This window comes from Ptychodera flava, chromosome 10 (genome assembly GCF_041260155.1).
Source record: "Ptychodera flava strain L36383 chromosome 10, AS_Pfla_20210202, whole genome shotgun sequence".
Lineage (NCBI taxonomy): Eukaryota > Metazoa > Hemichordata > Enteropneusta > Ptychoderidae > Ptychodera > Ptychodera flava.
In genome coordinates this window covers 1088058-1376415 of record NC_091937.1, presented here as the reverse complement: position 1 = coordinate 1376415, position 288358 = coordinate 1088058, and the positions used below count along the sequence as shown (strand labels likewise).

The 288358-nt window shown below is 37.6% G+C and overlaps 5 protein-coding genes across 12 annotated transcripts; 3 read left to right on the top strand and 2 right to left on the bottom strand.

Annotated features, from left to right (window-relative positions):
* Window positions 1-18196: 18196 nt before the first annotated feature.
* On the bottom strand, window positions 18197-37863 carry LOC139141709 (cytochrome b-245 heavy chain-like). The gene is made up of 14 exons (XM_070711317.1): window positions 37443-37863; window positions 32456-32551; window positions 31830-31940; window positions 30607-30846; window positions 26663-26781; window positions 26358-26438; window positions 25908-26025; window positions 24296-24388; window positions 23533-23667; window positions 22792-22910; window positions 22013-22132; window positions 21419-21611; window positions 20992-21116; window positions 18197-20670 (listed from the first exon to the last, which is right to left on the bottom strand). Exons 1-14 carry the CDS (start codon window positions 37491-37493, stop codon window positions 20544-20546), a joined length of 1728 nt encoding a protein of 575 aa, XP_070567418.1. The 5' UTR covers window positions 37494-37863; the 3' UTR covers window positions 18197-20543.
* Window positions 37864-43968: 6105 nt separating this feature from the next.
* LOC139141706 (cytochrome b-245 heavy chain-like) lies at window positions 43969-79442 on the top strand. 5 transcript variants are annotated; one of them, XM_070711310.1, is made up of 15 exons: window positions 43969-44081; window positions 46070-46165; window positions 46439-46534; window positions 52582-52692; window positions 55168-55398; window positions 58333-58451; window positions 59846-59926; window positions 62077-62194; window positions 68147-68239; window positions 68621-68755; window positions 69032-69150; window positions 73150-73269; window positions 73646-73838; window positions 73988-74112; window positions 78805-79442. In XM_070711310.1, exons 2-15 carry the CDS (start codon window positions 46121-46123, stop codon window positions 78929-78931), a joined length of 1713 nt encoding a protein of 570 aa, XP_070567411.1. In that variant the 5' UTR covers window positions 43969-44081; window positions 46070-46120; the 3' UTR covers window positions 78932-79442. The 5 variants fall into 5 exon arrangements, with proteins under 5 accessions (XP_070567411.1, XP_070567414.1, XP_070567413.1 ...); XM_070711312.1 differs by having other exon boundaries at window positions 44008-44074; XM_070711311.1 differs by having other exon boundaries at window positions 44036-44224.
* Window positions 79443-107529: 28087 nt separating this feature from the next.
* Window positions 107530-142911, bottom strand: LOC139141708 (polycomb protein EED-like). The gene is made up of 10 exons (XM_070711316.1): window positions 142463-142911; window positions 129376-129690; window positions 128884-129009; window positions 123029-123110; window positions 119044-119135; window positions 118511-118644; window positions 118234-118339; window positions 117400-117558; window positions 109920-109993; window positions 107530-108193 (listed from the first exon to the last, which is right to left on the bottom strand). The coding sequence occupies exons 1-10, from the start codon at window positions 142553-142555 to the stop codon at window positions 108067-108069; spliced, it is 1308 nt and encodes a 435-aa protein (XP_070567417.1). The 5' UTR covers window positions 142556-142911; the 3' UTR covers window positions 107530-108066.
* A 327-nt stretch (window positions 142912-143238) lies between these two features.
* On the top strand, window positions 143239-203213 carry LOC139141707 (macoilin-like). The gene is made up of 11 exons (XM_070711315.1): window positions 143239-143444; window positions 163896-164037; window positions 166123-166249; window positions 166428-166560; window positions 179537-179718; window positions 183198-183630; window positions 184039-184197; window positions 185049-185219; window positions 195706-195829; window positions 196137-196311; window positions 199766-203213. Exons 1-11 carry the CDS (start codon window positions 143365-143367, stop codon window positions 199987-199989), a joined length of 1950 nt encoding a protein of 649 aa, XP_070567416.1. The 5' UTR covers window positions 143239-143364; the 3' UTR covers window positions 199990-203213.
* Window positions 203214-227778: 24565 nt separating this feature from the next.
* Window positions 227779-287353, top strand: LOC139141705 (ankyrin repeat domain-containing protein 65-like). Of its 4 annotated transcripts, XM_070711305.1 has the most exons (13): window positions 227779-227983; window positions 231432-231585; window positions 233176-233283; window positions 233969-234067; window positions 244728-244826; window positions 250415-250516; window positions 250951-251094; window positions 251809-252054; window positions 258627-258728; window positions 270780-270923; window positions 271592-271666; window positions 273429-273696; window positions 286495-287353. In XM_070711305.1, exons 2-13 carry the CDS (start codon window positions 231511-231513, stop codon window positions 286566-286568), a joined length of 1536 nt encoding a protein of 511 aa, XP_070567406.1. In that variant the 5' UTR covers window positions 227779-227983; window positions 231432-231510; the 3' UTR covers window positions 286569-287353. The 4 variants fall into 4 exon arrangements, with proteins under 4 accessions (XP_070567406.1, XP_070567407.1, XP_070567408.1 ...); XM_070711306.1 differs by lacking the exon at window positions 244728-244826 and having other exon boundaries at window positions 227788-227983; XM_070711307.1 differs by lacking the exon at window positions 258627-258728 and having other exon boundaries at window positions 227809-227983.
* Window positions 287354-288358: the final 1005 nt, after the last annotated feature.

Genomic DNA, 288358 nt, shown 5'->3' with positions numbered 1-288358 from the left:
TTTGGAAGAGACTGATTGATAGAAAAGTGAGGCTCTTAATTTTAATATAGTATTACATTGACCATGGTTCCTTCAGAGACCGTACGAATGATTACTCTGACCATATGTAATAGTTCAACTGTATACCTTGTCAAAATAAAATCGGATACGCGAGATGTCAGCATCTACGGTCATCTACGGTAAACTGAATCATAAATCATAAAAAGACTATCACATCAATGTAGAAACCTGAAAAATTAAAATTAGTCTTGTGAATAAATTACCTCGTAAAATGTACAATCATTGGCAAAGCCTAAAAGCACAATTCAGAAACGTGGAGTGTTAGTAAACACATTAACCTTTTATGTCGTGAACTGTCTTGCAATTTACGAAAACTTTATAATGTCTGACTTTGACGCTACTGTAATGTTTGGGGCATTTACAACGCAAGTGTCTGCATGCCAAAATTATTCGAATCTAACTGACAGCTTCACAACAACGTGATCACGTGTGTAACAATTCTGAACCAAACTTAATAGGATGAAATAGTCGTGGTATTGCGATAAATTATGCTTTAATTCAAATGACGGGTTTATTTGGAAGCTTTCACGACAGTAATGTGAACTAAAACCGGAAAATGAATAAAAGTCTTCATGACAAGGCATCCTTGGCGTCAATTCATGGCTCTGTCAGAGCGAACAAGATCACTTATATCAGAAGTAATATCACGCATGATGAGACAATGACGTGGTCCCATCTGGACGCAGAAAAACACGTCATTGAGAAAGATACGTTAGGCTTTATCGCAGAGAGAAAAGATTTGATTTGTGTAACCCTGGAATGCTTTATGAAACCGTACAAGTTACATTAATCGTCATAGATATCACAATTTTGACATCAGAGCTGACAAACCTTCATATATATCTACCTGAATTTACTTCGTTTACGTAATACTTGCGTTGTAGAGTAAAATGATTTGTTTATTATATGCAAATATGAAGGAAATGCTTTACATGAATAAGACAGCTGAACGTAATTGTTTTCCTGAAATTTCTTTGTCTTACTATTTTTGATACTATAATGATTACAGCGCCAAAATTATGAAACGTTCATATTGATAAAATAATGGAGATTTAGTGCAAAAATTGACGAGTGGGTTGTAAAAATAGCAACCGACACCTTGATGAGCGCATCGGTACACTAATTAAATATCAATACATAAAATTACCCAGGATTCATGCGAAGTGAGAGTAGAGAAGCAGAAATAAAGAGAAAGCGTGCTGGAAATATTGTTATCTGGTCGAAGCTACAGATACGAAAGATAATGGCTATGGCGCACGTGTTACCATGACAGCAAATCGACCCTTGAATACAGTAGACGCAGTGTGACATCTTATGTATACTGTCTGCAATTAATGATTCTATCATAGTATTGGATGTAAAAGAATGAAAAATTGATCTCTTCAATGAAAAATTAATTTACATTGTTTTTAAAAAAGAAATTTCCTTGTGCAAAAGTATTTGATATACAGGTTGAACCTTATAATTCAGCAAACCCAATCTATATAGCGGATTTCTAAATGTAAATAAAACCGTTTAAATCGAAACTGACAGTTTTCACAAAGGTTTAGCTCAATGCTGGAGGGAATGTCTACGTTGGTACACTCCCAATCAGTATAAATATAGGTACCGGCTATGGTGACCACTTCAATTAATCTTAATTTATCTTAAAACAGCTGACCCCGACAATTCATTGTTGTTGTATAACACACATACTAAAAAGTTCAGAGAGCTTCACAAGTATGAAGAGTGATGTATTTTGCCAATGGTGCTGAAACGTCTAAATGAGTTATTTCATCTTGAATTGACACACCACAAATAAACATATCACGTATGTCCGATGAAATATTCCGACAAGTTGCCGTAATTACTTACATTCAATTCAATTCAATTCAATAGAACTTTATTTATCCCAAACATAGGCAATTAAAAAGTGTGACTCGAATGCAATACATTAAAATATCAAAAATATACAAAAAAGTACACGAACACAGAACGCTATCAAAAACAATCACAAAAAATAGTTTACGAATCATTTGAAAGCCGGACAGCGGTGGGAATGCATGACAACTTGCGCCGGTTTGACCTGCAAACCGGGCATCTAAAACGCCAACCAGAGGGAAGTATGTCGAATTCTGTCGATAAAATATGGTTACTAGATAAAACAATAGAGTGGGCTTTCCTAAGCACTTGCTGATCATAAAATGATGACAAACTTCTCTGGGGTATACCAATTAATTTTGAGCTGAGTGACACAATTCTATCAAGTGAAGTTTTACTTTTAACTGTCAGATTTTGAAACCAAAGATGAACGAGAATAAATAACGCTTTCAATGTAAGTTTTATAAAGAGGGATAAGATTTCTCTATCAACCATGAATGAACGCAGTTTCCTTAAAAATACAATCGTTGTTGCCCTTTCTTCAAGATAGCATCGGTATTTAAATCCCGTTTTAATTTGTCATCAAGTATGGAACCAAGGTAGGTATACTTAGAGACTATTTCAACTTCTTGATCGTGAACAATGGTTGTCGGAGAGTTGCCTTCTTTCCTTCAAAAATCGATTGTCATATCCTTAGTTTTCCTAACATTTAAGTTTAAATATTTTCAGATAAGAATTATCGCACCACTCAACAATTCGCCAAGAGCGGGACCATAATGACATTCTGATCCCTGTATAGAGCACTGTCGTCGGCAAACTTTACAAGATGGCTACTTTCATGTGTACTTCTACAATCATCACTATAAAGGATATACATCAAAGGAGACAGAACGCAGCCCTGAGGAGAACCGGTATTTGTTTGTATCAAAGGGGACATGAGACCATTGACGAAAACCCTTTGTGATCTACTTGTTAGAAAGTCAAGAATCTAGAGTACAAGTTGAGTACTAATATTAAACTTTAAGACTTTTTGTGCAAGTATATGGGGTTGTATCGTGTTGAAAACAGTGCATGCACTGAATATTCAGCGATAAGTGCATGCACTGAATATTTGTAAATCGTACAGATTTCTTATTCACGATTGATAGAAATTGTTTAATCGATCCACACAAACTGATACCCTAAATTCGAAACTCACTACAATCGATAATCAAATGGTACAATTGTAAATGAAAGATACGACAAAACTCAAGTAACGAAGCCATGAACTTGTGTTGCTGTCCGAGCTGTCCATTTTGTTGTGAACATTTACACTTTGCAGCAACAACGAAGCGTTGACAAACTTTGTCGAAATATTCCATTTAGAATAAGCACTCAAACCTTTATCACATGATTGACAATCTGTTGACGTCACAGATATATTAGTATATGATGAAAAGACCTCTTAATGTTAATCTCAAATATCTGATCTGAAGGCTTTGTCCACAGTTGCAGTCTGCTTGCACGTATTACAGCGCAGACAACATTTTTGTCCTTCTGACATAGTAACATCAGATAACTCTGCGTCATTGAAAAGCTAATACGGCGTAAAACAATGCCCGAAATTTCTGTAAAACAAATTGCTGATAAACAATTATTTGACATTCTGCAAGTCACGTTCGTATACTACCACTCGCGGGGAAATATGTTTACGTGACGAAAAACTTAAATTTAAAATGATGGCACCCTACATAAAATATTATGAATACATAGGTGGTCACATGACGCTCCCCGTGCTAAACGCGAGTCTCTGTCTGCTGGTAAAATGCATTTCCTTGGTTTACTTTTTCTCAACAACAAAATTGAAATCGTGCTCTTATACTTCATCACTGCTGAGTAACGGTGACAGGGTTACAAGAAGTAATTGATAGGCGAAAGAATGAATACTGACGAAGTCAATTTCTTTCCTTTGTTTCCGCATGCATTGCCACATGCGTGTTGGATTTGCTTTGGAAAGTGCACTGAGATTCAGCTTTTTACGTGATTTCGCATTTTGATCACGTCAGACTGTGTTACCTTGATATAATTCAATTTTATAGCGTTGGGAGTAGATGTAAATGGATAGCCTTATTTGATTTGTTTGCCTTTTAAACCATTGTACAGGTGATTTTTATGGAATTTAAAACTACTTACAGTGTCACGCTGCGAAAGGTGACCAGCTGGAGGGTCAAAAGTTTGTACCTGAACAAAAGTCGCCCCGATTTGCATGCACTTTACTATCTGAATAAAAAAACTTTACAGCGTTCGAAAGTTCATGTTTTCATTGCGTTAATGATTTACTAAAAGGACAAATTTGAACTTTTAATTGTTCAAATTTATCAAAATTGTTAGGTGCCCTATGACTGAAAGTTGTAATATTACTATTACAAATTACCCATAAAACATGTATATTGCATAAACAAAAAAGAAAAGCAGATGAGATTGCATTTGCAGATTAAACCAACATTACAACATTATCCAAAGTTAGTTCCAATCGTTTTTTTCTTGTATGATATATTGTTATCTCTATTTTTTTTGTGTGTAACTTTTGAAAATCTAGACTTTAGATGACTTTATACTCGCAAACCACATTTAATTGTTTTTTTAGAAATCACATCGATGACGCATCTTAAATTACCGATTTCGCCTCAACGCGATAAAAACCTTGAATTCAACACCTAACGTTTAAGTACGGTTCATCTTCATGCAATGCTGGCCGTTTTTTGTATGTGATGTTCTTTTATTGTAGTCATTTCAAACCTGGCCCTTGCAAACATGTTAGTTTTTCGTTGTCCTTTTAAGAGGTTGTTGAACGTCCACCATTTAGTCCAGGCATACAGTAATTTGACATGATTTTCACCGATAATGTACGATTGACATGATTTTCACCGATAATGTACGATTGACATGATTTTCACCGATAATGTACGATTGACATGATTTTCACCGATAATGTACGATTGACATGATTTTCACCGATAATGTACGCTAACGGACCATGATCTTGCGCATCATACATAACGATCTTATGTCAACCTACATATCTGACTGAAATGAAATGCAAATTATTGAAGACGAAACTCAACGGCGAGAATAAATACGCCAGTACTCATATATAAGTGTTATTATACACATCTTTAAGAAAGTAAATATAATAATAATAATAATAATAATAATAATAATAATAATAATATACACTTTTTATGTGCCTAATGTCTGCTATACAGTGCTCTACTAGGCGCAGAAATGAGAAAGTATTAAAGGTACACTGTCACCTATTCCAATTTTGCCACAGTTACCATGGAAAGAAAATCTAACCAATCACAGATATTTAGCGGGTGGCCGCTTTTTAAAAAATAGCGCCCTCGCATGGGCATTTTGAATACCAAGGAACGCCCCTTTGACCATATATGGGCATATTTAGATTACAGGTGACTGTATACCTTTAAATGTAAGAGTTAATGTTGAATCACAGACACGAGGTGAATGAAAAAAATCGAAACAATTATCACCATCATGGATTGATTGATAGGTCTGTGTCTTTTCGAAGAGTATCTCTTGTGAAAATTTATCCTCTAATAAATGGAGTCTCGTTAAAATAATCTCTCTCTCTCTCTCTCTCTCTCTCTCTCTCTCTATATATATATATATATATATATATATATATTGTTACGTGCAGAGAAAACGAACAAAAGGGTGAACTCAGCAGTTAACGTTTAAACAAAATTTATTACAAAAATAAAACTAATTGCTAAGTCAGGGATAGAGTACAAGCTTTAAAAGTGTACAGATTACTTATCTCAGCTGGGACGGCAAAGCTCCAGTCTCAGAGTTGTAACAGTCAGTCGGATGAATGAACAGTCCTTTGGCTTGCAGGCTTGAAGCTGCATAAAGTCCACAGTATAAATCCAGCGTTGACAGTGAAGGTCTTGAAAAGTCTTGAGAATGACTACTGCTGGAGTTTAGTAACACACAAAGAGACACGATCCCAAAAGTCTGACTGGAAGCTGTGCACGTCCCTTTTATAAAGGCATATAAGAACAATCTAGAACTTTATTGACATGCTAATTACTGTTCTAAAATTATCTCCCTTACACAACTAATCAACTTTCCAGAACATTCCAAACATGACTAATTGAATTCAAGGTTGTGAGGTCATCAAGGGCAGTGACCTTGAGAATGTTCTAGACTAATTGAACTCAGGTCATGATGAGTGTGGGGTAAATGACCTACATAACACACCCCTCTCAAAAAAAAGAAAATTTTTCAAAGAAAAATCTTTCTTTTGCAAATGTAATCTTGAAAAGGATTTAAGTACTCAAATTTTTTTTTTCTAAAGTAAAACTTCTTGAAAGTGAACAACAATAAACTCTAAATACGAGAGAGACAGTCTGCAATTAAATTGTCTCTGCCTTTGATATGTCTAATATCAAGATTAAACTCCTGTACATTAAACTCCATCTTAGCAATATCTGATTTTTGCCTTTAAATTTCTGCAGAAAAACAAGAGGGTTGTGATCAATATAAACCACTATTGGCTGATTTGAAGAAGTAAAATAAACTTCAAAATGCTGTAAAGGTAATATCAAAGATAAACACTCTTTTTCAATAGTAGAGTAGTTTCTCTGGGATTTGTTAAATTTGCGTGAAAAATAGCAAACAGAATGATCTACACCATGACCATCCTCTTGCAATAAAACAACACCAGCAGCCGTATCACTAGCATCCACAGCTTATTTGAATGGCAAAGTGAAATCTGGTGCAGACAACACTGGAGCACATTGCAGTATGGCTTTAAGTGTTTGCCTGTTGGCATTGCTCTGACAAAACAAACTTTACTTTCTTTTTAAGTAAGTTAGTCAAAGGCTCAGTAATTGTGGAGAAATTTGGACAGAATTTTCTGTAGTAACCAGCCATACCGAGAAAGTGCATGAGTTGTCGTTTGCAGTTTTGTATGGGAAAACTTGAAATGGGACTGATTTTGGCATCAACAGGTTTTACCTCACCCTGTCCTACAGTATGTCCGAGGTAAGTTACCCTCGCCCAACCAAACTCAGATTTGGCAAGGTTGACAGTCAACATTGCTTTACTCAGTCTCTCAAAGAACTTCCGCATGAGCTTGATGTGTTCCTCCCAGGTGTCACTATACAGGACGACGTCGTCAACGTAAGCTGCACACCCGTCTAGCCCGGATATGACGTCGTTGATCATCCGTTGGAACGTTGCCGGAGAGTTCTTCATTCCGAATGGCATCACCTTGTACTGAACAATCCGTCTGGTGTAACAAAGGCGGATATTTCACGAGCACGATCCGTCAGAGGGACTTGCCAAAATCCCTTCAGTAGGTCAAATTTCGTCACGTACTTGGCTTTTCCCACTCGGTCGACGCAGTCATCAATCCTCGGTATTGGGAAAGTGTCTGTCTTTGTTAAAGTGTTGACCTTCCTAAAGTCCGTGCACATACGATAACTGTGATCTGATTTGGGAACAAGTATGCACGGCGAACTCCAGTTACTTTTACTGGGTTCAATAAAGTCATTGTCCAGCAGGTATTTGACTTCTTCCTGGAGATATTTCGCTTTTGTCGGATTCAGTCTGTATGGATGTTGTTTTACAGGCTTACTGTCCCCAACATCAACGTCGTGATAGATGACGTTCGTCCTCGTTGGAACATCTTGAAACAGGTGTTTATATTCGTGGAGCAGTTCTTTCACCTGTTGTTGTTGTTCTGGCTGGAGGTGTGCCAACTTTGTAGACTCCAGCTTCTCCAGGATTTCTGAGTTCTGAAGCTTGACCGAGCCCAGCTTTGAGTTTAGAGTATTTTCACTCAAGTCAGTTTCAGTATCACTATCTTCATAATGGTTTGAACTGACTGCACTGACAGGCTGAGTTATAGTAGGATTATCCTATCCAAATATGGCTTAAGCATATTTATGTGACATAGCTGTTTTTGTTTTCGTCTGTCAGGTGTTTTTATGATGTAATTTAAATCACTCAATTTCTTATCAATTAGGTATGGCCCAAAGTAACGAGCATGGAGTGGTTTGCCAGGAACTGGAAGTAGAACAAGAACTTTTTGACCTGGTTCAAACTTCCGTTTTGAGGTGTTTTTTATCATATTTGATTTTCATTGACTGCTGAGATGACTCAAGATTTTCTCTGGCTAATTCACATGCCTTAGAGAGTTTTGTACAAAAATCTGACACATATTGTAAAATATTCAGACAATCATCATCGTCTGATAGGAATTTCTCTTTAGCGAGCTTAAGTGGGCCACGGACTGTATGTCCAAATACAAGCTCAAATGGGCTAAAACCAAGAGACTCTTGAATTGACTCTCTAACAGCAAAGAGCAAAAAATGAATTCCTTCATCCCACTGCTTCTCTGTGTCAAAACAGTAGGTCCTAATCATGTTTTTCAAAGTTTGATGAAATCGCTCAAGAGCACCCTGACTTTCTGGATGATAGGCGGATGACCTATACTGTTTAATGCCTAGCTGATCCATTACTTGTTGAAAAATTCCAGACATAAAGTTGGAGCCTTGATCGGACTGGACACATTTAGGGAGGCCGAATAAAGTGAAAAATTTGACTAAAGCTCTCACTATAGTCTTTGTCTTTATATTTCTCAGTGGTATGGCTTCGGGGAACCGAGTTGATGTACACATAATTGTCAACATGTACTCATTTCCTGATCTTGTTTTTGGTAGGGGCCCAACACAGTCTATTAGTATCCTACTAAATGGTTCTTGAAATGCAGGAATTGGCTGTAAAGGGGCCTTTGGAATGGTCTGATTTGGCTTTCCTACCATTTGACATGTGTGACAAGTTTTACAGAAATGTGCTACATCCTGCCTGAGATTAGGCCAATAAAAGTGACTGAGAATTTTATGATAAGTTTTCCTGACTCCTAAGTGACCAGCCCAGGGGGTTTCATGAGCCAGGCGCAATATTTCAGCACGATAGGGCTTTGGAACCACAATTTGATGTTTTATAGCCCAATCGTCATCAACCAAGACATCTGGAGGTCTCCATTTACGCATGAGAATACCAGATTTTGTATAATAGGAAACAGAGCTATCTGAAGTTTTACCTTCATCATCTACCCTGTCAAACAACGACAAAATATCTGGGTCTTTGTGTTGTTCTGCAATGAGATTTGATCTAGAAAATGTCTGACTTTGGTCAGCAGAAGTTTTACTGGAAGTTTCAAATCCACGAGGGATAACGGAATGATCCGTGTCAAACACCTGACTGAGAAAGGTGTCATTTAAGTCAACATCTGTGACATTATTCTTGAGAGTATTTTGATTCTCGGAAGTTTTCTTTGACATGGCTCGAGTAATGGCACATGAAGGAAATAAATCGGGTATCTCTTGTTCAATTGGCTCTGGATCCTGATCTAAACTAGGATTATCAGTCACAAGTGGATTAGCGATGACCTTGTCCCCAGCAAGGTCGTTTCCAAGAAGAAGGTGAATCCCTTCGAAAGGCAAAAAAGGCCTAATACCTAAAGCCACAGGTCCAGAAACAAAGTCCGAAGACAAATAGACATTATGGAGAGGAACAGGAATGTAGTCATTGCAATCTACCCCCTTAATAAGAACTTTAGAACCTGAAAATGACTTTTCAGAAACGGCAGGGTATCTGCCAACAAAAGAGACTGGGAAGCCCCGGTATCTCTTAAAATTTTGACAGGGGTAGCGGAAGAAAAATCACTAGAAAGTGATATAAAACCATCGTGAATAAATGGTTCGAAAATACCCATAATGCTATCTTGAGAAGAATTGACCTTGACCTCATTAATTGGGGATGAGAGGGATTTAACCTCAGAAAATGTGTTGCACACATTATTAGACTCTAATCGAGTTGATGAAGAAATAAAGCCGGTGGGCTTAGATCCACTTTGACTACTTTGACCTTCACGTTTTCTTTTCAATTTGAAACAATCTGACATTAAATGGCCGTCTTTCTTACAATAATTACAAGAAAGTGTACCGAACTTTTTGTCAGAAGGAGATTGAGACTTGGGATCTGATGATGTGGGAGTGTTACTTGAATTTTGTGAACTGTTGTCATTTGATTTTCTACTGTCCTTTGAGAAATTCTTGGATGAAAAGGAGGAGTTAAATTTACCTGCATTGTTTCTGTATGAAAAGGACTGGGATGGTTTGCTGAGAAAGGAAGATTTGTGGGTCAATGAATAATCATCGGCCAAACGTGCAGCAACCTCCAATGTATCTGCCTTTTGTTCATTGATAAATGTCTTGATGTCACTCCGGATGCACCTTTTAAATTCCTCAATCAAAACAAGCTGTCGTAATTTGTCATAATTCTGACTGACCTTTTCCGAAGAACACCAACGATCAAACAGTTGTTCTTTTGTTCGAGCAAATTCAACATAAGTTTGATCCTTCACCTTCTCACAATCCCTAAATTTCTGACGGTAAGCTTCAGGCACCAACTCATAGCCCTTGAGAATTAATTCCTTCACAGAATCATAATCTGAAGCCTGCTCTACTGACAACTGAATGTAAATTTCTCTGGCTTTACCCACCAAAGCACTCTGCAAAAGCATAGACCAGGACTCCTTAGGCCAGTTCAGACTCTGAGCAATTTTCTCAAAATGTAGGAAATATTTATCAACATCCTTTTCTTGGAACGGGGGAACCAACCTGAAATGCTTAGTGATGTCAAACTTGTCTGAAGGGAAGAATTTTCCTGACTGTCCAAGCTCTAAACGTCTCATTTCTAACTGTAGTCGATGTTCTTCCAATTCTCTCTCCTTTTCTCTCTGTCTTTCTTCCATTTGTAATTCTTTGTCTTTCATTTGTAATTTTTCCTGCCTTTCCCTTTCTTCCATTTGCAATTTTTCCTTTTCTAATTCCAATTTCTTAAGCTCCAAATCTGCCTGTATTTCTAATTCTAATTTTTTGAGTTCGAAGGAAGACTCAGGCTCATAATCTTTCAAGGTGGATTCCTCAAATTGGCCTAAATCAACTAGATGTTTGGCAATACGGTACTGTATTTCCCTCTTGCGCATAGATCTTTTGACATCTACTTTAAGGAAATTGGCCAGTGCTATGAGGTCGTCTTTTCTGAGGGAATTAAATGTGTCCTGATCAAGGTCATCCATAAATTCGTCTGGCTTGAATTCCGCCATGATTGAATTTCGCTGAGTTCACAGTATACAATAGTTTTGAAAAGGCTGTCAAAATGTTGTCAAACGGCTCAAAATATTCGTCTCCCGGACGAGCCCCCAATTTTGTTACGTGCAGAGAAACGAACAAAAGGGTGAACTCAGCAGTTAACGTTTAAACAAATTTATTACAAAAATAAAACTAATTGCTAAGTCAGGGATAGAGTACAAGCTTTAAAAGTGTACAGATTACTTATCTCAGCTGGGACGGCAAAGCTCCAGTCTCAGAGTTGTAACAGTCAGTCGGATGAATGAACAGTCCTTTGGCTTGCAGGCTTGAAGCTGCATAAAGTCCACAGTATAAATCCAGCGTTGACAGTGAAGGTCTTGAAAAGTCTTGAGAATGACTACTGCTGGAGTTTAGTAACACACAAGAGACACGATCCCAAAAGTCTGACTGGAAGCTGTGCACGTCCCTTTTATAAAGGCATATAAGAACAATCTAGAACTTTTATTGACATGCTAATTACTGTTCTAAAATTATCTCCCTTACACAACTAATCAACTTTCCAGAACATTCCAAACATGACTAATTGAATTCAAGGTTGTGAGGTCATCAAGGGCAGTGACCTTGAGAATGTTCTAGACTAATTGAACTCAGGTCATGATGAGTGTGGGGTAAATGACCTACATAACAATATATTATATATATATATATATAATATATATATATATATATATATATATATATATATATATATATATATATATAGTATGAGTTCAAAGCGCCTCATACTTTTTCCAGTGACACAGTTTAAAACGAGTAGTTGTCGCGAGAGCAAAATAAGCTCTACAAAATTGTACAACGAACAGAAGAAGTCTATCTGTGATAATTACTCTACGTACGGTTCATCGTAGCATCATGCAATGTCGACTTTGGTGGCTTACCAGTAGAATAAAGGATATTCTGCCAACTCCAACCAAACACATGTGGTTGTGTTTGGGGTTGGAGTTTGTACACACCCATACACGATTCAATCTTTCAGTCTAGATTACCAGTTGTCACAACCGAAATGATCTCTTCTGAAAAAAATACAACAGATCCGTTTGTTTGTTCTTTGATTTAGTTACAACCTCGTGTCAAGTGTGCCTTACACATTTCGTCATTATTTGAAATGCTGTCAGATTTCGAAGTATCATGTTGCTTAGCAACACCTCTTAAACGACAAATTGATGTGAATGGTGACGTCTTTCAAGATAAGTGATAATCATCAATCAATGTCGGATTTAGGAACAAAACGACAGAGGATTTACATAGCGTACTTCAATATCCTCTTAATCGCCCTTTCTCACACAATCACTTATCCTCTTTATCTGCCTGGGATAAAAAATGACTTCAAATGTATCGATTTTACTCTGCATTTTGTTTTTACTGCTTAAGACGTGAAGCGCATTGCTCGATGTATGCAGTGATCTGCAGTGTTAACTTGTCCTTGAGTCAGTATGCTTTGAAGAGAGATTTTATGAAAACACTAGCACTAGAATTCGAAGCCTGTTCAAAGTTAACTTTGTGTTTTCCAGGAACCTCCGCTTTGATTTACAGTGTTTCAGCCAGCTTTTGCTTGCATGGGGACACAGTGACCCATAGTAGGTCTGAATGGGGGACAAATTCAATTTTTGGGGGACACGTAATGTATTTCAATAAAACAGCACAGTACAGTGTCATTATGTGTCATTATAACCTGGTACTATATTTGATGTTCAATAGGCAAGTCAGGTGAGTGCATTAACGGTCAGTAGGCCAATGGTGTTGTGCAAAATTGTGCCGACATGAAACTTGCAGTACCATAAGTTTACTGCTACCACGTGGTATGCACATAAACTGTAGGGCTCCCCCTAAGTCACCAAGATGATTAGCCAACTCATTAGCCAAATCAAAAATCTTGTAGCCACTTTGAACATATTTTAGGCAGTTTATGATCTCAAGTGTGGCAACAACTTTCTTGGTATTCAGGAGTTCTTAATTTTTCAAATCAAAATGTTTTGTATTTTACATTAAAGAAATATTTGTTCAGTTTTTATTGCATTAATTATCTGTGTTTTTATGACATTAAAGTGATAGAAATATTTTTTCATTTCTGGTGGTAAACTTTTACCACCAGAAATAAAATTAGGTGGCAATTCTAAAAATCAGGTAGCAATGTGAAGTGTATATTACCAAAGATACAGAATATTTCTGTAGCATTCTGTCAGTGTTCACAGAATGACAACTTAATACATTTAAGCTACAAGCTCCTAATGTGGCAAATTTATGCAGTTTTTAAGTCATGATGAAAATTTTGTGAGCCACACAGATAAAAATTTTCCATGCAGAAGAAAGCATTGGGTAGCATAGTGGCAATGTAGATACAATTATTGTGGTGTTTAAGGCCCTGGTGTTGTGTCATAGTTGTGATCAAGCAGGCTCAATAGCATCTTAAGCATAAGTATTTTTCTTGAGACAAAAATGGTTTTGCCAAACCAGAATCCTGTAAAACAATACACAATATTGGTATTGTTCATTTAATTTCCCAATGTTTTAGAGTAATCATTGTTTTAAAGATTATGATAACATTTTAGCCAAGAAATATTTTCATTTATATTTTGATATCATCAAGAAATGTCTAGTGATGTTCACTATTGTATCATTAAACTGGTGGAATCTGCAGAAATATCAAAATCATTCAGAATCACACCATTTCTTGTATAAGTTATAGCAGTTTGAAATATGCCAAATGGACAATTTTAATAGCTCTACTTTTGAATTGTTGCTTTGATGTTAAGTTACCATGCAAAATTGCAGCTCTCAAATGTGAAGATTTGAAAATGAATATGCTTACTGCAAGTACTGTTGACAATTTCCCTTTGCCATGACTCTTAATAAAGTAGAATTTAAAACTGACAGTCAAGCTAAATGCCATTTAAATTGGAAGGCACCAAGAAATTTCTTTTTAACATAAGATTGTACCTATTGGCGCTCCCTAGGTGGTTTCTTTTGAACCATAATTGTGTACTTAAGGGGTCGTCATTTATGACATCACGTGAAATGACCCAGATTTGACCTTTCAGAAAACCTCAGTTTTTCTCCTTTTCACTTGTACAATGACTCTGTTTGTGAAAGTTTCCTTAGAAATTATGGTTTTTACTATCAAACTGAGTAGCTGCAGGCCAAATTTTGATGCAAGCAATGTAGGTAAAACCTGAACTCAGGACGACCGGTACGCGGCACTCCTCTATGCAGAACCAAGCCTCAGTGTATTCATGGTGCCTCCGTGATGTATTGTAGTATCGAACAGCAACAATGTTTGTTTTACGTACCAGGGAATTTGTAACTTAGTAGAAAGGAGAGTAAACTGTTTCAATACATTGCAACTTTGTAGGAAGGAGGGTAAACTGTTTCAACATCTTACAACATTTTATTGTTAGCCGTAGTTTTCTGTCCAGGAGGCACTGTCTAAAAATTCAATAGCCACTAAAATATGGCCACACTCAGATTGCGTCATGGTGACCCACAACGGTTATTTTATCGGGACAAAACAAAAAAAATTGCGTCAAATGTCGCAATGCCGCACGCTGGCTGAAACACTTTGATTTATATACTTTTCTCGGTGTCAGTCTATGAGTAAACATGTATTATGTATACAAGAAGGTTGTCAATCAGTATGATTCAACATTGCGATATTGCGAGTGTGAACTATGAACCGGAGATCTAAATAGTTCCATTGTTGTATAACAAACCTACATATGCACTGCATATGCACTAAAACCCAAAACTAGATTCACAGACTATTTTCATTTTGATTAAGTCAAATTAGATATATATCCCTAATTAGGAAAGTTCATTAAATATGCAAATGAGCAACTATCTTTCATGTCGTTTCCACTGCTGATATATCTTGGTGTGATCAACATTTGTAGCAAATCTCATCAAATTGTGTGAAGTCGTTCTCAATGTATATTAGCAGTGTGTAAATGAGCAAAAAGTAAGCAAACCACACCCACCGAAAACTAATCTGTTCTTGCCATTTGCAAACTGAATCAATGTACCAGATTTGATTCTGATCTGCTAAGCCGTTTTTGAGATATCGGGCACACGTGACAGACAGACATCGCCGCGACATACGAGCTAAAAACTACTTGAGTTTGTCGATGAGGGCGTCCAACATCAACGTTTAATTCCTAAAGAGGAAATCCCGCCATTTGCTTGAAATCATATCGACAAAAATAGTTTTTCCTAGCGCTTTAGCTGACTAGCCGGTATACTCACTGATTTCGAAATTAATTACAAATGATCGAAATATAATCTTCGCTATTCAAGTAGCATGCACTTTAACCAATTCAGTCCCCATTGTCATAGCTGGCTTTATATTTACTACTATCGTCCTTATAAGGTAGATCATAACATATTTCTTGACGTTGTGGCCCAATCTTTAAACAATGGTTCATTACATTTTACTCAGACATGAGCAGTTGCGTAACGAACGATGGCTTCAGCAGCGGCTATTTTAACATTGAAAGGGAGGTTAGACAAGGAGACCAATTATCACTCTTTTTGTTCATCCTAGCGTTAGAAATATTCTTAATTAACTTGAATGACGATGCCAATGTCAAGGGTATCAGCACTGGAATAGGTGGATGCAAATATGCTGCATTTGCGGATGACTTGACGATCTTTGTAACAGATGAACAGTCATGTCAGAGAATATTTGAAATGTTGCACGAGTTCCACTCACTTTCAGGCTTGATGGTCAACCCAGACAAAACCGAAGCTATTTGGCTTGGTAACTGGAAAAGACGTAAGAAAAAACCATTTGACATCAAATTGCCACCGATTAAAATTGCAGGAATTTACATTTCGTATAATCAAGAGTTAAACACCACTCAAGCAGATTGAAGGAATTCTTAGAACAAGGAAAACGAGATCCCTGACACTCATGGGCAAAGTTAAGATTTTGAAAACCTTCGCCCTATCATAACTTAATTATTTTCAATTTCCTCTGGAATGGGAAAGATAGAATAACCAGAAAGGTAATGGTCAGAGGGGTTTCCGAGGGGGCTTAAAGGCTCCCGATGTGAAAACTACACTCAACTAGGCTATACACAAGCTTATGCTTATAAACCTTATTACAAGGTATCTAGATGAAAACATAGAGCACCCCTGGAAACTCTTTCTAGACCACCGCTTAAAATCTATGGGTAATCCAAAGCTTAGACAGAAAGAGTTTGAATTAATATTTGATTTGCTTACGGAGGATGGGTATCTGTCATGGAAAAAGTTAGTGAAAGCTAGTCCTTCTTTACGGAGTAATTAAATGTCTCAGAGTTAAATGGCCAAAACCATTGCTGGTTGAACCGGTGTTTAAAGATGAATATGTGTCACTTTCAACCCTCCGATAAAGTTACCAGGGAGAGCATCAGAAACGCCATTTACAGTAAAGAGGAATTAAGAACGCTATGATGAAAGAGAATATGACTTTACTGGACCATGGTCTCCCATATATAGCCTACCATTTAATGTAGCCATAGACACAAAAACATGTGAATTCCAGTTCAAACTTCTTCATCATATTCTGTATACAAACTACGATCTATCCGGAAGAGGCATGGACCAATCACCGCTCTGTTCATTCTGCCAAAACAGCAATGGGGCACTAGATCATCTTTTCTACACCTGTAAATTCACCGAGACCTTCTTGAACGAGTTTCACACATTTTTCGAGGAATCTCTCAGTTTGTTCACGAGACACAACTTAAATGAAGTGCTCTTTAATTGGTGTTGACGGTTACTCTGACATTCATGATTACTTGCTACTGTTAGCCAAAAGACACATCTATGCCATGAAAATGAAACAGAGTAAACCACACTTTGCAGCTTTTATGTTGCAAGTGAAATTCAACTGCTATTTAGAGTACGAAATAGCTCTTGAAAAAGAAAAATAAGAGAAACACTGCAGCAATGGATTTCAATTTTGCAAAAAATTGTGGATAATTAAGAATTGTACTTCATTTTAACTTAAGTTACTGTTACTAAAGAAAATATTACCAGTAAAACAACTTAAATACAAAAGAAAAATTATGTTTTACTGCATTTTTGTCTATGGGTATTTATCGGACAATCTTACGCAGACTATGATTGTTCTGATAATCAAAGAGAAGTCAAAAGATGAAAAGTCTGTCGACAACTACAGACATGTTGCTATAGTTACAGCTATGTCAAAAATATTTGAACTCTATATTTTGTCAAGCATTCACAAGTGCATTAACACAAACAATCCCTTGACGCACATGTGCATTTTCGTCACGAAAGAGATTTTTTTTTATAAAATACGTAACTCACCAGGGTTTTTATCTTGTTTCATGGATGCACGAAAGGCATTGAACCATTGTACTTTTTTCAAGAAATTATTAGACGGGTCTCCACTAGTCATTGTTGTTCATATTTTACTATGGTGGTATCGTTGTCAGATGTAAGGTGTTGTCGATGGACTTCTGCCGTACGTTTACCAAATGAAGTCATAGAGTTCGTAGGGGTAGTAATCGTCTCCCGGAAACTGTTTGCAATATACGTACACGAACTGAGTGATGTGTTACAAAGAGCAGGAGTTTGTTGTCATATACCTCATAAAATAATCAACCACTTATTGTAGGCCGATGATCTGGAATTGATTTGTCCGTCGATTATCTCCGTGTCCACTACAGTACAAGATGAATAACTGGACTAGAATTATCTATGTGTACATTACAGTACATGATGAATAACTGGACTAGAATTATCTATGTGTACATTACAGTACAAGATGAATAACTGGACTAGAATTATCTATGTGTCCATTACAGTACATGATGAATAACTGGACTAGAATTATCTCCGTGTCCATGACAATACACGATGAATAACTCGACTATATTATCTATGTGTCCATTACAGTACATGAATAACTGGACTAGAATTATCCCGTGTCCATTACAGTACATGATGAATAACTCGACAAGAATTATCTCCGTGTCAATTACAGTACACGATGAATAACTGGATTGGAATTATCTATGTCCATTACAATACATGATGAATAACTCGACTAGAATTATTTATTTATTTATTTATTTAGCCGTGTACACATGTGACATTGGTATAAAATGAAATAAAAAACAAAGGATTACAAGATTGAAAAACTTCGCAAGACAGAGATGAAACAAGCCATCTAAAAATTAAATGTTATAAGCTTTCATCAGTTCATTAAAGAAACTTTGCGGTAATACGCACAAAGGAATCATCAGAACAAGACATTATGTATTTGAAGAAGGACATCTTTGTGAAAATGTTTCAGCTGAGCCTGAATACCAAAAATAGAACTACAGCAAGTATCATAATACAATGGTATCCATCTCCAACATCTCTTTTGCATAAAGTACAAAGTCTAAGGTATCTAAAAATATTCTTATAACGACCGACTTTAACCGGAAAAATATGATTTGAAATTCTTGTTTTTGTTAATGCTATTCTATCAAGAGGATTTTGAACAAGAGACAGATACTTTTCATATTTGAAAACAGTTTTAATCCTACAATAAATATTTAATTTCTCATTACTTTCTATGGCTTTCTTCCAGACGTCAACAAGCTTTGCTTTCAAGGAATGTTTTACTGTCCTAATTACTGTAGACAATTTACAATTCTTCACTCTCATTAAGTGTGAACAATTACAGAATGCAAAGACAGATTTAACAGTCTAAAAATGTAGATAAAACTTTCTAATGCAATTTGTTTTCAAGTTTAAATGCTACGGCAAGAAGACTATTGTTTTTAAGGCTTTCTAAACTACTCCAATATTTAATCACATTAAAGGGACAAAGTCGCCCATTTTCATGAATTTGTTTGATACGAGATACTACTTATTTTGTTTGACATGTCGAAAGATACCGGATGAATGGGTGACCATACATATATTCAACCCCTGTTTTAGACATTGGATACATGTAACCATCGCAAAAATGAATTAATGGTCATTTAATTTGTCTAAAACCGGGTCGAATATGTGCATGGTCACCCATTTATTCAGTATCTTTCAACATGTCAAACAATATAAGAAGTATCTTGCATCAAACAAAATTCATGAAAAATGGGCGACTTTTTCCCTTTGACGATAATACATAGCAGAAGTGGGAGACGCCCAAGTTCCCCTACACAAGCATGAATGCATGCACTTTTATTAACACCAAGAATGTGCTTGCATGCATTCATCTAAACAATTTCAAATTCACAGTTAGGTTTCAGGAAGTAATCACTAAATCTTTCTGAACTTACTTTTCTGAATAAGTAACTCCCTCAAACCTCTGATCCATACAATAACACTGGTTTGACTAGAGAGTCAAAACGATGCAGTTGTACCACCACTGGTGTCCCCTTTTGAGAGTTAAAGGTTTTCATAAAAGCAAATAAAGAACGCAATGCTTTGTTTTTTAAAGAAAGCCTTACTATTTAAAATTTCCAGGTGGAATATAAGTGATACCTAGGTAAGTATATGAGAAAACAATATCTAGTCTCTTATCGTAAATGTAGAAATTATATTTATGCGGATTAAAGTTTGCATTGAATATCATAATCTTTGTTTTCTTTAGACTTATTGACAACAGCCACTCCTAACAAAAGGGTTCAAGCAACCTGAGTGAGTGCTGCAAACCATGCTGTGAAGTTTATAATAACACAATATCATCTGCAAACATAAGAATTGGCAGTTTTCTATCAAGCAAAACAGGAGCATCAATACATTTGTTATGAAGTTAAGTTGGCAAATCATTTAAGAATAAATAAAATAAAGTGGAACTGAGATTACAACCATCCCTGGTACCAACATGTGAATGAAATGAATTGGTATAACCAGATGGTAACTTGATACATGACATGACATTATCATACATGCACTTTACAATATTCAAAAACTTAATACTAAAGCCTAGTTTTGATAATTTATAAAACAACCCTAAATGCCAAACACTGCCAAAAGCTCTCTGTAAGTCTATATAGCATGTAAACAAATGCTTCGAACTACCTTTATACTTAAAACATCATAATCACATACGGGGACCGAATGTACGAGTTAAATAACTAAATTCAGTCTGGTAGTTGTAAACTGAATTCCGTCTGGTAAGTTTGTAAGTTTGTAAGTAAATCGTAAGTCTGTCAGTGAGTCTGACACTCTGGTAGTGGGTATCTATAACAACATCTAGAGGATCGAATATCCTGCACATTCACGCAAAACTTTCCTAACGTACGGTTCAACATATTCTTATACATCTTTATAATACTCAAAACTTTCCTAACGTACTGTTCAACATATTCTTATACATCTTTATAATATTCAAAACTTTCCTAACGTACTGTTCAACATATTCTTCTTATACATTTTTATAATATACTTCTCTGAAAACTAGAAATTTTCTTTATTGTAGTGGAACTGTGCACCTCCAGAGCTCAGTGTGGAATACTCGTTGCATTTCTTATGCAGTACAGACGACAGTGCTTTCGGGCCACAGAAAAACACACCGATATTTTGCCTGCAAATCAACAAATCCAGTCATAAGACAACGTGCACAAGTGTAGGATTGATAGGAAATACGTTGATAGCTTGGTGATGGAATGGGTAGATAGTGGAGAAAGTAGGTAGTACGATGATTAGGTGGGTGGCTAGGTAGGTAGGTAAGTCTACAGGTAGGTGGGTGGGTGGATGGGTGGGTTAGGCGGGTAGTTTGGGTAGGTAGACGTGTAAATTGAGCTACGGAGTGTCAACAAAACAGATTGGGAGGCATTATCGCCCTGGAAGCTGGCAGGTTACATATAAGAAATGCATGGTATTTAATGCTCAGCATTCTACTTACCCAGCATTACTTTCGGCGATACTGGGAAACAAATCATCCCAGTTTGGTCTGCCGTAGTGCGTTTTTTGTTTCAGCCCTGTGACAACGTCTTCTTCATCACCTTCGTGTAAATATATGTTCCTGGCCTACGGAATGAAAGAGTCGCAAGAAGGTATGCGATAAATTATTCGACGTGAACAGCGCAAGGTCACAGTTTATATTTATTTTGATGATTGAGGTTTTCCCAGATCACTTCAAACACACGAAATTTTCGCATTCGACAGACTGCCATGAAAGTGACGATATTGCTATGCCTTTGCACGATATAACAGGTTGCTGTCTGATTGTAAGAAACACACGGTGTTTGCTAGACTGGCCCCAAGTCCCCTGGCTTTTCTCGGCAGCTGAGTTACTGGCTGGCCATTCAATTACAAATGTACATTCTTACCTGATTGGCATCCCAACCTCTGGTAAGGAAGATGTTATAATCAAGAAAGTTCGCCTTTCCTTGTTCAATCATTTCCTGATCCAAACGTATCAACAATTCTGTAAACCATTCAAAAGACTTGGTGTCTGGGCAGATCCAATAAAAGTATATTTTCTTCAATTTCAGCTCTACATCATCGTGACAGTGTTTATACCTTCAGGAAAAACATAAAACGTTGGTCTAAAAATGGATAATATACAAGTAGATGATAGGCCGACCGCATTTTTGACTGACAACATGCACTAACTGCCGAACAGTGTACAACATTGATATCCACTTTATGAACAAAGGTTATCAATGGGACTGTCTTGACAACTTTAAATTTTACAAAGTTTCGTCCTGAACTAATAAATCCTTCATTGCCATCGAAATCATTATTGTAATCAGAATACTTTGGCATAGCTTGCTTTGGACTTTTTGTTTATTCAAATGCATGACAACCATTACGCTGTGTGCTGATGTGTGAATTTCAGAATGACACATGTGACCTGTCGTTGTGGACCTGCTGTGTCTATAACTCCGTCTGTTCAATAAAGAGTATTTAATATTGCGTACCATATTGACTTCAAGACCGATGCAAATGGAGTGGCTCCAATGCCAGCAGCAACACACACACCGACAGAATATCTGAATATGTCGGTACTTGATGTACCAAACGGACCATCAACACCAAGACTGTGTGGGAAAAAATGTTGTATTTTTATTCCGAGTTCGTATTTTTATCGCAGACCTTGTCTATGGGTGTATGGCAAAACATATATATGTGCACGTTCTTATACATGTATGTATGTATGTATGTATGTATGTATGTATGTATGTATGTATGTATGTATGTATGTATGTATGTATGTATATATGTACGTGCACACATATACTTACGTCTTTCTTTATTTTATCTCATGACAAACAGCGACTGGTGCCTTTTCTAAGGAACCTGGCAGTTTGTTCACGAGACAACTTAAATGAAGTGCTCTTTGGTGTTGACGGTTACTATGACATTCATAATCACTTGCTACTGTTAGCCAAAAGTCACATCTATGCCATGAAAATGAAACAGAGTAAACCACTCTTTGTAGCTTTTATGTTGCAAGTGAAATTCAACTACCATCTTGAGTTTGAAATAGCTGTGGAACAAGACAAATTAGAGAGACATTGCAGCAAATGGATTTCAATTTTACACACAATTGTAGATAACTAAGCACTGTACTTCATTTTAACTTAAGTTACTGTTACTAAAAAATGTTACCAATAAAACAACTTAAATACAAAAACAGCGATTGGGTAGAATGCTTGCATCAAATAAACACAAGCACAGAAACGAAGCGTCTACAAACCTTGGCAGTTTGTCAGGATCTTGAAACTCGCTCTCGTCAAAACCACAATTCTTTGCCAAAGCCGTCGTCCAGTCACCAACAAGGCGAATGTGGACGCTGAAGTAATCATCTTCGGGCATCTGAAAAGTCAAATGAAAGTGAAGAAAAAAACGTTATAGAGCAGGAAATGTAAAAAACCCTGCAAAATTACCATTATAAAACGGAGGGATAGAGGGAGCGTAGTCTGTTGAAGTGAACTTCTGTTCTTTTGTAATTTATTTTTAAACATAGTCTGACAAAAGTCTTGTCATAATCACACCGAATGATATATAACGTATAGTGAAGTTTAAATCAAAGACATGTTTTTACTGTTCGAAAGATCCCATTCATTGGGCTTGCACATCAAAGATCAAACGTTTTTGTAAAATTCACGCCGGGCAGATGTGATAAATAGTTTCAGAGTTGGAGTAGACAAGGACATTGTTTGGAGATGTGACTGCTGTTTGTTCAGATCGATGTCACTATGACCTTTTAACAAAACTTCAATTTACTCAAAGTTATAGGTAGACTGAAAAATTCAGTCATGTACGGATGCTCCGACGCTCTCTGGTCTTGGGTAAGACTTGGCGCGCCCGCACACGGCTGAATCTTTTAGTTTCTGCTATGGACGCTTGAAACATATTTCAAGATGCATAGATGAGACCTGCTTTCGCTTGGAAATGGCTGCTGTCACATTAAGCGAAAGTAGCAATATATGATTACCGATGTTAGAGTGAAGGGATGCCATTCTAGACTGGAAACTTTGGGACATTGAAGGAAGATATATTGACCAGGTAACATGGAGAATCCATTTCTCTTCATCCTGATTTCCATGACTTTGGAAGGATGCTTTACAACCTGCAAGAAAAGTAAATGTTTACCTAGAAAGTGCGAGGCAAAGTCCAGGACTAAGACTGATTGATGAAAAAGTAGTTAATCTTATAATTGTCATTTACAGGAGAAAGTCTGAAACATTTGGAAATTTGTGCATGGTCGACGAAATATATGGTTGATTTGTATCTTCTTCAATATTAACAGTATTCTGGTGCGTTCTGCTTTGTGGTCGCTTCGAACAGAGGGAGTGTATGGTAATTTCACCGAACTGGTTTGAAAGCAGGCTTATTTGGACAGGTTTCTTCATTTAATAGCAAATCAACATCGATTTGAGAAAATATCAATATGACGACGATTACCAGCACGACATTTCATTCAGAGGATTCTCAAGAGGATTTACAAGAACTGATTTCGTTTTCCCTTGGGAAGACAAGATGTTAGTGAGTTTTCCTGTTTAGCTATTGTTAAAAATCTCCACCTCTAGTGTGTCCAACAGCCATCTGTTGATTATAAATACCTTTGGATGCATTTACGCGTCAAATCTGTTGAATGGGTCGTTCTTTGTTTCAAACATTGGCGCCGATGTTTGTACGCCGTAATTTTGACTTGGTTTTAATTTCATGTAAAATGAATTAAGATACCTTGACTTTACCTTCACGATATTGACTGTCTGGAAACTTCTGTAGAGTCTGATACCTCTTTCAACCAAATACAGAAATATTGGACCGGTAACCCACACCCAGCTCTGTCAAATTAACAGACAGCAAGTATTCAGCTTGGTAAGTTTTGTGATAAATTCATTCAGGCCAAAAAATAGGAAAAGTGTCATGCCTCGTCCTAGCGTGCGTCGATGTACAGTAGCCCTGTCAATTTGTTTTCGTGTTCACTTTATCAAATGGATTTAAAAAGATCGTCAGTGCGCTACATACGGCGGAAAATATCATTTAAAGACTACATTTTCATATTTAGAACTTACGAACTGCACAGTTGTGATCAGATATATCGCCATTGCTTTGCTGCGTGTCAGAATTATTATTCAAACATTCATTTCTTTCGGTTTTTATGTCGGTACTTCGATCGTGTGAACCCGAAAAATGATAATTACTCCCCACCCACCCACTCCCAAAAATTACAAAAACATATAACCGCGTCGCCGCATCATTCTTCTATATATGCGACCTAGAGTGCGCAATGTTAGATAAAATTATGTACAAAATGTAATGAAGCGGCGCAAATAATACAAACTCTATGAATGTGACCACCACACGTGACATAAAAGTGTAAGCTTATACAATTATTTTTCTATGTGCGCATTGTCCTTCTATGCACATTACTAGCATGTACCCGTGTGCACGCGAGAATGCCAGATACAGAGGAAGCCCGAAGTACACACATCTTGTTAGCCGTCTACTCAAATCTAATTATCATAGCCCATTCGTACTTGTCTTTCTTCTCCAGTAGCTTGATAAAATCACGTAGAATCTCGTCTGCAAAGTATAGCTATGAAAATTAATTATAGAATCTCAAGACATACGTAGCCCTATCAGAAGTAGTGATCGTAAAATTCGGTGCTTGGGAAATTATTTTCTTTGGTTTGTGCTGACCCTCTCCCACTCTCTCATAACAATACTCCATATTGCGTATTGATTTCAGGACATCGGTATTATATTGGTGACGGTGACGATACTAATTTGGCCAGACGAAGATATGGTTACGTACGAATCGTACAAAGTCTTACATGTCTTGAACGTTTGTTCCAAATACTTTATACTATATATATATATATATATATATATATATATATATATATATATATATATATATATATATATATATATATATATATATATATATATACTTGAATATTGATCACTTGTATTTTGCGAATTTTTGATAAATCTTTTGCAGTCACTTTTGACCAAGTTATAATTCATTTTACTTGGCAAGTTTTGTGTGCATACCTATTTCTGTTACTGCCATGTTGACGGTAAAATGAATAAAAGTCTGGAATTTACCACCCTCATTGCAAACGTCACTTATTGTATATTGCCACTTGAACATATACTTGGTGCAGGAAATTGAAACGCGCATTAAAACACAAAAAAACACTGAAGGAATTTACCGACCAATTTTTATGTAATGCTATCGAAACCCGCTGAAGGATTTGAAAGCGGATATCAGCCTTAGAGTTTCGAGTCGGATACCACACATGGAAACCTAAACAAGGAATTGATCATTTTCGAAACATGTCATGTCGCACTCACTCTTGCAGGGCTACCAGCAAATTGTGGTTCACGACATTCCTCATTAGGACCCCATGGCTTATCCAAGCAATTGTCAGGATCATGCTCATCCACGTTAATTTGACCTCGCACAATACCTCTGAAAGACAAAAACGACAGACGGTAGGAAGGAGTCACTAGTGTGAGTGATAGTGTACCGTCGCTACCTCTTATTGGTACCTTTCTGATTTATTCGGACTATGTTATCTCATGTAAACACGCTTATCTTGTTTCACTTATTATTGTGACTCTGTGTAAATATGAACCCATCATAGCCAGGCTTTCGATGAAGTGTACTTCTGAGTTTAAGGAGTAACTAAAATGGCTTGCGACAGGATACATACCAGACCATGCTTTTGTCTGTCTCTTGGCCACATCGAATATCGTGAGAAACAATTCAATTACAACTAAGGCGAAAAGTGTACAACTTACCCTAAGCCATGTACGACTAGCCCGGCGAAGAAAATTACGAAAAGATGGTGGGTAAACCAAAATACTTCAAAATAAGATCGTCTGTAACAGAAAAAGGAGTCGAATGAGTGGGGTTTTCCGATGTTTCTCTTATGTATCTTTCACCGAAATACGATTTAACCTTAATTATGTCTTTGGCTGAAAAAAATGTCAGCCAATTAGGATATCAGACCTTACTCACTGAATCTCATTTCATAAGTTTATGATTACAGTTCCATTGCATTTCCAAGGATAAAACTCAACTGGTTATAAATGAAACACCATACCTTATCGTTTCAGTCGCCGAAGTAACCATGACAACAAGAGCTACAGTGATTACAACTCCAGACACTCCTGCAATTGTTACCATGGTTTCTTCGATTAATGGTAGTCCAAATGGCAAAGCCTGCAGAGAATAGAAAATCATAGAAAAGGGTAAAATATTCATGACAATCTGGATTCCAATCTCGTCGTAAGGGAGCCGTCATTATTTACGGTCTTGGGGTCGGAGGAATTGCTTTAGAAACTCCAAACTTTCGAGTAACCCTCTACCAACCATGACGTGTTTGAGTAGCCCCCCTCTCTGCTACAGATATTTTGAGTAACCATCACCCCCCCAAAAAAAATTGGGAAAGTTAAATATCTATACAGTAAAATGGATTGCTGCTGCGACAGGCCCTTACAGACCCTGATTAAACCCTGTGGTACAGGTCTGTGCACAGGCTACCCAGACAGTATTAATAAGCTCATTATTGAGTTTTTCTCACTGTTTTCTCTATTAGTTCCTCTCCTTTCTTCATCACAGTCCCTCTATGGTATAGGGACTGTGTCTTCATGCTCTGACTGATCGGAGTAAATAAAATAAACGGTTATATAATCTAACCTAGCCTCTTAACCCTTTATTCATTTTACATACATTACAAGTACGTTTATCTCCCATATACACATTTTGTAATTAATTAGTCAACACAACTAATTATGCTAATCCGTGGACTTATCAAGGATTTTACGGGTTGGTCAACATCGCGGAAAGATAGGAAAGGTCACATCTTTATCTTTGCAATGTTGACCAACTCTTGATAAGTCCACGGATTAGCATAATTAGTTGTGTTGACTAATTAATTACAAGATGTGTATATGAGAGATAAACGTCCTTGTAATGGGTGTAAAATGAATAAAGGGTTTATAAGAGGCTAGGTTAGATTATATAACCGTTTATTTTATTTACTCCGATCATTCAGAGCATGAAGACACAGTCCCTATATCCATAGAGGGACTGTGATGAAGAAAAGGAGAGGAACTGATAGAGAAAACAGTGAGAAAAACTCAATAATAAGCTTATTCATTCTGTCTGGGTAGCCTGTGGTACAGGTCTGTGTCGGAAAGAGGTTCAATTGCTGTGACAGGGGCTGATGTACAGGTCTGTATCCAGTGCTCTGATGATATGCAGTGTTCTCTGTAGGAATTGTTTGACAAAAGGGCGAAGCACCGCAAGCGATCGCCAAGCGGTCAGAAGGGGGACACCCCCTCCTGCCGTTGGTGCTTTTGAAAAATAGAGATTAAAATGGTGTTATTTAGTGGCACTTGGGGAGTATTTTTTTCAGATTTTTTTTATAAAAAACTCAAAGGAATAGAAATCTGAGACAGTATTCCAAAACTTGTATTCAAGTTCACTGATTTCAATGAAGATTACATGTTTTGAAAACGAAAAAATTGCTACAGACATACATTTATTCACATATATATTATTTATTATTATTTTCCTGCAATAAAAGATGGGTTTGTTGTCAAGGCATTCCACTGGTTTTAAACTTTATAGAATCAGAACTAGCTTGCTTTACTCATTTTCCCCTACCAGAAACCTATACAATGTAGAATATAGAAAGCAGACGTGTCTCATGAATGATCAGGCAAGTATATCAATCTTTAATCAGGAAATACTGAAAAATGTACTCAGTACTAGCCTCTAACAAAAGGCTTGCCATGTCGAATAGCTGATCATTCTCGTCTGAAGATCACAATAACGTGAAACACATAGTGTAATGAAATTTTAGTTTCTACTTGAAACCACCTGTATTATGATTTATATATAGTGATTTATATATATAAATCAATATATGAGCAGCATAAATATATATATATATATAATATATATATATATATATATATATATATATATATTAAATATATATGTGTGTGGGTGCATATACCGGGTATGAACATACGTATCTCAAGCATACATATTAGTGTTCTTTACTATTATTGTTGTATTAATTCATAACTTCACTAAATACTTCAGTACATATCAGCAAAATTGAGTAGCCCCCTCATATTCTCCACTTTTGAGCAACCCCCTTGTAGCTTTCGATCTTTTGAGTGACCCCCTCAGATTCCTCCGACCCCCAGGCCATAAATAATGATGGCTCCCTAAAGACTTTCTTACAGCCGTCTGTGATATCACATGGCTCCGAATAAAAATAATTATGCTGAAGAGATTAAAAAACTTCTCAGTGAGACGAACAGGAGAGAAAGGATCAAGCGAGGTTTTGAGAGTTCACGAAAATAGCGACAACATAATAATCCTGTACAGTAAAAAATTGGCCGACTAGCGGGAAATATAGTACTCGTTAAAATAAAGAGCAAAGTTTAAACAAATCAGTAAAATACTAACCGACCAGCGGGAGATAAAACACTTGCAAAGCAGAGACTAAAAGCGCAGACGTTTCGGGTGCAACCCTTCGTCAGTACTAAAAACTCGCTAGGGAAACGTGAAAACACAAGAAAGAAAAACAGCCAATCAAACAAGGGAACGATCAAACGCGTTAAATATGCATTCATACCGGCTGGTGCCAGAGTACCGAGTTTAAAAATAGTGGCCTGTTCGAGTTTATGGCGGGTAGAGTCTGTGGTGGAGATTATAGCAGGCACTGCCATGTCGGACCGACCGCGGTGGGGTGGTGTACAAAAATGCTTGGCCACCGGATATGCGAGCTTGTTGTCGGTCACAGTGCGAAGATGTTCAGCAAAGCGATCGCCTAAGCGACGCTTTGTTTCGCCAATGTATAGCATGCTGCAGCGTCTGCATTTGATGCAATAGATGATATTAGTCGACGTGCATGTGAACACGCCGGAAACATTGACTCTACCACGCGGGCCCTGAATGAAATTGGTTGTAAAAGTATGTGGGCAGGTGTTACATACTCGACGGCCACATGATGATGTTCCAGTAGTGCAATCGTGATTAGGTAAACTGGAACGCACCAGCCGGTCTTCGATGTTCGTGTCACGTCGAAATGCCATGATGGGAGGTACGGAAAAATATTCTGTGTGTTGGGGGAGTTGGTTAAGATGGAAAACTCCTCAAAGATGATTTTACGGATTCTATGATTGAAAGGATGGTATGTTAATACAAGAGGAATGCGATCGCATTGAGAACGGGTAGTTGACTTTAACGCATCTCCTGCGTTAATGGTTCAACGCGCTCTTTGGCTTTGTCCACTACAGAGCGGGGATAACCCCGAGCCGAGAACCAAGTGCTAATAGTGTCAAGCTGCTGCTCAAAATCCTCTTGGTCAGAACAAATGCGCCGAGCGCGTAGAAACTGTGAAAATGGAATGGATTCCTTGCACCGACGGGGGTGAGATGAGCTGTATAGAACATATGCATGAGAGTCTGTGGATTTATAATGTATGGAGGTAGACAGCGAGTCCTCATTCATATAAACTGATATGTCAAGAAATGCAACCGATATGTCTGAAATAGTGGAAGTAAATTCCAGTGCGGGGTGGAAATGTGAAACGAAATCAATAAAATTATCCAATTCTGTGCGTGAACAAGATGCTGCACCAAAGCAGTCATCAATATACCGTTTAAAGAGCTCGGGAATGTGACCGGTATATGTTTGCTGCAGTTGCTGCAGTTTTTATCTCTCTTTTGAGGTCATTTGTAATTTTTATAATAATCCTGTATACGGTTTGGAGTCAGTCATATTAAAGACAAAATCTTGCATTTCACATTGACAGTTTCGACGATGCAAAAATATGACATCGTTGGATTCGGACTTAAACCCGTTTCACCCCCAGTTCCCTGTATACAGGTCCAACTTTCCATAGAAAACAATGGATTTGGGACAAACCATGGTGGTGAAAGGGTTAAACACGTATTACGTCAAGCACAGTTAAATCATCGGAAACAAAGTTAGACATGGTAAATTTGATACGATATAGCCTACCTGATTGACAGATCTGATTGGATTTACCCATGTACCATTCGGTTGTGTTGGCAGTTTAGTTAGTCGGAAAGCTAGCGATCCCTCCTCGCTACTATGTGCGTCCAAGTAACCATCGAAATTGAAAAAATGTGCACCAACATGTAGAGCAGAGTGAAAACAGATCATATACGCCACTGCCTTGTGAAAAGCAATATTCTTATCCAGTTGTCTTCTAACAACGTGAACGCTTTTCTTACAACACTAGAAAAAAGGAATCTTGGCGTGATCAAATTTGAATGGATATGAAATTCATATTTCAGCATTTCACTCTTTCCTTTTTAATTTTGTGTGCGCAGATCAAGCATACGGTCATTTAACAAGAACGAAAGTCAAAAACAATACAAAGTGAGCAAGTACTTCGAGTGCGTCGTGCAGAATCATTTCACAAAATTACTGAAATAGCTTTGCACATCAAAGTTTAGACAATGAACAAAGCACTTTTAAAAAGATCTACGTACAATTGCTTTAAGCCGTTTACGCATTAATCTCACATTTATTTGTACATGAACTGAAAACGCCTATACAAAGGTTTGTTCAACTTTTATAAAAATCGACTTATGACGGAAAGACACTTATTACGATTTTGCCACCACCATTTAGTTTTTGCTATACGTTTCTGCACTCAAATTCTATGTAGCACTGATATTGCAAAATATGTAAATTTGTGAGACACCATTAGCTTTTGAATATGAAGTGATTCGGGAAACTCAACAAGTGCCTTTAGTAAACGTGCTGCAAGTGAGCAACTAATTCATGCCACAGCTCCCATGTTGGTGGAACAAATGAGCGAACATTATAAAAACTATTGTTTTTAAAAAAAATATGATTATAACTTAAATGCCCATGTGAATAGGTATTTCACCATAAGACTGAATGTACCATGTAGTTTTCATAAACAGAATAACAATTGGAGAGCCATAACTGATTGTACTTAAGGTGGTGCACCGGAGTAGTAATTTCTAATAAATTGTCTATCTTACAAGAGACACCGTAAATCAGTATATATATATATATATATATATATATATATATATATATATATATATATATATATATATATATATATATATATATATATATATATATAAAAGCTGGACAACGCTTTGTATACGTGTTGTTCCCTAAATTATTGCCGACAATAAGACCTTGGTGAAAATAATAAATTCTGGTGTCCAGAAACTTACCGTACATGACCCTCTGACGTATGATATTAGATTCCTACATACAGGTAGTAAGATCAGCATACAGTTGAAATTCAAACACAATCCACAAGCCTTAGCAACAGATACAGCTGGCTGAAACATGCAAAGAACGATTTTGAAAACGAAGAAATCGATATCGTTGACTAACAATGAAATTGATAGTCGGAGTTCGGCATTCCAATGTCTGGACGTCCAAACTTGTCATAAGCTTACGTCACACTATGAAACGATCTCTTCAATATATGTGCTACAAGCTAAACAAACTTTACTTGGAATGTACTTAACAACCATGTTATTTTCATAAAATGTGTATATCAAGCATTGCTTAGCAAGGTGTATCTACTTTAGGGTTGTATATTGCAAATTATGTCTACATGGTGTCAATTTTAATGTTGAATCATTATGTAAAAACTTCCCCGTCAATTCATGTGATGAATAAGAAGTCTCACATTCATGTATTCTAGTAAATCTAGACGGAGTATTTTTGCCTTTGAAGATGGGCGAAGGCTAAAAATCTTCGAAGGCAAAAATAATCCGTCTAGATTTACGAAACTAAGTCATGTTATATAGACGTTAACTTACTACAATGTTTAATGTAGTACACTTACCCCTGTGAGATGTTTTGTGTAGTAGTACTGTGGGCCAGTGTGATACGTCAGGAATGTAGTGACCCACAAATAGACGTTAAGACCATACCAGATAAACTGATGAGTGAAGAGGGAAGTAAATGATGAGATCGAGTCATTGACATACCCATACTGATGTATCACATGTCACATTGTAATATCATGTGTGTTTGTGTTTATCACAGGTGAAAAAGTAAATAATGGCCGTAACTTTAAATAGTCAAAGCAAGTAGCGATACTGCGTTTGGGAATGAAATTCGAGGTGCATTTATCACGCGCTGCACATGTTACGCGAGATCTTGGGACTTTTCATGTCAAACGATCCGTTTCTGGGCACAAATTACAAGGGGCAATCCTATCAAGTCTGCAATAAAAACTGAAGAATCGTATTCATCCCTTTGTATCAGTGAGTATGTTTGTTTACAATCCCAAATGATCGTTTTCAACAGTACGAAAATGCAATTTGAATGTTCACTTTGGATAGACTTTCTTCCATCTTTCTCAATCTTCTTTTCATGGGTAGTGGGCGTGGGGTGAAGTTGGAGAACATGTCATTAAAGCAAAGCTTAAACCTAGCACATTTTCAATGCCCCTCAACCGAGGAATGTCCCCCTTTTCAACAATCTCATTGAGACATTCGACATTTATATAGACATACTTTTGCAAGATTACCGTCACATTACTCAAACCATTTCAGTGGTCAATTACGTGTAAACTTGCACCGGCCAATGCGAAAGGATTAAAACAGAAAAAAAATCCGAGACTAATCTTATTCTTTCCCCGAGATAATCACACCATTTATTTTCGGAGTCAATAGGTTTGATTCAATACATTGCTTTGCGTGTCCTGGTATTTAAATGAACGACATCGTCTGATCACACACCTATTTCTTTCGAACGACGCCAATCATGTGATAGAATCCGTAGAATTTAACCCTTTGACTGCTATAGTCAATTTTTGTCACCTTTGTAGAATAAAACTCAAACAATTTTCCATTCTTTTTCCAAATTTAGATAAAAAAGTGAAGCCAATAGGAAAGAAACCATGTAACACGATTGGACCTATTTTAGGACAATTGGATCTTTATATTTTACAAATTTCTCAAAAGTGTTAGATGCCCTAAAGCTGAATGTTACAATATTAAAAATTATTCATAAAAACAAGTGTATAACGTAAAAAGAAAAGCAGATGAGCTTTCATTTGCAAATTAGATCGACATTACTTCACCATCCAATTATCTCAAATTAGTTCCAATCGTATTATGTCAATTCAGTCCAAAACCATTAAAAAATTGCAGAAAAATACATGAAAATTTACAAAATGTTGCACTTAAATTTGGGAGGGAAAAATTATGGCACTCAAAGGGTTAAACGCTTCTCGGCTGCCGCCCTCTATGACCTATTTCAATTCGACTGTATATATTTTTGTTGAACTAATAAATAAGGGACCTGACAGAAATTGCAAACGGAATGTTTTGTCTCTACTTTTCGCGAAAACGTTTTCTGAACATGAAATTGCCTGTGCACCTTTTTGAGGTAGCCATAGTTCGTATGTGATTAGTTGAAAAGATCAGTACTTTTGAGTGTTTTCATTGCATGTAATGAGGTAAAGTGATTTTACGAAAGTTAGGGAGAGTAACACGATCGAGTGAAATATACGGTATTTTCAAAATGGCATAGTCATTCAAGTTCTGGCGAGAAAATATCTAGCTATAATATTAAGCACCACTGGTCATAAATATAGAATAAGTACAGCATTGGTCAAAGTATTTCTGTTGGGGCTTGCTTATTACGATTTCAGTTGTCTACAAACTGATTTGACAGTCGCATGACTAATAGCTCTCAATTTACCAAGACTAAACTGTTGGTCGAGGCTCATTCAATGCTGGCAGCAAGTCCCTTCAGAGACGTTGGCGGTGACCTCTCAACTTCTAACACAAACTGCACTCTAAACGTTTGGACGCTTATGACGCGTCGGATGCGTTCAGTTTGATCACATGGGAAGTGTTATGTGTGTTCAAGTATTGAACATTTGTGTTCAGAAATAGAATGGATGTGGTCAGCCATAGACCGCTGCCATTCTAACACCAACTGACAACAGTGGTTGTCGCGTGTTTTTATCCAGACAATATTATTTTTAGTTAGAGACACACATCACGATATCTTAATTTGTTTTCTGCTCCAGTAAACTCCTCTGAACAAAAAACGAACAAAATGTTTTGTTTGACTCGTTATATATGTGAATTCGAGTCAGTGAACACTTTTTGAAATCAAAGGTACATGTTGGTAGTTCTGAAAATGTTTTCAAGTTTATTAATTGCTTATAATAAAAGGAGGTAAATGTCTTTAAACTCTTTATTTCGATAAAATCGTGAAGACAAAAATCTTCCGGAACACTGGTGTTCAATTTGTGAATATTTGTATTCTAACAGAACGCCAAACAGAGAACACTAGTGTTACCAACGTTGCAACCAAATGAACACTTGTGTTCCTGGGTGTCCCGAGTATGACGTCACGGATAATCGGGCTTCCTCGGGTCACACGAGGGCCCCTCTGAACATGCGCACATTAGATGCAAGCCGCGCCGCTGCTGCAGACGACACATTTTGTTGCCGGCGGTATTTTCACATTCTATGATTTTAGCGATTGAGTTCTGCCAGTATTTTGTGACGGTGTGATAGCTGTTTACACAGAGAGTTTGACTGCTACGGTAAGTATTGTATATCGTGGCAAAATGGCATTGAATAGGCACCAAGTGTTAACTGTGGCCCGGCGATAAGCACATGACACTCCTCAGAAGTGATTTTTGCCGTAGAGTACCCTCTCTCGCAATATTGTGAGTCACTTACGGTCTAATTTTAATAATTATCTCGTTTTGTGTTTATACTACTAGACAGTTGCAAATTTTCGGGCCATATTCGTCAGTCCAAACACAAATTTTGTAAATCACAAATAGAATGCTAGTGTTCGGTAATGCTCAGCATTGACCATGCAACATTTATTCTCATAATAACTGTAACCCAAACGTTATAGTCTGTTGTTACATTTAAAATGCATTTCAGGCCAGTTAACATGCCATTTTGCCACATTACAATATTTGTCAGTCTCAACATTTCTATGTGTACATTATTAGGTGAACACATGGTGGTCTCAGTGCTTTCCAGAACACATGTATTCTATTTACTTACTCTGCACACTTACATTGTGTTCAAAAAGTGTTACAGTGTTCTGATGCGTAAACAGTGTTCTATTTCATGTAATTTTGAACATATGAAATGCGTTCAAAAATAAAGACACTATATGTTCTAAACCTGAACACATGCATTCTAGTTTTCTTACTGAACACTTAAACTGCGTTCAAAAAGTGTTACAGTTAAGCGTTCTAATATGTGTTCAATAACTGAACACATAACTTTAGAGTGTGAGCGCGCCCCATGAACAATCCCAGATCCCAGGACTGAACTCCCCCCCCCCCCCAAGTAAGGGGTGGACCATTTGATATCCGGGGGGGGGCCTTGGAAGATTGGCGGAGAGCCATATTTTTTTTCCCACCTGCTTCACCATGAATTATTTTTTTTCTACAGGGCATTTGCTGGCAACTTTTTTTTTCACTTTCCTTCTTCGAGATATATATTTTTTTTACCAAATTTCGGTGCAATGTTTGTTTGCTTGGTTTTTCACACCCAGTAACAAGATGCTGTTCTATCACACACAGACTTATTCAAGAAACTAAATAAAGATATGTAAATACATGTACATTTTTGATTCACTTTACAAATATATCAGTTTATAGATCTTATTTATACCATGAGTAACACACTGAAAATACAAATCAAAACAACCTGATTACTGAGTTCTACATTAAGCATTAACAAACTTACAGTGAAAACTTTTCTGAGAACATCACTGGTGTCATCAGAAGAGATGATGGTATCCTACATATAATTGTAAAATCATGTACATTTAAGGACCAGGCATTTACTTTTGCTTGAAAAAAATATGTCATTGTCTGACAAGTGTCCTGGTTTGAGTGATATTAGCAAGTTGAACAGTCCACTTGACTGACTGAGTCCACTTGACCCAGTTCATGGCAGGCTGTCTCTCTTCTTGTGGTATTTTGACAAAATCCATACATTCAGATTTACACATTTCTGGAAAACACTGGTGAGCAATTTCAATTTCAGCATACTTCCTCTAATCAGAAGGTCATGTATACTGTACAATTGTTCATAGTCAGTTATTGTTCCTCAAGCTTGAAATGGTTTATGCTTTATAAAACTCCAGAGCTACTGCTTGATTTTTATTGATGCTGCAGTGTGCATCGAACAATTGCCAAGATTTTTTTTCCGAGTCGCAATGGTCCATAATTGTTTTTCCATCAGCCACTTAAAGCCAGATTTTTTTTTCGAGCAACTCCACCTGGCATCTTTTTTCCCCCCAAATCTTCCAAGCCCCCCCCCCAGGATATCAAATGGTCCACCCCTAAAAGTTTGATTTCAGTAATGTGAGACTGGCAATGTCCATAAGACAAATGATGGTCATCGATATCACACAATGAATTACTCAATCTGTGTTTATAAGTTGAGAGGTGGTAGCGGGGTTAAAATCGTAAAAGTCTAAACCAGCCGGCAGCCCGTAAAAGACAGGAATCCCGTCTGAAAACACCACAGCTAACCCTAACGACACGATAAAAACAATCAACAGAGCCAATTCATTATTCGAGAACCTATTATCCTTTCTTTCATATTTGCTCGTTAAATGAAATCTCTTCGCTGCTGGGCTGGGCACACTGGAGTGTATGCCAACGTTTTAGTACAGAGTTTTAAAATTGAACGTGTCACTTTCTGGATATCGGCCACATATGGGTGTGAGCGGAGACCCATCAGACCCATACACTGAATCTTTCAGTCTAGTTGCGGCGTAATTGCCACCGAACAAAAACTTACACAAAATTAAAACAATTTCCTCACCAAAATAATCCATTTGGGGACTTCGTTGACTATCCAACCAGTATCAACCATAGTACTTCCTCGTGATACCTGTAGTTTCGGTGGATGTCGCCGATAGATTCACGTTCACTGTTGTCACAGCACTTACCTCGGCGAAATACCACTCGGCACTCTAATGCTTGCGTATTCACACTACGGAACCAACGAGTACCACAAAAAATAATTGGTATGCAGTCAATGAACCTTGCAGTCGGTAAAAGTTCTACTGGCAGACATTGACGCATCAGAACGTATCGCTGCGGTCACAAGTGATCATCTGAGGATATAACTTTGTCTCGCTAAACTCACGATCTTTTGTGGAGGTACCGTGGCTTACGTAAGTGCCTGGCACAACACAGTTCCGTTCATTGTGTCTCTGGTATTCCTCAGCCTATTTTCATATGAATGTTCTTTGATGGGCATTCATGAGTAGCAGATAAGTCAAAGGTTATTTGACCAATCCTATTGTGTGGGCGTGATTTTGGCTTGGCCTGTTTTTGCACTGCATGCTCTGCCAATATGTATATCTGCCTAACAATAGCAAAGTAGTACAGTGAAATTTAAATACCGTGGTGGAAGAATGTATAATGACAGCCGTCATCAGTTTCTTGTTCTCCCTGTCACTGTAGCCACAAAACAGCTTGTACTTACTTCGCCAATTAGCAGTCTTACTTTGTCACGAACTAGAGATTAGCCTGGCTTTATAATTATCACAATGAGTCAAGTTCTATCGACACTACAGAACGGTGCACGGTGTGATCAAAAAAGCTGCGAGGCGAGTGTGACTGTGATTCATACGACTGTGACTCAAGTCTTTCGTTTCTATGTCAATCGAGACATAAGAAACACTTTCACAAAAATTAACAGTTCCTTCAGTCAAAGTACGCGATAATGTATAACATTTGTGGGTATTCGTTGATTATGTAAAAAGCCAGATCCCCGCGATACACCGATTTCTATGTAACTTCTTTCATGGATGTAAAAAATAGTCTATTTTTTACATCCATGCTTCTTTATACTAAACTTGCTTTCTCTCTCTCTCTCTCTCTCTCTCTCTCTCTCTCTCTCTCTCTCTCTCAAATCTGTAAAGTCCACCTTGAAGATTGAGTTGATGTAGAGGACATATTTTCCATCGGCAGAAAATGTCAAACCAGTTATAGATGGTATAACTAAGTGCAACTTGGCGTGTTAATACTGTCAGACCAATTTGAGTCACGGTGGACTAAGAATTCTGAGTAGTGATAACACGGAAGTATAAGATCGCAAAATCATGTCGTGTTTCACAAAGTTTCACATTACTTCCTGAAAAATAGCTGTCAACCCCTATTCAGACCCTCTAGGATGAGATTGAATGTTTCGAAGGGTTCTCAACTCAACGGCATCTGCAAGTAGTCAACAGTCAAGCCATACAATTTTGCAGCATTTGGTCAGATTTCCAACAGGCAACGAGGACATAACTGACCCTGAGTGAAGTCAGACATGTCTCCTCACACCTACAGCTCCTATATAATTTCGAGCTTTATTTCGAGCTTTTAAAAAATGTTCCTTTGCCCAAAAACATGTCTACGTTATGAACAGGCTGGGTATACCCATGCAGAATAAGCTAATGCTATCGCTTAAAACCTGTTTTCAGTTCTGATCTGTGGCGCCAAAACTTGAGATATTTCGGTTGCTTACGTTGACCCTAAGAAATCAATAAACTTGTCTGAAAATTACAATATCATGTGTACGTGACATTTTAATGTGCTTTGTTAGTTTTGTCTACGGCTGATCACTAGCCCTATCAGTCAAATGTAACTTTTAATTGGAAATTTAATCAGTTTAATCCAATTTCCATCGATATTTTTTCACTTGTCTGTGGTATTATGTAAACCTATTTGTATCATATATGATGCGGAGTACACCGAGGTATTTGGGCTAATACGTTGTCACAAATAAAAATATAAGGACTTTATAGAAGGGACTTAAAAATAAATTGAGAAATTTTAATGTTCTTCTCCTACATCGTCATTTGAAGTGTTATTGATGACGATAGGAACTCAATAGACACTATAGTTGTTGTAATGTTGTGTCTTGCCAACCAGCCTTGTCAATTGTTTGTCTGTTTTTCATACAAAACTGTCTGTTTTACCGGTTTTTTTTTTAAAGCAGGTTGACTGTGGAACAGAACTGGCAAGATAACCAAAATCCCGGGAAGATTGTTCAAAACTGCAAAGGTCACAGCAGGGAGGAAGTCGCACTTGGTGTGCAAAACTAATCCGTGGCAAAACGCGTCCAACGGTTTTTATGTAAAATGGGATAAGGACACCTTTTAACGTTCTTCATCAAAACCTTATCGAAAAATAATTAGTCTATAAGCCCGTTTTCATTACATAGCTATTCATTCCGAAAACGTTATAACAAAACAATTGTACCCCTCTCACAAAACGCGTCCATTCGTTTCATCGTGACTGCAAATATTTTACTCAGAGCACTAGACACCAGACACTCGAAACACAGTTCTCCTATCTCCCACTCAAGCTATGAGGATGTTTTGTAGTCAAGAAAGTCCCATTGACAAAAATGACATAAATATATTTATTCCCACCAATAAACTATTGCACAGTGATTGATATCAAAGGGGTACCAGCTAAGATAGATCTGCCATTTTGTTGGAACTGCGCTCACTGTCTCAACTTTGAATCATGACACAACGCTGTTCACAAACGATTTTTCTGCGGTCGGGCTGACTATTTTTGGCCGTATAGGATCGGTCAAGGTCCGAACGGTAGACAGGTATTTATTTCTCGATTTAGGGGCGGATAAATTTTGATTCTTTTGCACAGCAGACGGGTAGTGAGCAGGGGTCGGTTGTAACATGCAAGTTTTAAAAATTCTGTAGGAAGAGTGGGCAAAGAGGCAGTGGTGAGGTTCTCAGTGCGGCAGGCTAGGGGAGGCGGGAGACCGTGGTTTGGAGCCTTGTGGGAAGCGGGGCTAAAGCGGGCGGGAGAGAAATTTACAAATCATAGCCCGAGGGCAGTTAAGAAGAGCTGTTATTCCCCCTTCATAATTTTAGTTTTGTTCAAAAGACATTAAAATAGAATATTTTCACGTATTTCTTTTCAATACACGCTGGTTTGTTGCTCATTTTCGGAAAGGTCAATGTTTATTTCATTTAATTTCCCTCATAGAGTTATCACAGGGATGGAAGTCGTTTTGAACTCAAATATCGCAAAACGTTGGGTGATTTGTTTCGCTATTTCAAAACTTTGCAAGGTGACCCCTGACTTTTATTGTTATTTTGGTAAGAGAATGGTTGAAAGAGTCATTCAGGAAAGTTTGAGCAAAAGTTTAAGTCTGTCACTTTCGAGGCCCATACTACCTTAAAAGATTACGCTGGAGCGAATGCGCTCGTATGGTCACTGCGATCGATGTATTGATACGACCTGCTACAAAATAGTATTCTTACCCTGCCTGCTTCCTGACAAATGTCAAATTTACTGCTACGCGACGTAGTTTCTGCGGACTTTCACTATCTGACATTTTTGGCAAACGGATGTTTAGCTTGCAGCATTCAAATGAAAGCGACTACTGTGTTCGATTACTTGCACAGGCCATGTTAGACTCTCCACAGTCGCTGTGCCTTGTTTTGTGCGCGCCGCGATGGGCCTGCATTCGAAGGCTGTGCTGCAGCTGTGAGCACGCGCTGCCAGACACAGCGACTGTCGGTTCTTGCAAGTATATGAATATTCATAAGGGTAGTGATGTCAAAAGAAAACCTATCTAACTGGGCGGAGGGAATATATACTAGTAGCTGATAGACTTATATACGCGGTATATTTTTATTTTTCATTTTTAATCTATTTGGTAGACTTGGTTCAAGTCGGTGAATTTAAAAAAAATAAAATCATTTATAATAGTTTCTCTTGTGTCTCTCCTATTTCGTACAAACCTATCCGGAATTTGGCAGCTCACGCCAGGTTTTCCCAGCGATTGAATGTGTCACGTTTGAGTCTGCGCAGTAGTGAGTTAGTTTCTAAACTCCGCTGTATAGCTAGTCTCGGTTACCCAGACTCCTCTGCGCTACCGCTCTCGCCGGTAGCGCAGAGGAGTCTGGGTAACCGAGACTACTGTATAGCGTTCACCCCACTCATCGCGTTCACCCTACTCATCGCGGCCACTCACCCGCGCGTTTCACATGAAAGCAAAATACAAATCATTGCGTTCACTCCACTCAAACATTCACAAATCACAGACTTGAACCAAGTCTATCTATTTGGCTATGGTACTTGTCATTTTTGTTTTGATTGACGGATGTGTGGAGTTCTATAAAGTACCCGGATCAGGCAGAAATCCGACCGGTCGCCGCGTCGCGTCTCTGAAGGGCGCGCGCGTGTTCCAACAGGGAAGAACGCGAATCGCAGGGTCTCTGCCAGACTAAGGCCATGTGAGCGCGCACATTACATGTGGTTCAATACATAGCGGCCGGCGGTATACGATATCGAACCACACGTAACCGTGTGAGTGCGCTTCTCTTTGCATTTTCCCCTCACGAAAGAGCTACATTTTATCCAGCGCACTGCAAAAAGGAACACTTCATTCAGTTGACCATAAACCAGAGCAATGACATGTAAACAACAGCGAAGAGTCAGTACAAGTGAAGTACAGAAACGCTAGACGTTAGTAAACCATCAATCAATTCAAAGCACGCTTGCTGGGAATCGTCCCGGAAATATTAGCAAATTTATCAACATCTATGTGTATTCGAAAAATTTGCATTTTCCCAAACATTCCAGCTAGGCGGGGGTGGGGGCAGCTGCCTCTCCCCCCCGCAGGCTATGGCTTTGTTAAGAAACGTAAGAAATGTAAAAGTTGACCCCCTCAAAGTATTCATTCGAAAAATGGTGACAGACACTTCCTGTCAAAATTATTGATTATGTTGCCATGCATGGTGTGCAGAGATAGCGCTGGAATTTGTCAGCACAACTTGATAAGCTTGCTTTTGCACTGTATTAGACACTATCTCTAACTTTGTGCTATTTTTTAGAATTTCGCCCCGTGTAGTTTAGGGCCTTATTCAAGTTTATTTCTTTACTTCCCGAAGGAATACTAAAGTATTCAGTATATCGCTGGTAAACAAAGCCTCCATAAGTGGCTATTCGCATTCTTGAGAAACCTATTATTTTATTATAATAAACGCTCATGGTATTTCAGCCTGTTGTTCAAGATCTAAGGCTGATGCATGAGTGCACGGTTACGAGTGTAGTGACACATAGCGGCCGCCGCGTAGTATAATGGCACAGGCGCTCCTTAGCTGGGTAGTCTGCTAAGTAGATCGATTTTCGGATCGATCTAGTGATCCCGTAGTCGATATGCCCGCCACTGCAACCTAAATAGTATTTAGGTTGCCTAAATATATTTAGGTTGCAGTGGCGGGCATATCGACTACGGGATCAATAGATCGATCCGAAAATCGATCTACTTAGCAGACTACCCAGCTAAGGAGCGCCTGTGGCAAAGCAGTATGTGGAGGAGGGCCCTGTGTTTTTTTTGGTTTTTTTTTTTTGGTGACTTCCACAGCCGAGGCCATTTATGGAAGACTGTTAGTAAAAATACAGAAACAGAGTTAAAACATGAAGACAAGACTTTAACAAATACTGAGAAAACAATGTTTTAAAACATTTTTAAAACCATTTAGATTTACAGAAAAGGGATTTTCAATGCAATGTCAATGATTCGTTTAAAAGCAAATTAAATTGTCTCGGAATTTTACTAAAAAGAGAGTCACGAACACAATTAACTCTACCAAATGGCACATGAAACAAAGTAGTACGCCGCGTTGAAAACCTTGGTACATGAAGACTAAAAAATGAAGCTAAAGCATTAACATTGAACTTCGCATTTATGCATTTATATAAAAATATATGATCAAAAATAGTCCTCCTTGATTTTAATGACTGTAAATTGTAAATATTGCACAACGAGTCAATGTCATCACTGTAAAAACCAGTAATTCTTTTATGAAGAAATGTTAAAAATTTATGCTGTACTCTTTCAATTCTATCAGACTGGTGTTTACTTATACTGTTCCAAATAACAGAAGCATATTCAAGCTTAGACCTTACCAAGGTAAAGTACAATAATTTTAAAACGTGCTCACTGTTAATACAATGGCTATTCCTCATAATAAAACCGAGAGCTTTTCTAGCACCTTGAATCATGTTATTTACATGGTCACAAAAATATAATCTTTGGTCAATAATAACACCGAGATCTCTCATGCTACTGACTCTACTCAATGCATGAGTGTCGAGTTTGTAAGGGAAAATATGAACATTTCTTTTCAATGAAACAGAAAGAACTTTACATTTAGTAGGATTAAGATTCGATAACCAAGTGTCGGACCAGCTGACAATTCTATCGATATCAGATTGCAGCATTAAAGAGTCATTATCCGAATCAATGATACGATAAATCTTCATGTCATCGGCAAAAAGTAACGAATCTGACACAAGTGTTACGGAATGAAACAATGAACAAATAAACAAACACGGAAGTGTCGTACAGAGGGCGTTCACAAACAAAGGGAAATTTACAGATCCTGCCTGCGGATGTGACAATAAGAGAAGATACCGGTAACTTGTAAGCCATTTCATGTTCTGGAAAGTAACAACGACCCAGTTAAATCAACTGCACTTTGTGGCATATTTTTGTTGCTGGCTAAAATTTATGGAACATTTGCGTTTTCTTCCAGTAGTCTCCTAAACAGCGACTAGGAATTTCTGGTAATTTATTCGTTAAGTGACCAAAGAAAGAACGCATATTTAGCGGCTTGTTGTCGTCGTTTCTTCTTCCTCGATTAAAGTTGCAGCTCACTGCTACCTTGATGCAGCTATCATTGTGTCCGTGGTGGTCGGGACCTTCGCAGGTTCATATAGTGCCATTGCATTGCATGGTGCGTTCTTGATCAAAGTGTCCACAAAGTGTGCTCGTCAGGGCGATGGCGTTAAATTGCCGTCGTCGTGCTCAGTCAGCTTGCGAAAGTTGTAATTTTAACCGATATCCAAAACAAGAATCATGTATTCAATCTGGGACGGGGCACTGGACGATTTTAGAGGTTGTTTTTTTTTTCATATGAATCCGTAGCCTACCCCATCATAGAATGCTGGTATCAGAGCGAGCATAATTGCTTCAGCTTCTCAAACAAATGTGGAAGGTGAAAACCGCCCTCAAAGGTTGTGCAAATGAAGTTTAAATTTCCAACAACATACGAGTCCAATCTGATTAAAATCAGATGTAGAGTACGGCGACGTCTTCTTATGCGTACGCGGTATACTCTCGCTGTGGCCTCTCAGAGGCGACAGCGAGAGAATACCGCGTACGCATAAGAAGACGTCGCCGTACTCTACATCTGATTTTAATCAGATTGCATACGAGTCCTATTGCTGGCTGCAATTTAGGGACTGGTCAGTTTGTTTGGCGGGGGGGGGGGAAGGCGGTGGATTCATGGGGGTCACCCTGTTTTTGACTTTGGTGATAGGGGGTCACCATGTTTTTGAAATGCCCAATAAGTGGGGGGCAGTGTGTTTTTGAATTTTGTTACGGGCTCATACTTGCATAAAATGTAGTCTGTCAGCCACAAATTTCATCATTCAGTTGAATTTTTGGCGTGCCCTTTGGGCACGTAACTTTACGACATATTTTTCAGAGCCCCATCCTAGTGCAAAACTTTGATATATCAGACATATATATATCTGAGATATCTGTATGTTTAAAATTTTTTGGCAGGCCCTTCAGGTGCATTACTTTAAAATATCAAACATATTTTTCAACATGCCCTTAATTCAGCTGCATGACTTTCATATATCAGATATATATATATCAGAGATATCTGGATGTTTAATATTTTTTAGCGTGCACTTCTGGTGCAGTAAATTAATATATCAGAGATATATGTCAGAAATATCTTTATGTCTGTAAATTGAAAGTCTGTTTTGCAAAGTGTACAAAATCATTTAAAAATCTGCAGTTCATAGGAAAAGCATGACAAGTTCCTGATACTTTTCTGTTTCCTCTTAATATGAGAATTCAGTATTGGAAAGCAACATACTCTAATATTTCACAATCACATTTTTCTTACAACAGTTCTTGACATCTGGTTATGCATAAAAAGGGTTGGAATACATTCCATCCCGGTTTTAGACACGATAAATAAAACCATGGAGAGAAAGAATAAATGAATAACTTGGGGACAAAATCTAAAGATATTCCAGTCTTGATCAGAATTCAAATGTAAACAATTATAAGGCATTTAATATGTAGAGGTGTTTTGTTGACTCAAACTAAATAGTGTTTCACCATACCTTGGAAAGTAGAACAAGAACTTGCAATTGATATACGAAACACAAATAGTGGACAAATTAAATATTAATTAAAAAGGTTCCAGTAAGGGGCCCTTAATTGATCACAGGTTAGTTCAAAGCATGAAAAATGTGAAGTCATTTTTGTTGAAGAACTTATTAGGGCTCAAATCCTACCTTTAAAACTAAAATGCAAAATTTTACCAGTGTGACTCCCTAGAGATGAACTTGTATTTTAACATATTGCTTTATCTTATCCATCTTCCATAGTTGTTCAACTCACAGGTTGAGTACACACAGACTATAGTACAGTTGAAGGACATGGGTGACTGGATTGTCAACGAAGGACCTAAATGGTTATTCTTGGTAAGTAGCATGCTAAGGTAACAAATAATGTTTTCACTGAGCTGACATATTCATATATAAGACTGCATGCAGTTCCACTCATGTAGGTTTCCACATCACTTCTTGACTTTGTTTATATTTGCTTGAAGTCTGGAACATGTCATCATAGCGGTATTTATGACATTCAGACAATGGGTTATCAAAAGAAAGAGGAATTTTACAGCTTTCATAGAAACATGCAAAGAATGAATGAAAGTTGATGTCAATCATGGCTGTTTTGTTTCGTCTGTTCAGTTGCTCTGGTATGCAATCAACATTGGTCTATGGATCGGCATATTCTTCAAATATGAAAATGGTATTGTCTATTATTACACCAATGTACTCACTGGGGTAAGTTTTATGTAAGAATCAACGTCTTGTCAATTTAAAGACCCCTGCAATTACCCTGTCCTTCGTTATTTATTCAGTGTCAATATCATAAAACTTCATGTTCAGGTGTAGCACAGCTATTGGAATGTATTCATCAACAATTCTATGTGAAATCCCGTGTCACTCAGAGTTTTTACCCACATTCAAATACCCCATCACTGTAAATTTTTATCTGCATTCAAAATGAAATAAAACTACTCAAGGTTTCTTTCAGGTGCTGAACTTTTCCAAGTTGATTGTAAATGGTGACATGTATCAACTGACACATACATTATCCTGTTTAAGAATTGTGAATAATAATTTTCAGACACAGTGGGCCTATTAGACCCATGGTGTCCAATGTTGCCACACTGTGTGTGCGTCATTCCATCTGCCTGTCCATGTATGGATTTTGTTCCAGTCATACTTAAAAATTGTTGGTCAGATATACATGCTTGGTGGTATAATCGTGACAATATCAAGATCTGATGAGATTTTGGTTGGTGTGAATCATGACAATATCAAGATCTGATGAGATTTTGGTTGGTGTGATTAACATTCATTTGCACAATTCATTGATTTATGCAATGAGTTCCATCCATATTGAGAGTTAGTGCAACAAATTTGATGTAACTGAGCATGCACTCAAATTATTCTTTGGTCTTACAGTGCAAAAAGGTACAGCTCACACATTATAAGCTCAAATGCATATATTATTTAAATATTGTATATAGGCTATACATTGAAATGCAGTGCAGTGCATTTCATCAGACCTCAGGAGTATATTGGTCATACTTTGGTCCAGATTTGCTCGGAGTTTGATGAGGATGATAGTGTGACCATATATCATTTGCATATTTAGTTAAATTCACAAATTAGGCCATTTATCAATACTTCACAGTGTTTTCTCCAGGACATGCAATTGCTCTAATTCCTGTCTGTTCTAAATCCCCATTCAAATAATCACAAGCTTGTGACATGTTGCCCTCCCACAATGAGGTTTGAGATTATGATTTATACACAGAGTATTTATGGCAGCATTCAAATTCTTGATTACTGTCTATGGTGTAACATCATACAGTTGATGTAATCAACTATCTGTAGCCACAGTAAAGTCATATAAGGTTCCTATCTGCAGAAGTTTGTGATACAGCTGAAAGATTGTCAACCAGAGTTTGCCTTCAGATTGCAAAACTGTGTTTGAACTGAAATGAATGAAGTGTGAATGATTTGTGTAGGCTTCTAATTTATTGAAAATTTACTGGTTAGAAAAAAGAAAGAAATAGGAGTGTCTTTATTTGATATTTGAATAATGGTTTAACCTTAATTTTCTAGGACCATGAAGAAATCTTAATTTGCATAACTTATATTTGCATAATGTATTAGTCCCCTCAATCACAGATCACAGCCCCCATCCCCATCTCCCCCCCCCTCTTCCCCCCCCCCCCCCGAAATTTTCAAGCATGGGCAACATTCCCCTTGTAAGGGAAACCTGGAGAAAACAATGACAGCATTTAAGGAATTGAACCAGACATCTGAGATTTATTGAACATATTTAGGTTTAGTTATGTGATAAAGCACCATATATTAGCTATTTCTGTAATTAAGGCACAATATGAATACTCTGAATGCAGTGATTTTGACCTGACCTGTGCTACTCATTGAACAAACTTAAGTCTCTTTATGCTGAAAGTTTGATGAGCAGACATTCGGATCATTAGCACATTTGCATATTATATGACTTTCTGTAATTAGGCTGTATATTGAAGGTTAATGTGGTGAAATTTAGCAGATTTCTGTGGTACATTGATGATACTTAGTTTTCATTATGCTGAAAGTATGGTTTGTATGACATGCTCCGGGTGCTGCCAACTAAGCTGTTCATGCAAAAAGGTGTTCGTGCGCAGTTTTTCATCGGGCGGGCAAATTTAAAAATTAATCAGCGGATGGGGAGAAAAAGTCAATATTTACTGTGGGTGGGAAAGAAATTTCATTATTTTCAGGCGGGGAGAAAATTTTCAACAGTGGGTACCGGAAAATACGTAGAGGGAGGGGAAAGCTGTGGTAAACGTTGATGATAGAACTTGAGTGGAGATTAAGCGCCTAACTTAGAGGGGAGTAATGTTCCAAGGTATACTGCTAACTGCTGGCACAGTTTTGTGTTGATCTGGATTGCCTCGTGGGCATCTAGTTCTAACGGGGAGTTTCAGTAGTGGGGAGAGGGCAGTGGGCATCAAAATTCAGTAGGAGGGCACATTTTCCGTGTATGCCAGTGGAGGGGCAGTTATGAACATCTCTACTTCCCCTCCAAATTTTAGGTCAAGGTCAAAAATATGTAAAATAGGTATATCAGCCTTCAAAACATGTTTTGTGATGATTTTGTGAAATTGATTAAATTTACCAGTTGGCTGCATCTGATGCTCATTATTAAATTGTTTGTATCTTTAATAACTTTCTGTAATTGGTCATACACCAAAACAGAATAAACAGACTTTGATTGGACTTCTACAATTATACATTGGTTATATACTCAACTTTAGTCATTTTGGAAGTTTGACGAATGTGACTTATTATAATTAGGTCACAAGCATATTTAATGACTTTGTGTAGATAGCTATATCTCAAAAACTAAATGCACTAAATTTAATCAGGCTTCCCAAGGTTCCTTTATGGCACTTAATTTTGCTTATGCCGGAAATTTACAAGCATGACATCTTGATGAATAGCTTATTTACAATTTTAAAGAAATTCTGTGATTAGGCTATCTATCAAAAATGAATGCACTGAATTCTTCTGTGGTACATTAGTTTTACTTATATTTGGTCATGCTGAAAGTTTGATGAGTGTGACATCACACTGGAAGTTCATTTGCATATTCATGAATCTCCTGTGTTGACCATAAAGGGACAAAGTCGGCCATTTTTACCTTCTCGTGTCTATTTATAGACAGAGAAGGTATTAGAGTTAAAAACCAGTATGCTGGTGTCAACTACTTCCGTCTGTCAATACTTCCGTCTGTCAAGATCCGTTGACGTTATATGCCATTGTGATGGGTCATATCATAAACTGGTGGGGGTGTTCGTGGTTCAGGTTGAGGTGTAGGAGAACGATTTTGAGCTGTGACAAAAATCAAAAGGGACTTAGCAGCATAGCCACAGTCTTACATGTAAGCTTTCTCCAAGGTTCTTAGTTGACTACGATCTATTACAGACTACTGAGCTGACGTTAGGGGTACTCACTTTGTGTTTGCTCACCCTGTGTGCGCTAGTGTTTGGTACTGAGTTGCGTGGATATCCCCTCATGGCCTCACGTGATATGGGCCTGTTGCATAATCTGCAGATGATCATATGCCTCTGAGTCTGAAAACGGTCATTGTGTAAGCCTGTCGGCATTTTCCTCGCATTTTTTCTCATTTAACTTTGCAAAATATCGGCGAGTACCTCAATATTTCAAGATAACTCTTTCTTCCCAATCGTTGCCTTGAGTTTCAGAGTCATATGAACGAAAATGAGTGAAAGTTTTAGACAGGAAAATCGGACGTCGGCCATGTTCAATGTTACAGTACAATCAGAAGTTTATGTGGAGGAAATAACTAACAAACACTATTCATGATGCCCGCCCTCTAGAGGCAGACCTTCCTATATGAAGTACAACATTTGATGCTTGTGGAAAGCTTGACCACACAAAGGAGCACTTTAACTTTTAGAAAATGACATAATGAATAAGAAGCTATTCTGAAAATGTCAAATACTGAGAAAAATGCGCAAATATTCAAAATAAACAGGTTAACTGACTGGTCAGCTATAAAAAAGCAATGAAAATGTTTATGATCAAAAGTTTTTGAGATGCGCACATTTTAAACAATACAGAAATTATTAACATTATAAATATAAGACCAAACTATTTTTTCAGGGATGGGACAGGCTGGAAATGAGGGATGAGAGACAAAGGCACTCTTATGCTGCATGTGGATGCAGCCACACCATTTCATTTACAGCATACTTATTCACTGTGTTGTGTTCAAGTTCCATATTGTACTGACTGTCATACAAGGATAACATAAGCAAATCAAATCAAATTAGAAAAGGATCAATGCTGTTGTGTGGATTTTGCTGAACACGGCTGATTTTAATATTTTGCCCACATATTTGGTATCCAGCAAAGGCATATTTTGATGTAAAGTCAAAATTAACACTACATTGCTGACAATATATGTTACCGTTTCTGTATGAACTTTATTTTTTTAAATTATAGAAAGTACTTCGAACAGATTAACAATTATCGTGATGTCAACCCATGATTTTACATCACAAAGACTGTAATTCTGCCAATTTTTTTTATTTTTCAGTCATTTTATAAATTTTGCACTGCACAAGATGATTGAACAAATTGCAATGTTTGAATCTGTAAACTCAAAGAATAAAAATCCTTTGGTCACAGATTAAATTATTTTTTGAAAAGAAATTTACTCTTAAACACTTTTAGCATATATCTTTACACGGTCATGTATTTCAAGGAAAATATGCCTATTAAAAACAGTAATTTCTTCACTTTCAATTTCTTTTGAATACTATGACAATTATCAGCCATGAGGTTTTACAAACACAAGACCAGATAAGCATTTTCATCATTTCCACAGGACTCTTTGGAATATCCCTTAAAAACAGTTAAAAGTGACTTAAAATGATCACTTGGTATACATTTAATTTACAGATGCCAGGTTGTGTATTTCACATGCACTCAGGTCAGTAGGGAAGTGCATCATTACTATTTTGGACTGTTAATTCTTATTTCTGAATTATTTAACCTTTTTTCCACACTGAACTATCTTTAGGCAGTTTATACTGTAGCTTAGAATTTTTTTTGATTGATGTATTTAATCATCTTTTGGGTTCTTTGGGTCCATATCTCACCTCATGCCCCTACATCATCAACTATTTACCAATAACTCCATGCCAACAACCAATTACCTGACCTGGCCACACATTAGAGAAGGTACAGCGTCATTGACGGTATTTTTCATGAATTTTGTTTGATACGAGACACTATCTGAATGAATAGGTGACTATGCATATATTCCATCTTAGTTTTAGACATGATAAATAAAACCATGGCGAGAAAGAATAAATGGTCATGACCATTAACTCTGCTGTTCTCTGCTGTGAACATCTGCTTGTGAAAAAAAACACACAGTGACACATCCTGCTTATAATTATATGGCTCCAGATCAAGGACGCAGTGTTTGGGATTCACCCAAGCTTACTATCAATGCCATTTGCTGAAATTACTTTTTGACAGTCAGCTTTGCATGCAGACCTTGATGACCAATCTTGTTCTTTGATATACTGTTCTTTACTGCAAAAGAGCACGTATTTCAGAAGGACATTTCAAATACCTACAAGCTGCAACAATCACAGAGTCATTTGCCGACGACAGTGTTTATTCACAGTCTCTCTCGCTCACTGTGACCTATTGGCTAAATAGCGGATTGTTTTTGTCACGTTTGTGCCTCCATGTAGACTTACTTGCCCATGGACTGTGGGCATAGAAAGGAAGAAACTTCAGCAGACTGTCATGTTAGTATTGAGGTGATCGCCAGATTGAAGCAATATACTTTGGCGACTGACGCGTACATTGTGGGTTAACTGCATGCTGTGTATGCGCGGTCCTCTGGTCATGACTGCCTGAATACGCCGTACGATACTGTTTCAATCCGACGAGACATACTTCTACTTTTTTCAAATCACGTCTGAATGAAACAATGGTGAGACTAAGAATTTCATCCCCAGAAATCTGATTCACTCCCCGGGTATATGTTCCAACCTGGGCTTCGTCCATATAAAAATGTTCTGCAGTAGTTAAGCTCTGCATGGCAGGGCTGTGTGTTACTGGCTATAGGCCTCCAGTAGCTAGTTGGGTGCTATATGTCTTGGGAAATCAGTCTTGTGGTTTAAGCTGTACTTGGAATTGGAGTATGATAGTTCAGCCTCAGATTACCATTTGATTTGTCTTGATTTTCTCATTGGTAGCCTTCATTAGGAGTTGCCAGAGCCAGTGCTGCCTGTTTAAATTTCAACTGCATGCTCATTCTGTTACCAGTCTGTAGAAATCTGGTCTCCTACCTGCGTGGATCATGTGGGGTAAGTGTACAACATACATTGTAATAGTATAGTTGGGTTTATGGTTTGACCAGCTTCTCACCTTGGAGTCACACATTGCCAAAATGAGTGCAAAAATATCACAGAGGCTTGGTATAATTCACAGGATCAGGTCTGCTTTACCCCAGAAAACTGCCAAAATGTTAGTTACATCTGTAGTATTGCCAATATTTGATTATGGGGATATCATCTGGTCAAACTGTACTAGTAAGCTATTGTCAAAACTTCAAATACTACATAATAGAGCAGGTAAATTGATTCTAAATTGTCACCCACACACCCTGTCATGTAAAGTAAGGCAAATTCGCTAGCAGAGAGAAAGATTTTCATATCTGTTTGATGGTGTATAAATGTTACCACAGCATAGCCCCACCATATTTGTTAGATTGCTTTACACGGGTTTCCAATATTCACAAGTACACGTTTCAGCAATTCTAACAGTGTATACATTCAACCAGTTCATAATATTATGCAACACATAAATTCACTTACAGCGGTGGAAACGTATGGAACTCATTGCCAGAATATGTAAAACAGGCCAAAACTTTTAGACATTTCAAAACCTCTTACAGAGATTCTTGTGTATTCTTGTGACAACATGGTTCTATTGTATTTTTATATGATACTTTTGTAATTTTTTGGATTTGTTTTTGTTATTTGTCTGTACATGTTTATTGACGAGAGTGTATGTTGTTTTTTAGCTACTATAGACTATAGTCTATAGAAGCTATTGGGATGGGTATCCGTCCGGCGTCCGTCGTCAGTCTGTATGTATGTATGTATGTATGTATGTATGTATGTATGTATGTATGTATGTATGTCCGTTTGTGAGGCGTCCGTCCACTCAAATATCTTGAGAACCGCAGTACTTACTGATTTGATATTTGTTGTGTAGATGAAAAATACGATTTTGAGAAACTATTTTTTTTAATTTTTTGATATTGTTGAAAATAGGCAAATTAATGCCAAAAAAGGTGTTTTTGGTAAAAATCTTCTTCTTCATAACGCTGGTCAGACAGCTTTGTTATTTGGTATACAGGTCCCTAGGGGTAACCCAACTTAGACTTGTTCAAATTGTGATGAAATGTGCAAATCTGTATTTTTAAGGAATTTTTTTGTCATTTTTGGTCAAAATTTGACTTACATTGTATGTAATTCTTGTACTGTATAAACCCTATCAATTCACCCAGAAAAAAATAATTAATATAATTTTAAATAATTGAATTAATTAGGAAATCATCAAAGCCAAAATAATTTTAGTGTAGAATTATCAGAAAGTTCAACTTTTTTTGACAGTTCATAGTGAAATGCTTACCATCTTGGAGGATTAAAACATGTAAAGGCAACTTTCCTGAATCCCAACTTTGACATATTCTGAACCGTCATTTATTGTGCCCTGTATGTTATCTAAAAGAAATTGCTCAAAATAGTCAATAGAGATAGAGATAGAGATAGAGAAAGTTCTAATTTCCATTTATGGTTGACTTGGTAAGGATAAAATAAAATTACTTTTTGAGGAAAAAAATAGAGTGGTCAATTAAAAGAGTGGTCAAAGTGATAGGGTTTTTATGGTAAAGCTGGGCTGTATAAAGATTCCTCATGTGCTATTTATAGCAATTATGCAATCTGTGTAACAGTGCAATGAAAGTGTAACATGATTCCTTATAATGCTTTTGATGACCTTGAACTTCTTAAGTTTCAAACCTTTGTCTCTTCAGTGTGCTTTCTCTGAGTATGTACAGTCTCAACTTATTAAACAGAACTCAATGTTAATCAAAGATATCCACCTTCTTCATCAATACATGTGTCACAAAAGGTTATTCTCTACATAACTCAACAGAGCTCTGTCAACTGTTGAGTTGCTTGTTCTTTCAAAACCGCTGGTCAGACAGCTTTAATATTTAGTTTACTTGTCCGTAGGATGACCTTAGTGAGATAATTTCATACAGTCAGGAAATACTTAATTTTGTATCCATGTCTATAGTAGCTTCAGGGACTTTGGCCCTATGTTGTTTTTATTGTGTGGGGGCCTCAATGGAAAGAAGCTGACCAACCTAGGCTTATTGAAATACCCTGAAATAAATAAATAAATAGTTAATCTCAAAATTATATTTGTACATTTTATGTGCACTATTACAAATTGAAAATGATGTTTGTAGTGAACAATGTGGCAAAGCTTGTTTTTGTTACAGATTTTATTTTCAATGATTTGAAAATTACACACCATTTAGGAAAAACTAGATACATAACAGCTAGTACAACATGAACTTGGAAACACCCATTCACATACACTTTCAGTATGAGGGACTGTCAGTGTACATATGCTGAAAGCAAAACTTTTCTGAAAGTTAATAAAAATAAAAATTGTAGAGTCCAGTCATCTTGCAGGAGTCCCTAAACATTTGCTTTGTTCCTTAACTGTGCATATGAACTCTGACACAAATTTGTATTTTCCAGTTCTGCAGAAGAAGTATTCGTCGGCAGCTAGATAAAAACATTTCTTTCCACAAGGCAGTCGCTTACATGGTATGCCTTCACACTGCTCTGCATGTTGGTGCCCATTTTTTCAATTTTGATGGATTTATGAAGGCTTACTACAGTGAAGAGGAATCATTGGCATCCAGGTTGAGTAGTTTACCAACAAGTGAAGGTGGTACATGGCTCAATCCAATCAGAGGTGTAGATGGGGTGAGTTTTTACAGCACTATCAGAAATGGAAAGTGATAAGTAACATAATTGACATAGCCAATGCCTTCATTGATGTAACCAATGCCATCACTGATGTAGCCAATGCCATCTTCATCATTCATGTAGCCAATGCCATTACTGACGCAACCAATGCCTTAAGCGAATGCCACCATTGATGTAGCCAATGCCATCATTGACATAGCTAATGCCATCATTGATTTAGCCAATGCCATCATTTATCTGGCCATGTCATCATTTGTCTGGCCCGGTCATTATTGATGCTGCCAGAGTCATCATTGATGTTGCTAGTGTCATCTTTTGTAGCCAGTGTCACCTTTGACATAGCTATATAATGTCATCATTGATGTCGCCAATGTCATCAAGTCAATTAACACACTTACCAGGTTACAATATTAGTAAAGGTAGGTGGTATTGCTGATACTTAACCACACCAGTGAATCTGTATAGGATAAAGCCCGAGTATGAGGGCTCTTCTGGTATATAAAGTCCAACCCAACGATAAAATGTCGAGGCCGCAGGCCGAGACATTTTATCGTAGGGTTGGACTTTATATACCAGAAGAGCCCGAGTACGAGGGTTTTATCCGACTTAAAAACTATCGCCCCTAACTGATATATTTTCGTTTTCAATGTGTTTACGTCAACCGTCCCCTTTGTCAATGTAACATGTTTAGGATATGAATTAAAACTTTTATTTGTGAAATAGCCTTCCAGTGTAATGGAACATCCTATAAATGCCCTAGGGCACATTATATAAATGCCCTAGGGCACAGCAGATTTTGTGTTGCAGCTGGTTTTTTCCGCTGTGTTACCAAATTTGAATATTAAAACGTACCAGATGTCTACAGAATATGACATGTGCACTTTTGATTGGACAGTACTTTACTATGGCGCTGTCATTCGTTTCTGGAATTTGGTGACCAAGGCTTTACAAGTAGATAAAACACCCTGAATTGAGCACTCTGATTGGTCAATCAACAGTAGATAGTTTTTAAATTTCATTTTAAGGCAGTCTTTTCACACAAACCATGTATATGAATTACAATGAATTACATATCTTAAGGCCAACTTAGCTAGCATCAAAGTGTCAATGGTCTGACTTTCTAATTTGAGAATATACAGAGATCAAGACATCTGTAGTCTAACAGCAAAGCTTACAGTGATTTGACCACAATGTGAGTGGCTGTGTCTTACCAATTGTTGTAGTAGAAGTTGTAGGAACAAGAGTGTAAACAGCCTCTGCAGGCAAATAACATACAAATAAAGCGTTGTATGTCTTTATTAGTCCCTGCGGACGCCGTCCGGCGGGGACTTATAGATTGGGTCATGTCTGTCCATCAGCAGCCGTTTCTCTGTTACCCCTGAGCCGATTTTCTTCAAACTGTGTGCAAGGATAAAGTACTATGCCATATATATAGCTGTTATATGATACGATCCAATATGGCCACCGGGCAGCCATTTTGTTACAAATTTTTCATTTTTTTGAACCATAACTCAGCTATCCCTGAACTGATTTCGTTCAATGTTGGTACACAGATAAAGTACTATGGCATATATATGCATGTTAATGTATTTCGCAATGTGATCCATTATGGCCGCCGGGCAGCATTTTTGTTACGGTTTTGTCATATTTTTGAAGAATTTATTTCGTGCAAGCCCAGCTAAACTGACCTGATCTCAGAATGTATTTTGTGCAGACCTTTCGTGTAATAAATGTAGAAAATGTATTAAATGTAAAGAATGTATTTCGTGGATGAATAAATGTAAAAAAATGTAAAACGTGCAGAATTCTTGACTACTGGCCATGGACGGGACATTGACCGATGTCGTATATATGCACATCAATTTGTTTCACAACATGTAGCAATATCATATCAATTATTGAATTTTTGTAATTAGGCTGATATGCCAAGAAATAATGCAATAAATTTCATGAAACTTGGTAGAGATGTTAAGGTAACATTGCTTTAACAGTGAATAAAGACATGTATCTGTGTCATGCTAATTAATTTGTAATTGCATATGTAAGAACTTTCCTAATTAGAGTTATATGTCCACAAATACTGCATCAAATTTGATGAAACTTGGTACAGATGGTGATCTCATAGTGTTGTATATACAATTCAATGACACATAGTGGTATTGTTGAAACTAATGCTAATTTGCATTTACATGATGAATTTTTGTTGTTTAGGGTGAATGTCTGGAAGCACTGCATCAAACTTTATGAAATATGGTACAGGTGATAATCTGTCAGTGTTATGACAGGATGCAAAAATGTTTGGCAACATCCTGTCAATTTATTACTAACTGACTCATTGAACGACCTTTTTTAATTATATTGCAGTATTTTTAATCACAGACCTAATTAATGAAGAGGACTCTATCCTCTCTGAGGACTTGCAATCAAAGTGCCCATTAACAACTGGGGACTGTGTTATCAACGATGACTTGTTGCATGACGGATAGATAAAGCATTTCATTCAACATAAAGTACATACAGAATAAATACAAAATATTATTTTTTGTTTGATAGAGTTACATGCAGGCTGCTAGAGTTACATGCAAGCTGTTTTTCTACCTGAATTAAAACCATGTAATACTTCAGAGAAAGAATGCATGTATAATTGATGCATCGTTCAATTCACCAGTGTCAGTTGATTATTTGGTTGATCAATGAATTTATTCCAGACATGAACTTTCCTTCTGCAGAAGTATTCTATGTATTATAAAAAAAAATTTCAACATTGTATAAACAAGACAGAAACTTAGCCATTGAAACAATGTTTAGAATACAAAATATTTTTACTTTATTTTCAAATCATATAGAGGAATGTTACCTGCAAAAGACAACTTGGAATAATTTTGTATTTGATTTTCATTAAATTTATTTTTCACTCTTTCTTTCTCTCAGTCAGTGCCATTTGGACTAGGCTTAGTTGAAATCTGTTTCACAAAAGTTGCAGGATGGACAGGAGCCATCATTACGATAGTACTCATCATCCTGGTAACATCATCAACAGAAACAATAAGGTAGGACAGCTGACAATGTGATAATTACTCCCCACGGACACCGTCCAGGGGACTTATAGGTTTGGTCATGTCCATGCGTGCAGGCGTGCGTGCGTGCGTGCGTGCGTGCCTGCTTACATTCACGCAGATATCTCAGAGATGCCTGGAACGATTTCATTCAAACTTGGTACAAGGATTACTCCTTATGTCATAAATATGCACGTTGATTTTTTTTGTGATCCGATCTAATACGACCGTGCGACAGACATTTTATTTAAAAAGCAGGGACTATGTCATTGACAATGACTTTTTTGAAAAAAGCTCTATTTCTAGAGCGATTGCACTAAATTTGATGAAACTTGGTAAAGATGTTCGTTACACAGAGCTCTGATAGCACACAGTCAATATTGCACAATTAATTACCAATTTATATATTTGATGAATTTTTGTAATTAGGGTGATATTCAGAAATACTGCAGCAATTTGATGAAACTTGGTTCAGATCTTTAGCACACAGTCTGATAGTAGTGTACAAAGACACTTAGCAGTGTGTTGGGAATTCATTACTAATTTGCATATTTAATGAACTTTTGTAATTAGTGGGCTCTCTCCAGAATCACTGCATCAAATTTGATGAAACATAGTACAGATATTTATCTCTCAGAAGACATTAAGCAATATCATGTCAATATTAATTGCTTATTTGCATATTTGATGAACTTTCATATTTAGTGTCATATGTCTAGAAATGCTGCATCCAATTTAATGAAATGTGACACAGATGTTGATCTTCCAGTAGTGTTATGGCATGCAAAGATAAGTAGTAGTATCATGTCAGTTAACTGCTATTTGCATATTTAATGAATTTCGTAATTTGGCTGATATAGCAAGAAACGGTTGATCAAATTTCATGAAACTTGGTACAGATGTTGAGCACACATTGCTTTAACATTGAGTAAAGACACTATGCATTGTTATGTTATTTAATTTTTAATTTACATATTTAATAATTTTTCCTAATAAGAGTGATTTGTCCAGAAAGACATCAAATTTGATTAAACTTTGTACAGATGTTGATCTAACAGTGCTGTAATACAATTCATTGACACTTGGTGGTATCGTTTATGAAATTTGGTACATGTGATAATCTGTCAGTGTTATAATAGAATGCAAAAATGTTTGGCAACATCCTGTCGATTAATTACTAATTGACTTATTTACCTTTTGTAATTGGGTTGGCAGCCCACATTGGGTTTACATTTCCACCACATTATAACTCATCTTTAATCACAGACCCAATTATTGATCTGGACTCTGTCCTCTCGAAGGACTTATAATCAAAGTACCCATTAACAAGTGGGGACTGTGTCATCAATGATGACTTGTCTAACAGATTTTTCTTCTTTGTCACACAGGAGGTCTTATTTTGAAGTATTCTGGTTTACCCATCATCTGTTCATAGTATTTTTTGCATGTTTGCTGTTCCATGGAATAGAGTAAGTAATTCTACATTTTGTTGACAAGGTCCCTTTTGAGGCCACTTCATGTTCTATACCGATAGAATGTACAGAGTTGAATTATCATACTAAAACACAAAACTTAATGCTTTCCAACTGTATTCAATTTCTTACACGTGAAAAAAAATTTCACTCAGCAGAATTAACAAAAAACTAAGTTAAAGCAGCTTTCCTGTGTAAACAATATAACAAAGCCAAAATTTCTAAAAGCTTGCCAAAGCGAATGGAAATTTTCTGAGTAGTGTGCCAAATTATTGTGTAGATTTTTAAAAGAAATATGAAATAAAATATTTGTGATGCAATGACCCTGAAAATCTGTCACAATCAAACACTAGCTTGTAAACTGTAAATTTAATGTTTAATCAGACATGACAGAACTAATCCAGACAGATCAAAGCCATGAGAAATAAGAGCAGAATTACCCACAAGCACTATACAGTACAAAATGATTTTTCTAGTTTAATATTTCACTGAATGTCTAACCGTGCTGTGATTGCTTAACAATTGGTGTGCTTTGAATTCAAATTGTCTCCTGGTACTTTATTTAAATCTCTGACAGACAGAATTTATACTCAACCATAAAGACTACTGCAGTATTTATGCTTTAAGTGATTTCTCAGTTATCAAATAAAAAACCAGTCATGATAGGCTTGTTGTACCCTTGATATGAAAATACTTTACCCATAATTATTGCATGCACACTTATGGAAATAATACAGTGAAATCTTTTTACAATTTTTAGCTCATATTTGGTATTTATATAAATACCAAAAAGAGCTTATATGATGAGTCGGTGTGGCGTCTGTATGTATGTGGGTATGTATGTGCAGATGTATGTCTGTCACACACAAAGGCTCCCATACCGCCAAAGCTACCATCTCAGTATTTGGTGTACAGGTAGATGCAGGGGTTGAGATGTGACGTTGTTCAAATGAACATGTCAGTGTCAAAAATGTGCAAATGAGGTAAGAAAATGGGAAATCCTGCAAATGTGCAGGAGTAGTGGCATGCCAGTGACTGAAACAGGCACTCCACTGACCTTTAGTCATTTCCTGTCATTGTTTATGAACTGTTACACATGAACAGATCTGCTCAAACCATAGACAGTAGAGGGGGAAGACTGTCTATGCTCAAAGTAAGAGGGGCTAGCTGTTTATGCATGTTGCTAAAGTTGACCTCCAGTACCTAAAGTTTCAGACCTTATTTACTTTGTCATTCTTGTTTTTCTGGTTTAAATATTTCTTGTTGTTTTTCTGGTTGTACTGTGCAGAAATCATTGTCATAACATCAACGTAGAATTTTCCTGCACTGAACAGATAGAAACAACATTTATTGTTGATCTTTGGTACCCATACTGGTATGTACCAATTCTGATCAAATTTGAGCGACACCGTATAATTGCGTTTTTTTTTATGGAGAAGTCAATTTAAATCCATTACCGGTATGTAACAGAATTTCCTCATGTATGCATTGACAGTTTGTCACATTGTAGATAGCATTCATTAAACGTAGTCTTTTTCAGTTTTTAGCATTATATCTATGCCCTGTCTGTTGCATTTTAATCAGTCGAGCTGAACCAAATGACTGACTACAAATACACAGTTACTGTAATGGTTTGTTTACATGCCTGTGAATATGAATAATAATGTTAACATCATAACTTTACAGTTAAAATATAAATTGTGCTGTGTACAAAGATGATAATCAATCACAAAACAAAATTGAACACTTGTGGGCCAAGTTTAGACACTTTTTCCAAAATATCTCCCGATTTGCCAAATTTTTACAGTGCCCGTGATAGAGTGTCGTGCATTTCACAAGTTCTTGGACCCTGTTGTCTTTTGAGTAGGAAATTTTCATAAATTTTAATGGTTTTCTTGGGTTCGTTGCAGGTGTGAGGAAAGCCAAAATTAACGGGCTCGGCATGCCCACCTGTTAATTTTTGGCTTTCCTCTCACCCTTGCCCATAAATGAACCAAATGAACCTTAATGGTCGGGGCATTGCCTATTATATCTATAATATCTTCAGTGAGTGGATTTGTTTTCACTACGAATAAGGAGATCAAAAATATTGATGTGTAATTTACAGTGTCCACAATATATGATTTCATGTTTATTCTCCTTCATAGAGGAATAGTGCGTTCACAAACTAATACTGACGAGCATAATCCATATGAATGTCATGATAAAGATTGGGGACCTGACCAGGAATGTCCTGAACCACAGTTTGCTGGAAGTTCACCAACTGTAAGTTATCAATCCCATAGAAGTTTGTCATTGTACTATGTTTTCACCACTATTGAACTCATTGTCGGCTATTAAGCCCCACCTTTTTAGTCCCCACGGACACCGTCCGGGGGGACTTATAGGTTTGGTCATGTCCGTGCGTGCGTCCGTCCGTCCGTCCGTGCGTCCGTCCGTTCACGCAGATATCTCAAAGACGCTTGGAGTGATTTCGTTCAAACTTGGTACAAGGATAGTACCCTACCTCATACAGATGCACGTCGATTTGTTTCACAATGCGATCAAATTTGGCCGTGTTAGAGGACTTTTTAGTTTTCACCTCCATAGACTCCCATGTATAAGGCAGTCCATAGACTCCCATGTATAAGGCAGTCCATAGACTCCCATGTATAAGGCAGTCCATAGACTCCCATGTATAAGGCAGTCCATAGACTCCCATGTATAAGGCAGTCCATAGACTCCCATGTATAAGGAAGTCCATAGACTCCCATGTATAAGGCAGTCCATAGACTCCCATGTATAAGGCAGTCCATAGACTCCCATGTATAAGGCCAAGAAAAATAAAAATTTAGTTTCTCATCGTATTCATATTGCAAAAAGGATGCAGTGACACAGTTTTTAGTCCCCACAGATAAAGTCCAGGGGGCTTATAGATTGGGTCATGTCCGTCCATGAGTCCATCCATGAGTCCATCCATTCACGCAGATATCTCAGACACTTTGACAAAATGTCACGTGACCTTGGTGACCTTTGACCTCAAATATACATATTTGTGCATAACTCAGTAACCACAAGTGCTACACCCTTCATATATGGTATGATGGGACACCTTATGACGCCACATATTGTACCTCATTAATTATGTGCATATCTAATTTTGAGCGAGCCAATAGAGCTAGAGGTCTGATTTTTGGTGTGGGATAACTTAGCAATACAATTTTTTTGACAAAATGTCACGTGACTTCGGTGACCTTTGACCTCAAATATACATATTTGTCCATAACTCAGTAACCACAAGTGCTACACCCTTCATATATGGTATGATGGGACACCTTATGACGCCACATATTGTACCTCATTAATTATGCACATATCTAATTTTGAGCGAGCCAATAGAGCTAGAGGTCTGATTTTTGGTATATAGGGATAACTTAGCAAAACAATTTTTTATCACAACTGGAAGTTGTGATATAGAGGTGGTTTCAACCGGTGTTTGATGTCGTCCATTTCCATAAACGACAAAAAGTCAAAAACTGCTGAACAGACTGCGTTGATATTTGATACCGATACATAGACTGGTTCCAAGGTTCCAATTCGGAAAAATGGAGCCAAACGGAGCGCCGGTTAGATAGTTTTGGGAAATTTCTAACCCCCCTTTTTATCTAATTGATTTTAGGGGTCTTTCATATATGTAGTTTTGGAATGTACACCAATCCTGCATTGTGGACTGTTTTATGAGTTGTTGAACAGAAATGAGGTTTTGATGAATGTTAGAAATATGCAGGATGGCTGATTCGAAGTATAAGAGATTTCTATGGTCTTTTGGGCATCAAAAGCATTAAAAAAAACATATTTCATAGTTTAGATTCTCACTTTTGAGATGACCCTAGGCATTTGTTAAGTAAACATCCTTGAGTCAATATACAGACTTTGACATTCCAGAGATTAAGTATCCACAACCTCACATGTTACAGTCTTTCACTACAATGGTATGGCCCAAACCCATTGTTATCAATGGAGAGTGTGGACCTGTCTACAGGAAATTGGGGTGAACAGGTTAGACAATGACGTTACAAGTTGTAGGTTAGTTATCAAGGTAGCACCAGCATAGAGTCCTGAGCATCTGTCCATGTGTTCTCACAGCAAATTACAGGGAAAAAAATTATTTGAGAAGTTTCTCTTCTTTAAATAGAAGTATATTAATTTAAACCTGTCATGGATAGATTGCTCTCAAATGATCTGAAACACAGTTATTGCCCATTAGCAACAAATCTATAGCAAGATTTATGTAAAGTTCAAGAACTTACACAAGGTATTAGACAAAAGATGACCATGACTTTGCTATTTTCAACATTTATTTAAATCAGATTTCCCAGCTTAGTGTATAATTTTGTAATCTTAATTACTGTCAACTTAGCTTTACTAACTTATTCATACCTCATTATTCTTACACTACTGTTATACCTTATAACCACAAAATTTCAAGAGATGCATATATAATTGTCACTTAACAAACAATTTACAAATATGTCTTCTGCTTTTTCTCCATATACATATACATGTCTCTTTTCTCATAAAAATGAGCTTAAAATCGCAATGTGAAAAATAGTCTTTCAGCTATATGTTGCTCATTGACTTCGTGGTCTGTCTAATTCACAGTGAGTGTGGTTGTTGAATAATGCCGATAATACTAGGCGGTCATTATGTCCAAGCGCCATTGGCGGTATTTTTTAACATAATGACCATAGGTCATTATCACATCTGGAAGTTGTGATATAGGGTTAGCTTCAACCGGTGATGGACAGTGTCCATTTTCCTTAAATGACAAAAAGTCAAAAACCGCTGAACAGACTGCATGATATTTGGTAGAGATATTCAGACTAATTCCAAGGTTCCGATTCTGAAAAATGGAGCCAAACGGAGCAGCGGTTAGATAGTTTTGGGAAATTTCTAACCCCCCTTTAACTAATTGATTTTAGGGGTCTTTCATATATGTAGTTTTGGAATGTACACCAATCCTGCATTGTGGACTATTTAATGAGTTGTGGAACAGAAATGAGGTTTTGATGAATATTACAAATATGCAGGATGGCTGATTCAAAGTATCAGAGATTTTCATGCGCTTTTGGTAATAAAATTGATAAAAAACAACATATTTAACGTTTTAGATTTCTCACATTGTTATGACCTTAACATTACAGACTTGATGACATAACTAGCTGCTGGACCTGTTTACTGCGCGCATTGATTTAACGACAAAGATCGTTTTATTTTGTAATAAGGACGTGTGATTTCGTAAAACATAGTCTATTAGCCTGGAAATGTGATTTGTGCGAATATTGCTTACCCACTGACAAACAGTGTGGTTTGAAAATGGCTGGAATTCGCTACTTCGGGACTTTGTTTTCTGTGTGCATTTACTGACAAACTCCAAACCCGCAGCACCTACCCATTCAGTATTTCATGTACAGGTGTACCCAGAGATGTGCCAGTTGTGATCAAGTGCCATTGGCGCTATTTTTTGACAAAATGTCACATGACCTCGGTGATCTTTGACCTCAAATATACATATTTTTCCGTAACTCAGTAACCACAAGTGCTACACCCTTCATATTTTGTTACGTGCAGAGAAAACGAACAAAAGGGTGAACTCAGCAGTTAACGTTTAAACAAAATTTATTACGAAAATAAACTAATTGCTAAGTTAGGGATAGAGTACAAGCTTTAAAAGTGTACAGACTACTTATCTCAGCTGGGACGGCAAAGCTCCAGTCTCAGAGTTGTAACAGTCAGTTGGATGAATGAACAGTCCTTGCAGGCTTGAAGCTGCACAAAGTCCACAGTATAAATCCAGCGTTGGCAGTGAAGGTCTTGAAAAGTCTTGAGAATGACTACTGCTGGAGTTTAGTAACACACAAGAGACACGATCCCAAAAGTCTGACTGGAAGCTGTGCACGTCCCTTTTATAAAGGCATATAAGAACAATCTAGAACTTTTATTGACATGCTAATTACTGTTCTAAAATTATCTCTCTTACACAACTAATCAACTTTCCAGAACATTCCAAACATGACTAATTGAATTCAAGGTTGTGAGGTCATTAAGGGCAGTGACCTTGAGAATGTTCTAGACTAATTGAACTCAGGTCATGATGAGTGTGGGGGGAATGACCTACATAACATTTGGTATGATGGGACACCTTATGACACACATATTGTACCTCATTAATTATGTGCATATCATATTTTGAGCGAGCCAATTGAGCTAGAGGTCTGATTTTTGGTATATAGGGATAACTTATCAATACAATTTTCTTGACAAAATGTCATTATGACCTTGGTGACCTTTGACCTCAAATATACATATTTGTCCATTACTCAGGAACCACAAGTGCTACACCCTTCATATTTGGTATGATGGGACACCTTATGACGCCACATATTGTACCTCATTAATTATGTGCATATCTAATTTTGAGCCAGCCAAAAGAGCTAGATGTATGATTTTTTAGTCCCCACGGACACCGTCCGTAGGGGACTAAAAAATCGGCATGTTTCGACCGATTTTATTCAGAGTTGGTACAAGGTTATTGACCAATGTCATTGATATGCACATCAATTTGTTTTGTGATACGATCCAATATGGCCGCCAGGCGGCCATTTTATTACGATTTTTTCATGTACAGAGCCATTACTCAGGCATGTTTCGACCGATTTTATTCAGAGTTGGTACAAGGACATTGACCAATGTCATAGATATGCATGTCAATTTGTTTCATGATACCATCCAATATGGCCGCCAGGCGGCCATTTTATTACGATTTTTTCATGTACAGAGCCATAACTCAGGCACGTTTCAACCGATTTTATTCAAAGTTGGTACAAGCTTATTGACAAATGTCATAGCTGTGCACGTCAATTTGTTTTGTGATACGATCCAATATGGCCGCTGTGGGGCCATTTTATTACGATTTTTTCATATACAGAGCCATAACTCAGGCATATCTCAACCGATTTTATTCAAAATTGGTACAAGGACATTGACCTATGTCATACATATGCACGTCAATCTGTTTTGTGATACGGTCCAATATGGCCGCCAGGCGGCCATTTTATTACGATTTTTTCATGTACAGAGCCATTTCTCAGGCATATCCGCATGTTTCAACCAATTTTATTCAAAGTTGGTACAAGGACATCGACCAATGTCATAGCTATGCACATCAATTTGTTTTGTGATGCGATCCAATATGGCCACTGTGCGACCATTTTGTTACGATTTTTTTCATGTCCTGAACCATAACTCAGACATGTATCAAGCGAATTCATTCAAAAGTATTTTTATCACAGACCTAATGAAGAGGACTCTATCCTCTTTGAGGACCTGTAATCAAAATACCCATTAACAAGTGGGGACTGTGTCATCAATGATGACTTGTTGTATATAGGGTTAGACTATAGGATATAAATGTTTTGACAAAATGTCATGTGACCTCGATAACCTTTTACCTAAAATACACGATTATGTCAATAAATAAGTAACCACAAGTGCTATGTCCTTTATATTTAGTAGGATGGGAGACCTTATGACAACACATGCTTTACCTCATTAATTATGTACATATATAATTGTGGGCAAGCCAATAGAGCTAGAGGTCTGAATTTCGGCATATATGGATTAATTAGCGATACAATTTTTTTCCAAAATGTCACGTGACCTTGATGACCTTTGACCCTGATTATGCATATATATGCATAACTCAGTAACCACAAGTTCTTTACGCTTCAATTTTGATAGGATAATAGACCTTAAGATGTCACATCTTGTACCTCATTTATTATGCGCATATGTATTTCTTGGCTGGCCAATACAGCTAGAGGTCTGATCTTTTTTCCCGATTTAGAACAATAACTTAGACATGCCTCTTGTTTCAAATTGGGAACAATGACATAGACCTATGTGTCCATAGATCTGAACATATACACTCCAGTGATACTTCTTAATGACCACATTTCCCTGCCCTATCGAGACTAATACTCCTATTACAAGTGGGGACTATGTCATTGTCAATGACTTTTTTAATTATATTGCAGTATTTTTAATCACAGCCCTAATAAATGAAGAGGACTCCATCCTCTCCAAGGACTAGAAATTAAGGTACCCATTAACAAGTGGGGACTGTGTCTTCAACGATGACTGGTTTAAATGTGAACTATGTGCGTATTTCTTGTACAGACATGGATATGGTTATTGATACCGATGATATTGTATGGTATTGAAAGATGTATTCGACTTGTCAGAAGCTTCCAGAAAGTAACAATCACAAAGGTAAACAGATTGACTTATATATCCAGGGAGACATTCATTTCACTTGTTCCAGTCTTATCAATTTTCAAAGAACATTATCAAAGTCATTGACCATGTTTTTAAAGTTATTTAGGTAATGATCTAAATGAATGTCCAATATGAACTCAAGTCATTTGATTTAGTATTGAATGGCTACAGAGGTTGCTCATGTGATACTGAGATTGACAGTGATAAAGCAATGTGTCCTTTACATGTTTACATGTTTGTAATTGAAGTGTTTTATTCAGAAATTTCATTTTACTGTCTAGACTTCCATTTAAAAAACAAGTCAATAATGTAACCCTGTGGATAGGAGTCTTTGGTTGATGCATCACTTCACTGACCTTTCTTCTGTCTTATCAGGTGATAAAACATCCATCCAGTGTAATTGAGCTTCAATTGCAGAAGAAAGGTTTCAATATGTTACCAGGCCAATATGTCTTCATTCAGTGTCCAAAGATATCCAGACTAGAGTGGCATCCATTTACACTCACTTCAGTATGTTACCATATTATTTTGTTCTTTCAGTTGACATACTGATGACCATTGTGTATTCTCAAGAATCGTTACTTGTCAGGGCCATTTCATCATATTGATTGCTTTTCAGCCCAGTGATCAAAATCAATTTAAGTTGGCAATAAAGCAATGCGTATATTATGTCAACAATGAAATACCTTGTGAACAATCCCATCTTCCAGAAGTGACTCTACATTTCATAGTATATGTGTGTTTGTTATGCTATATTATGCTATATGCATGTTTTGATATTTCCAGGCCCCTGAAGAAGAGACTTTCAGTGTGCATATCCGTTTAGTTGGAGACTGGACTCAGGCTTTATCCAAAGTGTGTAAAGCTGATGAGATAGAGTTTCAAGTAGCCTCCAAAATGCCAAGGTCAGTTCACAAGGCTGATTACTTGATGTGTGCAAAAATTCATCTCTGATTATATTCAGTTCTGCCTTTCAAGCTTCATACAGTACACCGGCAAAGATGAGTCGGGTAGAGAGTTGTTATCACCTAGCTTGTAGTTAGGTCAAGTGTGTTTATCCAGTGGAAAGCTGATTAGGTCATTTACATTTGAAGTACATGTTATTGTAGACAGCAAGAAGATGGATGGACAAAGGAAATCAATGTGGATATAGGATTGATGATGTGGATACTGATACTGGACCTACAGTGTGGGGTGGGCATTGTGGATTGAGGATTGGCAAAATCATTTTCACTTTATTTCTGTCCATTCCCTACGGCCATGAGAGTTTTAAAAGACTATTTACTGGTGTTCTACATGATGCAATTTTGTTTTGATGTGAGATTTGTTTGATATCTCTCTGGCTTAAAATGTAAGGTATTAACTTAGTATGTCCCTTGAAAATGAAAGACATTCTTTTACTGCTGCAGCCCTAGCAGCTCTTATTTTTCCAGCCCAGTCTGTATCAATACATTAAACTGTTGTATACTTGTAGTGGCAAGGCAGAAAGATTCCAATTTATGTTACATATACATGTATGTAGCACAATAAATTATCCACAATTCTATTTGATTTGTACTAATGAATGTTACTTTACATTTTCTGCTGTGCATACATATGCAATGTGAGGCATCTAAAAAATTGTTTAATGATATCTAGTAGATATTTCTATTAAAATATCAAAACAATCATTAAATAACCATAAAAGTCACATTCTGCAGGTACTACAAATGCCATACACTTGGGAAGCATGTTATGACAAACTGAAGGTGTCAATCTATGAGAAAAGTTAGCATGTAAATTTCTTTTGTCTTTCTGTTTGGAAACAATCAATATCCCTTGTTTCATAAAGCAACATTATCCTGTCTGGGTAAGGACACAATCAGTGGAAAATTTTACAAAAATACTATCTCCTCTCTCAATCAAACATGATTTTCCTAATCATTAAAGGGACATTAGCTGTAACTTTTGACTAAATTTTCACTACTCTGTTTCAATGTATCAAGTACAGAATTTTACTATAATCCGATCATCATGACCAATGCCCGGTGTCTTGCTTGCCAACACAGCCTGTATATGTGAAATGACCATTGTTATTGTTGATAAATGTATTCTAGTCCGGACCTGAATACAAAATTTAAACAATAACAATGCAGATTATAATCATATAGGGTATATTTATGAGCTAAATACTAGGAATTTCTCCATGGTTCAGGGATTCAAACCAGAAACTGCAGATGATACACAGAACAAACAAAATTTTAAAAATGACCAAAGTTACAGCTAATAGATCTTTAAAAATGGCAATTGAGAAGAAGGTGTGCTTAAAATTACATTTTCAGAATTTTTAAAACTAGTCTATGAATTTGTCTATGAATGTGAGACATGGTAGAATTTCCTGAGGAATCTCCAATGGTACAAATAATGAATCATGGGATATCTCTAGTACAGTGTATAAGCCAACATAATTTATAATCTGACATTGAAGATACTGATAGGCGATATTGGTGCCTCATTTAAGATCTTTGCAGACCTGACAAATAAAATGTATTTGCCTGATGTGCAGATTTTTTGTGTCTTCTGTAAAAAGTTCTGCTTGTTAAAGTCAGCCTTTAGCTGAACAGAGTGTCATTCCAATTTTTACCTTCTCGTGTCTATTTATAGACAGAGAAGGTATTAGAGTTGAAAACCAGTATGCTGGTGTCAACTACTTCCGTCTGTCAATACTTCCGTCTGTCAAGATCCGTTGACGTTATGCCATTGTAATGGGTCATATCATAAACTGGTGGGGGTGTTCATGGTTCAGGTTGAGGTGTAGGAGAACGATTTTGAGTTGTGACAAAAATCAAAAGGGACTTAGTGGCATAGCCACAGTGTTACATGTAAGCCTTTCTCCAAGGTTCTTAGTTGACTACGATCTATTACATACTACTGAGCTGACGTTAGGGGTACTCACTTGTGTGTTTGCTCCTTGTGTGCGCTAGTGTTTGGTACTGAGTTGCATGGATATCCCCTCATGGCCTCACGTGATATGGGCCTGTTGCATAATCTGCAGATGATCATATGCTTCTGAGTCTGAAAACGGTCGTTGTGTAAGCCTGTCGCATTTTCCTTGCATTTTTCTCATTTAATTTTGCAAAATATCGGCGAGTACCTCAATATTTCAAGATAACTCTTTCTTCCCAATCGTTTCCTTGAGTTTCAGAGTCATATGAACGAAATGAGTGAAAGTTTTTGACAGGAAAATCGGACGTCGGCCATGTTCAATGTTTACAGTACAATCAGAAGTTTATGTGGAGGAAATGACTAACAAAGACTATTCATGATGCCCGCCCTCTAGAGGCAGACCTTCCTATATGAAGTACAACATTTGATGCTTGTGGAAAGCTTGACCACACAAAGGAGCATTTTAACTTTTAGAAAATGACAAATGAATAAGAAGCTATTCTGAAAATGTCAAATACTGAGAAAAAATGCGCAAATATTCAAAATAAACAGGTTAACTGACTGTTCAGCTATAAAAAACAATGAAAATGTTTATGATCAAAAGTTTTGAGATGCGCACATTTTAACAAATACAGAAATTATTAACATTATAAATATAAGGCCAAACTATTTTTCAGGGATGGGACAGGTTGGAAATGAGGGGTGAGAGACAAAGGCACTCCTATTGCTGCATGTGGATGCAGCCACACCATTTCATTTACAGCATACTTATTCACTGTGTTGTGTTCAAGTTCCATATTGTACTGACTGTCATACAAGGATAACATAAGCAAATCAAATCAAATTAGAAAAGGATCAATGCTGTTGTGTGAATTTTGCTGAACACGGCTGATTTTAATATTTCGCCCTACATATTGGTATCCAGCAAAGGCATATTTTGATGTAAAGTCAAAATTTACACTACATTGCTGACAATATATGTTACCGTTTCTGCATGAACTTTTCTTTTTTAAATTATAGAAAGTACTTCGAACAGATTAACAATTATCGTGATGTCAACCATGATTTTACATCACAAAGACTGTAATTCTGCTAATTTTTTTTGTATTTCAGTCATTTTATAAATTTTGCACTGCACAAGATGATTGAACAAATTGCAATGTTTGAATTTGTAAACTCAAAGAATAAAAATCCTTTGGTCACAGATTAAATTATTTTTTGAAAAGAAATTTACTCTTAAACACTTAAGCATATATTCTTTACACGGTCATGTATTTCAAGGAAAATATGCCTATTAAAAACAGTAATTTCTTCACTTTCAATTTCTTTTGAATACTATGACAATTATCAGCCATGAGGTTTTACAAACACAAGACCAGATAAGCGTTTTTCATCATTTCCACAGGACTCTTTGGAATATCCCTTAAAAACAGTTAAAAGTGACTTAAAATGATCATTGGTATACATTTAATTTACAGATGCCAGGTTGTGTATTTCACATGCACTCAGGTCAGTAGGGAAGTGCGTCATTACTATTTTGGACTGTTAATTCTTATTTCTGAATTATTTAACTTTTTTCCACACTGAACTATCTTTAGGCAGTTTATACTGTAGCTTAGAATTTTTTTGATTGATGTATTTAATCATCTTTTGGGTTCTTTGGGTCCATATCTCACCTCATGCCCCTACATCATCAACTATTTACCAATAACTCCATGCCAACGACCAATTACCTGACCTGGCCACACATTAGAGAAGGTACAGCGTCATTCACGGTATTTTTAAAATGTATCATAAACAAGTTGTGTCAAACAGTTGTGGTCTGTCATGTTCAGAATTTTGACACCAAAAATAGTGATAAAAATGTTCTTTACATTCCTCAGCCACAGTAGGTTTATGGAAAATGTATGGCCATGTTTATATTTTGACTCTATAATTTTTGTCAACTAAAGAAGAATTTGTCTTCATATTTATGACAGTCTTGGCATTGATGGTCCTTTTGGTACGTCAAGTACCGACATATTCAGATATTCTGTCGGTGTGTGTGTTGCTGCTGGCATTGGAGCCACTCCATTCGCATCGGTCTTGAAGTCAATATGGTAAGTATATATCCACATTTGACAAACCTTAGGCTAGGCTGTATTGCTGAAGTTAGCATTTTATTCATAGTCATTCTCCATGTTTGATGACTGGTTGATTGTTTCCTCTAGTACTACCAGCAACTCTGAGCGCCACTGCTGTCTATTTTTCACCAATGATATCATGCTGCTACGTAAAATTGTTCAAGGAGCAAAAATTGTTGGACATTCAAGTTGTTTCTATGTCTCATATAATAAATATTCAACTGATTTCACATGATGAGTTCCAGCAATGCAAGTGAAGAACAATTTGCATGATTAAAGCTTCAGTGATTCTTAATATTCTAAAGCAATTGGTAACAACTTTATTTGAATGACTTACCGTATTTCTTTCTAGGTATAAGTATAACAATCCAAATGATGATTTGAAACTGCAGAAAGTATACTTCTACTGGATTTGTCCAGACACAAATGCCTTTGAATGGTTTGCTGATCTGCTCCAACATTTAGAGCAGCAGATGTTAGAATTGGGCAATAGGAATTTCCTTGATTATAACATATTCTTGACAAGAGGCTGGGATGCAAATCAGGTGAGTATTTTCTGATTTAAACATAATGGAAAATATTCAATCAACATGTCTTTTTTGCGGTAAACAAGTTTTCGTTTAAACAGCTATACTGAAAATAATAAAAGTCAGAAAATGATTTTGTTGACATATCACTAAATGTTTGTCCTTAGGCAAGGAATATTTACTTACACGAGGGTGATGATGCAGATGTTGTGACTGGACTTCAACAGAAAACTCATTATGGAAGACCACAATGGGATCAGATATTTCCAGGCATAGCTGATGCACATCCTGGGTGAGTACCAGTCCTCAAATCTGAATGTATACTCAATATTATCATTTCTGGCTCAAAATATTTTGTATGATTGCATCTATTGCTATATTCTTGTTATTCTGCATTCTTTCCACACATGATCAATTTTATTATTCAAATTCATTATTCTGTTCTCTTTGCACTGAAGTGTAAACTGACATCAAGGTTAGGCAAATTGTAGCGTGTGTACCACAAATCTGTATATTTTGAAGTAATGTTTAGTTCCTGTGTTTTGCCTTGAAACAGTATTATTGGTAAAATATTGTAGTGCCTAAATTACATTCTTTGGGATAGTATTTGACAGTGTAATTGAAGTAATTGTTTATAATCTGTATTCACTACAAAAGGCATCATAAGAATGTTAGATTAGTAATAGGGATGATGGAGTTTGATCTGCAAAGTAAGGTAACCACAAGGACAAGCTTTCAAAATATTTGACAGCTGGTTACCCAGGCTGCATGTGAAACCTTTCTCCCATTGTTAGATTGAAATACTTGAGAAATATATGAGTCTAACTTGGGATAAGTTCAGTTTAAAATTTTACATTATACACATCTGAAGTGGCATTGTCCTTAAGTAACACATTTAAAACATGGCATTTTAATACCAGTGCTTTATATATACTGTATTTAATCTTTCATTATTGAGCAGATCTCACAAACTTGATAAAAAGTTCATAGCATTTTCATTGAACCATGCACTTAGATGATCTGAAGATTGAATCTTTGGTAGTTGGACTCTTGCCTTCCTAGCTAGGAAATGCAGTGTTTGTGTGGCACTACATAGTGTATATCTTACTCTATTTGGACTCCTTGAAGTGGTATCAGTATACTGATATGCACTCAAAAGTGTATCAGCTCAAATCAGAAAAGGTTTTAAGACAGCAGTAAAACTTTTATGGCGGGCCCTGTGTAATTAACAATCACAATGAGTAGTATAAGTCAAAGTAAAACTTCTATGGCCTCCCTGTATAGGTATGATACATGAAGGAAGGTGGAATGACAATTGATGAACAATGGCCAACAACACATCAGCAGTGAAAACTGTCAGTTGACTAGTACTTCATTCATTCAATTGTTTCTTGATGTTATGGCTGCATCTCTTGCAAGGTAGAGCTTATAATTATTAGCAGGACAGGACCAGTCCTGCGAGATAGAAAAAAGAAAGTTCGAGATTTTTGTTCTTGAAGAAATTGATATCAATTAAATGTCTATTTCACCTTACCATTATGACAGAGATTTCATAAAGACTTTAAAGGTACATGGTCACCGTAAATTTGCATATTCAATATATAGTAAAGGAGGTGGGGCTTAGCGTACTACAACGTAACACCTGTAGCAGTCGGTCCTCCATATTTGATATGTAAAAGAACATGCAGACGACGCTGCTTAGAATGCCATGGCTGGTCGTGTGAAGGCGCTCTTTTTAAAAAGCGGCCACCCGCGTAAAATCTGTGATTGGCTATTAAAATACAGGTAACCGAATACCTTTAAGGTACACAAACATCTGATAAGGCGCATAATTACCCTAATCTTGTATCACATACATATCTCTGCATGATACAAAAATGAAGATTACACAGGTTAGCTACCCAGGTCACTGTTATAGAAGCAGGAGTATTAAAATTCAGAGCAATGGATAAAGATGTAGCTGTATATGACGTAACCTACTCTTTTCATGAACAACTTGGGTAAAACAACAAATATAAAAGACTTGCTGAATACTTTTATTACAAATTCTAATTGCATGCGATGATCAGAATGCAAAAATTGTATCAAGGCTGTAAAGGTTTTACCATTAACCTTATGGGAATGACAAATATGCATTTATCAATATATGCAAAGATTTACAGATAGAAATTTATGCCATATCAAACATTTGGTGCCATTTTTGTAAATTTTTCCAAAAAGCTATGGCTGCATCCTGTATTGATATACAATATGACATCATGTGTTCACCTGTAGACCTTTTAAAGCAAGTTATGTGTACCAACAATGAATGAAATCACATTAAAATGAATGCTCTTTATTTAACACCATTTGTAATTTCCCAGTTCTTGGAAATCAGCTGTGTCGGCAACATGCAGCTCCACCTTCATTACCATTTGAATAATTTGTTCCCATTTGGTAAGATACAATTAACAAAATTACAAAGCTTTTTATCCATGGCACATTTCGTACATCTATTGCCCCAGATAAAAGCCCAGTTCAATTGTTGTAAACCACATTTCCTACTCCACATACCTTTTACATGAGATTTCTTACTTTTCTTTTCAAGTAAGTTCAAATACAGTGGTTTAACCATTAACATTCAGTGCTCCATTCAGATAAAAGGCTTAGCCAAGGTCTTAAAGCTTTTGAAAACATAAAAAATTCACTACCATAATTACTCTTATTAATAAGAATATTTGTTATCTTATCAAAATCTATCTCATTACCTGTGACTATGTCTTTCACGAAAATAATACCTGATTTGATCCACTCAGGGAAAAACAAAGTTTTGTTTTTAAAACGAATAAATTGATAGACCATACCACTTCCCTAAGTAAAGACTCTGCCGCATTTAGCGCTTTCACCCGTCTTTCAAGGCATTTGTGCATAAATAAAATCATTTCTCCGTAAAAAGAAGGAAGAGCAGTGGTTTCAGGACAATCTTTAGGTTTTGTAAAATTGCTATTAAAACAAATATAGTCAATATAGTTTTTTTCTAAATACAATATCCAACTGGATTTTTCTCCTCCATCTGTATGTATATACCAGTACTTACAGTGCATTGACCATGACGCTTTAAGTGCCTTATTTTGCTCTAAAATATAAACTGTTTTCATTCCACCTTTCGTATAATCTCCTATAATTGTGTTTCGTGCAATTCTGTGCGTTTTCGAGTCTCATAAAACATTAAAGAACAACGCATCTATTTGCCTCAGTTGATGAGGTGCAAAACCTAATAGAAAGTCGATAAATACATTTCAACAGTGCAAAAGCTTTTAAGATTGCAACTTTCTCATACAAAGTAAGATTTTGATTACTCCATACTTTGAGAGTGTTAGACACTTTTTGGAGTGTTTCCTGCCAGATTAACTCTTTACAAATTTGGATAGTGGTGTGGAAATACATTCCTAAAAAGTTGATGAGTTTATCAGACCAGCTTATTCTAGCAATAATATCACTCCTGGTCTTCCATTTACCTATCCATAGACCATCTGTCATTTGTGTATTTAATTGTGTACTGGCGACTTTGCCAAAGCTCTTCACTGTAGGAAGATCTTCATGGACACTATTTTCATTTGCTAAGAATAGTGTAGTGTCATCAGCTACTTGGTAAATTTTAATCTGTCTTGATCTATTAATTGATTTATCTTGAATAGCAATACCATTGATATTATCGTTACTACGGATTGCAGTTGCAAGAATCTCGACCACCAGTAGGAATATTAACACTGACGAAGGACAACCTAGTCTGTTGATTTCATAATGAAGTGACCGTGTACTTGAAGCTAGGCAATCGGTGATAGCTTGGCTCACATGATAGCACTTGATCTGATTTTTCACTTTCAAATCTTTCAAAAAACACGCAATCATCTGTAATGTGCTCAGTTAACATTGGATTTCTATTGAAATCACATAATTTTGCTCTACTTCACCGTTAAATGTTGCTTGTAGAATCATGAGGAGATGTTATTGGAATCATGTTCTAGTGTTGATTATGAATGGAACAGTTGCAGATAACAATGCGTGTAGTAAACAGAATAACACTAGTTTTGAAATGCATTTGCTTGCCCATATTTGGACAAGGTGTGCCTAAGTATAATATGGCAAATTATTACACAAATGTCACAGTGGTTTTCCCATAGCATTACACAGGAAAGTTGCTGGAAGATATGTTAATACTGTGAAAGTTGCAACTAACCACAAAAATCTAGAAAGATATGTATTGGTGTATTGTCAATATGTCCACACCCTCCATCTTAATTTATGTGTCTGTAAACATAGTGCCACAAACATCCTTATGAATCTGGTAAAGGATAGGAATGCATGTATAGCAGTTTAGAGTTTTTGATGTTATGCAAATTAATTCAATCATGTAAACCATGCCAATAATGATTCAGTCTATCCAGATAGTCACATTAAATTTTGACAATGTCTCATAGTTTTCAACGTATACAATGCCGTGAATTTTGCAGATGGAGGGATTGATACACTGATACATAGACAGAGTGGTTCCATATGGTGCCTTTTTTTTGGTACAAGGGGCCCAAAGTGTTACAAATTGACAATGCCACATTCAACATAGGAATACATGTGCACCTCACCTGATTTCCGACAATGATCACAGTGGTCAGATACGCATTTTGTGTCCCATACTAGTATACCAATTCCATCCACTAATACTGCTATTTTCAATAAATATTTTGAAATTACAGTTTTTGATAATTAAACCAGTGGAGGATAAAGTGACTCCAAAAGCATCTTACATTTGTGAAAGGTTTTCTCAAGTACTTCAATCTGTAGTGACGGTATCAAGTCTTCAGTTTACCTCAGTCTTTGCAATTGTTCATAATTACAATTGATCAAATTACACTTACAACAAAGAACCATGCCAAATTGGCATTCATCCTCTTCTTGACAATTAATACACCAGTACAATTCATATTCCTTTCTTTTTGTTTCTCAGGACTAATATTGGAGTATTTTTTTGTGGACCAAAATCTTTGTCAACTGTGCTGCATAAGAAATGCAATGAATACTCTACAATTAAACAAGATGGTACCAGATTTCATTACAATAAAGAAAATTTTTAGAATTTACATAAGCAAAACATGATGAATGATACTTTGTGTATATTCCTTTTTATTTTAACAATATTATACAACCACTGCCAAAACCACTTTACAGTAAGGGTTTTGTCATAGAGTACCATAGATATGAGCAGTATCAGAGATGCTGTCTGTGTGCCAATGACACAAGTTGTAAAAGATTAGTTGATATTCGAGCTGCAAAACAATGCAATGTACACAGGGTTTGCGATAGTATACTTATAAAATATTTTACAATGTACAATGGTATTTGCAAAATAAACAAGAAAAGAACCAGAAGTTTTTACAAGTGTTTTTAATTTGAAAGTTTTAGGAATCAGTGAATAAGCAGCTCTTTATCTTATCTTTGCTTTCAAAATTAAAGTGGATGATACCTTGATGAAGTGAGTTTGAAACTACATTTGATCCACTTATTTAATGTAAATTTTAAGTTGTGTTTTTATGACATTACAACAGCCACTGTAGTATTCCAACAATTAAAAATATAAAAAACTTACTTGTTATTTTAATTTTAATTTTTTTATGTGACTACCAAACACAGACATGGAAGTAGAGTTCACACAGTATCAGACAGAGATGGTAAAAGGTATACCACATGAACTTGCTTCATGACAGGTTTAATTTTTGCAAGCATTCTTTTATGTTATCAGACTTCAGAAGGCCTTCTGAATATTAACACTGCATTCAGTGATTTACAAATTTAGACTGGATATAAGCATGGCTGTCTAAATGCTTTTGATATAAACTGTACAAAACATTGTTACTCAGCTAGCAAGTACAAAGATTAAAATGTTTGTGACTTGGTCATCACTCAGGTGATGTAGTACTGATAATATGAATGCTGTAGTTTTCTTTAAATTAAGAACACTAACAAACCATGAAGAAAGATAAGTGATATTATTGAGGTGCTAGTAACTGTTTGTTTGAATTAAAACCTTTCACCTAACCATGTAATAATTGAGAAATGATAATCCAAAAATTTTGCAATCTGCACTCAATTTGTAGCTTCATCAGTGATGGTTCATCTGAGTGAAGAGCTTTACTCAGCTAATGTTACCAAACTACTCCTGTTGTCAACTTGAGTTCTCAAAGATCATAAGAGCATGAAAATTAAATCATGTTGCAGAAAACGCCATCATTCAGTCCATGCAGTCATTAGATTGGTTTTACTGAATCAATTGTCTCATGGTGTACCAATGACACATGTTTTAACCCTGTGATTATAATACCAAACTGTATACATGAACGGAAATTGTTGCTATACACCCAACAATGCCATTGTGTTGCCATATAGCCATCGATGCCACTGTGTTGAGACAGAGCCATAGATTGCCATAGAGCCATCATTGCGTGCTACTGTTTTGCAATACAACATCATACATATACATCAAAAGATGCTATTGTGTTGCCATGGAGCCATTGTTGCCATTGTGTTGCCATAGAGCCATCAATGCTATTGTTGCCATAAAGCCATACATACAAAGTGTTGCCCGTAGCTATTGGTGCCATTGAGCCATAGATGCCACTGTGTTACCATACAGCCATGAAATGCTATTGAGTCTCCATAGAGCCATCAATGCCATTGAGTAGCCATTTAGCTGTTGATGCCATTCTATAGGAATGCCAATGCAACTGATGCCACTGTGTTGCCATACATCCATCAATGCCATTTTGTTGCTATACAGTCATAGATTCTATCGTGTTGCCATAGACTCATTAATGCCATTGTTGCTATACAGAGATCAATACCATCCCTTAGTGATACATCTATAATTGTGTTGCCATATAAACCACAGATGTCTGTGTTACCATCGACGAAGTCATTCGTGCAGGAACTTGGCGGGCAGCTAATTCCTTCATCACTTTTTATTTACGTGACATGGCCTCGGAATTAGAGGGTTTACATTCTCTTGGCCCGCTGTCTGTCAGTCAACAGGTAGTTTCAGGCAAATAGTTTGTCTCAGCCTCCTAAGGTCTGTGGAATTCTGTTGTTTGTCCTATAAGTACAAACAGGTAGGTAATTGGTGACAGAATTGATGTGTAAACTTAAACTAATTTCTGTCATATAATTACCTACCTGTTTGCTCCCGCCCTTCCTCCCCACAGTTTTGTGTGTATTTTTATTTGCTGCGGGTGTAATTTCCATTGGTTGTTATTTTCTCATGGTTATTTTGATTTATTACCCCTATTTCCTGGGTGGCTTTCACCTTCAGGAAAGGTTGATACATGCAGTGTGCTAGTGAGTTCACAATATGCTGCAGATTAAAACTGTGTATCATGGGTAATTATTCATAGACCAAGGGGGGTTTGAGGCGAGATTTAAAGATCTTATCTGCGTTTAGAGAGCAGTCGGGGAAGAAGTCTTATAAGTACAAACAGGTAGGTAATAATATGACAGAAATTAGCTTAAGTGTAAACATCAATTATTAGCAATCCTATCAATGATTTAGAGTGCAGAATCTACTTTGCCATAGTCAGCTATTAGCAATCCAATCAATGATTTAGAGTTTAGAATCTACTTTGCCACAGTCAGCTATTAGCAATCCAATCAATGATTTAGAGTTTAGAATCTACTTTGCCACAGTCAGCCATGCCATTAGCAATCCTATCAATGGGTCAGCCATTAGCAATCCAATCAAAGGGTCGGCCATTAGCAATCCTGTCAATGATTTAGAGTGTAGAATCTACTTTGCCATAGTCAGCTATTAGCAATCCAATCAATGATTTAGAGTTTAGAATCTACTTTGCCACAGTCAGCCATGCCATTAGCAATCCTATCAATGGGTCAGCCATTAGCAATCCAATCAAAGGGTCGGCCATTAGCAATCCTGTCAATGATTTAGAGTGTAGAATCTACTTTGCCATAGTCGGCTATTAGCAATCCTATCAATGATTTAGAGTGTAGAATCTACTTTGCCATAGTCGGCTATTAGCAATCCTATCAATGATTTAGAGTGTAGAATAGACTTTGCCATAGTCAGCTGTTAGCAATCCTATCAATGATTTAGAGTGTAGAATCTACTTTGCCATAGTCAGCTATTAGCAATCCAATCAATGATTTAGAGTGTAGAATCTACTTTGCCATAGTCAGCTATTAGCAATCCTATCAATGATTTAGAGTGTAGAATCTACTTTGCCATAGTCAGCTATTAGCAATCCTATCAATGATTTAGAGTGTAGAATCTACTTTGCCATAGTCAGCTATTAGCAATCCAATCAATGATTTAGAGTGTAGAATCTACTTTGCCACAGTCAGCCATGCCATTAGCAATCCTATCAATGGGTCAGCCATTAGCAATCCAATCAAAGGGTCGGCCATTAGCAATCCTGTCAATGATTTAGAGTGTAGAATCTACTTTGCCATAGTCGGCTATTAGCAATCCTATCAATGATTTAGAGTGTAGAATCTACTTTGCCATAGTCGGCTATTAGCAATCCTATCAATGATTTAGAGTGTAGAATAGACTTTGCCATAGTCAGCTGTTAGCAATCCTATCAATGATTTAGAGTGTAGAATCTACTTTGCCATAGTCAGCTATTAGCAATCCAATCAATGATTTAGAGTGTAGAATCTACTTTGCCATAGTCAGCTATTAGCAATCCTATCAATGATTTAGAGTGTAGAATCTACTTTGCCATAGTCAGCTATTAGCAATCCAATCAATGATTTAGAGTGTAGAATCTACTTATGCCATAGTCAGCTGTTAGCAATCCTATCAATGATTTAGAGTGCAGAATCTACTTTGTCATAGTCAGCTGTTAGCAATCCTATCAATGATTTAGTGCAGAATCTATTTTGCCATAGTCAGCTATTAGCAATCGTATCAATGATTTAGTGCAGAATCTATTTTGCCATAGTCAGCTATTAGCAATAGTGCAGAATCTACTTTGCCATAGTCAGCTATTAGCAATCCTACCAATGATTTAGAGTGCAGAATCTACTTTGCCATAGTCAGCTATTAGCAATCCTATCAATGATTTAGAGTGCAGAATCTACTTTGCCATAGTCAGCTATTAGCAATCCTGTCAATGATTTAGAGTGTAGAATCTACTTTACTGTTAGATAAATACAATATCTCTCTTCGACAAATGATCACTGATGGCATCAGTGACATTGGGCCTTAGTTAGTGACCACTACCTATCTGACTTATAGATTGATATATGGCGGGTGCCACATGTGGGGCAGGATGCACTTACTATTTTCAAAACACCTGACATCACTTCTTGGTCTTCTGGCCAGAGGTCCATATATCTTTCTTTCATGAATATGACTTTGTTTGTGTACTGTCTATTTACTGTCTGTTCTGTGCTGTTTTGTGTCTATGCTTACAACTTGTCTTACAAATTCTGACCTACTGTCATTGGATTATGGATTGGTATGATTGCGATTATTTTACCATAGTCGGCTATTAGCAATTCTATCAATGATTTAGAGTGCAGAATCTACTTTGCCATAGTCAGCCATTTGCAATCCTACCAATGATTTAGAGTGCAGATACTACTTTGCCATAGTCAGCTATGAGCAATCCAATCAATGATTTAGAGTGTAGAATCTACTTTGCCACAGTCAGCCATGCCATTAGCAATCCTATCAATGGGTCAGCCATTAGCAATCCAATCAATGGGTCTGCCATTAGCAATCGTGTCAGTGATTAAGAGTGTAGTATCTACTTTGCCATAGTCAGCTATTAGCAATCCGGTCAATGTTAAGATGGTAGAATCTACTTTGCCATAGTCAGCTATTAGCAATTCTGTCAATGATTAAGAGGGTAGAATAGACTTTGCCATGGTCAGCCATTAGCAATCCTATCAATGATTTAGAGTGTAGAATCTACTTTCCACAGTCAGCTATTAGCAATCCTATCAATGATTTAGAGTGTAGAATCTACTTTCCATAGTCAGCTATTAGCAATCCTACAATGATTTAGAGTGCAGATTCTACTTTGCCATAGTCAGCTATGAGCAATCCAATCAGTGATTTAGAGTGTAGAATCTACTTTGCCACAGTCAGCCATGCCATTAGCAATCCTATCAATGGGTCAGCCATGAGCAATCTAATCAATGGGTCAGCCATTACCAATCCTGTCAATGATTTAGAGTGTAGAATCTACTTTGCCATAGTCGGCTATTAGCAATCCTGTCAATGTTAAGATGGTAGAATCTACTTTGCCATAGTCAGCTATTAGCAATTCTGTCAATGATTAAGAGGGTAGAATAGACTTTGCCATAGTCAGCCATTAGCAACCCTATCAATGATTTAGAGTGTAGAATCTACTTTCCATAGTCAGCTATTAGCAATCCTATCAATGATTTAGAGTGTAGAATCTACTTTGCCATAGTCAGCTATTAGCAATCCAATCAATGATTTAAATGTAGAATCTACTTTCCATAGTCAGCTATTAGCAATCCTACCAATGATTTAGAGTGCAGATTCTACTTTGCCATAGTCAGCTATGAGCAATCCAATCAATGATTTAGAGTGTAGAATCTACTTTGCCACAGTCAGCCATGCCATTAGCAATCCTATCAATGGGTCAGCCATTAGCAATCCAATCAATGGGTCTGCCATTAGCAATCGTGTCAGTGATTAAGAGTGTAGTATCTACTTTGCCATAGTCGGCTATTAGCAATCCTATCAATGATTTAGAGAGTAGAACACTTTGCCATAGTCAGCCATGCCATTAGCAATCCTATCAATGGGTCAGCCATTAGCAATCCTATCAATGGGTCAGCCATTAGCAATCCAATCAATGGGTCAGCCATTAGCAATCCTGTCAATGATTTAGAGTGTAGAATCTACTTTGCCATAGTCGGCTATTAGCAATCCTGTCAATGTTAAGATGGTAGAATCTACTTTGCCATAGTCAGCTATTAGCAATTCTGTCAATGATTAAGAGGGTAGAATAGACTTTGCCATAGTCAGCCATTAGCAATCCTATCAATGATTTAGAGTGTAGAATCTACTTTGCCATAGTCAGCTATTAGCAATCCTATCAATGATTTAGAGTGTAGAATCTACTTTCCATAGTCAGCTATTAGCAATCCTATCAATGATTTAGAGTGTAGAATCTACTTTGCCATAGTCAGCTATTAGCAATCCAATCAATGATTTAGAGTGTAGAATCTACTTTCCATAGTCAGCTATTAGCAATCCTACCAATGATTTAGAGTGCAGATTCTACTTTGCCATAGTCAGCTATGAGCAATCCAATCAATGATTTAGAGTGTAGAATCTACTTTGCCACAGTCAGCCATGCATTAGCAATCCTATCAATGGGTCAGCCATTAGCAATCCAATCAATGGGTCTGCCTTAGCAATCGTGTCAGTGATTAAGAGTGTAGTATCTACTTTGCCATAGTCGGCTATTAGCAATCCTATCAATGATTTAGAGAGTAGAACACTTTGCCATAGTCAGCCATGCCATTAGCAATCCTATCAATGGGTCAGCAATTAGCAATCCTATCAATGGGTCAGCCATTAGCAATCCAATCAATGGGTCAGCCATTAGCAATCCTGTCAATGATTTAGAGTGTAGAATCTACTTTGCCATAGTTGGCTATTAGCAATCCTGTCAATGTTAAGATGGTAGAATCTACTTTGCCATAGTCAGCTATTAGCAATTCTGTCAATGATTAAGAGGGTAGAATAGACTTTGCCATAGTCAGCCAATGCCATTAGCAATCCTATCAATGGGTCAGCCATGAGCAATCCAATCAATGGGTCAGCCATTAGCAATCCTGTCAATGATTTAGAGTGTAGAATCTACTTTGCCACAGTCAGCCATGCCATTAGCAATCCTATCAATGGGTCAGCCATTAGCAATCCAATCAATGGGTCAGCCATTAGCATCCTGTCAATGATTTAGAGTGTAGAATAGACTTTGCCATAGTCAGCTGTTAGCAATCCTATCAATGATTTAGAGTGTAGAATCTACTTTGCCATAGTCAGCTATTAGCAATCCTATCAATGATTTAGAGTGTAGAATAGACTTTGCCATAGTCAGCCATTAGCAATCCTATCAATGATTTAGAGTGTAGAATCTACTTTGCCATAGTCAGCTATTAGCAATCAATCAATGATTTAGAGTGTAGAATCTACTTTCCATAGTCAGCTATTGGCAATCCTACCAATGATTTAGAGTGCAGATTCTACTTTGCCATAGTCAGCTATGAGCAATCCAATCAATGATTTAGAGTGTAGAATCTACTTTGCCACAGTCAGCCATGCCATTAGCAATCCTATCAATGGGTCAGCCATTAGCAATCCAATCAATGGGTCTGCCATTAGCAATCGTGTCAGTGATTAAGAGTGTAGTATCTACTTTGCCATAGTCGGCTATTAGCAATCCTATCAATGATTTAGAGAGTAGAACACTTTGCCATAGTCAGCCATGCCATTAGCAATCCTATCAATGGGTCAGCCATTAGCAATCCTATCAATGGGTCAGCCATTAGCAATCCAATCAATGGGTCAGCCATTAGCAATCCTGTCAATGATTTAGAGTGTAGAATCTACTTTGCCATAGTCGGCTATTAGCAATCCTGTCAATGTTAAGATGGTAGAATCTACTTTGCCATAGTCAGCTATTAGCAATTCTGTCAATGATTAAGAGGGTAGAATAGACTTTGCCATGGTCAGCCATTAGCAATCCTATCAATGATTTAGAGTGTAGAATTTATTTTGCCATAGTCAGCTATTAGCAATCCAATCAATGATTTAGAGTGTAGAATCTACTTTGCCATAGTCAGCCAATGCCATTAGCAATCCTATCAATGGGTCAGCATGAGCAATCCAATCAATGGGTCAGCCATTAGCAATCCTGTCAATGATTTAGAGTGTAGAATCTACTTTGCCACAGTCAACCATGCCATTAGCAATCCTATCAATGGGTCAGCCATTAGCAATCCAATCAATGGGTCAGCCATTAGGAATCCTGTCAATGATTTAGAGTGTAGAATAGACTTTGCCATAGTCAGCTGTTAGCAATCCTATCAATGATTTAGAGTGTAGAATCTTCTTTGCCATAGTCAGCTATTAGCAATCCAATCAATGATTTAGAGTGTAGAATCTACTTTGCCATAGTCAGCTATTAGCAATCCTATCAATGATTTAGAGTGTAGAATAGACTTTGCCATAGTCAGCCATTAGCAATCCTATCAATGATTTAGAGTGTAGAATCTACTTTGCCATAGTCAGCTATTAGCAATCCAATCAATGATTTAGAGTGTAGAATCTACTTTCCATAGTCAGCTATTAGCAATCCTATCAATGATTTAGAGTGCAGATTCTACTTTGCCATAGTCAGCTATGAGCAATCCAATCAGTGATTTAGAGTGTAGAATCTACTTTGCCACAGTCAGCCATGCCATTAGCAATCCTATCAATGGGTCAGCCATTAGCAATCCAATCAATGGGTCTGCCATTAGCAATTGTGTCAGTGATTAAGAGTGTAGTATCTACTTTGCCATAGTCGGCTATTAGCAATCCTATCAATGATTTAGAGAGTAGAAACACTTTGCCATAGTCAGCCATGCCATTAGCAATCCTATCAATGGGTCAGCCATTAGCAATCCTATCAATGGGTCAGCCATTAGCAATCCAATCAATGGGTCAGCCATTAGCAATCCTGTCAATGATTTAGAGTGTAGAATCTACTTTGCCATAGTCGGCTATTAGCAATCCTGTCAATGTTAAGATGGTAGAATCTACTTTGCCATAGTCAGCTATTAGCAATTCTGTCAATGATTAAGAGGGTAGAATAGACTTTGCCATAGTCAGCCATTAGCAATCCTATCAATGATTTAGAGTGTAGAATCTACTTTGCCATAGTCAGCTATTAGCAATCCAATCAATGATTTAGAGTGTAGAATCTACTTGCCATAGTCAGCCAATGCCATTAGCAATCCTATCAATGGGTCAGCCATGAGCAATCCAATCAATGGGTCAGCCATTAGCAATCCTGTCAATGATTTAGAGTGTAGAATAGACTTTGCCTTGTCAGCTGTTAGCAATCCTATCAATAATTTAGAGTGTAGAATCTACTTTGCCATAGTCAGCTATTAGCAATCCTATCAATGATTTAGAGTGTAGAATCTACTTTGCCATAGTCAGCTATTAGCAATCCTATCAATGATTTAGAGTGTAGAATAGACTTTGCCATAGTCAGCCATTAGCAATCCTATCAATGATTTAGAGTGTAGAATCTACTTTCATAGTCAGCTATTAGCAATCCTATCAATGATTTAGAGTGTAGAATCTACTTTCCATAGTCAGCTATTAGCAATCCTATCAATGATTTAGAGTGTAGAATCTACTTGCCATAGTCAGCTATTAGCAATCCAATCAATGATTTAGAGTGTAGAATCTACTTTCCATAGTCAGCTATTAGCAATCCTACCAATGATTTAGAGTGCAGATTCTACTTTGCCATAGTCAGCTATGAGCAATCCAATCAGTGATTTAGAGTGTAGAATCTACTTAGCCACAGTCAGCCATGCCATTAGCAATCCTATCAATGGGTCAGCCATTAGCAATCCAATCAATGGGTCTGCCATTAGCAATCGTGTCAATGATTTAGAGAGTAGAACACTTTGCCATAGTCAGCCATGCCATTAGCAATCCTATCAATGGGTCAGCCATTAGCAATCCTATCAATGGGTCAGCCATTAGCAATCCAATCAATGGGTCAGCCATTAGCAATCCTGTCAATGATTTAGAGTGTAGAATCTACTTTGCCATAGTCGGCTATTAGCAATCCTGTCAATGTTAAGATGGTAGAATCTACTTTGCCATAGTCAGCTATTAGCAATTCTGTCAATGATTAAGAGGGTAGAATAGACTTTGCCATGGTCAGCCATTAGCAATCCTATCAATGATTTAGAGTGTAGAATCTACTTTGCCATAGTCAGCTATTAGCAATCCAATCAATGATTTAGAGTGTAGAATCTACTTTGCCATAGTCAGCCAATGCCATTAGCAATCCTATCAATGGGTCAGCCATGAGCAATCCAATCAATGGGTCAGCCATTAGCAATCCTGTCAATGATTTAGAGTGTAGAATCTACTTTGCCACAGTCAGCCATGCCATTAGCAATCCTATCAATGGGTCAGCCATTAGCAATCCAATCAATGGGTCAGCCATTAGCAATCCTGTCAATGATTTAGAGTGTAGAATCTACTTTGCCACAGTCAGCCATGCCATTAGCAATCCTATCAATGGGTCAGCCATTAGCAATCCTATCAATGGGTCAGCCATTAGCAATCCTGTCAATGATTTAGAGTGTAGAATAGACTTTGCCATAGTCAGCTGTTAGCAATCCTATCAATGATTTAGAGTGTAGAATCTACTTTGCCATAGTCAGCTATTAGCAATCCAATCAATGATTTAGAGTGTAGAATCTACCTTGCCATAGTCAGCTATTAGCAATCCTATCAATGATTTAGAGTGTAGAATAGACTTTGCCATAGTCAGCCATTAGCAATCCTATCAATGATTTAGAGTGTAGAATCTACTTTGCCATAGTCAGCTATTAGCAATCCTATCAATGATTTAGAGTGTAGAATGTACTTTCCATAGTCAGCTATTAGCAATCCTATCAATGATTTAGAGTGTAGAATCTTCTTTGCCATAGTCAGCTATTAGCAATCCAATCAATGATTTAGAGTGTAGAATCTACTTTGCCATAGTCAGCTATTAGCAATCCTATCAATGATTTAGAGTGTAGAATAGACTTTGCCATAGTCAGCCATTAGCAATCCTATCAATGATTTAGAGTGTAGAATCTACTTTGCCATAGTCAGCTATTAGCAATCCAATCAATGATTTAGAGTGTAGAATCTACTTTCCATAGTCAGCTATTAGCAATCCTATCAATGATTTAGAGTGCAGATTCTACTTTGCCATAGTCAGCTATGAGCAATCCAATCAGTGATTTAGAGTGTAGAATCTACTTTGCCACAGTCAGCCATGCCATTAGCAATCCTATCAATGGGTCAGCCATTAGCAATCCAATCAATGGGTCTGCCATTAGCAATTGTGTCAGTGATTAAGAGTGTAGTATCTACTTTGCCATAGTCGGCTATTAGCAATCCTATCAATGATTTAGAGAGTAGAACACTTTGCCATAGTCAGCCATGCCATTAGCAATCCTATCAATGGGTCAGCCATTAGCAATCTTATCAATGGGTCAGCCATTAGCAATCCAATCAATGGGTCAGCCATTAGCAATCCTGTCAATGATTTAGAGTGTAGAATCTACTTTGCCATAGTCGGCTATTAGCAATCCTGTCAATGTTAAGATGGTAGAATCTACTTTGCCATAGTCAGCTATTAGCAATTCTGTCAATGATTAAGAGGGTAGAATAGACTTTGCCATAGTCAGCCATTAGCAATCCTATCAATGATTTAGAGTGTAGAATCTACTTTGCCATAGTCAGCTATTAGCAATCCAATCAATGATTTAGAGTGTAGAATCTACTTTGCCATAGTCAGCCAATGCCATTAGCAATCCTATCAATGGGTCAGCCATGAGCAATCCAATCAATGGGTCAGCCATTAGCAATCCTGTCAATGATTTAGAGTGTAGAATAGACTTTGCCTTGTCAGCTGTTAGCAATCCTATCAATAATTTAGAGTGTAGAATCTACTTTGCCATAGTCAGCTATTAGCAATCCAATCAATGATTTAGAGTGTAGAATCTACTTTGCCATAGTCAGCTATTAGCAATCCTATCAATGATTAGAGTGTAGAATAGACTTTGCATAGTCAGCCATTAGCAATCCTATCAATGATTTAGAGTGTAGAATCTACTTTCCATAGTCAGCTATTAGCAATCCTATCAATGATTTAGAGTGTAGAATCTACTTTCCATAGTCAGCTATTAGCAATCCTATCAATGATTTAGAGTGTAGAATCTACTTTGCCATAGTCAGCTATTAGCAATCCAATCAATGATTTAGAGTGTAGAATCTACTTTCCATAGTCAGCTATTGGCAATCCTACCAATGATTTAGAGTGCAGATTCTACTTTGCCATAGTCAGCTATGAGCAATCCAATCAGTGATTTAGAGTGTAGAATCTACTTAGCCACAGTCAGCCATGCCATTAGCAATCCTATCAATGGGTCAGCCATTAGCAATCCAATCAATGGGTCTGCCATTAGCAATCGTGTCAATGATTTAGAGAGTAGAACACTTTGCCATAGTCAGCCATGCCATTAGCAATCCTATCAATGGGTCAGCCATTAGCAATCCTATCAATGGGTCAGCCATTAGCAATCCAATCAATGGGTCAGCCATTAGCAATCCTGTCAATGATTTAGAGTGTAGAATCTACTTTGCCATAGTCGGCTATTAGCAATCCTGTCAATGTTAAGATGGTAGAATCTACTTTGCCATAGTCAGCTATTAGCAATTCTGTCAATGATTAAGAGGGTAGAATAGACTTTGCCATGGTCAGCCATTAGCAATCCTATCAATGATTTAGAGTGTAGAATCTACTTTGCCATAGTCAGCTATTAGCAATCCAATCAATGATTTAGAGTGTAGAATCTACTTTGCCATAGTCAGCCAATGCCATTAGCAATCCTATCAATGGGTCAGCCATGAGCAATCCAATCAATGGGTCAGCCATTAGCAATCCTGTCAATGATTTAGAGTGTAGAATCTACTTTGCCACAGTCAGCCATGCCATTAGCAATCCTATCAATGGGTCAGCCATGAGCAATCCAATCAATGGGTCAGCCATTAGCAATCCTGTCAATGATTTAGAGTGTAGAATCTACTTTGCCACAGTCAGCCATGCCATTAGCAATCCTATCAATGGGTCAGCCATTAGCAATCCTATCAATGGGTCAGCCATTAGCAATCCTGTCAATGATTTAGAGTGTAGAATAGACTTTGCCATAGTCAGCTGTTAGCAATCCTATCAATGATTTAGAGTGTAGAATCTACTTTGCCATAGTCAGCTATTAGCAATCCAATCAATGATTTAGAGTGTAGAATCTACCTTGCCATAGTCAGCTATTAGCAATCCTATCAATGATTTAGAGTGTAGAATAGACTTTGCCATAGTCAGCCATTAGCAATCCTATCAATGATTTAGAGTGTAGAATCTACTTTGCCATAGTCAGCTATTAGCAATCCTATCAATGATTTAGAGTGCAGAATCTACTTTGCCATAGTCAGCTATTAGCAATCCTACCAATGATTTAGAGTGCAGAATCTACTTTGCCATAGTCAGCTATTAGCAATCCAATCAATGATTTAGAGTGTAGAATCTACTTTCCATAGTCAGCTATTAGCAATCCTACCAATGATTTAGAGTGCAGATTCTACTTTGCCATAGTCAGCTATTAGCAATCCAATCAATGATTTAGAGTGTAGAATCTACTTTGCCACAGTCAGCCATGCCATTAGCAATCCTATCAATGGGTCAGCCATTAGCAATCCAATCAATGGGTCTGCCATTAGCAATCGTGTCAGTGATTAAGAGTGTAGTATCTACTTTGCCATAGTCGGCTATTAGCAATCCTATCAATGATTTAGAGAGTAGAACACTTTGCCATAGTCAGCCATGCCATTAGCAATCCTATCAATGGGTCAGCCATTAGCAATCCTATCAATGGGTCAGCCATTAGCAATCCAATCAATGGGTCAGCCATTAGCAATCCTGTCAATGATTTAGAGTGTAGAATCTACTTTGCCATAGTCGGCTATTAGCAATCCTGTCAATGTTAAGATGGTAGAATCTACTTTGCCATAGTCAGCTATTAGCAATTCTGTCAATGATTAAGAGGGTAGAATAGACTTTGCCATGGTCAGCCATTAGCAATCCTATCAATGATTTAGAGTGTAGAATCTACTTTGCCATAGTCAGCTATTAGCAATCCAATCAATGATTTAGAGTGTAGAATCTACTTTGCCATAGTCAGCCAATGCCATTAGCAATCCTATCAATGGGTCAGCCATGAGCAATCCAATCAATGGGTCAGCCATTAGCAATCCTGTCAATGATTTAGAGTGTAGAATCTACTTTGCCACAGTCAGCCATGCCATTAGCAATCCTATCAATGGGTCAGCCATTAGCAATCCAATCAATGGGTCAGCCATTAGCAATCCTGTCAATGATTTAGAGTGTAGAATCTACTTTGCCACAGTCAGCCATGCCATTAGCAATCCTATCAATGGGTCAGCCATTAGCAATCCAATCAATGGGTCAGCCATTAGCAATCCTGTCAATGATTTAGAGTGTAGAATAGACTTTGCCATAGTCAGCTGTTAGCAATCCTATCAATGATTTAGAGTGTAGAATCTACTTTGCCATAGTCAGCTATTAGCAATCCAATCAATGATTTAGAGTGTAGAATCTACCTTGCCATAGTCAGCTATTAGCAATCCTATCAATGATTTAGAGTGTAGAATAGACTTTGCCATAGTCAGCCATTAGCAATCCTATCAATGATTTAGAGTGTAGAATCTACTTTGCCATAGTCAGCTATTAGCAATCCTATCAATGATTTAGAGTGTAGAATGTACTTTCCATAGTCAGCTATTAGCAATCCTATCAATGATTTAGAGTGTAGAATCTTCTTTGCCATAGTCAGCTATTAGCAATCCAATCAATGATTTAGAGTGTAGAATCTACTTTGCCATAGTCAGCTATTAGCAATCCTATCAATGATTTAGAGTGTAGAATAGACTTTGCCATAGTCAGCCATTAGCAATCCTATCAATGATTTAGAGTGTAGAATCTACTTTGCCATAGTCAGCTATTAGCAATCCAATCAATGATTTAGAGTGTAGAATCTACTTTCCATAGTCAGCTATTAGCAATCCTATCAATGATTTAGAGTGCAGATTCTACTTTGCCATAGTCAGCTATGAGCAATCCAATCAGTGTATTAGAGTGTAGAATCTACTTTGCCACAGTCAGCCATGCCATTAGCAATCCTATCAATGGGTCAGCCATTAGCAATCCAATCAATGGGTCTGCCATTAGCAATTGTGTCAGTGATTAAGAGTGTAGTATCTACTTTGCCATAGTCGGCTATTAGCAATCCTATCAATGATTTAGAGAGTAGAACACTTTGCATAGTCAGCCATGCCATTAGCAATCCTATCAATGGGTCAGCCATTAGCAATCCTATCAATGGGTCAGCCATTAGCAATCCAATCAATGGGTCAGCCATTAGCAATCCTGTCAATGATTTAGAGTGTAGAATCTACTTTGCCATAGTCGGCTATTAGCAATCCTGTCAATGTTAAGATGGTAGAATCTACTTTGCCATAGTCAGCTATTAGCAATTCTGTCAATGATTAAGAGGTAGAATAGACTTTGCCATAGTCAGCCATTAGCAATCCTATCAATGATTTAGAGTGTAGAATCTACTTTGCCATAGTCAGCTATTAGCAATCCAATCAATGATTTAGAGTGTAGAATCTACTTTGCCATAGTCAGCCAATGCCATTAGCAATCCTATCAATGGGTCAGCCATGAGCAATCCAATCAATGGGTCAGCCATTAGCAATCCTGTCAATGATTTAGAGTGTAGAATAGACTTTGCCTTGTCAGCTGTTAGCAATCCTATCAATAATTTAGAGTGTAGAATCTACTTTGCCATAGTCAGCTATTAGCAATCCAATCAATGATTAGAGTGTAGAATCTACTTTGCCATAGTCAGCTATTAGCAATCCTATCAATGATTTAGAGTGTAGAATAGACTTTGCCATAGTCAGCCATTAGCAATCCTATCAATGATTTAGAGTGTAGAATCTACTTTCCATAGTCAGCTATTAGCAATCCTATCAATGATTTAGAGTGTAGAATCTACTTTCCATAGTCAGCTATTAGCAATCCTATCAATGATTTAGAGTGTAGAATCTACTTTGCCATAGTCAGCTATTAGCAATCCAATCAATGATTTAGAGTGTAGAATCTACTTTCCATAGTCAGCTATTAGCAATCCTACCAATGATTTAGAGTGCAGATTCTACTTTGCCATAGTCAGCTATGAGCAATCCAATCAGTGATTTAGAGTGTAGAATCTACTTAGCCACAGTCAGCCATGCCATTAGCAATCCTATCAATGGGTCAGCCATTAGCAATCCAATCAATGGGTCTGCCATTAGCAATCGTGTCAATGATTTAGAGAGTAGAACACTTTGCCATAGTCAGCCATGCCATTAGCAATCCTATCAATGGGTCAGCCATTAGCAATCCTATCAATGGGTCAGCCATTAGCAATCCAATCAATGGGTCAGCCATTAGCAATCCTGTCAATGATTTAGAGTGTAGAATCTACTTTGCCATAGTCGGCTATTAGCAATCCTGTCAATGTTAAGATGGTAGAATCTACTTTGCCATAGTCAGCTATTAGCAATTCTGTCAATGATTAAGAGGGTAGAATAGACTTTGCCATGGTCAGCCATTAGCAATCCTATCAATGATTTAGAGTGTAGAATCTACTTTGCCATAGTCAGCTATTAGCAATCCAATCAATGTTTAGAGTGTAGAATCTACTTTGCCATAGTCAGCCAATGCCATTAGCAATCCTATCAATGGGTCAGCCATGAGCAATCCAATCAATGGTCAGCCATTAGCAATCCTGTCAATGATTTAGAGTGTAGAATCTACTATGCCACAGTCAGCCATGCCATTAGCAATCCTATCAATGGGTCAGCCATGAGCAATCCAATCAATGGGTCAGCCATTAGCAATCCTGTCAATGATTTAGAGTGTAGAATCTACTTTGCCACAGTCAGCCATGCCATTAGCAATCCTATCAATGGGTCAGCCATTAGCAATCCAATCAATGGGTCAGCCATTAGCAATCCTGTCAATGATTTAGAGTGTAGAATAGACTTTGCCATAGTCAGCTGTTAGCAATCCTATCAATGATTTAGAGTGTAGAATCTACTTTGCCATAGTCAGCTATTAGCAATCCAATCAATGATTTAGAGTGTAGAATCTACCTTGCCATAGTCAGCTATTAGCAATCCTATCAATGATTTAGAGTGTAGAATAGACTTTGCCATAGTCAGCCATTAGCAATCCTATCAATGATTTAGAGTGTAGAATCTACTTTGCCATAGTCAGCTATTAGCAATCCTATCAATGATTTAGAGTGTAGAATCTACTTTCCATAGTCAGCTATTAGCAATCCTATCAATGATTTAGAGTGTAGAATCTACTTTGCCATAGTCAGCTATTAGCATCCAATCAATGATTTAGAGTGTAGAATCTACTTTCCATAGTCAGCTATTAGCAATCCTACCAATGATTTAGAGTGCAGATTCTACTTTGCCATAGTCAGCTATGAGCAATCCAATCAATGATTTAGAGTGTAGAATCTACTTTGCCACAGTCAGCCATGCCATTAGCAATCCTATCAATGGGTCAGCCATTAGCAATCCAATCATGGGTCTGCCATTAGCAATCGTGTCAGTGATTAAGAGTGTAGTATCTACTTTGCCATAGTCGGCTATTAGCAATCCTATCAATGATTTAGAGAGTAGAACACTTTGCCATAGTCAGCCATGCCATTAGCAATCCTATCAATGGGTCAGCCATTAGCAATCCTATCAATGGGTCAGCCATTAGCAATCCAATCAATGGGTCAGCCATTAGCAATCCTGTCAATGATTTAGAGTGTAGAATCTACTTTGCCATAGTCGGCTATTAGCAATCCTGTCAATGTTAAGATGGTAGAATCTACTTTGCCATAGTCAGCTATTAGCAATTCTGTCAATGATTAAGAGGGTAGAATAGACTTTGCCATGGTCAGCCATTAGCAATCCTATCAATGATTTAGAGTGTAGAATCTACTTTGCCATAGTCAGCTATTAGCAATCCAATCAATGATTTAGAGTGTAGAATCTACTTTGCCATAGTCAGCCAATGCCATTAGCAATCCTATCAATGGGTCAGCCATGAGCAATCCATCAATGGGTCAGCCATTAGCAATCCTGTCAATGATTTAGAGTGTAGAATCTACTTTGCCACAGTCAGCCATGCCATTAGCAATCCTATCAATGGGTCAGCCATTAGCAATCCAATCAATGGGTCAGCCATTAGCAATCCTGTCAATGATTTAGAGTGTAGAATAGACTTTGCCATAGTCAGCTGTTAGCAATCCTACTAATGATTTAGAGTGTAGAATAGACTTTGCCATAGTCAGCCATTAGCAATCCTATCAATGATTTAGAGTGTAGAATCTACTTTGCCATAGTCAGCTATTAGCAATCCTATCAATGATTTAGAGTGTAGAATAGACTTTGCCATAGTCAGCCATTTGCAATCCTATCAATGATTTAGAGTGTAGAATAGACTTTGCCATAGTCAGCCATTTGCAATCCTATCAATGATTTAGAGGGACAGTTCTATTTAAAGTACAGGGTATTCAAGTGAATTGTGTTTCTTTCATTTAATAAAAGTTGTTTTCAAGGGAGTCTAAGATTGGCTGTAGGGGTTTCAGGGATCAACCATTGGCTGTTGGGGTTTCTGGGATCAACCACTGGTTGTGGGGTGTCAAGGATCAACCATTGGCTGTTGGGGTATCAAGTATCAACCATTGGCAATGGGAGTTTCCGAGATCAATCATTGTAATGCAAGGTTTATCTGGTGCAACCTAGTAAAAATGCATTATTAATGACTAGTACAGTAAAGCAAAACAATGACAGTGACAAAGTCCCAATTAACTATGTCTGGAAGGGATGAAGTATTTGCAACAAGTCATTGACAATGACATAGTCCCCCTTGTAATTGGGACTTTGTCACTGGAAGTGACTAAAAATTGAAGTCAATATGATGCGCATGAAAAAGAAATGGGAGTATTAAAGCCCTGTCTGTGACTGATGCCCATATTGGCTTGGATTGTAAACAAGTGGACATCAGTAATAGTATAAATGGCATAGGGTTATGTCCTTTACCAAGTTGGACAGAATTAAGTATGTCATGCCCTGGCTTTTTGAATGTCAAACTTCAACTAATATGGAAGACACCAGTCCAGGCATTTCTGAGTAATGGCTCTTGACATAAAAAACTCAGAATGCCAGATGTGAACCAAAATGTCCTCATGTTCAGTAAAGAAGAGACTTCCTATAATTAGCTATTGGTACTGCTAAAATTAAAATGCTTTTCTTGACTGGTAAATCTGTATGATCAACATCTGCAGCAAGTGTCATCACAGATTTAGTGCAATCATTCAGAATATAGATCTCTCATTACAAACATTCTTTCCCCTTTTCAGCCAATCTGAGCTGCCACCATAATCACAAAAGGTCATTAAATAAGTCAATAAATAATTTATCAACAGGATGTCACTATTCACTTTTACACTAGTGGAAGATCAACATCTGTACTGTTTCATAAAATTTGATGCAGGATGTCTGGACGTATCACACTAATTAGGAAAAGTAGTTAAAATATGCAAATTAAAAATTAATTAACATGATACCGATAAACGTCCTTATACACAGTTAAAGCAACATGAGCTCAATATCTTTACCAAGTTTCAACAAATCTGATGAAGTACTTCTTGACGTATCAGCCTTATTATGAAAATTCATTAAATATGCAAATACACAATTAATTGACATGATATGATTGTCTTTGCATGCTACGACAACACTTTGAGATCAATGTCTGTATGGAGTTTCATCAAATTTTGTGCAATATTTCTGGACACAGCACACTTATTAGGAAAGTTCATTAGATATACAAATTAGCAATTAATTGACAAGATACTGCAAAATGTCTTTACTCACTATTATAACACTTTGAGATCAAGATCTGTACCAAGTTTCATCAATTTTGCTCCAGTATATTGGGACATATCTCCTTATTCACAGAAATTCATACAATGTACAAATTAGCAATTTAATGACATGAACCTGCAAAAATATTTTGCACACAATTACAGCTTTGGCATGTAAAAATCTGTACCAAGTTTCATGAAATTTTTATCGGAATTAGGAAAATTCATTAATATGCAAATTAGCAATGCTAATGACATGATCCTGCTAATGTCTTTTCATACTGTTACAGCTCTGGTATATCAACATCTGTACCATGTTTCATCAAATTTGAGTAGGTATTTTTTGACATCACGCCAAAATTAATTACAAAAATACCGTCAAGGACAGTGTGCTCACATTCGGTTTGAATTGGTCCATTCAAGAAATATTTAAACCAGAAAAACAAGAATGAGAAAGGCAAGGTCTGCAACTTAGGTATTGGAGGTTATCTTTAGGAACATGCATATCAACTTCTATAGCAATAGGACAAGCTGATCCTGCATACATAAGCAAATGTCAACAGAAAAATTAGCCAGAGAAGGCTTGACAAAAAGAAAAGGTTGGAAGAGTGGAGAAAAAATAAAGAGTGGGAAAAAAATGTACAAGGGATCTGGTAAAAAGTAATGCTACCTCATCAATCTTCTAGACCCTACCCCCTCCTGAATATCAAATGTTCCATCCCTTTGTTGATCATGTTTACATAAGGCCAGATGGCAAGAAATATATTTACAACCTTGGGGATTTTTTAAACTAATGCTATGAGTGCTATCATTTGAATGTAAACAGCACTTGAATTAGTAACAGATAGTGAAATGCCTTCCACTGTGGGGGTGATTATGACATCTGGAATTATCCTGGATCCAAATTTCTCATCAGTTCTTGTGTGTCTTTTATGGAAATGTTGCAAAAATTGATCCGCAATGAAAAAATTTACCTCAGCTTTGTTTTCTGGATCAAATTTTACTACAAATCGATACCAAATATGACAAAATTATGTTCACAGCCTTCGAAACTGTCTCACAACATATCCTGGGTTGGTGTAGGTCATTTAAGGTCACAAACTGAGAAAATTACCTAAAATAGAAAAATTTGGAGGGCTTCCCAACTCTTTGAGCAGAAAATTTATCTAATAACATCCCTCGGGACTTTTGTACCAAATTACACAGCTATCCGACAAGTAATTTTGAGAACAAGTTTTCTTGACCAAAAATGACAAAATTGTCTTTAAAATACAAATTTGTATAGTTCAGGACAACTTCCACATATCTAACTATTGTCATCCCTGGACATCTGTACACCAAATATAAAAGCTGTCTGTCCAGGGGCTTTAAAAAGAAAATATTTTTTACGATTTTTTTGACCAAAAATGACAAAAATTGACCCAAAACAGTAATTTTTATCACAACTGGAAGTTGTGATATAGGGGTAGTTTCAACCAGTGTTAGATGTCGTCCATTTTCCGTAAACGACAAAAAGTCAAAAACTGCTGAACAGACTGCGTCGATATTTGGTACCGATATTGAGACTGGTTCCAAGGTTCCGATTCCGAAAAATGGAGCCAAAAGGAGCGGCGGTTATATAGTTTTGGGAAATTTCTAACGCCCCTTTTTAACTAATTGATTTTAGGGGTCTTTCATATATGTAGTTTTGGAATGTACACCAATCCTGCATTGTGGACTGTTTTATGAGTTGTGGAACAGAAATGTGGTTTTGATGAATGTTAGAAATATGCAGGATGGCTGATTCGAAGTATAAGAGATTTCTATGCTCTTTTGGGCATCAAAAGCAATAAAAAAAACATATTTCATAGTTTAGATTCTCACTTTTGAGATGACCCTAGGCATTTGTTAAGTAAACATCCTTGAGGCAATATACAGACTTTGACATTCCAGAGATTAAGTATCCACGACCTCACATGTTACAGTCTTTCACTACCATGGTATGGCCCAAACCCATTGTTATCAATGGTGAGTGTGGACCTGTCTACAGGAAATTGGGGTGAACAGGTTAGACAATGCCGTTACAAGTTGTAGGTTAGTTATCAAGGTAGCACCAGCATAGAGTCCTGAGCATCTGTCCATGTGTTCTCACAGGAAATTACAGGGAAAGAAAATTATTTGAGAAGTTTCTCTCCTTTAAATAGAAGTATATTACAATTTAAACCTGTCGTGGGTGGATTGCTCTCAAATGATCTGAAACACAGTTATTGCCCATTAGCAACAAATCTATAGCAAGATTTATGTAAAGTTCATGAACTTACACAAGGTATTAGACAAAAGATGACCATGACTTTGCTACTTTTCAACATTTATTTCATTCAGATTTCCTCAGCTTAGTGTTTAATTTTGTAATCTTAATTACTGTCAACTTAGCTTTACTAATTTATTCTAACCTCATTATTCTTACACTACTGTTATACCTTATAACCACAAAATTTCAAGAGATGCATATATGATTGTCACTTAACAAACAATTTACAAATATGTCTTCTGCTTTTTTCTCCATATACATATACATGTCTCTTTTCTAATAAAAATGGGCTTAAAATCGCAATGTGAAAAATAGTCTTTCAGCTATATGTTGCTCATTGACTTCGTGGTCTGTCTAATTCACAGTGAGTGGGGTTGTTGATAAATGCCAATAATACTAGGCGGTCATTATGTCCAAGCGCCATTGGCGGTATTTTTTAACATAATGACCATAGGTCATTATCACAACTGGAAATTGTGATATAGGGTTAGCTTCAACCGGTGTCGGACAGTGTCCATTTTCCGTAAACGACAAAAAGTCAAAAACTGCTGAACAGACTGCATTGATATTTGGTACAGATATTCAGACTGGTTCCAAGGTTCCGATTCCGAAAAACGGAGCCAAACGGAGCAGCGGTTAGATAGTTTGGGGAAATTTCTAACCCCCCCTTTTAACTAATTGATTTTAGGGGTCTTTCATATATGTAGTTTTGGAATGTACACCAATCCTGCATTGTGGACTATTTAATGAGTTGTGGAACAGAAATGAGGTTTTGATGAATGTTAGAAATATGTAGGATGGCTGATTCAAAGTATCAGAGATTTTCATGCGCTTTTGGTAATAAAATTGATAAAAAACAACATATTTAATGTTTTAGATTTCTCACATTTGTTATGACCCTTAACATTACAGACTTGATGACATAACTAGCTGCTGGACCTGTTTACTGGTGCATTGATTTAAAGACAAAGATCATTTTATTTTGTGATAAGGACGTGTGATTTCGTAAAACATAGTCTATTAGCCTGGAAATGTGATTTTTGCGAATATTGTTTACCCCACTGACAAACAGTGTGGTTTGAAAATGGCTGGAATTCGCTGCTCGGGACTTTGTTTTGTGTGTGCATTTGGATAAAAAACGTGTATGGTGTGATCAATCCGTTCAGTGAGAGAACAAAGGACTCTTACAACAGCACACAAATGAACCGCAGACCAACTTTGATAAGCCCCTATCACTTTCCCTCCAATCTTCCAATATCCCTTGGAAAACTCCGAGGTACTTTGGTCAGAAAACATACACTGTGCCTGCTGTGCTATCTCCATTCGATCTCCCTATGCAAGCTTCTACATGGATCAAACCATTTTGCGCCAGTTTACAGCTATGGATGGCTGTTTGATATTAGTGTATCCATCGAAGCTCATGCACACTTGTTATATATTACAAAACAATGGGACACTGTATGTGTATGTATGTATGTACGTACGTACAGTATGTCCGTCAACATCAAAAACACGCAAACCACTGCACGTTTCAGCTTGGTATTTGGTGTGTGGATGCATCCTGGGCTATAGATGGGATTTTGTTCAAATGAAGTCTGCATAGCCAAAATTATGCAAATGAGCTTACAAAATGTGAAAATGGTCAAGAATTAATAACTCTACAACCGCTGTTTTGATTGCTTTGAAAATTTGTGTGCAAGTACCTTAGGTGAACCTTATACAGTTTTATGAATATTGTGAAGATGTCTTTAATTTTGTATTTTTGCTGAATTTTTTGGTGATTTTTCTCATTTTCAGTAAAAATTCTTCTCTGAAAGTGCCAGCCCAATCTCTTTCAAATTTGGGTTGGATCTTTGCGCAAGTGTTTCTCTTCCAATTTGTTGAAATTATGACAAAATTTGGAAAATTACTATTTTGGAGCAATTTTGTCATTTTTGGTCAAAAAATCTTAAACAGTATTTTCTTTTTAAAACCCCTGGACAGGCAGCTTTTATATTTGGTACACAGATGTACAGAGATGACAATAGTTAGATATGTGGAAATTGTACTGAAATATACAAATTTGTATTTTTAAGACAATATTGTCATTTTTGGTCAAGAAAACTTGTTCTCAAAATAACTTGTTCGATAGCTTTGTAATTTGGTATAAAGTCCCGAGGGATGTTATTAGATAAATTTTCTGCTCAAAGTGATGGGAACCCCCCATATTTGTATAGTTCAGGTAATTTTCTCAGTTTGTGACCTTAAATGACCTACACCAACCCAGGATATATTATGAGACAGTTTCGAAGGCTGTGAACATAATTTTGTCATATTTAATATCAATTTGTAGGAAAATTTGATTGAGAAAACAAAGCTGAGGTAAATTTTTTCATTGCGGACTAATTTTTGCAACGACTTGATGTAAGACATACAAGAACTGATGAGAAATTTGGATCCAGGATAATTCCAGATGTTGTAATCACCACCCACAGTGGAAGGCATTTCACTATCTGTAACTAACTTAAGTGCTGTTTACATTAGAATGATAACACTCATCCACTGTAATTAATAACTCCCCAAGGTTGTAAATATATTTCCTGTCATCTAGCGTTATGTAATACCAAGGGATGGAACATTTGATATTCAGGAGGGGGTAGGGTCTAGAAGATTTATGAGGTAGCATTACTTTTTTACCAGATCATTTGTACATTTTTTTTTACCACTCCCACCTTTTCTTTTAGTCAAGCCTTGTCTGTCTATTTTTTGTTGTTGACATTTGCTTATGTATTTAGGATCTGCTTGTCCCATTGCTATAGAAGCCGATATGCATGTTCCTAAAGATGACCTCCAGTACCTAAGTTGCAGACCTTATTTGCTTTTGTCATTCTTGTTTTTCCTGGTTTAAATATTTCTTGAATAGACCAATTCAAACCGAATGTGAGCACACTGTCCTTGACGGTATTTTTTACGAAATACTACCTGCTTGATTTTTTAATACTGTTCAGTGTTTATATATTGAATATAATTTGTTTACAGGTAAAATCCATACTTGTCCCATGTCACTTTTCCCCAGCTGTCAGCTACAAATCTCAGGTGGCTATTCTTTAACATTTGAAGTGCAGGCACAATCAACAACTTCTCCTCTATGTCAGTATGCAGAGCTAACCCATTCAAACTCCCATATGGGCAAGAGTATATGTGCCATTGAAAACTCTTCTTATAGGTTTGAGATTCCCCGTCTTTGAGTTTGTATGTATATGATATGATTGTGTGGGTGTGTGTACATGTACTGACAAACTCCAAACCCGCAGCACCTACCCATTCAGTATTTCATGTACAGGTGTACCCAGAGATAGAGTAGTTTAACAATGTGCCAGTTGTGATCAAGTGCCATTGGCGCTATTTTTCCAATTTTGTCTGGTTTCAACAAACTAGAAGGGTAACACCCTTGCAAACATCCAACCCAAATTCGAGAGAAACTGGGCTGGCGGTTTCAGAGAAGAATAATTTTTACTTAAAATGAGGAAAAAAAACAAAAAATTCAGCAAAAATACAAAATTCAAGATATCTTCACGATATACATAAAACTGTATAAGGTCTACATAAGGTACTTGCATACTAATTTTCAATGCAATCAAACCAGCGGTTCTTGAGTTACTGATTTTTGACTATTTTCACATTTGTTAAGCTCATTTGCATAATTTGGGCACTGCAAACTTCATTTGAACAAAATCCCATCTACAGCCCAGGATGCATCCACAGACCAAATACCGCGCTAAAAAGAGCAGCGGTTCGTGAGTTTTTGAAGTTGACGGACATACTGTACATACATACATACACACACAAATACAGACACTACAAGACTTCAGCTTATATGATAATCTCACATTGGTATAACCAAATGTGAGCTAAAAATTCATCAACTATGCAAATTAGCTGTTACTTGACATGATCCTGCTAAACGCCTTTGCACAAAGTTATAGCTTTGGTATGTATACCGGTACATCTGTATGAAGTTTCGTCAGATTTGAGTCAGTATTTATCGAAATACAATGTATTAGGTCAATTATGAAAATTCATAAAACATACTAATTAGCAATTTATCAACACAACACAAGACCGACAAATGTCTTTGTGTGCTACTAGAGCTTTGCGTAACCAACATGTGTACAGTTTCATCAAATTTGGTGCAGTATCCTAAGAAACAGATCTCTTTTTCAAAAAGAAAAAATACCGTCAATGACGCTGTACCTTCTCTAATGTGTGGCCAGGTCAGGTAATTGGTTGTTGGCATGGAGTTGTTGGTAAATAGTTGATGATGTAGGGGCATGAGGTGGGATATGGACCCAAAGAACCCAAAAGATGATTAAATACATCAATCAAAAAATTCTAAGCTACAGTATAAACTGCCTAAAGATAGTTCAATGTGGAAAAAAAAGTTAAATAATTCAGAAATAAGAATTAACAGTCCAAAATAGTAATGACGCACTTCCTTACTGACCTGAGTGCATGTGAAATACACAACCTGGCATCTGTAAATTAAATGTATACCAAGTGATCATTTTAAGTCACTTTTAACTGTTTTTAATGGATTTTCCAAAGAGTCCTGTGGAAATGATGAAAAACGCTTATCTGGTCTTGTGTTTGTATAACCTCATGGCTGATAATTGTCATAGTATTGAAAAAAAATTGAAAGTGAAGAAATTACTGTTTTTAATAGGCATATTTTCCTTGAAATACATGACCGTGTAAAGAATATATGCTAAAGTGTTTAAGAGTAAATTTCTTTTCAAAAAATAATTTAATTTGTGACCAAAGGATTTTTATTCTTTGAGTTTACAAATTCAAACATTGCAATTTGTTCAATCATCTTGTGCAGTGCAAAATTTATAAAATGACTGAAAAACAAAAAAATTGGCAGAATTACAGTCTTTGTGATGTAAAATTATGGGTTGACATCACGATAACTGTTAATCTGTTTGAAGTACTAATATACTATAATTTAAAAAAGAAAAGTTCATGCAGAAACAGTAAAATATATTGTCAGCGATGTAGTGTTAATTTTGACTTTACATCAAAATATGCCTTTGCTGGATACCAAATATATAGGGCGAAATATCAGCCATGTTCAGCAAAATCCACACAACAGCATTGATCCTTTTCTAATTTGATTTGATTTGCTTATGTTATCCTTGTATGACATTCAGTACAATATGGAACTTGAACACAACACAGTGAATAAGTATGCTGTAATGAAATGGTGTGGCTGCATCCACATGCAGCAATAGGAGTGCCTTTGTCTCTCATCCCTCATTTCCAACCTGTCCCATCCCTGAAAAAATAGTTTGGTCTTATATTTATAATGTTAATAATTTCTGTATTTGTTAAAATGTGCGCATCTCAAAAACTTTTGATCATAAACATTTTCATTGTTTTTTATAGCTGACCAATCAGTTAACCGGTTTATTTTGAATATTTGCGCATTTTTCCTCAGTATTTGACATTTCCTGAATACCTTCTTATTCAGTTTGTCATTTTCTAAAAGTTTAAATGCTCCATTGTGTGGTCAAGCTTTCCACAAGCATCAAATGTGGTACTTCATATAGGAGGGTCTGCCTCTAGAGGGCGGGCATCAAGACAGTGTTTGTTGGTTAATTCCTCCACGTAAACTTCTGATTGTACTGTAAACATTGAACATGGCCGACGTCCGATTTTCCTGTCTAAAACTTTCACTCATTTTCGTTCATATGACTCTGAAACTCCAGGAAACGATTGGGAAGAAAGGGTTATCTTGAAATATTGAGGTACTCGCCGATATTTTGCAAAATTAAATGAGAAAAAATGCAAGGAAAATGCCTACAGGCTTACACAACGACAGTTTTCAGACTCGAGGCATATGATCATCTCTGCAGATTATGCAACAGGCCCAGATCACGTGAGGCCATGAGGGGATATCCACGCAACTCAGTACCAAACACTGGCGCTCACAGAGTGAGCAAACACAAAGTGAGTACCCCTAACGTCAGCTCAGTAGTCTGTAATAGATTGTAGTCAACTAAGAAACCCTTGGAGAAAGGCTTAACACTGTGGCTATGCCGCTAAGTCCCTTTTGATTTTTGTCATAGCTCAAAATCGTTCTCCCACACCTCAACCTGAGCCATGAACACCCCCACCAGTTTATGATATGACCCATCACAATGGCATGACGTCAACGGATCTTGACAGACGGAAGTCTTGACAGACGGAAGTTCTTGACAGCAGCACATTGGTTTTCAACTCTAATACCTTCTCTGTCTATAAATAGACATGAGAAGGTAAAAATCACTAATTATGCAAGGTAGCGCTAATTAAGCATGCAACACCCAAAACAATAGACGTGCATATGTATGCCATAGTGTACTATCTTTGTACAAAGTTTGAAAGAAATTGGCTCAGACATGTCCGAGATATCTGCATGGATGGGCGGATGGGCGGATGGACAGATGGAGGGAACCCAAACCATAAGTCCCCCTGGACTTCGTCCTGGGGACTAATAAACTGCACACTGCTTCAAAATTTTTACAAAAATGTCTATTTTATTGAAATTGTCACAAGTTCAGGGACCTGATTTCATTTTGACAATAGATGTATGCCACCCTATAAAATAAAAACAATGATATTGATGAAAAATAAGACAATGTGGGCTTTGGTTGTACAAACCTGAATAATCTGCTGTAGCTTAAATTCATTGAAAAAATTCTGTAGAAATACCTGATATTTCAATTTTGATGTAATTTATGAAGCCAAATGTCTTAGCATTCAATTTTTGAATTTTGAAGTACAGGCATATTAATCTAAAGACATAAAATTTACAGATCTTTACATCCTTGACTATCTTCATTTGGTCTTAATGTCCAATTTAGGGCAATATTGAGAATAGTATAATCTCCATTTAACCAACTGATAAAATTATCCTGGTATGGCATCTGCCAAGATTTTCATATGAAGCCATAATGTGAGTTTTAAAATATATTCATATGTAAAGAATGTTGCAAGTATGAAATAGCATTCAACTCTTTTACATATTGAGGGTAGAAAAATACAAGTAGCACGTTATCTAATCCTGTCCCATCTCCATACTGTTCCATCATCACACACACAGATGAGTATATTTCCATCTCTGGTCATACTTGTCTGTCGGATAGCTGCTTGACACTTAGGGTGTGACAAGGTTGTACATCTGCAGAAGATTGACACAAGGATTCAGATATCAGCTAGCAAGCTACTCCAGATGTCAGTGATATTGATACGTGTTACTTTCCAAGAAATCCTTTTTCATTGATTCATTCATTTTCAACAATCACATATACATTAAAGTGAAATATTAGAACAATTCTACCACAGTGTATATTCACATTAGACTCATAATATTTACTTATCTACTGTCACTTAACAGTTTTTTCAGAGCTGGAATGTGGAAGGTTTTTTGATTACCAAATCTCCCCTTAGTTTAAAAGAGCACAAAAACATCATTTTAGCATTTAAGAAGAGCACTGATACTCTTAGCTCTTTAAGGTGATTTCTTTCTCAAAAGTTATGCCTTTATGAACATCCAAATTTTACAATTGTGTACTTCATCCAAATTGCAGGTCTGTTCACAGGCAACACTTTGAGTTGTGATGTAATTAAACTATCCCCAAAGATTGGCATACCATGAGATTTTGGCGAGTTCACAACATATCTGCAAGGCAAGAGCATATATGGACTGACCCGGTCAAAACCAAGTGGTATACCTATTGCTTTAGGTGGTTATATATGCCACTAGGCGAAAAAAACATAATGTGTTTGCTTTTCATCCTAGGTCTTTCACAAAAATGTGGTAATGTGGTTTTCTATTTTTCAACTCAGAAGATCCAACTACTGACATGGAAAAACCTTATTGGGAATATCTACATGCAATGGTAATTCTCACATTTTGCATGATGAAAGTGATAATTTTACTGTTTAAAACTGTACATTGTGTGCATAAGATCTTACAGACAATAAATGTCACATTTTCTAGTTATGCATAGCAAACTGTCATATTTTCCACACACATTGTCCATGTGAACGTGAAATAAAAAGCTGACACAGCTAGTAGATCAACACACACCGGGATAAGAAACAGAACCTTTTCAGTTTTTGGCCTTATATTGTAACAGTGTATTGAAAATCTGGCATGAAATCTTAAAAAAAGAATTTTTTGGAACTGAGAGCTATTGTGTTCCAACTGTGCCATTTGCCCCAGCACCTCACAAGTACTCATGATATACAAAACTCATCCTCTGGAGATACTTTGGCCTGATGACAACTTCATCAAGGAATTACGTCAACCAACTGAAAAACATCGAGTAAATACGGCTAGTTTTCAATCGGGTTCGAACCCACAACATATGGCATCAGTCGCCTAGCGGAGAGGCCACAGAGAGAACCGCTCGGCTAAATCTCCACTCCCAAAAAAGAGTGGTTCAATAGCCGGCTAAGTTGTTACATTTTTCTGACTGAGACCGCTCCACACGTTGTAGAGTTCGTGAAGCACTCACGCACACATGCTCACTATCACACATCGCACATACAAACTTTATCAAAGCAAAGCAACGAATACATCGCTTTAACTGGGCGAATGATAACCTCGGGGACAATTCTGTCCACCAGCAGAGCTACCAACCAAGGGTAGAAAATACGGCTGTTTTCAATCGGGTTTGAACCCACAACATACGGCATCAGTCGCCTAGCGGAGAGGCCACAGAGAGAACCCCTCGGCTAAATCTCCACTCCCAAAAAAGAGTGGTTCAATAGCCGGCTAAGTTGTTACATTTTTCTGACTGAGACCGCTCAACACGTTGTAGAGTTTGTGAAGCACTCACGCACACATGCTCACTTTCACACATCGCACATACAAACTATCACACTGATTGCTAACTCACCTTGCTTTGGAAGGATCATCACCATCAATGTCCCATACATATGTTTTACCGACTTGATTACCCAAGGCCAGTATCTACCAATGGAAAATATCAAATATGATGATGAAGAACTTATTCAGACCTTTGAAAAACTCTACAGCAAAGAAATAAGCATTATGTGCAATTGTCCATGCCAACTGAAGCTTTCAATAACATTTCACTATGTCAAGAACGATAAGGTAATGCAGCTTGTTTCTTTGTACAATCTTCATGAGATGTTGCATTGCATTATTTAAACCTTGGTGCAGGGTATAAAAGGCCTCCTAACTCATTGAAAACAACAATGGCACTTGTGTGACAACTGACAAAAGGAGGACGACCACTCTGTGAAAATGGGCCTAAATGAGTCTCACACAAAACTTACAGGCATATCATGAACATACCATATGGTTTCACAAACATCTACACCTGGTATTGGCAGTTTTACAAACGTTTTTAAATTACGAAGATTATGGGTGAAAAGTGCCTTTGGAGCAAAGGGAATGGCCCTTGGAAAAAAGTAATTCCATGATTCAAACAACTGTCAATCTATTCTGTGATGAACAAAGGTGTAAACTGCTCAAACACTCTCTTTTAGGGTCTATGGCATAGTGACATCATGAAAGCAAATATTTTTCCGATGTGAGCTAGCATGACGACCAGTAAATAGTATGATGTACATGTGTATTCTTATGAAAGGCGGGTACACTATATTTTATTTTCACAAAACTATAGGTTAAGTCTCTAGTTATAACAGAGTCCATAATGTGCTGTACTCTTCCTGGTCTTTCCAAACTGTTAGTAAATTTCAGACTTTAGTTAAAAAAATAGCGTCAATGACACTGTGCTCACATTTGGTTACATATGGCAAGCCAAAGTGATTGTATACCCCTTTTCCTGCCGAGCGCCCTTGTCCGTTATCCTGCCAAGTCAGTAGAAAACGGCCCCATAATATGTGCCTGCAAAAGATTGGCTCTCCTGCACGTTATCCTGCCAGGCATTTTGGCAGAAACCACTCATTTTCAGGGTAGTTTTAGCCGTACTTATACGTCTTAGACTTCGATAATTTCTACATGCCCGTAGACTGGGGAAGGTGCTCAAGGGTTACTGCAGAAAAAAATTGAGGTCACCGGCTTTGTTTGCCCCAGGAGGTGCGTCATTTTATTGCCGTTTCATGCTTATTTTTTCGGAAATAAGCTCCTTCAGAATTGCGCACGTCCGCTCGGCACAAACATCACCTTGCTCGTCTGTTAGTCAGAGACCACTCAGGGTCGTGCCAGGGGTGTGGCAGCAGCGGAAAACCTGTCCTGTTTCCCCAGGGTAGGGTTAATTGAATACGTACCTTCAACGACTTGGCAGTGTAGCACAAAAACTACGTTTTTGCCGTTGTACTAACTAATGGCTGAGCCATTGAGGCACAGCTTCCATGTAGTTTAGCCAGCTCGTTTGGGAGTTGGCTTAGGAGTGTTACCGTTCATTACCGACTTAATCGAGCAGTCCTCAGTCAGGTACGGGTTTGTACCGTCATGGCTTGGGCTGCAGCTAACCAGTGATAACCAGCACTACACCCAAGTCGTCAGTCTCATTTTGTGATGCACGGGTACAACGCAATATGCTTCCATTGTTCTAGCCATCGACGTCTCCCCATGCCTGGCGGCCATTGTACAGCTAGCTGGTTTGCATAACAAAAGCAGTCCCTGCTCAGTACAGGCGGTATCCCCGTACCATTGACCTCATGTCCCCTCTTGAATTCTCGCTACGCAAACAGCATACGTAGCAACCAAAGTCGTCAGCAACAGGATACGTTTGCCTGCAAACCAGAGCAAATACTTTGGACGATGGAATAAATAAAAATCCGAAGCCACGTCCATTGAATGGCACGGCCAAGGCGGTGAAGGACGTTGCCTGGCTTGAACTTGAAGAGCTGAAGCCCAGCTTAATACGTCGGACACCAGTTTATAATGGTATTTCCGAGTTGTTCATATCCGTTCCATCGGAGGAACAAGTCGAGCCGTCCTGTCAAAAATACGTTCTCATTTTCAGACATGCACAACTGAATAAGTGACTTTTGTCTCGCACCATCGGCACCATCTGCCAAGTCGTTCGCAAGAGGTAGCCTTTTAGATTAGCATTGCCGAGTTGGTCCAGTTCGGCAGCAATCTGTATAGTGCCAGGCAGCCAAGTACGTCCAACTCCGCCAGAAAACGTCACCATGCTATCCTGCCAAGTCCGCTAAAAAGCAGTAAAAAAAACCCAGCCCCCCTCAGGTGTGGGGGACTGGCGGACAGGTTTCTGCACCTTTCCCTGTCTATCGACTCCCTGCAAACCCATTTCGAGGAAAAAAGGCTTTCCTTGTCAGAAAACCTGTCCTCGGTGACCCCTAAACGCACAGGGGATAGCACAACGTAGTGGCGTCGACTTGATGGCCCGATTTCCACTGAGTTGGTAGGATAACGGCAACCAGTGCTTAGATTCTGGCTACACCGAATTTTGAGCGGATTTTCACTGACTTGGCAGGAAAAGGGATACATGTACACAATATTTAATAGCTTTTATAGACCTTGAGCTTCTGCTCAGTGCATTTGAAAAAATTTGATGCGCTGTCCATGGAAACTGTCGCAACCATTGATCACACACACTTAGGGACCGTCGATAATTAAAACACGCGCACAGTAAACGCAACTTCTGTGTTTTGGGGGAGGGAGTTTGGCTGTATTTCGATTACCGTTTGCAAAAATCGCACAACAAGTTTTCCTATCACAACATCTCACTACACATTTTTCTATATTGCAAAATATCCTGTCACATTGTTTGGCGTGTACCAGTCCAGTACGCCACTGGCGCTACACCAGCATTGACATACATGTGAATCAGTGCACGAGTAAAATAAGGTAACAGTCATTTTGGACACACTGTTTCATTTCATTCTATTGGCTGCGTCATTGTTGAGTTGGCACTGAACATAGATTGATTTTAGAGAGGGTATGCGGGCGGTCTGTAGCGTATGCATGATTTCATAGCCATGTAATCACCGATTATTGGACGTAGATACAGAATGGGGCTTAGTTGGATTTTCTTTTAGGGAAGGGGAGGGGGTTGAGGACAAACGCACTTAATTTTGTTTACTGTGCGCATGTTTTAATTATCCACGGCCCCTTACACAATACCATGCAACCAAGTATATCATAATTAGTGATACAATCTACCATACCAAAGTAAAGGTGTCCTCTTATAATATTGTATTGTATGGAATTAATGTAGACAATATTTGGTCTTTCTAACGTCTATGGTTGCACAATAGGAGACTATTAAAAAGTAACATATAATAATGGGCATTCTTTAGATTTTCCACTGGTAACGATGCTGCCACACCTACATGATAATGGTATATTCTAAACTGTCACCCAGCAGGGATTACCCTGGCTCAAGAACGGCATGAGATAAAATCGCACATGAAAAAAAACAGTGGGAGAATTTCAAAGTCTGTGGGAACCGGACCTAACTTTCCCTGATTTTCTGCATATTGGTTAATTTGCATAACAGTACACTCAGTGAGACAGTTTTCGGACGACCTCAGTTTTCAGACATTTAATGACATGCTGTTCGTTATACTCACTTCGCTCCATTTTGATAGCGTTTTACAAGTCATGCTACAGCATATTAAGTCAGGTGACGCTGCCGTCCCGTTTTGGATTTTTTTGGTAGAAGCTATTTCGGGCGCTACAAACTTGGTGAAGTTAGCCACATCGTACGATACGAGGTGTCGAACGCAACACACAGGGACAGCCCGTGTCCGATATCTAAGCGCTATACAGTATAGTTCAATATAGTTGCGTCGTCCATGGATTAAACGTAACTAATTATCACGAAATATTTCCATATAGTTTTCTAAACACATCGAAATTGAAAATCGGGGTTCGAAGTTTCAAAATATCAATATTTAGCCCCTTATCACATTCAAAATACGACGTCCGATTACTGCGATAGCAGTCCGATTACATGCACTCAACATGGGGGCAAAAATTTGGCAACTTTGACCCCCTAAATGCAGTCTTCTGTCGGTGTTAACATTTTGAGGATAAACACAATAAAGTTTCGAAAGGTATGAGAATAAGATTTCGTTGTGCTCGTCATTTATGAAACGGCTTTGGGCGAAATTCACTACCCTGTCCGAAAACTGTCACACTGAGTGTAGTTGTAATCGGAGGCGATCGAATCCATACTTTCTAGTGCGGGAGTAACAGAAGTACAGTAGTCCAGAATAGTGCATTTTCGTTTTTTCTTCGCACTACCACTCGTTCTGGACACGAATATTCCTTCGAAAGCGCCATTTTGAGCGACGACAACACACTGTACATCAGCAATGAACACTTGCTGTATCGACTCCAATGATTTATCAATGAACGCAAAACTTCCTGTTGGCAACCAATCACAAACGCTGTTGAAACGGGTAACTCTGCAACAGCTTTTTTCTAGCGTAATTATAGCGCTCTCTACGGCGACACAACGAGTGGTTCTGTACTGAAAACCTGCCAAATATTACCGATGAATTTAGATCGCGTAAAGGTATCACGTACGCGCCATTTGAATTATCGGCGCGACTTTTTTGCCCAATTGATTTTTCTGAATGCGATTTTTCTGATTTTTGAGCGTAAATATCGCGTTATCGCGCCCCAAAGTGATCCCTGCCCAGTTAAACAAGTACTGCAGTATCATAGACAAAAGCGGAAACTTCCAAGCAAAAACCTATATATACCAAGGAGCCTGTGGCATCACATACGTACAACTGTTTTAAAGCAATTCTAACCAAATTTACAGCACCAGTCACCGAAGGCGGACAGTTGCGTTTACATTTGTGTACTTTTTTATATGGTTTTGTAGATAACATTGCATATAAAAAGAACCGACTCATTTGAATGCTTGGATAGAACACATACAACAGAGGTGCCGAGATACTTCTCATCTTGATGATATCTGAAAAGATTGCTGCTGGATAATATGTCAACTCTCCGGTAGACGAAACATGATACAATGAATGCACACAGCAGGGAGTGGAATGAATGAAGAAGCCACTACGACATTCGTGTCAGACAGAAATATCTTTCGAATACTGGTTTTTATTCTGTCATATGCAAGTGTTAAAAAAAGATTTTTAATGAAAACACCAAGCTATGGATACCACGCGAGATATTATTTTTCATGTCATGATTAGAATAACAGTATAAACTTTACAGAAAAGTAATAATCTTGCTTCTTAGCCTGCTGTGTGTGTGCAGGAAGCTTGGACTAAATAACTCAATCTTCAGTCTCCAAAATCAACTCAACAAGTCTAAGCACTCAAATTCATGGTCGACTTTCCTACTCTGATCATAATCTTTCTTTCCCTTTCATAGCTTTACTTGCGCTTTACTTGCGCTTAGAACCTGCGTTAGGGGTGGTTTCTCCCCCATATTGGTGGAGCTGCCTAAGTAAAACAGGAAAGTTTGCCGTTTTGCTTATAGTTTCACCGTCACTACGATCCTTCAGTGTTGACGATGACATGGCTGTCACTGCACAGAGTAATCTGTAGGCACACATTGCGCGTAGTCCAACCCAAAATTTAGCAACATTTTAGTCAAATAGTCATGGTAAATATATGAGTACTTTTGGTTTGTGAGCTATTTTGTTACAATTTTATTCATTACTGTATGTGTTACAAATACGATCTCCATAAGGTCAGGGATGCACAGATATAAAGCATTACGTCTCAAGTTGAATGCAGGACAGCACGCGGGCAGAGAAAGTGATGACGTCATAGTGCAATTTTCGATTCGCAAGTTTGGCTAATTTTTGCCGAAATCTTCTTGCCAAACGCTAATTTTTTCTTGCATTTGCGATTTTGCAAGCGGGCAGCAGAAACACTGAAATGAATCGGTTCTTCTTATGTGAAATGTTATCTCCAAAACTTGTGAGGGATGTACAAAAAGTAAACGTAATGTATAATAATTGCAATCATACTCATCTGTACTCCATAACACTGGGTCAAAATTTGTAATACACTAGTTATAAACATAGACACAAAATAGCACATAACAGACAGTAAAGCACCGGTACACACAACAAGTCAAATTCAAGAAAGAAAGATATGTGGACCTCTGGCCAAAAGGCCAAGAAGTGATGTCAGGTGTTTTGAAAATAGTAAGCGCATCCTGCCCTACATGTGGCACCCACCATATATCAATCTGTAAGTCAGATAGGTAGTGGTCACTAACTAAGGTCCAATGTCACTGATGCCATCAGTGATCATTCGTCGAAGAAAGATGCTATATTTATCTACCAGCTTGTGATACCTGTCGAAAAGCGTTTGAATGTAGAGACATGTCTTTCTCTGGTGTAACCTTGATTTAACAGTTTGTAAGAGAGATGGCCCTGTCTCTCTACAAAATCACCATATGAACTGCAAGCTCTTGCATATCGAATAAGCTGGGAAATGTATACCCCATAAGCTCATGAGAGTGGAATGTTACTACTGTAATGAGGTGTGGGAAATTGATTATTTTACTAAAGTTGAAATCATCTCTCTCTTGTCATATGGCCTAGTAGAAAGGTGACCATTACAGTCAAATTCAAGGAAAATATCCAGATATGGAGCAGAAGAGGCCATTTCTCTAGTTTCTTAAATCTCCGATTCTGGAGGATAAATCATAGTGAGATAGTCACTGAATTTGGAGTTATTCATTGAAATAACAATGTCTATGTATCTAAATGTTAAGTTGAAAGTTCTAGCTACAGAGACCTTTTGCTGTTTGATTCAGTTCTAGATAAATTCTGCCTCATATGAGTGCAGAAACAAGTCAGCAAGCAAGTAATGTATACCCAACTGTCCACCTTCGGTGACTGTTGCTGTAAAAGCATCAAACCAGGAATTTGTACAGCAGCCATTACTTGACTTACACAGACAAACAATTCCATAAATTTACAATATGACAATAGAAAGAAAGAGAAACCTTTCACACCAAATTTCCAAGCATTGTTTTTTCATACAAAATTGTCATATTTACATCTACAGAATGATGTAAGAGTTTGTGATTAGTAACCTGATCTTGTTGGATTAAGCAGCAAAGTATACCTACTATACAGATGTTGAAAGATTATGGGTGGGTGCATGCATATATTTGACTCCGGTTTTAGACACGATAGAAGAAACCATTGTGAGAATGAATAAATGGTCATGACCATTTATTCATTCTCTAGATGGTTTCATTCATGTAATTTATCGTGTCTAAAACCACGATCGAATATATGCATGGTCACCCATTCATTATCTTTCAACGTGTCAAATAATGTTAGTTGTATCTTGTATCAAACAAAATTCATGAAAAATGGTTGACTTAGTCCCTTTAATGCATGATTATCATCAGCACTTTCATGATTTAAAAGCTAGATTTCAGCAACTTGCCACAATGCATGAACTATGACCTACCTTTTGCCAGTAGTCCATTGTGAATCTCATGTACCAGATATCGCACTGTGTGTATTCAAACTTATGTAGAACTGTTACATTAGTCTCTGATGGGGAAATTTCATCCAGGGAATCTCCAATGGATCCAGGTTTCCAGCAAACAATACAATTTTCACATGACTGTTGTTAACACAAATTTCAAACAGATTTTACTTTACAACACAAACTGTAGTATCAATTTTATAAATATCATCTCGTAAGTGGTGGAAGTCCAAAGAGTCTTCTCAATGCTACGTCAACGATAAACTGGTATTTCATGAAGATAGTTTGTTGGCCACCTAGTACCTACAGGCTGGCCAAGCTATAACAAGTGGCAGCAGGACATGGCATTGCAGACAACATTTATATCAGAACGCTAAACTGAGAAATTGACCCCTGAACAACCCAATATCAAGTAGTAACACGAGCAAAGTATGAGAGAAATCACATGTAGCATAATTAAGTGTAACTCAGACATAATGGTATAAACAACATCATTTGTTGAACTGAAAAAATTCACAAGATCATATTCTTCAATATCAATCATGTGATCTTGACGTGATCCATGACATTGTCATTACCAATCGATGGGTAAAGCAATTAACGTTGTCATCTGCACAGTGCTGTGCACATGGTTCACGCATGTTGCCAGTCAGCTGGAAATATGCACATGATTGGATATAACATAACATCATTTGATAGAAATGAATCATCCTCTCTTGAGAACAAGTGATATATTCTATGTTACTGTACTGTCAGCCACAACTTATACTAAAGTGTGCATATATTGGAAAGGAATAATTTAAAGACAATTACCTTTGAGAGAACAAAATTTCCAAGCCATCTGACACAGTCTACATAGTTCCGATGAATATCTCTAGTTGAGAAATCTGGATAGTGAACATGGTGTGAGAGGAAAGGCCTTCAAAGAAATAAAGACACCGACAGAAATGTCAGTAACATTGTAACGCTACTACTAGTACTAGCAATCTGCATCATCAAGAGTGGTATGTATCTACTTCTCTTTCAACCAAACAATGTACTGTGACAATCAAATGACATGCCAGTACAATGCAAGAGGAAGGTTACTTACTTGTCAGTCTTAGAATGGCTGTACTCATAGGATCTCTGGATTGCATCTTTTATAGAATCAGTAGCAAAGTTCCACATTTTCAGTGAATGATCCATACCACAGGACATGATTCGTTTCCCATCTAAATCAAAGTCCTACATAGGTGTAGAAATTAAAATTTCATTACCAAGAGCTGTTTTTAAGTTTTGAGAAGCAGGTGTGAACTCAAAAGTGATAGTTGCTTTCAAATAAATTTGTCACTGTCATAATAGTAACTCTGCAGGTATCTTGATAATTGATATTGGAACACATTGTTCAAAGTTGCATAGCGTGTGGCAGGAAACTACTAGATTCTGAGACCTATAGAGCAAGCAAAAATACAATGTACAAATAGCTGTGGAAAATACCTGAACATAAAATGAGATGGATTTTCATCTTTTTCATATGATACAGTTTTAGAAGACGTTCCTCAGCAATTTTTGGCTTGCTGTACGGTCAAAAGTACCTAACTAAACACTTCAACACTGAAGGACATCATGTTGGTGGTAACTTACTGCACTTAACACTTCATCTCTATGGCCATCTATACCACCAAGGATAAGCACACAAGTGTCTGTTTTGATGTTCCAAAGTCTGAGAGCATGGTCTGTGATGAGAAATTACAGGTATTGTCTTTCTACTAATTAAATCAGACAGTCACCTCAAACAAGTTGGAAAACAAGTCATTGTTGATGACACAGTCCCCACTACTTGTTTAATGGGTACTTTGATTACAAGGATAGAGGATAGAGTTCATTAATTGGGTGGTTCATCAAATAGATGGTTCATTAATTGGGTGATGAGTTCTGTGGTGGTGAAAACGTAAAATGAATGTGGGCTGCCACCCTAATTACAAAAGGTCAATAAATCAGTCAACTAGTAACAAGTCATCGTTGATGACACAGTCCCCACTTGTTAATGGGTGCTTTGATTACAGGTCCTCAGAGAGGATAGAGTCCTCTTCATTAGGTCTGTGATAAAAATACTTTTGAATAAATTCGCTTGATACATGTCTGAGTTGTAGTTCAGGACATGAAAATATCGTAATAAAATGGTCACATGGTGGCCATATTGGATCGAATCACAAAACAAATCAATGTGCATATGTATGACATAGGTCAATGTCCTTGTACCAACTTTGATTAAAATCGGTTGAAATATGCCGGAGTTATGGCTTTGTACATGAAAAAATCATAACAAAATGGCCGCACAGCAGCCATATTGGATCGTATCACAAAACAAATTTACATGCATATGTATGACATTGGTCAATCTCCTTGTACCAACTTTGAATAAATTTGCTTGATACCTGTCTGAGTTATGGTTCTGGACATGAAAAAACGTAATAAAATGGCCACACGGCGGCCATATTGGATTGTATCACAAAACAAGTCAATGTGCATGTGTATGACATAGGTCGATGTCCTTGTACCAAGTTTGAATAAAATTGGTTGAGATATGCCTGAGTTATGGCTCTGTACATGAAAAAATCGTAACAAAATGGCCGCATGGCGGCCATATTGGATCGTATCACAAAACAAACATGTGCATAGCTATGACATTGGTCAATGACCTTGTATAAACTTTGAATAAAATCTGTAAAAACATGCCTGAGTAATGGCTCTGTACATGAAAAAATTGTAATAAAATGGCCGCCTGGCAGCCATATTGGATCTTATCACAAAACAAATTGACGTGCATATGTATGACATAAGTCAATGTCCTTGTACCAATTTTGAATAAAATCGGTTGAGATATGCCTGAGTAATGGCTCTGTACATGAAAAAATCGTAATAAAATGGTCACCTGGCAGCCATATTGGATTTTATAACAAAACAAATTGACGTGCATATGTATGACATAAGTCAATGTCCATGTACCAATTTTGAATAAAATCGGTTGAGATATGCCTGAGTTATGGCTCTGTACATGAAAAAATCGTAACAAAATGGCCGCACGGCGGCCATATTGGATCGTATCACAAAAAGAATTGACGTGCATATCTATGACATTAGTCAATGTCCTTGTACCAGCTTTGAATAAAATCAGTTGAAACATGCCTGAATTATGGCTCTGTACATGAAAAAATCGTAATAAAATGGCCGCCTGGCAGCCATATTGGATCGTATCACAAAACAAATTGACGTGCATCTGTATGACATATGAAGTAATCCTTGTACCAAGTTTGAATGAAATCGCTTCAGGCATCTCTGAGATATCTGCGTGAACGGACGGACGGACGCACGTACGCACGCACGCACGGACATGACCAAACCTATAAGTCCCCCCGGACGGTGTCCGTGGGGACTAATAAATCAACTGGATGTTGCCAAACATTTTTGCATTCTATCATGATACTGAAAGATTATCATGTATACCACATTTCATACACAATACCACAAAGTGTCAACAGGGCTCGAAATTAGCGGTGGTCTTGCGTCAAATGACCACCATTTTTCCACGCTTGACCTCCAAATTCTGTAACTGGTGGTCATTTTGACCACCATGGAAAAAATTTAGTATTTCAGCGGTTGCCGGTTTGTCTGATGGCGAGGGTACCGTTTCATCAATGCAACATTGCAATCGGCCTTGAAGAAATTTATACACAACGTTTTGTTCCTTTTTGTGGCGCAGGGCCTTCACAGGTGCTAATAAACAAAATTTCATTTTGCAACATTTATGCATATATTTCTCACAACGGAAAAAAAAACAATTTCAAAATCCTTCTACTTATCATTACAAAACAGACAACGCAGCGATCACTTTGGAACTCTGGCAAGTATAAAATACGATTGCAAGATAGACAACATGAACGAATTGTGCCACCTATTTGCATGTTATTTGGTTCCAATAAAGCACGAGTCAGTAGATGAGAAGTTGTTGGCAAAATCATTATCGGTTTTTTTTTTCCAACATAGGTATTATTTTTTTTTATCCACTATACAGACATGTACATTTTGGGTACAGCCATGTTCAAAGATTCCCACCATAACATTGACCTCTCGTTTCGTGAATACAAAAAGCCTGATAATATGTTCAAAAAAAAATATTGACTACCAGTTTCCTTAAAATGACCACCAAATTTAAAATGTGGTGGTCAAAATGACTACCAGGATAAAATGTTAATTTCGAGCCCTGGTCAATGAATTGTATTACAGTATTGTAAGATCAATATCTGTACAAAATTTCATCAAAGTTGATGAGATGTTTCTGGACATATCAATCTAAGTTCAGTTAATTAACATGACACCACACGGCGTCTTTGTTCAATATTACAGCAATCTGAGCTACACATCTGTACCAAGTTTCACGAAATTTGATGAACTGTTTCCCGACATATCAGCCTAATTACAAAAATTCATTCAATATGCAAAACAGCAGTTAACTGACATGATACTACTACACCTATACCAAGTTTCACCAAATTTGATGCAGTATTTCTGGACACAGCCTATATGCAAATTAGCCATTTATTGAACAGCACTGATAAATGTCTTCATTCAAATGTTAAATTCGAGCCCTGGTCAATGAATTGTATTACAGTATTGTAAGATCAATATCTGTACAAAATTTCATCAAAGTTGATGAGATGTTTCTGGACATATCAATCTAAGTTCAGTTAATAACATGACACCACACGGCGTCTTTGTTCAATATTACAGCAATGTGAGCTCAACATCTGTACCAAGTTTCATGAAATTTGATGAACTGTTTCTCGACATATCAGCCTAATTATAAAAATTCATTAAATATGCAAATCAGCAGTTAATTGACATGATACTTCTACATGTCTATGCACACTATTAAATCACCAAATGGACAACATCTATGCCATATTTCATCAAACTTGATAGTGTTTCTAGACATATCATAGTAATTATGAAAGTTCATCAAATATGCAAATTAGCAATTAATTGAAATTTAGTGCAGATGCTCTACAAATAGAACTCTTTTTAAAAAAGTTATTGTCAATGACACAGTTCCTGCTTTTTTAATAAAATGGCCGCCACACTATTATTTTGGATCGGATCACAAAACAAATCAATGTGCATATGTGTGACATAAGGAGTAATCTTTGTATAAAGTTTGAATGAAATCGCTCAAGGCATCTCTGAGATATCTGCATGAATGGACGGACGGACGGACAGAAACACGGACATGACGAAACCTACAAGTCCCCCCGGACAGTGTCCATGGGGACTAACAACTTCTGATACACGTGACATTCATGGTGTTATATAAAGTCAGAAATCCATCCAGGGTGAACCTCTACACCAAATAAGATGGTAGGTGCAGTGTTTTTCTTGTCTTTGGTATGGACAGATATACAGACACACCGTTGCCAACCGTATAATTCTTTTTGGTATAAAAACACATAACAAATGTGAGCTAACAAGAAAATGGTCCTAAATCGCTTTATTCTTCTTTATGATACAGATGTAAAAGTATAAAACACCAGTGTTGGAATCGGTATCATAATGTGCCTTAGATTTTACTTACCTTTACTAACTGATAGGAGTAGATTCTGATCATGGGGATGAAACTTGAGCTCATTAACAGCATTACCATGACCTATGTAGTGCTGAATAAAAGAGTAAACTTGATTTAAATAAGGACAACATAAATGCCTTCCTTTTTCCAAGCACTGAAAGAAGTCGAGAAATACTGCCATTAAATAGCAGTGCACTTCCAGTTGAATAATATGTAAAAATACTCACAAATATTTTGGAGAAATTACATCATTTTTCACTTGTTAATACGCTCAGAAAGCTCTCCAATGAGAAGATTCTTACCATGATAGTAGCAGTGCAATTAAATAGTCTATGAGGTTTTTTCTCATTGGCATGTGAAACCTTCCAAGAACTTTGTTCAAACAAACTTGTAGATTACTGACATCTTTAGCAAATAATGAAACCAAAGAGCGAGTACTTAATTTAGTGTAGTATTTTGTCTATTTTGACTCTTTTTCATGTTTTAATTTGCCCACTGGTAAATTTGATTTGAATAATCTCAAACTTGCATCAAAGAGAAATGGCGGGTAGTTCATTAATTTGCAATTTATGACCATTTTTCATATTTATTTGCTCAAATGAGTATCAGTCATCTGTCCAACTTTAGTTGAACAAACACGTATCTAAATGCAAATGAGAACATCTCTCTCAAGTTTACCGTCATAGAAATGAAAATTTTTGGCTGCAGTATTTTTGATCATCTTTTAAAAAATTTTGCTAATTTGTATAATAGTAATGTTATCAACACTGTTTGCACAAACTTAAAATTGCAATACATTAGAAGTATAGTTTTGAAATTCAAATGCCCAAGGGCCAGTAGTTTTTAAGTTTGTAATTTTTGGCCATTTTTCATATATTACTCATTTGGATATCAGTCATTCTAAACTTGCATTTCATACTGGAAGCAATTAAAATAACAGAAAAAAGATTTTTTAGCTGGTGATTTTTTACAATATTTTTGGTATAATTTTTGTTGAGTTGCACAAAATTTCAAAGTCCAAAGAGCAAGGGCTTTTTAAGTTTAAGATTTTTGTCCAATGTTTAAATTTATTTTGCTCATTTAAATGAATTATCATGCGATCAACTTGGCTTTATGAAACTGACATCTGCAACTCAGTAGGATTAAATTTGCAATATTTCAAAGGTCTTGGTTGGGTAGGTTTTACATTTAAATTTTTGTTCATTTCTGCATTTATTTAGCTAATTTGCATATTTTTGAGCAATGACATTAAAATCTTACAAATTCTGTCCTTGACCAAAATACAAACCGAATTTCCAGCTGATAAGTGCCACCCTTTCTGAGAAAACTCAGTAGATGGACAGAACAACATACAGACATACTACCCCTATACAGTGTAGCTACAGTAGCTTCTCTCGCCAACTGGAAGGTAATATTACCATATATTATTCAATTCTCATATTTTTGAGGGGTCTATTTCAAAATATAGAGTCTAGAATTTCAGAATATTTCTTCCATTTAACGAGTCATCGTTGATGACACAGTCCCCACTTGTTAATGGGTACTTTGATTACAGGTCCTCAGAGAGGATAGAGACCTCTTCATTAGGTCTGTGATAAAAATACTTTTGAATAAATTTGCTTGATACATGTCTGAGTTATGGTTCAGGACATGAAAAAATCGTAATAAAATGGCCTCATGGCGGCCAGATTGGATAGTATCACAAAACAAATCAATGTGTATATGTATGACATAGGTCAATGTCCTTGTACCAACTTTGAAAAATAGCGTCAATGACACTGTAGCTCCCATCCTGGACTATTTAGTGTTTGTTCTCTGGTCAGATATTTGAACATGTGTGAAAAGGATAAAGTGCATGAAGTGAAAATACTTAAATGTAATGTACTGGAGACAGTGAAATATGTTTAATGTATTTATTCAGAATATAAAATGGAAAAAATACAGAATTAGATATATCGAATACTGTGATACAACCATTAACTCAACAAGTCATTTACAATGACATAGTCCCCACTTGTAATAGGAGTATTAGTCTTGATGGGCAGGAAAATGTGGTCATTAAGAAGATCACTGGAGTGTATATGTTCAGATCTATGGGCACATAGGTCTATGTCGTTGTTCCCAATTTGAAACACATGAGGCATGTCTAAGTTATGGTTCTAAATCGGGAAAATAGATCAGACCTCTAGCAGTATTGGCCAGCCAAGAAATACATATGCGCATTATAAATGAGGTACAAGATGAGACATCTTAAGGTCTAATATCCTATCAAAATTGGAGGGTATAGAACTTGTGGTTACTGAGATATGCATATATATGTATAATCAAGGTCAAAGGCATCGAGGTCACATGACATTTTGAAGAAAAAAATTATATGGCTAATTAATCCCTATATGCCAAAAAATCAGATCTCTAGCTCTATTCGCTTGCCCAGAATTAGATGTGTACATAATTAATGAGGTAAAGCGTGTGTTGTCATAAGGTCTCCCATCCTACTAAATACAAAGGACATAGCACTTGTGGTTACTTATTTATTGACATAAACATATATTTTAGGTAAAAGGTCATCGAGGTCACATGACATTTAATCAAAAAATTTCTCTCCTATAGTTATCCCTATATACCAAAAATCAGACATCCAGCTCTATTGGCTTGCTCAGAATGAGATATGTGCATAATTATTGAGGTACAGTATGTGGTGTCATAAGGTGTCCAATCATACCAAATATGAAGGGTGTAACACTTGTGGTTACTGAGTTATGGACAAGTATGTATATTTGAGGTCAAAGGTCACCGAGGTCACATGACATTTGGTCAAAAAAATTGTATTGCTAAGTTATCCCTATATACCAAAAATCAGACCTCTAGCTCTATTGGCTCGCTCAAAATTAGATATGTGCATAATTAATGAGGTACAATATGTGGCGTCATAAGGTGTCCCATCATACCATACATGAAGGCTGTAGCACTTGTGGTTACTGAGTTATGGACAAATATGTATATTTGAGGTCAAAGGTCACCAAGGTCACGTGACATTTTGTCAAAAAAATTGTATTGCTAAGTTATCCCTGTATACCAAAAATCTGACCTCTAGCTCTATTGGCTCGCTCAAATTAGATATGCGCATAATTAAAGAGGTACAATATGTGGAGTCATAAGTGTCCCATCATACCATATATGAAGGGTGTAGCACTTGTGGTGACTGAGTTAAAGACAAATATGTATATTTGGGGTCAAAGGTCACCGAGGTCACGTTACATTTTGTCAAAAAAATGTATTGCTGAGTTTTCCCCATATACCAAAAATCAGACCTCTAGCTTTATTGGCTCGCTCAAAATTAGATATGTGCATAATAAATGAGGTACAATATGTGGCGTCATAAGGTGTCCCATCATACCATACATGAAGGCTGTAGCACTTGTGGTTACCGAGTTATAGACAAATGTGTATATTTGAGGTCAAAGGTCACCGAGGTCACGTGACATTTTGTCAAAAAAAATTGCATTGCTAAGTTATCCCTATATACCAAAAATCAGACCTCTAGCTCTATTGGCTCGCTCAAAATTAGATATGCGCATAATTAATGAGTTGCAATATGTGGCATCATAAGGTGTCCCATGATACCATACATGAAGGCTGTAGCACTTGTGGTTACTGAGTTATGGACAAATATGTATATTTGAGGTCAAAGGTCACTGAGGTCACGTGACATTTTGTCAAAAAAATTGTTTTGCTAAGTTATCCCTATATACCAAAAATCAGACCTCTAGCTCTATTGGCTCGCTCAAAATTAGATATGTGCATAATTAATGAGGTACAATATGTGGCGTCATAAGGTGTCCCATCATACCATATATGAAGGGTGTAGCACTTGTGGTTACTGAGTTATGGACAAATATGTATATTTGAGGTCAAAGGTCATCAAGGTCACATGACATTTTGTCAAAATATCCGAGATATCTGCGTGAACGGATGGACTCACGGATGGACGAACAGACGGACATGACCCGATCTATAAGCCCACTGGACTTCATCCGTGGGGACTAAAAATTGTGTCACTGCATCCTTTTTGCAATATGAATACGATGAGAAACTAAATTTTTATTTTTGGGGCCTTATACATGGGAGTCTATGGAGATCTGCCTTATACATGGGAGTCTATGGACGTGTAAACTAAAAATATGCAAATTTCACCACGATTTGCCCAAATTTGGGAAAAGTCACTCCTATGCACTTCCATACCAAGTTTCAAATCAATCGGACTTGTGGTTTCAGAGAAGATTTTTTGACCAAAAATGGGAGAAAATTACAAAAAAATTCATGAAAAATAGCAAGTCCAAGAAATTGACCCAAGATGTGCACAATCATTTCATGTCAGCCTAAAGTACTTACATGCTAATTTTGCATGTAATCTGCTCAGTGGTTATTGAGTTGTTCAATTTGACTGTTTACATTTTTTCACTTAATTTGCATATTTTTGGCAATGACAACTTCATTTGAACAAAATCTCATCTACAGCCCATCATCCATGTACACACCAAATATCAAGATGAAATGTTCAGCGGTTTTGGAGTTTTTGATGTTGACGGACAGACATACAGACATACAGACATACAGACATTTCCCTAGCCTATAAGAATAGCTTCCATTGCCATATATACATATGGCTATGGGAGCTAATAAAATCTGTTGAGATATGCCTGAGTTATGGCTTTGTGTATGAGCAAAAAACTCATAACAAAATGGCCGCACAGCAGCCATATTGGATCATATCACAAAGCAAATTAACGTGCATATGTATGACATTGGTCAATCTCCTTGTACCAACTTTGAATAAATTCACTTGATTCATGTCTGAGTCATGGTTCCGGACATCAAAAAAATGTAACAAAATGGCCACACGGTGGCCATATTGGATCGTATCAAAACACTAACTGGCGTGCATATGTATGAGATAGGTCAATGTCCTTGTACCAAGTTTGAATAAAATTGGTTGAGATATTCCTGAGTTATGGCTCTGTACATGAAAAAATCGTAACAAAATGGCCGCACGGCAGCCATATTGGATCGTATCACAAAACAACTTGAAGTACATATGTATGAGATAGGTCAATATCCTTGTACCAAGTTTGAATAAAATCAGTTGAGATATGCCTGAGTTATGGCTCTGTACATGAAAAAATCGTTAAAAAATGGCCGCAGGGCAGCCATATTGGATCGTATCACAAAACAAATTGACGTGCATATCTATGACATTTGAAGTAATCCTTGTACTATGTTTGAATGAAATCGCTTCTGGCATCTCTGAGATATCTGCGTGAACGGACGGACGGACGCACGGACATGACCAAACCTATAAGTCCCCCCGGACAGTGTCTGTGGGGACTAAAAATTTCAACCTGGTGTTAAACAAACTCTTCTACCACTTATAAGTAAGGTTGACGTCATTGCAGAAAACAATTCTTTTAATACATAGAGAGATTGCTTTTACTTTGTATCTTTTCATTTTCCAGAAGTGACCGAAATAATGAAGCTTCACCTTTTGTTGACTGTCTTTAGAGTTATGGAGCAACATTTGTACCTACAAAATAGTTTGGATAGATTGGCAAAAGTACTGACATTGATTTTACAAGCTATCACATAGAAAATCCATGACTTAAAAAAACAAACTTGATTTTTATGACATACTGGTTTTCAGGTAATTTTTAGTTATTGATCATTTGTTTATTCATTATGAGATCACAATCCCTTCATCTGAGACGATTCTGCTTCTTCAGAAAATGCCTGGTTCAGACTCGTATATGATTCCAATTGGGCAAAAAATAGGATATCCCAGAAGCAAGTATATTTTGACTTAAGCTCACCTTTACACACTGTAAACTTATAGGACTTACAAGGCGGACTATTCCCCTGGACCCAGCAACAGCCAATAGTGGGGCACCGGTATTTTCATCAATGGTCCATGCACATGTATAAAAGTTTTCATCTGTCTGCAATACAAGACCATGCTAAGGAATACTAATGAATCAATTTTACAATTTTATACAAAAAGTCAACAAGACAAGACTTCAGCAGGTTATCTCAGATCGCCTATATCAAGACAATCTATGACTTGCTTGTTACTCCACAATTTCGAGAAAAGCTTTGATTTGTGTTAACTGATAGGACTTTAAAGAAATTACAGACATTTCCTTTATTTCGCTATAATCCACACATAACATGTATGCAAATTGAACCAGACGACCATCAGCCTAAGCCATCCTTGAATGAAAGGACTACCTAATATAGCACAACAGTAGAAACATGTATCACTATTCATTGATTCACAGGTTTTCAATGAAACTTGTCAAGGATACATCTGGGTCACAATAGCTTTGCAACAACTTAATTCCTCCATCATCTTGAATTTCATAAATTGTCACTCTATTGCTTCCCACACTAGCGAATATCTGCCGGTCACCTTCTTGACAGTTATGGTTGAACTGAACACCAAACAGCGGCTGCCCATGATCTTCTTTCACAAAATTTGTACATTTATACTGCAATTTACATTTTTTATTTTTCCATTTTCCTCTGGGGTATTTTCTTGCCAGTGTTGTTGGGGTATCTGAACGTGAGTTGGTTTCATCTAAAGTTGATGTACTTGCTGTGCTCCTTGCTTCTTCCACATCCTACAGATTCATTTACATTGAGGATAAAAACCAATGTGAAAAAATACATGTATGTTATACTCAGCTTTACGTCAATAATGTATGTGTGTGGATCTGACACATTATTACATATGTATCACAGTTAAATTGTACTGGAGTGCATTCACACCACCAGTACTTGCACTGCAGCGTAATATACCAAATACATTATGCCATAACCTTATGTTAAAGTGTGAGTCCTGCCACATTTTGAGACTTTTTCGTTTGACTTGGGGTGTATACTCTAGTTCTGGTTGTCAATGAAATTGGTATTAATAAAACAAACATTTACACACAAACTGAAGCTTATTTGAGTGGTTTTAGACGGTTGTATCATGTTATTTCGACGAAAACACGGAAAGTTGCACTTTTCGATTTCCATCATGGCGACATTTTCCGGAAATTGCCGAGCTCGCCCCGTTTTGGCGTAAGTAGCTGTGACGTCACTAATGGAACGGGTGGTGTTGACTTCGTGCATCGACTATGGAGATAGTGATAATTTCATGAGTGAAAGTGGCGCAACTGAGAATGTCATCTTCACGGAAGATATGACAAAGCTGTTCAGAATTTACAGGCCTGCAAATTTTAACAGTCGGAACCTTAACTTAAACGAGAACAAGAGCGGAACTCTTGTTGACCGTCGCACCAGTGACAGGCCCACCGTGACCACAGTCAAACACACCAGTGCACTACTGTACACACAACCGCAAGCTACCAAATATAAATATAAGTCTGGAGTTGCCATCCCACCTTATTATTACTTCTCAACACAAATTGCCTCGTTCAAAATATGTATATAAAAATTAGAATTACGCCATGACGCTTGTAGATAAATGTAGTAGAGATCAAGTTGAAAATTGTCCACCGTTCATAACACACATCTTTCCTATTAACAGCTGGAAGTGGAACAGGTCGAGGGTCATGTTAGCATAAACACCAAGGTAGTATTCTCGCCGCAAAATCTTCAGTTTGGCGTTATAAAACCTCACATGAACATTGGCACTTTTAAAATATGTGACCGTAAAGACATGTCTAGCCAAATTCTCGGGAAGAGAAAAATGATGTAAATCATTTACATCATTGACATGATGTAAATATCGGGCACACTGGCACCTGAGGCCGGGCGGCTCAGCTGGCCATTTCTGACGGAGTGATCAGCTGCACTTCCGCAGGTTTTTTTCTTGATGAAGTGTCAGCGATATAAAGCACAACGTTCATTGTTTCATGACTGCGAAATTCTCAAAGAAGCTAAAATATTTTAGGGGAGACTTAGTCGAGCAGAAGGGAACAGATGACGACAACGCGACTGCTTCGCTACACGTTGTGTCACTTTTACTGGCAGCGCCGTGCTGTACAACCTATCGTTCAGTCTCGCAAAGAGTCAGTCAATCAATACGTAAACTTTTTAGGAATATAAAATTAGATATCTCCTAACGTTACTAATTATAGAGTCACACATGCATGAGATCTAGTACTTGTATTCATTTATTTATTTACAAACACTTTCGTAAAGCATCTGAATCGGCCGATCAGTCTTGGGGGATGTAAACACGGCCATACTTCTCCGCGGCCCCCGCATCCTTGACATGTTTTGGGCAACCTGTCGCAGTCTTGCTGCTGTTCTCGCTCTTGTCCACAGTTGATGATGATACACGCGAAGCTTTCTGGTGACAATGGTCGTACTGGTACGGCATTGCGATTACATAATCGATGTAGTAACTCCAGGAATTAAAGTCTATCTTACCGTACATCTGGCTTCCGAACCGCGTTTATTCTAAGTCACGGCACTCGAAAATGTGCACCGCAGAAAACGCTTGTCTGAATGCCTCTTTTCCGACCCTTTCTTGTAATTTTGTCAAATGCGGCAAATATATCATCCTAAAATGCAATAAACTGACAATGGCTGCAGTTACTTCAGCCACCAAAGGCGTAACTCCTCACCATGTTGAAGCCACAGCCGTAAGCATTCGCTATGGCCGAGGTGAACACACTCACTCGTACATTCTATTAGTTACGTCATTTCCGGTGGCAATGCCCGCGAATTCCGAAACGACCCGAATGGCAGCTAACTTCAAAGTCGCACAACATATTGCATTTTAATAATATTTAACCGCGTCGTTTCATTTGGGTGATGCAGTTATTTGATAAAGTAGGCGTGGCAAAATCATATAGCATGGCTCATTTTAAGCAAAATTAACTTTGAATTTATGCGGGACATACACTTTAAGGTATAATGCACCTCGAAAGTGAAAGACTTAAACTTTTGCTCTAACTTTCCTAAAGAAATCTTTCAATCATTCTCTTTCAAAATAAGAATAAAAATAGGGGTTCACCATGCAAATTTTGGTACTAGAGAAACAAATTACCCAAGATTTACTGATATTAGAAATTCAAAATGACCGCAATCCCTGTGTTAACTCTGTGGAGGAAAATAAAAATTTTCGAATTTCAAAAAACTAAGCCGGTGAAAAGTTTTCTTTCAACAAGAGCTTTAAAATGAACTCCCACATGTAGTATATCAGAAGAGAATTGTAAAAGTTTGAGAGTCTGCCCCCGAGGTGTGTTCTACCTTAACCCTTTTCCTGCCAGACAGTAATAACTGTATCACTTCCCCCCATCAGCCAAGTCAGTAAAAAGCGGTATTGAGCCAAAACATGACGTATTTTCACCAACTTGGCTTGGTATGTTATAGCATCTTTTGTCCAAAATAATCAACTTTACAGTGTTATGTTTTCAATGCCTTCAAATGTATAGTATTACAGTACATGTATGTTAAAATACATCATATGGAATACGTTGTGTTTCATTAATTTTAAGGCGATACCGAAGGATTCAAATTGCTAAGCAACGGTTGCTAAGGGTAACTTCAAAAATCAATCAAAATGCAAAGTTTTCATGGTTTTATTTGCATAATAAAGATGTACAGAACCATACGATACCAAAAGACGCAGGTTTGTCGCGCGATTGGTCAGTGACGTTACACATATACAAATTTTCACAGCTCTATTTTAAAACGTTTCAGCTCCTACAAATTTGCATCAAATTTTCCAAAATTTCAGAATGTAACACATGAGATATCTGTTTAGAGCCCCTAGCATGGATTAGGTTATCTGTTCAGGAACAAACGATTTTTGAACATGAAAAGATCTACTGTGTCATTTTGTGAAATTTTGAAGGGTTTTACGGCGATATCTCATAAACGGTCCGGAATGTTTAGAAACGCATGCTTATCTATATTCTCAACTATGACTTCAATAATCCTACCAAAAATCAGCTAAATTGGCTTACAATTGAGAGAGTTGAAAGCTTTTGAGCATTTTCAAAATATCAAGAATCGAAAATCCATAGAAAACAACGGAATGGTAAGATTTTTGACACTTTGAATCCTTTGTTATCGCCTTAACCATCTTGACCTGATGGTGAAATATGGACTTGGCAGGAAAAGGGTTAATGAGTGCCATAACCTTATGTTAATGACACTCATAACCTGAAGTACTTTTGATGGTAACCAACTATTATCTTATAAGCAAACCAAAAATGGTCATCTGCAAGCCATACACTACTTCACAAAGGAAACAGCCATTGGCACAGGAGATTTCAAAGACAATAACTATGATAAAACTAATAACTATGTATTTTTATAAAAGAGACCAAGTCACATTTCTTAAAGTTTTGATATATTTAGACAGCAGTGCAGTGTTCACGCTACCGCTTGCCAGACAGCAAAATGGCGAATTGATTGACTCATTGGCGACTCAGACAGTCAAAGCATTTGCCAGATTGGCGACTCGAAATTTGTAACCTTGTTCACTATGTGTACTACCATAGACAGTCTCGCTTCTATGGTTTTATGTCCATGGTTCTCCGATGTTCTGTTGCAAAGCGGTAATGTTTGTTACTTCTTTGGGAGTCTTTTGCCATAAACTTCGTACACAAGTGGGGTTTTATTTGCGTAAAATGTGTCAAAATTTGCATACGTTTCCATAAAATTACAGCGGAGTCTGTACAGCTGAAGTGAGTTGCAGATAGTCTTTTCCATAGAAGTTGGGGGTTGCGCATGCTCTGTTACCTAAAAATAATAAGCTGGGGGTCTTCAGCATCAACGTCGCTCAGATGTTGATCTGCCATGCCGTGCACAGACTATGCAATGCTGCAGCCATGTGCGGGTTCGTTCCATGCCGTCATGTATGTTCGCTTAGCTACATAAAGACTTCATGTTCACAGAAAAGACTCTTTTACTACAAACCAAGTGTATTCCAAGGCTAGACAAATAAGCAGACTGTGGTCAAAGTCCTCAGGAATGCCACTCGGCAGACTCTAGATCGTCACTGGGCCATAATCAACCATAACAAAAATACATGTTGTCACAGTCGGGATAGTTATTAGCAGGGAATAGGAGATGAGTTGTAACAGATAGTCAATGACACAGTAGGTACAGGTTGATTTATTCAAAGATGAATCTATTTTATTATTCCGCAAGCTAAATCAGCGACACTGATTGGTGTCGTTGTAAACTACCAAAAAGGCCTATGGGTTGGTTCTGGCGGTGACCCTTGACCTTAGCGTGCACGTTCGATAGCGTGCACGTTCGATAGCTGCCACTAGCACCATAGAGATATCACAGCTACAGTATCACCTGACTTAACCCTTTTCCTGCCGAGCCACCCTGCACACCATCCTGCCAAGTCAGTGGAAACCTGCCCCCTTTTGGGCCCCTGCGGAAGATTGGCTCTCCTGCACGCTTTCCTGCCTGGCATTTGGTGGGAAAAACTGCATTTCAGGGGTACGATTAGCCCTCCATAACACGTTAGACTTCAAAAATTTTTACATGCCTGTATAGAGGGGCACCTGCCCGTGGGGTGGTGAAGGAAAAATAACAAGGTCTTGGGCTTTGTTTGCCCCGGGGACGTGCACTTTTATTGCCGTTTCACGCTTACGTAAGCGGGAGTAAAGCTCGTTCGCCGTTACGCATGTCCACTCCGCGGAAACATCTCTGTACACTAAAGTGTACGTAGCAACCAACTCCTTGGCAACCTGTTACGTTTGCCTGCAAGCCAGAGCCAATAATGCGAACAATGGAATAAATAATCCAAAGCCACGTCTACTGAATGGCACGGCCACTTTATAATGGCATTGCCGAGTTGTTCATATCTGTTCCATCGGAGGAACAAGTCAAGCTGTCCTATCAAAAATATTTTCTCATTTTCAGTTAATCACAACTGAATGCGTGACTTTTGTCTCGCACCATTGGCACCATCTGCCAAGTCGTTTTTACGCGGTAGCCTTTTAGATTAGCATTGCTGAGTTGGTCAAGCTCGGCAGCAATCTGGAAAGTGCCCGGGAGCCAAGCACATGAAGTACACATCAAACTCTGGTAGAAAAACGTCACCATGCATTCCTGCCATGTCCGCTCAAAAGCGGTAAAAAAAATCCAGACCCCCCCTCAGGTGTGGGGGACTGGCGGACAGGTTTCTGCACCCTTCCCTGTAATTCGACTCCCTGCGAACCCATTTCGAGGGAAAATGGTGTTCCTTGTCAGAAACCCTGTCCTCGGATGACCCCTAAACACACTTGGCAGGAAAACGGCCACCGGTGCTCTGATTCTGGCTACACCGAATTTAGAGCGGATTTTCACTGACTTGGCAGGAAAAGAGTTAATATCACATGAGTTGTAAAACGCTATCAATATGGAGCAAAGTGAGTACAAAGAACAGCATGTTATTAAATGTCCAAAAACTGATGTCGTCCGATAACTGTCACATTCAGCCTATTCATTATCATAAATTTATTCATTGATTTTTTACACTCTTGCTATTATTAATAATTTATTTATTTATTTATTTCGAACTCCATCACAGATATGATACAGTTAAAAACCATATACATCCGCACTTACAGGAGGATTTTAGTAAAAAATACAAATAACATGATGTTACAGGACAAGAAAGCAAGTTAAAACAAATGACATGCACAACAAGGACAAAGTAAAAATTCAAAAGCAAATGCTTTTAGCTTTTCTTTTAAAACTCGAAACAGAAATGTTAACGAGATCGCATAATACCGTAATACAAAAAATAGTGACAACATCACTGTTCGCTCCCATATAGTTATCAAAACAAGTCAACAATTGTATGAAACATGGACATACATACATATACAGACAGACTGACATACACAGACTGGCACAGAGTGATGACATTGACCCCAAGTGTGCCTTGGCCCATGGAGAGTGATAAAGATATAACAAACAGCTAAATGTAATGATAAAATAGTTAAGTATAGGCCTATACAGGCACTGAGAGTGAATATGTTACAGCAATTTGATTAGTTTCTTTTCCTTTTCCTCTTCTGTGATAATCTTTATGAAAATCAATCTGCAAGGCAGTTTATGTATTGACAAATATGTTATCTTTTACAAGCACACAGTAAACTGTTCTTGATTTTTCATTTGCAATATTTGACATAGACTGAAATACTGTACATAACATGCAACCAATGTTTACACTTTGCCCATACACCAGATACATGGAGAAATTTCAACATACAATCATCAACTCAGAAACTCTACAGGGAAAAGTAATTATTGTTTTCTTCCAGAACAGCTGGTGCATCCACATCTGGAACAACTTACAAACTTAACCAATTACACAAGGATGATGACTCAAGAGATAAAGTTAAACTGTGGTGAACTTGACTATTCCTTTCAAATCCTTACCTAACTTGACATCTTAAACTAAAATACACTGCATGGTTAATTGCAGAGTCAATTTGCGCAAAAAATCTCGAATGGCCCTCATTTCTACCTTGATGCGCCACCAAGGGCGCAACATTTTATGAATGGGTCGGTCGATCACGCAGAGTTCACTTAGTTCATACATTTACGTAGCTCCCCGAAGGTCATTACCTCAGTCATAGTGTGCCATGTTAAACGATTCAGTTACCCTTCGACCTTTGCCCACTACGGCATATATGGTGGTGCATAGGAAGCTGGGTAAAAAGGACTGATGTAGGGGCAATGGTGTATTGGAGCCGTGCGCATGTGGTACGATCGATGAATGTAACACACGGCTCCGGCCGCGGCCGCCGCGTTATCGTGAAAAGCTAGTCGCCGCTCAGATTTTTAACGCCAGTACTATAGTTGATGAACCCAGGATGATCGGGCAGTCCCTTAAATTGAAGCGTTTGCAACGTCTATCGTCCATACCAGCGAAACGTTGAACACTGCAAGGAAAGCATTCATGCTTGGCCGGCCATATGATCGTTTTGAAGAGCAACACAGTTTAGGTCGGACATATCTCGTTATCCAGAGTAGCCAGATCAGAACCAATGATCGTAAATTTGCTAATACATACAAGTTATGTTTAAAAGTTGATGTATCGATCACTTTATGTAGGTCATACGGGTTACACTCTCGTGTTGTATCAGTGTGATAATTGTCGACCAGTGCAAATCGGGGGCCACTCGGGGAAATCCTACGGGTGCGCTAAGCTTTGATCATAATCGTTTCCAGTCAAATCACAGTCCGTAGTAATTTGTGCAGTTGTTAAAGTCCGACATCAATAATTCATCACGTAAGTTACGTAAACAATTGAATCAAACCAAACGGTTAGTTTGCTGCTGCCATTGTTGGGCCTGTTGCGTATATGGAGCACAACTTTGCTGTAGGCTTCGTTGGTTACAGGTGGCCCAATCTCTAGTATTCTCCTTTTCTTGACTTGATAGACTATGGTATTTTCAGCAGAAAATTCAAGGGTTTTTACATGTGTGATCATGACAGCCCCCGATTTTATAAAATGGCCCCCTTGGGACAGGAGTAGGGGCCCAAAGTGGCCCCTTGTTTTTACGTCCTAGAATGAACACTGGTTAATTGTGCACAAAAATACATCGGGGTGGACCATTTGATAAGGGATGGTGTCTGGAAGATCGATGAGGTACATTATCTTTTTTATCCGATCCATTGTACATTCTTTTTTCCCCACTCTCCCACCTTTTCTTTTTGTCAAACCTTCTCTGGCTGAATTTTTTATTGGCATTTGTCTGGAATTTTTTCAAAATCTGCCAGGATTTTTTTACCGCATTTCAACACAAAATACAGTTTACAATATCAAATGCTTACTAAATCACCACATTATATACTCTTAGTTCCAGTAGGTATAAAATTACTAAAAAAATCTTAAAAATACAATATGAAAGATATCCCAGTAAAACTGAAAGTTTCGCAAAGTTGCCCCAAAAATTCAAAATTCCGGATTTCAACTTAATTTCAATATATCTTATTAACAAAAACCCTAAGGACCGGTTTACTAAATATCAAAGCAATCAGACTGGTAAATTTTGAGAAACAAATTTTTTGACCAAAAATGAGAAAAATTGCCCCCCAAAATACAAAATTGCAGATTTCATCCTAATTTTAAATATATCTAATTAACATAAACCCTAGGAACCTGTACACTAGATATCAAAGCTACCAGATCAGAAGTTTTAGGAGAAGAATTTTTTGACCAAAAAAAGCAAAAATTGCCCCAAAAATAAAAAAAAATTGCCAGTTTCAACATACCTTCAATACATTATATTGAGATTAATCTTAGATACCTGTATACCAAATACATGTAGGTCTATCAAAGCTATCAAATCAGTAGTTTTTGGATTAAAAATTTTTTTATCAAAAATTGGGAAAATTGCCCAAAAATTACAAATATGACAATATCAATACAATTTGTACAAGCATGACTGAGGTCATTCTGAGGAACATGAATATTAAGTTTCATAGCAATCAGACGAGCGATTTCAGAGAACAAGATTTTTTGACTAAAAACGGAAAAAATACCCTGAAAATACAAACATGCAAATTTCATCCCAATTTTTGCACACATAATTTAGAATACCTAAAGAAATCTGCATACCAAGTTTCAACCAAATCTGACCAATGCTTACTGAGTTTTAGCCATTTGCAGGATTTTTCCTTTTTCCCCCCTCATTTGCATATTTTTGGCACTGACATGTTCATTTGAACAAATTCACATCTCCACCCCTAGGTGCACCTGTACACCAAATACTAAGACAGTAGGTGCTACGGTTTAGGAGTTTTTGATGTGGACGGACTAACAGACATACATACACACAGACGCCATTTTGCCACCTTATACGAATACCTCCCATTTGCATATATACATATATGCATATATGGGAGGGTAAAAATTGGTAGACATTGATAAAAACTATTATATAGCTTTGGAATGCGATTAAAAAGTGAATTGCTAGTAAATTTAACTCTACCACCAGGTTTATGAAATGTCCGTTTCTGTCTAGTTGATCGCCCAGGAATGTGTAAATTAAAAATTGGTTGGCAATCAAGAAGGGCATTAATTGATTTGTGAAGAAAAACAAGGTCAATATAAGTGCGCCTTTTAGACAGCATTGGTAAATTAAACATAACGCACATATCATCATATGAATAATCATCAAACCTTACTTTTACAAGATAACACAAATATTTAACAAAGTTACGCTGTACAGCTTCTAGTTTGTCTGAGTACACTTTGTCACTGCTATTCCAAACAACTGATGCATACTCGAGCTTAGTTCTAATGAATGTTTTGTAAACCACGAGCAATGCATCCACTGACAACCGTTTGCCAAACCTTTTTAGCATGCCAAGTAGTCTTCGAGCATCAGTGACAATTGAAACAACGTGAGTTGAAAAAGTTAACTTTGTTCTAGTGTCACGCCTAGGTCACTGTAACTATAAACAGTCTTCAAGTTGTGAGCATCAATATCATAATCCATCTCAATTGGCAATCTTTTCAATGAAAGACAAAGTACTACACATTTGGCATAATTAAGGTGCATTTTCCATTTCTCAGACCATGTGGACAAGTAATTCATATCTTCTTGTAACATTGAACAGTCATTCACACTACGTATTATCTTAAACAACTTCAGATCGCTGCAAAGCCTAAGGAGCCACATTTAAAATTACCAAATATATCATTTAACCCTTTTCCTGCCAGGTCGGTGAAAATCCGCTTGAAATTCGGTGTAGCCAGAATCTAAGCACTGGTGACCGTTATTCTCCAACCCAGTGGAAATCGGGCCCTTTTTGGGTACCCCCTTTCCTGCCAAGTCGACGGCACTACGTTTTGCTATCCCCTGTGCGTTTAGGGGTCATCCGAGGAGAGGTTTTCTGACAAGGAACGCCTTTTCCCCTCGAAATGGGTTCACAGGGAGTCGATAGACAGGGAAAGGTGCTGGTTTTTTTTTAACCGCTTTTTAGCGGACTTGGCAGGATAGCATGGTGACGTTTTCTGGCGGAGTTGGACGTACTTGGCTGCCTGGCACTATAGAGATTGCTGCCGAACTTGACCAACTCGGCAATGCTAATCTAGAAGGCTACCTCTTGCAAACGACTTGGCAGATATGCCGATGGTGCGAGACGAAAGAGTCCTTATTCAGTTGTGCGTGACTGAAAATGAGAACGTATTTTTGACGGGACGGCTCGACTTGTTCCTCCGATGGAACGGATATGAACGACTCGGAAATACCATTACAAACTGGTGTCTGACGTACTAAGCTGGGCTTCAGCTCTGCAAGTTCAAGCCAGGCAACGTCCTTCACCGCCTTGGTCGTGCCATTCAATGGACGTAGCTTTGGATTTTTTATTTATTCCATCGTCCGAAGTATTGGCTCTGGTTTGCAGGCACGTATCCTCTTGCCGACGCATTAGTAACTACGTACGCTGTTTGCGTACAGAGAATTCAAAAGGTGACATGAGGTCAATATGCTACGGGGATACCGCCTGCAGTTAGCAGGGACTGCTTTTGTTATGCAAACCAGCTAGCAGTACAATATGGCTGCCAGGCATGTGGACACGTCGATGGCTAGAACAATGGAAGCATATTGCGTTGCACCCGTGCATCGCAAAAGTGAACTGAAGACTTGGTGTAGTGACTGGTTATCACTGGTTAGCTGCAGCCCAAGCCATGTCGGTACAAACCCGTACCTGACTGAGGACCACTCGATTAAGTCAGTAATGAACGGTAACACTCGTAAGCCAACTCCCAACTGAGCTGGCTAAACTACGTTGAGCTGTGCTTCAATGGCTCAGCCATGTCGTTAATACAACGGCAAAAACGTAGTTTTTGTGCTACACTGCCAAGTCGTTAAAGATACGTATTCAATTGACCCTACCCTGGGAAACAGGACAGGTTTGACGGTGCTTCTGCACCCCTAGCATGACCCTCAGGGTCTCTGACTAACAGACGAGTGAGGTGATGTTTGTGCCTAGCGGACGTGCGTAATACTGAAGGAGTTTATTTCCGAAAAAATAAACATGAAACGGCAATAAAATGACGCACTCCCAGGGGCAAACAAAGCCGGTGACCTCAATTTTTTTCTGCAGCAACCCTTGAGCTCCTTCCCCTGTCTACGGGCATGTAGAAATTATCGAAGTCTAACACGTATAAGTACGGCTAAAACTACCCTGAAATGGGCGATTTCTGCCAAAATGCCTGGCAGGATAACATGCAGGAGAGCCAATCTTTTGCAGGCACATATTATGGGGCGGTTTTCTACTGACTTGGGAGAATAACGGACAAGGGCGCTCGGCAGGAAAAGGGTTAAATAAAGAATGAAACACAGTGGTCCCAGTGTGACCCCTGCGGAACCCCGGACTTAACTAAGACAGGGTCTGATCTACACCCTTTGACATTAACTACCTGGGATCTATTAGTTAGGTAGCTACTAAACCAGTCAAGGAGGACGTCTTGTATTCCATACTTACTAAGTTTGTAAACTAAATATTTATGATTTACTTTGTCGAATGCTTTGGAAAAATCTGTATATATAACATCCAACTGTCTTGCCTCATTAACAGCAATACGAGCTTCATTAAGCAAGACAGATAGATTAGATTCACATGATCGCCCAGGCAAAAAACCATGCTGTTGTTCAGACAAAACACACTTTACATGGTTAAATACATGCCTTGAAATCATTTTCTCACACATTTTCGAAACAATTGACAAAAGGGACACTGGGCGATAATTTCTAACGGTAGTTTTTATACCCTCTTGTGTATAGGCACAACCAAAGCTTTCTTCCACTTTGTCGGGAAAACTCCCTCATGGATAGACCGATTATATATGAAAGTTAGTGGAATGGAAAGTGCATCAGCACATTTTTTTAAAACTATCGCTGGCAAATTATCATCACCCATTGCCTTATGTTCATTTAGGGCTAAAAGTTCCAACTTCACCTCTGACACAGATATAGTGAACTTACGCAAAGGATCATGTAATTGAGTGTCTAATTCAGGAATGGTATTGATGTCAATTGTCATCATTTGTAAAAACAGATTCAAAGAAGGTATTCAGGAATGGTATTGATGTCATCATTTGTAAAAACAGATTCAAAGAAGGTATTGAAAATATCGGCCTGAGCTTGCTCGTCACAAGCTTCATGTCCATCCAACTCTATAGTACCATTGTGCCTTGTGCCCCTGTGATCACAGCGAAAAGATTCAGTCATGACTTCAGTCATAGCCCTGGATCCATTGGCGGAATGTGGCGCTGGCTGTTTTTACACTTTGACGCATCGAGCGTCCGTGTTTTAAACAACCCGCCTCACGTTTCGCAACTGGATCCATTTTCGTGAATATGATGCATGCGTCCTGCGTCCAGCTTGAATATGCTGAACACGGTAATCGAATTTTTCCTCCAGGCCGGTAACGGTTTAAAGGGTAAAATCTTTGACTTACAATTTCATCGCCAGATATGTCGTTCAAAAGACCATTCTCTGTAAGTTTTGTTTTCTTTGATGGAGGACATTGTGCTTCCTCGGCGTCCGACATCTTGATTTCCCGCGGTAACGTAAAAGGGTAGCATCACAATAAACCTGGTTTGGAGTTTCTGGCTTGCGACTTTCGACAAGTAGTTACAAATTTGATTCTACATTTTTTCATTTACTTCTTGTGATTTTTATGACCCTTCTTTCATATCACTGTGGAATATTTCGGGAAACTGATGTTATATCTCAAAACCAAACTTGAATATATTGAATGCCGCAAAGTTATAAAATGCTGATACTTGTTTGGGCGAAAATCATAGAAATATTTGTGAAAAAAGCAAGGTTATTTTAACACCACTGTAAACATTATTTCTTTGTCTGTCAGTGATTCCTTTATTCTATGTGGAATATTCACATTTTGTATTCACAGGATGTTCAACATTATTTCGGAATCGGAAGTAACATACCCTTCAACTGGAGTGTTTAATCTGTACAATCCGATTGGATAATAAGGTCTTTACAATTCGGTCAATATATTATCATCAGAGGGGAGAATCTTGCCCACATTTTCAAACAATAAGCCTGTGTTATTAGTCTTAAGAATAACAAAACTCGCAAATTTCATACATTACGTTTTTTTCGATTTTATTGAAAGTTTTCCCGACAAAAAGGAATATACGATATGCATCCTGACACCCAATCATGAAACGTGTTACAATAAGCAAAGTGACGTATACTCCGATCTACGCACGCGCAAAGAGGTACGTCGAAGGCAGACAAAACAGTGAAAGCCGAGTGAAATTAGTATTTATTTACGGTGAAAATCTTCCAGATTTTGGTTAATTATATTCAGGATAGACGAAGTTGGAGAATATGAAGAGGCGAAATGCCGAATGCGGCAAACTTAGACGCCCTCTAAAGCGAAATAAAATCACAGAAGGCATATATGGCAGGTAAGTAAATCGTTTGTCGCGCGAGAGAGTACTACAGACGTGTGTAAGGTCAAGACGGCTTTAACGTACTAAACGTCTTGTCATTGAACAGCAATCATCAGTAGCGAGTTCCCAAGGCACTCATTCAGTAAATATATAACGTGTGAGCGTTTGCAAATAAATGTTACTTTTTTAGCTTTCATGAAAACCATCTATTAATTATGGCAATATGTCAAATTCCCCAGCGAGTGCGATAGCTCCAGCGATCATTGTATTGTCAACAACAACTGGGCATGTGGTGTTCGCGTTAGTGAATCGTAACACATTGATAGGCATTGTTGTTAGACCTTGCAGAAATTAGGTACGTGTTTCACACGTATTTTGTTGAGCCTTTGAAATCCCTGTAAAGGCCTCTATGTGGATTCCAAAATAAACTCGTCGGGACATACACGTAAACTAGATACTGATCTTTCAGAAACTTACCACCACACCATACACGAACTGTACTCGTCACGTTTGGATTTAGAAACCTAAATTTTAGAAAGCCCCGCCGTGAATAGTCTCCTTTGTGTCAGGAAGGTCAGATTTCTCAAATACCAGACAACGATTATCCCAGCTGTAAACCGTCTTATGTTCAGTATATTTTTACTTTACCTTTCCTTTCTGGTAGGTTTCCATATGTGCAATTCATTACCGAATCATCAAACCTTTGACTCAAACGTAATGACATCAGGTTCTTAATCTTGAAATCAGTTATGTCAACCAGAAACTCACAACATGAATATAACTGTTAATTGATTGGTATTCCCTTTACATGTTACAGAGAGTAAAATATATTCTTATAAACAGTTTTACTTGAATTTTGAAGTATTTTATGAGAATATACATTACACAACAACTGCTAAGTTTATGTAAGTAATAAGATTTCATTTATCACTAACACTGATATGCTGATTATATTTTAAGATGGGAATTTTTTCAGATGCATCAAAATTATTATGATTAGTCACGGTCCCTCCACAAATTATTTAATTCAGGTACTTTGTTCATACTAAATGTTTTTTCTATCAATTTGATCAAGCAAAATTGTTTACTTATTGTGACCGATCTACCTAATGGGTGATCAAGTTCATTTTTGTAGAATTATGAAAAGCAAACTCAATGTTAATAATTCACATTTTTTTGAAAAATGAAGATAGATAATATTCAGAGACATGTTTGCATTAAATAGACGCATATCAAATCATTTGGACATAGGATACTGTTCGAACATGGACTTCATCAAGTATTATATAGCCAACTTTTGACTAACATTGACTCAGCAGACATGAACTGTAATTCCTATTGAGAACGATTGAAATACATCTTGAAAGAGTATTTATGAATGATGTTGTGGATTATTTTTGTGCATATGTGTTTCAGACACAATGGTTTAAGTACCTGTTGATTTTGTCAATTATTTTCGATCAATATCAAAGTGCATTCTATTTATGTTGACTGTCGAGTATGATTGGCAGTGTTTTCATATGCAACAAGTGAACATACTGTTAGTTATACAAGATTTAGATGAATGTTATATTACTTAATTTGGGGGATGCTACTTCCCTTTTACGTTTTGTTTAAGTCTTTTTAAATGAAGCAAATTACTTATGACATATGTATGATATATTATAATATACTAAATACTTACAGATTTAACCACCTTTCTTTAGATGACACCAATATTGTGAATAGAAAATGATGATAAATATTATACATGAAATCATAATTGCATGGAGGGGTCATACCATTTATTGTTGCCTGAATGCATAGGTTTATGTACCTGAGAGCGGGATGACAATTTGTTCGATGGCAAGAGGGAAAATTATCTACTGCTTGCGAGGGCACATAAATCCATGTATCAGGCAATAATATTTTTATTACATGCCTCTTCACAGTTAATGCTATATGATATTTTGTTACATGCAGGGCATTTTCAAACAATTTTACCATTATCAACCAGCATCAAACAGATTTTAACAAAAGTCAAAATAGCAGTGCGCACATGGATAATTTACATCTAGTAGTGTTAAGCATCTACATTGACGTCAAAAACATCGAAGGGCTTCACTGGACCAGGTAACCTTGGGAACTGGTCAGTACATCATTCACCGGCCCGCTAACTCCCCGGATGTTCCTATTCAAAGCAATGAACTGATTTGCATTCACATAAATAATATGATATGTGAACCATTTACTTCAAATTCAGTCTTAACTGATTCTTGTGCAATATTCCCCATTCTTTCTGGAATGTCAGACAAGCAGAAATTGGTGTGATAGCTTGTTTTACATTTATGAAATTGCAAATTTATTTGTACACAACCAGTGTTTTTGTTAAGGCCGGTACCTCGATAAATGTTTATACCTGGGTTCCCCAGTCAGTTTACTGGGGTTCCCCTTGATATATCAATGCAATCAGATGAGGGGACAGCAGAAATGTTACCGGTGGTCCCAAATCATTTACCAGTGTTCCCAAACCTTAACAAAAACACTGACAACGGAAAATCTCGACAAGTTAAATTGATGGTACAACCTGCTTTAACCGAGTTGGTGACAAATCTGAATTTGGACTTGATGGTTATTACTGTTTATGGCCATACCACCAGAAAGATTAAGAGATGTACATCTAACTGTAAACCTCTTTATATTCAAAGTTTGTGTTGTACATTTGTATATTAACCCTTTTCCTGCCAGACAGTAATAACTGTATCACTTCCCCATCAGCCAAGTCAGTAAAAAGCGGTATTGAGCCAAAACATGACGTATTTTCACCCACTTGGCTTGATAGCATCTTATGTCCAAAAAAATCAACTTTACAGTATTTTGTTTTCAACAGTCTTCAAATGTACACAGTACAGTATTACGTTAACCCTTTTCCTGCCAGACAGCAATAACTGTATCACTTCCCCATCAGCCAAGTCAGTAAAAAGCGGTATTGAGCCAAAACATGACGTATTTTCACCCACTTGGCTTGATAGCATCTTTTGTCCAAAAAAATCAACTTTACAGTATTTTGTTTTCAACAGCCTTCAAATGTACAGTATTACGTTAAAATACATCATATGGAATATGTTGTGTTTCAAAAATTTTAACCATCTTGACCTGGTGGTGAAATATGGACTTGGCAGGAAAAGGATTAAAATTGGAAGGTACTGTGTTTTAGCTCACATTTTGTAATGTACAATCTATACATCATAGAAAGCTTATAAGTTAAGTGCATATTTGTATTTTTTTTTTGGCAATTTTTCATGTTCTTGGTCAGAAAATCTTCTCTTTAACTGCTTGTCTGATTAGTCAGAGATTTGGTATGCAGGTTACCACTAGGGATGACCTTACATGTAGTTAGATTTGTTCAAATCATGCTTGAATTTGCATAGTTTTGTTTTTTGGAGTAATTTTTTCCTGTTATTAGTCCCCACGGACACTGTCTAGGGGGACTTATAGGTTTGGTCACATCCTTGCGTGCATGCGTCCGTCATCTGTTCATGCAGATCTCTCAGAGATGCCTGGAGCGATTTCATTCAAACTTGGTACAAGGATTACTCCTTATGTCATACATATGCACATTGATTTTTTTGTGATCCAATCTAATAATATGGTTGTGTGATGGACATTTTATTAAAAAAGTTGGGACCATGTCATTGACAGTGACAATGACAATGACAACTTGCCCACTGCCGATTGATGATATTATTAGTCCCAGCGGACGAAGTCCGGCGGGGACTTATAAATTGGGTCCCGTCTGTCCGTCCGTCCGTCCGTCCGTCATCAACAGTTTCTCAGACACTGCTGAACCAATTTTGTTCAAACTTGGCACAAAGGCATAGCACTATGACCTACAGATGCACATCGATTTATTTTGCGATACGATTCAATATGGCCGCAAGGTGGCCATATTTTTGCGATTTTTCATGTCTTTGAATATTAACTCAAACATCTTTGAATTGATTTTGTTCAAACTTGAAAGAAAAGGAAAGCACTATGATGTACATGTGCATGTCAATTTATTTAGTGATACGATCGAATATGGCCACGAGGCGGCCATTTTTTTGAGATTTTTCATGTCTTTGAACCATAACTCAAACATCCATGTACTGATTTTGTTCAAACTTGGCACAAAGGCAAAGCACTATGACCTTGATATGCACCTCAAGTTATTTCGCGAAACGATCGAATATGGCGGCGAGGCAGCCACATTTTTTTGCGATTTTTCATGTCATTGAACCATAACTCAAACATCCATGAACTATTATGTTCAAACTTGGCAAAAAGGCAAAGCACTATGACCTATATATGCATGTAAAGTTATTTTGCGAAAAGTTTGAATATGGCCGCAAGGCGGTCATTTTTTTGGCAATTTTTTTATGTCTTTGAACCATAAATCAAACATCTGTGAACTGATCTTGTTCAAATTTGGGAAAAAACTTGTCACAGAGACAGACCAGAACAGAAAATACCATTTTTTTATACATAGAGAGCAAAACAGAATAAGAATGAATTCAGTTTGTGCTCACACAGATTTTTTGTCGCAAGTTTTTAATGTCAATGGACATTGTCGTTTTTGATCAAAAAGCCATCTTCACTGATCTGATTGCTTTCAAATATAATATGCAGATCCCTAGCGGTGACTTTCATGAAATTTCTTTAAATTGTGTTGAAATTTGCATATTTGTATTTTATGGGGCAATAAAAAGAAAAGTCTTCTCTCAGTGAGATTTGTTCACATTTTGTTGACATTTGCATATTCATATTTTTTGGGGCATTCTTTGCCAGTTGTGGTCAAAAATTCGTCTTCCCACAATAACAGCCTGTTTGACTGCTGTAAACATGTCCGTGAGTGAAGTAAGTCTAATCAAGTAAATGAATGGTTAAATTTTTAGGGGCAGTTTCTTCCTAATGACATTACACTGTTACCATATTTCGCCCAAAATTGCCTGTGCAATTCCATTGACTTTTGCTATGTATGTTTTTAAAGTTCACTCTGGAAACATTTGTTTAAATCATTAAAACTGCATGTTTGTGTGATTTCAAGGCAGTGTAAAAATAATCAACTTATTAAAAAACTGACATCAGCAGTCAATACCCACAGAAATGGGTCATTCATTGAACATTCCACAAATAACATTAGTTTGCAAATCATAGGCCTCATGCAATTTGCATCAAGGTCATTCCACAGCAACCAAGACACCAAAGAATATAACCACACAGACAAGCGGGGACTGTGTCATCAACAATGACTTGTTCCAAAAGTAATTCAGAGGTTTAAACATGGAATAGTTGGAGAAAAGTTTTCTTATTTTGCAAAAATTTATCAATTCTTGGCTTGTGCATGTGATAAGTATATTATTCTAGGCGAACTCATACATGAGAACATGGACGTCTTTTTTAGTCCCCACGGACACCGTCCGGGGGGACTTATAGGTTTGGTCATGTCCGTGCGTGTGTGCGTGCGTGCGTCCGTCTGTGCGTCCATCCGTCCGTTCACGCAGATATCTTAGAGATGCCTGAAGCGATTTCATTCAAACTTGGTACAAGGATGACTTCATATGTCATACAGATGCACGTTGATTTTTTTTGCGGTACGATCCAATATGGCTGCCAGGCGGCCATTTTATTATGATTTTTTCATGTACAGAGCCATAATTCAGGCATGTTTCAACTGATTTTATTCAAAGTTGGTACAAGGACATGACCAATGTCAAATATATGCTTGTCAATTCTTTTTGTGATACGATCCAATATGGCCGCCGTGCGGCCATTTTGTCACGATTTTTTCATGTACAGAGCCTTAACTCAGGCATATCTCAACCGATTTTATGCAAAATTGGTACAAGGACATCGACCTATGTCATACATATGCACATTGACTTGTTTTGTGATACGATCCAATATGGCCGCCGTGTGGCCATTTTATTACGTTTTTTCATGTCCAGAACCATAACTCAGACATGTATCAAGCAAATTTATTCAAAGTTAGTACAAGGAGATTGACCAATGTCATACATATGCATGTTAATTTGTTTTGTGATACGATCCAATATGGCTGCTGTGCGGCCATTTTGTTATGATTTTTTCATGTACAAAGCCATAACTCAGGCATATTTCAACCGATTTTAATCAAAGTTGGTACAAGGACATTGACCTATGTCATACATATGCACATTGATTTGTTTTGTGATTCGATCCAATATGGCCACCATGTGGCCATTTTATTACGATTTTTTCATGTCCTGAACTACAACTCAGACATGTATCAAGCGAATTTATTCAAAAGTATTTTTATCACAGACCTAATGAAGAGGACTCTATCTTCTCTGAGGACCTGTAATCAAAGCACCCATTAACAAGTGGGGACTATGTCATCAACGATGACTTGTTTTCCATGGTTTGATCAATTGGCAAAATTTGTAGCCTTGGCTGGTGACCAAAATTGCGCGTCAAAATGTGATGATTGTTTACAAACTTCATAGGGATATGTTTCCTAATCTAAATAGATGCCATAGCACCAACTTGGCCTGTTCCTTCTGCTGACTGAGAAAGGGGATTTAGTGTGCAACACAACATAACTTATGGCAGAAATCAACTTGGAGCTGAACGGCTGGACACTCTAGCAACTATTATGGTAGAGGGCCCCAAAATGGAAAAGTTCAACTTTATCAGTGCACTTTCACATCGGAAAGAACAAAAGTCCCATAGAATTTTCATTAACCCTTTTCCTGCCAAGTCGGTGAAAATCCGCTTGAAATTCGGTGTAGCTAGAAGCTGAGCAGCCACGGCCGTTATCCTCCTAAGGCGGTGGAAATCGGGCTACTTTTTGGTACCCCCTTTCCTGCCTAGTCGACGGAACTACGTGTAGCAAACCCTTGCTCACGCTAGGGGTCGTTCGAGGACAGGTTTTGGGCGAGGAACGGCGTTTGCTCTCGAAATGGGTTCACAGGGAGTCCAAGGACAGGGAAAGGTGCAGAAACCTGTCCGCCAGTCCCCCACACCCGAGGGGGGCTGGTTTTTTTTTACCGCTTTTTAGCGGACTTGGCAGGATAGCATGGTGACGTTTTCTGGCGGAGTTGGACGTACTTGGCTGCCTGGCACTATAGAGATTGCTGCCGAACTTGACCAACTCGGCAATGCTAATCTAGAAGGCTACCTCTTGCAAACGACTTGGCAGATATGCCGATGGTGCGAGACGAAAGTCATTTATTCAGTTGTGCGTGACTGAAAATGAGAACGTATTTTTGACGGGACGGCTCGACTTGTTCCTCCGATGGAACGGATATGAACGACTCGGAAATACCATTACAAACTGGTGTCCGACGTACTAAGCTGGGCTTCAGCTCTGCAAGTTCAAGCCAGGCAACGTCCTTCACCGCCTTGGCCATGCCATTCAATGGACGTAGCTTTGGATTTTTATTTATTCCATCGTCCGAAGTATTGGCTCTAGTTTGCAGGCAAACGTATCCTCTTGCCGACGCATTGGTAACTACGTACGCTGTTTGCGTACAGAGAATTCAAAAGGTGACATGAGGTCAATATGCTACATGTACGGGGATACCGCCTGCATTTAGCAGGGACTGCTTTTGTTATGCAAACCAGCTAGCAGTACAATATGGCTGCCAGCATGTGGACACGTCGATGGCTAGAACAATGGAAGCATATTGCGTTGCACCCGTGCATCGCAAAAGTGAACTGAAGACTTGGGGGTAGTGACTGGTTATCACTGGTTAGCTGCAGCCCAAGCCATGTCGGTACAAACCCGTACCTGACTGAGGACCACTCGATTAAGTCAGTAATGAACGGTAACACTCGTAAGCCAACTCCCAACTGAGCTGGCAAAACTACGTAAAGCTGTGCTTCAATGGCTCAGCCATGTCGTTAATACAACGGCAAAAACGTAGTTTTTGTGCTACACTGCCAAGTCGTTGGAGGTACGTATTCAATTGACCCTACCCTGGGGAAACAGGACAGGTTTGACGGTGCTGCTGCACCCCTAGCATGACCCTCAGGGTCTCTGACTAACAGACGAGTGAGGTGATGTTTGTGCCTAGCGGACGTACGTAATACTGAAGGAGTTTATTTCCGAAAAAATAAACATGAAACGGCAATAAAATGACGCACTCCCAGGGGCAAACAAAGCCGGTGACCTCAATTTTTTTCTGCAGCAACCCTTGAGCTCCTTCCCCTGTCTACGGGCATGTAGAAATTATCGAAGTCTAACACGTATAAGTACGGCTAAAACTACCCTGAAAATGGGCGATTTCTGCCAAAATGCCTGGCAGGATAACATGCAGGAGAGCCAATCTTTTGCAGGCACATATTATGGGGCGGTTTTCTACTGACTTGGGAGAATAACGGACAAGGGCGCTCGGCAGGAAAAGGGTTAACCCTTTTCCTGCCGAGCGCCCTTGTCCGTTATCCTGTTCGCCCATTTTCAGGGTAGTTTTAGCCGTACTTATACGTGTTAGACTTCGATAATTTCTACATGCCCGTTGACAGGGGAAGGAGCTCAAGGGTTCTGCAGAAAAAAATTGAGGTCACCGGCTTTGTTTGCCCCTGGGAGTGTGTCATTTTATTGCCGTTTCATGTTTATTTTTTCTGAAATAAACTCCTTCAGTATTGTGCACGTCCGCTAGGCACAAACATCACCTCACTCGTCTGTTAGTCAGAGACCCTTGGGGTCGTGCTAGGGGTGCGGCAGCACCGCAAACCTGTCCTGTTTCCCCAGGGTAGGGTCAATTGAATACGTACCTTCAACGACTTGGCAGTGTAGCACAAAAACTACGTTTTTGCCGTTGTATTAACGACATGGCTGAGCCATTGAAGCACAGCTCCACGTAGTTTAGCCAGCTCATTTGGGAGTTGGCTTACGAGTGTTACCGTTCATTACCGACTTAATCGAGTGGTCCTCAGTCAGGTACGGGTTTGTACCTACATGGCTTGGGCTGCAGCTAACCAGTGATAACCAGTCACTACACCCAAGTCGTCAGTCTCACTTTTGCGATGCATGGGTACAACGCAATATGCTTCCATTGTTCTAGCCATCGACGTGTCCACATGCCTGGCAGCCATATTGTACTGCTAGCTGGTTTGCATAACAAAAGCAGTCCCTGCTAAGTGCAGGCGGTATCCCCGTAGCATATTGACCTTATGTCACCCTTGAATTCTCTGTACGCAAACAGCGTACGTAGTTACCAATGCATCGGCAAGAGGATACGTTTGCCTGCAAACCAGAGCCAATACTTCGGACGATGGAATAAATAAAAAATCCAAAGCTACGTCCATTGAATGGCACGGCCAAGGCGGTGAAGGACGTTGCCTGGCTTGAACTTGCAGAGCTGAAGCCCAGCTTAGTACGTCAGACACCAGTTTGTAATGGTATTTCCGAGTCGTTCATATCCGTTCCATCGGAGGAACAAGTCGAGCCGTCCCGTCAAAAATACGTTCTCATTTTCAGTCACGCACAACTGAATAAGTGACTTTCGTCTCGCACCATCGGCATATCTGCCAAGTCGTTTGCAAGAGGTAGCCTTCTAGATTAGCATTGCCGAGTTGGTCAAGTTCGGCAGCAATCTCTATAGTGCCAGGCAGCCAAGTACGTCCAACTCCGCCAGAAAACGTCACCATGCTATCCTGCCAAGTCCGCTAAAAAGCGGTGAAAAAAAACCAGCCCCCCTCGGGTATGGGAGACTGGCAGACAGGTTTCTGCACCTTTCCCTGTCTATCGACTCCCTGCGAACCCATTTCGAGGGGAAAAGGCGTTCCTTGTCAGAAAACCTCTCCTCGGATGACCCCTAAACGCACAGGGGATAGCAAAACGTAGTGCCGTCGACTTGGCAGGAAGGGGGTACCCAAAAAGGGCCCGATTTCCACCGGGTTGGGAGAATAACGGTCACCAGTGCTTAGATTCTGGCTACACCGAATTTCAAGCGGATTTTCACCGACTTGGCAGGAAAAGGGTTAAAAGGCATAATATATCAATATCAGTTGATATGTTTACCGAGTGTTTATAAAAAGTTAAACTGAATGAGTTATTTAGTCCTTTATTTTTTCAATGCAAAGAATAAGGTTCGTATTTGCAGTTTGACTTTTTTAACATATTTATATTGTCTCTCAAAAATCATATGTTGTCCCACTTTTTGGGGTCAGCGGGACAAAATATCCAACAGAATTTTTTTTCTGGTGAAACACTGTATGTCCGTCAACATCAAAAACTCACAAACAGCTACACTTTTCACTTGGTATTTGTGTGTTGATGCATCCTGGGCTATAGATCAGATTTTGTTCCAATGAAGTTTGCACTGCCAAAATTATGCAAATGAGCTTACAATATGTGAAAATGGTCACGAATTAATAACTCAAGAACTGCTGTTTTGATTGCTTTGAAATTTGGGTGCAAGTACCTTACAAATGTAGATGAACCTTATACAGTTTTATGAATATCGTGAAGATATCTTTAATTATGTATTTTTGCTGAATTTTTTGGTGATTTTTCTCAGTTTAAGTAAAAATTATTCTTCTCTGAAGTAGCTAGCCCAATTTCTCTCAAATTTGGGTTCGATGTTTGCAAGGGTGTTACCCTTCTAATTTGTTGAAATTATGACAAAATTGGACAAATTACTGTTTTGGGGCAATTTTCAGCTCTGCTGTCAGCCACGTGGACCTTATCAAATAGGTTGATTAAAATAATCGCAATCATACCAATTCATAAGCCATAACATTAGGTTAGAATTTGTAAGACATAGTTGTAAACAAAGACAAAAACAGCACAGAACAGACAGTAAATAAGATGGTACACAAACAAAGTCAAAGTCATGAAAGAAGATATATGGACCTCGGGCCAAAGACCAAGAAGTGATGTCAGGTGTTTTGAAAATAGCGCATCCCCTGCCTCACATGTGGCACCCGCCATATATCAATCTGTAAGTCAGATAGGTAGTGGTCTGTCATCTGTCGTCCGTCAACAATGCCTTCTCCTCTGAAACCGCAAGTCCGATTGCTTTGAAATTTCATATGCAGTTCACTTTGCGTGACCTCACTTAAGTTTGTTCAAATCATGGTGAAATTTGTATTTTGGGGCATTTTTTGCTGTTTTGGTAAAAAAATCTTCTTTAAAACTGCTTGTCTGATTGCTTTGAAATTTGATATGCAGTTTACTTATGGTGACTTCAGTTAGATTTGTTCAAATCGTGGCGAAATTTGTATTTTTAAGTCCGTCGTCAGTCTGTATGTAATGTATGTATGTATGTATGTACATGATGTATGTATGTCCGTTTGGTGAGGCGTCCGTCCACTCAAATATCTTCAGAACCGCAGTACTTACTGATTTGATATTTGTTTGTGTAGATGAAAAATATGATTTTGAGAAATTATTTTTTTGATTTTTTGATATTGTTGAAAATAGGCAAATTAATGCCAAAAAAGGTGTTTTTGGTAAAAATCTTCTTCTTCATCAGACAGCTTTGTTATTTGGTATACAGGTCCCTAGGGATAACCCAACTTAGATTTGTTCAAATTGTGATGAAATATGCAAATGTGTATTTTTTAAGGAATTTTTTTTGTTATTTTTGGTCAAATTTTGACTTACATTGTATGTAATTCTTGTACTGTATAAACCCTATCAATTCACCCAGAAAAAAATAATTAATATGATTTTAAATAATTGAATTAATTAGGAAATCATCGAAGCCAAAATAATTTTAGTGTGGAATTATCAGAAAGGTCAACTTTTTTTGACAGTTCATAGTGAATTGAGGATTAACCCTTTTCCTGCCGAGCGCCCCTGTCCGTTATCCTGCCAAGTCGGTCAAACCGGCCCCCTTTTCCGTGTCTACAGAAGATAGGCTCTCCTGCACGCTTTCCTGCCAGGCATTTGGCGGGAAAATACCGCATTTTCGGGGTACGATTACCGACCATATACGTGTTAGACTTCAAAAATTTTTGCATGCCCGTATAGAGGGGCACCGCTGATGAGGTTGTGTCCAGAAAATGACGAGGTCACGGGCGTTGTTTGCCCCGGGGGACGTGCACTTTTATGCCCTTTTCTAGCTTACTTTCGCGGAAGTAAAGCTCGTTCGCCGGCACGCACGGCCACACCGGGGAAACGTCACCTCTCTCGTGGGTTAGTAGAAGACCCAGGGGTTAGTGCTATGGGTGCGGGAGCACCCTCAAACCTGTCCTGTTTCCCCTGGGTTGTGTCACTTGGCCACGTACTTTGAACGACTTGGAAGAGTCGCACATTGCAGTCTGCTTTGACGTAGTGTCAACGACATAGTTCCGCCATTGAAGGAAGGCGTGTACGTAGTTTGGCCAGTTCAGTGAACACTTAGCTCGTTAGTGTTACCGTTTCCTACACGTTAGTTGTGCAGTTGTTTACTAAGGTGCAGTTTTGTACCACCTTAGCTCTGGACAGTGCAACTGCTCTATGCACTAACCCCAACGACAGATGGTTGGTACAACGTCTACGTCGCACGAGCACAGCCTCCGTTGGGCTGTGCCCCTCCCACGTGATACAACGCACGTTCATCCATTACTATAGCGTCCTTACGGATCTGCAAAAACGAAAGTGGGGGTAAAAACAAAACAAACGAAAATTGCGATCCATAGATAGTATTTTATTCGGGAATAATTTACATTATGCCGAACAATAAATCTCGGAGTCTGTCTCGACGTCCGAGTGCATGGTCCGTGTTTCAAAAATTACAATCGGGGTGGCAGATCCGTGTTTCAAAAATTATAATAGGGGGAATTGTACAAAATAATCCGTCTAAACAAAACAAAACAAAACGAAAATATGCGATCCATAGATAGTATTTTATTCGGGAATAATTTACATTATGCCGAATAATAAATCTCAGAGTCTGTCTCGACGTCCGAGTGCATGGTCCGTGTTACAAAGATTACAATCGGGGATTGTACAAAATAATCCGTGTTTCAATTTACAATCAGCGGGATCGTAAAGCACAAACAAACGGCACAACCGTGCTCAAAATGTGATCATGGTCCGTGTTCAGAATACAGTCAAGCCACTGTTAGGCGAAGCTGTCCCCTGTCCGTTATTTACGTCGGGTTCTCTTGCTGATGGGTGTCGTCGGGGCTGTGTGAGTAGAGGTCTGCACGCCAATGCTCCTCTTACCTCGTAGCATCATGCGATGATGAAAAGCCGCAAAACACTCGCCCTCGTGAAGATGAACCCGCACAGACTACATCCTTTGGACGTCTCAGACAGTCGTCCGCTCGCAGTGGTCTTACCCTCTCTGCTACATACTTTACAGCATTTCTGCCGCCCCTCCAAACGGCTGACAACGTGCATCGGCTGATTTTGTGGATTGATGTACGAGGCAAGAGAAACAGTGGCCTCGACCTCTCTCACACTGGGCTGCGATCGCCCACAATAACCGCCAATGAGTTGTTTCCCGACACGCAGATGAAACATCTTATGGGTCAGCTTACTATCAGGTGTACATGCTTGAAGCATATATATGCATTTACCAGGGCAACATCAATCAGGTAACATGCCAGATATGTCCACCATCTGTGGTTCTTGCGCCCAGTGTGAAAGTACTTGCGCTTCTGGTTGGCTCGGTCGACGCCTCCCATGTACCGCGATAATTATACAGCGACAGAGGCACTTGTCGCCGCTCGTCTCCCTCCCCCACTGGCACGCACTCCAAGGGTGGATAGACCGTATTCAAGATCAGCACCTGAGCGTTACTATCCTGATAAGCAGTGATGTTAAGACGAGAGTCCGTTCTGGTCGTGGCTTTCATATCCCCAACAGACAGAGGAAGGCGCTTCCTCTTACCCGGCGGAATTAATTGAGGGGGCATGGTGCGACGATTACGGCGGTTGAAACTCCCGACCATGTAGATCCCGGTCTCCATCAGCTCTCTAGCAGTAACGACCGTGCTAAACAGGCTATCACAGAATAGGCTGTGATTATATCCACAGAATGGCTGGACCAGCTCCATCGTAATTCTTTTCACCACACCTCGCTCCTGCCGTCTCCCATCAGTCCGATCCCGATATTTCACACCTAGGTACGGTGCAAAGTTAGCTATGTATGCAGTGGTGGAGTCGCACAGCTGCCATATCTTGAAACCGTCTCGATCAGGCTTATGCGGTAATCTCTGCTTAAATTTAGAACGGCCCTTAAATCGCACCATGCCCTCGTCGATGGAGATCTCTCTACCCATCTTATAATTATTTACGCACCGGTCAACTATGGGCTCCATCCATGGATTGATTTTATACAGGGGATCCTCCTGACACCGACGTCGGCGGCGTGCCTCATCAGGATCACGACGTGGATCGTTCTCTGGGTCTGCCAGATGAAAGTATCGCATAAGCTGCTGAAAGCGACTGCGGGTAATCACAGTAGAATACCCTGGTTTCTCAGAAAGGGATCGCTAGACCAATAATCCTCCACTGATGATTTACGGTCGATACCCATACAGACTAAGACGCCAATGAACGCCTGCACCTCTCGGTAGTCAGCGTTACGCCAGTATTTATCTATTTTCCTAGCGATATGTCGCTGGTGGAATTTGGCGTATTTATTAGTCTCGTCCTTGGCCAATCTGATCAGTGTAGCTGGAATAAACTTAAAAAAGTAATCGAGCTCACGGGCGTGGCTGGGCAAGGTGAAAGTCGGTCCTCTCTCATGGTCAAAATCGGTCTCCTCAAATATATTAGCATCGGTAGTCTCCGACATACGCCAGACAGGAGGTGTGTCGTCCTCCGCCAACACAGCAGCAACGTCATCATCGTCGTCAGAGCTTGCCTCACCTACGTACTGCCTGTCATAAAAGTCATCGTCCTCTGCCGCATCCTCGTCAACCTCCGAGTCGGACTCAGCGGTGATATCACCGTCGTCTGGGCGTCTGGGCCTGAACTCGCCCGTAGCGGCATCAAGGATCATATCTGGCTCAAAATCAGGTGGGCTATCCTGATAACGAACCCTCCGCACTATCTTTTTTCGGCGGGGACATCGCAGCACACGAAACTATGGCAGGAGCGGGCTCGGCAGCCTCTGCTGATGACGAGGACTCAAGCTCTTTCGCACTGGGCACAGGAACCTCTCCTGACGCAGGATGAGGGCTCATAGTAGCAACAGGTGGTGTCTCTCCCGGAGCAGCCGGGGGAGAACCAATGGCATCAGCCGTCTCATTACTCACTGTCTCACTAGCAGCAGCAGACGTAGTCTGTGCAGGTGAAGTATCTCCCACAAGAGCAGATGTAGTCTCTGCAGGTGAAGTAGTCTCTCCCGGAGCAGCCGGGTGAGAACCACTGGCAACCGGTGACCCGTCATCATCCTCATCGGCAGAACGATCGGTCTTACGTTTACGCTTACCACTGGGTTTTTCAGCCGGAGATGGCTTCGCCTTACGGGAGCGTTTCTTGCCCGACTTCTTAGAACGTTTACTAGGGACATCACAACGATCGCTACCACTACCGCCCGGAGACTCTGCATCTTTGAGCTTCAGTCGTCTGCTCGCCTTCAAAAACTTTTGCGGTCCGTCAAGCTCATGTCTGGAACAGTGTCGACAGACTAGCAGGTCCCTCCCTTTTAAAGCCACAGGGAAACAAAGCCCTGGACATGATTGGACGCAGGGGTGTTAATATATGCATCCACCTGTTATTATAATGGACCTACGGCAATCAGTCCACCAACCGGCGCTGACATTCCTACCCGTCATGTAAATTGCCTGTCCGCACCATTTGATATGCTAATAATACTCATTTGCGATGCAAATCAATCGAGCACTTAGCATAACATAGTCAATGTCATTAGCATCTCAACTTGACATTCCGTCCAGCTGGGTACGTGGCATGCGCACCTGCCACCCAAGGACGGTGGGGGGAGGGCCGGTGGGGGCATGACGTTGGCCCAAGCCCATGTTTAGTACGGGTGGGAAACCCGTATCTTTAACCTCATGTCCCTTCTAAGTACGCCTGCGCAGGGCGTATTGTCATCCAAGTCGGTGACAAGCCAACCCGACAGATTGCCCATTAAGCAGTAATGGACTGGCCGTCTCGTTCTTGTACGGCAACGAACAGTGCTTCAGCGGCTTGTTTAGGTCATAACCGTCGCCTGCCGAGCGGCTTACCCAACTAAGGCGGTCAAAGATGAAGGATGCCAAATTGTCAACGGCTGTCTCGGCCTCGTCCGTTGGGCAAACATGGCTCCTTCAAATAACGTGGCCAGCACGTCTACGTCATCAGCGGTGATGACGACCCGTCATTGACGCCCGAGTGCGTAAAACTCGGAATATACCGACAGGTACCTCTACCTGAGTCGGTCATACTACGGTATAAACCAAACACAGGTCTGCCAACTCCCGTTAGACTCGGCCGTTAGCCGAACTTCACAGGGACAACATAGGCGTAACAAGTCGGTGAACAACGGTTCACGCACCTAACCGCAGCCGCCAAGTCGGTGAACAATGGTATCAAATTTTGAGGCCATGTTCCTGAATGGCAAGGCTGAGGCGGTGTGTTTCGTTGCACGGCTTGAACGTCTAGAGCCAAGTGCAGCCGACAACGTCCGACATCTGAGTGGGTAGTCTTTTCGAGAAGGTAACAAGTCGGTTAAAGCGGTGGTTACCCTTCACAAATGTCGCTCAAGTCCGTTCGGATCAGTTCCATGTCAGGGACTAATCAAGCCGAGTCCGTCAAATCCGTCCGCACTTCCCGTCAATCAGGACCAAGTCCGTGATTTTCGTCTCGCACCATTGGCAAAAAATTGCACCGCCAGCTGAGGCGGTCTTAGGCGGTTGCCTTCAGAAAGCCGAGTCCGTCAAATCCGTCCGCACTTCCCGTCAATCAGGACCAAGTCCGTGATTTTCGTCTCGCACCATTGGCAAAAAATTGCACCGCCAGCTGAGGCGGTCTTAGGCGGTTGCCTTACAGATTAGCGTTGCCGAGACGGTCAATTTCGGCCGCAATCTATGTAGTGCCTCAGAGCCAAGTTACCCCAAACTCCGCTAGAATACGTCAACGTGCTAACCTGCCAAGTACGCTACTCGTCCCCCAAAAAAAAAACCAGTCCCCCACCGGGGTGGGGGACTGGCTGGGTAGCTCCGCACCTTTCCCTGTCGTTGGACTCTCTGTGAACCCATTTCGAGAGCAAACGCCGTTCCTCGCCCAAAACCTGTCCTCGAACGACCCCTAGCGCGAGCAAGGGTTTGCTACACGTAGTTCCGTCGACTAGGCAGGAAAGGGGGTACCAAAAAGTAGCCCGATTTCCACCGCCTTGGCAGGATAACGGCCGTGGCTGCTCAGATTCTAGCTACACCGAATTTCAAGCGGATTTTCACCGACTTGGCAGGAAAAGGTTTAAACATGTAAAGCAACTTTCTTGAATCCCAACTTTGATATATTATGAACCACCATTTATGTTATCTAAAGAAATTGCTCATAATAGTTTGTCATGATAGGGTGGTCAAATAAATAGAGATAGAGAAAGTTCTAATTTCCATTTATGGTTGACTTGGTAAGGATAAAATAAGATTGCTGTTTTAGGAAAAAAATAGAGTGGTCAATTAAAGAGTGGTCAAGTGATAGGGTTTTTATGGTAAAGCTGGGCTGTAAGATTCCTCATGTGCTATTTATAGCAATTATGCAATCTGTGTAAACAGTGCAATGAAAGTGTAACATGATTCCTTATAATGCTTTTGATGACCTTGAACTTCTTAAGTTTCAAACATATGTCTCTTCAGTGTGCTTTCTCTGAGTACGTCAGTCTCAACTTATTCAACAGAACTTACTTTATAACCTGACAGATATACTGATATTTTATGACGTAATCTTGATTTAAGCAAGTCATGTTTACTTTAATCAGAATGTAATTAACTGTTGTTTATTTGCTATTATAGACTAATATAGTCTGATGAAATATGCAAATCTGTATTTTTACGGAATTTTTTCCATTTTGTCGTCAGGCCATCCTGAAATGACTATCAAAGATATCCACCTTCTTCATCATACATGTGTCACAAAAGGTTATTCTCTACATAACACAGCAGAGCTCTGTCAACTGTGAGTCGCTTTTTTTTTCAAACCGCTGGTCAGACAACTTTAATATTTGGTTTACATGTCCCTAGGATGACCTTAGTGAGATAATTTCATACAGTCAGGAAATACTTAATTTTGTATCCATGTCTATAGTAGCTTCAGGGACTTTGGCCCTATGTTTGTCTTTTTTGGTCAAAAATCTTAAAAGCTTCTTCTTCAAAAGTACTGGTCAGATAGCTTTGATATGTGATACATAGGTCCCAAGGGATGATCTTTTTCAGATTTGTTCAAATTTGTGCAGAAATATGCAAATTTGTATTTTTAAGGCAAATTTTTGCCACTTTTGGTAAAAAAATACGTGTCTCAAAAACACTGGCCTGATAGCTTTGAATTTGGTATACATGTTCTCTACAGATGAACTAAATGATATTGATTGATATTATGTTGAAATCTCGCAATTTTTGTATTTTCGGGGCAATTTTCCATTTTGTTCAAAAATTTTTTCTCCAAAACTACGTGTCTTATAGCTTTGAAATTCACTATGCAGGTTCCTACAGATGAACTAAAGTGATATATTGAAATTATGAGGAAATCTGCAATTTTGTATTTTAGGGCAATTTTTTGCCATTTTTGGTTAAAAATGTGTTTCTCATAAACTTCATATCTGATAGCTTTAATATTTGGTGTACAGGTTCCAAGGGATTATTAGCTCATATTTGGTTTTAGTATATAAATACCAAAAAGAGCTTATATGATGAGTCGGTGGCGTCTGTATGTCTGTATATTTGTGGGTATGTATGTGCGGATGTATGTCCGTCACACACAAAGGCTCCCATACCGCCAAAGCTACCATCTCAGTATTTGGTGTACAGGTAGATGCGGGGTTGAGATGTGAATTTGTTCAAATGAACATGTCAGTGTCAAAAATGTGCAAATGAGGTAAGAAAAAGGGAAATCCTGCAAATGTGCAGGAGTGATGGCCAGTGTCTGAAACATGCTTGAGTCATTTCCTGTTATTGTTTATGAACTGTTACATATTAACAGACCAGCTCAAACCATAGACAGTAGAGGGGGGGAAAGACTGTCTATGGTCCAACTAAGAGGGACTAACTGTTTCTGCTATGCATGTTGCTAAAGTTGACCTCCAGTACCTAAAGTTTCAGACCTTTTACTTTTGTCATTCTTTTTTTTCTTGTTTAAATATTTCCTGTTGTTTTTCTGCTTGTACTGTGCAGAAATCATTGTCAGAACATCAACGTAGAATTTTCCTCCACTGCACAGATAGAAACAATATTTATTGTTGATCTTTGGTACCCATACTGGTATATACCAATTCTGATCAAATTTGAGCGACACCGTATAATTGCGGTAGTTTTTCAATATACAACCTGTATGATATATTGAAATTATGCTGAAATCTACAATTTTTATTTTTGGGGCAATTTTGCCATTTTTGGTCACAAAATTTCATTCTCAAAAACACGCTTGGTACATAGCTTTGGTTGACATGTTCTTAAGGATGATCCAATTTGATATATTCAAATTATGATGAAATCTTCAACTGTGTAGTTTTTGCAACTATTTTAGCCACTATTTTCTGGCCACTGAAAAGTACTCGTCTGGTAGCTTTGTAATTTGGAATAAAAGTCCCGAGGGATGTTATTAGATAAATTTTCAGCTCAAATTGTTGGGAACCCCCAAATTTGTATATTTTAGGTAATTTTCTCAGTTTGTGACCTTGAATGACCTTCACCAACCCAGGATATGTTGTGAAACAGTTTCGAAGGCTGTGAACATCATTTTGTCATATTTAGTATCAATTTGTAGTAAAATTTGATCCAGAAAACAAAGTTGAGGTGTATTTTTTCATTGCGGATCAGCTTTTGCAACTTTTCCATGTAATTGTAAGACACACAAGAACTGATGAGAAATTTGGATCCAGGATAATTCCAGATGTCGTAATCACCCCACAGTGGAAGGCATTTCACAATCTGTAACTAATTTAAGTGCCGTTTAAATTTTAATGATAGCACCGATAGCATGGATTTTAAAATCCCCAAGATTGTAAATACATTTCCTGCCATCTGGCCTTATGTAAACATGATCAACTAAGGGGTGGAACATTTTATATTCAGGAGGGGTTAGGGTCTCGAAGATTGATGAGGTAGCATTACTTTTTACCAGATCCCTTGTACAGTTTTTTGCCCCACTCTTCCAAACTTTTTTTTTTAATTTTTTTCTTTTTTAGATATTATAAAGGGGTACATTTTACACAAATTGACAAATTTAATGTCCCCACACACTACTCGGAACCGTCTATACTATTTACTTTCATCAACTGTAACCAAAAATTTTCTGTTTGATGTAATGTTTTTCATAAAAGTACATGTACATGTATGATTAGCAGTGTCTATCAATCTTTTACAGCACCTTCCTCTACTTGAAATTCTTGATGATATGGGCTCTAGTTTTACTGGCTGATTTTATCTTGGAGTTTCGGTTTGAGTATCTGTGGCCATTCTGGTTGTTACTCCGCAGTGTCTATGATTCATTTAAGTACCAAGGATTGGTGAGTAACTTTTGATTATTGCAATCAATTTCTATTGAGAACTTGCTGATTTCACGTTATGCTATTGCATGAACTTCCCTCCTTGTTAATTCATATTGGCCTAAGTCTACAATTACATTTTGACCTAAGTCTGTGAATTGTGAATTACTTTTAATCTATTTCTCCCTATATCTTTCTACCTTACTTGAAGTATGTGTACGGAAGGATCCTGGACCAACTTTATACATCATCTCATTTCATAAATTATAGAAACAGCATGCCCTATTGCTCTTAAATCTCATTCAGAAGTTCTCCTTGGGATGCATATATTCAAATAGTGATATTTTTCAATATCAATCATGTGACCTTGCCATGTGACTGACAGCACTGGTGTTTCCAAGTGCTGAGCAAAACAATCTGGCACCTTCCAGTACAGTGTCAGAGTCTGTTTACACTCTAGAACTGTAGGTGCAAGCATGATATCAATCAAAGATATTACCATATAGCGGGTTAGATCCCAAATTCCTCCAATTGGAAAAACTTTCAACTGCTGTGAAAGATTTGCCAAATCTACAGTTTCCTGACATTTAGAATTATCTGGCGCTCCAAACATGATCCTACACGAAAAATGAAATGAATGTGTTTAGGAGCTTGGATGCTTACAATTTCTTCATTGTGGTCGGGCATGCAAATTTGGATTATTTTCACAAGAAAATTTTCTAAGCATCGTTTCTTGCATTGCCACATGCAGTCTACATGTATATTCTTTTCTATCAAATGATGTCATATCTGATCTTGAATGTATCAAAATTTCCAGCTGTACCGCGTGTGCACTGCACTGTGCAGACGATGACATTGCTTTGCCCATCTCTTGGTAACAATGTCATGGGTCACATGTCTACACTGTAAATCACATGATTGATCTTGAAGAATAGACTGGTCTTTCAAAGCCTAGACCCTGTTCGTCGCTTTCAGCCTTTGTCCCCACTCCGTCTAGCCTCTAGGTCCATTTTCAGTGCCGTTGCATAAAAACAGCTCATTTGAGAGTGAATGGTCACTGGCGTCCCTTTGAAAGTCAATCAGTCCAAATGTTCCACTCATGATTGGCCAATGATTAAATGGGTGTTGCTCACAAACTAGCTCATAAACTAAACGTTCTCAGGCTAGATTATGAGCAACACCCATTTAATCATTGGCCAATCATGAGAGGAACATTTAGACTGATTGACTTCCAGAGGGACACCAGTGACATCATCATCTCTCCTGGAGACCATTCACTCTCAAATGAGCTGTTTTTTATGCAAGGGCACTAAAAGCGGACCTCGAGGCTAGACTGAATGGGACCGAAGGCCAAAAAAGAGGAATAGGGTATGGGCTAGGTCTTTCATTGTTCCTCCCTTGAAATCAGTTTTTATGACTGAGGGAGCTAACCAGTATAAATTTGGATAAATGAATAAAAAGTTGTAGAGAAAAAAAACTAAACTTCTCTATACCTTTTCATGGTTGAAAATTAGTGTATGAAATTTAATATACTTAGTCATGTCTGTTTGCTACAAAATAAATTTCAGAAAAAAAGTAACTTCATATCAAAGTAAATGTTTCTATTTTCAGTTTGATCAACCATTACAAGGTCATATTGTTGAAGTGTACCTTAGTGACAAACTGATACATTTGAAGTGTTTACATACCTGTTATGAAATGATCACTGCATGTACAAGTATGAGGAGACTCCGCCCCTTTGGTATCACCAAATGCTGACAGGTTACAGCCCTTTTTCATGCCAAAGTCTACTCAACTTTCTTTATTTTTCACGCCCAACTTCCTTCAGTATCGGAAAAAATATCTTTCCAACTTCCCTATTCGATCAATTACGGTAGAACAGCCATGCACATAACAGGTGTCAGGCATGATATCTGCTGTACATTCTCATTATGATGTTTTTGCTGTGATTTGTCATGAGGGAAGCTGTCTCCTAACATTCACTCTGTGTCAGTTTGATATTTGTAATTGTTCCATGTGATAGTGTTACTACTGTGCTATTGAAGGCATTTTATATTTTATAGTTAATGTATACTCATACTCAGATTTCATGTGTTTCCTCTATAGGCTTTTTCAGTGTTCTTCATTTGCATAGCCTTCACATCAGACATGGTTTGTTTGCTGTTCATCCCAGTTCACTGGTTGTTTTTCGCAGCAAGTACATACGTATGGGTTCAGTTTGTTTGGCATACTGGTAAGTCACAAACTTGATGTTACCCTTAACACATTTACCAGCAGATGTTTAGTGCATCCCATCATTTTCAAAGGTGCAGTCGTGAAAATTGCCAATTTTAAAGTTATGAGTCAAAGATAACAGTTTGAAGAAGCATACAAGCCACAGTGTCATGAATGCTATTGTGCTTTGTTTTCAGAACGTGGAATATGTCTACCAACTATATCTCTTTGGTTGCTCTTTGTTTACATTGAAGCATCAGTACGTCTAAGAGAACTGCGAACAGCATTACCATTTCACTTAGACCTGTGTCGACCTTTTGCAGCACATTGGTAAGTATTTAAGATACTGATGTATACATATAGTCACAAGACCCTGACTGCTTTGCTTAATTGAAGGCCTTTGATAATAAACGTATGAACTGTGAAAGGCTAATTTCCCTAGCTGTACGTGACCTTTGCTGGTATGTTCATATACATGTAAAACAGCTCAGCGTATAAGACTTGTGCCACTCCAAAATGTAATTGTGATTGTGATCAAAATTTGTTGTTTGCAGTCAGTTCACGGGCATTGCACTTAGGTACAAGTACAGTTGTACCCAAAACATACAAACGAATGCATTGTAAAATTGTATGTTTTGCTGACACCTGTCATGATCGTTCACGGCTGCTCCCATACGGTGCAGTGTTTTCATGTCGTCTACGCTGCTGAAGATTACAGTCCCTGCTGCGACAGTGCATCATGATGGAACTGCGATACGACAAAATCCGTGTTGACGAGTTTAAATATCTAGGTGGCAGGGGTAGCGCTAGGATTTCAAAGTTGTTAGCCACAGATTCCTTGCGTGGCGAATTGGTCATACATCTTGTTAGCCACACACAACTTTCTTTAGCCACACAAAAGTTTTGTACAATAGAATCAAAACAAAAATATTTTAAGGTCTCATCTTGTTTGAAGTGCCATAGACTTCACTTGCAATCCACCCCTGCACCCCCCCCCCCCTTCTCAGACAAGGACTTTTTGAAGGCAACTGCTTGTTACACTTCTTTAAAAAGACTGGTGCAGTTCATTTTCTGTGATGTGATAAGGAATCCTAGCAACCCATATGATTCAATTATTACAACCAATAGAGGTAAACTATTGTGCAACACATACACACAATTACAGGGCTTCCTTTCCCCATCGTTTCAATGAAGAGCTGAAGACAAAAACAGTTAACTAATTTTTTTTATTGATTAAATTTGGTGTTTGGACCAACTGACATTAGTTTGATTCACGTATGTACAACACATGCTTTCGATAACTTGCCTTGATTTAATCGTGTCTCGTAGTCATACTGTGTTAAAAGTCAATCTGTTTTCAAAGTTGGATCACGTATTTTGACAAGCATAAGAAACCACAAAGTATTGAGATAAAAGTTTCATGCCCGGTTTATTTCAATTAAAAAATACAGTGTTTTCAATTTGCTTCGAACTCACAAAATACGGTTTCCAGTCACCTTGTGGAGATGCAACAGACACATGTCAGACGCGACGCAACGTAGGAAATATGTCACAATGTTAACAGTAACAACACATAAATTTGTAAACAAACTAGGTCAACCGTCATGGCTCTCTCGCTACAGGCTGGATAAGGCCACGATATCAACGGTTTGCATGAGCTTATCGATTGTAAGTCGCTTGAAAATCAACAAAATACTCTTCAGTTTAACTAAAATCTTGCAAATTTCTTCATCATGCACATTGAAAGAAAACCTCAACCTCGGGGACCATCTGGAGCGTTCAGCGTCACGCAATGATGGCCATGCTGCCATGCCATCCAACGCTACGTTCAATCGCAATCAACTTGGCTAGCAAATCGCTCCATTTTTCCATAGAATATTATCAAAAAAGTGGTAAAATCTACCGTTTCTATCACTCAGAGAGCAATAAATGTACATGATATAATTGTCTTCTGTGTCTGAGTTGCAGAAAAGCTATCCTAAGGTCTCTCGACTCTCGTTGAGTGCACGTCAGCGGGGCAGCCGACCTGATTAAATATTCACGTAAACCACTGACCCCTTCTCGGAAAGTTTGCATAAATTACTGGAACTCTCTATTGTTAGGGTGGATGATGTCATTATTTTAGTCCTTATACGGTACTAAACTGGGTTCAAAGGGTAAAGAAAAAGCTTTATGGCTTGCTAAGTTCGGCAATGCGTACCTAAGCTGGCCAGAACGCATAGTACGCAACAACTGTCGGGTATCGTAAACTGACGTGGCGCTGAGAGCGAGAGTATAGTCAGATTGATTTCATCACCTGATAGTATCGCATCGTCCACCGTGAATTTGAGCGGGGTCTTTGAGTTTGAGGCCAGTTCGCCACACTTTCATTAGCGTGGCGAACAAGGAAGACATTTTATTCGCCACTCAGCACTTTCTGTCGCATTTTGCGAATGTGGCAAGCGCTAGTGCGACCCCTGAGGTGGTGAAGTATATTGTTTACAGCCATAAATGAGCCACAGAAATCCAACTGCACTGAAAACACTCGCAATAGACAAGGTGCACATATTATATTTCCAATTTGTACCTGTCAGTGAGATTCACAGGGCATCAGTGTGCCCGCTAAGCCAATTTGACGCGGCATAAAGCAGAGCAAATCCGCCTGACGCACTGAAATTACAATTAATCTGACGCGTCACTGACACAGCTGTAAAAAGCCTGCCAATTACTAGAAATGCTAAGCAGATTCATAATTTTCACAGATAACATGTTTCCTTGTAGTTTTTGGGCGAAAAAGTAGCTGAATATGTCATTTCTATAAGTCTCTGCAGTGATACTACGTGCCGATTGTACACTTGTCTTGCCGATTGATCGATGGGGAAGGAGGCAGCCATTGTTGTTTTCATTGTCTTCTCACTGACTCACACGAGAATACCAGGAATCGAAAAAGACACACTACCATAGAGGGCGCTACACTTACAACTACTGACTTTTATTTATTACCATTTTCATGCATGCAGTGACGCACACCAAGTCAAGTTTTCTTCAGTTTGACTCCAAAAAAAATTTTTTCACCTCCCCTTAGAGGGCACACTGCAGGGCATGATCATGCCAGTACGGGTTTCGGATACAATGTTAGATACTAGGGAAAGTCAAACTTTCGTTTAGGTTGTTAAAAGAAGTTTAGTTCTATTTAGGCAAGCAAGTAACTAAATATATGAGCAGACGATGTAAATACCTTTGAAATGTTTTATTCGTACAGCAACAAAATCACGAATGAGTTACGATACTACAGCTTACAGTGTACTCACTTAACGTTTTCCCTTATCTGCTAAAATTCCTTTCTAAGATGGTAAATTCAGCATATTTGAGGACGTGTATAATTCTTGATGATAAACTGATTACATGTAGTACGGCTGTTAAATCCACTGTGCATTCATACATGTCGCAAAGCTGCTTGCTCTAAACTCTATGCTCTCAGCTGTTCATACTCGATCGAGTTTGAAATTGAATGCTGGCGCGGCTTGAATATTTTGACCCGATTTTGGCGGGCCCCATAACTTTCGTGAAGAGATGAGATTATGTTCCAAAACACGAAAACACACTCATATTATACCTTCCAGCTTATGTTTTACTTCCACTGACATTTTAAGCTCAAAATAAATCACTTCTAGTTTTGTAGTCATAAGTGTGATGAAACATCTTACTAGTATTTATTTCTGTTAAACACATCTAATGCAGTAACTGGCAAGAATTCCCATAAACGACGGAAGCATATTAAATTAATTTCATTATAGTAATGTACTTTTTAGCTCCTCAGTTTTATATACTGAGGAGCTATTAGAATTGAAAACCAGGATGGCGGCGTCAACTTTTACTTCCTTCCGTCAACTTTTACTTCCTTCTGTCAAGATTTGGCGTCAACTTTTACTTCCTTCTGTCAAGATTTGGCCAATTAATTTCCGTCTGTGTGTCCATGTGTCATGTGATAAACTGGTGGTGGCCAATTACAGTGAAATTTGATCAAGGTGCAGAACTTCATTAACCAAGGTGTTGTTTTACACTTGGCGCACGAGTTATTGGAACACTGAATTAGGTAATTACCCAGCAACTTGGCTGAGTACTTTGCTATTAGACCTGGCATTCACCTAAACAAGAGTCTGTTTTATGGTCTGAAGACTGATAAGATATCCACCACACTCAGCAGGCAGCTCCTCCACTGAGTAAACTGATATGCCCACACAGCAAAAAACATTTTTGACTGGCAGGTGCATGTAGTTGATGGGAGAGTTTTGAAGGGCCGGAATAAAATGTTGTAAAGTGTAAAACATGATTTGCCGCTGTCATTTTGTGTCCTGTTTTTGTATATATGCATTTTATTACCAGTTTTTTAATCACAATTACATACATTGAAGAAACACTGACTGTCAAAGCAACCATCCAATCATATGATAAAAATGGACTGTTCCATCAACGTCGGTGGTGGGCTCATGGAAGGTGGTAAATTTGACGAGTTTTGTACACTCTAGATTTACAATGGATGCTGCGATGTTTCAATTCCAAATAACATACAGAGGCAAAACCTATCAGGTTCAGGCCCAGGACACAAAATTAGTACAATAGATTGTGTTACATCATAATATCTATTCCCCCTTTTCACAATTTTCCCATGAACTAGATGCCAGTTGAAAATGGGTTGTTCCAGTGTAGGCATATCAGTTTACTCAGTGGGAGCTGCCTGCTGAGTTTGGTGGATATCTTATCAGTCTTCACACAATAAAACAGACTCTTGTTTAGGTAAATGCCAGGCCAAATTGCAAAGTGCTCAGCTAAGTTGCTGGGTAATTACCTAATTTGGTGTTCCGATAACTCGTGCCCTCGCTATAATAGATGTGTATCTGCGATTTTTACAACATTAACACAGCAGGGCTTGATGTGGTCTTGTTTACATCTTTAATCAGCTACATGCTCTCAGTTACACAACACACCACACAGTACTGTAGATTTCCCATATTTCATTGCGATTTGTATCCTCGGAGATACCTGAGTGAAGTCTACTATGTCTCCCATGTGTGGACAAATTCACAGACTATTCATCAAATTTTGAAAACGTACTTTTATGCACACTATTCTTCTCAATTCTCATTTTCAATAATTTGGAAAATTATGCATAATTGAGAGAGGAGATAGCATTTTTGTAAAATTTGCCAGAGATTGTCCTCAGCCATACAGAATAATGTGATGGAAAGTAGGGAGACTAGTTGCACCTGTTTTATGAAACAAAAGGATATTGATTTTTTGCAATGGAATTGACAAAAGAAATTTGCATGCTAAGCTTTCTCAGAGAATGACCCCTTCAGCTTGAGCGGAGATACCCCTATTTGCATATTTATATTAGAATTTCGTTCAAATGGAAGTGATGAGGGCGCGTTCTACTTGACCGTTAGTGTGATTTTTCCTGTTTTTGGGGGGCAATTTCAGCCCATTTTTTCCCAACAAACGATGTCAGAGACGTTTCTATGGTCATATAAAGCAGTTAAGTTTGTGCCTATGAATTTTTATCAACTTCTACGGCTTACTTTTGGTGCTATGTGTGTATTGTCGATCTATGGCTCGCTAAACATAGGCCTACTTTTGGCTGCCGCAACTACATGCACAGCTGATTCTTGTGAATATTTTTACATAGTTAGACAGTCTAATCATTATTTAAGCCCCCTAACTTAGTTTTATTCTTGTTCATGCCCTGCAAATCACTGCTTTGGCCTCGTAGGTCGTACACCGTCCCGCCATCAGAAGACAAGATGGCCGCTTAAAGTGAGGAACGTGTTGCACTCCGCTGACGCCTTGCTCACGTTTACAAATTGTTTAGGCCCAAAGATTGCACAATATCACATATTTTACTGTTGTCAATCCAACTTATGTTATATTTATATTTGATGCTTGGGTTACAATTTCGCGGTAGTCCTCGTAGGCATTGGCTACCAATATTCCATTGGGTAACCGGAGAAGTCGGGCAGTTGCGAACTCGGCCATCGCCAGCGCCGATGGTGCCGACCAACTCGGCCAGTGCAGTGGGACTCGGCCAGGAGAAGTCTGCCACTCGCAACAAAGCAATATGATTGCATACGCATCTCTCTTCACAGTTGAATATGCCAAACAATTTTAACTTTTTACTTCCATAGTTTTTGTTATTTTGTCGGTTTAATACTACCGGGTACTACGAACATTCAGAAAACAACTCAAAGTCGAAGAGCTCCCACGTCCACCCTGCAAAACATGTACGGTCTGCCTCCGTGTTTCTGCAGATCGCGCGCGTACCGTATTAAAGTTCAGGCAAACATTATGCCATTTCTTCAGTAAAATTCATGGCTTGATGACTCTTAACTAAGTTGCTTCGCCATCTCCTATGACTTTTTAACGAACTTCAAGTGTAACTATGACGAAGACTGCAAAACTCGCTACCACGATCGCGATACACCGCCATCTTTAATTTTACCAAATGTGTGTATATCATACGTGCGTTGAACTGTGATCTGTGAAGTTTGCAAACATTATATTACGCTCATCTTATGAATGACATTTAGATCGCTTTCGTATATAACTTAAGTGAGACTTCAAAAAAAGAAACACTAATATGGAGCATATATTCTAATAGGGTGCATACTGTACTGGCCGACTTCTCTTGTATTCGGTCATTGTCAACTGTCAGTGTCTGTCTGTTTGGAGTCGATGCAGGATGTGGTGGTCGGACATTCCCACGCCTGATTTTACTGACCCCTCAGCCTTTCAAGATAATAATATCGTTGTAAGAGTGGATTTGAGTGACCGTGATTTGTCACAGTTTTCCTTTTCACTGGTAACGGGTAGTATATCACTGTTCAGTTACCATGTTTCAACTCGTCAATGTTGACTGAAGTCCGATAGCATAAAGGCGAGTTTCAGTGCCATAGCGTTGTACGCTGTACACGCGTACACTGGGCTGTACGATCGGCCTTGTACGGTAACACTAACAGCGCATACATGGCATCATGAAATCATGCCGCAAATATAGGCGCACTGTCAGAAATTCACGAAACTTGTCACAAGCGTTGTTCAATAGCAAGTGGTTTGACACAACAAGTATTATTTTTGTTCAAGACCTGTATCAGTGTGTTTCGGGTCACAGTCTAAAAATAGCACACAGCTGAGAGGTATAAACCATCATTGCAACGTACGAATTCAGTTGTCAATTATCATTAGTATTTATTTCTATCATGCATAGATACGATGAAATTACTCTCAAAGTGTACATTACCTATAGCATGTTCAATTACGCATTAATTCATAATAATCATATTTGTGAGCTTTCGAGCCCATTTTCACGACCAAGTCGCTCGAACGACGTGTATTCCGACATATTGCTTGTTTACATTCAAACGAGGCTCTGCAGCCTATTGAATTATGCAAATTTCTATACGTCCGCTCAAGCTGTTCAGTTCGTCATAACTTGCTGCCTAAAAAGTATGGCATTTGTAGTACCTGCAGAGTGTGACTTTTATGATTGTTTAGTGGTTATTTTCAAACTTCACTGAAATATCTACACGTACTTTTACTAGATATCATTTAAAAATTATTCTGATGCTGCACACTAGTGCTTACATGCAGAACTGAAAAAGTTTTTGAAAAGTAACCTTCAAGGATACAAATCAAAGAGTATTTGTGGGTAATTTATTGTACTGTGCACCAGGCCACTCCATGAATGTCAGACGAGAAACATAAACAAATCACCACACTTTGCAATGTCATGTACTGTATCTTTCATTAGCTACTATAGACTATAGTCTATAGAAGCTATTGGGATGGGTATCCGTCCGGCGTCAGTCTGTATGTATGTATGTATGTATGTATGTATGTATGTATGTATGTATGTCCGTTTGTGAGGCGTCCGTCCACTCAAATATCTTGAGAACCGCAGTACTTACTGATTTGATATTTGTTGTGTAGATGAAAAATACGATTTTGAGAAACTATTTTTTTTTTTATTTTTTGATATTGTTGAAAATAGGCAAATTAATGCCAAAAAAGGTGTTTTTGGTAAAAAATCTTCTTCTTCATAACCGCTGGTCAGACAGCTTTGTTATTTGGTATACAGGTCCCTAGGGTAACCCAACTTAGACTTGTTCAAATTGTGATGAAATATGCAAATCTGTATTTTTAAGGAATTTTTTTGTCACTTTTGGTCAAATTTGACTTACATTGTATGTAATTCTTGTACTGTATAAACCCTATCAATTCACCCAAAAAAAAATGATTAATATGATTTTAAATAATTGAATTAATTAGGAAATCATCAAAGCCAAAATAATTATAGTGTAGAATTATCAGAAAGTTCAACTTTTTTTGACAGTTCATAGTGAAATGCTTACCATCTTGGAGGATTAAAACATGTAAAGGCACTTTCCTGAATCCCAACTTTGACATATTCTGAACCGTCATTTATTGTGCCCTGTATGTTATCTAAAAGAAATTGCTCAAAATAGTCAATAGAGATAGAGATAGAGATAGAGATGGAGAAAGGTCTAATTTCCATTTATGGTTGACTTGGTAAGGATAAAATAAAATTACTTTTTGAGGAAAAAAATAGAGTGGTCAATTAAAAGAGTGGTCAAAGTGATAGGGTTTTTATGGTAAAGCTGGGCTGTATAAAGATTCCTCATGTGCTATTTATAGCAATATGCAATCTGTGTAAACAGTGCAATGAAAGTGTAACATGATTCCTTATAATGCTTTTGATGACCTTGAACTTCTTAAGTTTCAAACCTTTGTCTCTTCAGTGTGCTTTCTCTGATTATGTACGTCTCAACTTATTAAACAGAACTCACAATGTTAATCAAAGATATCCACCTTCTTCATCAATACATGTGTCACAAAAGGTTATTCTCTACATAACTCAACAGAGCTCTGTCAACTGTTGAGTTGCTTGTTCTTTCAAACACGCTGGTCTGACAGCTTTATTATTTAGTTTACTTGTCCGTAGGATGACCTTAGTGAGATAATTTCATACAGTAAGGAAATACTTAATTTTGTATCCATGTCTATAGTAGCTTCAGGGACTTTGGCCCTATGTTTTTTATTTGTGATGAACAAGTGAGCCTGAAAATTCAGGTAGCTTTGGGAATTGACCGGCTAGACCAGCATCATATAAACTTACATGTTCAAAATACATTTGTTAATGTATTCGTGGAGTTCCTGTATTGGACTCAATGGTGCACTGCAAGAACCTTTTCAACATAACGATTCTAATAAAACGTAAAAAAAGACAGTTTGTTACAAGGCATCCTTTTCACTGAAACACTTGCAAACATGATTATGATGTGTTCTATTACTTGTAGCTCATTTCAATTATACCATTTAGACAAATTTTTCACTATTATTTCTATTTTTAGCTTTAAGGTATTTTTAAAGTTGTAACAGCTCTAGTACTTTCTCTTTCGTTCTGTTTTTGAGGTATACTGTGATGAGAATGTTCCCTCACAGTATTTCATGATTCGATTCATCTGTAAGAACTAGGATTGCAATGATTAGACCGTTGTAAGCAACAGATAACTTATCATTGTGTCCAATTGTCAGGAATTCCCAAAATTGTTTAATATGTAGATTCACTGAGACTGGACAAGCGAAATTTCAAAACCTTCCTGAACTTTCAAGCTCATTTGTTCATCACGAATAAAAAAGAAAGATACATGACATTGCAAAGTGTAGTGATTTGTTTATGTTTCTCTGTCTAGCGTACAGTGGAGTGGCCCTGGTGTGATGTGTAACTGAGAGGTGTAGCTGATTAAAGATATAAACAAGACCACATCAAGCCAGCTGTTAATGTCGTAATGTCTCTGATACACAATACCTTGGCTAATTAAGTTGTGCAGCTTGATTTCACTCTAACTGGCTGTCAACTTCAATGTGTTTCTGGTACATAGAGAAAACTATGGGAGCAAAGTTTTTTGACAAAATGTCACATGACCAGCCAGTTCCTGTGTTAATTATATGCACATACCTAATTCTGGGCTTAATAATAGAGCTATAGTTCTGATTTTTGGTATGTAGGGATAACTATGGGATACAATTGTATCATCCAATGCTTCACATACTACAAATTTAAATGTTGAAAAACACAATGAAGCAATTTTCACTAGAGTGCTGACAGAGAAATTACGGTGGCTCTCCTGCATTCCAATGCAGTAAATGGCGCTTACTCACTTTACTAGTCGCCTAATAATAAACCGCCACATACTCCATCAGGATAGATTGGTGTTAATGTATGCAACTTATTTTTATATTAATGCGCCAAATCATGCCGTATATACAATTAAATGTATCTAACACAAATCTTGTGTATCCCGTATCCCAACCCCATGCCTCCAAAGTCAATTACTGCTTACCAACAACCAACTACTTCAACTGGCCTCACACTTGAGGAGCTTCAGTGTCCTTGACGCTATTTTTTACAATTAAAAACTGTAAATACCACCAATTTGTCACAAACCATTGTAGGAGAGGTCCCACAATCTGGGTAAGAGCAGAATCATTTTTTTTTGGAAAATGTTCAGGGCAAGTGAGTTTCTGCTATGGACAAGTAGAAAAATAGAGGCTACTTGTCCGGGGACAAGTGGATAAAAATTATATTTTTCAGGCCCTGCATAACATAAAAATACACAGATTTTTTATTCAATACACAACTTATCTTGATGCATAAAGAACAGTACTGCTGAACACAAAGAAAACAGCTGTGTTTAGCTTTGTATTGCCACAATGTTGATGGACTAGGTTTGTCAAAATCTAAAACTAAAGAATGTGTAGAAATTTGCTTTTTTATTTTATACATGTAGTTTGAAAATGTAGCTGATCTTAGTCATTCAAAGTTTTTTTTCATTTATTGAGATCCTTCAAAGAAATTGTTTGATTGCCATATCTAAAAATTTTAAATGGCCTGAGACGGCCGGTAGTAGTATAGTAATGCTTGATGCTTCCATCACCATGAATCACTATCAGTGTGCCCTCTAAGGGCAGGTGAAAAAAAATTATTTGAATCAAATTGAAGAAAAGATGACAAGCTTTGCGCCTCCGCGTGCGTGAACAGGTTATAACTAAAAAGTTAGCAGTTAGAAGTATAGCGCCCTCTATGGTCATATGTCTTCCTCTATACCTGATACTGTCATGTGAGTCAGTGAGAAGACAATGAAAACAACAATGCTCAGATGAATCTGCTAAGCATTTCTAGTCATTGGCAGGTGTTTTACAGCTGTGTCAGTGACTCATCAGATTACTTGTTAGTCCCCACGGACACCGTCCGGGGGGAGTTATAGGTTTGGTCATGTCCGTGCGTGTGTGCGTGCGTGCGTGCGTGCATCCGTCCGTGCGTCCGTCCGTTCACGCAGATATCTCAGAGATGCCTGAAGCAATTTCATTCAAACTTGGTACAAGGATTACTTCATATGTCATACAGATGCACATCGATTTGTTTTGTGATATGATCCAATATGGCTGCCAGGCGGCCATTTTTAGTCCCCACGGACACCGTCCGGGGGGACTTATAGGTTTGGTCATGTCCGTGCGTGCGTGCGTCCGTCCGTCCGTCCGTTCACGCAGATATCTCAGAGATGCAAGGAGCGATTTCATTCAAACTTGGTACAAGGATTACTTCATATGTCATACAGATGCACGTCGATTTGTTTTGTGATACGATCCAATATGGCCGCCAGGCGGCCATTTTATTACGATTTTTTCATGTACAGAGCCATAACTCAGACATGTTTCAACCGATTTTATTCAAAGTTGGTACAAGGACATTGACCAATGTCATAGATATGCATGTTGATTTGTTTTGTGATACGATCCAATATGGCTGCCAGGCGGCCATTTTATTACAATTTTTTCATGTACAGAGCCATAACTCAGACATGTTTCAACCGATTTTATTCAAAGTTGGTACAAGGACATTGACCAATGTCATAGATATGCACGTTGATTTGTTTTGTGACACAATCCAATATGGCCGCCAGGCGGCCATTTTATTACAATTTTTTCATGTACAGAGCCATAACTCAGACATGTTTCAACCAATTTTATTCAAAGTTGGTACAAGGACATTGACCAATGTCATAGATATGCAAGTCTATTTGTTTTGTGATACGATCCAATATGGCCGCCTGGCGGCCATTTTATTACGATTTTTTCATGTACAGAGCCATAACTCAGACATGTTTGAACCGATTTTATTCAAACTTGGTACAAGGACATTGACCAATGTCATAGATATGCATGTCAATTTGTTTTGTGATACAATCCAGTATGGCCGCTAGGCGGTCATTTTATTACAATTTTTTCATGTACAGAGCCATAACTCAGACATGTTTCAACCAATTTTATTCAAAGTTGGTACAAGGACATTGACCAATGTCATAGATATGCACGTCGATTTGTTTTGTGATACGTACCCATTAACAAGTGGGGACTGTGTCATCAACGATGACTTGTATTACAAATTTTTCATGTACAGAGCCATAACTCAGGCATATCTCAACCGATTTTATTCAAAATTAGTACAAGGACATTGACCTATGTCATACATATGCACGTCAATTTGTTTTGTGATACGATCCAATATGGCTGCCAGGCGGCCATTTTATTACGATTTTTCATGTACAGAGCCATTACTCAGGCATGTTTCTACAGATTTTATATAAAGTTGGTACAAGGACATTGACCTGTGTCATACATATGCACATTGATTTGTTTTGTGATTTGATCCAATATGGCCACCATGTGGCCATTTTATTACGATTTTTTCATGTCCTGAACTACAACTCAGACATGTATCAAGCGAATTTATTCAAAAGTATTTTTATCACAGACCTAATGAAGAGGACTCTATCCTCTCAGAGGACCTGTAATCAAAGCACCCATTAACTTGTGGGAACTGTGTCATCAATGATAACTTGTAATTTAATTGTGTCAGGCAGGTTTGCCCTTCGTCATGACGCGTCAAATTGGCTTAATGGGCACACTGATCACTACAATATAGAATAGTTGTAATAATATCCATATGTTGATTGCCATAGTTGGGTAACAGAATGCAACTGTTTCCCCAAGGACATGAGTTGCCCCAAATACAGCAGGGAAACCATCTTTTTAGGGTGACTCACAGGCGAGGCGTTATGGATCGTTATTACTCTGAATGTTACAATCATTATATTTTTAATTATCTTCAGTTCAAAGGTATTGTCAAGCTAGATTTGTATCATTCACATAATATGTGGAATATGTAAAGTTTGGTGTTTTTAACTTTCAGCATTGGTTACCCTATGGTCACGCTTGGGTTTGGTGTTAAAAGTTATGTTAGTTATAGAATGAGATTACGAAAACAAAAAGAAGTAGCAAAAGATAATGAATTTTACATGCAGCTACTTCAGCAAGCCTTGCCACCAGAACAACAAACATTATCAACGTCGACAACAACAGAAAAAACGAAAGGTATGTACATCAAGACATTGTTTTGATTTGTTCAATTACAATGTAGCTAGTAGCAGGCATTGGGTAATCCAGTAGTCTTAGGTCTGCGACAACCAAGGTTTTGACTTGTACCAGTTTCACATCGAAAGCTCTCTTGTTGCTACATTTTCAGCTCTGTTGTCAGCAATGTAGAGCTTATTTGATAGTTAATTGTCTGTTGTTCCTTTTCATGGTCTGCAGATTCTGCGTGATTCAGACAGATTTTTACAGTTTTGAAATTTTTTTGTCCAAAAAAGTATGATCCAGTCGCCTATTTACATAAGTTATAGTTTGATGCTGTCTATTGTTAGTCCCCACGGACACCGTCCGGGGGGACTTATAGGTTTGGTCATGTCCGTGCGTGCGTGCGTGCGTGCGTGCGTGCGTGTGTGTGTGCGTCCGTCCGTCCGTTCACGCAGATATCTCAGAGATGCAAGAAGCGATTTCATTCAAACTTGGTACAAGGATTACTACATATGTCATACAGATGCACGTCGATTTGTTTTGTGATACGATCCAATATGGCCGCCAGGCGGCCATTTTATTACGATTTTTTCATGTACAGAGCCATAACTCAGACATGTTTCAACCGATTTTATTCAACGTTGGTACAAGGACATTGACCAATGTCATAGATATGCACGTCAATTTGTTTTGTGATACGATCCAATATGGCTGCCAGGCGGCCATTTTATTACGATTTTTTCATGTATAGAGCCATAACTCAGACATGTTTCAACCGATTTTATACAAAGTTGGTACAAGGACATTGACTAATGTCATAGATATGCACGTCAATTTGTTTTGAGATACAATCCAATATGGCCGCCAGGCGGCCATTTTATTATGATTTTTTCATGTACAGAGCCATAACTCAGACATGTTTCAACCAATTTTATTCAAAGTTGGTACAAGGACAATGACCAATGTCATAGATATGCACGTCAATTTGTTTTGTGATACGATCCAATATGGCCGCCAGACGGCCATTTTATTACAATTTTTTCATATACAGAGCCATAATTCAGACATGTTTTAACCGATTTTATTCAAAGTTGGTACAAGGACATTGACCAATGTCATAGATATGCACGTCAATTTGTTTTGTGATACGATCCAATATGGCTGCTGTGTGGCCATTTTATTACATTTGTTCATATACAGAGCCATAACTCAGACATGTTTCAACCGATTTTATTCAAAGTTGGTACAAGGACATTGACCTATGTCATAGATATATACGTCAATTTGTTATGTGATACGATCCAATATGGCCGCTAGGCAGCCATTTTATTACGATGTTTTCATGTACAGAGCCATAACTCAGATATGTTTCAACCGATTTTATTCAAAGTTGGTACAAGGAGATTGACTAATGTCATACATATGCATGTCAATTTGTTATGTGATACGATCCAATATGGCTGCCTTGCGGCCATTTTGTTACGATTTTTCATGTACAGAGCCATAATACTCTCAGGCATATCTCAACCGATTTTATCAAAGTTGGTACAAGGACATTAACCTATGTCATACCAGTGTTCTCCCCAGGATCAAGCAAAAGCGTAGCGGCTAATTTGCATAATCATTTGCATATCATTAATTTATATTTGCATATGGATATAAGCTTGCACATGCACCCATCATGTACACTCACAACAAAATGCAATGGTAACACACAAGTATGCAATTTGAACATCATGGAAACTCTTTATTACACTTAAATAAATCATCACAGTATAGTACAATTGCAATTAAAATAGAAGATTCAAACAGTAACAGCAAGTTCAGATTGAAAGCAAGAAATGGTTCGTCTGATTGGAGTTTCATTAACACATATATTGCTAATAAAATTGTCAAAAATTGCCAACAAAGAGGAAAATTCATAAGTTTAAGCTTTACACAATTCAAATGTAATTGAGTTTTATATCATTTTTGAACGACAAACCACCGCGAATAATGTTTCATCACGGGGATCAATTTCAACCAGCGGGGAGAATCAAAGCGTAGCGGGGAGAGGCGAAAGCGTAGCGGGACCGCTACGCTAAAATGGCCTGGGAGAACACTGCATACATATGTATGTCAATTTGTTTCATGATATGATCCAATATGGCTGCATGGCAGCCATTTTGTGTACAATTTTTTCCTGTCCTTAGCACAAACTTGGGCATGTCTCAAATATGGTACCAGTGATAATCTGTCAAGTGTTAGAATTGTTTGCAAAAATGTTTTGCAACATCCTGTTGATTAATTCCTAGTTGACTCATTTTCTGAACTTTAGGATGGTGGCCTACATTGGTTTTATGTTTTCATCACCATGGAACTCATTCTTGGCCATTGAGCGCCATCTGTATCAAAGTATTTTTATCACAGACCTAATTAATGAAAAGGACTCTATCCTCTCTGAGGACTTGTAATCAAAGTACCCATTAACAAGTGGGGACTGTGTCATCAACGATGACTTGTTTAATATTTTTAGAGTCACAGTTTCATTAAACTACTGTCACTTATAAAATGTATTGCCAATATTAGACATATTCTTCAAATTATTGAGTGCAGCCATAGAGATAATTTTCATCATCGTCTTCTTTTGAAAATCACAGTATAGCTATCAGCTGCTGGGTTGCTTGTCGGCGTGTATCAGTTTCATTGTCTTGGGTATCTGATGACCTCTTTTTGATGTTTGTCCGTTTATAATCATTCAGCTGATTCACAGAGAGATGAATTCAGTGTTACCACACATGAAAAAGACAAGAGGCCTACCATACTGAATTCAAGAACCCATGCAGTAAACCTTAACCCTTTGAGCGCCAAAGTCAATTTTTGTCACCTTAAGAAAGTATACTCCAGTCGATTTTTTATTCAGATTTTTGTCAAAATTTTGATAACAAAATGTAGCCAATGAAATGTGATGTCCATTTGGTCCAAAATTATCAAAAAATTACAGAAAAATTCATAAAAATTGGTAAAAAATGTTACACTAAAATTTAGGTGGGAAAAAATACAGCACTCAAAGGGTTAATACTGATCCAAAGGACCATCAAATGCTGTGTTGATTTGTCCACCATTGAGTATCACCCTTAACCTTTTTTGTCTTCACAAACTTTCACAAAAATAACTTAGTTGGTCTTGAAAACTTGAGCTGACGTTGTTTAAATGATTCAATTTCCAGAGTAAATGTAAACGTTCATGGTCATGTTTTTGTAAATGAAAAATAAAAAATAAATCCAGCACCAGTAACTCTTTTCATTAGCAAATTACTTGTAGAACCATTGCAGATAAGTCAGGAAAAATGGTTCTGTTTTACACTTCTTATTGCAAAGGCAGAATGTACATGACCCTTACATTGATTCATTCCACAGACGCCTATTGTATTGAGTCATTTGAATTAATTTACCAGGATTAAGTTTTTGTGAAACACTGCTAAAGTGACAATGATACAATAATATTTGATATTGCAGCTATTGCAGCAAATCCTTCTGAAGAGATCATTGCAAATGGCGTTAGTCATAAAAAAGGTGCTTCGATACCTAATGGAACCAGTGCAAAGGGAAGTATAGATCCAGAGCACAAGGTTAAAGAAAAGAAACAAATGAGTAATAACAACTCATCGCTGGATCCAACATCATCAACAGACTCTGACTTTGCAGAGACTAAACTGCATAGTAAACGCAGCAACCCAGATTTTGATGGGACTAAAGAAAATCTTGCCAATGAAAGTCTAAAAAGTTTTAAGGCCAACAGTGCAAATGTGACACCAAAGTCAAAAAATGCTACCATGGCAAAGGAGAATACTCTAGCTCAGAGCAAGAAAAAGAACTCAGCTAAAACAGAAATTCCTGATTTCACATCAAATGTGGTAACAACACCTTATAAGGAAGACAAAATCTATAGGTGAGTATGTAGGGTTAAATAGAGTAAGTTAAACTTATCTGGCAAGAATTATCATCACTTCTACAGAAAATTTATGCAGAAAGCATTCAGTTCTAACAAAGGTCCTTTATTTTCAAATATATGATTGAAGAATGATATGTATTTGATATATATTTGTTATGACTTCTTAAACAAAAGAAATATTTATGAAATTTGCTCCTATAATCCTAAACCCCCTTTTATATGAAGTAGATTTCATAGTTTTGCACAGTAATAAAAGTTAGTACTGTATTTACCCAGGATAGCACACTCAAATCACAAGATGCGCATACTTAATATCATAACAGCAATTTGATTACACTTCTGCAAAAGACCATCTTTGATGATGTTATTAAATGTTAAATAATTGTAACATGTAATTGCTTGCAGACTGGAAGCAGACATCAAAAGACTCAAAGCTGACTTGCAAAGCAGCAGGCAGACAGAGCAAGATCTTCGCTCCCAAATTATGTCATTACAATTGGAGGAAAAGTCCACTAAAACAGAACTTCAAAAGATGAGGGACACCAATGAAAGCTTGCAAGCAAGGTATCATTTGCTCTTTCCCTTCTCTGTCGTCTTTTCAGAACATTTTGAATGTTGAAGTGCTTCACACTTTATAAAGAATATAGCTGAACTTGTTAGCATCTGCATACGACAGTATGCCTACGAGTTATCGGAACACCCAATTAGGTAATTACCCAGCAACTTGGCTGAGCACTTTGCTATATGACCTGGCATTTACCTAAACAAGAGTCTGTTTTATTGTCTGAAGACTGATAAGAAATCCACCAAACTCGGCAGGCAGCTCCTCCACTGAGTAAACTGATATGTCTACACTGGAACAACCCATTTTCCTCTGGCAGCTAGTTCATGGGAAAATTGTGAAGTCAAGTTTACAGTATTTATGTTTTCAACAGCTTTCAAATGTACAGTATTATGTTAAAATACACCATATGGAATATGTTGTGTTTCATTATTTTTAACCATCTTGGCCTGGTGATGAAATATGGACTTGGCAGGAAAAGGGTTAATGGTGTTATTTTGGATATTGTTGTTTGACCTCTGCTGTCTATGTCACCAAGATCAGCCTTTTCAAAATTCTAAAGAGATACGGATGTTATTGCCAACAAAACTTTAGTAGTTCAGATTTATAACAATTACATTGACAAGCAATGGTTTTAGAAAGTTTTGCAAAAAATCCTCTCAATCTTGAAAACGTTTTAACACAATTGTATTGTCTGTAAGAAACAGACAGACTCAATTGGTAAGTCTTAGTATGCCCTAGTTTTTATAGTGTTCAAAGCAGTATTTATAAACATATTTTGGACAGCACTCAGCTATCACCAGCTGTCATGTTTATATGATAGACATGTAAAACTTATGTAACATTCCCGTAGGTTGCATAACTTGGTCACCCAAAAGCAACAAGACAAACAGAACTTGAGCAAGTTGGAACAAAAATTAAAACAGGAGAAGGAAAGTCGCAGTGTTATTGAGACTCAACTTCGAGATGAACGCAAAAATAAGAAAGCTGAAGAAGCAGCCAGTGTTGCTATGGCATCAGTTAGGTAAGATTGACCGACTCTACTTTGGTTGTATACTGTATGTCTTGTCCTTACTCCCATGTATATCTTTGCTGGCTGTGCTCATTACACTACAATATAAGCAAGTAAATCAAACATGTCAATGATTACTTTGTTAGTCCTTGTGGACACAGTCCAGTGGGGACTTATAGATTGGGTCCCGTCCGTCCATCTGTCCTTCTGTCCGTCAGCAGCCGTTTCTCTGTCACTTCTGAGCCGATTTTCTTCAAACTGTGTACAAGGATAAAGTACTGTGCCATACATATGCACTAAATTTATTTTACGATACGATCCAATATGGCCGCCGGACGGCCATTTTGTTGTGAATTTTTCATGTTTTGCCCCTGAACCTGTTTTGTTCTGTGTTGGTACACAGATAAAGTACTATGGTATATATATGTAGGTCAATTTATTTCGCGATATAATCCAATATGGCTGCTTGGCAGCCATTTTGTTACGATATTTTCATGTTTTTGAACATAACTATCCCTGAATCGATTTCATTCAATGTTGGTACACAGATAAAGTACTCTTGCATATGCATGTCAATTTATTTCGTGATACGATCAAATATGGCCACCTGTAATTTTTTCATGTTTTGAACCATAACTCAACTATCCCTGAACAGATTTCATTCAGTGTTGGTACACAGATAAAGTACTATGGCATATATGTATGCACGTCAATTTATTTCGCGATATGATCCAATATGGCCACTGGGCGGCCGTTTTGTTGCAATTTTTTCATGTTTTTGAACCATAGCTTCACTATCCCTGAACAGATTTCGTTCAAACTTGGCTCACAGACATTGTATTGTGGTGTGCATGTGCATGTCAATTAACCCTTTTCCTGCCGAGCGCCCTTGTCCGTTATTTTGCCAAGTCAGTAGAAAAACGCCCCATAATATGTGCCTGCAAAAGATTGGCTCTCCTGCATGTTATCCTGCCAGGCATTTTGGCAGAAATCGCCCATTTTCAGGGTTGTTTTAGCCGTACTTATACGTGTTAGACTTCGATAATTTCTACATGCCCGTAGACAGGGGAAGGAGCTCAAGGGTTGCTGCAGAAAAAAATTGAGGTCACCGGCTTTGTTTGCCCCTGGGAGTGCGTCATTTTATTGCCGTTTCATGTTTATTTTTTCGGAAATAAACTCCTTCAGTATTACGCACGTCCGCTAGGCACAAACATCACCTCACTCGTCTGTTAGTCAGAGACCCTGAGGGTCGTGCTAGGGGTGCAGCAGCACCGTCAAACCTGTCCTGTTTCCCCAGGGTAGGGTCAATTGAATACGTACCTTCAATGACTTGGCAGTGTAGCACAAAAACTACGTTTGTGCCGTTGTATTAACGACATGGCTGAGCCATTGAAGCACAGCTCCACGTAGTTTAGCCAGCTCAGTTGGGAGTTGGTTTACGAGTGTTACCGTTCATTACTGACTTAATCGAGTAGTCCTCAGTCAGGTACAGGTTTGTACCGACAGGGCTTGGCTGCAGCTAACTAGTGATAACCAGTCACTACACCCAAGTCGTCAGTCTCACTTTTGCGATTCATGGTACAACGCAATATGCTTCCATTGTTCTAGCCATCGACGTGTCCACATGCCTGGCAGCCATATTGTACTGCTAGCTGGTTTGCATAACAAAAGCAGTCCCTGCTAAATGCAGGCGGTATCCCCGTAGCATATTGACCTTATGTCACCTTTTGAATTCTCTGTACGCAAACAGCGTACGTAGTTACCAATGCGTCGGCAAGAGGATACGTTTGCCTGCAAACCAGAGCCAATACTTCGGACGATGGAATAAATAAAAAATCCAAAGCTATGTCCATTGAATGGCACGGCCAAGGCGGTGAAGGACGTTGCCTGGCTTGAACTTGCAGAGCTGAAGCCCAGCTTAGTACGTCGGACACCAGTTTGTAATGGTATTTCCGAGTCGTTCATATCCGTTCCATCGGAGGAACAAGTCGAGCCGTCCCGTCAAAAATACGTTCTCATTTTCAGTCACGCACAACTGAATAAGTGACTTTCGTCTCGCACCATCGGCATATCTGCCAAGTCGTTTGCAAGAGGTAGCCTTCTAGATTAGCATTGCCGAGTTGGTCAAGTTCGGCAGCAATCTCTATAGTGCCAGGCAGCCAAGTACGTCCAACTCCGCCAGAAAACGTCACCATGCTATCCTGCCAAGTCCGCTAAAAAGCGGTAAAAAAAAACCAGCCCCCCTCGGGTGTGGGGGACTGGCGGACAGGTTTCTGCACCTTTCCCTGTCTATCGACTCCCTGCGAACCCATTTCGAGGAGAAAAGGCGTTCCTTGTCAGAAAACCTCTCCTCCGTCGACTTGGCAGGAAAGGGGGTACCCAAAAAGGGCCCGATTTCCACCGGGTTGGGAGAATAACGGTCACCAGTGCTTAGATTCTGGCTACACCGAATTTCAAGCGGATTTTCACCGACTTGGCAGGAAAAGGGTTAATGGTGCGAGCGGGGACTGTGTCATCAGTGATGACTTGTTGCATGTGGTAACTACTTGTAGCGCATTCTCAAAAATTGGTGTGTATTTCGGACAAGTTTCTTCGCCCCTTTAACTTATGATAAATGCTCTGCACTGTACTAGAGATATCCCATGATTCATTATTATTTGTACCATTGGAGATTCCTCAGGAAATTCTACCATGTCTCACATTCATAGACAAATTCATAGACTAGTTAGCTACTATAGACTATAGTCTATAGAAGCTATTGGGATGGGTATCCGTCCGGCGTCCGTCGTCAGTCTGTATGTATGTATGTATGTATGTATGTATGTATGTCCGTTTGTGAGGCGTCCGTCCACTCAAATATCTTGAGAACCGCAGTACTTACTGATTGGATATTTGTTGTGTAGATGAAAAATATGATTTTGAGAAACTAGTTTTTTTAATTTTTTGATAATGTTGAAAATAGGCAATTAATGCCAAAAAAAGGCATTAAAAAGGCGTTTTTGGTAAAAAATCTTCTTCTTCATAACCGTTGGTCAGACAGCTTTGTTATTTGGTATACAGGTCCCTAGGGACAACCCAACTTAGATTTGTTCAAATTGTGATGAAATATGCAAATGTGTATTTTTAAGGAATTTTTTTGTCATTTTTGGTCAAAATTTGACTTACATTGTATGTAATTCTTGTACTGTATAAACCCTATCAATTCACCCAGAAAAAATAATTAATATGATTTTAAATAATTGAATAATCATCAAAGCCAAAATAATTTTAGTGTAGAATTATCAGAAAGTTCAACTTTTTTTGACAGTTCATAGTGAAATGCTTACCATCTTAGAGGATTAAAACATGTAAAGGCAACTTTCCTGAATCCCAACTTTGACATATTCTGAACCGTCATTTATTGTGCCCTGTATGTTATCTCAAAGAAATTGCTCATAATAGTTTGTCATGATAGGTGGTCAAATAAATAGAGATAGAGACAGTTCTAATTTCATGTATGGTTGACTTGCTGAGGATAAAATAAAATTACTTTTTGAGGAAAAAAATAGAGTGGTCAATTAAAAGAGTGGTCAAAGTGATAGGGTTTTTATGGTAAAGCTGGGCTGTAAGATTCCTCATGTGCTATTTATAGCAATTATGCAATCTGTGTAAACAGTGCAATGAAAGTGTTACATGATTCCTAACAATGCTTTTGATGACCTTGAACTTCTTAAGTTTCAAACATTTGTCTCTTCAGTGTGCTTTCTCTGAGTACGTACAGTCTCAGCATATTCAACAGAACTTACTTACAATGTTAATTTGAAAGTTAAAATGTGCTTGGTTAGGATGAAAATAACCAGCTTAAGATTCTTTATAACCTGACAGATATGCTGTATTTTTATGACGTAAAGCTTGATTTAAGCAAGTCTTGTTTACTTTAAATAGAATGTAATTAACTCTCGTTTATTAGCTACTATAGACTAATATAGTATGTACCATATGTACATGTATGTATGTATGTATGTATGTATGTATGTATGTATGTATGTATGTATGTATGTCCGTTTGTGAGGCGTCCGTCCACTCAAATATCTTGAGAACTGCAGTACTTACTGATTTGATATTTGTTGTGTGGATAAACTATATGATTTTGAGAAACTCTTTTTATTAATTTTTGATATTGTTGAAAATAGGCAAATTAGCACCAAAAAAGGCGTTTTTGGTAAAAAATCTTCTTCATAACCACTGGTCAGACAGCTTTGTTATTTGGTATACAGGTCCCTAGGGATAACCCAACTTAGATTTGTTCAAATTGTGATGAAATATGCAAATCTGTATTTTTACAGAATTTTTTTTTCCATTTTTGGTCAGGCCATCCTGAAATGAGCTATCAAAGATATCCACCTTCTTCATCAATACATGTGTCACAAAAGGTAATTCTCTACATAACACAGCAGAGCTCTGTCAACTGTTGAGTCGCTTGTTTTTTCAAAACCGCTGGTCCGACAGCTTTAATATTTGGTTTACAAGTCCCTAGGATGACCTTAGTGAGATAATTTCATACAGTCAGGAAAAATTTTGTATCCATGTCTATAGTAGCTTCAGGGACTTTGGCCCTATGTTTTTTTAAAAATTCTGAAAATGTAATTTTAAGCACACCTTCTTCTCAATTGCCATTTTAACTTATATTTGGTATGTATATAAATACCAAAAAGAGCTTATATGTTGAGTTGGTGGCGTATGTATGTATGTATGTATGTATGTATGTATGTGCAGATGTATGTCCGTCACAAGCAAAAGCTCCCAAACCGCCGCACATACTATCACAGTATTTGGTGTACAGGTAGACCCAGGGGTTGAGATGTAACGTTGTTCAAATGAACATGTCATTGTCGAAAATATGCAAATGAGGTAAGAAAAAGGGGAAATCCTGCAAATGTGCAGGAGTGGTGGCATTAACTGAAACAGCCCACACATCTGAGTTGGAGATTCTGTAATCTCTAACCTATTTGTATGCAGTGTACCTATTATTTGTAGGAGTGGTGGCAGTGACTGAAACAGGCTACTCCACTGACCTTTATTCATTCCCTGTCATTGTTTATGAACTGATACATATTGGCAGACTAAGGACTGTGTTGAAACATTCCTCTGCTAAGCCTGTTCCTAAAGTTGACCTCCAGTACCCTAAGTTTCAGACCTTATTTACTTTTGTCATTCTTGTTTTTCTGGTTTAAATATTTCTTGATGGACCAATTCAAACCAAATATGAGTACACTGCTCTTGACAGTACTTTTAATGATTAAGAAAATCATGCTTGATTAAGAGAGGAGATAGTATTTTGTAAAATTTTCCACTGATTGTGTCCTTACCTAAACAGGATAATGTTGCTTTATGAAACAAGGGATATTGATTTTTTCCAAACAGAAAGACAAAAGAAATTTACATGCTAACTTTTCTCAGAGATTGACACCTTCAGTTTGTCATAACATGCTTCCCAAGTGTATGGCATTTGTAGTACCCGCAGAATGTGACTTTTATGGTTATTAGTCCCCATGGACACCGTCCGGGGGGACTTATAGGTTTGGTCATGTCCGTGCGTGTGTGCGTGCGTGCGTGCGTGTGTGCGTGCGTGCGTGCGTCCATCCGTCCGTTCACGCAGATATCTCAGAGATGCCTGAAGCGATTTCATTCAAACTTGATACAAGGATTACTTCATATGGCATACAGATGCACGTCGATTTGTTTTGTGATACGATCCAATATGGCCGCCAGGCGGCCATTTTATTACGATTTTTTCATGTACAGAGCCATAACTCAGGCATGTTCCAACCGATTTTATTCAAAGTTGGTACAAGGACATTGACCAATGTCATACAGATGCACGTCAATTTGTTTTGTGATACGATCCAATATGGCCGCCAGGCGGCCATTTTATTACGATTTTTTCATGTACAGAGCCATTACTCAGGCATGTTTCGACCGATTTCATTCAGAGTTGGTACAAGGACATTGACCAATGTCATAGATATGCACATCAATTTGTTTTGTGATACGATCCAATATGGCCGCCAGGCGGCCATTTTATTACGATTTTTTCATGTACAGAGCCATTACTCAGGCATGTTTTGACCGATTTTATTCAGAGTTGGTACAAGGACATTGACCAATGTCATAGATATGCACGTCAATTTGTTTTGTGATACGATCCAATATGGCCGCCAGGCGGCCATTTTATTACGATTTTTCATGTACAGAGCCATTACTCAGGCATGTTCCAACCGATTTTATTCAAAGTTGGTACAAGGACATTGACCAATGTCATAAGTATGCACGTCAATTTGTTTTGTGATACGATCCAATATGACCGCCAGGCGGCCGTTTTATTACGATTTTTTCATGTACAGAGCCATTACTCAGGCATGTTTCGACCGATTTTATTCAAAGTTGGTACAAGGACATTGACCAATGTCATAGATATGCACATCAATTGTTTTGTGATACGATCCAATATGGCCGCCAGGCGACCATTTTATTACGATTTTTTCATGTACAGAGCCATTACTCAGGCATGTTTTGACCAGATTTTATTCAGAGTTGGTACAAGGACATTGACCAATGTCATAGATATGCACATCAATTTGTTTTGTGATACGATCCAATATGGCCGCCAGGCGGCCATTTTATTACGATTTTTTCATGTACAGAGCCATTACTCAGGCATGTTTTGACCGATTTTATTCAGAGTTGGTACAAGGACATTGACCAATGTCATACAGATGCACGTCAATTTGTTTTGTGATACGATCCAATATGGCCGCCAGGCGGCCATTTTATTACGATTTTTTCATGTACAGAGCCATAACTCAGGCACGTTTCAACAGATTTTATTCAGAGTTGGTACAAGGACATTGACCAATGTCATAGATATGCATGTCAATTTGTTTTGTGATACGATCCAAAATGGCCGCTGTGCAGCCATTTTATTACGATTTTTTCATGTACAGAGCCATAACTCAGGCATATCTCAACCGATTTATTCAAAGTTGGTACAAGGACATTGACCTATGTCATACATATGCACATCAATCTGTTTTGTGATACGATCCAATATGGCCACCAGGCGGCCATTTTATTACGATTTTTTCATGTACAGAGCCATTTCTCAGGCATATCCGCATGTTTTGACCAATTTTATTCAAAGTTGGTACAAGGACATCGACCAATGTCATAGCTATGCACATCAATTTGTTTTGTGATGCGATCCAATATGGCCACTGTGCGACCATTTTGTTACGATTTTTTCATGTCCTGAACTACAACTCAGACATGTATCAAGCGAATTTATTCAAAAGTATTTTTATCACAGACCTAATGAAGAGGACTCTATCCTCTCTGAGGACCTGTAATCAAAGCACCCATTAACAAGTGGGGACTGTGTCATCAACGATGACTTGTTTAATGTAGATTTTGAATTTTTACCGAAATATCTAAGCATACTGTTACTAGATATTATTACTCAATTACTGAGCATGAACGTTATTGCCTGTATGTATTAAGAGCAGAAAATGTTATAAGAAAAGTAACCTTCATTTGTACAAATTAAACAGAATTGTAGGTAATTCATTGTACTATGCGCCGCAGAGACACATATTTTGACTCTAAAATTTTTTACAATGCTTTTCTTGTCTACCACTTGTGTGGGCTCATTTTGAAACTCTTGGAGTGAAGCCATTTGAGTTTCAGGTGTTGGTTAAGTAATTTTTTCCTCCAGTACCATAATTTCCACTGTGACGCCAATTTCCATTCTTGACTTTGAAAGAATTGTTGAAAGTTTACGTGAGGAAAGTTGAGCAAAAATTTGTTTTTCAGTTTCGAAGCACATACTGCTTAATGGTTGTAGTTTGACTGACCCTATTCCTAACATTACATACTGCTTTAGATTTAATTATGTGTGTTCAACTATTTAAAGTGCCCATAAAAGTCTTCTCAATGGTGTGACTGAGTAACACATCTGTTACATTTAAAAAAATAGTAGAGAAGCATGGTAATTTTACTTGCTGTCTGATGTCATTTGCAAATATTTGTAGAATTTATGGCATTATAATAATAAAAATTTTGAAGTCTCCGTTGTTATATGTTTGAAGTTTAAAAGTTTGATTGCAAACTTCTGTTCAAGTGTGCACTGTCAATAATAAAATGATTGTTCATTCACTTTGTCAATCCAAACTGCAGTGATTGTTAGAGTAGATAAAGGAGACATCTTCTGTCAACAAGCAGATGTCATTCATGATCTTGTCATACATGTTACATTTCACTGACTGCTAAGATAAAATAATTAAACATTGTAGGAACAGATCCCATCTTTTGACATTTTCATTGCTTCTGATGAGATTTTATGTCATTAATTTTAATTGACTGATGGTTGTGTGAGCAATTATCAAAAGTCTACTCAGATCAGTTTTTAGTTGAAAGGTATTGTATGTATACCAGACATATGGTGGGCTTAGTATTCCTATGTCATTTGTGGTTTTCTATGAGCAAATTACATCTATGACAAAAGAAATAGAAAATACTGTCAAAAGATATATTGCTGTAACAGTCTTGCCATGGTCTATAATTTGACTGTAGCAGGGTTCGCGCTAACGTTCGCCACAGTCGCAAATTGCGAATAAATGTCCGGTGTGGTGAAAAAAAATTGATACGCCTTCACCACGCGTGGCGAAAGCTCTTGACTTGGTGCTGTGTTGACCCTAGACCGTAGACGCCTTCGAAAGTCACGTCAGTCCTGGGATCCCAGACCGACGGTTTTCCCGAAGGACCAAGAATTTCGGCATGCGGGTGTTCATTGTGATCGATCCAAAATATGTACTGGATTATTTATGTAGCCTACTATTCTAACAACTAGTCGTTTTTACAAATAAGTCTACGTTATTTTCCGCAATCCAAATTTTCCAGCACAAACGCTGCAACCATGGTACGAAACATTTGACCATGTACGTTGCGTCAGGATGCAAGCATGAAGGGTAATTTGAGTTCAGGCCAGCCAGCATAGCACTATTAGCAGCCATCCAAACAGCGTGCACCATCGTTAATCACGCCGGTTCTGTCACTTTTAACGTATCAAAATAACCCTTAGATCGGTCAGACTATCGAAATATTCAGTCATTTAAATATCTAGCCTTTGAACAAATTAATTCGTTGCTTTGTCCTATGTCAACCGATGATCGACGGCAGAGTTCCTGACCATGCAACTGACAGACTAAAATGATGGAGTTGGACTTTGCCCAGAGCTTAAATGAGCATGCGTGAAAAAGTTTCAAGATCCCCAGTTTGTATACTCCGGTCCGTGTATGGTTTGGGTAGTTTCGAGATACCCAAACAATGCAAATGTGTTACGAATGCACGGTACGATGCGATGCGGCTTGCGGGCAGCTACGATTGTCAACTACAAATAGTTTATTGATTGTTCTCCTCTGGGAAAGAAACTAGGTTTAAAATAGCTTACGAAAAAAAAGGAAATAAGGAAACCACCAAGAAGAGAACAAAGACAGACGGAACCACGGTCTAGACCATGGTCGAACAAATTTCAGCAAGGTTTTTGTCTGTGCATGGAAGTATAAAATGTGTGCCTACAGATGAGTCGGTTGATCATAGATTTGTCATATTGACGAACTGCTCTTTTGATTTTTCACTGAGTTTGCGAATTTAATAAATTTTTAAAACTAAGCAATTTTTTAATACCAATACTTTTCTTTGATACTTTATGGACAATGCTTTGCATAGTCAGGCAATCACTGTAATTTTATCCAGATCACCAGATAACGGTATAAAGCAGTTTTTAAATCATGTAAAAAATAAAACAGAGGAACAATTATGGCCAATGATTAGACTTTGATGATTTTTTCATAACATATTGTGCAAGTTTTGTTCCAAGAACTCTATTTGTTGTTTGTGTCATAATAAAGGTTAAAAATAAACAGAAGTTTTTTTGTCCCTGTCTATACAGAGAGGGGTCAATTTATTCACCAGCATTCATGAAATATAGATCTGAACGAAGTTAAGACCAATTTTTGTTTAATAAATATTTTTTTAATTGAAGGACAGACAACTTTCACGAAGGACCTGGAGTTTCACGGTGCTCCTCGTCATTATTATCTGCAGCTATAAAATTGGCAGAAAATGTGCTCAGCAGTTTATCTGTCAAGGAATTAAAGTGTATGTACAACAGCCCTGGCCCAACATTTGGATAATAAAGTACAAACGTTATTGAAAATAGGGTTTGTGCAATTTGTATGTGAAATTGATTTGTTGGGTGTGGCTAATAAAAATTGCTTGTGGCTAAAAAATTTTTTATCATTTTAGCCACACTAACAGACTGTGGCTACAATGAAAAAGTTCCTAGCGCCAACACTGTGTAGTTAGTATTAGTAGAGACCATTTGAAATTGTATATTAAGTGAGTTATTTTATTGCCTTTGTTGTTAATGATAATTTCAGTGTTAGTAATGTTTGATTTACAGAATGGGAGAATGTTCTGACAGCTGCAAAGCTCGCCGTATGGATCTCACTGAGGAAATTATGTCTTTGAAAAAAGAACATAAAGAAAAAGACGAGGTCTTGAAAAAATTGGAGAAGGAAATAGAGGTAAATTGAAAATGATGGCCAACATAAATTTTCAATTCGTTTTCAAATTGATATATTGTTAATAACTGACAGTCATCCAAAATTTATCGATGTGTGGATGTTACAAAAAAACTGAGTTGATTGATATATGTAAATTTTTCCTGGGACTTTCACTTTAGTGTTTTTAGCATAGGAGTCATAAGATGCATCCATATAAAATATGACACTAAAGTCAATATGAAGACACTAAAACTATGAAATCCCTTCCATTGTACATATAATTGTCATTACTGTAATCATGGTTTGTTTTGTATCTTGAATTTGACAGCTTCTTCGTAAGAAAGAAGAAACTTTAAAAGAAACTGAGATTCTGATGTCACATCTGTCGGTAATGCAAGATAAAAATGCCCACCTTGAAAACAGTCTCAGTGCTGAGACTCGTCTCAAACTTGATTTGTTTTCTGCCCTTGGAGATGCCAAACGTCAACTGGAAATAGCACAAGGTATGTCACTCCTTATTTAACTTCTTCAATATTTATTGTAAACATCAGGATCCTCAATGATGAGATGATGCACAACATTTAGTTATGTAACAAATATGCATGTCAATTGGTGCAACATCCTATCGATTAATTACCAACTGACTCATTTAATAACCTTTTTGGACACCGTGTGCGAAGCACCAAAGGTGTCCTATGTCGCCACAATGTCTGTGTGTGTGTCCGTCTGTCCGTCCGTCCGTCTGTCCGTCCGTCCGTAGACAGATTTTGTTCCACTCATAACTTAAGAACCCTTAGGTCCAATGTCATGCAATTTGGTATTTGGTATTATCATGATGAGACTTAGATCTGATTAGATTTTGGTGGGTGTGGCTTATTAATTAATTGCTCATTTGCATATTTTATGACTTTTTTCGTTCACGCAGATATCTCAGAGACGCCTGGAGCGATTTCGTTCAAACTTGGTAAAGGATAGTACTCTACCTCATACAGATGCACGTTGATTTGTTTCACAATGCGATCAAATTTGGCCGTGTTAGAGGACTTTTTAATTTTCACCTCCATAGACTCCCATGTATAAGGCAGTCCATAGACTCCCATGTTTAAGGCAGTCCATAGACTCCCATGTATAAGGCAGTCCATAGACTCCCATGTATAAGGAAGTCCATAGACTCCCATGTATAAGGCAGTCCATAGACTCCCATGTATAAGGCAGTCCATAGACTCCCATGTATAAGGCAGTCCATAGACTCCCATGTATAAGGCAGTCCATAGACTCCCATGTATAAGGCAGTCCATAGACTCCCATGTATAAGGCCAAGAAAAATAAAATTTAGTTTCTCATCGTATTCATATTGCAAAAGGATGCAGTGACACGTTTTTAGTCCCCACAGATAAGTCCAGGGGGCTCATAGATTGGGTCATGTAAGTCCGTTAATAGTCCATCCATGTGAGTCCATCTGTTCACGCAGATATCTCAGACGCCTTGACAAAATGTCACGTGACCTTTGACCTCAAATATACATATTTGTCCATAACTCGGTAACCACAAGTGCTAAACCTTTCATATATGGTATGATGGGACACCCTATGATGCCACATATTGTACCTCATTAATTATGTGCATATCTAATTTTGAGCAAGCCAATAGAGCTAGAGGTCTGATTTTTGGTATATATGGATAACTTAGCAATACAATTTTTTTGACAAAATGTCATGTGACCTGGTTGACCTTTGACCTCAAATATACATATTTGTCCATAACTCAGTAACCACAAATGCTACACCCTTCATATTTGGTATGATGGGACACCTTATGACGCCACATATTGTTCCTCATTAATTATGCACATATCTAATTTTGAGCGAGCCAATAGAGCTAGAGGTCTGATTTTTGGTATATAGGGATAACTTAGCAATACAATTTTTTTGACAAAATGTCACGTGACCTCGGTGACCTTTGACCTCAAATATACATATTTGTCCATAACTCAGTAACCACAAGTGCTACACCCTTCATATTTGGTATGATGGGACACCTTATGACGCCACATATTGTACCTCATTAATTATGCACATATCTAATTTTGAGCGAGCCAATAGAGCTAGAGGTCTGATTTTTGGTATATGGGATAACTTAGCAATACAATTTTTTTGAAAAAATGTCACGTGACCTCATGACCTTTGACCTCAAATATACATATTTGTCCATAACTCGGAACCACAAGTGCTACACCCTTCATATTTGGTATGATGGGACACCTTATGACGCCACATATTGTACCTCATTAATTATGTGCATATCTAATTTTGAGCAAGCCAATAGAGGTAAATGTATGATTTTTAGTATATAGGGACAGACTATAGGATAGAATTTTTTGACAAAATGTCATGTGACCTCGATAACCTTTTACCTAAAATACACGATTATGTCAATAAATAAGTAACCACAAGTGCTATGTCCTTTATATTTAGTAGGATGGGAGACCTTATGACAACACATGCTTTACCTCGTTAATTATGCCCATATATAATTGTGGGCAAGCCAATAGAGCTAGAGGTCTGAATTTTGGCATATATGGATTAATTAGCAATACAATGGGTTTTTTTTTTCAAAATGTCACGTGACCTTGATGACCTTTGACCTTGAATATGCATATATATGCATAACTCAGTAACCACAAGTTCTTTACGCTTCAATTTTGATAGGATAGTAGACCTTAAGATGTCACATCTTGTACCTCATTTATTATGCACATATGTATTTCTTGGCAGGCCAATACAGCTAGAGGTCTGATCTTTTTTCCGATTTAGAACCATAACTTAGACATGCCTCTTGTTTCAAATGGGAACAATGACATAGACCTATGTGTCCATAGATCTGAACATATACACTCCAGTGATACTTCTTAATGACCTCATTTCCCTGCCCCATCAAGACTAATACTCCTATTACAAGTGGGGACTATGTCATTGTCAATGACTTGTTACTTCTAGAATTACAGAATATTATCTCACATAGTGAGTGTCTGAATATTATTCTGAATTGTATTCCAAAGCACATTCTGAAAGGACTCTTCTGGAATATACAGAATATTATCTCACATAGTGAGTGTCTGAATGTTATTCTGAATTGTATTCCTAAGCACATTCTGAAAGTAACTCTTCTGAAAATTTCACATTCTTTGCCACTGCACCATCTCTCTAATACATACTTATTACCCACGGTGTCCACTCAAGTCTCACTTTGATTGTAATTAGGATGGCGGCCCACATTGATTTTGTTTTCACCACCATGGAACTGATTCTCAGCCATTAAGCCCCATCTGTATTGCAGTATTTTTTATCACAGACCTAATTAATGAAGCAGACTCTATCCTCTCCGAGGACTTGTAATTAAAGTATCCATTAACAAGTGGGGACTGTGTTATCAATGATGACATGTTGTTTTTATAATTTTGGACTAAATGGACAGCACATTTCATTGGCTACAGTTTTCTATCAAAATTTTCACAAAAATCTGAAAAAAATTGACAGGAGTATACATGTAGTTTATAAAGGTGACTTTGGCACTCAAAGGGTTAACAATCTTTATCAGCAACTGAAACCAGGATACTGACACATCAGTTTAATTTCAATGTCAAGCTAATAAGTCTCATTTGATGACATGGCCTGTATACTTTCTGTACTTGTATCAGATCCATAGCTTGTTGAAAGAAGAACAATAAACTAAATATTCAGTGATAGAAATACTGCTGTTACCTCTAGAAGAGACATCATAATATGATGTCTTTTCTAGATTTTTTTATGCAGTTGGAAAAGAATGAAATGATTACTGTATCATGTGAGTTTGGTCTGTGATTGGAAATATACAAATAGTACAAGATGAAGGTATTGTCCTTAACAACATAGCAGTCTTTCATTTCTAATTTATTGTGTGTATTTTTCTTTTTGACAGGTCAACTGGAAAAGAAAGACATGGAGATCAATGAATTGAAATCTAAGATTGCTGAGGTGATGGCAGTAATGCCAAGCAGTAGCTATCCAAGTACAGTGACCTCAACTGTCAGTTCTGTCACACCACGCTATTCTGCTAGTTTCTGTAACCTTGAAAATGATACCCACCATGTTGGATCCTCCCTGGATCCCAATGCTTCTGTTTATCATCCTAAACAAAATTAAACATAAAATGTGTAAGTTGTTTTCTTGCCATTTTACCAGACAATATTGTTGAAGATATATGTAACAGTTCACTTGGATCATGTATAAGATAAAAGGGTATAGTTTATTAATCATGACAACATCCAAGTCTCTTAGCAGTGTTTCAAAATAATGTGTCAACCTTGCCAAAGTAGAAGCTGTAATACTAGACAGGTTTGGCTACATGTTTTACGTGAACGTGAATGCGTAGAATCCATTTTTGGCGTTGGCATACACGTTCGCGTGCAAAAATCTGTTTGGCTATGCGTTATGTCACCAGTTCGTGTGGCACGCGCAAGAAATTATTCAGCTTGGCTCGCGTCCCTGTAGTCTGTTTCCACATCACAGGGATAGCTCAATGGTTACCAGATATGCCGCGAATCAAAATTTCACATAAAAAATAACGAAAATACATGAATATCTTTGAGGATGTCACTATCATATATCCAACTAACAATGTGCATGAATGATTCACAGTTTATATCATGTTTTGATACCTAAAGATGAGAATAAATTTACACGTTTAGAAATTACGTGAAAACACCTGTCTCTCTGTAAATACGTGACGCCGGCTCTGTGTACCTGGAGAACGTACGCACAATTTGATGACATCATTGCAGAAATTCATGACGTTACGCGTTCACGTTCACGTAAAATGTGTAGCCAAACCTGTCCACTGTCCCAACCAACGACTTCAGTGGACAAAGTATACTGAAATGATGGTACTAATTCTGAGTTCAGTTGCACCATGCAACTGCATTAACCTGATACATTTGGCAATCAGCTGTTGATATAACATGATGTATGCGCTGTAATGGGAGTCCAACTGATACCTTGCAAGGCAGTGCTTCTTCGATGAAATTTACTGAGACTGTAACTCAGGTGATTTCATCAAAGTCTGAATGAAGTTGCCTGTTTGAAAAACAGTTACACAAGAACATGTCAGCTGAATAATTGCACCGCTGACATTTTGAAAACTTACAGAGTCTCTCAAGTACAACTGATCAAAAAATGTCAGTAGGATTAAGCCGCTTCCAATTTTTTGTGTAATGTACAACATGACAGCCTGTGACAGAATTAGTTAACGCTTCAATGCTGTTTCCATGAACTGTTTATACCTTGCAATGCCTCTCATAAACCTTCAAAAATTTAACAGAACTGATAAGTTTAATAATGTAATTTTTAAGGCCATAACTGATCAAAAATTGACTTATTTTATGTTCAAGGATAGGTATTGATGACACAGATAACAGTATAACATCTGACAACTCTCAAGACTTTTAGGAGAACAAAACTTTGATGTGGACGACTGATTAAGACAACGGACATTCATACATACCTGACAAGATTTGGTAAACTGGTATTAGGACATCTGCTAAAATGGCAATATTTCAACTTTATGATAACTACCACATGGGATTAGACTATTACAATAAATTACTTTTTGATTTCTTTCCAATTTATTGGCTGAAAACACACATTGTCTTTTACAAAATCTCTGCACGATATATTCTTTTCAAATGTTTAGCATTAAGTAATATTTGTTTACCTTAGAACATGTGTGGTCAAGCCTTTTCAGTGTTACCATTGATATACCATCCAGTCCATTTCTAGCTTCTTGGTTTTGCTCCAATGCCTTCATACACTGAGAAAAATTCATATTGCTTTTGGATATTGTCTCCAAGCTAGTCACAAGAATATTGTTCAAGTTCTTCCATATCAAGTTCTTGTATTTGATATGGCAGCACAATTTCAAAGCCCAGTGTATTGTGTTAAACATTGCTTAGTGTTTCAGGGAAGAGACAACTGATACAGAGTAATGCAAAGCATAGTAATAGTAGATGTAAGGAAACGACATTGCCATACAAACTCTTACTCCCTGGACAATGATGACATTTGATGCATTGCTTTTGTTCAGTTCTGAAGATTTTAAAGGTTTGTGAACAGAGAGTGAGATGACAAGGCCCATTGTTAGAAGAGATTTTGTGTTGTTTACACTGATGAAATCCTTGGAAAACATTTGAGCAGCATGCCTTCAAAACCACTATAGTACTGCCATTGGTATGCCAGCATTCTCTGTAATACCCCGGTACATTAGGTGTTTTTCATTTACCGTCTAGTATGTTGATAGAGATGGATTTGAAGAAATTCCAAAAAATTTTATTTGACCAAGCAAAGAACCAAAGGCACTGTGACAGCATGTCATTGTGAAAGAAAGCTAATGAACCACGCTGTAAACAAGATGATTATACTGCAACTCTCACAGAACTGTTATCATAGATGCATTTGCCAGATTTTTATCACCAAAAACATATCAAAACATCATTTGCCCCAAGTTACAAGAATATTTGTAAGGATTGTTTATTTATCATGCAAGAACTGCCATTGCCTATTTATCATTTGGGATGCACAGCATGTAGTGCTTCCCCTCTTATGACGTGTGTTGGTTTTTTCATTTTCAGCCACAAAGCAGTACTCCTATTTATTTGTTTCAAAAGCTTAACATTCAACAAGGACAATGATTATGAACCGCAAGTATTGAGAGATTGACTCAAGAAATCAAGGTTTTGTTCAGATGTAATGACAATTAAAATTTTTCAGAATTGAAGTTTTGTCTTCAAGAAAGTATTGTAATATTTCTTGTTCAACTTGGGTATCTAACATCAGGATTTGTTAAGAGTCATTCAGTGAAATGAAAGTAAGAACAGTTTTTGAAAAATGAAAACTGTTTCTGGAAATGTGCAACTTGTATGAAAATTCATAGTCTCACAATAATGTATGCTTGTAATTGTTAAGGAAGTATACTCTTCTGTATACTGTGTTCATACGGATCTACCAAAGTGTTAACCAGCAGTGTGACATTTTTTGAATCTGAATACAGATATTTTCTTGTTTTGTCAATGAGCAGAACCAAGTAGCCAAGTAATGGGAACTTCTGTCTTGTCACAGTGATATACTTACACAATTGTTTATTCATTGGCAACTTTTCCTCCAAGTTAAGTATCAATAATGTTTAAGTGATGATGATGATGATGATGATGATTATGATGACGACTATGACTATGATGATGACGGTTATATTGAGCCCTATGGCTTTTCATAGCTGTGGAGACAACCACATTTTGACACTGCTGTCAGTCATATTGACAAGTTCACTTTCCATTCTCACAAGTGACACCATTAAAAATTCTAGTTGTTGCAAAAAAGTCCTGCTTTTATTTTCTGTCTTTCTGTATGAATGCTTGAGTTCTGAGTGATTTGTTTCTACAAGATCAGTTAGATTTTACATACACTGACTGTGTGCTATTGTGATTATGTGACATTTTTCAAGGTTGAAATTTGTTAAAATTAACATGATAATTTGACAATTATGCCAATGGAAAACTATGTAAAAACTCTTGTAAGACACAATCCCGGTACCTCCAGCTGCCAGGCCAGTATCGGCACTCCTTTTTAGCTCATATTTGGTATACTAATGTGAGGTTATCATATAAGCTGAAGTCAATGGCGTTTGTATGTGTGTGTGTGTGTGTATGTATGTACGTATAGTATGTCCGTCAGCATCAAAAACTCGCAAACTGCTGCACTTTTCAGCTCGGTATTTGGTGTGTTGATGCATCCTGGACTACAGATGGGATTTTGTTCAAATGAAGTCCGCATTGCCAAAATTATGCTTAAAAAATGTGAAAATGGTCAAGAATTAATAACTCAAGAACTGCTATTTCGATTGCTTTGAAAATTTGTGTGCAAGTACCTTAGGTGAACCTTATACAGTTTTATGAATATCGTGAAGATGTCTTTTAATGTTGTATTTTTGCTGAATTTTTTTGTGATTTTTCTCATTTTCAGTAAAAATTATTCTCTGAAATCGCTGGCCCGGCCCAATCACTCTCAAATTTGGGTTGGAAGTTTGCAAGGGTGTTCTCTTCTAATTTGTTGAAATTATGACAAAATTGTGAAAATTACAATTTGTGGGCAATTTTTGTCATTTTTGGTCAAAAAATCTTAAAAAGTATTTTCTTTTTAAAGCCCCTGGACACACAGCTTTTATATTTGGTACACAGATATCTAGAGATGACAACACTTAGATATGTGGAAATTGTCCTGAAATATACAAATTTGTATTTTTACGCTCCCATATATGCATATGTATATATGCAAATGGGAGGTATTCGTATAAGGTGGCAAAATGGCGTCTGTGTGTATGTATGTATGTATGTATGTCTGTTAGTCCGTCCACATCAAAAACTCCTAAACCGTAGCACCTACTGTCTTAGTATTTGGTGTACAGGTGCACCTAGGGGTGGAGATGTGAATTTGTTCAAATGAACTTGTCAGTGCCAAAAAATGCAAATGTGGGGGAAAAAAGGAAAAATCCTGCAAATGGCTAATACTCAGTAAGCATTGGTCAGATTTGGTTGAAACTTGGTATGCAGATTTCTTTAGGTATTCTACATTATGTGTGCAAAAATTGGGATGAAATTTGCATGTTTGTATTTTTAGGGTATTTTTTCCGTTTTTAGTCAAAAAATCTTGTTCTCTGAAATCGCTCGTCTGATTGCTATGAAACTTAATATTCATGTTCCTCAGAATGACCTCAGTCATGCTTGTACAAATTGTATTGATATTGTCATATTTGTAATTTTGGGGCAATTTTCCCAATTTTTGATAAAAAAATTTTTAATCCAAAAACTGCTGATTTGATAGCTTTGATACATGTTTTTGGTATACAGGTATCTCAGATTAATCTCAATATAATGTATTGAAAATATGTTGAAACTCGCAATTTTTTTTTATTTTTGGGGCAATTTTTGCCTTTTTTGGTCAAAATTTTTTTTCTCCTAAAACTTCTGATCTGGTAGCTTTGATATCTAGTGTACAGGTTCCTAGGGTTTATGTTAATTAGATATATTTAAAATTAGGATGAAATCTGCAATTTTGTATTTGGGGGGCAATTTTTCTCATTTTTGGGTCAAAAAATTTGTTTCTCAAAATTTACCAGTCTGATTGCTTTGATATTTAGTAAACCGGTCCTTAGGGTTTTTGTTAATAAGATATATTGAAATTAAGTTGAAATCCGGAATTTTGAATTTTTGGGACAACTTTGCGAAACTTTCAGTTTTACTGGGATATCTTTCATTTTGTATTTTTAAGATTTTTTTTTTGTAATTTTATATCTACTGGAACTAAGAGTATATAATGTGGCAATTTAGTAAGCATTTGATATGGTAAACTGTATTTGGTGTTGAAATGCGGTAAAAAAATCCTGGCAGATTTTGAAAAAATTCCAAACAAATGCCATAAAAAATTCAGCCAGAGAAGGTTTGACAAAAAGAAAAGGTGGGAGAGTGGGGAAAAAAGAATGTACAATGGATCGGATAAAAAAGATAATGTACCTCATCGATCTTCCAGACACCATCCCTTATCAAATGGTCCACCCTGATGTATTTTTGTGCACAATTAACCATGCAGTGTATTTTAGTTTAAGATGTCAAGTTAGGTAAGGATTTGAAAGGAATAGTCAAGTTCACCACAGTTTAACTTTATCTCTTGTGACATCATCCTTGCGTAATTGGTTAAGTTTGTAAGTTGTTCCAGATGTGGATGTACCAGCTGTTCTGGAAGAAAACAATGTTTACTTTTTCCTGTAGGGTTTCTGAGTTGATGATGAGTTGATTGTATGTTGAAATTTCTCCATGTATCTGGTGTATTAGCAAAGTGTAAACATTGGTTGCATGTTATGTATTTCAGTCTATGTCAAATATTGTAAATGAAAAATCAAGAACAGTTTACTGTGTGCTTGTAAAAGATAACATATTTGTCAATACATAAACTGCCTTGCAGATTGATTGTCTTAAATATTATCACAGAAGTAGAAAAGGAAAAGAAACTAATCAAATTGCTGTAACATATTCACTCTCAGTGCCTGTATAAGCCTATACTTAACTATTTTATCATTACATTCAGCTGTTTGTTATATCTTTATCACTCTCCATGGGCCAAGGCACACTTGGGGTCAATGTCATCACTCTGTGCCAGTCTGTGTATGTCAGTCTGTCTGTATATGTATGTCCATGTTTCATACAATTGTTGACTTGTTTTGATAACTATATGGGAGCGAACAGTGATATTGTCACAATTTTTAAGACAATTTTGTCATTTTTGGTTAAGAAAACTTGTTCTCAAAATTACTTGCCTGATAGCTTTGTAATTTTGTATAAAAGTCCCGAGTGATGTTATTAAATAAATTTTCTGCTCAAAGTGTTGGGAAACCCCGAATTTGTATATGTAACCCAGGTAGTTAACTGTCAGTCAACTAAACCTGGACCCAAGTTCATATTATCCAATCAACAACAAAGGAAAGAATGATTATCGTACAATTTGAGTTGCAGTTTATGCTGAGGTTTATTTCACTACACACTAATGATGATAAAAAGTCTACAATGATTAGCCGGCAATACTGTTTAAACAGACAGAAACTCTAGACACGCCCCTATCCAAGTTCGTATCGTTTACAGTGTTCACTCAATAGACACTCTCCAGAATTGTTCAGGGTTCAGCGTCCACGTCGATCCTGTTGCTACGTTTACGAATTCCGTGATGTAACGTCTTCCAGTTCGGGTGGGAAACTGATTCACACAAAACGTCCTCCAGACAGATCTCCTTTGGGATTAACTCATTAGCAGTCCAAACGTTTCCGTCAATGGGTTGGTATGTCGGGAAACTAGAAGTTCATAAGCCATGCAAAAAGAGAAGAGCACTTACAAGTTACATAAGCTCTTTGAGTCAGCAGATCGTGATATCAGCTGGATCTTAATCCATGGCATGGCAATGCCATTCTAGTCACTTTATGTCAAGGTGAACAAGTTCATTTTCTGTTGAACTATTGGTATTCAGGAATCAAAACAAAAAGTACAAAACTACTAAACAAATCAATCTATTACTGTGGAAGCTTGAGATTCAGAATGGCTCACAGTCCAATCGGGAAAGCACATGGCCTCTCCAATTTGCCTCACAATGGGTGTGGTCTCAAACTTCAAAAATACACCATGAAAACACGTTACAAATTCAGTATTGCAACAAATGTGAAAACCTACCTAGAAGTTCATAAGCCATGCAAAAAGACCAACCACGTCGTCTTGGTTACTGGCAAGAAGAACTAATTCCCTTAGACCGAGTCTCTGCCCGCACAAGCCACCACTCCACGCAGTATCTGTCTGCTCGCAGTGCATTGTGGGAGATAACGGCAATCAAGGAATTCCATCTGATTACTTAACTGTCAGATGGGATGGAAGATCAAATCACGTGACTTACTTCGTAACTGGGGTTACATATAGTTTAGGTAATTTTCTCAGTTTGTGACCTTAAATGACCTACACCAACCCAGGATATGTTGTGATACAGTTTCGAAGGCTGTGAACATAATTTTGTCATATTTGGTATCAATTTGTCGGAAAATTTGATCCAGAAAACAAAGCGGAGGTTAATTTTTTTATGGCAGACCAATTTTTGCAACTTTTCTATGTAAGACGCACAACAACTAATGAGAAATTTGGATCCAGGATAATTCCGGATGACCCCCCCCTCCCCCCCACATTGGAAGGTATTCCTCTATCTTTCATTTATTATGACATTCCTCTTAATGTTTGTAAGTTTATTCTGCGGCTATTTAGTATAATGTGAGAGTAGGTGAAAGATTAACAATTGTCTTGATGGGGATCAAGTAAAATCCTATGAAATGTTCTTTTTATCTGAAATTCAAAATCATTTTAAATATTTTGACATCATTTTCTGAGGATGACAATTGTGAACCTAAAGGTGTTGTAGGAAGAATTGGTGATTACAGATCTCCTTGTGAAGTGCTGCACTTCAAAGAGACAAGTAGAAGAAAGGGCATGTTGCGTTGCACATCGTACAGTGTTTTTTGCACATCATCACTTTTTTTCACAAAATGTCATTCAGTTTTCAGAAAGATTTATATATTGGGAGGCTGTACTTTTTAATCTTACAATCTGTTGTCAGGTAGGTTAAAAAGAAGTATTAATGTATACAAATCACATAATATCCAGGCTCATTTCTTCTCCCCCATTTTTAGCTCCAATTTGCCATACATATATGGCAATTAGGAGGTTATATGGTTGAAAAAAGTCTGTATGTGAGATGTCTGTGTATGTATGTATGTATGTATGTATGTATGTGGGATGTCTGTCCGTCCAACGCAAAAACTGATTTTTGTGTAGTGATGCCATATATGGTGTAGATGTGCCGTTGTTAAAATGAACTTTGTAGTCTCATAGATATGCAAATGAGGTAGAAAAAAAAGGCGAAAATGGTCAAAAATCAATAACTCAGGAACTACCCATCTGATCATTGTCATATTTGGGTTTTAGGTACCTTAGGCCCAACTCATTTAAACATATACATTTGATGTCAATATTTGATGCTTTCTATTTTTAATGAATTTTTTCTATCTTTTTTTGCCATTTTAGTAAAAAATTATTTCTCTGAAACCAATGGTCGGATCGCTTTAAAATTTGGCGTGCAGGTGCCTTGTGATAACTCAAAATAGAATTCATCAAAATTATGGCAAAATTTGTATTTTTGGGCAATTTTTACCATTTTTGGTTAAAATCTTCTTTGAAACTGTGTATGCCATTACTTTCTAATTGGGTGTGCAGGTTCCTATGATTGACCTGAAGATAACTCTGTGAACTCAAGGCGAAATTTGCAAATTTTGTGTACTTTTTGCCATGCTTTCAAATTTGGTACATTATAGGTGAAATGTAGTAGGTCATTCATTCAAAGTCAGGTACTGCCCGTGTGAATGAGCAGATTATGATTGTGCTGTTCCAGGCTGAGGTGCTATTTATAGGAATGATGCAATGTTAGACGGTAATTGATATTTAACTGAATTTGACTTACATTGTATGTAACTCTTGTACTGTATAAACCCTATCAATTCACAAGAAAAAAATAATTAATATGATTTTAAATAATTGAATTAATTAGGAAATCAACAAAGCCAAAATAATTTTAGTGTGGAATTATTAGAAAGTTCAACTTTTTTGACAGTTCATACTATCATAGTGAAATGCTTACCATCTTGGAGGATTAAAACATGTAAAGGCAACTTTCCTGAATCCCAACTTTGACATATTCTAAACCGTCATATATTGTGCTTTGTATGTTATCTAAAAGAAATTGCTCATAGTAGTTTGACATGATAGTTTGGTAAAATAAATAGAGATAGAGAAAGTTACAATTTCCATTTATGGTTGACTTGGTAAGGATAAAATAAAATTACTTTTTGAGTAAAAAAATAGAGTGGTCAATTAAAAGAGTGGTCAAAGTGATAGGGTTTTTATGGTAAAGCTGAGCTGTAAGATTCCTCATGTGCTATTTATAGCAATTATTCAATCTGTGTAAACAGTGCAATGAAAGTGTTACATGATTCCTTATAATGCTTTTGATGACCTTGAACTTCTTAAGTTGCAAACATTTGTCTCTTCTGTGTGCTTTCTCTGAGTACCTACAGGCTCAACTTATTCAACAGAACTTACTTGCAAATTTGAAAGTTAAAATGTGCTTGGTTAATAGGATGAAAATACTGATAACCAGCTGAAGATTCTTTATAACCTGACGGATATGCTGTTTTTTTAAACGTAAATCTTGATAAGCAAGTCTTGTTTACTTTAATTAGAATGTAATTAACTCTCCTTTATATTATTATAAGCAGTAGTATCAAGTTGAACAAGCTGATATTGACAAGTTTGTCGGCCGTTGGAGGTTAAAAGCTGTAAAAATAAATGTATGCATGTATGTATGTATGTATGTATGTATGTATGTATGTATGTATGTATGTATGTATGTATGTATGTATGTATGTATGTATGTATGTATGTATGTATGTATGTTAGTTAGTATGTGCAGATGTATGTCCGTCCACATTAAAAACTCCTAAATTGCAGCACCTACCATCTTAGTATTTGGTGGACAGGTGCACCCAGGGGTGGAGATGTGAATTGTTGAAATAAATATGTCAAAGTCAAAAATATGCAAATGAAGGGGAAAAAAAGGAAAAATCCTGCAAATTGCTAAAACTCTGTAACCACTGGCCAGATTTGGTTGAAACTTGGTATGCAGGCTCTTTATAGTGACTAACGTTACATTTCTTCAAATTGTGGTGAAATTTTGAAAGTTGTGTTTATGGGGCGATTTTCCTGTTTTTTGTCAAAAAATCTTCTTTTCTGAAAGCGCTCATCCCATTGCCTTGAAAACTTGTATGTATGATCCTAGGGTTGGTTCTTGTCAGATTTGTTCAAATTGTGGTGAAATTTTCATATTTGTATTTTTGGGGCAATTTTTCCCATTGTTTGTCAAAAAATCATTTTCTCCCAAAGTATTTGTTGGATTGCTGTAAAAAATGATAGTCTTGATCCTTAAGGGTTGTTTTCTGTCAGATATGTAAAAGTCATTATGAGATGGAGCATTTCATATCGCTGGGGTATAAGATTAATTTGGACTTGCAAAGGAATTTTCTTAGTAATCAACCTGTGAGAATGCAATGTCATGTGTGTAATACTTAGTATCTCTGTAAAATGAGAGCACAGTGTCATTGACACTATTTTTCAACATTTCAAAAGAATATGATCTGACTTCAAAAGTATATCGTAACTTCACTCTGGCAAGGTCAAATTGTGTGAACTTTTTACTTTTCATTCTTGAAATACTCAAGAAGAAATGGTTATATTTGGCAGTTAAGTTTTTAAGTTTGAAATGAGAGTCCTTTCAGTTTTACTCATAACCATTTAAATCAGTTTTCATAAAACTTGCCTTTTGAAAATCAGTTGTATCTTAGTGGGCAAAAAAGAGGACAGTGAATTGTGAAAATGAGAAACAGTCAAAAAAGTTGCTAGCAGGGGAAAATATTTGACAAAGATGTCTGAATTGCATGCAGGCTTCTATTTATCAAGATAAAGTTGATCTCAGCATCAGCTTTGCAGTTTTTGGTAAATTTGGAGTCACTTTTTACCTTGGTTGTCAGCGATGTGGAGTATATCAAATAGGCTGATTTTCCTCTGTTGTTAATTGTCATCCATCTTCCATCAACAATTGCCTTCTCCTCTGAAACTGCAAGTCCGATTGCTTTGAAATTTCATATGCAGTTCATTTTGGGTGACCTCACTTAAGTTTATTCAAATAGTGGTGAAATTTGCGTGTTTTTATTTTGGGGGCAAGTTTTGCTGCTTTTGGTAAAAAATCTTCTTCTCTGAAACCACACGTCCGATTGCATTGGAATTTGATATGCAGTTTACTTAGGGTTACTTCAGTTAGATTTGTTCAAATCGTGGTGAAATTTGTATGAAAGTCTGCTTCAAAACTACAGGTCAAATAGCTTTGATATTTGGTACATAGGTCACTAGGGATGATCTATTTCAAATAATTCAAATGGTGCAGAAATATGCAAATATTTATTTTTAAGGCAATTCTTGTCATTTTCGGTCAAAAAATTTGTTTAATGAAAACTGCTTGTCTGACAGTTTTGATATTTGATGTACAGGTTTATAGGGATGAGCAAAATGTGATATATTCAAATTCTGATGAAATCTACCATTTTGTATTTTGGGGTCAATTTTGGCCATTTTTGGTCAAAAATGTGTTTCTCAAAAAGTACTAGTCTGATAGCTTTGACATTTGGTATACAGGTTTCTACAGATGAACTAAATGATATATTGAAATCATGATGAAATCTGCAATTTTGTATTTTTTGGGCAATTTTTACCATTTTTGGTCAAAAATTTAATGTGTTTCTCCAAAACTACTTGTCTGATAGCTTTGGAATTTGGTATACAGGTTCCTACAGATGAAGTTAATGATATATATTGAAGTTATGATGAAATCTGCAATTTTGCATTTTGGGGGCAATTTTTGCCATTTTTGGTCAGAGAATTTGATTCTCAAAAAACTACTCTTCAGATAGCTTTTGTTGACAAGTTCTCTGGGATGATCTTATTGTGAAATATTAAAAATTATGATGAAATCTTCGATTGTGTGTTTTTGCAACTATTTTTTCCACTTTTTTCTCAGGCCACTGAAATCAGCTATCAAAGATTTCCACCTTCTTCATCAACACATGTCAAAAACAGTTATTCTTTATATAACAATGTGGTTGTGGCATGCTTGCGATCATGCCCTTGATTTTGGACAAGTCAACTTTAATGGCAATTTCAGCCATTAGGTCGCTCATATATATTTGTAGGGAGAGATAAATATTGGATAAGTTACATAGCATTTGGGGTTATGATGGATGGTGCACTGGTTTATTTCATGAAGAAAAGTGGTAGTGCATTGAAGTAAAAATACTAGTGTATTTGTATGCATGAGAGCCGTAAAAAGTAAGAGTTGAAGCCTGAGTGTGATAATGTATAGTGTCCCCCTTCCATAACTAAACAATGTGGTTGTGGCATGCCTGCGATCATGCCCTTGATTTTGGACAAGTCAACTTTAATGGCAATTTCAGTGTTGTTTTTTCTTACAGTAAATCATGTTTTCAGCCCTACACATAAAAACTCTAACGGTTGTTCTTTGAATGTTTACAATCTGTCAAGGGAATATAATTTTTGAGAACCATACTTTAGTCGAGTGGGGTGTAAATTATAAAGTGCTTGTGAAACAGGTGGAAATGTAAGGGGAAGTGGTACTGTAATTGTATACCAGACAAACTACTTGCTTTATCAATTATAGAGGGGTTATATAGAAAGACATCTACTGATTGAGGATCTGATAGGTCAAATTTAGCATTCGAAATCAGTCGGTACACGTTATTTAACTTATACAAAGATAAACCCTCAACATAAAGACAAATCTATTGCCAATTTGTCATCAGATAAGTTTTGTTTCCTTGCTCAATATTAACATTTGCATTCTTCTGGGATTTGTGATACTCTGTACTCCATGTGGCCGTTGATTAAATAATAATAATAATAATAATAAGGTATACAAAGTCATGAGGAAGCAAAGAAAGAATTCTTTTGGCACTACTTCAAAGCATTAATTTGCAATTGTGAAATAATTTCAGAAGGCATACATAGTCAAAAACAAAACAAAACTAAGTCAATTGATTTAATTAGTTGTTTGCATATTCTTTCATTCTGCCCTTTATATTGAAACTGAAAGAATTTTTAAAGAGCTTTAAAAATACAAACCCTGGTAAATTTTATGAAGTTTCCCCAGCAGCCATGTTACCGGGGCGACGCTCCCCTACAATATCAATGCAATCCTACAAGGGGAAAACAGAAATGTACTGGGGTTCCCACACCATTTACCAATCTTTAATACCGTATTAGGGATGGACCATTAGATCTTGGGAGGGGGGTGGTCACAATGAAATTGTGAAATTTTTTTTACTATTGTAAATTTCTAAAAAAAAAATTTTTCCAATTGAGATTAGCTGTGCAATTTTTTTTTTCAGAGTAAATTTTCAGATTTATAATTTTTTTTAGTTCGTCGCTGTCTGAGGATAAAGAGGGCAAAGATGTGGTGCGACAAGTGACTGCGGAAGCGGTCACGGGGGAGGTCAGGAGGGGGTGTGGCCCCTCCTGCCGTTGGAGCTTTTGAAAAATAGAGATTAAAATGGTGTTATTTGGTGGCACTTGGGGAGCATTTTTTTCAGATTACACATCTTCCTCTGAAACATGGTCTTCTTGCTCCTCAGTAGCTTCCTATAGTTTTTGAAATTGACTATTTGGGTTTCCTGGCTTCCCTTTCTACTGCATGGTGAAATGCCTACTTTCACCCCACAGGCGCTCCTTAGCTGGGTAGTCTGCTAAGTAGATCGATTTTCGGATCGATCTAAAGTAGATCGATTTTCGGATCGATCTATTGATCCCGTAGTCGATATGCCCGTCACTGCAATGAGGAGATGTTTAAATTTGTGATCCAACCTAAGGTAGTGTAGTTCTGAATGTTTTGTGTGAGCGCATGGCAGTTGAAAACCCGGATCGCATGTTTTTTGAGTGATTGTGTTGCACACCTTGTGAGTATTTAGGTTGCAGTGGCGGGCATATCGTTAGGTCGATCCGAAAATCAATCTACTTAGCAGACTACCCAGCTAAGGAACGCCTGTGTGTCACCCCAACAAACATCATGCATATCTCATGATTTACAATTGATTTTGACAAGCTGAGAAGCTGTTTGCAAAATATAGTGAAATTTGCATATTTGTGTTTTTAGAGCAATTGTTGCCCTTTTAGATCAAAACTGTGAAAAAAATGAACCTGATGTGGCCTGCATCTGTTTACCTTGATCTTAAAAGGCAAATATAACTTTCTGTCTTGACAACCATACTATACTTTCAATGTTTTACCTAGTGTACCTGCTTGGTTTGTACGCAGGAAACAAGTAGAAAACAGGCTCTATAATTTTATAATTTTCAAGTGATCAGAATACAAAAGTCCTGAAAAGATAAGATAATCACAACTTCCAGTATAAGGGATACAGTCACTCTAAATGTATAAATTAAAATTACAAATGTGCCAGGAGGGTGTACTAAAAATACAGAAAGTTACTTCCTGTCGGTAAAATCTAAAAAAAATTCAAGATTTTAAAGACTTTTGCAGATTTTTTTTTTACACATTTTTATTCTTATTTTTTTTATTTTGCAAACTAGTTTGAAGATTTTTTTTTCCTAACTTTCTGCTCTGAAATTTTCTTTTTTCTGTTTTTGACCACCCCCCTCCCAAGATCTAATGGTCCGTCCCTTAGCAAAAACACTGCACATATATGATAGGTAACTATACCATGGCAGATGACAATGATGTCCTAGGGGGTTGATAGACCCCCTACCTCCTATTTGTAATAGATATCCTAAACATTGCTATAGCTGAGAAATTACATGCATATTGTTTCATGTGGTGAAACTCACCTGTCCAGAAGAGAAAATTATGTAATTTTAAGATTTTAAACTCCCTTTATAGTCTCAACCTGGTGTATATAAGACAATATTACATCTTTATTTTCATTATTTTAAATTTCCAATGTTACGTAAACATTAAACCATTCACTACAGAGCTAACGAACTTGGATTTAATGTGTCAGTCATATGATTAGTGTCTTTGATGATACTTTTTAGCTCAAAGTTAGTAAATGTGTAAGTACCAAAGAGAGCTTAATAGTGAACCTGTCCTTGAGAGGGTCGAATTTTGCAAACTAAGTCTATATGGGGTCACATTTTTCATATGCCAATTTCAAAATGAATAAAATGTTTCAATTGTGTTGTTTGAAAAATTGCCCTCCGCAAATCTCCCCTTCATAATACACTGATAATATAACTTAAAGCTCATAAAGAAAGTCTATGTGTCAATGTCCTCAGCCAAACGACAAAGTAGACGAGTCATGGCATTTCGACACGTTATCGCATGACCTGCTAAAGTGGGAGTATTTTTTGCGCATCTTCCTTTCAATAAAACGATGGGAAATAAACATATTCGCTAGATTCAGGACCTGCACACTTTCCGCTCCGAGCTCCAAGCCGAGATCGTTATGTTGCACCATGGAGCTAACCTTTTTTAGCTCCATGGTCACCTCACTTTCGTCGATGCGTGGAGCTGGTAGGCTGAACGCGATTATTTGTGTTCTGTTTTCATGTGAGACGCGTGAGTGTGGTGAACGCTATACATGATACCACAGGCTACCCAGACAGTATTAATAAGCTTATTATTGAGTTTTTCTCACTGTTTTCTCTATCATTTTCTCTCCTTTTCTTCATCCTCTGACTGATCGGAGGAAATAAAATAAATGGTTATAGAACCTAACCTAGCCTCTGTGACTCTTTATTTATTTTACACCCCATTACAAGGACGCATATCTCTCATACACACATGTTGTAATTAATTAGTCAACACAACTAATTATGCTAATCCATGGACTTATCAGGGATTTTACGGGTTGGTCAACATCGCGAAAGATAGGAGAGGTTTTTCATTTACATCTCTATCTTTCCAATGTTGACCAACCCTTGATAAGTCCACGGATTAGCATAATTAGTTGTGTTGACTAATTAACTACAAGATGTGTATATGAGAGATAAACGTCCTTGTAATGGGTGTAAAATGAATAAAGAGTTAAAGGCTGGGTTAGATTAGGCCTGTATAACCGTTTATTTTATTTACTCCGATCAGTCAGAGGGACTGTTATGCCGTTCATACACAGGCCATTGAAACGCCTCTGAAACGGTTCTGGGCCAATACTGACACAGAAAGTTATGTGTGGACACTCCGAAGTGGTTCTGAAACGTTTCAGATTTGAGGGTATCTGCTAAAGTGCGGGCTGCGGGTTGCGGGTTGCGGGCTGCGGGTTGCGGGTTGCGGGCTGCGGGTTTTTAGAATTATGGCTAGATTTCTAATATATGTAATATGGCATTTAGTATATAAGAAATAAAACCTTTAGGAGGTGTCTATTATCAATAATCATGATCAGGTCTATCGTACAGTATCCCTTTTCCTGCCAAGTCCATATTTTCAACATCAGGTCAAGATGGTTAAAATTCATGAAACACAACATATTCCATATTGTGTATTTTAACATAATACTGTACATTTGAAGGCTGTTGAAAACATATATGCTGTAAAATTGATTTTTTGGACTAAAGATGCTATAACAGACCATACCAAGTAGGTGAAAATACGTCATGTTTCTGAAAAAAAATCAAATCTGCTAAACTAAAAGCGGCGATTCCGAGGACCAATTTATTTGTTCCGAGCTGCCTGGCCATCACAAATAATTTGGGATCTGAAATCACTTTTCTTTCTTGCCTTTCTTGTGAGTGAGAAATAATACCAGACTGACAAAAAAAATTCGCGCCTCGGAAATGTCGCCACTTATCGCGGAATGAAAATTGTTACATTTCTAGTATCAGGCCATAGGAAGTAAATTCTTTGTATGCATCTATTCACAATTCGGTTCTAGGGCAACACATACAGAAAATTAAACAATGCCTACTTAAATGCAATGTGTAAGGAAGGATTTGACTTCAAAAAGCGTAGAAGTGTTGTATATTTAAATGCCGTGTATTTTTCATGAAATCTTTAAAAAGAAAAAGACGTACGACAATGGACTTAGCTTACTTTGCCGTTTCGGTTCAACCGAGGTCACGACCACAGAGAACGACATTCCGCTAACATTTTACGCGAGAATTTCAGCGGGAAAAACACGTCGGTGCGTTGACTTATTTTCAGGAATCGATCTAATAGGAATATTTTTGGATGAGTTTGTGTTCTGCAGCTCTCAATAATTGTGTATCTCCTAATATCATGAACATATTCTATGACTTGCACCTGCAGCATGATAGTCGCTCCATATGCATTTGATCCAGCGTGACTATGAAAAGTTTCCTAGGACTATTATCGTGTTCACCACAATAAAATAATTTTAAACGGCATTGAAAACGATTCTGAAAATTGTGCTTTTATCGGCGGTTGAACTAATCTGAAGTGTGAGAAGGGCATGGCATTCTATGAAAAAGTAACAAATTATTAGGCGTGTCGAGTTTCAACGAACCGAAGTTCATCTCCCAGTTCATCTGTGCTGTCAACGATCCGAAACTTACTTTTAAACTATCCGTCCTAATCATTACATAAAAAGTTAATATAGCGAGTTGTTGTGAAATCTGTCTTGTGTTCATATTATTACTCATCCGTGTTCAGTCATATCATTTCGAAAGCTTCGATCGGCAGTGCGCTGTGCAACGGCGAATGTTGGATGGGAAATGGACTATTCTGACGTTGGTGGTGCTTTACCAGATGTAGCTAAAATTAAAGCTGCAAGCAGCGTTGGCGGGGCCCAAGCGGTTAACATGGTTGAAATATCCTGCACTAATGATATTATATGCAACATTTGAGCTTCAAATAGTAGGATTTTGAACATCATCTAATAGTTACTTTACGTTTCACTTGAAATTTAATATTTTACGGAAAATCCAATATGGCGGCCAAACCACGTGACCGATCAAAACGCATTTCGCAAACTTAAAATCACATCACACTTAAGATGGTATATGAAAATTTCTGTCAAATCAGTGTTTGTTTGGGAGAAGAAGATTTTTAAAGATTAAATCACGATTTTCGAAAAATCCAATATGGCAGCCAAACCACGTGACCGATCCAAACGCCTTTTGCAAACTTGAAAGAGATCACACTTAAGATGTTACATGTCAAATTTCAGTTGAATCGGTGTGTTGGTTGTGGAGAAGAAAATTTTTAAATATTAATTCATGATTTTCGTAAAATCCAATATGGCGGCCAAACCACATGACTGATCAAAACGCCTTTCGCAAATTTGAAAGCGATCGCACTTAAGATGTTACATGTCAAATTTCAGTTGAATCGGTGTGTTGGTTCTGGAGAAGAAGATTTTTAAAGATTAAATCACGATTTTCGCAAAAATCCAATATGGCGGCCAGACCACATGACCGATCAAAACGCCTTTCGCAAACTTGAAAGAGATCACACTTAAGATGTTACATGTCAAATTTCAGTCGAATCGGTGTGTTGGTTCTGGAGAAGAAGATTTTTAAAGATTATATTACGATTTTCGCAAAAATCCAATATGGCGGCCAGACCACGTGACCGATCAAAACGCCTTTCGCAAACTTGAAAGAGATCACACTTAAGATGTAACATGTGAAATTTCAGTCGTATCGGTGTGTTAGTTCTGGAGAAGAAGATTTTTAAAGATTAAATCACGATTTTCGCAAAAATCCAATATAGCGGCCAGACCACGTGACCAATCAAAACGCCTTTCGCAAACTTGAAAGAGATCACACTTAAGATGTTACATGTCAAATTTCAGTCGAATCAGTGTGTTGGTTCTGGAGAAGAAGATTTTTGAAGATTAAATCACGATTTTCTCAAATCCAATATGGCGGCCAAACCACGTGACTGATCAAAACGCCTTTCGCAAACTTGAAAGAGATAACACTTAAGATGTTACATGTGAAATTTCAGTCGAATCGGTGTTTGGTTCTGGAGAAGAAGATTTTTAAAGATTAAATGGGTATTTTTCAAAAATCCAATATGGCGGCCAAGGTCACGTGACCGCATGCGATTTTATTGGCAAATTCTGAAGACCTTAGGCCATGCTTGCTATACAAAAAATTTCAAATCGACTAGACCCCTGGGTCTTCTGGAGAAGCCATTTTTAGGTTTTTGGAAAATCCAATATGGCCGCCAGGTCACGTGACCAATCGAAAATTGTATACCCAGGTGCACGAGATCTTATAGGTACCTATTAGCCCTGCAAGTTTCAGAAGTTTGCGGTAAGCGGTGTTTGAGTTCTAGGTCGCCAAAAAAAGAGCGGAAGAACGAAAAGAAGAAGAATATTGAACTCCTATAAAACCAATAGGGCCCAGCCGGTAGGCTTGGGCCCCTAATAACGGCATTATTCAAGAAGTTCACGGCTTTTATTCCATAAACAAATACATCTAGATACTATTTTAGCATTTATTCTATCTACTAGCGAAAATGATACAAAAATCACACATTTTTTCATGCCCGCAACCCGCAGCCCGCAGCCCGCAACCCGCAGCCCGCAGCCCGCAACCCGCAAAATAGCGCATCCGAGATTTGAGACGGTTTAGTCGGCCCGACCAGAGCCGTTGTAGGGATTAACTCTATCCGCAAATCGCTGTGTGGACAGACTGAGCCGTTTCAGAAGCGTTTCAAACGCCCTCACGCGACAGGTCTTTGTAACATAAAACAAACAACAACCAACATACAATATTCATTTTCGCCATGGCTGCCGAACACAGTACTACATCTCGCGGTATACTGGTCCGACGAAGAGATAAGCTTGCTACCAAAAACCCTATCAATTCGACCAGAAAAAAATAATTACGATTTGAAAAACGTCGAATTAATAGGAAATTAAAACTGCCGAAATAATTTAGTGGTCGAATTTAATTTGGAACGACGAGGATGAAATTTAAGCGAGACATGTTTGCTATGTGAAGACTGCTTCAAAGCATGGACTGTGAAATTTTGTGAGGTCGACATATTAGGTAACAAAAAAACCTCAAACGCACGTTGGTGTCACATCAAAATCAAAGTGGCCGCGATTACAGACAGAGCGATCTGTGACACTGCCATCGGCCGCTCGACGGACGACACGTAAGTTGACATCGTGTGCCAGCCCTTGGAAATATATTGTAACTCCTTGACAGGCAGATTAGATAGTCTTATGGCGTTTGATGCATTGAAAGTTTGTAAAAATAATAAAAAATGACATCACCGATCATAAGAAACGTGGTGTCGAAGATAATAGTTTTTAAGAGAAGACTATGACGACCATATTTCTGTAAGTATTATCTAACTTTAGAAAACCAACATCTGAAGATTTACTTCAACCAACACTTTTGGATTTGTTCTACTCTTTATTATAAGATTAGTCGAATTTCTGGAAAGTTGGTGTACATTTTCGATGTCTGTGTATCGTCTACACCGAAGTCATATCCGAAAGAGTATAATCAGCGTAAACCTCTCTCTCTCTCTCTCTCTCTCTCCTCTCTCTCTCTCTCTCCGGCATTTCAATGTTTTATATTGTCGACATTTACATATCAGTCTGAAGTTCCAGGTCACTGCTCAATGCAAGTAGTTGATGTCAATTTTTCCGTATCGGGCATGGTCTCTATCGTCACTCTAATCGTTAGTGTTTTCCTGTTGTATTCGACATCAGACTCAAAACACAACGTGAACAACGCTGATATTATATTGCATCTTTCGTATCGAAAACCGGTAAAGTTTGTAACTGGTGACATGTCACGGCCTGGAGAAAGTTCATCATTATCGATCGAATGTCCGTGGCGCTTTTGCTTCCAAATAGACATATTGAAATGCACAGGGAACTTCGCGGTATCGCAATTATATGAATTTTACCGTGAAGAAAGTCTGTGACTTTAAACTGGCCGTACAACCAACAATAAACATGGCGGAGCAATGATACTGACTTGAGAGACTTCGAATTTTTTATTGCGACCTCGACCGCTGGTGAGAGCGAGTCGTCTAATTTTTTCCCACTAGCTATTTGGCTTTGAATTTTCAATTGCCATCATGTGCTAAGTTAAATTTAAAAACAAGGCGGGCGTTCTCTGTAAATCAATAAGCCTTTTGAATATGAAAAAATCGGACATTTGAACCTCAACACGCAGCTTCAGTTGTTCTCCGAATCAGGACAGGGACATCGGCCCGGGACATCGGTGAGGCCGGATTTCACGTAGTAGCTATGGAAACCGACGGCTCGTTCGTTGTAAGAAACCATGCGATGTGCGCTCCCTTGGGCCGTGGAATTTCGCCGTATCGCCTCTACAGACTACACCGAGTATTACCTAACCATGCTACTAAACAATCACACGATAGTTCAGTAACATATATCTTCATTAATCTACCGATCGTCGACCGTCGAACACTTCGAAAACAATGGTCACGGTCACGGATTCAAGGAGTTCACAAGAAGAAACTAATAAAAAATCGAAGTCTCTTAAGTCAGTATCATTGCTCCGCCATGTTTATTGTTGGTTGTACGGCCAGTTTAAAGTCACAGACTTTCTTCACGGTAATAATAAGTGGCGCGCAGAATTATTTTACTGGTTTTGAGAACTTCTAAAATCATAACTTGTAATCTGCATATCTTCGCACATCGAACCGATATCGTATACCTATCACCGTCGAAGTTTATGTCTTTCACTGTAGAGTTCTTTTCATCCAAAACACATATCCAGAAGAGTCCCACAGAGCGGTCAAATGAAAGGATATGTGCTCCAAACGAATGAAATTGCACGAAAGAATGAAAATCAACAGCACATCCTGGACGTGATTTAAAACAACAGTGCTTGTGGATAGGACTATTCTATCTGAGCAAAAAGTGCCGTTTTTCTCGCAATTTTAGCAACTGTAACGACCCTTTATTCTTTAATACCTTTCCATAATTGAATTAAACTAGGTTTAGGGCTTATACACACAGTGTACACTGATGTACAGAACTTTAAAAAGTATTCTGCTGGGAACGAGCAGGGGTTTACACTCTAATGGGCGCAGTAAAACAATGGTCACGTCCATAGGTTCAAGGACGTTCACGGGGAGACACGATGGCAAATAGTGCAGTGTCGTAAAATTGCTTAGACTAGTTTTAAGAACGGTACAATATCTGGTCATCGGTGTACCGCTACCTGTGAATCGAAACGACAAGTGTAGACCTATAGCTTCGAAATTTTATGGGAGAGACACCACGACTGAGACCGACAGTAGCACAACAAACTATTCCCAATTGTGCGTCCGTGTTTAATACAGACATCTCTGTAGGTGATTCTGGTTTCTCAATCGAATCAAAAGTCCGACATTGACAAAATTGACATAAAATACGTCCGAAAAGTTATGTTTTATTCGACTAACTGATTCATCTCCTTTGATATCCCCTAAGCTACATGTAAACAGTCCGGAAAGACTGACATCGATGTCTCCCGGACCCCATTTCTTCACCGTTTTGCAAAATATCTCATCAACCGGGCGCATGGGCAACGTCTTTGTACGTTGGTCAAAACTTATGACAGTATAGGTCAGGATGTAACATCGGTAAAAGTAATATTGAATATGGAAGACGAAAATGCTTTCATCGATTGACAAAAATGAGAAGGAACGAGTCAGTAAATATCGAACCATAAAGGGGAGATCGAGACTGCCATCCCCCATGATTAATCAACTGGGAACAAAATATATATATTTCGATCAACAGACTTACACAACCAGAGACAGCATTTTATTCAGCTTTAAAATAAGTCACCGCCTTTCCTATAATAACACCCCGTTTGTGTTTCGATCTACTCTGTTCTATCCCCAATCGGTATGGCCGTCCGGGTTTCGCCTGCCGTACTGACTGATACATGGTTATTTCTTCACATATTTTTTCATCGTTTGGCATAAAATACAGCATCTCTTTTGGTGCACAAGGCAAATCAACGTTTAGAAGGAAAGTCAACGAGGTTAGGATATTATATACCGTAGGTGAAATTAGAATGGAATATTGAAGATGAAAAGACTTTAATCGGTCGACAAAAAATGCCATAAACCACAGGCGACCCAATAGGTTCTGAGTTTTTCACACTGTTTTCTCTATCATTTTCTCTTCTTTCTTCATGCTCTGAATGATCGGAATAAATAAAATAAATGGTTTATATAACCTAACCTAGCCTCTGTGACTCTTTATTTATTTTACACTCCATTACAAGGACGTATATCTCTCATACACACATGCTGTAGTTAATTAGTCAACACAACTAATTATGTTAATCCGTGGACTTATCAGGGATTTTACGGTTGGTCAACATCGCGAAAGATAGGAATGGTTACTAAAACGGGAAGGTAAGAAGCTCTCCTGAAATGTGTCCAGAAATTACCAAATTGCGGCCAGTCATGACCATTTATCCAAAATCTACTGCAGCCAATGTATTTCGATGGCCGAGGAGAGCCAGCTACTCTTATTTCAAACGTTTAAATGGTCGCGAACAGTGCAAACCCTGCCAGTGCCTTGTCTGCAGTTCATGGCATGAGGACGTCCGTAAAGCAGGAAGTCGGAAGTTGAAACCTTTGACCTTTACGTTGTTTATATGTGGGCAAACTTGTAAACATATTTCCCAGGGACAAGTCTGATTTTGACTAGGGTCAAAGTTCGTGTGGTTAAGCGTGGTTCTCTCAATCGGGTGGTGTTGCTAAGGTTTTGTCTGCCCGCCGTCCGTGGGTGTACGGACGGTGGTCTGCCTTTCAGTTTAGCTGTGCGTTCTCGATAATTTTGCTGTATTTTTTCTCACAAACATTGGAAATTCGTTTAAGTTTTAAGAAACATTAATTTTTATATGAGGAATATTCTAGCTTGTATCCTCGAATTAAATCAGCCGATTTTCTTTGATACAGTTTTTTATATGGTTTGGAGAACTCTTTGGGGCGGCGTCAGATAACAAGTGGAATGAGACAACAACATTTCGTTCATGTAAGGAAATCATATAGCAAGTACTTCTTGCGCTGGTGCAACTCTACGAAATATTATGATATCAAAGATGTTTTCCATGATAGTTTACAAGGTTTCTTGTCTAAATTCGCGGAAATCATCAAGAATAATCTAAAAAATACTACACGTAATTATGACTACATTTTGTATGTGTAGAGGTGTTGTTTGCCGTTCCGAACGTATATGTTCTACACGTACGCGACGTATGGTTATCACTGATCAGCTGATGATGGAACGTAATTACGTGTAACTAAACTTCTCCATAACGATATGTTACCGGCAGACATGGAGATAATAGCGAGTGAATAGAAATGACGGTGACTGGTTAAAAAATTCACAGTGCTGGTAAAAATTCTCACAGGCTTCTTAACGTAGTGACCGACATCATCGGTGATGTCAGTTTGTGTTTCGATGTTGCTTGGTCACCGCTGACGTGACTTTAGTGACGGGCTGCTCTGAGCCTCGTCAATCGCTTGTACGCCAGAAAAAGAACGGTCTGCGAGTAGTCATGTCGGAAAAACCTGAAAAACTGCGATAGTTTGGTGATTTTTGAGGGATTTCTGGTAGTGGTAGGCCCCTAATAACCATGTTGTCGATGAGTGTTGGCAATTTGGTTGAAAAATTTTCGAAATATCGACAAACAAAGTTGCGACAAGCGTGCTGTCGGGCAGAACATGGACGTTCCCATGGCTGTGGTGGTGACGTTTAAGTCAAAACCAGCCGTAAAAGGCAGAAATCCCGTCCGAAAACACCACAGCTATGGACCCAAAGCTAGCCTAACAGTACAAACGAAGTTTTATAGCCCGTGCGCCGCTTCTTTCGGGAATTTTGCTAACAGCATAAGGCACGATTGAAAATCGATGAATTCCTTAGACTGACCATGGAGCTAGAAACTAGCTCCATGTAGCGACCAACTCTCTTTTATTATGCGAAAAAAAACCGGCGACTCTTTGACGCCGTACAGTCATTCTAGTCATGAGCTTGGTTGCTACCGTATACCAGAAAACAACCGACTTTGACGTCAAAGGCCTGTTGCTGGTACGTACTTTGAGACAGAAAATAACGATATGTTAGCGGTAGACATGGAGTTAATAGCGAGTGCAGAGAAATGAAGGTGACTGGTTTAAAAATTCACAGTGCTGGCCAAAATTCTCCAGTGTGTGCTCCTGCTAATGTGTCACCATTGTGCCTTGAATCACGACGCGGTTTGTAAATTATACTCGGTATATACACTCGCAGAAAACGACGACGTGAAGCGTACATCTATATAATTTTGTTGAAAAACTCATGAAACGGCAACTCAGGCGATCTTTTTCTGCTTGGTCGGTCGATACTTTCTGGGTGGCATTTGTTACATGGAGCAGGACCATGTCTGCTTAGTTATGTTAGAATTTGGCGCTTGGCAACGAAAAGCATGCGCGTTTCCAGCGTTCCTTTCGATCTAACTTCCCGTTTATTTTTTAATAATGAGCAGTGTTTGTTTGCGCATATCATGAATATATAAGCGTCCACTAGGTTTACGGACGTCCTCGGGACATGTTTCCCTAGATCTTCATACCTTCTCCTTTTTCATTAACATCACTATCTTTCCGATGTTGACCAACCTCTGATAAGTCCACGGATTAGCATAATTAGTTGTGTTGACTAATTAATTACAGCATGTGTGTATGAGAGATATACGTCCTTGTAATGGAGTGTAAAATAAATAAAGAGTCACAGAGGCTAGGTTAGGTTATATAAACCATTTATTTATTTATTCCGATCATTCAGAGCATGAAGAAAGAAGAGAAAATGATAGAGAAAACAGTGTGAAAAACTCAGAACCTATTGGGTCGCCTGTGATGATACAAGCGAGTTTCTCCCGGAATCCGACAGAAACTAACTCACTACTGCGCAGACTCAAAGGTAACGCGTTCAATTAATCGCGAAAACCTGGCATAGGCTGCCAAAGTCCAAATAGTTTTGTATGAAAATAGAGACACACAAGAGAAACTATTACAAAAGATTTTTTTTTAGAAATTCACCAACTTGAGCTTAGGAGAGAACCATTTGATTGGGGGGGGGGGGTAATGGAGGAAGTGGGTATGGGAGCAATTTTTTTTTCCTGTCAGAGTGACAACAATTTTTTTTTCTACTGTCATACTTGCATCATTTTTTTTTTCAAATGGAGTAGCAGTGCAATTTTTTTTTCTTTGGTCATCAAGTTTGTAATGCGTTGTATATAAGGGAGTCGTCATTATTTACGGCCTGAAACTCTGAAATTTCGAGTGCCCCCCTCACCAACCATGATGAATTTGAGTAACCTCCCTCTCTAACTCTGAAATTTTGACTGATCCTCCCACTTAGAAAAGTTAAATACCAATACATGTAATTGTAAAATTTACAAAAAACAGTAACAGTAAAGACCTTTCAAATCCTGATGTACCCTGCTAGACTATCATCAGTTATCTCATGATGGTTCAAAAAAGGTGAACCCATCAAAATGAAATTCAAAGTCACAATAAAATAAAGATATAAATGCTCACACAGTATCTAACCATATAGTATATTGTTCAATTTGGATGGGTATCATGACAGGGTTTTCACTAGGATATCTGACCGGGCAGAATTCGAAAGTACAGGGGGAGAACACGCGAGAGGCTTAGGGGGAAAGTGTCACAGGGGCTTTCCCTTATTTTGCATGGAAATTTTTAAGATATTGATGTGTGTAATGGTGCAGTCTGGTGCAATCTGAGAGTTTTTTTTTAATTTTTTATACAAAGTGAAATTGTTAGAATACCCCGAAGGGGGAACCCCCCTCTCGTATTGGAAATGTTGAGAAATTTATGTGTTTAATGGTGCAATCTGAGAGGAGTTTCAGTTTATTTTGCACTCGGTAAAACTGTTTGAAAATGACATTGAACTTGATATATTTTACATTTTTTGCATGATCAGTGTTTGAGTCGCAATATTCAACAACCAAACAATGACAATACAATTTGTGAAAAACAGTTCTGTTTGCCAGAGACTGAAGACAAATGAATATACAGGAACGGAGAATCTGTGATTATTTTGTGGCTTATTTTAAAATTAATGACTCGTTTGTTAATTTTCACACTAACAGCCAAAACACAACTCAGACACTAAACACACCAAAGCACATACAAGACGAGATGGCTGATGTGTGAAGCCACTTTCCCTGTATCACATAACATATTTATATTGAGAGAATAATATATTGGTTTTAACACTAGTTTATTGACTCCTGTCTTGTGTTTTAAATTTTCACAATTTACGGAAGTATATAGTCCCCTTTAGATAGTGCCTATGCCATTGAGATATTGCAACAGAAATCCAGAAATATGATTTCTTGGGTCAGAAAAGGGAAGGAAAACATTGAGTGTACTGAAGTGTAAAGTAGACCTATGTAGTGCTGGGGAAAAAAACCATAAGAATTGCTTCTTGTAAAAACATTTGCGCCGCCTATGGCGGCGCACCGGCAAAGAATACATGAGAATAAGGTTTCCGAATTTTGCTAATTTCTGGTGCATTGTGACAATTTTTTTTTTCACTTCTGTCTGTTATGACAATTTTTTTTCTCAGGCCATGACAGAATAATTTTTTTTTCTGTCTCACCTGGTGACAATTTTTTTACCTCAAAATCCTCCATACCCCCCTCCAGAAATCAAATGGTTCTCCCCTAAGTATACTGCTTGGCCTCTGTTGCACAGCGCAGCCAGCGGCGGAATGTGTAGAAGTGCTCTTTCAAGCTTCAGATCAGTCTAAACCAGAGAGCTCGCTATCGGCAACGGACCCCCAGCTCCGTCGGTTGCACGCTTACGCCGTTCTGGCCAGCTAACAACTCGCCGTAACAGATCCATAGCCGACAAGATCATGTTCGTCAAATAACTGAGTCGAAATATTGTCTACACCGACGAATAACTGCTCGGTAAGTGTAACCTTCGATTTTATTATAAACCCTGCAAAAAGATCTAAATTTCATGTACACGCGTAGACAAGTAATGAGTATGGTGGAAGCGCTAAGCATTAACTATTAAGTACACTTGTACAAACCGTTCGACATGTTCACTACACTTGTGTACACTATTGTAACGTGGTTACCAAGCCTCTCAAAGGGGTTCTTTGACTGGGCGTAGGTATTATTTTTGCAGTCGTCGGGACGCAAGACAGGTTAAATTTAAATACGTGTATGCCATAAGCTGATAAGGATTGTGTTATTATTATCCTCTCAGCTTACTCGTTCACGCCATGGATCTCGTTCACGAATCCACGTTTCACTTTCTGTTTGCTGCGGTTCCGTAGCCCCCAAACTTTCCCTGGCATGATGGGCAAAATCGCCGGGAAAAGTTTTGTTGTACACGGTTTAATGTGTACACCGGGTTCAGTGTACGTTTTGCCTGGACATCTCGAGCCCAGAGTTCTGTGCAAGATTACATACGAATTACGAGTTCGGAAACGGGAACGCCGTTCTGCTATCGTTTAATTAATATGGCTTGCTGCAGTACATGCCGTTGCTCGAGATTTTGCCGGAGTATGATTTTGCCGTTCGACCCAATACACAGGCAAAACCTCGAGCTACAGCACTGCAGCTACGTTATGGCAAGGTATTGTAATCGGCAAAATGTACATGACGTGTGCTTGTGGTCAAGAAAATAGGCGGTTGCCAGAGTAACAGACTCATGTTAAATTTGTGGACGGGAATTACTGGGGAAGTGGCTTTTGTTTTTGGCCATTTTCTGTGTTGGCAATGTTTGTGATAATTTGACTTTAATTGCAAGCAAAATCTGTACGTGAATAAATACTTACAGAGCATTTAGATTTAACTCCATGATGACAACTATAACTACATGTACTGAAGGGTAATACTAGCGTTGATCGTGATTTCAGGTTTGTGACTAATTAAAGCTGCACGCCCGTGACTTTGGACAAATCTGCCTGAAATTCGGACAAATTTTGTCGTATACGCAGCTCTTGTTCAATCAATAAATCTTTTATTACTCAACACACAGTGACAGAGTGTGAAGTACGGTACATTTCAGATGAAAGAACAACATGTTCAAAACCGAACACCATCAAATGGATATTAAAATCCAAGTAAATTGAATAGGGCTGTTCACAGTTTACGTCACTGTTCTCTCATTAATATGCAAAAATAAATATTTGTCCGCGTTTTTATATTACGCTTTTGAAAATTACGCATGCAAAAACAACGAAAACACATCTTAGTGGGCGACTGCTAGTGTAACAATGAAAACTAAAAGGCATATTCACGACTCAAGAGTACAAGCTGCAAAAACGGCCATGTATGCAACATTGATAAAATTTGTCCGCATTTCAAGCTGCGTGTCCGATGTCGCGCGCGTACAGCTATATTTAGTAACAAACCTGTACCCGTGAAGAGGGCTATTGTCTTTAAGGTGACTTTGGTTAGATTTGTTCAGTTGATTTGTGGTGAAATATTTTGCTTTTTTGGTTAAAAAAATCATCTTCTCTGAAAGTGTTGAACCCATTGCTTGAAACTTGGTATGCATGATCCTCGGGTCGGCCTATGTCAGATTTGTTCTTATCGGGGTGAAATTTTCATATTTGTATTTTTGGGACAATTTTTCACATTTTTGGTCAAAAAACAATTTTCTCCTAAAGATCTTGTTGGATTGCTGTGAAACTAAAATGCTTGATTATACTGGTCGACTTCTTGTTCAAATTGTGATGAAATTTTCATATTTGTATTTTTGGGACAAGTTTTCACTTGTAGGTCAAGTTATCATTTTCTCTGAGTTAACTTCTCTGATTGCTTTGAAACTTGGTATGCATGTACCCAGGGGTAACCTTAGTTAGTGTCTTGAAATTATGGTGAAATTTTTATATTCGTATTTTGGGGGCAATTATTCCCATTTGTGGTCAAAAATTCATTTTCTCTGAAATTGTGTGTCCGGTTGTATTGAAACTTGGTATGCATACATGTTTCCAGAGGTAAATTTGATTTTGTTCAAATTATGACAAAACATGCAATATTATATTTTTGTGACAATTTTTTCTCGATTTTTGGTCCAAAAGAGCCAAATATCTCATTCTTGAATTGAAAAAAAATTGAGAATCGTTGCACATTACATTGTTGTATTCTGCTGGTGTGTAAGTGCATGCTAAATTGTTAATAGGAATTTGTTTCAATGAAATTATTGTCGGCAAAAAGTATGCTAATTACAAAATTATGAACAGCAAAAGAGTAAACTTTGTGAAAATATCAGTTATTGTGACTCAGAATTTTACATATTGGTGATATTTTTACAAAAACACAACCAAAGACCTCCAAGCCAGTAATAAATTGTTTTCTTAAAATTACTGCTTGATGAATTACCAAATATTGTTTACATTAATTCCATGTAAGAGGACATCTTTACTTTGATATGGTAGATTGTATCACTAGTTTTGATATACCAGGCTGCATGGTGTTGTATATGTGTGTCCATTGCCAACCTCTTTCGCCTTGGTATTTGATGGACTGTGAATCAAAATGTGTTCAAATGCACTTGACATTATGATTATTTCAAGTTAAGGCTCATAGAAGCTATTGAATGTGGTATGTACACTTACTCTGGCCTGCCACATCAAACCAAATATGGACCAAGTGTTATTGGTGCTACATACTAACTACATCAGTAAAGTATAAACTAAATGGCACATTGAGTAACTGTCAATGCTAATTTTATGCATTATTTTCATGATTTTATTTACAAACTAAAGTTGGTTTGCGCAAATGTGCTAACTGAAGGACATGGATGGAAGTATCACTGCTTACTGATTTGGACCATGCCTACGTGTTTTAACAGGTTAAACGGGTGCCGCACTCATAAAGTTGGGCCCCACAGAAAAGTACAAAAAATGCAGTATTTCCTGCACATACACATCCTGATCATAATGGAAACAAGCATGATGCCATTTACTTTCATGCACAGCACATGATGGCCAACATTTTGTTATTGTAATCTTTATTTTCTTTGTCACATGATTAGCGTTTGAAAATGGCGGGAAGTGTAAAATGATGTTAAAACGTTTGAATGTACATGCCACTTTCTGCACTTATGACAGTGTTATACACTTATTTAGTCTTTATGGGTCTTATTCAAAGAGAACTCTTAGAAAACAGGGGATATTTTGAGATCAGTTTATTACACATTTGCAGCTATTGGGGCTTTAATGAATGTTTTTTAGCTCATATTTGGTATGTATATAAATACCAAAAAGAGCTTATATGATGAGTCGGTGGCATCTGTATGTCTGTGTGTATGTATGTATGTATGTTTAGTGAAATATAGAATACATGTAATTCTTAAGGTCTTTCTAAAAAAAAGGGTATATTAATGTTCTGTTTTCAGAGTGGATACAATATACAGTGCATGTTGGCAAGAGTTGACAAGATACCATGGTATGATTCAATGCCTTTGATATCCTGCAATGACAAAAGACAGTAAATGGAAGAAGAAACTGAAAGCACATAGAACCACAACTCGTGCTGAGGCACTTAGCATGGTAAGAGCCATTTGTTTTTAACTCCCCAGTCAGAATCAAGGAGCTAATATAATACATGTACAGGTAGCTTGATTCCATGATCTGTTGTCTGACATAATGCGTCAACTTTTCTCTTCTTCTTGGAAAGTGCTGCTCAGAAACTTTCATATTTGTTTCACAAGTCACTCACAGGATGACTGGGCTTGAATGAGGACATTGGCATATACAAATACTTGGAGCAAATTTTCTCCTCTTTGATCAAAAATCTACTTGTCTGACTCTGGCAGCTTTCACATTTGGTGTGAAGCTTCTCAGAAATACTCTTCTTGAAGTTTATATCAAAAGTAAATAAATTTGCATATTTCTGATTTTTTTTTCAAAACTCTACAAAGCCAGGACAGAAAAAGATGTTTTGAGGCAACCCAAATGAATTTGCATATACAACTTTCAATATCATTTGAAAAAATGAATGAGATCATACTGAAAAACTGTAAATGTATATACATACCAAAAAGAGCTTGCTGTGCTCTCGTAACGTTCGTAAATTACAAACAAAAATGAAAATTTACGAAAAAAAATAAATGCCCGATCGGCCGTTTACGAACAATTTTGTTATTTTTGAAGCCTGACTTTCGGTTAAGATTATGAATTCCGGGGAAATACTATCATACCTCGTCTATGAACGAATACTATCTTCATTTTAAAGAGCGGTAGGATATATCGCGTCTCGACTTCCGCAATATCAAGCAAAGTTCACGGTACGCTATGTCGCCCTAATATTTGTGTGCATCACACCCCGAATGTGCTGCTTCAGAGATGTCTTTCATCATGTATCCCAACTTATTTACACCAAGAGGTGATTTACTGACCCACACTTTATCTGTGTAAACTATCAAAATTCGGTCTTCGGTCTTTGAAACAAAGTGGACTGTTTCGGTTTGTCTCGAGGGTCTATGGTTTAGATAGGTACGTTCAAATGCACCAACCGGGCAATTTTCAAAAATACTGGTTTAGGGGCCCGTTTTGCCACCGCTATCAGTGCTAAAACAGTATTTTAGCATCGGTGGAATGAGCTCTCGTTTAATCAGAATGGTGCATGGTAGCATGATATAATATAATTCACCTTTGATTACAATTTGTTTTCAGTGATTGAAAATCAGACTTCACCTGTAGTTCTTTTACCGGGTACATGATGCAGTGTGCGCCAGGGTATACAAAGCGTGCGTCACTCATAGAACTTTAGTCATATGGTAATGCAGGGCGTGTTACTCATAGAACACTATGACAGGTAACACCCTGATGTACATTTTGATGAGACATTTTTGGCTTTGCAAATTTGTGTCATTCTTGTATAACAAACCGTTGTACAACACAAAATCAGTATGCTTTTGTTGTTTTTAGTGTGTACACGATGTTTGATACAGTCACAGTGATGCATTGTGGGATAACCAGGAAAAGGTTTATTGCAAAAATGGTCAATACTGGCTGACACTAATATTGCCCTAACCTTCAAAAGTTTTGATTGATATCATGTATACTGTAAGTTCGCATGCTATCAGTGTTTACTTGTTTGTACATTGTAAGATGTGAATTTTTTCTTTTCTTAAACAGTCAGTTATAAATGAGAGGTTGTTGACAGCTGCTAGTGAAGGCAAAATCAATGAAGTTACAAGACTTATCAAGAGTGGAAGATGTGCTATTAATTATGTCAGTGACCATGTAAGATATTTATCCTTGAAAACTTTCTACTATTACTTGTGAAATCTTCAACTCTGTTACCATACTCAAATGATATTTTAAAATCAACAAATCACAATCCCTGCAAACAAACATTTTGTATATGTTACATAGATTTCTGAAAGGCATAGCTACAAACCATTAGAATTATTCTTGGTAACTTTTTTCAAGTAAGAAACAATTTCTCTTCATATTTTTATCCATCTGACAGGAATTTGCTCACATGCATCTATTATGAGTTAGATATACTACTTTCAACCTGCAATAGATGTAATAATAAGTATATTCTAATGAAATCTGCCATGTTCATCTTGTTATCTATCAAAATATAATCAGTCTTTTTTCAGTTAGATGGTATTGTCAACCATCATGTAGAATTATATCATGTGAACAACATAAAATTCTTCCCATATGATACAATTAAAAACTAAAGTAATATCAAATCTGTTCACTGTGGAAAGCAAGGATTTGGAATTTTTAGATTTGTCCTCATCAATGGAGAATTTTACTGCTGATCATTATAAAACCTATAGTCTAGAATCTATCAGTGTTTTTGTACTCAAAACTGAATATGAAAATGCGTAGACCATACTAACTTTCATACAATATTAACTCACAAATCGGTACTTGCGATATTTACTGTTTATTTATTTCTTCCTAATATCAGGGATTGTTGACGCCATTACATAAGGCAGCCTCAAATGGCCATACAACTATAGTGAAAGTACTCCTTGATTGTGGTGCTAATCCAAATCTCAAAGACAAGGTAAGATGAATGTGGCAAAATCAACTTTTTTGAAGTTTAACAACTTTTGCCTTCATTTTATTTTTCGTTTAAGAGAAAAGACCTCAGTACTTCTTACCCTAAATGGAAGATGCTACCTCTTTAGCAGATCCTACATGAATCTTATCAAAGAAAGCAAAGAAAATGCTGTTAAAAAGTAACACTTGTAAGTGACACACTTGCTATACATTGATAGCTGATGCTCTAAGGATAACATTTTGGCCTATTGAGTTGCTGCAATCGTAATCTCACAGTGCTTGTTAGTGTGTCACCGCACATCATAGGGATGTAGAAAATTTTGGTTACAAGTGGCAAAAATAAAAGTGCAGGTGGTTACAAGTAGTGTATGTGCACATAAAGTTTGTGCAAAATGTCCTGATTTTTCACTAAAACTAAATTTTCATAGCCAGCAAATTTTAGCTGACAGCCGGTTGTTTTTGCTAGGTGCCGGCTATTTTCTACATCCCTGCATCACAACACCAGCTTCAGTACTTTTTACTTCGATCAAAAGTTGCAATTAATTGCAAAAGTTATAAAGTTACTATTAAAGGTAACTTAAGGTTAAAAAATAAATTGCATCAATATGTTTTTGTTTTTGATGAACTATAACAACCTTCATGACTTGTGTTTAGGACCACCACCCACACTGGTTTAAGTCAAATGGCTGTTTTGTGAGCCCAAGGCTGACTGTCTGGCATTTGTAATCAGTTTGTAGTTTGCAGTCATTTTCCAACGGTAAAAGATCAAGATGGGTCAACTGATGCCTTATAAATATGAAATATATTTAAGTCACTCTATCACATTAAATTGGATCAGTGGTTGTGGGTACATGTATCTCTAAGCTATAGATTATTGATTTGTTCTTGTTATAAATATTTGAGAGTGTTTACCCTTGACAACAATGGAACAAAGGCTTTGTTCAGTATCGGTGTTCAGTGTAGTATAGTATTGTAAATGTCAGACAATTTATTGAGTTTAGTTAAATGCTTTGTTGTCAACATTGTTTATGAGACAAACTTTGTGCCACCATTTCATCATTTAGCCAGGCATGACCTGATAAACACACTTAAACAAATACAAGTTCAGTTTATAATCTACTATCAGAGGAAAACTGAAAATGTTTTGATCGTTCCTCATTACTTTTCATGACAATTTGTAGGATTCAAACTCAGTGTCATTTAAACTGATCTTATGTGCAACTTGTAGGATACTGTTGGAAACCAGTGGCTTAAAGATGAAACTTACATTGTTGAATTTGATGGACTGAAATCTAGATATTTCTTTTTATGAGTCTTCTAGCTTCCAGTTGCCATGGCAATAGAAGTTATCCGATGTTGGTCTAATTATAGAATGCATGTCATTCTGTCCATCCACTCAGTTTTCTCAGAGACCACACCACTTACCAGTTTGAAATTTGTTATGTAATTAATTTGGGTCAAGGATAGAATTTCTGAGACTTGAATGTCGTGGCTCCATAAATATTCAAATGAGCTCAATAAATGCAAAATTGATAAATAATGTTAAATGCCAAATCTGGCAAACATAGACCATTGAAATATTTCAAAAATATTCCTAACAGGTAGCAGATCTAAGTTTGTTCAAGCCAAGTATATCACAGGACTTATATGCAAATGAGAAAAAATGCAAATATTGGTTTATAATATAGATATTGGTCAAAGATCTTAAACTTTAAAACTACTAGAAACTAGAAATTGTTTTTTGAGAAAATCTTTAAAATTTATGCCAAATTCCATGACCTGCAACTTCTTGATAAGATGGAACCTTTGATGACCAACACCCCAGTTTTATATGACGCCTACACTAAAAGAAACTTTGAGTGAGTGAAAAATGAAAAATGCCTCACTCTATTGGTGTATTTAATTAAGTGTTTATATTTTTCATCGCAAAGTCTGCTGTATTTTAGGGTTAGGTTGTAGGAACATTACTCAGTACATGTACATGTAAGTCAACGTAGGACACTTACTTAAAGTAAGTAAATAACAACAACAACTTGCTCTGAGACTTTGAACTTTTATGGAAACTGAGCTTCCGGTTTCAATGCAGACATTGCTATGTTCAAACCTAGTTGATCACACGACAAATATACAAATTAGCAAAAACTCTCCTATAAAATTGTAAAAAATTCTCGATCGAGAAAGTACTACTTTCCCTGTGACTTTAACATTTGCTTAACATATTGGTAACAACATTAAGCTAAAAGTTTGGTTCAAACCAAAGTTGTTAGAGTGACTTATTTATATACATGTGGAAAATGGTCTTGCTACATGTACTTTATTGTATGTGCACCATAAATACCGGTATACTTGTATGATATAATATACAATAAAACAGCATGTCTAGCATCATCCACTCCACATCCCTTCTAATATTAGACTTTAAGTAAGAGATCTTAGACAATATTATCCAATAATGCCTAAAGTTCCAATGTTGCGGTATCCTCAAATTTTAACCCAAATTTTACTAAGTAACGGTAGTAGAACAAGGTCATCCACATCTATCTGTAGTCCATAGAATTATATTCTATGCTTACCAGTGTGAGCAATAAAGTAATTATCTGTGGAAGGCAGAGAACTTTCTCATCCATGCAGACCTCTTCCTAATTTTAAGAAACGGCATTACCATTTTTTAAGTTTGAGAAATGTATGTTACCATACCAGTGCATAGGAAAAGCCACATTTGTAATGTTATAACATGGTCTTTGAGATATTCGAGAATAAGATATTTGTAGTACTTTTGTCTTTCAAAAAAACTGTAACTCATTTAGTAACTTCAAAAAATATTTTCGTTTAGCCATGAATTCTTCACCGTGCAGGACTTAACCAAGTTAAACATTCAACAAAATATACTAAAATTAAAATGTTTTAAAATGCTAAAATTTCTTAATTGTTTTTGATCATAAATTCCTGACAGAAAGAAGGAAGAAAAGAATCAGTTTTGTCCAAGCTAAACAATCTATATGCATGCACATTCATTACACCATTGCTGACCACTGAAATCATGCCAAATCTCATTCTTTGTTAGAGTACAGACACTGTTTTGTGCTCTATTCAGTTTATCAGCAAGTCTGATAATTTCTAGTCTCAACATTTCACCTCAGCTAACTTACAGTATTGCACTTTTCCCAGCAATTAGAGTCCACAAAGACAGGTTTATAAGGTCAGACTTTTGCAAACCATGTATTTCAGTTCATGAACTCTCCATGAGTTCAATGGAGAGTTCATGCTGAGTGTTTTTATACTGTACTGCAGTTGTGAAGGGTAACACAAATCTGTTTAGTTTGTACAAAGATAGTAACCTGGCTGTGGTATGTGATTTGATTGTGTTGTTGTCTGTGAAGCAGTACTTATTGTTGATCTTACCATTTACATGCTGTATCACAACTGTTGTTACTATGGTTACAGTGGAATAAGTTACTGGACAGAATATAAGATCAGTCAAGCGGTATGAAATCTCAGAGTAGCATAGCAGGAACATTCATGAAAGAGTTGAACACTGTGCCATTATACACATTTACCTGGTGTAGTAGTAGGAAGATTCTAAAATCAAGCGATATTGTTGTCACGTTTCTGGAGGATTATATTTTGTTTTGTTTGTCAGAACAAAGTGGTTGGTGTCACAGTCACTGACAGAGACATTCCTCAACATTATACCCATTTTTCCACCATGCTTTCATCCATCCCCCATTGTCATCAATGATGATTGTTGACCGCTTAACAGGGAATTGGGGTGTGTTTGTTATAATTGTAATCCAACAATACATGTGTTAAACTTGGCTGATTGACAAAAGTGAACATAATGGCCGATTTAGCAAAGGTAAAAGCCTGCACGTAAAAGAGATTCCTTGACAGTGCAGTGAAAAACACAGCCCATAAAAATGGTGGATCAAGCATTGAAAACAAATGTTCCACTTACAATTTGTCATTTGTTACCAAGTTTGGATAGGTATTGTGCACACACATTCTAAGGTCACACATAGTTGAATTGCCAAGCGTTGCCACCGTGGTGTTGCAATGTTGACATAGCAAAAGACGGGTTGTGAAGTAAATAGTTTCTGATTGAATGACATCTCACTCAACTATGAACAAACTGTTATAGAGGTGTGAATTTGAATCCATACATGTATTCAATAACACTGTAAGTCGGTACATTTTTGTGACAAATTTTCTTTTACTGATGTTACTAATTTAATGTCAGGCAACTTTGACATTCTATCCTATGTTAAAGGTGCAAGATTTTACATATTAATTCTCAATGTTGTCTTATTTAATTGACACGTATGATCTAGACTTTATTTGTGATGAGTTGTTTTTTGCTCACATTTGGTATACCAATGTGAGGTTATCGTATGAGCTGAAGTCGGTGGTGTCTGTATATATGTAAGTGTTTTCTCTGCATGTTCACTGAAGTGGGCAATTTCTGTCCCATTCATCAAAATTAGGGGGCAAACTTGATATTTGAGGGGCAGTATTTTTTAATGCTTACTAATGACATTAAACAACATACCCTATCAAAACATGAACATAAAATGGCACTAATATCCATGGACATTTTCGATGCGTCCACCCCACGTTATGCACGTCACCAAAATTGAATGACAGATTGAATGAATGATATTTTGTCTTTTCCGGGGGAATATTCTGAATAGAAATAACAGCAAATTCACAGTTCACTACACTCTGCGTTTGAGTCACCATCATATGGGCGTATTTGCTTGCTGTGTTTTGTGCGCGATTTTCGCGCAGTCAGTAACTTTTAAAGGGCAGAAAATGGCTCGAAATGCGCAATTTGCGCAATCGCGCAGTCGAGAGAAAACCCTGATTATGTGTGTATGTACATGTATATATGTAGCAGTATGTATGTATGTATGCATGTGTGTACGTATAGTATGTCTGTCAACATCAAAAACACTCAAACCGCTGCTCGTTTTAGCTTGGTATTTGGAGTGTGGATGCATCTTTGGCAAAACATGGGATTTTGTTCAAATGAAGTTTGCATTGCCAAAATTATGCACATGAGTTTAAAAAATGTGAAAATGGTCAAGAATTAATAACTCAAGAACCGCTCTTTTGATAGCTTTGAAAATTTGTGTGCAAGTACCATAGGTGAACCTTATACAGTTTTATGAATATCGTGAAGATATCTTGAATTTTGTATTTTTGCTGAATTTTTTGGTTATTTTTCTCATTTTAATTAAAAATTCTTCTTCTCTGAAACTGTTGTCCCAATTGCTGTCAAATTTAGGTTGGATGTTTGCAAGGGTGTTAGTTATCCTTCTAATTTGTTAAAATTACAACAAAATTGTAAAATTACTGTTTTGGGGCAATTTTTGTCATTATGGCCAAAAAATCTAAAAAAAATATTTTCTTTTTAAAGCCGTTGGACAGACAGCTTTTACATTTGGTATTCAAATGTCCGGGGATGACAATAAGATATGTGGAAGTTGTCCTGAAATATACAAATTTGTTTTTTAAGACAATTTTGTCATTTCTGTTCAAGAAAACTTGTTCTGAAAATTACTTGTCTGATAGCTTTGTAATTTGGTATAAAAGTTCCAAGGGATGTTATGAGATAAATTTTCTGCTCAAAGTGTTGGGAAACCCCCAAATTTGTATAATATTTTAGGTAATTTTCTCAGTTTTTGACCTTGAATGACCTACACCAACCCAGGATATGTTATGAGACAGTTTTTGAAGGCTGTGAACATAATTTTGCCATATTTGGTATCAATTTGTCGTAAAACTTGATCCAGAAAACATAGTGGAGGTTAATTTTTTTATGGCAGACCAATTTTTGCAACTTTTCCATGTAAGACACACAAGAACTGATGAGAAATTTGGATCTAGGATAATTCTAGATGTGATAATCACCCCTCACTGTGGAAAGCATTTCACTACATGTATCTGTAACTAACTTAAGTGCTGTTTACATTCAAATGATAGCATTCATAGCATTAATTAAAAAATCCCCAAGATTTTAAATACATTTCCTGCCATCTGGCCATCGGTGTCCCCCGAGCCTCTCCAGTCGACTTTTTTCGGCTTTCCGAAGTTTGCCCGACACCGTATCTAATAACGGGAAGTAAGGTATTTCACACCTCCGTAAGCTCCCCACGGGGGGTAACTTCTAGGGTTTCTGCTTACCTGATCAGGACAGTGTCCTCCATCACGATGGGAAGATGTTGTTCTTTTGGTGGCTGTGACAGCGGCAAGAACGTGAACGGCTCAACTGTAAACTTTTTCAAGTTCCCGCCAACTGTTGAGTGTTTGAACCATAATGTGCTCGTCTCTTCTGGTTCGTACGATTGGCCAAGGTCCCTCGACTGAGCCTGCCTCGCTACTCGCTACACAGAAGGTTGGGACCGCAGTGCAAATCAACTGCATGAACTCCAACACTGAATGTTGTGACTGCCATTAAAATGCACTAGTCTACAATACGGAACGTCACGACCGCAATGCAAATCGACAGTAACTTAAAACGTAAATGGGACCGTGATTAAAATGTACTACAACACGGAAGGTTGGGACCGCGATGCAAATCAGCTGCATGAACAGCAACACTGAACGTTGAGACTACCCTTAAAACAAACAACAACACGGAACGTAGAGATCGCGATACAAATCATGGAGGTAGAGTCCTCCATGATACAAATCGACAGCAACACGGAACGCCAACGCATCGTTAGGACGGTGATTAAAATGAAGAACAAGGGGGCCGGGGAATACCGGACCACGAGGACAGCGATGCAAATCGACCGCAACATGGAATGTTTAAGACCATGATTACAATGCACAACACAGAACATCTAGACCGCAATGTAAATCAACTGCAACACCGAACCTTGAGGCCTCGATTAAAATGCGTATGTCTGCTATGTATAGCAAAAGTTCAATTCTCGCGAGCCAGCGTTCCTATGCCTGCTGTACACTAGACAAAATGACGTCAAATTTATCGCGAGGGCTCGATTACGTGTATCTAAGTTTCAATTCTCGCGAGAGCCATTTATGCATAATGTACACTAGACTAAATGACATCCAATCTCTCGCGAGACTTGGCTCGATTGCAAATGGGTACGACGGAAAGAACGCAATAAATACGGAAGTAGATACAGTTTTTGCGAATCGCCGAGAGAGAAGCGCAGATCAACAAAAGACTAAAAAAACCCACGTTTTTTTTCTTTATTTTGCCATATTTTTTAAACAAAAATCAGTTTTGCCACTGTGGCGAATTAGGATCGATTTTTTTTCACCACTTCGGATTTTGATTCGCATTGGCGAATGTGGCGAATGGGCAGCGCGAACACTGGCTGTTTTGTTAGCGGATACCGGGCAGAGATAAGGCGGCGCGGGACCGCTATTCGATGTAAATGAACACAACTATGACATCACAGTTGGCCAATCATGATCCCCGCTGTGGGCGTGACCTGAGTGTCGCAAAATGACCTGATGAAAGCCACGCATAGAAACATAAAAAAAATTAACACTTGCGCCTACTTTTAGGTTGCAATTCTGTTGCAAGTGTAATAGTATTGCCCCCTGGAAGATATTCAGTCACAAGAACGGGACCATTTCACCAAACCTTTAAGTAAACATGGTCAATACCAAGGGGTGGAACATTTGATATTCAGGAGGGGGTAGGGTCTAGAAGATTGATGAGGTAGCATTACTTTTTTACCAGATCCTTTGTACATTTTTCCCCACTCTTTATTTTTCCCCACTCTCCCACCTTTTCTTTTTGTCAAGCCTTCTTTGGCTGATTTTTTTGTTGACATTTGCTTATGTATTTAGGATCTGCTTCTCCCATTGCTAAAGAAGTTGATATGCGTGTTCCTGTAGATGACCTCCAGTACCTATGTTGCACAACGTATTTGCTTTTGTCATTCTTGTTTTTTAGCTCCCATAGCCATATGTATATATGGCAATGGAAGCTATTCTTATAGGCTAGGGAAATGTCTGTATGTATGTTTGTCTGTATGTCTGTATGTCTGTATGTCTGTCCGTCAACATCAAAAACTCCAAAACCGCTGTACATTTCATCTTGATATTTGGTGTGTACATGGATGATGGGCTGTAGATGAGATTTTGTTCAAATGAAGTTGTCATTGCCAAAAATATGCAAATTAAGTGAAAAAATGTAAAAACAGTCAAAATTGAAAAAACTCAATAACCACTTAGCAGATTACATGAAAAATTAGCATGTAAGTACTTTGGGCTGACATGAAATGATTGTGCACATCTTGGGTCAGTATCTTGGACTTGCTATTTTTCATGAATTTTTTTGTAATTTTCTCCCATTTTTGGTCAAAAAATCTTCTTCTCTGAAACCACAAGTCCGATTGATTTGAAACTTGGTATGGAAGTGCATAGGAGTGACCTTTCCCAAATTTGGGCAAATCGTGGTGAAATTTGCATATTTTTAGTTTACACGTCCATAGACTCCCATGTATAAGGCAGATCTCCATAAACTCCCATGTATAAGGCCACGAAAAATAAAAATTTAGTTTCTCATCGTATTCATATTGCAAAAAGGATGCAGTGACACAATTTTTAGTCCCCACGGACGAAGTTCAGTGGGCTTATACTAGATTGGGTCATATCCGTCTGTTCGTCCATCCGTGAGTCCATCCGTTCATGCAGATATCTCGGATATTTTGACAAAATGTCACGTGACCTTGGTGACCTTTGACCTGAAATATACATATTTGTCCATAACTCAGTAACCACAAGTGGTACACCCTTCATATATGGTATGATGGGACACCTTATGACGCCACATATTGTACCTCATTAATTATGCAAATATCTAATTTTGAGCAGGCCAATAGAGCTAGAGGTCTGATTTTTGGCATATAGGGATAACTTAGCAAAACAATTTTTTTGACAAAATGTCACGTGACCTCGGTGACCTTTGACCTCAAATATACATATTTGTCCATAACTCAGTAACCACAAGCGCTACACCCTTCATGTATCATATGATGGGACACCTTATGACGCCACATATTGTACCTCATTAATTATGCACATATCTAATTTTGAGCGAGCCAATAGTGCTAGAGGTCTGATATTTGGTATATAGGGATAACTTAGCAATACAATTTTTTTGACAAAATGTCACGTGACCTCGGTGACCTTTGCCCTCAAATATACATATTTGTCCATAACTCAGTAACCACAAGTGCTACACCCTTCATATTTGGTATGATTGGACACCTTATGACACCACATACTGTACCTCAATAATTATGCACATATCTCATTCTGAGCAAGCCAATAGAGCTGGATGTCTGATTTTTGGTATATAGGGATAACTATAGGAGATAAATTTTTTTGACCAAATGTCATGTGACCTCGATGACCTTTTACCTAAAATATATGTTTATGTCAATAAATAAGTAACCACAAGTGCTATGTCCTTTGTATTCAGTAGGATGGGAGACCTTATGACAACACACGCTTTACCTCATTAATTATGTACACATGTAATTCTGGGCAAGCGAATAGAGCTAGAGATCTGATTTTTTGGCATATAGGGATTAATTAGCAATATAATTTTTTTTTTCAAAATGTCATGTGACCTCGATGACCTTTGACCTTGATTATACATATATATGCATATCTCAGTAACCACAAGTTCTATACCCTCCAATTTTGATAGGATATTAGACCTTAAGATGTCACATCTTGTACCTCATTTATAATGCGCATATGTATTTCTTGGCTGGCCAATACTGCTAGAGGTCTGATCTTTTTTCTTGATTTAGAACCATAACTTAGACATGCCTCATGTGTTTCAAATTGGGAACAACGACATAGACCAATGTGCCCATAGATCTGAACATATACACTCCAGTGATACTTCTTAATGACCACATTTCCCTGCCCCATCAAGACTAATACTCCTATTAAAAATGGGGACTATGTCATTGTCAATGACTTGTTGATCTGTGGTACCACTAATAGTATGTACCAATTCCGATCAAATGTGAGCAACACCGTATCATTGGCGGTATTTTTATATTTTTATATTTTGAAAACAAGTTCTTTTGTCATTCTTCCCAACAGCCCGTTGAATTTTGAAATAACAAAATACTAGCCTTTGCAACACAACATGGTACTGGTATATACAAGATGTAACGTTATTGTTGATACATGTATTTGAATTGTAGGCTAGACTAAAATTTTGTCACAAGAATAATATTGGACATGTCACAGATGTACAGGCTTTATTAATGAATTGAACCATGGTCCCTCAACACTTGATATTTTGACATCATTTTAAGAGTATCAGCTACTTTACGAACAAAAATTATTCATAACATATTTTGTACTAATTGAATGAAATTAATTATCTGAAGTACTGGTAAGTAACAGAATGGACCTTGAGTCCGAAACCTGGTTGGTTTAGATGAACTCAAGGTCCATTCTGTGACTTACAGGTACTTCAGATAATTAATTTCATTCAATTAGTACAATATATGTTAGCAAGTGTACAGTGTGTATGATTGTAGTTGTCAAAATCCCAAAATCTTTAAATTGGTTTTAAGAGATTTAATATGAAATTGCCAGTGTAAGTTTTGTGTCAGAGAAATTCACAACATGTGTGTTTTGTGATTTGTATACAGTCTGGATTCAGTCCATTACATCTTGCATGTCAGAATGGCCATGCTGCAGTTGCTGTCTTGTTATTAGAGCTACATGCAGATATCAATGGAAGAGACAAGGTATGGAACAACATATTCCATGTAAACATTTCCCTGTAAACATCTCAGAATACACTTAGTATGTCTTCTTGAACAAAACATCCCTAGAGCAGAATGTTTTGCTGTTGGTTCAAACAAAAACACAGGTACTTTTTCCAAGGTGCTTCTTTTTAGTTCCTATGGAAGCACTGTCCAGCGGGGACTTACAGATTGGGTCCCGTCTGTCTGTCCATCCATCCAACAGCAGCCATTTCTCTGTCATCCCAGAGCCGAATTTTTTCAAACTGTGTGCAAGGATAAAGTACTGTGCCATACATATGCACATCAATTTATTTTGCGATACAACCCAATATGGCTGCCGGGAGGCCATTTTGTTGTGAATTTTTCATGTTTTTGAACCATAACTCAACTATCCCTGAACCGATTTCTTTCAATGTTGGTACACAGATAAAGTACTATGGCATATATATGCAAGTCAATTTATTTCGCGATACAAACTTGGCACACAGGCATTGTATTGTAGTGTGCACGTGCATGTCAATTAACCCTTTTCCTGCCGAGCGCCCTTGTCCGTTATCCTGCCAAGTCCGTAGAAAACGGCCCCATAATATGTGCCTGGAAAAGATTGGCTCTACTGCATGTTATCCTGCCAGGCATTTTGGCAGAAACCGCCCATTTTCAGGGTAGTTTTAGCCCTACTTATACATGTTAGACTTCGATAATTTCGACATGCCCGTAGACAGGGGAAGGTGCTCAAGGGTTACTGCAGAAAAAATTGAGGTCACCGGCTTTGTTTGCCCCCGGGGGTGTGTCATTTTATTGCCGTTTCATGCTTATTTTTTCAGACATAAACTCCTTCAGTATTGCGCACGTCCGCTAGGCACAAACATCACCTTGCTCGTCTGTTAGTCAGAGACCCTGGGAGTCGTGCTAGGGGTGCAGCGGCACCAGCAAACCTGTCCTGTTTCCCCAGGGTAGGGTCAATTGAATACGTACCTTCAACGACTTGGCAGTGTAGCACAAAAACTACGTTTTTGCCGTTGTATTAACGGCATGGCTGAAATCCATTGAAGTACAGCTTCCACGTAGTTTAGCCAGCTCATTTGGGAGTTGGCTTAGGAGTGTTACTGTTCATTACCGACTTAATCGAGCGGTCCTCAGTCAGGTACGGGTTTGTACCGTCATGGCTTGGGCTACAGCTAACCAGTGATAACCAGTCACTACACCCAAGTCGTCAGTCTCACTTTTGCGATGCATGGGAACAACGCAATATGCTTCCATTGTTCTAGCCATCGACGTCTCCACATGCCTGGCGGCCATTGTACAGCTAGCTGGTTTGCATAACAAAAGCAGTCCCTGCTAAGTGCAGGTGGTATTCCCGTAGCATTGACCTTATGTCCCCTTTTGAATTCTCCGTACGCAAACAGCGTACGTAGTTACCAATGCGTCGGCAAGAGGATACGTTTGCCTGCAAACCAGAGCCAATACTTTGGATGATGGAATAAATAAAAAATCCAAAGCCACGTCCATTGAATGGCACGGCCAAGGCGGTGAAGGACGTTGCCTGGCTTGAACTTGCAGAGCTGAAGCCCAGCTTAATATGTCAGACACCAGTTTATAATGGTATTTCCGAGTCGTTCATATCCGTTCCATCGGAGGAACAAGTTGAGCCGTCCCATCAAAAATGCGTTCTCATTTTCAGTAACGCACAACTGAATAAGTGACTTTCGTCTCGCACCATCGGCACCATCTGCCAAGTCGTTTGCAAGAGGTAGCCTTCTAGATTATCATTGCCGAGTTGGTCAAGTTTTGCAGCAATCTCTATAGTTCCGAGCAGCCAAGTAAGTCCAACTCTGCCAGAAAATGTCACCATGCTATCCTGCCAAGTCCGTTAAAAAGCGGGAAAAAAAAACAGCCCCCCTCGGGTGTGGGGGACTGGCGGACAGGTTTCTGCACCTTTCCCTGTCTATCGACTGCCTGCGAACCCATTTCGAGGGGAAAAGGCGTTCCTTGTCAGAAAACCTGTCCTTGGATGACCCCTAAATGCACAGGGGATAGTACAACGTAGTGCCGTCGACTTTGCAGGAAAGGGGGTACCCAAAAAGGGCCAAAAAGGGCCTGATTTCCACCGAGTTGGTAGAAAAACGGTCACCAGTGCTTAGATTCTGGCTACACCGAATTTTGAGCGGAATGTCACCGAGTTGGCAGGAAAAGGGTTAATGCTGCGAGCGGGGACTGTGTCATAAGCGATGACTTGTTTACTGATTATTCTCTTCACCCACATAGACTGAAATGCTCTAATTTTCAGACCAAAAGTGGGCATGTTACACCCTCTGTTACTGAGAGGGCTTGCTATTACCCATTTATCTATTTTACTGAGACCTTTCTCAAGAAATTCATAAAGTAATTAATCAGTTCCATGGACAGGTTCAGGTACAGGTATCATGTAGGCTAAATATGTAAGCTGAGACAGCCAAAGTACATTAATCATTAAAAAGTTTGCATAGAAAGTCAAATGTCTTTTACTTAAACATATCAAGGTTTTTAAAACTTGTTAGTTTTGAATCCAAATTAAGATAATCACATTTTACATGATCATAACCAAACTAGACACCAAGCACTTTTACTCGTTGTAAGTCCATTTCAGGTCAGCTACTTTACTTATACAGTTTATTTTATTAATGCAAAGAAACGACACGGACACAAAGGTTTGGCTGAATTCCAGGGGCAATGGCACATCCCAGCATCATCACCACTTTTCCCCTGAGGTCACTCATCGATTTGAATGGTCTCAGGGGAGGGCAGCTTAGTTACCAGCTTGGGAGTTGAGGCGTCTCAGCGTCCTGGACGGCGGTATGTGGTCCCTCACAGGATCAAACCACACATCAGGCAGCGTGCTACCAGGCAAACACTTGGGCCCATGAGTACCCCAAATTTGAATAAGTAATGAGCCCCCTAATCGAACAAGTAATGAGTAGGGTACTTCTCCTTCCACTCAATTGAGGCTGTCAATGAACGAGCCAGGTTGTGGGTTGTGCAGGTTGATGGCCTTACCAGGTTGTGAAGAGTGAGCATGGTTGAGCGGGATTATGGTTGTAGGGTTGCAAGTGTTGTTAAGTTGATGGTTGGTGGACGCTCCCTTAAAAGGGCCGGAAGGATTCTTATGTGGGGATGTAGTGGTGTTGCTGGATATTGTGGTCAGTTGTGTTGCACACAGAGCATTCGTGTAGCCTCCCATTTTGGCATGGAGTCACGGTTGAAGGATCGTCATACTGTTGCTGGCGTACAGAGCTTTCCCAGTACAATGGGTTGCTGGTGCTGCTCGAGCGTTTGGGGCAATCGGCCCTAACATGGCCATGTTGACCGCAGATGAAGCATAATGCACGCTGGAGGTCTTGGTGTTGTTGGAAATGCAGGAAGTTGAGGTCTGGGTCGGGTTGGCTCCAGTTGACTTGGTCCGGATAGCTAGCAGCTAAATTTCAAGGTGAAATGCTGATTCATAGCCTAGCCAGCCTAGCAGGACCCATGACAGACAATGATAGAAGCGGGCGATAGCTTCCCCCAGCATCTGCTCTAGCAGGCTGGACTTGATGGTCTGGCATTGAGCCGGGCGCAGAGTTGAGGTTGTTGGCGAGTGTCGAACATAGTCCATGGCGAATGGGGTTAATTAACAGCAGTTGCGATACTGGTTTCTATAACTTTCGCAACGTGGTCTGTCATTCCACAATTGGCTGGTAGGGTGTTGATGATCAATGTATCGGCAGTATGGTTGGCTGTTGAACTTTCTGTTGGAACTGGCTGGAGCAGGTGCTTGTTTGAGGTGCGCTAGGCGTTGCTTGGACCTCGTCGATGAGTGGACGGTGGCTTGCATGCGGGCGCGGCCCCTACATTTCTTTGTCTTGACCACGGTTGAGATTTTATGATGTGCATTTGGTCATAGTATAGTAGAAGCTACCGTGGCAAAAAGTTGCAGATATGCGAATGTTTGATGTCTCATAGGATATGACACAAGTTGATTAGATAGCAATGAATGAGGGAAAGGAGAAGGCATGGATTGTGCTACATCTCGGGTAGATGTAGTGGGTGATAAGGCAAAACAATGTGTTGCGGCCCGCATGCATCAGTGGTCTAGGCTCTTTCATTGAAGGAATTAATTATATTGGATGTCCAGTAAACTGACTAGAAAATTTTTGAGATCAACATGACCTACTATGATGACCTCTGGTTATATGCAAATGACTTGTACAGATTTTAAGTTTTGACAAAATTGCAAACGTAGTAATCAAGCTTTGAAAGTGACTACTGATGATGCGACATGTATCGATATTTATCAGACAATATGAGACTCAAGAAATAAGACAGTATGACACGAATTATCACATACTTTTTGACTGTTATGAAGTTGTGTAAGTTGGACCTTTGACCTGTCTCATTTTAAGTGATAAAACTAACTTGCAAGGAGATGTTACGCAACCTTTACAGACTTTACAGACGTCATTAAGATACGGTAATCACTAATCAAAACACAAGAACAAAGACAGACAGTATAGACAGCTAGCAGACCAGTCGAGTACAGGACATTGAATGGAACAGACTTGAAGCACTGCCACTGATAGACAAGACGTGTATACATTCTACTGCCAGAGTAACTATCTCTGATGAGGATTTATTGTATTACGGTTTTTCACTACTCCTGTCAATAAACCCAATTCATACCAATATAATCGACACCCGTGTGAGACGTGTAACAATTACAAGACTACACTGTACCACAGTCAACATCCAGCAGACATTGTAAAACTCCATACCCTCAGGTGACTTATGTTTTTACATATTATGCATTATATATACATCTGCAATTGAGAACAATAGAATTTAGCGTGGGCTAAAAAAAGCCGTACGGAATGCCCGTTCTGCAACACACATGGTTCCATTAAGGCACCCATCTCCTGAGGCTGTATCTGTGCGTTCACTGTTGAGCAGTTTCAAGGGACTCATTGGATGAGTGCTAGAACATGTCTCGCGCACGCTCTGTATGTACATGTGTAGTGCACACACACAATTCAGAACTTGCAGAAGCGCATCAGAGATAGCATTCCACACTTGCTACAAATCGGAAGAAAAATTGTTGACATTGTACAAAAACGGTCATTATTTTGACAATATGATGCCCCAGTCATGAATGTAAGATGTATAATAATAAGGTTATCATGAAAATACCGCAAAGGATGCACGAGGACATTGGCGCTGTGCAACGCCCTCCGCTTTGTGTCAGGCGATTCACTGTGCCAATGTCCTTGTGCATCCTTTGCGGTATTTTCGTAATAACCTCATAGTACTTGGATACATTGTTTGTCTATGGTATGTGTATGCAGTTGAGGTAAGCTGTACCAGTAGTTTAAAATCCTTACTAATATATATTTAGCAATAATCTTGAAGTCAAACATGGACAACATTTTAACCAATGAGAAAAAAGTTTTAAACAAATTACTAATGCATCATGTGTATCAACAGTACATATACATTATATCATGGTTGAGGAACTATAATTTTATCCATTAAAAGCAAGCTTGTATTTGTCAAATTAAACAGTTGTCTTATGTTTACAGTATGGCAGGACTGCATTGCATTTGGCGGCCATAAATGGCAGAAAAACAGTGACGGAAGTACTTGTAAAACGAGATGCAAGAATTAATATGTTACCAGTTGAGGTAAGAAGTCATTCAAAAAAGCTAAAAATTCAAATAGTTTGTCCACAGTTGTATTTTATTATAAGTGATTCTTCTGATAAATTTTGTGTATCCCACCAAGAAAGAAAATCTAAAATGGATGTAGAGTGTGGAATGTTAAAAATTCAAACACGGAAATGACTTTGTGACTTTGTAGTGTGAACTGAAAAACGATCTTTAGTTTTTTGAAATCAAATAATATGTCAACAGAGAGAGATATCATTTCTGTGATCAGTGACATTGGTCGGTGTACAACTTGCAATGTGCCTACAATACAGTTATGGTCAGCGTATCTTATGAATATTCTCTACAAACAGATAAATGAAGAATGCTGTTAGTATCAAATTTCCATCATAACTTATCTATTCTATCCATCCCTTAATCACAAGTTTGTCATAATCTTTCAATGCATTCAGATTATGGGCAAAAGAAGCGGTTCTGTGTACCAGAATCCCTGGAAGGGTCTAACGGCATTGCACTGTGCATGTGATTGGGGACATACTGGTGTGGTAGAAATTATGATAAATACTAAAATAGACATCAATGTTAAAGATACAGAGGTAAGTCAAGCTAGTATACTGAGATGTTACCATATCATAACAGCCATCCCGATAAGTTATGTGAATTTAAGGGGTAAGCAAGTTTATTCAGCATTTGGTCTAAGGATCAACATTCCAGGAACATATTGTGGTGGTCCAGCTGAGAAGCAATGTGAACAATTTTCGTAGGATATAGCATAATTCCATCTTTGAAGTGCCTCTTATAGCCTGTACAACTATATGTATAGAGGACGAGACATTTTTGTAGTCCAATATGTCCCTTTTCTTGAGTGGCCGTGCTTTAAAAACTATCCAAAAATGGAGGCACACAGACACATGCAAAATGGACTGGACTTTGTGGTGCCTGAAAACTGTTGATGTTTAATGTTACAGAATGCACATTCCATGCAGCTTTTTTAATACACACAAAATTCTATTCTTTTTAAAGGTGGATGTATGATGTATGAAATGTTTACAATTTCATATAAAAGCTTGGCTTATATAATCACTGTAATGAAATGAAATGAAAAACAATATTTTGGGAAACTTCACTGTAGTGGTGTGTCACTACAATCCTTAGTTTCAAATATTGAATAATTGGTGTCTTGTAACTGTGTTGTCCTCCATCACAGAAATATACTATTCTTTGAGTCATCATGGTAGAATGATGACCATTTTTTTTCAAGTGAGAGATATATAGCATTAGAAGATTTTTTCTTTGTTTCTTGCCACAAGTATGGGAGAACTCCTCTTCATCTGGCATCAGTTAAAGGTCACACGGCTGTGGTTGATCTTCTGATAAGTGCCGGTGCAGATGTGAATGCTGAAGCTGATATGATTGTTGGTATGATCTGGGGATCTCTTGTCCAACACCCATGGCAACAATGTACAGCCTTACAGTGTGCTACATACTGGGGACATAAAGATGTGGTCAGATCTCTTGTCAAGGCTGGGGCTGTCTTGGACGCTAAAGACTATGAGGTAATTCTATTCAAAGATAATTGATAATGTAACATTGTAGGATATTGACAAATCTCTTTTTAAAGAGACAAAATCTTTTTCAAATTATTTTTTAATCAGTCATTTTGTTTCTTTCAAAAAGTTCTGTATGTTGTGTGTAAACTGAATTATTATACACCTACTGCCGTAACCTATGGGAGTTTGACCGTCCAATAACTTTCCGTATTTTGTATAGTACGCGGAGTCCCGAATACGGGAGACGCGCCTGTTTGACCTTTGACCTAGCAATTATCGGATGTAAACAAACTATTTTACGGAGAGTTATAGACATGATAACATCTTCCACCAAAATGTATTTGTAGTATAAGGTTTAAAACACGCTAAACACAAAACTGAGTCTAAATGCAATTGATTTTTATTTAAAAAAACAAATTAAATTGAAAATATCCAGCGAAGTTTGCTTGAGCTGCACTGAAAATTAATTGGCTTCGTGCCAACGCAAGGGACTTGTACTACGGAGCAGTAGATCGCGCGCGTTCCACTGACATATCGCGCGTGCCGCATCCCTCAAAATTTACCATTGAATTAGTTTATATGGACGATTAATGGAGGGAGGTGTATAATAATAGGGTTCGGCTCGTCCAATACGTCACTCACTGAGCCCTCGTCCATACAGGGCCGTATTTTGTGAATAACCCTATAGTATTTCAATTATTAATCATCAGAGCTCTTCTCACTTCGTGTACATAATTATACGTAACATGTAAATATGCTGATGATATAGGGTTATCCACAAAACACTAGGATTTATGTCAAAGTATATCATACAGAACAAGAATTTTCCAAGATGCGCAGCGTCATGGATAATATTTAACATATGATGTATGAGAACATAAATCCTATTGTATTTTGTGAATAACCTTGTTATTGTGAACCTTCTTAGTCAGATTTTACTAGGGAAGAAATGATAGCATTTTGAGGATGCCATATATCATACTCTGTATTGTGCCATCATGAGCAGACTTGAAACATGTTCAGTGTATCTGCTAGGTATACAGAACAAAATTCAACAAGTGCAGTGCAGTGCATGTGCTAGACATTGTAAGTTCAGAAAGCTAGCATAATTTCACATAAATTTGCAAGTTTTGGACTGGCCATCATCGCTGCATGATCTAGTAAAACTCAGATGTAAGTTTTTTGAAAAAAAATAGTGAAATCTTGTCATTTTTTCCTTGTTTTTACAAAAAAAAGCCAATGAAGTCAAAGGTCACAATAGCAATAGACATTGTACTCCTCTTCACTGTCATTTGATACTGCATGTCTTGTGTCCTCTCATAACAAAACTAACTGAACAAATCCTGGGGTTAGAGACATAGGTGTATAATAACTGTGGTTATGTACCATAAATTATGTTATTGAAACATTTATTTTTATATCTACAAGCAGAGAGAGAGAGCAGTGATCTGATGGCTGAAAATTTATCATTTTGCAGTGTGCAGAACAACATAGATAGTAATTCTTCAGATGAACAAATACAATCAAAGAAAATAATTTGAAATAATAGCAAGATTGTTCCTTTAAGTTGTAGCTATAGGCCTGATTAGGATGCTAAAGAAAAAGAGCGAATTCCATTCATATCAGGGATGATTTGTTACTCAAGTTTAAAAGTTCAAAAAGGTGATAACAGACATTTTTGTTAATCACTCTTTGTCAGAAAATGACTTAGAATGATTTTTCAATGGAGTAAAATTCACACAGAGTAAAGTCTGAGAGAAAATGTATGATTGCAGTATTGTATATTATAGCCGTTACAATCACAAAAATATATTTTTTGGCATAGCTACAAAATGCAGAAATTTGCTGATTCCCAACTTGCTACACTGAGGCTAAGAATTGATATAAAAAACAGAGCACAGTATCATCAAATCACTTGTTAAGGCTTGTACTGATTTGCATTGTGAAGACCATGAGGTGCAATGAAACATGATTCAAAAATAAGTCACAACTAAACAATCAATCTTCATTTGCATGTTTTATGATCTGAAATGTAGATAAGATGTTACAGCTATTCAGATTAGTTGACAATGATGTTAATGTCATCTGTGTAGTCTCTAATAGTTTCAGTTATTAAAATATATCAATACCTGTGCCCCTTTCAGGATCTTTACATTTAAGGTAATATGTGCCTTAAAAGTGAAAGACTTAAACTTTTGCTCAAAACTTTCCTAAATAAAACTTTCACCCATTCTCTTACTAAATCAACAATTAAAAATGGGGTTGCTGTGCAAAGTCTGGAACTAGCGAAACATATTACCTAACATTTTGCAATATTTGTAATTCAAAATGGCTGCCGTCCCTGTATTAACTCTATAGGGGAAATGAAATTTTTGATTTTCAAAAAACTAAGGGCTTCAAAATGGGGCCCCACAGGTGGTACATCAGAAAGGAATTGTAGTAATTTGAGTCTGAATATCTGTCCCTAAGGCATGCTCTACCTTAAAGCCCCAGTACTTGTAACTTTTAACCTTTTTTATGTTCGAAATTACATGTTATTCTCTTACATCCATCGTGAAATGTTGTTCAGTAAAGAAATAAGCCAAATTTGTGCTCCTGTAGTGACATACAAACACTAAATATTGCCCGATCGAGTTGGATTGCCGCGCAGGTTTGTTGACAACTTGTAGGCTGTGCACGTGACCGAGAACGCCGATACTGATGACATCATTGAGCCTGCAACATTCCAGGGGCCATGCCATGCACGCCACACCGTCTGGGTAATCGCCCATGGTCGCCAGCTGAATGACCTGCGAATGGTTTTATTTTGTTCTTCTCTGTTCAAATACGTACTGCTACTGTGTTTCAGAGGATACAGAACTTTGGCAGAGGAGGCTGACATTCTATTCTGGTACCGTGTGCGTTATATACGGATTATTCAAACTGCAGTCGGCAGTGCACCGATGCGCACCCTGCTGGCAGTTGGTTACTCAGAACTCCAGGTACCGATGTAAAATCAAGACGACACCATATGCACTTGGCTCACTTCTGTAGGCAAATAGCTATCAAAATTGAGTAACTAGAAGTAATAAATTTCAGCTGATTGTTGCTTTAGCGGCAAGGTGATTGCGAAATCGAAGCAACATAGTTTGGCAATGTATGGTAGGCTGTCGAATGCAGTGAACACGATGGCCTTTGGCAGCAAGTAAGGGAACCGTCAGTATTTACGACCTGGGGGTCATCTAAAAATTTAAAGCTAATAAGGGGGTGCTCAAAATGTTTTGTCTTTGTCTTACTCTGTGCTCAATGACATAATGATTAGTTGATAATATATATTTTACTCTGATACATGTTAAATAAAAAGAAAATAAATACTCTAACAAAATGATAAATATCAACTAGATGAAGCTAGGCAAAAAAACTTACAAGTAGCTGCTACTACTAGCAATACTTATTATGAAAGTCTTAGAGAAGATAGTGACGATGAGAATGATATCGTTGTTCATGTACTCAATGGCACCAGCGACAGTAAAGATGACCATCGACAGTGGTGATGATGATGTCACACAGTATAGTTTTCTACAGTCGTTACCAGAGGTGGAAGGAGAGGCTGGGTCATGGAGAAATGTTCTCGACAGATATCACTGTAAGTGCACAGGATCTAGGACAAAACTGAACTATTGTGAATTCATCCTTTATATTATCATAGAAATGTAAATTTTAATTGACTTGAGTTCAACAACCATTTGTACATTTAACCATACCATAATGACATGCTACCCATCCAAAATTTAACTATGCTATATGGTTGGAGACTGGTTATTAGGTGAGCTTTTATATCTACACATTGTTACATGGGCTCAGGTAAGCCAAACTTTCTGTTAGAGAGGGGGTTACTCAAAGTCATCATGGTTGGCTGGGGTGTGACTCAAAATTTCGGAGTTTCTAATGTAATTCCTCGACCCCCAGGTGGTAAATAATGACGTCTCCCTAAACAGCTGTGAACGCCCAAGTCAGAACGGTCGGGACCAGTATACGCACGGCTGATATCTCAGCGAAAATTTAGAAAAAACAATGGAGCTACTGCTAACAAATTTACAGACTCTTGGCTTTTCATGCATCAGTTTTTGAGCTTTTATACTGGTAAAAAGGCATTCTGAATACAGCGGTAAATTTCCTCCCAAACGCGAAAGGCGAACACGCGGGCATTCTGCAATGGACGCTATCAACTTTACCTTGCTTGGAATTGATTTGGGATCTTTTAATTTGGGATCTTTTAATTGTTCAAATTTATCAAAAGCGTTAGGTGCCCCATAGCTGAAAGTTGCAATATTATGAAATACCCATAGTAACTAGTGAATTTGCTAAAAAAGAACAGTAAATGAGCTTAAATGTGCTGATCATATCAATATTACTACAATATCCTTTTCTCCCAAATTAGTTCCAATCTTGTTATAATTTTACATTTCAAGTAGGTGAGTTAAGAAGCAATGCTCTGTCTCATTGAAAATTCTACAGTTGTTAGATGTGTTTAACCCTTTGAACCCGCTCGGACATAAATGTCCGATGATGTCATAGAGTACCAGGGGGTCAGGGTGCAAAGGGTTAAATATTAAAAGGCAGGGTTGTACATGTATATCTGCTTCATCCCAAAACTAATTTCTTTAATTTTCAAAGGAAAGCAAAGGAGTGAGACCACAGTAATGAGAACCAATGTGGGGATTGAAGAATTAGTAGCTAATTCTTCAATCCCTACATTGGGTCTCGTTACCATAGGCATGCAGTCAATGATAACATTTTCATGGCTTCTTTTTCAAGAAAAGAAGCACATTTGCTTCATCTTCTTCTTCAAATATATTCAAATACAAGTACTAAGTGTTAGATTGCAAACACAATGCTTTGTGTACAATATGACAGGGTTCGCGTTAATGCGGAATTCCACATCCCGGGCGCAAACTTCTTGCATGGGATGCAAGTTGCTTTTGATGCATGAGTTCCTGGGACTCGTATCATACACATATGCGTCCAACCCGGCCGGCTTTGCAGCGATCGATCTCTATCTCTCCTTTGATCCTATTGTTCCTTTGCGGTCGGCCTGCATCTACGTCTTTGACTCCCCTTTGACATTTTTAAAGAAAGAGTGTGAAAACATCATTTTATGAATGAAAACATTTGTTGCTTGCCTACTTCCTGACAAGTACAAAGTTGGGCTACAGTGTTTGTACAGCGATCGACTTGCTATAATCATGGTTTGATGCGTTGTGATGATTTCATGTTAATATATTTTCATTTCGGTGAGTTTGGTTTGTGAGCTGTTGCGTTGTGCAAAATGTGGGACCCACATAAATATTCAGGGACCCCCACATTTTCACCAGGGATGGGTCCCAGGGACCCATCAATTCCCAACACGAGTGCGAATCCTGCTGAATATGTGATGTTTACTTATGATAAATGAACTCCACTTCAAAGTTACCTCCATTTGTCCACAATAATGCTAGTCATGCCACACAATGAGGCTGTTTTGACAAGTTGAAGAGGAGCAATTTTGATATGTTTAGTATTGAAAGAAGATGAAAACTTTATTATAGATTGAAGGAAAATGGAAAAGACATGTGATATTCAGCTAAGAGAGATTTAACTATGGATGCAGACGTTGTTTTTATCAAGATGTAGAACTGAGTGTTTTAGTCCAATCCTCACTACAAATAATGCGTTCCTGACGTGTTTGACAAATCTTTTTACTTTTATAAACCACGATACAAAACCATGGCGCTGTCATTGAATGTATGGACCTGAAACACCTAACAATTATCATTCTCTTGCAAAAGAGTGACAGTATTTATATTGAAAACAGTCAATTCATAAAAAGGAACAATTTTTAGATTCTTCTTTTTCATATTAACAATTATGATTATAATATTCATTGACTTGCGCTAGAGCACAATCTCGATCTTACAGGGTACAGTTTACTGATGTGATCAAATAGATCCCTTAAGGTAGATCGCGCCTCGGGGACAAATATTCTGATTCTCAACTTTTACAATTCTTTTCTGATCTACCACTTGTGGGGGCTCATTTTAAAGCTCTTGGAGAAAGAAAAACTTTCACCGGCTCAGTTTTTCGAAAATTGAAAATTTTATTTTTTGTCCATAGAGTTAACACAGGGATGGCAACCAGTTTGAATTTCAAATATCCGTAAATCTCGGGTAATTTTTTTCTCTAGTACTAAAATTTGCACAGTGACTCCTGATTTTTATGCTTGATTTTGAAAGAGAACGGTTGAAATATTCCTGAAGGAAAGTTTGAGCAAAAGTTTAAGTCTTTCACTTTCGAGGTGCATACCACCTTAAGGCCAAAAAAACAAATTGATTTGTTTCTGGTCACTGCCCGCATCACTTCAAAGTGTGCGTGTCAACTTTTTGTTTGTCTGTTTTTCATTTGCCCCTATGGAAAACAGGGAAAAATGCATCAAATTCCATCAAAAATAAAAAAATTGAAGAAAATCGCATCGCCACATCATTTTTGCTGCATGTCAATGACCAGAAACAAACCAGTTATTTTTTGGCTTGACATGTCTTTGATATTTGCTTTGTCATCAGTATGGAGGTACAGCACTTCATCTTGCCTGTGTCAGAGGTCATGTTGGTGTTGTCAAAGCTCTTTTTGAAGGAACAGTTCATGTCAACATGAAAGCTGATGTGGTAAGTTGGAAAACTTAATGAACCTAGTATTGAAGACAGCACAAAGTGATATCAAGGACAGGATCACGCAGTCATCTTCTCAACTCATAGAAAATTTCTATCAAGCATAGCCCCACACTTATTGTAGACAGTGTTTCTGTCAAACTTAGCCCAACACCAACTGTCTGTATTTTTGTCAATCTTAGCCCCATACCAATGGACATCGCTTTTATCAAACTCAGCTATACACCAATAGACAGTACTTTTATCAATGTTAGCCCACAACAAAAGGCAATTCTTTTATCAAGTTGACCCCAACACCATTAGACAGGGCTTTTATCAAGCTAAGCCAATAGATAGTACTTTTATCAAGCTTAGCCAATAGATAGTACTTTTATCAAGCTTAGCTAATAGACAATACTTTCATCAAGCTTACATGTAGCTAGTACTTTTATCAAGCTTAGCCAATAGTAGTACTTTTATCAAGATTAGCCAATAGACAGTACTTTTATCAAGCTTAGCCAATGGACAGTACTTTTATCAAGCTTAATCAATAGATAGTACTTTTATCAAGCATAGCCAATAGATAGTACTTTTTATCAAGCTTAGCTAATAGACAGTACTGTTATCAAGCTTAGCCCCACTTCAATAGACAATACTTTTATCAATCTTAGCCTCACACTTTTTATGAGCTGATGGTGTGTATCTATTATAATACAGCGATACCTTTTTATATGTGCAGGTATAACCAAAGATGGGATAGCAGATATATAGTCATCAGAGTTGTTTTTCAGCAATAATACAAAGCAACCTCTTGCCAGCAAATGTATACAATCCTTTTTAGTCCCCACGGACACTGTCCGGGGGGACTTATAGGTTTGGTCATATCCATGCGTGCATGTGTCCGTCCATCCGTGCATCCGTCCGTTCACGCAGATATCTCAGACATGCCCTGGTCAATTTCTTTCAAACTTTGCATGAGGATAGTACCCTACCTCATACAGATGCACGTCGATTTGTTTCACAATGCGATCAAATTTGGCCGTGTTAGAGGACTTTTTAGTTTACACCTCCATAGACTCCCATGTATAAGGCAGTTCTCCATAGACTTCCATGTATAAGGCCAAGAAAAATAAAAATTTAGTTTCTCACCGTATTCATATTGCAAAAAGGATACAGTGACAATTTTTAGTCTCCACAGATGAAGTCCAGGGGGCTTATAGATTGGGTCATGTCCGTCCGTTCGTCCATCAGTTCACGCAGATATCTCAGATATTTTGACAAAATGTCACGTGACCTTGGTGACCTTTGACCTCAAATATACAAATTTGTCCACAGTGTTCTCCCCAGGAATTTTTTAGAAGAGGGCGAAGACGTGGTGCTAAGCACCACTAGCCACCGCTCTAGCGGTCGCGGGGGAAGGTCAGGAGGGGGGGTGTCCACCCTCCTGCCGTTGGAGCTTTTGAAAAACAGAGATTAAAATGGTGTTATTTGGTGGCACTCGGGGAGTATTTTTTTCAGATTTTTTTCGTATAAAAAACTCAAAGGAAAGGAGATCTGAGACAGTGTTCCATAACTTTTATTACAGTTCACTGATTTCAATTATGAAGATTACATTTTTTGAAAACGAAAACATAGCAAGAGACATACATTTATTCATCGATGTCAAAATTATCACCATAACACTCAGGCTTGGGGAGCATTTTTTCAGATTTTTTTCATATAAAAAACTCAAAGGAAAAGAGATCTGAAACAGTGTTCCATAACTTTTATTACAGTTCACGGATTTCAATGAAGATTACATTTTTTGTAAACGAAAACATAGCGAGTCTAGAGACATACATTTATTCATCGATGTCAAAATTATCACCATAACACTCACGTGTTCTCATCCTGATACACGTCCGACCGAGCCTAAAATTAGGTTGTTTTGCTTTGGGAAGGAATACACAAACGAAATTCTAACCTCCTATAAAAACTTCAGTGTCCTCTGCTGTCCTTGGTTACCCTCCAGCTCCTTGCCATGTTTACTCAGCTAAGTCGGTTACCTAATGCACGGTCCCAATGGAGGGACCGTGGTGGCTAACGTAACGTTACGGACTAAGCCATGCAAATGTGGCTGCCATCGATGAGTTGCACATGGGCCTATGATCTCGGATGACATCACAAACTCGCGAGATTTGCAAGATCGATGAGAATTACGCTTGCAGCCTGCAGGATCGACGCTCACGCTTGCATTTTGCTTGTAAATCACCGTCAACTTTTTATCTCGTACATTTTATTGTTTTATTTTTCAAAAAAATAAATCTTTTTCATTTCTGGCAAGGGGGCGCCACGCCCCTGTTTCCTTATTCGGGGAGAACACTGTGTCCATATCTCAGTAACCACAAGTGCTACACCCTTCATATATAGTATGATGGGACACCTTATAAAGCCACATATTGTACCTCATTAATTATGTGCATATCTAATTTTGAGCGAGCCAATAGAGCTAGAGGTCTGCTTTTTGGCATATAGGGATTAATTAGCAATACAATTTTTTTTCAAATGTCACGTGACCTCGATGACCTTTGACCTTGATTATACATATATATGCATAACTCAGTAAACACAAGTTCTATACCCTCCAATTTTGATAGGATATTAGACCTTAAGATGTCACATCTTGTACCTCATTAATTGTGCGCATATGTATTTCATGGCTGGCCAATACAGCTGGAGGTCTGATCTTTTTTCTTGATTTAGAACCATAACTTAGACATGCCTCATGTGTTTCAAATTGGGAACAACGACTTAGACCTATGTGCCCATAGATCTCAACATATACACTCCAGTGATACTTCTTAATGACCACATTTCCCTGCCCCATCAAGACTATTACAAGTGGGGACTATGTCATTGTCAATGACTTGTTTCATATGAAATGTTTGGTTTCATTTGGCGATGTCCATACTCATTTTTTTGCTTGTTTAAAGGGACGCTGCACCCAACACAGCGTATTTTGCTCAAAAATCACTTTTTCGCAAATATTTAATTCAATTTTACTTAATTTGTTAACTCAAGATTAAAATATTTGTCAGGTTCATGTTTTAGCTTGTCAAGCAGTTGTAAGTTGCGTTATTAAAAAGTATGCAAACCACCCGATTTTATTGCTTCTTTTTCCACCCCATTCCAAAATTTCCAAAGAATTTAACTCCACTTTGGCTGGGTCAAATTTTCTGAAATTTTCACATTATGTTCTTTAAATGCTACATAACAAAACTACTATTTTTTTTTGGCAATAAAATTCTTACATTTTGAATAAGAGGCATTTTAATTAGCTTATTAGGGGCCCAGCCAATCGGCTGGGCCCCTATTGGTTTCATTGGGGTTTTTCTTTCTTTCTTTCTTTCTTTCTTTCTTTCTTTCTTCTTCTTCTTCTTCTTCTTCCGTCAATTCTTTGACAGCCTAGATCTGGAAAACCACTGCATGTACGCTTCTCAAACTTGGCACATTGATCAGGGCCAATGAGAAGATGTGCACCTAACCCTTGAATTTTTAGCTAGTATAGACTATAGCCAATAGAAGCTAGTGGGATGGGTATCCCTCCGGCGTCCGGCGTCAGTCTGTATGTATGTATGTATGTCCGTTTGTGAGGCGTCCGTCCACTCAAATATCTTGAGAACCGCAGTACTTACTGATTTGATATTTGTTGTGTAGATGAAAATATGATTTTTTGAGAAACTTTTTTTTACGCTCCCATATATGCATATGTATATATGCAAATGGGAGGTATTCATATAAGGTGGCAAAATGGCGTCTGTGTGTATGTATGTAAGTATGTATGTATGTCTGTTAGTCCGTCCATATCAAAAACTCCTAAACCGTAGCACCTACTGTCTTAGTATTTGGTGTACAGGTGCACCTAGGGGTGGAGATGTGAATTTGTTCAAATGAACATGTCAGTGCCAAAAATATGCAAATGAGAGGGAAAAAAGGAAAAATCCTGCAAATGGCTAAAACTCAGTAAGCATTGGTCAGATTTGGTTGAAACTTGGTATGCAGATTTCTTTAGGTATTCTAAATTATGTGTGCAAAAATTGGGATGAAATTTGCATGTTTGTATTTTAGGGTATTTTTTCCACTTTAGTCAAAAAATCTTGTTCTCTGAAATCGCTCGTCTGATTGCTATGAAACTTAATATTCATGTTCCTCAGAATGACCTCAGTCATGCTTGTACAATTGTATTGATATTGTCATATTTGTAATGTTGGGGCAATTTTCCCAAATTTTGATAAAAAACTTTTTAATCCAAAAACTGCTGATTTGATAGCTTTGATACATGTATTTGGTATGCAGGTATCTAAGATTAATCTCAATATAATGTATTGAAGGTATGTTGAAACTGGCAATTTTTTTTTTATTTTTGGGGCAATTTTTGCCTTTTTTGGTCAAAAATTTTTCTCCTAAAACTTCTGATCTGGTAGCTTTGATATCTAGTGTACAGGTTCCTAGGATTTATGTTAATTAGATATATTTAAAATTAGGATGAAATCTGCAATTTTGTATTTTGGGGGGCAATTTTCTCATTTTTGGTCAAAAAATTTGTTTCTCAAAATTTACCAGTCTGATTGCTTTGATATTTAGTAAACCGGTCCTTAGGGTTTTTGTTAATAAGATATATTGAAATTAAGTTGAAATCCGGAATTTTGAATTTTTGGGGCAACTTTGCAAAACTTTCAGTTTTACTGGGATATCTTTCATTTTGTATTTTTAAGATTTTTTTTGGTAATTTTATACCTACTGGAACTAAGAGTATATAATGTGGTGATTTAGTAAGCATTTGATATGGTAAACTGTATTTAGTGTTGAAATGTGGTAAAAAAATCCTGGCAGATTTTGAAAAAATTCCAAACAAATGCCAATAAAAAATTCAGCCAGAGAAGGTTTGACAAAAAGAAAAGGTGGGAGAGTGGGGAAAAAAGAATGTACAATGGATCGGATAAAAAAGATACTGTAATGTACCTCATCGATCTTCCAGACACCATCCCTTATCAAATGGTCCACCCCGATGTACTTTTGTGCACAATTAACCATGCAGTGTATTTTAGTTTAAGATGTCAAGTTAGGTAAGGATTTGAAAGGAATAGTCAAGTTCACCACAGTTTAACTTTATCTCTTGTGTCATCATCCTTGTGTAATTGGTTAAGTTTGTAAGTTGTTCCAGATGTGGATGTACCAGCTTTTCTGGAAGAAAACAATGTTTACTTTCTCCTGTAGGGTTTCTGAGTTGATGATTGTATGTTGAAATTTCTCCATGTATCTGGTGTATGGGCAAAGTGTAAACATTGGTTGCATGTTATGTATTTCAGTCTATGTCAAATATTGTAAATGAAAAATCAAGAACAGTTTACTGTGTGCTTGTAAAAGATAACATATTTGTCAATACATAAACTGCCTTGCAAATTGATTGTCTTAAATATTATCACAGAAGTAGAAAAGGAAAAGAAACTAATCAAATTGCTGTAACATATTCACTCTCAGTGCCTGTATAGGCCTATACTTAACTATTTTATCATTACATTCAGCTGTTTGTTATATCTTTATCACTCTCCATGGGCCAAGGCACACTTGGGGTCAATGTCATCACTCTGTGCCAGTCTGTGTATGTCAGTCTGTCTGTATATGTATGTCCATGTTTCATACAATTGTTGACTTGTTTTGATAACTATATGGGAGCGAACAGTGATGTTGTCACTATTTTTTTTAATTTTTGATATTGTTGAAAATATGCAAATTAGTGCCAAAAAAGGCGTTTTTGGTAAAAAATCTTCTTCTTCATAACCGCTGGTCAGACAGCTTTGTTATTTGGTATACAGGTCCCTAGGGATAACCAAACTTAGATTTGTTCAAATTGTGATGAAATATGCAAATCTGTATTTTTAAGGAATTTTTTTGTCATTTTTGGTCAAAACTTTATTTCATCAAAAGCGCTTGTCTGACAGCTTTGATATTTGGTATACAGGTTCCTACAGATGAACTAAATATGATATATTAAATATATGACAAAATCTGCAATTTCGTATTTTTGGTGCAATTTTTGCCATTTTTGGTCAAAAAATGTCTTTCTCAAAAACTACTTGTCTGATACCTTTGATATTTGGTATACAGGTTCCTTGGGGTTGTGTTAGTGTGATATATTGAAATTTGATGAAATCTTCAATTTTTGTATTTTTGGGTCAATTTTTGCCATTTTTGGTCAAAATGTTTGTTTCTCAAAAGTTACTCATCTGATAGCTGTGGTATTTGGTATACAGGTTCCTAGGCTTTATCTTAGTGTAATATATTGAAATTATGATGAAATCATCAATTTTGTATTTTTGAAGCTAATTTTGCCATTTTTGGTCAGGCCATCCTGAAATGAGCTATCAGATATATCCACCTTTTTCATCAATACATGTGTCACAAAAAGTTATTCTCTACATAACACAGCAGAGCTCTGTCAACTGTTGAGTCGCTTGTTTTTTCAAAACCGCTGGTCAGACAGCTTTAATATTTGGTTTACAGTCCCTAGGATGACCTTAGTGAGATAATTTCATTCAGTTAGGAAATACTTAATTTTTTATCCATGTCTATAGTAGCTTCAGGGACTTTGGCCCTATGTTTAATTAGTCACGTGACCTGGCGGCCATATTGGATTTCATGAAAATCTCTAAATCACAACTACTCACCAGATATGAACTGTAAATGCTCATGTATTTCATTATATATTGAAGTTATGTGTAAATTTGAACCTTTGCCACATGTTTGCAACTTCATTGAAAGTATTATGATCAACATAATGAACAATATTCACCACAGATTAACTTTATAGGTCATTAAGTATTCAAATACGCAATTAGCTGAAATAGAAATAGTTAATTTCTCTGACTGTTGTATCACCACTTTATATAGCAAGTGTAATTGCATGCCTTTGGTCAAGTCCTTCAAACTATATATTCCAAACTTTGAAAGCTCATTAGATATGCAAACTATAAATTAGCTGACACGAAAACTTAAGGTGGTTGGAAAGGCTAGAGCGTCAGTTATAAACTTCAAAAAAATATTACAATATAAAAGTAGTCAACATTCTCTGTGGAATAAAAAAAACTAGACATTTGGGCACAAAGGCATTGTAGACTTATAGCCTGTTGAAACTTTTGAAAAACTGACCAAATAAGAAGAAGTTGGGGAGTCCTTAGTGTATTAACTATGGTAGAGGTCCCCTAGCTTTTAATAAAATGTTTGAAAAGGGAAAGTCATCATTTGCTGTTTTTCAGGAAAGTTTGACAAGGCGGTGCGGTGTGGCATTCAGAGTGAGTGACTGCTATTGTTAATGCATTTTTAGATTCTTTGAGTGTCAAAGAGGTGTCAAAAGTGAGATTAACCTAAAAAACTGCTCTGTGATTTCAAAAGAGGGGTGCAAATATGGCTTGTTTTCAACATTTTTGACAGAATAACAGTTTTCCTACATAATTGTATACCAATTTTATCCAACTTTGAAATGGGATATGGACATGGAATTTTTACAGCCTATTAACAAGGTTACAGACAAGATTTATATGGCACAATTTTCCTGTATATGAAGTACTTTTTGAAAAATCACATTTTGAAATTTGAAAGAATTTTTAATAATTTTTTGATATATAAACCCATGTAAAATCATAAAAACAAATTTTATTTACAAATCCTGCCGTACAAATCTTACAATAAATAGTATCAACATATTTATAACTAATTTGGTAATATTAATACTATCCAATTATTATTAAATTCAAATATGTAAAAAAAATATGAAAAATTAAATTTTTATATTTACTGGTGTCATATTTCAAAATTATGGCTGCAAATATACAATTTTTATATTCTTTGGAGAAAATATTAACTAAGGGAGTTATCCTGAAAATTTGAACTAAATATCTTGATTCTAACACTTGAAACTTGACATTAACTCTGAGAAAAGAATTGGTGCAAAAATAGCCTTTCCAACCACCTTAAGTGCGAAATGACTTCCAATATTGGTATAACCTGGTATAATCATCAATGTACATAGCATGTTATGCCAACTTTGATCAAATAAATCCAAGAATATATCCCTAATTAGGAAAGTTCATTAAATACACAAATTAGGAATTGGCTGAAGCAAAAATGCTTAATGCCTTTCAATAATGTTAGCCTACATAATAGTATCTTTCATATACATAGCAAGTTTTATCAATTTTGGTCATGTAAATTCAAATATATATCCCTAATTTCAAAAATTCATTAAATATGCAAATTAGGAGCTGGATGAAGTAAAAATGCTTCATGACTTTCAGTAACGTCGTATCATAGTATATTTATGTACATAGCAAGTTTCGTCAACTTTGGTCTAGTCAATACAGATAAATATCCCAAATTACGAAAGTTCATTAAATATGCAAATAAGGAATTGGCTAATGTTCAAATGCTTAATGACTTTCAATAATGTTCTATCATAGTATCTTTAATGTACGTAGCCAGTTTCGTCAACTGTGGTCTCGTCAATTCAGATAAATACCCCTAATTAGGAAAGTTCATAAAATATGCAAATTAGGAATTGGCTGAAGTAAAAATGCTTAATGACATTTAATAATGTTCTATCATAGTATCTTTAATGTACATAGCAAGTTTCATCAATTTTGGTCATGTAACTTCAAATATATATCCTCAATTTCAAAAGGTCATTAAATATGCAAATTAGGATTTGGATGACATAAAAAATGCTTATTGACTTTCAGTAATGTTAAATCATAGTATCCTCAATATGCATACCAAGTGTCGTCAATTTTGATCGAGTAAATTTAGATATATATGCCTAATTAGGAAATTTCATCAAATATGCAAATTAGTAATTATCTTTCACGTCACCCCTTAATAACTTGCACAGCTGATATATCTTGATGTGATCAACATTTGTAGCAAATCTCATCAAATTGTGTGCAGTCGTTCTCAATGTATAGCCGTTTTTTCTAAAATCATTAATTATGCAAATGAGCAAAAAGTAAGCAAGCCACACCCACCAAAAACTAATCAGTTCTTGCCATTTGCAAACTGAATCTATGTACTAGATTTGATTCTGATCTGATGAGCCGTTTTTGAGATATTGGGCACACAGACAGACAGACAGACAGACAGACAGACAGACATCGCTGCGACATATGCACGTGAGCAAAAAAAACATAGGGCAAATCATCTCCAAATTTGGTGTGTGGCATGCTTGCACTTTGCCCTTTAAAGTTAAACAATAAAATAATTAGCGATCACGTGACCTTGGCTGCCATATTGGATTTCGCGAAAATCGTGATTTAATCTTTAAAAATCTTCTTCTCCAGAACCAAAACACGGATTCGACTGAAATTTGACATGTAACATCTTAAGTGTGATCTCTTTCAAGTTGTTTTGATCGGTTCCATGGTTTGGCCGCCATATTGGATTTTGTGAAAATCGTGATTTACTCTTTAAAAATCTTCTTCTCCTGAACACAGGCCATTCGACTATAATTTCATTCATCTTTGACCCAATTCAGCATATTTTAGACCTTGCAACATGCAAACACCATGACTTGTCTGCACATCTACAGCTGATCAACTGGGCCCCGCAAGGCTGCTTGCAGCTTTAATTATGGTTGTAATCACTTCTTTCAACCCATGCCATTTTAGAATTAAGATAGATAATGCAAAATAAAATAGCCATTTTTTAGCTCATATTTGGTATATGTATAAATACCAAAAAGAGCTTATATGGTTGAGTCGGTGACATCTTTATGTCTTAGTGTTCTCCCCAGAAATTTTTGAAACAGGGTTGGCTAATTTGCATAACAATAACTATGTAAAGTTTATGTTAATTATGTAATACACACGTCAATCCATAGCATCAGAAAAAAATCCCACAATAAAAGGATAAAGTAAAATCTTTTATGCACTTTAAGCACTTCATATATTACATCCATATTTTCATTCAAAGTCTTCCAGTTCTATTTAGAATAACATTCAAAATCAGACATTTTATGTGATCCTCTGTTGCTACAATGTTTGTCTGTAGCCAGATTGCTAAAACCATGGACATCTTTTTTAAACGTCCATGGCAAAACAGTTACATGGACAAGTTCATACAGGACAGGACTGAATATTACACTTACAATTCGGAGTCAGCAGAGCATGCCTGCAGAGAAATATGTTGACTTTAAAACTCAATTCATAATAAAGAGAAGCCCGAAAATATTGATACCGGGTATTTTCAAGAACAAGATTTGAAATTGCATCGACTTCTACTTTGACAAACGTACAAAACCTCGACAACTGTGCGGCGTCAGCTGCCATGCATTGTGTGGAGCACACTTGAACACAGTGACGACCTTTGAACCTATACTGTATAGTGTATACCCTAACCGTATGTACATAGCTGCTGTATTCAGATGATCACACGAATGATTATTTTAGCTCATATAGTTCCTTTTATTTCATTTCACGGTCCCTTGAATATTGTAAAACGGGTCATGGGTGATCAAGTGCAATTGTTTCTCAAAGTCAATTGAACGAATCCATGCAAGTTACACGAGGTAACACACATGGCTTCAACGTCATGTTGACGTACACAGATCTCGAAATTGCTAACTCGGACACGAACATGTGGCGGCAGTACCATACATTTTTGCAACTGATGTTAGTTTGTCTCAGCCAATCGTACGATTTCCGCCACTTCAACCGGTTGCCTATTGTATAGATCATGCTTTGAGTGCCCGCTGGCAAAGATGCAGCACTGAGCTCCATGTCCGTTGTATAAAATAGCCATTGTCTGTACGATCGGCAGCGTAACACATTTCATGCTTTTTGAATTTAAGTTTCATCCGTCTTAGCCGATGTTCATTTGCAATAAGGCCGGCCCATTTATTCTCCTCGCAGACAAGCGCGACTTTGGGTGCTTTGCGCCCAATTACCCTGCCTCATTTTGTGTAAAACACCGAAAGCATAGACATGAAAGGAGAACTGTCTAACCATTTCAGACATTTTGGCAATGGAATAAACCTTTTTTTTAATCATCTGGCACGTCGTGTTATCGCCACATTAGAACCGTTTCACACTTGATAAGCTCGCTGTAATAAAAGTGAAAAAGTCGCCGCCGAGAAACAATAGGTCTTCAGCCACATTTAAAGAGTATCAGCGGACATGAAACAGGATCGGCATGAAAAATAAAGAATCGGGCGAAAAAAATAAGGGCTGATTCTGTTAAACAGCCTGGGGAGAACACTGTGTCTGTATGTATGTATGTGCGGATGTATGTCCGTCCACATCAAAACTCTAAAACCACCACACCTACCATCTTAGAATTTGGTGTGCAGGTAGACCCAGGGGTTTACATGTGAATTTGTTCAAATGAACATGTCAGTGTCAAAAATAAGCAAATGAGGTAAGAAAAAGTGAAAATCCTGGAAATGTCTTAGGGTGGTGGTATTAACTGAAACAGCCTACACATCTAAGTAAGAGGTTCTATCAGGCATGATCTCATTTGTATGCTGTGTACCTTCTATGTGTGGGAGTGGTGGCAGTACATATTGGCAAACCTGCTCAATCTAAGAGGGACTGTGTTGAAACATTCCTCTGCTATGCGTGTTCCTAAAGTTTACCCCCAGTATCTAAAGTTTCAGACCTTTTTTACTTGTAATTCATGTTTTTCTGGTGTAAATATTTCTTGAATAGATCAATTCAAACCAAATGTGAGCACACTGTCCTTGACAGTAATTTTTCTACATATACTGTTCTTTCAAGTGAAATACTACATTTCAGAAAATAGCTTCAAGTTTTTGACTTAAATTAATTTGTATCATTAATACCAAAATTGAGGTTTTTTACCCCAAATATGCACCGACTTCATCCTTTGAGTAAACTACTGTATACTAAACTATAGAGTCTCAGCTTTTTGAAAATATACAGTATGAGGGGGTTTCCTTGCCATCTTTGATGAGAAATATTGCTTTGAAAAAAACTACATGCAGCTCCACCTCAAGTCACCTTTCTTGTTTGTTTTTGTTTACAGAAAGTTGACAAGTTGTGTGGGTCAATTTTCAACAATTATTGGCATAACTGTACACCTTTACATTGTGCAACATTTTGTGGTCACAAAACAATCGTTGCCTTACTTTTAGAACATGGTGCATACGTCTATAGTGTTGACTCTGAGGTAGGTAACATTGTATTATAGAAATAACGGATGACGTGCTGACCATTAACGTTTATTTATGGGCAAGTGCGAGAGGAAAGCCAAAAATTAACAAGCCTCGCCCGTTAATTTGGCTTTCCTCGAGCCCAGGCCCATAAATAAATGTTAATGGTCAGAGCGGAGTCTGTTATTTCCATTATATTATCAACGAACCGTAGAAAACCGTCAAAATTTGCAAAAATTTCCAGAGCGAACGACAACTGAGCCCCAGAACTGAGCAATACGCGATGCACTGTCACGTACCCTGTAAAAAATTGGCAAATCCGGAGATATTTTCAGAAAAAAGTATCTCAACTTGGCCCACAAGTGCTCCATTTTATTTTGTTATTGATTATGATTTATGTTTGAGCTGCAAACTTACGATACTGTGAGTTGTTAATCTTATTATTCATATTCATGAGCATGTAAACAGACCATTACTGTGTATTTGTGGTCAGTCACGTGGTTCAGCTCGACCACAGACAGGGCATGGTAATATAATGTGTCATATTTGACCTATTTCATGTTAACTACCAGTTTTAGCTATTTTGTTCTTTGCGATCTGTTTCCATCATCGGGATATACCAGTACTTGCATGGAGATGATAGGCATTGCATTATATCTCAGTTGTGTCATTGTTTTATTATTAGCGCAAGACTGCATATGATATTGCAATTGATAGAAAGAATCAGGAGTTGGCTGACCTCATACTTCACAAGTGTAAGGTAAGTATGTATACACATCTGCTGATCTGGTTGTAAATTTTTAGTCCTTTGGGCCCTGTGGGCCCAAAGTGATGATGCGGCCCAATATGCCCAATAAAGTGGGCCATATGCCGTGGACGCAGGTATATCAGAAACGCTTCAGTAACTTTTTCTGAAATTTGGTCAGATGGCCACTTGGGCATGTATCTCAAACGGTGTTTGTTTTTTTTGATTGAATCATTCTAAAGTCACTTTTTTAGCTTTTTTATGAAAACCACTATTTTCAATTTTTCCTCAAAACCACCAATTTGATCATTTTGATGTTTTGCATGGGTTGAAATGCCATCAGAAATGTTCAAAGTTTGGTGATACATGCCTTGTATTATTTTTAAATAATACTTTTATCCATTTTTGTGTTATATTTACTTGATTTTTTACTCACTTTTGCTAAAGCTACTGTCTGCAAATGTGCACAACTGTAGGACAAAATCTGAGTTGAAGAATCGATACGGACGCCATCTTGTTTCTCGGTCTGGTCACATTTTTTACGTTATAAACGTTTCACTGTGTATTTCAATATGTTCTATAGTTATGAAGTTGACAGTGATGCACTTTTGCGGCTGTCGTGTATTTTTTTATACAAAAGGCGCCTTTGATCGACTAAAGAATGATGGCCTCCATAGGCGATAATCACCAGTACCGGCAGGCATATCAGTTCTACTGAGGAAGCAAAACTTGCTACATATACTGCAGATACCATGAAACAACATTGTTGAAAATCATTAAGCATTTTTACTTAAGCCAATTTCTAATTTACATATTTAATGACCTTTGCTTATTAGGGATATATACTGGATTTACTTGATCAAAGATGGCAAAACATGCTATGTACATTGATGATTATACCAGGTTAAAACAATATCAAAAGTCATTTCACATTTTCATGTCAGCTAATTTATAATTTGCATGCCTAATGAGCTTTCACAGCTCGGCATATATGGCTTTAAGGACTTGGCCAACGGTAATTACACTTGCTATATAAAGTGGTGATACAATGACAGCAGTAAAAGCTAATTACATATTTGTATACTTCATGACCTAATCGGTGGTGATTATTGTTCATTACGTTGATCATAATATTTTCAATGAAGTTGAAAACATGTGGCAAAGGTTAAAATTTACACATAACTGCAATATATAATGAAACACGTGAGCATTTTCAGTTCATATCTGGTGTTTTAATTTGTTGCAATGTAAAATGAATACATGGGACCATCCTGTGATATGTGAAACTCTGGGTTAAATATGAAAAATTGCACTGCTACTCCATTTGAAAAAAAAAATGATGCAGGTCTGACAGTAGAAATAAAAAATTGCTGTCACTCTGACTCGGAAATAGAATTGCTCCCATACCCACTTCCTCCATACCCCCCTCAGAAATCAAATGGATCTCCCTTAATACGCGCATGCGCATATAACAAGATAGCATTGTTTTCCAAGGACTTTGAAAAATCAAACCGATGCCATCTTGTTTCTCAGTCTGGTGCAAATTTTGACGTTTTACATTTTTCAGCGTGTATTTGATGATGTCTTGTGAATATGAACTTGACAGTGATGGTACTTTTGTTGCTGTCTTGTATTTTTTTGCACGAAACGCTCCTTCGATCAACTGAAGAATGATGGCGTCCGTACTCGGTACTCACCCGGTACCGGCGAAGCCATTTCTTTTAGCGGCAAATTTATAAGCATTTGGTCTTTGTGTTCTTTCTTTCCCTACATCAAGGAATTCCTACTGAATGTACAGTTTGTGAAATACTCAGAAAGGGTTGGTGCTGGAACTCGGTGGAAAAGGCTTGCAGTGGCACTTTTCTTTCCAGAAGATGACATTGAAAAAATTGAAGAAATGTACAAACATATGGAGGCTGAAGAGAGAAGTAGACTGTGTTGTATGCATGTATTGAAATTTTGGTTGGATGACCAAGCTGCCTGGCCTGATTTGCCTGAAGTAGAAGAAGCAATGCAAAGAGTTGATAAGATTGGCAAAGGAGCTGGTAAGTCAAGGTGCACTTTTTGGCATGAAAAAGGAGATTTTCTCCTATCGAGACATACCATACTGCATGCTGAAAATGAAGTAATATTGATCCATGATATGACCAGTGTTATGCAGGGTTCTCCGCAGTCCAAAACAGCGTCGCGGCCCGCGATGCTATCGTTCAAGCCCGTGACACTTTTGATCTCACCGCGACGCAATCATTGTTACCCATGACGCTATGAGGTTCAGCGGCAAAATGTTAACAGTGGCACTGGCAACTTCTGTACGATAATTGATCAGATGAAAGCAAGATCGATTATTTGTAGCTTCTTTGTCTTACAACGTCACCAGTTATAACTCCTTTCATTTGTATGAACAGTGATAACAACAGAACAATTTCATACGTCCCATCCTTGACAGTAACGGCAGCTTTTAACTCCCGACAGAAAAAATTGATATACAACTATAGCCAAAAGACAGCAAAAGTCAGCAATGATTTCCGACGAAATATTTTATATCAACATTTCAAATCATACGGATTACACAATCCCTAGATACAGAAGTTACAATTTCGTATATTTCCACTCGACTTACATCTTGAAATAAACAGTAAACGTTGAAGGAAGACGTCATGTATGCTGCCGATCAACAGCATAGCATAGCTTAGTGTGAACTGCCTGTCAAAGCACAGGCATGCGTTGGCTGCACGTAAACGCAACTCAATTTTCCAAGATCAAACGGCCAGTACTTTGTGAAAACAGCAAATTTGCAATGAAAATTGTTAGAGCCACCAGTAAAAACTCTTCACAGATGAAGGTTTAATTGCTTTAAATAAATGAAAATGTATATGAAGAGAATGAAAGCTAACATGGCGTGCGTGAATGTACACAATAGCGGATGTGACATCAGTGGGACTGTTCTATTTTGGTACAGGGGGTGCGCAGATGTAAAGAACCCTGATAAATGTTCTGAAAAAACATGGCACACGAGTGATGTTGTAATGGGAACTTCAATGTCTCATTGTTTTACATCTTTTAATAGTTTCTTTGATCTGAGAAGCAGTTTTACCAACTGTAACAGTACATTATACTCTCCGAACCTTTCTTATTTTTGAGATAGACAAGAGTAGAAGCTTATGCAACTTCGTTAGGATGTACTATATTTTGAAAAAATCAGTGGAGGAGGGACTCCACTCCAGAAGTACCCTGTTTTGTCACATTGGTGAATACAAACTTATGCAAATTTTATGCAAATATTTGAAAACCCACTTATGTAACTTTTATGCAAATTAGCTGCTACATTATCAAAAATTCCTAGGGAGAACCCTGTTATGTACAACCTGTGCAGACCTTGATCTTTTTTGTTGGGTAAAAGTATTTTATTGGACCACTCATTTATAAAGTCTTAAAGCCATTCTTTTGGTATGAAAGGCAGCTTAACTTCAGTGGGTTCATTGTTTCAAATGACTGACACATTGAAGCAACGGGAGCAACTGCTCCAGAAAACTGGCATAAATCTTTTCCACGCAGATAAATATAGCTCTGTGCCACCATAGTACCTTTCATGAATACTTTAGACAAAGCGTTGTGAGCGAAATACTGTCTACTGGTATTTTGCTGTTTCAAGTGAGTTATTGATGAAAAGTTTGTTTCTGTACACAGTCAGTGGCGTCAACAACATAGCCGTTGACCATTTCAAACTGCTGTCAATCACAAAGTGACACGCAGAAGGTGCTAATGATCAAACATTTGCTGTGTACACCGGATCACCTATGATATACACAATGCAACAAAACCTCAAATAAACAATATTCAATTCATACAAACCTGAAAACAGGCGAATGCATACCGCCACATTTTATATACGAAAGTTTTTTTAAATATTTTTATTAGATTTTGCTTGTGACAATGCACATGAGGTACTTAGGCCCAAAAGCAAGTTTACGGCAGTTCTCTTTTTTTGGGAGATGTGGCAGCCCTGAGAAGGACCGTTTGGTTTGTATCAAAGACACTCACTACTTACTGCCAATGGTGGCCCATGTAAGAACGATTTTGAGGATTTGGGTACACAGACCGTACGAGCTGCAACACACCTTTATACATGTATTTGTGAAAACAGCCCTTCCACTCGCACGAGACGTGACTTGCGTTCAATTTACATGCCATCCTTCCAGGCACCTCTCCTAAACAGCAAAGCGTCCAGTATTTTCTGTGCGATTTTCCTCTGATGCAGGCGTTCAGGTCACAAACCCGCTGCCCAGTAATTCCGGTCTTGATAACAACTGCCGGCACCCAACCTAAATTGGTTTTCTTTCCACAAGTTGTATGCAATATGAGATGAATAAAGGTCTTGTAAAAGTATCCTAAATTATCTCATGCGCATTCTTTACAAAAAATGTCAGATTTTTAATTTTTTTTATTGAATACAAAAAACGTTGATCTACCTGGTTCACGAGACAATCAATTCTAAAAACTAAAACCAAGAATTTTACAACTGGCCTTCCTCCCCTGCCTCCAAGTGAGGCTGTGTGTGGGCTTCCTCGTAAGCCACTACAGTCATTGCTGTGACGGCACTTTGCCGCCTGCTGTCCGCACAGTGTGCAAAGCCCGCCTCCGTCTTCTATTTTTCGCAAAAATCTGCAACGAAGGTAGTAACCTAAGCATGTTTCACCTCCATACCTACACTATGTCATGAACTCTCTCAACACGGTAGTGTTCGGCATCACTGGAACTCAACAATATCGCCCAATGAAATGCCGCCGTCTGAAAGAAGCAGAACCCTAACTTCGTCAGTATACTTATTCTTTTTGATCAAAGTAATGTTATGGTGACTCATCCAAGGTCTGCTGAACGATTTCCATGCCCGTGATCGCCTTCAATATAATATACACGAAGCACGGCGTGATGGATCATGACCGGTGGAACGAAACTGACCGCACTGTACATCTCGTCCACAGTACAGTCGTGACTGTGACACACAGGCTCTAATATGAACGTTTCGAGGCAACAGTCTTAAACAGCAGTGTTTTACAACATTATTTTGGAGTCAATTCGAAGTACTGCTAGGACTGAAACCAAAACGCACTGTTGAGTTGACATCTTCAAGCAACGCCAGCAGTGTACCCTGTTGGCCTTCGACAGCTCGGTACTGTACTATGAGTTTATTACGAAAATACCGCAAAGGATGCACGAGGACATTGGCGCAGCGTATCGCAGACCTTATGTTTTGAGGCGAGCGATCACTCCGCTCGCCTACCACTCGCGCAAATCAAATTCCGCGAGAGCGATTAGTCGCTCGCGCCACGGCTGGGATTCAAGTTTTTGAGACCAAAGGCACACGTTGTATCCAAAATGTAACATACTCTAATCTCCTCTGATCGACGCGCGAGGCACAGTGTAGCGAATAAAACTATGCTTTCAATATTCAGTTCACTTCACTTCAGTATGAATTACGTTCTCGGCAAGGTGCAACAATGTGATACAGTATTACAATAGCACTCATCTAGTGATAGTGTATCGGCATCGGGCCTGTACACTTCAATCACTACTACGGTTTGGAATTTACACGTATACAAATGTACAAAGTACAGCCCTTCATTCTTACAATTTCAAACCAACTCCGTTTTCTTGGCTGCTATATTCTTTCGTAGTGTTCAAAACATAAACGGTTATCCTGCCGCAGCAAGATTTCATTGGAAAAATATGCGTGACAAACGAGGATCATATTGCTTACGCTATCGAGATCGAACGTGGAGAAAATGTATACGATGATGAATGGCACTACACGTCGCAACTCGCGGAAACAAATGCATAATCTCTGATTAAACAGTTTAGCCTGAGCGACTGCTAGGTCTCTTGGTCCTTTGAAAATAATTAAATTGACTCTGAAAAGTTGGACAGATACCGATAATTCTCAAAAACGATCGCGAAACGATCATGAGTTCATTCCACCGTAAAACTTAAAAAATGACGTAAATTTTTGCGACATTTTGGCGCACAGCATAGGAGTTCTGTGTGACTGTCGTAAAATGGTACCTATTGCAGCCCTCGGCCCTCTTCGCCTTCGAGTGAACACACCGGGGATCGTGTACCTCGACGTGGCTGTTATGATAAATTCGTTTTGTTTTATGGAATGTAAACTGGTGATCACTTCGATATATCGCGGTAACAATCGGCCAAATTAACTTTGGTTGAAGACCAACGAGCATGCAGGATGTTTCAGCGGGCCGCAAACGTAAACAAATGAAACATAACTTGACTGTGGAGTGCTGGTAGCACGATTCAGTGTAAAATCTAGTTCTCAGTGTACGCGTACTCGGCGTAGTTCAAACTATGGAGGTAAAAAAATACCTCCATGTTCAAACCAAACATGTTTAATGGCAGCACTGTTGTCTTGGTAGATTTTGTCTCAATGCCAATGTATCTAATGTGCATTCCATAAGTCTTAGTATATTTAAAGGCTTGTATTTTATGAAAAAATCATGAAAAGGTTACATGTCCTTTTAAAAAGTATAAATTCATCTATTAGTCCGTGAATGCAACAGAGGCCACATTTTTGCATATTTATTGTTCGAAAAATGTTGAAAGTTAGCCAATATGCTATGAACATTTGGGTGGGAGAACACTGCTTATCCTGTTCCATCTATCAAAATACATAACCCGTTTTTTCTCCCTTCTCTATTACATAACAATAAGAAAGACGGCTAGTGCACATCGTTTTAGTAATAAATTTTATTCATGCACTCTCCATACTGTTTTCAGGGGACCTGTTCAATCACTCTCCTTTAGTCAGCAGTGCCATATTCAAATCACAAGAGATGACACAATTTTTTTTTTCACTCGCCTGACTACTTTTAGGGGAGCTGTTAAATCACTCGCCTACCACTCACCTGGATAGCTTCAGGAGAGTGAATTTTAGCTCTCCTGCCATTTTCAAAAAATAAGCCCTGATAGCATAAAGCTTTTTCAGCAAAGTGCATTGAGCTGTTACCATATAAAATGGTAGGCATATAGTGATAATCTAAGAATCCACATACTCACACAGTAAATGTGAATCTTTGCTATTTGGCAGGGATTGCCGGGAGGAAATGGGTCCAAAAGCAAATCTTTTTATCAGGATGGCAACAAATTTTTATATATGACCAAGTATTACTTTGAAATTAAAAATAATTTTCCTTGTTTTGGCAAAGAAAATCTTTTGTGTAAAAACAAACAAATTCACAATACCATGGAGCATCTTAAAGCATCTTAACAATTTATAAAGCTTTTACTCTTGCATGTAATTGAATATTGAATTGTAATGGAATGTTTGTATGTATATTGTTAAGGAGGAGCTCTAGTGTTCACAATGTGTTTATCTTTTCTCAATCTGCTATCTGTAGAAATTGTTCTAAATACAATACTATGTGACAGTTACAGACAGAGTAATTTATTTCCATAAACAGCCTTACACAAGAGCTGTGTGCACTTTGTATCTCTATATCAATGAAACACAATTTCCACATGACAATATATTATACTGGTATATCTGAATCTACCGGTATCTATTTTATTGTATGATTCAATATAACAGGTAGGAATTATCTGTCCAGACTTCTGCCTGTATCAAAGACCTGCCATATTTTTCATTTTGGAATATTAAAAGGACAACACACGTTGTGGAACATTATAATTTAAAGATAAACCAGCAATCCAACAGAGTGAAGAATTTGTTAACATTTTTCAAACTTTCTGTGGTCAATGATTAATTTCTAAATGATTTTTGACAAAGTGATCCATCTAAACATTTTTAGATACGAGCCAGTTTTCATCAAGTAAGTCCTCAAGCCTTGTCAATTGATGGGCTTGTGATGGACACAATTAATGCAATGTGCATTTGGACTCTGCATTCTGTAGCTGAGTATTACAGTCCTTGTCATTTAAGTTTGTCAGTGTTCGGCACAACATATTTCTTGACAGTAATATACAAGTTTTTTTACTCTGATACACAACATCAAAGAATATGTCAAGTGCTGCACGTTCTCTTATACGGCGTCCATCAACTTTTCACATTCCAAGCTTCTTCTTCAAAACAGTCCGATTCCTTTCATATTTGGAGTACAGGTCCCCAAGTACGACTTCAATCAGATATATTCAAATTGTGATGATATAAGCAAATTTTTTTTTTTGACGCTAATTTCGCTATTGTCAAAAATCTTCTTTTCCTTAACGGCTGGTCTTACAGCTTTAATATTTGGTATACAGGTCCTTAGGGATGATTTTATTTAGATTGTTGAAATTGCGATGAAATATGCAAATTTGTATTTTTAAGGCAATTTTTGTCATTTTTGTAAAAAATCTTTCAAAATCTTCTTCAAAAGTGCTGGTCAGAAAGCTTTTTAACTTTGATATTGAAGATGTAGGTCCCTAGTGATGACATATTTCAGATTTGTTCAAATTGTGCAGAAACATGCAGACTTTTATTTTTAAGGCAATTTTTAGCTACATAGACTATAGTCTATAGAAGCTATTGGGATGGGTATCCGTCCGTCGTCAGTCGTCAGTCTGTATGTATGTATGTATGTATGTCCGTTTGTGAGGCGTCCATCCACTCAAATATCTTGAGAACCGCAGTACTTACTGATTTGATATTTGTTGTGCAGATGAAAAGTATGATTTTGAGAAACTATTTTTTTTAAATTTTTGATATTGTTGAAAATAGGCAAATTAATGCCAAAAAAGGTGTTTTTGGTAAAAAATCTTCTTCTTCATAACCGCTGGTCAGACAGCTTTGTTATTTGGTGTACAGGTCCCTAGGGGTAACCCAACTTAGATTTGTTCAAATTGTGATGAAATATGCAAACGTGTATTTTTAAGGAATTTTTTTGTCATTTTTGGTCAAAATTTGACTTACATTGTATGTAATTCTTGTACTGTATAAACCCTATCAATTCACCCAGAAAAAAAATAATTAATATGATTTTAAATAATTGAATTAGGAAATCATCAAAGCCAAAATAATTTAGGCCAGAGAAAAAAAAAATCTTGTTCATCGGATTTTTTGGACCAAGTCCCAGGAGCGGCGAGCGAAAATTTTTTTTTTATTTTTTTTAGGCCGAAGGTAAACGCGGTTCTCTGGTATTTTTGCACAGATGCAGACAAGGCAAGATAATTGTTTCCCTTTTTACCAGAAATATCTCAGACAAGAAACACTGATACTGGTTACTGAATTCAATACTATATTTCCCAACAATAACATAGGCCATTACATTCACAGTTAGTGTTTGCACAACATATTCTGAGTATTTCAACATTCTCTCAGAATAAAACTGAAATGTACAGCAAATCACTGAAATCCAACAATTCAGTATTGTCCTTTAATATTGTCCTGGGGGACCTACCATCTGAGTTTTTTCATTTTACTTTGGACCTGTGTTTTTATGACATTTCGAGGATAGAAATACTTTTTCAGTTCAGATGGTTAACTTTTACCACCAGAAATAAAATAAGGTATCAATTGAATTCTAAAAAACTGGTAGTAAAGTGAAGTGTATATTACAACAGGTACAGAACATTTCTGCGGCATTCATTTAGTGTTCACAGTATGATAGCTTGTCATAAGCTACAAGCCTCTCATGCGGCAAATTTATGCAGTCTTCCATAACCAAAATGTTTTAGCCACAAGAATAAAAAAATTATGGCAGAAGAAAGCATTTAGTAGCACACTGGCAGTGTAGATACAATTGGCCCCGGTGTTACTTGTATGTCATAGTTGTGATCAAGCAGGCTTAATAGCATCTTGAATATGAGTATTTTTCTTGAGACCAAAGGGTTTGGCCAAACACACTCTTGCAAAACAATAAACAATGATATATGTTCATTTAAATTACTCACTGTTTGAGAGTGTACATTGTTTTAATGATTATGATAACATTTTAGCATAGATATATTTTCATTTGATATTTTGATATCATCAAGAAATGTCTGGTGATGTTCACTTCTACATCATTAAACTGGTCGAATCTGCAAAAATATTAAAATCATTCAGAATCACATAATTTCTTGTATAAGTCATAGCAGTTTGAAATAGACCAAATTAACAATTTTAATGAATTATTGCTTTAATGTTTACATGTAAAATTACAATTCACAAACGTGATGATTTGACAATGGATATGCTTACTGCAATTACTGTTGACAATTTTCCTTTGCAATGACTCTTAATAAAATTTAATTTAAAACTGACAGTCAAGCTGAATGCCATTTAAATTTGAAGCCACCAACATTACCTTTTACCTATTGGACCACCCTAGGTGGCTCTTTTGAACCATAATTGTACACTTAAGGGGTCTTCATGCATGGCATCACATGATGAGATGACCTAGACTTGACCTTTCAGAAAACCTGAGTTTTTCTCCTCTTCCTTTGTATTATTACTCCGTTTGTGAAATTTCCCTTTTAAATTATGGTTTTTACTATCAAACTGAGTAGTTGCAGGCCAAATTTTGATTCTAGCTAAGTAGGTAAAACTTCTCATAGACTGAAGGACGAACGTGACTCACGGAGGCAAAGCAAAGCCTCTGTGTACGCAGACGGAACAGCAACAATGTTTGTTTTACGTACCAGGGAATTCGTAACTTTGTAGAAAGGCGAGTGAAGTGTTTCAATACATTGCAACTTTGCATGAAGGAGGGTAAACTGTTTCAATATCTTACAACTTTTTCATTGTTAGCTGTAGTTTTTTGTTGAGGTGGCACCAGGGCCAGTCCAGGGTAGTAAAAATTCATTAGCCACAATGTTCGCCAAACTGGAATATCTGTAGCCATTTTTAACTTTCTTTAGCATTTGGCTAACTGGCGATCGGGTAGCCGGAGCCCTGCAACAACGTGTTGGCGGTCAACTAACATGTCGGAAGTCTCATTCAAAATCCCGTGTTCGCGAAAACCTGACAAAGTGTAGGGCGCCACCAGCGGCAGTACGAAAAATATTTGTAATGCAGAAGTAAGAATTTGCCGCGATCAAAAAAAAAAAAATTCCAATATGCCAAAGTAGAAGCGGCGATTCCGATGAACAATTTATTTTTTCTTCCTGGCCTTAGTGTAGAATTATCAGAAAGTTCAACTTTTTTTGACAGTTCATAGTGAAATGCTTACCATCCTGGAGGATTAAAACATGTAAAGGCAACTTTCCTGAATCCCAACTTTGACATATTTTGAACCGTCATTTATTGTGCCCTGTATGTTATCTAAAAGAAATTGCTCAAAATAGTCAATAGAGATAGAGATAGAGATAGAGAAAGTTCTAATTTCCATTTATGGTTGACTTGGTAAGGATAAATAAATTACTTTTTGAGGAAAAAAATAGAGTGTTCAATTAAAAGAGTGGTCAAAGTGATAGGGTTTTTATGTTTAAGCTGGGCTGTAGGATTCCTCATGTGCTATTTATAGCAATTATACAATCTGTGTAAACAGTGTAATGAAAGTTACATGATTCCTTATAATGCTTTTGATGACCTTGAACTTCTTAAGTTTCAAACATTTGTCTCTTCAGTGTGCTTTCTCTGAGTATGTACAGTCTCAACTTATTCAACAGAACTCACTTACAATGTTAATCACAGATATCCACCTTCTTCATCAATACATGTGTCACAAAAGGTTATTCTCTACATAACACAGCAGAGCTCTGTCAACTGTTGAGTTGCTTCTTCTTTCAAAACCGCTGGTCAGACAGCTTTAATATTTGGTCAAAGTGATAGGGTTTTTATGGTAAAGCTGGGCTGTAGGATTCCTCATGTGCTATTTATAGCAATTATGCAATCTGTGTAAACAGTGCAATGAAAGTTACATGATTCCTTATAATGCTTTTGATGACCTTGAACTTCTTAAGTTTCAAACATTTGTCTCTTCAGTGTGCTTTCTCTGAGTATGTACAGTCTCAACTTATTCAAAGAACTTACAATGTTTATCACAGATATCCACCTTCTTCATCAATACATGTGTCACAAAAGGTTATTCTCTACATAACACAGCAGAGCTCTGTCAACTGTTGAGTTGCTTCTTCTTTCAAAACCGCTGGTCAGACAGCTTTAATATTTGGTCAAAGTGATAGGGTTTTTTGATAAAGCTGGGCTGTAAGATTCCTCATGTGCTATTTATAGCAATTATGCAATCTGTGTAAACAGTGCAATGAAAGTGTACATGATTCCTTATAATGCTTTTGATGACCTTGAACTTCTTAAGTTTCAAACATTTGTCTCTTCAGTGTGCTTTCTCTGAGTATGTACAGTCTCAACTTATTCAACAGAACTCACAATGTTAATCACAGATATCCACCTTCTTCATCAATACATGTGTCACAAAAGGTTATTCTCTACATAACACAGCAGAGCTCTGTCAACTGTTGAGTTGCTTGTTCTTTCAAAACCGCTGGTCAGACAGCTTTAATATTTGGTTTACAAGTCCCTAGGATGACCTAAGTGAGATAATTTCATACAGTCAGGAAATACTTAATTTTGTATCCATGTCTATAGTAGCTTCAGGGACTTTGGCCCTATGTTTATAATTTTTAGCTACTATAGACTATAGTCTATAGAAGCTATTGGGATGGGTATCCGTCCGGCGTCCGTCGTCAGTCTGTATGTATGTATGTATGTATGTCCGTTTGTGAGGCGTCCGTCCACTCAAATATCTTGAGAACCGCAGTACTTACTGATTTGATATTTGTTGTGTAGATGAAAAATTCGATTTTGAGAAACTGTTTTTTTTTAATTTTTTGATATTGTTGAAAATAGGCAAATTAATGCCAAAAAAGGCGTTTTTGGTAAAAAATCTTCTTCTTCATAACCGCTGGTCAGACAGCTTTGTTATTTGGTATACAGGTCCCTAGGGACAACCAAACTTGGATTTGTTCAAATTGTGATGAAATATGCAAATCTGTATTTTTAAGGAATTTTTTTTGTCATTTTTGATCAAATTTGACTTACATTGTATGTAATTCTTGTACTGTATAAACCCTATCAATTCACCCAGAAAAAATAATTAATATGATTTTAAATAATTGAATTAATTAGGAAATCATCAAAGCCAAAATGATTTTAGTGTAGAATTATCAGAAAGATCAACTTTTTTTACAGTTCATAGTGAAATGCTTACCATCTTGGAGGATTAAAACATGTAAAGGCAACTTCCTGAATCCCAACTTTGACATATTCTGAACCGTCATTTATTGTGCCCTGTATGTTATCTAAAAGAAATTGCTCAAAATAGTCAATAGAGATAGAGATAGAGATAGAGAAAGTTCTAATATCCTTTTATGGTTGACTTGGTAAGGATAAAATAAAATTACGTTTTGAGGAAAAAAATAGAGTGGTCAATTAAAAGAGTGGTCAAAGTGATAGGGTTTTATGGTAAAGCTCGGCTGTAAGATTCCTCATGTGCTATTTATTGCAATTATGCAATCTATGTAAACAGTGCAATGAAAGTTACAGATTTCTTATAATGCTTTTGATGACCTTGAACTTCTTAAGTTTCAAACATTTGTATCTTCAGTGTGCTTTCTCTGAGTATATACAGTCTCAACTTATTCACTAGAACTCACTTACAATGTTAATCAAAGATATCCACCTTCTTCATCAATACATGTGTCACAAAAGGTTATTCTCTACATAACACAGCAGAGCTCTGTCAACTGTTGAGTTACTTGTTTTTTCAAAACCGCTGGTCAGACAGCTTTAATATTTGGTTTACAAGTCCCTAGGATGACCTTAGTGAGATAATATCATACAGTTAGGAAATACTTAATTTTGTATCCATGTCTATAGTAGCTTCAGGGACTTTGGCCCTATGTTTTATAATTTTTAGTCGAAAATTTCTTTTACTAAAACCACGTGTCTGATAGCTTTGATATTTGATATACAGATTCATAGGGATAATCAGAATGTGATACATCCAAATTTTGATAAAGTCTACAATTTTGTATTTTGGGGGCAATTTTGCCAGTTTTGATTGAAAAATGTATTATATCTCAAAAGTTGCTCCTCTGATAGCTTTGATATTTGGTATACAGGTTCCTAGGGTTTGTCTTAATATGATATATTGAAACTATGATGAAAATGCAATTTTGTATTTTTGGGGCAATTTTTGCCATTTTTGGTCAAAAAATTTGTTTCTCAAAAACTTCTCGTCTGATTACTTTGATATTTGGTAGAGGGATGACCTTAATGTAATATTTTCAAATTATGATGAAATCTTCAATTGTGTGTTTTTGCAGCCATTTTTGCCATTTTGGTCAGGCCATCCTAAAATGAGCTAAAATATTTTTACCTCTCTCATCAACACACAAGTCACAAATAGTTATTCTTTTAATAACACAGCGGCACTTTATTGGCTGTTAGGTCACTTGTTCTTGTTGTGAGACCTGTAGCCTTCATGATGTACTTTTTGGAGACAGAAGTGCTCCGTTTATCTACAATCATCTCAAACAAGGCAAAACGATTTACAATTGCAATGAAAACAGATAATAGGATTGTGAAGGCATCATTTGCTCTGTATTTGCTACAAGTTTAACACAATAACCATCTTGTTTTTGAAATGCCTTGGAAAGGTACAAGTTGGAAACACACTTTTGGAAATGGATTGAATAAGGATCTACTAGTATATTTGAAGGTAATAACTAAATGCAAGCATTTTGCGTTACAACAAACAGCAAAGAATAAAAGGTAGTCAAGTTTGTAATTGTGGAACAGACCTGTCAGTGGTAGCAGACCATGATGAATGAATTATTTGACATGGTGTCGTGACATTAGCTATTAATATTTCTGTATTCTGTATTGTTATTTTCAGATGTTTACTTCAGTGCAGATATGTCTTCAGATTCCAGTGGAACTAGGAGAATGTCCAAATATGGAAAACATTAAGTTTCCAGTGGAATTATGCTATTGCAAAGACATCAAGCGAAACCTTTATAACTTGCAATCACAACCAATGACCACATGTGTAAAATGTGACAAAATAAATAAATTACTGCAAACAAAAACAAGACTTACAGGCATACTGTTTAACTTCACCTGTTTAACTTTGCAATATTTTGACTCACACAAAAGTACAATATGCAAATATTTTCAGCTGTATTATTTTCACCTTTATATTTCCATGTCACCTTTATATTTCCAGCAAGTTATATTAGTTGTAAAAGGTGCAAAAAACTTGCTTCATAAATGATATTTTAAAGTTTGTGTGTACAAGTTTTTGTAATTATGGTGTACAGATCAGATATGTAAGTACATTGGTTAGTAGTGTGGTTATGAAATTTTCATTTAGAAGTAAGGAAATTCATAGTTATTGAAATTTGTTATCAGATGTAATTGGTAGTTCCTGTCACAATGTTGACCTGTGCAAAGTACATACAGCAATACTTTTACATCGTTTCTGTAAAGACACTGTAAGATATGTTATATTCAGCAGCTGTGGTTAGATCTTTTAAAAGCTTATAAAGCAAACAGAAGTGCAAACAACAGTAGTTTAATACCGTAATCATTGTAACTCTGATTGTTCAATTGCTGTATTTCCAATAAAGTACAGTCATTTTTTCCACTGACAAGTATATTTTCACTGCATGTGCCCAAGTCAATATGTAAATGTCGGACATGCAACAAACTATTAAGCAGTGCAAAAAATAAATGGAAATTCTGAAGATCCTAAATTTTCTTCTCAATGAGTCTTATTTATTTGATATCACCATTCCTATAGTGTCTTGTCATGTCATTGAAAATTATTTTGTTAAGGTCTCCCTTCATATATTCAATGTTTGATAATCTCGTTGCCGATTCCCAATCAGTAGTTTCACCCTGTCTTTACCAAGGCTTGGCCCAAACCTATTGTTATCAATGTATTTGTGTACCTGTTTACTTGGTACTCCATTCCGATGAACATGTCATTGACTCATCTTCATAAAAGTATTTCTAATGTTATTTCCTTTGCATTATGTCATTGCATCTCTAGATCATATCTCATGCAAGTTTCCTTCTTTTGCGATCAAATAAAAGATTGATTTGCCAAACTGCACTTTGCTAATTTACAGTTCACCTTGTTAGGCAATGTTTTGTTTCTGAATTGCAATGAAAGGCTTCCTTAGAACACTTGTCCATCAACATCAAAAATACGCAAACTGCTGCACATTTCAGCTTGGTATTTGCTGTGTGGATGTATCCTGAGCTATAGATGGGATTTTGTTCAAATTAAGTCTGCATTGCCAAAATTATGCAAATGAGCTTACAAAATGTGAAAATGGTCAAGAATTAATATCTCGAGAACTGCTGTTTTGATTGATTTGAAAATTTGTGTGCAAGTACCTTAGGTGAACCTTATACAGTTTTATGAATATTGTGAGAAGTTCTCCTTAATTTTGTATTTTTGCTGAATTTTTTGGTGATTTTTTGTTCACGTGTTTACACACGTGAGCATATGTCGCAGCGATGTCTGTCTGTCTGCCTGTCCGTCCGTCCGTCTGTCTGTCTATCTGTCTGTCTGTCTGTCTGTTGGTCCGATATCTCAAAAACGGCTTATCAGATCAGAATCAAATCTGGTACATATATTCAGTTAGCAAATGGCAAGAACTGATTAGTTTTTGGTGGGTGTGGCTTGCATACTTTTTGCTCATTTGCATAATTAATGATTTTAGAAAAAAACCCGGATATATATTAAAAAC

Excerpts from the sequence above, each read along its gene's own strand:
- LOC139141709 (XM_070711317.1), bottom strand. The coding sequence starts at position 37,493 with ATGGTTGATACTGGTTGGATAGTCAACGAAGTCCCCAAATGGATTATT. Across the intron at positions 31,941-32,455 it reads ACACAAAACATCTCACAGGG|CCAGCTGTATCTGTTGCTAA; the intron begins GTAAGTGTACTA and ends TGCATGTTTCAG. Across the intron at positions 26,026-26,357 it reads CTAGTCGTACATGGCTTAGG|AGGTATTGTGCGAGGTCAAA; the intron begins GTAAGTTGTACA and ends TTTGTCTTTCAG.
- LOC139141706 (XM_070711310.1), top strand. The coding sequence starts at position 46,121 with ATGGGTGACTGGATTGTCAACGAAGGACCTAAATGGTTATTCTTG. Across the intron at positions 58,452-59,845 it reads TCATCAACAGAAACAATAAG|GAGGTCTTATTTTGAAGTAT; the intron begins GTAGGACAGCTG and ends TTTGTCACACAG. Across the intron at positions 74,113-78,804 it reads ATAGCTGATGCACATCCTGG|GACTAATATTGGAGTATTTT; the intron begins GTGAGTACCAGT and ends TTTGTTTCTCAG.
- LOC139141708 (XM_070711316.1), bottom strand. The coding sequence starts at position 142,555 with ATGTCGGACGCCGAGGAAGCACAATGTCCTCCATCAAAGAAAACAAAA. Across the intron at positions 119,136-123,028 it reads ACTCCTATCAGTTAGTAAAG|ACCATGCTCTCAGACTTTGG; the intron begins GTAAGTAAAATC and ends TTCTCATCACAG. Across the intron at positions 118,645-119,043 it reads GAGATGAAGTGTTAAGTGCA|GACTTTGATTTAGATGGGAA; the intron begins GTAAGTTACCAC and ends ACACCTATGTAG.
- LOC139141707 (XM_070711315.1), top strand. The coding sequence starts at position 143,365 with ATGAAGAGGCGAAATGCCGAATGCGGCAAACTTAGACGCCCTCTAAAG. Across the intron at positions 184,198-185,048 it reads AATGAAAGCTTGCAAGCAAG|GTTGCATAACTTGGTCACCC; the intron begins GTATCATTTGCT and ends ACATTCCCGTAG. Across the intron at positions 185,220-195,705 it reads GTTGCTATGGCATCAGTTAG|AATGGGAGAATGTTCTGACA; the intron begins GTAAGATTGACC and ends TTTGATTTACAG.
- LOC139141705 (XM_070711305.1), top strand. The coding sequence starts at position 231,511 with ATGACAAAAGACAGTAAATGGAAGAAGAAACTGAAAGCACATAGAACC. Across the intron at positions 233,284-233,968 it reads TTAATTATGTCAGTGACCAT|GGATTGTTGACGCCATTACA; the intron begins GTAAGATATTTA and ends TCCTAATATCAG. Across the intron at positions 244,827-250,414 it reads ATATCAATGGAAGAGACAAG|TATGGCAGGACTGCATTGCA; the intron begins GTATGGAACAAC and ends TTATGTTTACAG.